This window comes from Camelus dromedarius, chromosome 21, assembly GCF_036321535.1.
Source record: "Camelus dromedarius isolate mCamDro1 chromosome 21, mCamDro1.pat, whole genome shotgun sequence".
NCBI classification, from domain to species: Eukaryota; Metazoa; Chordata; class Mammalia; order Artiodactyla; family Camelidae; genus Camelus; species Camelus dromedarius.
In genome coordinates this window covers 33725600-34013957 of record NC_087456.1, presented here as the reverse complement: position 1 = coordinate 34013957, position 288358 = coordinate 33725600, and the positions used below count along the sequence as shown (strand labels likewise).

The 288358-nt window shown below is 38.4% G+C and overlaps 1 protein-coding gene and 1 pseudogene across 1 annotated transcript; both read left to right on the top strand.

Annotated features, from left to right (window-relative positions):
- The first annotated feature begins 9094 nt into the window (after nucleotides 1-9094).
- Nucleotides 9095-9476, top strand: LOC135318766 (peptidyl-prolyl cis-trans isomerase FKBP1A-like; annotated as a pseudogene).
- Nucleotides 9477-84626: 75150 nt separating this feature from the next.
- Nucleotides 84627-257424, top strand: KCNT2 (potassium sodium-activated channel subfamily T member 2). Its single transcript, XM_031438358.2, has 21 exons — nucleotides 84627-84709; nucleotides 87455-87549; nucleotides 115685-115865; nucleotides 117074-117238; nucleotides 119129-119265; nucleotides 121849-121912; nucleotides 136272-136380; nucleotides 154766-154874; nucleotides 168005-168154; nucleotides 169557-169786; nucleotides 175074-175287; nucleotides 177446-177551; nucleotides 181471-181643; nucleotides 193061-193195; nucleotides 204842-204953; nucleotides 215573-215674; nucleotides 219307-219390; nucleotides 220282-220410; nucleotides 238474-238774; nucleotides 251860-251944; nucleotides 256439-257424. The coding sequence occupies exons 1-21, from the start codon at nucleotides 84704-84706 to the stop codon at nucleotides 256548-256550; spliced, it is 2799 nt and encodes a 932-aa protein (XP_031294218.1). The 5' UTR covers nucleotides 84627-84703; the 3' UTR covers nucleotides 256551-257424.
- The last annotated feature ends 30934 nt before the right edge of the window (nucleotides 257425-288358 follow it).

The following is a 288358-nucleotide window of genomic DNA, read 5'->3' as shown; positions in this document are numbered from 1 at the left end:
TGTGCACACACATGCACGTGTGTGTATGTGTATGGTTTTGTGCTGTGCTGGATCACATAGCATATCATTAGAAGGAAATACGGCAAAACAAAACAAGCTACATGGGAGCTTTCAGGGGGAGCAGTCCAAGTTCTTGTTGAAGATTTAAAGGCCCCAGATCTTCAAAAATCTGACATAAGTACTTACAAATATTTCTTCGTTGATTAAAGGATGATTTCCCTCATTCACTGAACGCTGTTGAATTTAATGATGTGGCATGCACTCAAGTGAATACTAGGGACACAGTGATGAGAGACATAGCCCCTAGCCCTCTCAGTTGCATTATGATAAGTGTTGTGATAAAATTTGCATGTAAAGGAAGTTATTCAGACCAGGATAAGCTTGTCAAATTATTAAGTTGGAGTAGCCAATAGAAATTGGACCAAAAGCACTGGCTTAATTCTGTAGCACTCAAACATAACACCTTCCCTGTAGTGCCTCACAGAGATGTCTGTGTCCTGTAAACAATGAATGTGGAAATAGTGGGGTTCAGGAAACAGTTTACATGTTCTTGGATCAGAAAACTCAATATAGTAACGATGTCATTTCTCCCTAAATTGATCTACTGGGTTAAGGCAATTGCTGTCATTATTTCAGCAAGGTTTTTTGTAGACAAAGACAGATTTATTCTAAAATGTGTATGGGAAAGGTAAAATCTCTCAAATAGCCAAACGGTGCTGTGGGAGGAATAGTAACGCGGGAGCAATCCATCTTCTCGGTGTTACGGCTGGCGGCACAGTTGCAGGTTTCAGGCTGCCGTGGTCCTGCGGGCGGGAAGGCACCGCGCTCAGTGGAACTGCATAAAGAACCCGGAAGTGCACCCACGCAAACGTGTCCCATTAGTTTTTAACAAACGAGCAAAAGCAGTCCCCCGGAGGATGCATGGCCTTTTCAGTAAAGGCTGCCGGAGCAGGCGGACCTCTGCAGCTGAAAAAATGAACGTTGCCCTGAGTCTCACACTTAACACCAAGCAACTCAAAGCGGTTCATGAAAGTCAATGGAAAACATAAAATAATGCTTCTAGAAGAAGACATAGGAGACAATCTTTGGGACTTGGAATAGGCAGTTGTACTCAGACTTGACACTAAACACATAACCCCCAACAGAAAAAAAAGTACTTCGTCCAAACACAGAGCTTTTGCTCCCACTGTCAGAAGAATGAAGTGACAAATTACAAACTGTGAGAAAGTACCTGCAAGGCACTTTCAGTAACGGATGTGCATGTAAGGGATATAGGGAACTCAGAACTCAACAGGGAAAAGGAAGCAAAAACAATCCGGTAAGAAATTGAACAAAAGATGTGCACAGACATTTCACCAGAGAAGATATACAGATGGCAGTTAAGTGTATAAGAAGATGTTCAATATTGTTAGCCATTAGCGAAATGCGTATTGAGACCACGAGGAACTATCACTACACACCTCTCAGAACGGCTAAAAAGAAAAAAAAAAAAGTGATCCTTGCCTTCACATGCTGGCAAAGGTGTGGAAAAACTGATCACTCATACATTGCTGGTGGAAATGTAAAATGGTGCAGTCACTCTGGAAAATTATTTGGCAGTGCCATTTATAACTGAAAATGGATTTACCATACTATACCCAGCAATTTCGCTCTAAGGCACTGCTTTTCATGCAGAAACTTGCGCGCAAATGTTCATACTAGCCACCCCCTAGTTAAATAAACAGTGCTACATCTGTACCTTGGAATACTAGTCAGCGATAGAAAGGAAACATGATTTATAAACGCAGCAACTTGGAGGAGCCTCAAAGAAATTATGCTGAAGAGAAAAAAAAAGCCAATCTTGAAAGGACGTATGCAACATGATTACACATATTTAGCATTCATGAAATAACATGATTATTGGGATGGAGAACCGGTTAGTGGTGGCGAGGTGCTGGTGTTAACGGCGGACGCTAGTGGTGTGGCTGTAAGCAGAAGGCACGCGGGAGTCTTGTGATATAGTTAAGTACCTTGATTGTGGTGGTCCTTACGTGAAGCTACGTGTGTGATAAAGTTTCATAGGACCACACGCACATGTGAGCTAGTGCATTTATAGCTGGTGAATCCGAATAAACTTTAAATTTTACAGTGTCACTTTTCCTGGTGTTAGTATTGTCCTGTAGTTACGTCAGATATTAACATTCGGGGAGGCCGGGTGAAGGGTCCACAGAACATCTGTGACCATTTCTTTGCCCTCCTGTGGATTTATCATCTCAAGAAAAAAGACTTAAGAATAAGCAAGCAATAAACATAAATAAAATAAATACCTCCTGGGGGAAACCATTTTCACGTCTCCTCCATTAGCACTGAAGATTGTTATAAATAAAATGACCGGATCTTATGAATATTTTAGTCAGTTTTGTATGTGTTAGCACATTAAGGTGCCTCCCTCCCCCCTCCCCTTCCTCTCTGTCTTTCCCTCCCTCCCTTCTTTTTTTTTTGCCCTTTTACTCATCAATTATTTAGTGTTCAAAACACTTTGAAGGATACTGGATAAATAGCTAGAAGAAAATAAGAATATCATGTATCAAGTCTTTAATGCAACTTTGAGTCCTACAGTGACTCATCAGTTTAAGTAGAGATCATTTTCACCTGGTCTGATTAGACATCAAGACTGTCCCTGAATAACTTAGAAAAAGATATTTAAGCAATTGAATGTAGTGCTGGATGGATAACCAGATCAAATCACTGTTTCTGCTCATTCCAGCCACAGAAAGTACAATTCGTTTTAGATCTAAGCAAGCCACAAAGGGATGAAACACACATGTACGCATGTTTAGGAATTATATTCTGTACTTCCACAGGATATTAAATGGACTTCTCAGAGTCCTCTCTTTCTCTCTCTCATGTCTTTATTTTATTCTTAAAACTTAGCGTCAGTCAGAACCGTCACATTTTCCCATGAAGACAGATAAGGTAATTCTTTGAAGTTAAATGCAACGGACCAAGTCCCTGTGAAGAATAAGTAGTTATTGCCTTCCCTCTGCATTAGAAGAGTGAGTCAGATGTCTGCTGTGTGCCTTGTGTCTTAAAAACCTACACTCAACTTTTTCAAAATTCTGAAAAGACAAGGCCTGCTGCGGTTAACACCATCTCAGAGATACAATTCCTCAAGACGTTTGCCCCTCTGATGCACATGTGTTTTTTTTATTTGACCCTAGCATCCAACTAAACGTGACACATTGAAGCCCCTTTCGATTTATGTTGAGCAGAACTTATGCCTAAAGTTTTCTGAGAAGCAAAGAAGAGCCAGCATGTATCTAGAAACAGCTGAAAATCATGTTCGACCTTCTTGTTCCTAACATCTTTGCAGCAGCCCTTACGTTGGTGGTTCCCATGTGTTACTTCGTTTACAAAGTGCCTGGCCTTCCATCATCTCAGGAAATTTCTCTTTTCCTTTGTCACCAGCCTTTTCTTAAAAAGCCTACGTGGGTCTATCCAGATGCACCACGGTGCTTGATAAAATAAAATAGCTTTTTAATAATGATATCCATCCTCATTAGAAAGCGTCTGCATGTCGTGACAGTGACGCCTTCCAGACTATCCCACCGACAGTGGTGCCGGGGGCTCGGATTTGCTGAGAAGGTGACAAAACACATTTGTTTTTCTCGATTGGGTGCTTCTTCCTCAGCCCTCCCTGGTTCACTTCGTGGCATGCTCTCACTCTCCCTGCCTCCTAGATGGAGACAGTGAAGACCCCTAAGGGCCCTTTTGTGTGTTGATACCTGGATCTGACAGGAAGACATCCTCATTCACTTGTCACCGTCACTAGGTCATCACACTGACTTCTGCCACCTAAGCTGAGGCTACTCAGGGTCTGGAGGAGCCCGTGTGAGGAGGAGTTTTCCCTGCACTGGGAGAAGTCCCAGGTTCCTAGGGATCTTTGTGTCAGATCTAAAGCTTGAACTCACAAGGTTTAATTTGTGCAGAGAGGTTCAGCAAACTCTCAAAATATGTCACTACCAGCCCCTTTTCTTTTATAGTCAAGATTTGTTGTCATTTTCTGGTCCACCGAAGAAAGGGATTAAAAGATGAGCCCTTTGTAAAGCTCATTTACCTCTTTCTATGGGATTGGACCATTGCACTCATGGTGTGGGGGCCCATTACCTCTCAGGCCCTGCTTCTCATTTTTCAGATGTTCTTTAGGCAAGTTTTAACATGTTGAACAATAACACAACCAGGGTCAGATTTTTTAGCATAGATATCCATCCCCGAAAATATACACTATTTCTACTACTAAAACACAAGAATCGATATTTCTGCTTTGTGAAGTCACAAGAACATACACCAGCCCCCTATAAACACATGTTATTATAAGCTGATCTTGACCCTTTCCATGGAAAGAGATTTCTGCATCTTTGGGGCAATAATGAAGTTTATTGCGTCTCTGGAGACATGGGTCTGTGCAGTGCTGTGCTTGCTCCTGGGTTTGCAGCGCTGGGACTCCGATCTGCCAGGCATCAGGGCCTGACTGACCTCTTGACTGTGGTCACCTTGTTTATGGACACGAATCCCACAGTGGAGGCAGATTCCTCAGTATGGTTAATAACCAGGAACCCAGATCTCTTTTGAGGATACTTCTGCTTGTGTTGAGAACTGTCTTAGCTCCAGTCTCTTGGGTACCAAAAATTCTATGTCAAAGTGCTTGTTTTATTCGTTTCTGCATTTCTGTCAGCTCTCTGTCTGAACGGGGTCCCAGTGCTGCTGTATTCTGGGGTGTTCCCCAAGGACAGCCGCATCACCTCTCCTTTCTACTTCAGAACGAACAGCTTGAGCAGGGAGAGTCTGGAGAATTCCCCAGGGCTTTCCCCATGCTACCCAAGTTCTTCCGAGAGACACTCTAAGTGGATCTGTAAACATTTTCTACAGTTACACTTATTTCTATCTTTTCTGTTTATTAGCAACATCCTGTCCTTCTCTGCAGAAGTATCTAATTATTTTAACTTTTATTTTTTATTGAAGTGTAGTTGATTTACAGTGTTAGTTTCAGGTGTACAGCAAAGCAGTTCAGTTATAGATATACATATATATGTATATTCAGATTCTTTTCCATGATAGCTTATGACAAGATTTTGACTGTAGTTCTCGGTGCTATGTGTAGGTCCTTGTTGTTCATCTGCTTTATGTATAGTAGCATGTGTCTGTTAATCCCAGCTCCTAATTTATCGCTCTCAACCCTTTCCCTTTTGGTAACCCTAACTTGATTTCTATGTCTGTGAGTCTGTTTCTGGCTTGTAAATACAATTTGTATCTGTTGTTGGACTTTACATATAAGTGATATCATATGATATTTGTCTCTCCCTGACTGATCCACTTCATTTAGTGTGATAATCTCTAGGTCCATCCAAGTTGCTGCAAACGGCATTATTTCATTCTTTTTTATGGCTAAGTTAATATTCTGCTGTATGTGTATATATATATATATATATATATATATATATATATATATATATACCGCATCTTCTTTATCCAGTCATTGTTGATGGACATTTACGTTGTTTCCATGTCTTGGCTACTGTAAATAGTGCTGCTGTGAACGTTGGGGTGCACGTATCATTTTGAGTTAGTGTTTTCTCTGAATACATGCCCAGGAGTGGGATTGCTGGATCATGTGGTAGCTCTATTTTTCATTTTTTAAGGAATCTCCATGCTGTCCTCCAGAGTGGAGGACATTCCCACCAGCAGTGTACAAGGGTTCCCTTTTCTCCACACCCTCTCCAGCATTTAAAAATATCTAATCTTAAAGCATTTATTATTTCAGCAAATGTATGTTGAGCATCTCCTATGTACCAGTCATTATTCAAAGTGTTGCGATTGTACAGGTGAATAAAATAGACAAACATTTCTGCCTTCATGGGGCAGAGAATGGGGAGGGGAAGACAGATTAATGTAAGAGCTTGGCCATATGGGGCTAGATCAGAACTGGGTGGCAGGAGCAGGCTGGGGGTGTGAGCTGTCTGCTCCTGTAACTGACTTGTTTTTTGGACACTTCCCTTAGAGGAAATGATGAATGCCTGATTTTATGGCTGAATGGATGAAATGCAACTAGTTATTTATGGAGCACCATCAAGATGAACTGTCTGATGTTCAGTGGTCAGACGAGTCGTCTTCACCAAGATCCAGGAGCAAGCTAGACTCTTTGTTTTTTTCTGAAAAGGACGATAGTTACTCATTCAAGGAAGATTTATTTTTGCTCCGGAATCTTGGGCATCCCTGTTTTGTTCTTCTTGTGAGAGCTTTCCACGGATAATTTACAGCACCCTAATCTGCCACAGACAATTTGTACACCACTGCATCTACCAGCGTATAAGATGTGTAAAGTATTTTCTTGCTTTGAGGATACCACTGCAAGCTCAGAGCTCAAAACTCTTCAGCTGACTCGGTGTTGGGTAAGAGTGTGACACCACCACATGATATGGAAGTGTTGAGATGAGGTTTCCACAAAAAGGAGTTCTCCAACTCAGCAAATCTTCAGACTCCTTTCTTCGTATTATGAGAAAATTTATCTGATTGTTTAGAAGTCAGGTTTATTCAGGCCCAATCAAAATTATGTTATAAAAACACCTTGTAAAAATCTGCCAACACAAATATTTAATAGGCTTTTAACAGTAAGAATGATCAAACTCCAGCAATTCCTCAAAATGAGACTCCTCCTTTTACAGTTACTGCATTTTACCCCAAGAACAGGTTCTCCTCTTTTTTTCTCTCTCCTGTTTTTAGTAGAATGAAGTGTTGTTTTCAATTTCCTAGCCCACTATTACATGAAATCCTCTTACTCAAGGGGCGTTTTCTATTCCAGCTCAGACTTCCTGGGCCAGGAGACGTATTGTTGATCAGAACTTCCTCCGCAGAAGCAGAAGACGCCTGTAGTCCTTGAGTGTTTGGAGATGGTCAGCTTGGCTGCAGATTTCCTTCTTTCTCTACCCATCTTTTCCCCCCACCCCTCGATTGTTCATCTGCCCTGTAATAGAAACAAATGCATGATTTTATTTTTACTAGAAGTTTCTAGCAGTGTAGGAAATAGCAGTCTTTTAACATTCTCCCCGATCTGGCCAGTTCGGGTGAACGTGAGCTCCAGGTGCTGAAGCCCAAGTAGGGGTCCATTGCTCCAGGCCTGGGCAGCAGCAGCCAGTGTTATTTCCCTGCTGTTATCCTTCTGAATTAAGTTCGTGAAGTATTCAGGGGCTCTTTGGGCCTCTCCAGAATTCTGAACTCTTCAGTAATGTTTCTACATAAATTGCCAGAGCAGTAAATTGTTCCAAATGACCCTGAAGAAAACTATAAAATTTAATTGGGATATGCAAATAAAGACTTAAAAAATATAAGTGTATAGTAATATAATATAATGTAGTATAAAATAGAGGTCACCAAATAACAGATACATTTACAGCTTTATTACAATTTCAATAAAAGTTTAAATATATCTCTTATTGAAAAATCAACATGTCACTATCAAAGTAATTGGAAAGAGTTGCAAATACAAGAGAGCATTTTGAAAAAATAGATACTACCGAATATTTATTCCAAATAGTCGTAGAGGTCAGTGAAACAGTGTAGATAATCCTGAAATGATGGGAGGTTAGTGTAAGGATTTACTATGTCATCAGGAGTTATCAATTAACTTTTAAAGAAAGACATTTAGAGATGTAATTGGCCATAAAAATCACATCAGTTTACAAATATTTAAGTAAATTTAGAAGCTGAGCTTAAAACAAAAGTTCTAGACAAACTGGGAGAAAGTAGAAGTGAATTTTAGGATGTCCATGAAAGGATGGAAACCTATTAGGAATAAAATTATATGGGTGGTGACTTACTACCTCAGTGATTTCTTCCCTGTCCCTTCCCCTGGGTTATCGTTTCTTTAAAGGGGTAGAGAACTACCACAAGGGAACACATACTTGGATCTGGCTAAACAGACCATGAGCTCTCTCAGCCCAGAGCTCTGTCTTCCTATTCCTAGCACAGTGTCTTTCTGGAGTGCATTCAACCAGTATTTCCTATTTGCTTCAGTTCTGTCAGATTCTGGAGAGGAACTAAAAGAAGCCCATTCTACTACGACATAAAGAAGGCGTTTTAATTTGTGGTGAACGCAGATGGAAATTAGTCCTGGGTATCAAGAGAACAGAGCAGGGGTGCTGAAGGGAGTCTGAGAGGGGAGCCAGTTTCAGGGTTGTTTTTGTTTTGAGAGGCAAAGCCATCTATGCTTGAATATTAGAACTGCTGAGAATCGTGCAGAAAACCACAGGCGGATAAACTGGAAGCCAAGGCTCAAGGCATCGAGCTTTCCTGAATGAGATTAAAGTCCTGGGCGGATGAAGGCTTGACTGAAGGAGGGTTGGAGGTGTGTGTGTGTGTGTGTGCTGCCCCGCAGCCCTTGTGCTGTTCCCCGATGCCCTATTTCCCAAGCAGGCTCCGTACAATGCTCCCCACTCTCCCCAGCATCACCTCTTTCTTAACGGAAGGAATAAGCTGGAAGTGCTCACACAAGCCCTTCTCAGGTTCTTAGACCTGGACCTGAGTGAGCGCAGCCCCATCCTCATGACAGGAGGTCGAGGTGTCCTTCCAGGCTGTGAACAAAATACCCTCTCGGACCTCTCGTTGCGTGAATCTCGGGCGTCACCTGTCAATCCTGTCCATGAAGACTGTAGAAAACCTTGAGAAAGTCCTGCATTTATGCCAACAGCGTTTGAGATCCCGTCTCATCGTGCAGAGATTTACAAGCAATGTTCTCACAAGGTTAGATTTCAGGGAAGAGGGGACATTTGACTTCAAGGAGGTTTTCAAGCGGTTATACTGTCAATAAAGCATCCCAGGTAGAAGGAAGAGGGCGCACAAAAGTGGCTTATGTTCAGGAAATGGTATTTAGTCAAATATAATTTAATTAAGACACTGATGTTCCGAGGCAGAGCCGGGGAGCCGCCGCCAGGTCCGCTCTCGGCCCACGCCCAGCGTCCGCCGCGGCCCCCGCCGCGGGGGCGCAGGCGGAGCCACCTGCCCCGGAGCCGCGCGCACCTTCCCGAAGCGCGGCCAGCCCTGCGTGGTGCGCTACCCGGGGATGCTTGAAGACGGAAAGAAATTGGATTCCTCCCGGGACAGAAACAAGCCCTTTAAGTGTATGCTAGGCAAGCAGGGGTGATCCGAGGCTGGGAAGAAGGGGTAGCCCGGACGAGCGTGGGCCAGAGAGCCGAGCTGACTCTCCCCAGACTGCCTGCGGTGCCACTGGGCCCCCAGGCATCATCCTACCGAATGCCACTCTCATCTTTGACGTGGAGCTTCTAAAACTGGAATGACAGGAATGGCCTTCTCCCTGAGCCCCATTCTTGGATGTGACGTGGAGGGGTCTGGCGCCTCCAGACGCGCACACGCGAATCCCGCCGGAGCGCCTCCTGGTGTTCCACTCCACGCCGTGTAAACGTCTTCCCTGACCGAACGCGTTCTGCCACCGGCTTTGCCCTTCCCCTTCTCCCCGCATGTGTGTTGACCTGAGCTATATGCCACAAACCACAAGTTGCTCGTTTTATTTTGTTTTCGTTTTTTATTTATTTATTTATTTTTTGGATGAAATTTTTATCTATTATATATTAAACATTCTTGCTGCTGCGCCACAAAGCCATAGCAGATTTGAGGTGCTTATGAGGGCCGAATTATTCTCCAAGTTGAGAGATGTCCTCGGGTTGAATTAAAAGCCTTACCCAAAACAGAAGTGCCTCCACTGCTCCACCCCTACCCTCCGCTTAAACCCTCTGCCTTTTGAAAGCAGACAGTTTTCACTGAGATATTGGACACTACAGGTATCTGTCCCCAGGCCAGCAGGGACCTCTGAAGCCTTCTTTCACGGCCTGGCTTTTTTTTTTCCCCCATCCTGTGGTTTTTCTAATGGATATTCAGGACTTTTGCAATCTCATAGCTATCCAAGTTCCACTTCCTAAATTTTAAGAACTTTAAAAGAAAGTTTAAATTGAAGGTGCTGTTTGTAGACACTTATCGCCCATGAAAGTCCAGCCATCATGACAAATCCTTGAGTGTTGTCTTAGGAAGATGCTGCTGGTCATCACAGCTTCAGCATCTCCTGTTTTTGGATGCTCTGCTGCCCCTGCTGATTTCAGAGTTCCCTGGCTTTTCCTCCCCCCCACCCCCACCCCTTTGCTGTCCTGGGCAGTGTATGGTGAGAGGGACTGCTGCCTACACCCCACCCGTACCCCTACCCTTCTGCACTCCATATGAGTTTCAAGTTTTATTATTGCAATGAAAATGCTTTATGCTGGCTTTTCTCAAAAAAAAAAAAAAAAAAGACGTTGATACTCAGGTAGAGGGGGAGTGAGAGAGAGGACTGCGTCAACTGAACTGGTTTATGACAGACCTGTTTAAAAGTGAGGGTTCGTATTTAATTTTGTAGTTAATATTCAGCCAGTGTTTGCTTAAGGAGTGTGTTGATTAATAACTGTCTTTCTTAATTAGATATTCTATGTACCTCGTGGAGTTTTTAATGTGTTATTTATGTGTCTATTCATTTTAGTAGGTGTTTTTGTCTGTAGACTTTAAGTATATTTTTTGATTGATTTAGCAAAATATTGTCTCAAACATTTCAAGTGTATGTTCAAAACCTATAAAATTTTTATCTTGCTTTCGAAAATATTTTATAATAGAACAAAGTGCTAAATCTCATAATCTGTTTATGTACATCTTATGCTTTTCTTATAACAGGTACCTTATTACGTTGACTTATTTATGTGGCATTCAGCTGCCACATTTAGATACAGTAATGATACACAATTTCCTGCTTATGTCTAAGGAAGTGTCCTTTAGGTAGCTGCTTGTCAGTTAGCATTAGCATGCTGAAACCATAGAAAGAGCTTATTCATTGTGAAACTGTAGGTGAGCGTCCATTTAGATTTTATAAAGGTTTCCTTTTTCCCATTCTCCCACCATCTCAATCTACCTCTTTATTACTTCACATCTGGTCTTGAAATAAGCCTCTTAAGACACTGGTTTCCTGTTCTATCCCATTTCATTCCTCTTGCACACCGTTGCCATTCTCCTCTTCATAAAAATGGCGTTAAGCATGTCGTTTCTCATTGAAACACTTGTGTTTTGTATCTCCTTGTCTTCTCCAAGGTCCAAAATGCACATCTAAACTCTGCGATTTAATAATTAAGGACCACCCATCTGACAGCAGACTACCTGTGAAATCACTCCGTCTGCTCAGCTAAAGGTGACCTTTGCTACATTATTAGTTTTCTTTTTCTGGAAGGTTACTTTTTTTTCTCCATGGCTTGAACCTGATGACATTGAACCTAGAGATGACAGTTCCCTTCCTCTTGGTAATAAAGGATCTTTAGTGATCTTTTGACCCAAATTATCTTTTCCTTCACTGACTGCTGATTTCTGTTTCATTTAGCTCACTGAATATTCACTGAGGTCTTCATTGGCGGGGGCGGTGTTAGCTACTGGCATAACACGGTAGTGAAAAGGCCCGTTGCCTTGAGTGACTGCATTTCAGGGCAGTGACCCACACGGATGGTTTCAGTAGCACATCCAGCGACGGTCATATTAAGCCAGTCCTGGTGATGTGCGGTTAGAAAAGGAATGATGGGGGCAGGTTGGGCGGGCATTGGAGGGAAACTGTTCCCTCGAAGATAGAATAACAAGAACAAAGAATGTCCTTCTTCTAACATTCGTAAGGATCCCTTATTTTCTTGGGCGAGTGAGACGGCTGTGGAATAGGATCCAGCTTAAAGCCCTTAGATTCACGGGGACTTGGGGAGGACCCACAGCTGAAGGCAAAGAATAATCGTGATCTGAAGCCCAAGTCGTAGCTGTAGGAAAGCTCAAATACTGGGACAGTCTCTGAAGGATCAGATCCCTACCCCTTCCTACTATCTCTCCACACAGAGGGCAGGTGAAGAGAACTAATGAGCTTGAACAAATACTCTGCATTACATGTAGATGGTGGAGTCTAGTTAAATAGAAAAGAAAAATATCTGGCCTGGAGGGTATAGCTCGGTGGTAGAGCGCGTGCTCAGCATGCGCAGGGTCCTGGGTTCAATCCCCAGGACCTCCATTAAAGTAAGTAAATAATTTTTAAAATAAGAAAAGAAAAATACCTGGCATGAAGGAAGTAATATTCTTATTGGGTTCTCAGATTCTGGGCTTTGTTTTATTTGTTTGCATTTGGCAAGAATAAGCTTTGTTAATGGCACCAAGCTAAAATAGAATTTGCCCTAGAGGTAGTTAGCTATTCAGAAAAGTAGAAAAAAGAAAAAAAAAGTAATTAGAACCTTAACTTCACTCACCAAAATAAAATTCAAGCTACATTATGTAATGGTTAACTTAACTACTTCCATTTGACTTTCTTTAGTCACCTCGAATTCAGTATTTCCCAAACCAAGCAAACCAAGCGAATGACCTTCCTTCACACTTGCTCCTCCGTGTCTGTATTTCCTGGACTGTCTGTCCTGCTGTACAATAATTTAGGAGTTACTGTTACACCTCTTACCACGACATCCTCTTCATTACCAGAACCTGTAGCTCCTATACCCACGAATACATCCACTTCTCTCCTTTAACATCTGCATCTTATTCCAAGCGTCTCTCCTTTCTCACCTGAACAACTTGTTCGCTGGGTGAGACTTACATTCCTCTAACCTACTTTCTCCTTTTCAGCCAAAAAGGTCGTTCTGAAATATAAAGCGAAGCATATTTTGCCTCCCTTCAGTGTTGGGGGAAAATAATTAAAAATGAAATCTCCTTTCAAGGCAGAAACTCTCTCCATGACGGCAGGAAAAAAACAGAACACGTTTTTAAGCATTGAGTCAGCATTAAATCAGAACGTGGTGCGCATCACTGCAATCCAGGAGGCCACCGCAGAGCCGGAAGTCTCGGCCTCGGGTCCGGCCAGGCAGGTTCAGCCGGTTGCTCACGTGGTCTCAGGGTAAACGATGACGAGGCTCAAGTAAGAGGACTTGACAGCACCGTTTGTCACAACACAGTTCATTGTAACGTCGCCTGGTAATTGGAGTGACCATCTGTGTCACCTAAATGGCTTTATCCAGGGGAAAACCAAGCTTCTCAGCTCTTCAAGACGGGAGGCAGCTTTGCAGCTGGAGCCCTGAGCGGAGACTGCTGTCCTGCTGCGGGAGCTGAGCCGCGGGGTGCTTCTCCTCCACGTTCCCATTTCAGAGCGATGGCTCCCAGGACCTTGCGGATGAACGACAGTCCTGGGTCTGTAAAGCCCACAAGAGGATTCCCCAGTTTTCAGAAGAATTTATATCATTTCGAAGGAGCAAAGTATTTACCAGTACCCATTTTTTCAGTAAATGCTCAGAGAAAGAGGAGCGTGGAGTGATCGCTCCCCTTATTTTCAACTGGGAGAATTAAGCCTCTTATTTTTAATTCGTATTTGTCTTTACAACACCAAAAATGTTTCAATTCTTCCCACTCATCTTAGGATAAAGACCAGAAATCTTAAGAGGCTTATGTGCCGCTGGGTCCCCTTCCCTCCCCGGCTTTCACTCCGCGCTCTCCTCGCACGCATGTTGTTCTTATTTTATTTCGTCAGAATCCACACCACATTGCTTTAGCATAAGATGTTTTTTCTGCTTCACCATCCCCTCAGCTAATTTAGCCTTGGTCAGAGCATTTGCATCTCAGCTTGAATATTCCTTTCTGTGCTAGCTGCCTCTTGCACTAGTTAAGCTCTATGCGCACAGGGGCTGTATCGGATTTTGCTCACTGCTGCTTTATGCCAAGTTTAAAGTATGTTTTCTTGATGTATAGTAAGCACCTTGCTACTGTTTTTATACCAATTAGTGAAAAGAGTAACATTAAAAAATTAGTAAACAAGTAAGAGACAATATGATTAAGTATTTATCAAATATCTGAACGGAGGAAAGCCTCTTAATAGTTTAAAAAAAGACTAAAGAACCAGTTTCTTTAAGAAAAAGACTGATAAATTTGATTTAAAGTGTCCCATGTGTAAACACACACACACACACCCTCTCACACATACAAATCAAAAGGCAGATAATACATTGGAAAAATACAGCAGCAATGAATTAAATGCTGTATTATAATTTTTTCAGAGGATATTTTGCGAATAATTAAGTAAAAAGGCCAGAGAAGATGAAATCTAAAAAATACTAAGTACCAAAAAAAAAAAAAAAAAATCAGTAAGCTGAAAAATGCACATTAAAATAAGATGTCATGTTTAGTGATGTTTTTGCAATTATACTATTTAATATGGAGGAGGATATAATAAAATAGGAACTTTCTTACACCTTTAGTGGGAATGTAAATTTGTCCAACTCTTTGCAAAATGATTTGGTAATATTTTTCAAGAGACTTGGAATGTTGATAACCTTTGAACAAGCAAATTCTCTTCTGGGAATCTCCTCTGGAATGCAGGAAGAACTTAACACATAAGGAGGCTTAGCAGTCACAGTTTGTTTTAATAGTGTAGTACTGGAAACAAGCTAAATATTCAAAATTGGAGGAATGGCCTGCTAATTTAAGAAATATGTATATTTATGGGATGAATTTCTTTGCAGGCACAAAATATGAAGTTTTCAGGTTTTTTTTAACAACATGGAAATATGCCCTTTTGTATTTTTTGCTAGGTTTAACATATATATATGTATATATATAATATTAAATAACAAAAATATTCCACCTATGTACTATGATCTATATTAAAAATAAGTAGATTATATCTGTAAGAATTATTGAAAAGACACTTTGCCTTCAGGCGATCTTAAAAAGCTCTTACTTAGGTGTGATCAGTTTAAGGAAAATATTCAATGAATTGTTTTCCCCAAGTAGAATAACTACTATTTACCTCTTTTTTTTTTTTTTTTAACTTAGGCATGGCTTTTGCTTCTGTGTATCTCATTTGTGTTTCAAATAAATGCCCCTCTCAAGATACTACTTACTTTATGAAGAATAACCATGTCTTGTCACCTTTTCATAAAACTGTGTATAAACCTGTGTGTTGGAATTAGAGATGTATAGATTTTCTATACATACTAAAAAAATTCAAAATCTGGTACATTTGATTCAGTGAATATTTTTCAGTTTTATTATATTTTCATGAAATAATTAAAAATAAATTTCATCTCTGAAAGAAAATATATCTTAACTGTGTCAAAAGAGGAGTAAATAGAAAACCATCAGAAAACATATTTGAAAGAGGGCAAGTATAAGAGATGCATTGTGAACTTATTTAATTCAACATTCTGTCTTCCTCCTCTTAGTTCACAGCTTACTAGTTTTTGGTTCTATTTTCCTGGCAAGTCATTGACCAGGTCCCCAAAGACAATAGAGATTCTGGTAAGTTACATATTACTTGTCTTGTTGCATTGGTTGTGGAAATAGTACTGCTCCCATTTTCCCACAAAAGCTGCAGGCGGAAAAAAAAAACCCCCCCCAAAAAAAAAAAAAAAAAAAAAAAGAAGAAGAAGAAGAGGGGGAGGAGGAGGAGGAGGAGGAAGAAAAAACCCCACACAAGCTAAGGCAAATTTAAAAATTAAAAAATGATAACTCAGATATAATATCCTTTCTTTATGATCTTCCTTGTTAATTGATAACTGAAGGTTGATTTTAATAGGTCTAACCATTTGATTCTGTTTGACCTACATGCACATTTTCACATGGTACATGAGAGTCGCAAATACCATTTCTTTGGCAGTGGGTATGGTGCAGGACTGCTGCTACTGAAGACATTTCTTTGGTTTCATTGTATCATGTTATTTTCTAATTAGAAGTAAAAGTTAATCGCCCACTGTGTTACAATATCAGGTTTGCAGTTAAAGAGGGCTGTTTGGAAAGTACCAGACATCACTCAATTTGCCAGGATGCTAATTTGTAACATTTCGGTGAAAGCAGGTAAAGTATTACAGAGCATTCCTTGTCAGAATGGGCAACGTCAGGGCTCTCCACATAAGAATAATTAGATCTCATTACTTTTCTTAATAATCTGAAAGGTACTCTTTGATAGAGAAATTTGATTTCTTTGGGAGCAAAAGATACACTTTAGAATGGCAAATTATCCTTTCATTTAAAAGAATGTGGATAATTGGAAAACTGATTTATTTGCCTACTTGATTAAGTAATTTGCCTGATCTCATTCACAAATAAGACTTCCAAAATATGAAAAAAATTTTACCCTCCTCTTTTTAGTGATCTAATAATTTTTTAAAGACTTTTTTTCTTTCTTTTTAAAAAATTTCCTATCACTTTGATGTGATTAGATGGAGGTGTGGTAAGCAAAATGGAATTACTTTGGTGTTAATAAATTCTCTGTGTGTGCAGGGCCAGATGGTCATTTTTCTTATCAGCCCACCATTTTGGTGTTTTTTTTTTTTTTTTCCTATACAGAGATCACGTTGAATCATAAACTTTGTAAGAGGGGGATATCCACAGGGACCATGAGAAGTCATATCTTGGCTATGAATTAACAGCGGGCTGCCTACTACAGGTGACACAGTTTGGTGGGAATGTTCACCAAGGTCATTATGCTCCTTAAGTAATGGTGTAGGGTGATATTTGCTAGGTTTTGGTTAGCTCAAAATTACGGCACTAATGCAAATACTATTAAATTTCTGGAAAAGAAAAGATTTTGATGCCATCTTATCTTTCTAAAACAGGAGTATGAACTATTTGTGAACTATTATGGAGACACCCAGAAAAATGAAAAAACTCATGGTTTTGATGATAGAGCAGTCAGTCATTCATCTTTTGAAAAATAGCTGTACTGTAGGGGCAGGCACAGCTGCGGGGAGAGTGGGGGAGCATCCTTTTAGGATTCACATACGGCCTCTTTGTTTTCCATTGACATAAAATATCTATCTTGTTTCCTTTTTTTTTTTTTTTTTTTTACCTATTTTAATCTGATTCTAGGGAGGGTTTGGATGGGTAGGCAGCTACTGAGATGACTTGATGGACACAAATAGGAAGAACAGCAGAATTGGCAAGAGTTTGAGGTTCATTGTGTTTATAAATATTTCTGACCCCTCACGGAACCCCATGGCTTTTAGCACAGTAACACTGCCCGACTCCTGCTGCGTCATGAACTCCTCAGAATTAGTCTCAGGTGTTGTGGTTAGTTATAGCTGCAACAGTTCAAAAAGGATGCCAACCAGGGCAGGCAGAAGAGTGACCGCTTCTCACTAAAATGTTAAGGATGGAGTGTGTGTGTGTGAAAACTGTGTTCAGCTGCCTGGAGATACCAGGCTTCTCAGGGAAGTGACCACCATGCTGATTTATGTGGATGAGGTAGCCTTTCCCCCGGCACTCAGTGTAGCCTGCAGCCGATGTTCTTTAAATCAATGTCGTTGAAAAAGGAAACGTTTTTGGTGGCCGTGACTCAGGACGAAACTAGGATGTAAGGAGCTGCAGGGAGACATATGGCAGAAGAATGTGTCACGTTTAGGAATGGGCTTCGTCCTAACCAAGTGGGTTCCGTGTCACCAGCTCCGACCGCAAATCTCGGATGTGCATCTTTCACGAACGATTTAGAAGGTGTCTCTCCAAGGAGCAGAAGAAAGTAGCTTTTAAAGAATGCTCCCATTTTAATTTTATGAGCCTCCCTTAACATGTCCTTAGCTTACAAAAGCTGCAGTCACCACGATCCAAATGAACTAGCAGAGGAGTCGGAGTTTATTTTTCTTAGTCCTCTCTCCACATTGAATTCAGAATACCTCTTCTTTATAAAACCATTCTCCCGTCTTCAGCACCGTCAGAAGTTCCATGCCTGCTGGTCACATACTGGCTCTCCTGTTCCTCCACCTCTGCTCTTTGTGCAGACAATTCTGAATATCAAATTTACGTCATGTTCCTCAAAGCAAAAGAAAAACAGCTCTCGTTGCTCAGTGCTTTTGTGTTGCCATCTGATGAAAAGAATTCAACAGAAATTACGGATTTAAAATAAGTTTAATGATCTCAGAGGGCATTTAAGCGTGAGTGAACCCCATCAGTCCTAAGCAGTCAGGTGTGGAAGAGGCTAAAGGAACCTCTGAGCTCTTTGCCTCCTGGAAGCTGTGCTCAGCCCACTCAGTTTCTTCAGTGATTCCCAGGGGGCAGTGCATGGTCTGGCACACCTTCTGCAAATAGCTGAAATCATGAAGCATAAATACATGAATGTGGAAGAGCTTCTTGTATTTAGGGAAAAAATATCATTAGGAACATAATTTTCTCATGTCACTTTCAAATTTCCCATGAGGTCAGCTTGAATTTACTCTCAACTGTCCCTCTCCTTGCTAGCATTTTTGTTTTGTTTTGTTTTTCTCTTTTATTGTCCCTACAGCTTTTGGTTCAGGAAACAGAAACATCTACCTGAAGGAAACAGGGGTTCCCATGATAACTGTGTAGAAAGAGAACAGAAGTGAGAAGCAGAGCAGAGCTGGTGTCTGCTGGCTGATTTATTTTAGAACCTGTACAAGTGATCTTGCGCTTATTTTTAAGCCTGTACACATGAAAATCCTAAATGACATCCTATATGTTAATACAGGAGATAACATTGAGAGACTATAAGGCTGAAGTTATTTTCTTGACTTTGATAGTTCTTAATTATAATAATATATCTAACAGAAGTTATTTATATGTCATATATAAATCCACATTTTTCTCACAGAGTGATCACAAAATGTGCGACGTTTAAAATAACCGATCTTCATTTTGTGTTTTTTCTTACACATGGTGCTTGAAGCAAAACACTTAAGAGGAATCTAGACAATCCAAATGTTTGATTTTCCAAATAATTTTGCCAGAATCTTTGAGTTTAGTTTTTTTCTCTCACTCCTGCTGAGAAAGTACATACACTTTGAAATTCAGTCTATTTGAGCAATGCTTTTTTCCCTTTAAGCTGATAATAAGCATAAGGGTGTGGGATTGAATCTGAGACAAGCTGTTGATTTCCATTGAATACTCAAAAAATGTACGGTATCAAAATTTTTTTTTAACTATCCAGTGATAGGCTAAAATGTATTAGAAGTTCAGTCAATCCTGATGTGGGGCTTATAGGAAGAAACGTGTGGTTGGGGTAGATTTCATAACTGGGGTTGTCAGTATTTCACTTGGTCTTTAGCGTTACAGAGTCATAGGTTTCAGGGGAGAGAATTAAGACCCGGAGAGGGATCCTGAAGTGCACAGAGTGGCAGCAAGGCTGTAATTATCATTCCTGTCCTGTCACCATTCTTTTGTCACCTCTTGGTTTATTATTTTTGGAACCATATAATTAGAGATAACACATATATAATATATTCTATTATATATATTATGAAGCAATGTGTTATAATGTATATTTTATAATATATATGTTATAATGTATTATGTATGTTATAATATATTATTAAATATATACTTATAATTATATTATACTACACTATAATATTATATTATGTATAATAACATATATTATATATATAGTTCTATATTCCTAAGAAAGCTTTCAAGCATATAGAGAGTATACAATAGAGATATTAACTGACTTAAAGGATATATTTATTTTATAAATAAACTTTCTTGTGTATCTTTTGAGAAAGTAGGCTTCTGAGAAATCCAGTGGTGCGCCTAAGAGGCGTATCTAAAAGGAAAGAGACCTGGGTTTCCTTTACATCGTTATGACCCTAGATGAGCACCGCCATTTAACTTTGCTGCTTCTCAGTCTCTTTGTTTGTGAACCAGTGGGACTGAAGCATAAGACACTTCTAGCCCCAGTTTGTTTGACTGAAGAAAGAACCAGGCCAGTCTTAGAAGCTCTGGGGAAACAGGAGGTCTGTCTTTGGGGTCTTCTTGCCCCCATTTCTTTGCTGCTCTGCCCTCTCCTCTCCTGCTCGTCCTCTTTCTGCTGGAAACATTCAGGCCTCTACCAGCATACTCAGGCCTTATCCACTTAAACTCTGCTATCAGTTAGCAATAAAACACAAATACTCAAATGAATCAAAGTAACAGACTTCCACAGTTGGCAGTTTTTAGTACGCATTACTGTTGAAAGGCCCTCTTTGGAGCCTGACCCCGTCCCCAGCCCTTGAATGTCCATTTTTAACAAATTCTCAGACAGATTCTGTTGCTATTTGAGAAGCATTGGTCTATGGTTTTTAAAAAAAATTATTTAGTTTTTCTTGGGTGGGGGGAGTTAATTTATTTTATTTATTTTTAGAGGAGGTACTGGGGAGTGAACCCAGGACCTCGTGCATGCTAAGCACGCACTCTACCGCTTGAGCTATATCCTCCCCCACCAAAGGTTTTTATATATTAGCAGAGAGTTAGAAGGATTTAATTCAAATTATAAGTTGGGCAGAGGTGGAAATTTGGAGTTTGTGATATGATCCTTCAAATCACATAATAAAATTGTGCACAGTTTTTATAGATTTTTACTCCTTAGACTGTCCTTACTGTGTGGGGCTGGGCCCGATTACCTGCAGAGTATTTCTGTTACTTTTCCCCTATGTGTTTTCCCACATGTATTTCATCTAGGGTTCATATGTAATAAAATGGGGTCACAATTGAGAAAAATGGAAGAAAATGAACTTTAAAATTATAAATTTCATTGACTAACAGAATAGAGGAATTTTGCTTTACCAGAGCCTAAGACTGTTGTAAAGAACTGTACAAACAGATCTCCCTTAAGTGACTCACTATTAATGTTCAGTGCTAAGAATAGGATTTTTGTATTTTTATTTATTAGTTACTATTGTTTTTTCTAATTCCCCTCATGTACTCATTTTCATGGCTTATAAATGCTCTGTGTATTTAACAAGAAAATCTGAAATTCCTTAAAATCTGCTGCTCAGTGGATGGTCTTGGGCCCTTACTGGAAATGCAGGATCTCTGGACCTAGTCCAGACCTGCTGAATTAGAACCTGCATTTTACAGGATTTCTTGCTGATTTGTATTTGTTATAAAATTTGAGGAGCACTACCTTAAAATACTTTTTCTTGGACTCTGCCACACTGGAGTTTACTTTCAATGTGTTACCTTATGAAACTACACATTTTTAATAATAAGAATGATTTAAAGAATGGCTGTATTGTTTTTGTACATACTATACATGTCTATTTAAGATGTAAAGGTAAGAAATAGAAATAAGGAAAGTCATTCAATCACTCAGAAGTAACATTTTTAACATAACGATAATTTCAGACATCTCTGAATACAGATACAGATGTAGATAGAGATAGAAAGATGAATGGGTGGATGGGTGGGGAAAAGATGAGAGAATTTTACTGAAGGGAAACATGCTGTATATAAAACATTTTAAAATGAAAAATATTAACTTTTCTGAAATCAAAATTATTCAGAATTGATACATATAAATAAATTTAAATGAAATTGAAGGTATTGTTGAACTTGAAACAAACATTTCTTTACCAGAAGAGATACAGTAGATTTAAAAAGTCTTCTGAAATGTACTAACATTGTGAGATGGACGTGTTTCAAGTTTAGACATCTGTTATCTGTCCGGTGAAGGATGAGGAAATAAATATCGTACTGCCTTACACTTCCACCTCCCGGTTTTATTTCTTCAAAACAATTTTTTTTTTTGCAATGGCAAGGTTTCTAATATTCACATTCCATTCTACAATCCTAATTTTAATAGTTGTTTAAGCTAATGTCCTTATTAGGAGTACATTTACCTTATCAGTAGTACTTATAGCATCTTCCATCCTGAATTTTTATTTTAATTCACCTCTCAAATGCAGAGATTTCACTAAATATTTTTATTCTTGCCCCAAGAAAGTCCAATGAGTATTGTCTTCCTTAGCTTCTTGCAGGCTTGAGGAGGCGTGCTCTCCTTTTATCAGAGGGCCAAAGTGCATGGACAGATACTTATTTTGGTTTTTGTTGTTGTTGTTGCTTACTTAATATTGTAGACACTGCTGTGTTTTCAGATATTATTTTCTTGGAGAAATCTTAGATCATTTTAATACACCTATCTCCCTCCCCTTCTTGTATTTAGGAAATATATATGCAACTCTTCTTCTACGAAGCTTAGTAACTTTACCAGAATATCTTAGTTTTTACTATAAATTTTTTGTGGTGCATGGTGTACCATAAGTTGCTGCAGTATTGAGTTTTCTTTATTTCGGCACAGTTTTCTTTGATAATATTTTATACCCCCCTCCCCATTTTACTCCTTTTTTTAGGAACTCTGTTCAGTTTTCTTTGTTTTTCTTCCTTTTCCAGCATGGTAGTAACAGGTTTTGTTCCAAGCGGAAGATTTGATCACTCACTAGACCCCAGTACTTAGGTTCCTCCCCCGGTACTATCACTCCCCTTAAGCAATTAGCACCACACTCCTGTTTCAGAGACTGATGAGTGTTCTGAGCTGTGGCCACAGGGTACAAGCAGAGGTGACTTGGAAACACTCAGAGATATGGGAAGTTGTCCATCTGTTGGTAATATAAATGTCAAATTATTGGCTGCTAGCATTAGAATGTCCATATGCCTGAAAGATGACAAGTAACTCACCAGGCTTTCTCTCCTAGAAGATACATAGTTTCCTCTGTGATAAAGACACATGGTATAATACCAGGAGAACAAGAGACAAAAGAAAAGTAAGTTCACTTCATCAGAATTAAAAACTTTTGTGTTTCAAAGGACACCACCTATAAAGTGACAATATAACCCACACAGAATAGAAGGAAATATTTGCTAATCATGTATCTGACATTCTAGATGTTTGTAATCTACAATGTACGCACAACTTTTACAACTCAGCAATCAAAGGACAAATAACCTGGTTTTAAAAAATGGGCAAAGGATCTGAAGAGACATTTCTCCAAAGAACGTGTACAAATGGCAAAGAAGCAGAAGAAGAGATGCTCAGCCATCAATAGCCGTCAGGGAGATGCAGATCAAAACCACAGCGACAACCTACTTGACACCTACTGGGATGCTTACAATGTAAAAAGACAGTAACAAATGTTGGTGAAGATGTGGAGAAGTCAGACCCTCATATAAAGCTGGTGGGCATGTAAAATGGTGCAGCTGCTTTGGAAAACAGTCTGGCAGTTTCTGAAAATGTTGAACATAGATTTACTCTATGACCCAGCAACTCCCCTCCTAGGTGTATATACTCGAGAAATGGGAACATATGCTCACACAGGAACTTGCACATGGGTACTTACAGTAGCGTTATTGATAATAGCCCTCACATGGAAACAAACCATATGCCCATCAACAGATGCATGGATAACTGGAATGTGATATATTCATACAAAGGAATATTATTCAGCAGCAAAAAAAAATGGTATTAAGTATTGGTACAGAGTATAGCATGAATGAACCTTGAAAACATTGTGCTAAGTGAAAGGAGCCAGTTACAGAAGATTGCATATTGTATGGTCCATTCATATGAAATATTCAGAATAGGCAAATCTGTGAAAACACAAAGTAGATTACTGGAGGGGCTGAGGGTGGGGCGGGGATGGGATATGGAGCCACTGATGAATGGATGGATACAGAGTTTCTTTGAGGGGCTGAAAATGTTCTAAAATCAGGTTTGGTGATGGTTGCAGAACTCTGCTGATATACTGGAAGCCACTGAGTTGTACCCTTTAAAGAGGGACACTTTATGCTGCGAGAATAATGTCACAGTATAGTCGCCGGACTGCCGTCTTGCTTCCACGCTTCTCTTTGGCCACTTACCACGTTAGCAGTCTCCCCAGCCGCGCTGTCTCCCCCAGGACCTGGGTCTGCTCCTTCTGGTCCCATTTTTCCCTTCACGGTGGTGACGAAGATGAGACTAAGCATGTGGAGGCAGTTTTATTCTTCCATTGTTTCCTTTTTAAATTTTACAGCCACTGCATAATTGTATCCTGCTTGTCTCCCAGGGCCTTCTCTTTTGGCTTCCAAAAACCGCTGGTGAAAATAAGCTTCTAAAACTGGACCATGTTTTTAATGGTGGTTTTGGGGATTGGGGCTGTGGGGAACAGCTCATAATTCACAAGAATTGTAACTTGCTAGTAACTTTTGGCTGGTAAAGAGAAAATAAAAATGTACTTGAACCAAATGATGTTTGCCAAGCCCGCTAAGCTTTTGAGAAGTCCACTGGGCTTGTTTTTTTGTGAATTTTTAATCTTTTGCTAAGGATGAGGATTAATTTTTTTCTCTTCTCTTGTCAAGAAAAACATTTCGTATACTTTAGCATTGAACCCAACCTTCTTATTTTTGTGAAGTCAGTGACGATTCCAACGTTTTTTCTCAATGGCTTACATCCTGAGAGAAGGTGCACAGCTTGGTCTCGCAGGAGACACGTCATCTGTATCACAGAGCACGTCGAATCACGGATACTGAGACGTGACGGGGCCCACCTGCCCAGTGCCTTCACCCATGTGCTGGCATTCTTTCTCCCGTGAACTTTATGTCTGAAAACAAATTAGAGTGAAGAGCCCACTCAGTAAGAATATGGGATCATATCAAAGAAAGTGCCCGAACCATCGCAGAGTTTCTGACACCCAGCAGTTCACTTCCAGGCTAGAGACACAGGAGGCAGATTTGTTTCCAACCTCTGAATCCAGAATTCTCCAGGCTGCCCTCGCACCTTGCTAATTGCAACTCCACTTACAATTAAAACACTTCTGTTAGTTTGGGAAGAGGACTATTAGAACCTGAAATATGCACACACACACACACACACACACACACACACACACACACATAATTTTTAAAGAATATTTTTGAATTTGTAATACATTCACATGATTTAAGATTTTACCATTTTATCATCCTGTGCAAACAGGAATAGAAGAAATGGGGTGAAAATTCTCTCATGTCTCTATCTCCCCTCCAGTTTGCATTTCCAAAGACAGTCAGTTTAGCTGGTCATCTGTTTCTGGTATGTGCTTCAAGAAGCATTCAATAAATTTAGATGCAAATATGTATGTATGTATGTATATATACATATATATATATATATATATATATATATGCATATTTCTTCTTTTTGTCTTCATACCAGTGCTGGTGACTGCATAGCCTACTTTGTGCATTTCTTTGTTCTCTTTATGAGAACTTTAGGACATGTCCATTTTCCCAACATGGGATGATTCTTCGAAGATAAAAATCATAGAAATTAAGTATACTTTACAATTTTTTAAAATGAAATTTGGTTCTTGTCCGGACTCCTTTAATCTCCCAATATTTTCTTTCTGATTATATTCTTACTTTCACGGATTTACCTTTGAGAGCATGAGGATGGTAGTGAGTGTGACTTTTTTAATGGCTGTTCAACCTGACACAGTTCGTCATTCTGCGGTTATACCGGGAGGGACTTCTGATTGGTAATCCCTCCTGAGATGAACCAAGACATTTTACTGAGATTAAACTTTAGTCTTCTGATTTTAGAATCCTCACAACTGCAGCATGTTAAAATGTTAATTCTCTAAGATATTGCCGAGAGACAGATGGGATAATTATCTACATATCAAATATAATTGTTTGGAAGCTACAAATTAAATCCTGGTTTCTTATGCATGAGGCTTAATTCTAGTGAATTCCTTTGAAGAATTGTAAGTCAACAGCTTTCAAGACCACCCCCACTATATTTAAAAGGAATGCATTGCTTACGTATTTGCTAAATAATTAGTTGCATTACCTATTTATGACTTAATATAAAATGTTTCACAGTGTTTTTCACTGTTTTTCACTTTTCCTTAAACAGTTTTTGCTCCCTGATGTTCCTAGGTGACCCTGACCCTTAGGATCTCTGTTCCTTGGTTATTTTCTCAGTAAGGGCTTTGCTGAACTCTGTCATCTTTGCACAGGGGCCGTGCCCATCTTCTCTGCGTGGTTCCGATTTTAGTGTAGCTAATGCCTAAGTGAGCACCGAACTCCAGACCAGACTCAGTCCTCCTCCTTTGTGCTGCCTTAACTCTCATTTCATAGCACACATGTCAGCAGTTCCTCAGTGTACGTCACCCTTTAACAGAACTTCTTGTCCATTGTCTTCAGGAGGGGCGAGAGGAGGACCGTGTCTCTTGTTCACTGTCTCCCCAGTGCCAGACCGGGGGCCTTACTCATGGTCGGCACTCGGTAAATCTATGTGTTTTTGTTGGATGGTTGAGGGAATGAAACAATGGACTTAAAAATACCTCCCAACGTCTAAGTTCCATGGACATGTTCATTCTTCTTTCCCCAGTGAGTTATTTGTTCCTACTTCCCATTTCTTTGAGGGTGAGCAGGTTAGTGAACTCAGAAGGAAAATTATTTAAGAAGGGAATACAGTAGAATGTTGTCCTGCGGTTTAGTCTCCAACAACTTGCAGATATTCTGGACTTACATTAGACCTCTGGCTCCTTTATCCGGTCGCCTGTCTTTTGGGAAATCAGAGTTTTATGAAAATGTCTAAATGTTCACTCTGAATCAGTGATCTCTGAAGTTTTATATACATAAATCAAGTAGAGTTTGCTCCATTTCCTTGTCTTGAAAAGACTTGATATCATTGTGTGGCTGTGTCTTTGGAAGGGAAATGCATTTTCATAGGAGGTAATTAAGAAATTCTAATTAGATAAAAAGTGCACTTTAGAAACTGTATTTTCTTCATTGAATGTTAGGTAGGTTTTAGCTCAGTGTAAATGAGTTAGTTATTTAAACCTTTTAAATCATGATTTTTAACGTTATATGTTATTTTATATTTCTTCCTTTTAAAAAATCATACACAATTTAAAAAATTTGACTGAAGAAATGATTGCGCTTACTGTGTTTGCTTACCTCTCCTCTTAAAATTAAGCATATTTTCTTACTGTTTGAATTGATTAATAATCAGTACCTGTGCAAGAATGTTGTGAAAAGCCTTTGAATTGATTAATAATCAGTACCTGTGCAAGAATGTTGTGAAAAGCCTTTCTCCCAACCTTGTCCTCTACCCAGTTTTCATCCATTTCATCCATTCAGTAAGCATGATTCTCTGTTTCCTGACATTTTCTCATCTTACAGGATATGGATTAGTTAAAAGTGTAGAGTGCATTATCAGATAATTAAATCCTCTGCTGGTAATCAAAAGTGAATCTCTTAAAAGTCTTGCTAAAAATGTAACAAAATAGTTTGTGGCAGAAGATAGGCTATTCTGCTTTAGGACAGGGATCAGCAGACGTTTCCTATGAGAAGGACCAGATAGTAATTATTTTAGGTCTTGGAGACTGTAAGGTTCTTTTACAACTAGTCAACTCTGCTGTTGTAACTTAAAAAGCATCCATCAACAATATGTAGACAAATGAGCATGTCTGAGGTCAAATAAAACTTTATTTATGGACATTGAAATTTGATTTTCATGTAATTTTCACATGCCATGAAATCTTATTCCTTTTTGCATTTGTTTCCAGATATTTTAAAAACCATTCTTAGTTAAACAAACAAACAAACAAGCAAACAGAACAGTGGTGGGCAGGGTTTGGTTCTTGGGCTGTTGTTCGCTGACCCCTGAAATCCAGCAGGATAAGTTGTTGGTTTCCATTACACAGTTCATGTCATTTCTCATTGATTTATTTGCTTAAATGTATTTAAAATAGGGATTATTAAGTATCTTAATTGTTTTTTGCCTTATATGTTCAATTCAGTATTTTAGAGAAGATGATGTAACAATTTCGAGCGCTGTTTAGGTGCTAGACAGTTGATACTTTATCTCACTCAATCCAGGCACCAACTCTATGAGGTAGACATTCTTATTTCCATTTTATAGATGAAGTGATGAGGAAGAGGATTAGCAACATTTCAAGGTTAGGTGCCAGCTAAGAGATGGCAATAGTTAACTTAGGCTTATCAGACTATGGCCGTAGAACCGAACAACTATTTTTCAGTCACATAAATATGCTTCAACTTAGCACAGTACTGCGCTCGTGTTCAGGTGTTCAAAGTTTTGTTGTTGTCTTTTAGTCAATTGATGTTCAGTGCTCCATTGTCACAAAGATACCAACGGGAAAATTGAATTCGTAGTTATTTTCATTCCATAATTTTCACCTGAGTGATTTTGTTTTATCTACCCTCCTTTTAAGGGGAATTGGTTTGGAAAATTGGCAAATGGAGTTTAAAATACAGAGTAATTTTTTTCATATGTGGTTCCTGACTGGCAGTTACACGTATAATTTAATTTTTAATTTTGCAATTTCAGTCCATTTCCTCTGGGATTCTCAGATGTTCAGAACATTGGATGACACCCAGTATTAGGAGATTGTTTTTCACAGTGGTTAGAGGAAGAATGAAGTTTTTAATGTGGGAATTACGAAATATATTAAAGCACATATTCTTTCTTCTGGACATGAAACAATTAAGAGTGTGGTCCTTTTATTCAACAAAAGCATTGAATTAGAGCCATAATGTAGATAGTAAAATTTGGCTGCTCTTTAAAATAGACTTCAACACAGGAAAAACTTTTTAATTTACTTTATTATTCTTTGTACTTAAACATAGAGTCTGATTTATTGCATACAGATTATTTCAGAATATCTTAGGATTTATTAAATTATTTGAATAGGACTTTTACAGTGAAAGCAAAAACTAACAACATACCTGTGTAATTAATATTATCACTTGTTTGGAAAAGATTAAATTTTAAGTTTGCATTAAACTGTTGCACTGATAGCTTGAAATATGCTAATCAGTTGGATGATTGTGACCTTCTCCTGTCATCAGCCATGCTGTTAAGACATTTTCTCTTTAGCCCTAGCAAATACACATGTTAAAATCCTTTTAGAGATGTGTGCACACGAGCATTCTGTAATTAAATAATTAAATTATGGATTCCAAATCACAGGGCTTTAGAGATCAGACAGTTTCTTTAATTTTAATGATTCTTTGAAGGCTGATATTTAGAAGATTCACCGAATAACCTGTAGATCTCAGAGAAAATAATTTCCTTTATATCTGCTTCCAAAATTTAAAGCAGAAGCTAATACTAAGAGCATGGCATTGCATCGTATTCTATTGACAAAAGTTGCGCTCATTACTTAACAACAACTAAGATAAATGGGGAGGAGAAATGCCCCACTTTTATAAGAAAAGTAGCTTATTTAAAATAAAAACTAAATATTGTGTGTGGCTAGATTGAAAATAGCTGGCAAGAATGTGGAATAATGCTGTTCTAAATAAGAGACAATACCGTTAAGAATACTAGTTGGACTATTTTTACAATTTTTTACAGAATACGAAGTGTTAATATTTTGAAATTTATACATGTCAGTCAGAAATCTATAGGTAAAACATAAGCTTATTTAAAAATATTAAACATACCAACAATTATACTTTGTGTATTGCATAATAATGATTTAAGAAATCCTACTGAGGCTGTGATATTCTCAGCAGCCCATGCAGTTCCCAGTACGTATGAGGTTCTCAAATATTTATTCACTGAATTAATGAATGGCACTGATCTTCTGTAAACTTTGTTTTATCTTCCCCAAATCTTATTTTCTTATATCCTGATGTCAATCCTCGGTAAACAGTACTATAATTGAAGAAGCTGAGTTAGTTTATAATGAATAATTTCATTGAAATATATTAGTTATTTCAAATTATTATTTGTATGCGCTTTTTGCGGCTATCTTCAGGAAGCTATTGACCAACATTTAATGCATGAAAATGCCTTTGCTTTGACAAAATATAAAACTGCAACAAAATAAGACACAGAGGGGGTTAAAGGCATTTATTAATTTTTCATTCAAACAGATAAATTTCACGGAGGTGCATACTTCATTTCTCGGGCTCTCAACCTCTTCATACATTTTTGTTAATTTTTTCACTTGGTAGTGCTGGGATAATAAGCAGAAGTTAGAAAGTTTTAAGGCTAATCAGTGTAAGACAGTCAAATGGTCCACTGAAAATTGAGTCTTACAATTTAATCGTCTGATTTTGGTATGGCTTGACGTTATATCCAGCTGTGGATACTTCAGGTTAGGGTTTGCTATGAACACAACTACATATAACATGTTGTATTATATATAACATCTTTCTCCTGTAAGGTCCTGATGCCAATGCAAGCAAGGTTGTGAAATGTACAGAGAAAATGAGTGTGACTTAAACCACATTACTTGGACTCTTCTTAAAGAACCCAAACTGGGGTAAATTTTACCACTTTTCCCAAACATTTCTTAGAGTTGTTTTCAGTTGTCATTTTTCACTGGAATTGCCATTAATTGATGCAGGGTCTCCTCTCTGGTTTTTCCGTTTCCTATGTGCTGTTACTGACACTGCCTTTGAAGGAGTGTTTCTGGGACAGACAATTTCACAGATCGGTATCAACTGAAAACTTGGAACTTTATCCTTTGAGATTTCAAAGATAAAGCCAAATCGCAGAAAAGAAGTGGGGGATTAGTTGGGCTTTGGCGAACACGTCATAGTGGCCTTCCCTTGGTGAGCCCTGGGGGGCACTCTTGGAATGCTGGCCACCTAATTGTGAGGGCTCCAGCGTTGGCAGTTTCGAACCCACTGATTGATGCTCAGCAAACTACAGTATGACTGAGATACTGTCCATAATGTTAGAGGAGTGGCTTTGTTCTCATGAAATCAGGTGCGTGGAAAGGGAAGTTATAGTCAGAATTATGCTTCATAACAGAAAGCGAGAGGTCAAGACGAGGGAGGGGGGTGATTTCGAGTGGTCTTCAGTGTGTAATCCATGTTGCATCCAGTCTTCACTAGGAGACTTGTCAGTAGCTTTCTCCAGTATTGGGGAGGTTGACAATTCAGCTGGTTTTGTATTCTCCTCGTTGAGATGATTTAGCAGAGAGAAATCAGGGGAATTGTGTCAATTCCATAAAGCAGTGTGCTGTTTCTTGCCGTAGACTTTGAGATCTATCTAATTCTTCTACATTGATAAAAATATCTGAACCTCATTTTTGTGGATTTTGATTTTGCTTCCTTTTATCTCAGGGCTTTACCTTTTAATCAGATGTCTGAGAGATAGACTCCCATTCTTTTTTTTTTTTTTCTCCTTTAAAAATTTTGAAGGCTAAGAGGCAAGCTTTCCTTTAATATGTTTATTTTTCTACTTAATTTTAATTTAGTTTGCAACAGCTTTCTTAGTATCCCCATTTCCTTATTCTTCATTTGAGAATAATCTCAGGACATAGGCATTTCTGTATCAGCTCAAATAATTAGTCTCCCAAGTCTAGCAAATACCACCTTAATAATAATTCTGTAGCTTGTGCATATTTATTGCCTGGAGCAGGATTTCAGTATGAGGAACTTTAAAGTAATGTACCTAGCCAGCTGTGTACTTTGAATGCAGAGACAATTTTCCTTCTAGTCTACTAGGCAATCAGTTTACCCTGTGGAACAATACCTCTATTTACGATTTTTCTCTCAAAGTATAAATGTACTGAAAATGGTTATCTGTCTGTGCAAGGCATTCAGCACTGAAATATGGGCAGTCGTAGGCTGTGGTAAACGGTCTTTTGCATGTTGTGGTTTTCTGAGATGGTGCATTGCACATCTTCAGTAAAACAGTTCTTTCCTCCCCCCCGCCCCACTACTTTCCATTACTTTTGTCCATTGAGTGCAAAAATACTGGACTTTAATGACAGATACCATGTGTTATCTCTAAATCGTGAATGAAAATTCAACTTTCAATGAACAAAATTACTTTTGGGGCTGCTTGTCTGGGAGGTGAGAAGTGATGGGCCCAGGCAGTGTGGTACAAGGAGGGAGGTCTTTGTGCCTCCAACCTGCTCAGTCTCCCCTCTCTTTACCACCTAGAATTTTTCATTCACAGCTCTTATTTCAACTTGTAATTGGACGATGATTGCTGTGTTTATTTTCGGATTCTATTGATTCCAATGTAAGCTCTGTGAGAACAAAGACTGTTTTTCTTTCATTCATTGCTTTATATATGATACCAAGCACAACAGAAGGCACAGGAGTTACCGAATGAGTAAGTAAATGTTTCTGTAACCAAGCGGAGATTCTGTTTCCACGTGGTTTGGTTTAAAGAGCTGCCCGACTTAAGACCTGGGAGGAAACCCGTCCAATCTCCGTTTCCAGGTGGGGAGACGGAGCATCCCAGAAGGCAGAGGAACTTGAGCAGTTCCCGAACGCGGGTGGTCCGTCCTGGCTAACATTTAATGCTGGTACGGTTGGTTCCTGTTTAAACTTGCTTCTTTCTGGATCATCACATTTCACTTTCAGAATAATTCTTGTCATTATGAGACATAAGGACGTCTTCACAGAGAAATAAGGACCATGATCTCTTTCTATGCAACTGAGGGGTAGTTTTCATGTTACACAGTCTGGAGAAGGCCAGTAATTGTTGAGCACTGGAAGAGAGCTTTCCTGTTCTCACAATCATTCTGCCAGAACCAGAAGGAAAACCTGGCACTTAGAAGACATTACTGGGTGTAAGTAATACCTAGGGTGGACTGTGATGTCCTTGACAGTTACCTTCGTCACTAACCTGGCTGTGCACATTCCATCTGCTATGTCATGTATATATAATCCTTAAGTTTGCTCAGAAAAAGAATGAAATTTTAGTGTGACTGGATAGAGATCTCTGTGTGTGTCCTTTATATGAGAATTTCCTTCGCTTCTGCTACTGCCCTCCTCGAGAAGAGATGATTTTTTTTTTTTAAAGGAGGTACTGGGGATTGAACCCAGAACGTTGTGCGTGCTAAGCATGCGCTCTACCACTGAGCTATACCCTCCCCCGGAGAAGGATCATTCAAAATGTATGTGGGAGGAAATGATAGTCCCAGGATTATACGGGGAGGTAAGAAGTCTGAGACCCTTTATTTCTTCGCACTGCTTTGTAAGTCCTAGGGTTTTAGGCCTTGGCTTATAAGAAGAGCTCAACAACTCGATTATTCATCAAGGCATATTAACAGATGAGGTATTGTCCTGTAAACATCTCTTTTCACGTGCAAAAGTTCAGCTAGAAAGCAGAAGTAATTGATTTTGGCTCAGCCGCAGGAAATCATTGAATATGTCAAAAAAATATGTTCTGCTGATAAATTATTGGAGATTGCAGTATAGTCACAATTTTTGGACTTTTTTCTTTTTATTTCATTTAATAAATATTGTGCACAAAGAATTCTGCTAGGTATGATGAACATTCATTCTGGATGAAATGAGAAACGTGGTGTTCTCAAGGATTCTCTCTCTCCTCTCTCTTGCTTATCTCAACATTTTCTTTTTTTTCTTGTTAGTAAGATCCATGTTCCAAATTTGATCTTGGAAATGTTAAAAGGTTTCAGCGTGTTAAGTTTAAAAAGGAACCTAGCTGTTGAATGGTTCTGTTGATTTAGTTCTGGAAACTCAAATGATGGCCAAATGAATTACATGGAAACGGAACAGATCACCTACGTTTGCCTGTTGCTTGCTTGGCTTTTGCGGGTGTTTGCGAGACTATTCCAAGTCAGAGTGAGTCGTTCCTGGCAGCAGGCGCTGTTAGCCCGAACTCTGATGCTTTGAAAAGATATTTCATGGATGAAACTTTTAAGTCAGAATATTATTTCTGTCGATCCTCATTTGCAATCACGGTGAAATAAATAAATGTGAACATGTGATAAGGCATCCCTTTCCTAAAAGGGGAAAAAAAAGACTAATGAAGACTTTGTTTACTAAAAAAGCCCCTACTTTACTGTAGTGTTGAACAAGGGACGCTAAATCATAAATTTGAGGGTTTTTTCTTGTATTTTTCTTTTCTTTTATTGAAGTATAGTCAGTTACAATGTGTCAGTTTCTGGTGTGCAGCACAACGTCCCAGTCATGCATATACATACACATATTCGTTCTCATATTGTTTTTCATTGAGGGTTGTTACAAGACATTGAATATGATTCCCTGTGCTGTACAGAAGAAATCTGTTTTTTATCTATTTTTATATATAGTGGCTAATATTTGCAAATCTCAAATCTCAAACTCCCAAATTTATCCCTTCCCACCCCCTTCCCTCAGTAACCATAAGATTGTTTACTATGTCTGTGAGTCTCTTTCTGTTTTGTAGATGAGTTCATCAGTGTCCTCTTTTTACTTTCTTTCTTTCTTTTTTTTTTTTTTTAGATTCCACATATGAGTGATATCATATGGTATTTATCTTTCTGGCTTACTTCACTTAGAAAGACGATCTCCAGGTCCATCCTTGTTCCTGCAAATGGCATTATTTTCTTCTTTTTTTTTTTTTTTTTATCGCTGAGTGATATCCATTGTATAAATGAGTGTTTTGACGGCTGTGCATAGTCACAGCGAGAAAGTTGGCTTGCAGAGAAGCCTAGCCAGGTACTCCCTGCCACCACCTTATACAACTTCTTTTTGTTGTTGTTGTTATTTGTTTTTGGAGGGGTGGGTAATTAGGTTTATTTATTTTAATTTTTTTAAATGGAGGTACTGGGGATTGAAGCCAGGACCTCGTGGATGCTCAGCACATGCTCTACCACTGAGCTACACCGTCCCCCGCTGTGCAGGGAACGTCTCAGTGCTGGGAAACTCTGCTTCGGCAGAGCTTCTCCGCGTCCATCTGCGGCACTTTGTCTAATTACACCGAACTGCTGACGTAAAGGCACCTCTGATTACTTCATGGAGAGAGACTCTAGTCCAGACCGCCTAGAGATCCTTCCGTGATCATCTCTTAACTCTTGAGTTATTTTACTTCACAATAAAATTTACCACAAATAAATTCACAGTAAATTTACCACAAATATACATTTCTCAGTGATAATTCTGTGAAGCCTTACTGAAGTGCCTGTTTGCTTTGGGGTGAAATTTCATCAACCTAGTGTGGTAGTAACGGTTCTCTTAAGAATACCAGGTTAATTAGAGCTATGAGAAGGAGCATTGAGAGGCTTCTCCACGTCCGTTGCTGCCTTGGGTAACTCACGTGCACGCTCATTCTCATCAGGCAGTGGGAATTACCTCCCCCACTTTACCACCTGGAGGAAACTTCGCGTCTCAAGAACAGTTAAATAACCTTGGTTTGTTCAGAGTCCTGTTGCTGGCCAGTATGTGCAAGTCATGTGGCTCTGAATTTTCCCCGCTTCCCTCAATATTATAATCCTCAGATGGTGACCTGTGCTGTACGAGGTCTGTTTGGGGATTCTGCTCTGAAGACTGTGAACATCTTTTCCCTAATAGAGTTGTAGGAAAACACGGGTCCAGCCCCGTTGAGGTGAAGAAAATGCCTCCCACGCTCTGAACAGCAAAGCACACACACTGTGCTTGGAGGAACGGCAGGAGCCCCGCCCGACCCGGACTCTTCAGAAGAATAGAAGTTATGAGGTTATTAGGTAAACGGTGTTTGATCCCTGCATAGTGGTAAGGTTAAGAACTTGTGTTCTGAGAAATTGCTATTACAGTAAATATTTGGCCTTGGATTTGTTCTTTTAAACATCTTGTCTGAACTTAACAGATAACCCCGGGGAGCTGGCAGGGGCTGAAGTCTAATTGGCCGAACTAACTAGTGAGTAGCAGTTGGGCAGGGTCTCTCGTTTCTGACTCTGAATATTCTGTGGTTTCCAGCATGATGTATTTTAAAATGACCGAATGTCACCAGAGAGCAATTACTTGGATCTTTGTAAATGACATTCAGGAAGTGATTAAACATTTTAGGGAGTGAAACCATCGTCAGCCCTTGTGATAGTGGTAGTCGTGTTACTGGCAACAACTGGTGCATTTTCTTTAGTTAGTGCTTTACTCTTACCATGTAAGTAGCCCGTGGTCACTATGGGAAAGATGGGAAATGCCGATTAACAACCACCACCAGGAACTTCAAAAAGACAAAAACAGAATTTCACCAATGCTAATAGCTTGATGTATAATATTCTAGATTTTTTTTCTATTTTGAAGTACACAGGCTTTATCTAAACAGAATCAAATGACAGCAGTATTTGGTAACCAATTTTTATTTATTTATTGGTTTTCCACTTAATAATATATTATGATGAACTTTCCGTCATTATTTGTGATGGCTCATTCTTCCACACTGTGGATGTACCAGGAATATTTATCTGATTTTGTATTATTGGGCAATTACATTGCTTTGGTTTTTCAGTCTGAACAAGATTATAACATGTAAGGGTACAAGAAAATATTTATGTACTTCCGTGAGCTGTTGTTTTCATATAAATTGCTAATATCTTCCTAACATTTTCTTTGCCTTTTAATGAAACTGGCACATTTTGTATATTTCTGCATTTTTATTGATTCATACATGTATGTGTTTTCTTTTATACACCCTGCCATTCCAGTTACGCCTGTAAGAAACTTCTCCACATTTACTGTGTCCCTCAGTACGTCAGCTGTTTCAAAGGGCACACGTTAAACAATAATGTCTTCTTGGAATTTAACATTTACTGTGTCTGTATATTTTTAACTGCAGAAAGCCTTTGCTGTTTGAAATATGACCAGTCCTAGTTTTCTGAGTTGTAAGGCTTATGTCCTTGTAGACAGAGTCTCCGTAGCATGGACTTTTCTTAAAAGTAACATGTAATTTTGCTTATCACAGAAAAGTGTATGTGTTATATTTTCTGATACACGTGATATGTTCTATGTCTTGAACACCAAACATCCCGAGACCAAACACAGGTAAGTAAAAGATTTTTAGCAAGACGTGGAGAGGAATATTGTGACGACTAATTCACTATGCACGGTGTTCTGTACAATAATCACGTTAACCAGGACACTGGTCTTCCTGCCTCATCAGTATTTCCTTAATGGTCTGTCATGCAACGCCGAATTACAGATAGCATTAAAGAAATTAGAATCAGCTGCTGGAGCTGAAATGTTTGCATCCTATAAAATCTTTCTAAAGTAATGGTAAAAACAAAAGACTCCATTCCTCTGCGCGTGCAACAGGAGGAAGGAAGGGAGTTTGTGGCTGTCCACACATTTCTTTCTCCTGAACAAATATCTGAGCAGAAGATCATAATGTCTCCACAGCTCGTTCCATGTGGATCCACATTTGTGCCTTTTCCACGACTTCAGCCATCAGTCTCTGACTCAGGAGAGAGGTACTGTAGGGTAAGCTGTACCATCGAGGGGTGGAAGAAAGGAAAACGGTGCTCCAGTGCTTTGGTCGCCATGGATAGAGCTATGAGTATTTCTTCTTTTCTAATTTATTTATTATTCCAAGATATGGTGCTTTTACTAATTCGTCATTTCAGTGAACTTAGATTGCATGTTGTAATATATTTTAATGATCAGCGAGAGATATACATCTAAGAAAATTCTCTTTAGCGTTTTGCGCTTCCTCATTCAGCAATTTATTTTTGAAATACTGCGTAATAATTGAGTATATAAAATACGCTTCCACTTTAGATCATTATCAAATTGCTCTGATTCAACATAATATTCGTTTCCTAACATTATTATTTAAATGGGAGGTATTTGGAATATGTTAAGCCTGACATTTGCTCTAAAAAAGTCATTCAATCACATTATCTATTTTAAGAGGCATATTTAAGAGTTAAATACTTAGGTATAGTGTAATTGTAAGCAGGCAGGTATGGGGTGATCTCATGCACATTGTGTCATGCCTGACTTTTCTGTTTTTGACTGAGTACGATAGCTTTCTCTCAAAACGCCGACTCCTGATGCTTCTCCTTTTATCAGTACATTTTGGGCCAGGCTGCCAGCCTTGCAGGTGGTTGTTATAAACACGTTGATGTTACAGTCAAGGGAATAGTTCTACCTAATGGGAAAGGGAAGTGCTAACTAATTTTTATTACTGATAAGCGGTCCTGAGAAAGCAAGAAGGAAATTCCCGTGAAAGATAAATCTCTACTCCATTAACTATTATATGTTTTATGATCAACGCTTAAAAGCGTCTTCCTTAAGGGGATTGTGGTAAAGTAGATGTTTGGGCAGTAACCCATATTAAGTAAAGATTCATTGCATTTATTACTGGCTCTTAAATCAGTAACACCTTCTTGGGCTTGGATATCATTAGAAAATTAGAAATTAACATATGCCATTTCTGTTGGATCCTTGCTTGAACAGAAAGAGTTACTCTGAGTGGAGAGAGGAAAGGACCACATATAATTTGCTTTTGCAGTTGAAATGGCAGCTTAGAATTTCCTGTAGTGCTCAGAAGAAAACAAAGTAATAAAAAAACTAGTGAAATCTGAAGACTGTTCTCTGCCTTTGTAAATACTTGGGGCCACCCAGGATTGTACTATTAGGACTAAAATGTTTGTTCAGGGTAATTCCCTGTCTTACTGACTTTCCAGAGAATATTATCTCATGGAAAATCAAAAGGATTTATTGTCTGTGGGTTTGCAATGAACACAGCACGGGAGTACTTGAGAAATTGAAAAAAAAAATTTAAAAATGAAACAGGATTTTTGACTGAAAAAGCATATGCTTTTGATTGTTTACCTGAAAGTGGTCATTCTCACATAGAACTGATTTTGGAGGTCGTTGGGCCAGCGATGTGATGGCTCTTACTCCATTATGGACCATTATCTTTTTTTTTTTTTCCCCAAAAGGTTTATTAGAGGTAGTTAGTCAAAATCAATTTGAAGCCAAGAAAGTTGATAAACTAAAATTAAGGGAGGAATGGCAGGAGGAATGCGGTGCATTAGCAAGAGCCAGGATCAAAGAACCAGACTTAATGGCCAGCGCTTGTTCTGTCACCGTGTGTGGAAAGGATGCGCTTCAGTAAGAAGACTTATCTATTCTGGGTTTCAGTTTCTGTCTAGAAATAAAATGTAACTCTAGAGAGTTTTTGTGCAGAAGGAGTTATGACCCTTTCCATCTAGTGTTTTTACAAGATAAATTATAAGAAATGTGGGAGTGCGTCTTCAAAATGCATTTTATTTTTATTTTAAAATGGCACCGCCTTTCCATCCGAGTTTCATGAATTACCAGCAGTGTGATCTCGGCAATACAGTGGAATTCCTGAGCCTCATCCAGCTCATGTGGTTAATGAGAATAGTAATGCTTAGTTCAAAGAATTGTCTAATATTAAATTAGGAAAAGAACATGCTGAGTATGTGTCTAAGATGGTAGAGCAGGAGGACCCTGAGCTCACCTCCTCCCACAGGCACGCCAAAGTTACAAGTTTTTATGGAGCAAATATTGATGAGGGTGACCTGAAGACTGGCAAAGATTTTCCACAATTAAAGAAGGAACCACAGTGAGACATGCTATAGTCAAGACCCACAGCGTAACACGGACACCCCATGTGTGAGAAGATAATCACAACTGCAGAGGTTCTGCCCCAGGAGCAGGGGGTCTGAGCCCCACATTGGGCTCCCCCACCTGGGAGTCCTGTACTGGGAGGACAAGTCCCAGAACGTCTGGCTTTAAGACCAGTAGGGCTTTTATGTATGGGAGAGCAAGGGGGCTGTAGGAAACAGACTTCACTCTTAAGGGGCATGCACCAAATCTCACATGCTTGGAGGCCCAGGGCATGGGCAGTATTTGAAAGGACCCTGGGTCAGATCACTTGCTGATCCTGACAATCCCTTCAGAGAGGCAGGAAGCAACTGGAACTCCCCTTGGGGATTTAGACACTGGTGGCAGTCATTTTTGGGAGCTCATTCTACCACAAGGACACTGGTATTGGCAAGCACCATTTTGGCAATTCTCCCTCTAGCTTATCAGTGCTGGGTTCTTACCCGCTCACCCGTAGGGTGTCTCTCACATAAGGCCCTTTCTCTAAGATCAGGAAATGTAACCAACCTACCTAATACATAGAAATAAACACAGAGAATTAGGCAAGACAAGGAGACATGAATATTCCAAATGAGGGAACAAAACAAAACTCAGAAAAAGAACTAAATGAGGTGGAGGTGTAAGCAGTCTACCTGATAAAGAGTTTAACGTAATGATCATAAAGATGCTCAACAAACTCCGGAGAGGAACGGATGGACACAGTGAGGATTTTAACAGAGAGTTAGAAAATGTAGAGAAGAATCAAACAGAGCTGAAATAAATAACTTAAATAAAAATACACTAGAAGGAATCAACTGTAGACTAGGTGATACAGAAGAATGGATCAGAGAATTGAAAGAGTGATAGAAGTCACCTGTGCTGAACAGAAAAACAATAATAGAATTTTTTAAAATGGGACTAATTTGAGAGACCTCTGGGACCAAACATGAAGGGAGAAATTGACAGTAACACAATAATAGTAGTGGACTTTAACACCCCACTTACATCAATGGACAGATCATCCAGACAGAACTAATACGGAAACGCTGGCAGTAAATGACATGTTAGGCCTGATGGACTTAATAGATTTTTATAGAAAATTCCATCCAAAAGCAGTAGAATACACATTCTTTTTAAGTGCACATGGAAGATTCTCCAGGATAGATCACATGCTAGACCACAAGACAGATACGGATACGTTTATTAAGATTGAAATCATATCAGGTGTCTTTGATGACCACAACAGTCCAAGACTGGAAATCACCCATGAGAAAAGTTTCAAAAAACAGAAACACATAAAGCCTAAAAAACAATAGAAAAGACCAACAAAACTAAGAACTGGTTCTTTGAAAAGATAAATAAAATTGATAAACTTCTAGCCAGACTCATCAAGGAAAAAAGAGATAGGGTTCAGATCAGTAAAATCAGAAGTGAAACAACCAGTGCTGCAGAAATACGAAGGCTCACAGAGATTACTATGAACTAGTACACTAATGTACACAAATAAAGTAGACAGCCTAATGATACACACGAATATACACTAATAAAATAGACAACCTAGAAGAAATGGATAAATACCTAGAAACATTCAATCTTCCAAGACTGAATCAGGATGGAATAGGAAATCTAAACAGATTGATTACTAGTAGTAAAATTAAATCCCAACAAACAAAAATCCAGGACCAGACAGCTTTTAAGGGGAATTCTTCTGAACATTTAAAGAAGAGTTAGCACCTGTCCTTCTCAAACTATTCCTAAAAATTGGAGTGGAAGGAATAGCTTTCAGATTCTTTCTGTGACGCCAGCTCCACCCTGATACCAAAACCAGACAAAGACACTGGAAGAAAGACAATGATAGGCCAATATCACTGATGGAGACAGACGCAAAAATCCTCAGTCAAATTTTACCAAACCAAATCCAGCAGTACATTGAGAGGATCATGCACTATAAATAAGTGGGATTTTCTCCTGTGATACAAGAATGGTTCAATGCTTGCAAATCAATCAACGTGATATAGCTCGGTAATAAATTTAAGCATAAAATTACATGATCATTATAATAGATGTTGGAAAAGCTTTTGGCAGAATTCAACGTCCATTTAGGATAAAAACTCTCAACTAAGTGAGTACAGAGGGAATATGGTTCAGCATAATCAAGGCCATACGTGAGAAACCTACAGCCAACACCACGCTCAATGGTGAAAAGCTGAAAGCATTTTCTCTAAGAGCAGGAGCAAGACAAGAATGCCCACGCTCATCACTTTTACTCAGCCTAGGATTGGAAAGTCCTGACCACAGCAGTCAGTCAAGAAAGAGAAATAAAAGGAATTCAAATTAGAAAGGAAGATGTAAGACTGTCAGTGTACAGATGACATGATTCTATCTATGGAATATCCTAAAGACCTAAAGACACCACTAACAACAGCTAGAATTCATCAGTGAATTTAGTGAACTTGTAGGATGCAGAATAAAGATAAAGACATCTGTTGAGTTTCTAGACATTAATAACTACCAGAAAAAATTAAGAAAACAATCCCATTTACAATTGCATCAAAAGGAATAAAATACCCAGGAGTGAACCTAACCAAGGAGATAAAAGACCTGTGCTTGGAGAACTGTGAGACACTGATGAAAAAAATTGACGACCACACAAACAGATGGACTGGAAGAATTAATATTGTTAATATGACCATAATACCCAAGGCAATCTACAGATTCATGCATTCCCTATCAAAATACCAATGGTATTGTTCATAGAACTAGAACAAAGAATTCTAAAATTTTTAATGAATCTCATAAGACCCCAAATAACCAAAACAATCTTAAGAAAAAAGAACAAAGCTGGAGGTATTCTGCTTCTTGATTTTAAACGATACTACAAATCTAAAGTAATCAAAATAGTATCGTGTCATTAAAAAACAAAACAAAACAACAGACCCTATAAATCAGTGGAACAGAGTAGACAGCCTAGAAATACACCCATACTTATATGCTTGATGGATTCATAACAAAGGAGGCAAGAATATAAAACGGGAAAAAGACAGCCTCTTCGCAAATGGTGTTGGGAAAACTGGACAGTTGCATGTGAAAGACTCAAGCTGGACTACTTTCTCACACTGTGTATAAAAACAAATTCAACATGGATTAAAACCTTAAATATAAGACTTGAAACTGTAAAACTTGTAGAAGAACACACAGGCAGAGTACTCTTTGACACTGGCCTTAGGCGTATGTTTTTGGATGTGTCTCTTCAGGCAACGGAAACAAAATGGAAAATAAACAGGTGAGACTGTGTCGAGCTGGAAAGCTTTGGGATGGTGAAAGGAACTGTTAACAGAAGGGCCACCTTCTGATGGGAGAGGTGTTTGCAAAGCGCATATCTGATGAGGGGGTTAATAGCTAAACTAGACAGAGAACTCATACAGAAATGCAAATAACCTGGTTAGAAATGGACGGAAGACCTGAAAAGACATTTTTTTCAAAGAAGACACATGAATGGCCAACAGGTAACTAAAAAGATGCTCAACATCACTAGTCATCAGGGGAATGCAAACCAAAACCACAATGAGGTATCACCTGACATCTGAATGGCTGTCAGCAAAAAGAATACAAATAACAAATGTTGGTGAAAATGTAGAGAAAAGGGAACCCTAAGACCCTGTTGGTGGTGATGTAAATCTGTACCGCCGCTATGGAAAGCAGTATGGAGGGTCCTCAAAAAATTAAAAATAGAACTGCCACATGATCCAGAAATTTCAATTCTGGGTATTTACCTGAAGGAAATAAAACCTCACTAATTCAAAAAGATACACCCACTTCAGTGTTCACTGCAGTGTTATTCACAATAACCAAGATATAGAAGCAATCCAAGTGTCCACTGATAGGTGAATGGATAAAGAAGATATGGTATATACATCTAATGAAATGTCACTCAGCCATTAAAAGAAAAAGAAATCTTGCCGTTTGTGACTACATGGTTGGGTCTAGAGGGTGTTATGCTAAGTGAAATAAGGCAAACAGAGAAAGACAATACAGATCTTACATGTGGAATCTAAAAAACGAAACAAACAAACAAAACAAATGAAACCAGACTCATAGATACAGAGAACAAATGGGTGGTTACTGGATGGAGGGGGCGGGCAAAATAGGTGAAGGGAATTAGGAGCCCTCCAGTTACACCATAAGTCATAGGGATATAATAGACGGCATAAGGAATATGGTCATAATGTTATAGTAACTTTGTATGTGGACAGATGGTTACTATACCTATTGTGATTATTTCATAATGTACACAAATGTCAAATCATTATGCCATACGCCTGGAACTAGCACAATGTACATCAATTATATATAATAATAAAAATTAATAAAAAATATGCCTAGCATATAGCAGGATTATGTTAGAATGGTATTAACGATTAATATAATGCAAGCACACTTTGGAGGTGAAAGTTTTTACTGATGATGAAAATTTTGTCCCCTTGTTTATATTAATCATTTGGGGATCTCTTTTCCTTCTATTTCCTTTTACCCATATTTGTCAATTTCCTATCAAATGCCTTGTGCATAATTATGATACAGTGAGCTACATAATTGTTGAAAATGTGTAAGTGGAAAAACAGGTTTCTTGATTAGTTTCTGGACCTCCAAATTGTATCTTTTCATGGCAACTGCTGAACTAAACAAATTTAAAAAAATAGTTTGAACATCTGCAGATTACAGTGAGAAGTGAATTCAACTCGAAGCTTTGTATATTTCTTTATGTGCATTATGTTCCTTCATGTGCACCAGCAACTTTGCTTCACATTAAATTATTTAAATTGAAACTTTTCATATTGCAACTTTATTTTTTTAATTTAAATGAAAACTTCTGAGGTACTAAGCATATAGCCTTTATATGATAGAAATATATGCTATTTTCAAAGAACACATGCTGATTTATAAGCAGAATAATGGCTTCCTATTAATATTCTTCCCCATGAAAGAAATTCAAGCAGCTTTTAAAGTACTTGAAACTGTAAAGATAATGGCCTCATTTTTGGAAAATTTGTTAGATTATTAATATCATTGATTTTATGTCACCCTGTTTTGCTAGTAAAGTGTCATTATTTACATGTGAATAATTCTGAACACATTTCAGTTAATTTTATCTAACTTTATTTTTGTGTGATGGATTTCTCTGTGCATTTCAGCCTTTGTGGTAGTAAAACCTTAACCAAAGGCAAATTACTGAAGCTAATAAATGGCTTTCATAAATGCTATGAGGTCCACCTTTTCCATTCCTGTTAAAACAAATGAGAGATAATTTTCATTCTCAAAAGACCTTTTGTTTCTTCAACAGGAAGTTTGAGGGATATGCTTTAGAATCAACACTGTGTGCAATGCAATCAAGTGTAAGACCGCCAGTGCATTTGTGTTGGTAACACTTGAAGAGCAGATGAGAATACATGATATCATCCAAGTAAAACTACAAGGCAGTCCTGACCAAGGGTCAGAACAAGTGTCATTTCGCAGTATATCTATATTCATGTAATACATATATGTACAGTTGACCCTTGGACAACCTGGGGTTGAACTGCGTGGGTTTTTAAAAATGATAAATACTTAGTAGTACACGATCTGTGGGTGGCTGAATCAAGGATACAGAGGTCCGACTCTAAAGTTATAAGTGAATTTTTGACTGACCTCGAGCCCCTGAATTGTTTAAAGGTTAATTGTACATATAACTTGGACACATACATGTGTGTGTCCACTTCTCATGAATCCACAAATTTATCTGGTTTTCCAGCTTTTCCATAGCTTCATCATGCACTGTGGATCTAAATTTTAACATTTTCCGGAGCAGGTTCACATACAGATTGGTGAATTTCCTTTTTACTGGAAGAACATTGAACTCACAGCCGATAACACTCTAACTCATTTCTGCATGAAGATTATCTAACAAACGTGCTTTCTCCATAAGGCACATCCCAGCCTGGCATCTGGGAGCACCAGACAGAACCTCAGCATTGTGGCTTGAGGGTTATTTTGAACAGCCAAATCACCAACAAAAAGCATGAAAAAAGGGCAAAACACATGGCACTAAACAGACCATGGAAAAGACACGTGTTGATAGTATTAGCGCCCACACGAGAAGGTGGAGCGTCACCTTGTTCGCCCTCAGCTGGGAACCTGCCCTGCAGGAGACTCAGCGTTTTTGCTACGTTGTGAAAATCCACAGATGATCATGAAAACATTATGAATGTTGGTTTAGTCATTTTCTATTTGTTCACTACGTGTTCTCTGACAATTAGAAATCACCGAATTTCTGATCCTTTTCTGATACTTGCTTTCCTGTTAGAAGACACCACGTCTAATCAGATGTTGGAGTCAGGGATCTAGGAGTCAAGTCTGACTTCTTCACGGGAACCTTGATACACAGCAAGGCACTGAATTGGCTTCTTCCTGTTCCTAAATAAGTGTATTCTCCTTTTCTCCCCTGGTCTGCTAGGGTTTCCTCACATTTAATCTTGATCCTTTTAATGCAATCTCGATGCTGATAAGAACTATCAAAACCCACAGACATAACAAACAGTTCTCTGTTTAAAAGGCTCACTGTTACCTTTAGTTTAAAGGCTGCCACCTCTTCATGATGACCATTCTTCTCTTTCTCTTCTCCAGTCATAACAATATAAAATAGATGGAAAACTGAAGATTATATAACCAAACAGTGAATTTATAAAAGTTGAAACCTGATGTTTTATTTAAATTAGTTTTTTCTAACAGAGGAGACACTTGATTTAACACAAAATTAGATCTAATTTCATTGTCCTATTTACCTGTAGCTAGAGATGCATGTAAAGTAAAATTTGATAGCTAGGAATTACCTTAATAGGCTGATACCCAAAGTACTATATTTAACAGCATCAATGTAGCAATGTCCTAATGAAATTCTAATGTCATTTTTCAATATTATTTATGAGAATGATAATTAAGATATAGGAACATACAGACCTTGCTTAGCACAGAAAGTAAATCTTAACTGTATATGGTTTTAATGTGAACTTTATTATTTTACATCATCTCATATTTGGCATCATACCATACGTCATATTGCCTCTTCAGTTATTTTATCCCACTGCCATCCATTTGCTTATTTTTGATAACAATTCTTGATTTCTCTCTGGAAAACCAGCTTTTCCTCCATCTCGGTCCGTGGGCTTTAGTGTTTTCCTTCAACCCACCCCTAACTGAGTTCCGGATTCAAGACAGAAGAGTATGACCAAGGCTAAGCCAGTCAGAGAACTGCATCCCCTGACCCTGGTGTTTAATTTAGGGATGGACATAGGACACAGTCAGATCATTGAAAGGGTCATTTCCTTGGTCAGTGAAATTCCGGTAAAGACTTGCTTCTTCCTCTTTCTGCACTTAACATGAGCAGATGCAATTTCTGGAGCAGTTGCAAGCATCTTATTACCATAAAGGAAAATCTGTTTCAGGATAAAGTAAAGGAAATGAGTGGGGAGTTGGAGAAAAAGAAAGTCTTGGTGAAACTGATGAGCTCCTGCTTCAAGCCATTCCTGCAGTCACCCGCAAGCTGGCACTTCCCAATTATGCAAGAGTCTACCTTCCTTTTTAATTTAAGATAGTTTGAGTAGGATCTTTTTCTCACTTGCAAACCAAAGAGTGATATACCACACAACAAATAATATAGTCAGTTCAGGCATCTTTTGTTTTTTTTCAGTCAAAGCATAAACATGGAAGATTTAGTCACCTCATGACTGCAGATTTTACTGACTCCTATGAATTATAACATTGTTTTGGTGTACGTACATCTGTTCTTCATCAGAAGCTGCTGGCATCTCTATTAATAATACTTTTGCCTGCGTGCTATCTTTTAGTGTTTGTATCTGATAGCCCTCTAACTCATTTAAGGACAACAAAATTAATTGTTTCACTTTAATTTTTAACTTCTGTTAACATGAATTAACACAAAGTATATGTACAAGCAAGTTTTATAAGAAAAAAGAATTTCCATATATGCATGAAGAAAGTGAAAAAGCAAGTTTGAGATGGAGTTGCTAAGTATAGACTCTCGGCATAGATATCTTGGTTAAATATAGTTTGTAGAGATCTTTATATTCCTCGGTCGTTAGATAAAACTACATGTGTTACTGGCATTTCCGTTTTTTTCTTTAAATGAGAGGAAATATGATTCCATCATTCTCGATTATTTTGACAAGATGTGTCTATAGTCAGGCTTTAATTTCACATAAACTTTTTTCTAATTCCAAGGAGCACCTTCGTTGTTCATGGTGAGTCAATGCTTCCTCAACTTTTATGAATATAAAAATGAAATATGCCTATTTTCATGAACACGAGTGGTGTAGGCAAGTCGGCATGATATTAGTATTCTTGAGTTTATCATCTCTGTTGTAGTGTGCAATGACTGCCTTTTAACAGAGAGCTAACAGCCTTATATTTAGACTTGGAGAGCTTTTTAAGAGGGGTTAGGATGTGGAGCAGCAGCCTTCCGAGTCTGATGATCTCAGGATCCTTGAAAGGGTCGTGCTGTGGCTGTCCCCACCGCTGTGGATGCTACTGAAGTCATCTGCGTCTCAGAGATGCTACAGATGCTTTACAACTATCTTCAGAGTTCCTTTCCATGAATATTGGAGATGACAGTGAGCCAGGACCTGGAATTTTCCCCAGTGCTTTTTAAAATATACTTTTCCTATAGGATTTCCTATAGGGTTTCCTATAGGGTTATGACCAGAGGCTGAATCTCTGGAATGGATCCAGTCATCTACCGTGGCTTTGTTTCAGCTATTCTTTGAGATGAGCTATGTTCGTTTTTGTTTCGCTCTTGAAAGCTAATGACTGAAATTCAGACTGACTTGATCTGGGAGATACCGTACATGTTTCATTTCAGGGTCTGATAGTTCCACAATTCTAAAAGGCATGTTTTAGCAGAATTACCAGGGTGAAAATTTTGGAATGTAATGATTCATTAATAGTTAAAGAGAAACACCCAACATAATTAAATAAATGGAAATCAACTATTTTACGTTTTATATAGATGTGAAGATGCCATTGACTATTTCTTGTTTAAGTTTTTATTGAAGTGTAGTTAATTTACAATGTTCGTTTCAAGTGTGCAGCAAAGTGACTCAGTTATACATATACATATGCATACATATATATTTTTTTTCAGATTCTTTTGTATTATATGTTAACAGACACACTTTACTATATAAAGTGGATAAAAAGGACCTACTGTATAGCACAGGGAACTATATGCACTTTTGTAATAACGTATAATGACTAATTATTTAAATATGTAAATTAATGTTAAATGCTATACATGTACTTATTTAAATGCTTAAGTAAATATACGTCAATGTACACATTTTTTAGCCACATTTTATCAATAATTTATGTGAAGTGCAATAGTTACTCTGAAAGTAAGAGCAAGGAAGCATGTTATATGTAGTTGCAGTGATGCTTCTACACGGAAGAATGTAATGATAGTACTGACTCCTTTGGTAGGCTGCGGAGGGAGAGGCTGAAGGAGATGCTAGGTGGAAATTTCAAATAACCCCCAACATCAGAATGTATAAAGAAGGGATGATGGAAAATTAGAAAAATCTTCAGAAGAGATTTTAGATTGACAGTATGATTTGACAGGTAAGGATGTAAACCCAAGCAAATTTTATACTGCAAAATTCATTCCACACCCAGCAAGTGTATTGGGTTCCTCTTATGTGCACCTGGCACTGTGTTAGGTTCTGAAAACACAATCAAGATGAACAAAATAGACACGGTTCCTGCTCTCAAAATTTTAAAGCCAAGCAAAGACATTACTAGCAGCTTTGGAGGGACACACAGCAAGAATCATGCCCTCAAATCAACTCTTGATGAGGCTTATAGTTCACTGTTATTAATGATGCATTCCATCTGGTACTCGGTAGCTTCCTGTCTATTTCAGTCTATTTTTGCTCTTTATTCTTGCAAAGCACTAAGCTAAGCTCTTTCTACTTTGCTCAAGGAGGTTATACACTTTCAAAATGTAAACGTACCAAATCTCTAACTAGATACATAGTTTTTAAAGTCATCTTTTTTCTTCTTTTACATTTCCGTGTTCTGTGTCCTATGAGAAAGAACTAGTTATTTGATATCTGAGGTTTATTTGATGGATAGAGACCTTTAAAAAGACCATTCTGATACACTGTAACAGGTACTAGGGTCCAAGGAATTGAGTGCATTAAGCAAAAGCATGTGTGTGTCACATAAAGACTTCGGTGAGGAAAAGGGCTCAAGCAGCATCTAAAATGAGATCTGAAGGAAGCAGGGCAAGGCCGAGAAGGAAGGCATAAGAAAGCTTAGTTAACTTAAAAGAGTTCTTAATTTCCCTTACGGTCCAGCTGAATATATTTTGTTGAAATATAGTGGACTCATAGATTTAAAAGCCCCTTAACTTGTATGATAATTAAGTCTGGTTGAGGAAATCAAGAGGAGTTAGGGTATGCTAGGGTGTTCGTATCATCCATAGCAAGTCAGAAGCATGCATTTTCAAATTAACAAATGTGTTCTTCCTTTTGGAGCAGGGTTATTTGGGAGTTTCTGTTTCCCAGCATAGATGCCAGATGGCGGAGCCGTGGATTGCCAGCCTCTGCAGGCTGATGGTTGTTAACTTTGGGCTCAACATGGTGTTAGAAGCAACTACTGCCAAATAGCTTTTAATCCCGCATCTATTAGTGAACATCCATTAATATTCTCGGTGCTGGGCAAACGGTTATAAGCGAAAACTGATGAATATCTCTTTAGTGGAATTTGAGGTTTAATGAGGCTTTAAGAAACTGTGCTGTGACAAACTTTACCCTCCTTTAAGTGAATTCTGCATTTTTATAGGACTCTGGGTGACATAACTGGAATTAATGTGGGGGAGGGAGAGGATACGCAGAGGGAAAATTAGCAGGTAGATTGGAGTATCTCTGTTCTCAGACACAATAAGGTGGTGGGAAGAAGAAAGTGGGTGGTAATTTCCTTCCAGTATTTCCCTCCGTGTCACTCTACACCACTCGCACTGGGAGCCAGCCTGGCAGTCTTCAGAGTCGTCTTTAATTAAAGGTCATGCCTTAGAACAGAAGACTTTGCACATCCCAGTTCTTTCAATGAGGTGAGATGCTTTGCAGCTATTTTTCTAGATTGATACATGGATGGAGCTTCTGTTTGGGTTCAGTATTTGTATTTATCACTTTAACTTTTGTTTTGCTTTGTTTTTTCATGCCTTGCCTTGCAAATAAGTTTTATCCTGCAGGCAAGTTTAAATATCTTTAAGTCATTCTTACAAGCTCGTGTGGACCAGATACGTTGAGAAGGATTTAAGAATTTTTTTCCTTCTTTTTCTTCTGCTAAAAGAACCTTTACTGCAAAATGAACTCTAGAGAATAGTGTTAATCTGCTCCCGAGTGAAAGGAGGATTCAAGTACAACTACGTGACTTTTGTACGCACCACCAGAAGAGTAGATTTGACATCAGCTCATAATGGGAGGCAATTTCATGGAAGAAAATCAGGAATTTAGGTCTTGGTTCTGCCAAGTTGGAGATTCACTAGAGATCCAAATAGAAAAGTTGAGTAGGCAGTTGAATTTGAATGTATGCGTTTGGGACAGAGGACTGGGCTAGACACACAGATTTGGCAGTCTTGGGCCTGTAGATGGATTACTCTGTGAGTACAGCTGTAAAAGGACCAATTTTAAGAATAGAAGAGAATGAGTTGGCCAAGGATACTTAGAAGGAGTAAACTGTAAGGTAGGAGGAAAACCAAGAGAATAGAGTGAAGAAAGCAATTCAAGGACGAGGAAGTGATCGGCTCTGCCCAGTGCTGCCCGGACACGTGGGACGAAGACCTGTGCCTGGTCTTTGCAGTGTGCCGGGGAGAGGTCACTGGTGACCTTGATAATTGCAGATGTAGTGGAGAAGGGGAATGGACTTGAGATGGAACAAGAGATGAGGCATTGGAGTCAGCGATTTTAGGCTTATTGTTAGTAAGTGTCGTGGGCTGAATTGTGTCCTGCAAAACTCACATGCTGAAGCCCTAAACCTCGGAACCTCAGAATGGGACTGTCTTTGGAGACAGGACCTTTCAAGGGGGTCATTAAGTTCGTATGAGGTCGTTATAGCGGATCTCAATCCAGTTTGCCTGATGTCCATGTAAAAAGGGGGAATTTGAGCACACAGAGAGACGGGGTGCTTGGACACACAGGAAGCAGCCTCTGAAGACACAGCCAGAAGGTGCCATCTGCCAGCCGAGGAGAGGGGTCTCAGGAGAAATCCACCCCGCTGGCACCTTGATCTCGGACTTCAGCCTCCACCACTGTACATTTCTGTTGTTTAAGACCCCCAGTCTGTGATACGTAGTGAGGGCAGCCCCAGCTGACTGATACAGCAGGTCTCAGTGTCTCTTTCTTTCCTTCAGTACCAGTCAGAGCCATGGCCAAGCTTGCCAAGCGCAGTCACTGTTTTCTGCCGTGAGGGACTTCTCTCCGTCCGTGCCCTGATGACAGTGCCTTTCGGGAACCCTGGCTCTTTCTAGGGGATCTCTGTGGAGCTTTTTGTGGGGGGTTCCTCTGCCATGTCTCCTGTCTGTCAAAATACGAACTCCCTGTCATCAAAATGGGCAGAAAGCACCAGGGTCGGCACAGATTTAACGCTACGTACTTCTCTGGCTTCTTGCTTTTTGTCTGTTCTGGTGTCTAAGGATTTCCCTTACTTTCCCGCTGGCTGAGTGACACACGTTAACAAGTGGTGTGCGCGCGTGTGTGTGCGCATGTGTGTATTTAATAATTTATTTAGCTTTTTAAGGTGTTTCATTTCAGGAGAGTTTATGGAATATCTGCTTTACCGTACTGTCAGAAGCAAAGTCCTGAATTCTGTTGAAATCTTTTTTTGTGGTGAAGCAGTTTGCTCTTATCTAAAGGTCACCAGTTTACTCACAATCAATTGCTTGCTTTCTGATCAAGTTGAGTTGCCACTAAACTCATAGACAATCTGGGTAAAACAACTGCCCACGTCCCTAATTGGAGCTTCTAGAAGCAGACCCTGAGCTGCAGTTTGGGTTGTGAGCTCTGCTGAGAAAGGGGTGACCTCAGGCAGGCTGGCTCATTGCATCCGAGGCGGACCCTGCAGCAGCTCACAGCTGGAAATGGCCCAGCTGTTACTGCGGAGGGGGGTCTGGGTGCCAGATTTCCACGTCTACCACATTCAGCTACACGGCGCTTAATGCATGGTACAGTCTTAGGAATAATGTTTATTTACTATAGTAGTTGAAGCTGAAGTTGTTAGGCTTTTTTTCCTCATGTAAATTAATTTTACTCCAATTCATTATGAGAATGTCTATCAGCTATGGTAGTACATGTCATAATCTGTTTTAGTGTCTTTTTGTAATCTGTGGAAAACGCACTCACTTAAAAGAAGTAAATCTGGGGTGAAGGTGGTCAGAGGTACAAACTTCAGGGTATAAAATTAAAATGTGCTGGGCATGAGATGTACAGCATGGTGACTGTAGTTTAAAATACTATTTGACGTGTCTGAAAGTTGCTTAGAGAGTAGATCATGAAAGTTCTCATCATGCACAAACAGTTGTAACTATGTGTGGTGGTGGATGTTAATTGGACATTGAGGTGATCATTTTGCAGTATATACAGATTTGGAATCATTTTATTGTACCCCTGAAACTAGTATAATGTTCCATGTCAATTATATCTTGATAAAAAAAATAGCAAAAAAAAAAAGAAAGAGTAAATTTGACTCGTATAACATAATTTTTCTTTCTTGGTTAAGGCTCATATATAATCAGGGTTAAGTGTGTGGGGCCTGGATGTGAATACTAAGTTCATACTGTGTATGATTTTGGACAAATGCCTCTGACTCCTAACCTGTAAAATGGAGATATTAATGGTGCATGTTAAGGGTTCATCTTAAGAATTAAATGAGGTGATACATCTGAGTGCTTGGTATGGGGAACTGTGAAAAAGCCATGGCTTGTTAATGTAGAGAAATATGTAGAGGAATACTATGCAGCTGTTAAAATGATGATCTAGGCCTGCATCTTCTATGTTTGAGTAAAAGTAATGAAGTTATAACTCAGCAGGACTAGGATAATTCCCTTTACACTGTTTAAATAATTGAAATGTCACTGGGCGCTTGTTAATGAAGCAAAACTGAGTTTATTCAAACTCCCTGAAGTTAGTAAGCATCAGCAACATTTCAGAAGGTGCTGTTAAAAGTGAGATACTTACTAGACTTTGGAATGAGGGCTCAAGTCGTGCAAGGGGGATCTTTCAAGGTAAGAAGGGATTTGGACCGGTCAAGATTTGTGGTAAGTCCCTCAGAATTGGCAGACACAGCACTGTGTAAGAGTTTTGAGCTCTTAATGAGTAATAAGTAACAAGGCAACGCAAGTCTTCATGACTTAGAAATAAGTGATGGGTTTGCCAAGGTAAGTGGACTCTTGTCTCCAATAAATTGATCTGTAGGAATTTTCTGAAGTGAACAGTGACGTTATTTATTGCCTTATATCCGTATGTTTCCTAAGCACATGTTTCCTGGGGGAATCAACTACATCACATTGACATTAATGCTCCACGGTCTTTGTTTTTCCATCTATAAATGTTTATTCTAGGAACATTTTTTTTTTTTACTGTCGACATACCAGAGAAAAGTTATTAGTTGCTGTTGTCCAGTTATATGTCTCACATAGAAAGTATCTTTAATTTTCATAACAGCCCCGTTAATGGAAGTAATACGTGCATTTTACAGACAATAAAGGTGAGCAAATCCAACAGTCAAGTGCACATCATCTGATTCCAAAGTCTCTGTTCTCATGCCTCTTAGCCCTTCTACTATATACAAAGTCAACAGACAAATGAACGTGCCAAGCAACTATTTTGTGGGGGAAAAGTCAGTTTCCCTAGAAAACCCATTAGTTTTATTGTAATGTTTATGGAGTGAAATTCTATTTGTGACTATTTCCCTCTCTTTCTCCAAATTGTGTCACCAAGTCTTTAACTGTATTCAACCCAGTATGATTTACCTATTAAAAATCATACATGTTACTTTTACTTAAATAAGAATAACTAATAAGAGAAATCCTAAAGAAATACGCGTCCCCAGTGATCTGTGGCCATTGCAGAACTAAGACGCCTCCCTGTGAGGTGCGCAGTGGAAGAGGTTGCTTGGAGGACTGATTTAAAATCGTACGTCATTGGTGCAAAGAATTAAATAAAACTAAAAGTGCTCGTTTCACTGCATGTGAAAGTATTCATGTAATTTCCAGTTTCATACTAACAACTAGTATCTGTTGAACATGACCTGACTATTTGAGACCTAATGGCCCCCCCACCCCAAACACACACATTTCTCCCCAAACTGTGCTCTGCTATTTAATCTTGCCACCCATTCCTAGCCTCCTGGGCCGTGGGAGCGTCATTGTATTTTCTTCCGAGGTTTTGAAATGACTGGTGCAAGAGTCCAGTCTGAGCTAGAATTTACGTAGTACCTTCCATCTTCTTCTTCTAAGCACACAGAAAAAGACAAGAGGACTTGCATGTTGTAGTTGTCACGGGTTTCGATTGTGAGGCTGTTACGTTTGTGGTGGGGCTGTGCTACCTCCGGTCATATGAGGTAAGCCTGGAAGCCTTTCTGTGGCGAGCAGCTTTACGTTTTAAGAAAGCATGTGTACATGGGTGCATGTTTATGTGTGTCTGTATACATCTCTGACCTTTATACGTATGTGTATTTACCTGCTTGATCCAGACCTGCTCCCCACCGAACAGTTGGGTGAGCGTATGAAAAGGCAGAAACTCTGCAATTTAAGCATAAAAAATTGTACCTTTTGCTTATTTTTTATCGTTTGCTTCCCATGCTTAGGTTTAAGTTAAATTGGGGTTGTTTACATTTAATTATTTTAAATAAGGGGGGAAGTACAGAAAGTAGGTCCTGAAAATGAACATTGCACAGGAGGACATGAGTTTTCTACCTGAAGAGAGACTTGAATGCAAAGTACTCCTGCGTGGAATTGTAATGTGTTCTACCATGGAAACCGCAAGACTGTGTATTGCCAGCTTCCCGCAAGCTGTAATTACCAAGGAGTGACAAAACATAAATGCAATTATGGAGGCACTATCAGCATTATCCATAAAGGAAGAAAATTGGTGAATAATTGGCACCCCAGATTCTTTCCTCATTAACATTGTATCTTTCTCCTTATATATTACATCAATATATATCACATATATTTAAACACACATATATGTATATGTATATACACACAGACACATATATAGCTGGTTTCCCATTCTGAAAATGACAGATTTTAAATTTTATTTTTAAAATGCAGAGACTGCTATCGAAAGCCATCAGAATTAGTCTCTGCCTCCTCACAGGACGTTACCCACTAAAGGAGGTGGGAGAGTTAGGCGTGCATAATTATGAAAAAATGAGATGGGCAAAAATATGTTGAGAAATGGCTTAGGAGGGACTCCACAGTATGTAAAGTGAGGTTGTTTGTCGTGTATATAGGTGAAGGTTGGAAACCAGGTAGAAGCGCCTTGGAAACACTTGAGCATGAATTGGTGAAAGTAGTTTTTTAAGATGAAAAATCATCTGTAGGCTTATTTATTAACTTTTTCCCCCCAGGTTCCATTTGAATGGTAGCTCTGCTAGATAATTGAGGCACCAGAAGTTAGGAGTATTTCGAATGGATTTAGAGGAACCTGGTTTAGGGTCAATAATCAAAGGGCAGAATTAAACAAACACTTCTTAGTGCCACTGTGTGAGTCTGGTGTTTGCTGTGCTCTTTTGTAATACTTTACAAATGACCTAGATCTCTCCTAATAATGAAGAATTAACCTGACGAGGAGCCAACAAGCAGGAAGTAGTGGAAAGACCAGTGTCCCAGTTCGCAATTCTGTTTCAGTTCTTGCTATGATTGGGCAAGTCAGTAAAATTATTTGAATTAAAGTTTCTTTTTCGATAAAATAAAGTTGATGGCTGCCTTACCCATGTCATAGCAACATTGTAAAAGTTAAATAAATCAACTGCAGTAGAATTTTTTTCTAGATATTCATTAAGTCATGGGGAGATAGTGCAAGTAAACAAACAAATCCAAATCAATAAAATTGGAAAAATTTAAAACCTACAAGGAATTAATCATTAATCATTAATCATTAATCACAAGGTCGATCAAGTTGGAGTAATAAAGGGCATCCAAGGATTCGACAAACCCACATTTTGCATCCTTAAATTGCTATAACCGAAGGAAGGAAAGGAAGATGACGGTCTCTTCCAGAGTACTCTCTTCCAGAGTACTGTCGACTCAGAGTCCTTAAGGTTTGTACCAAAGAAAGAACTGGGGACACACTACCCCTTCATTCAGGCATTGAACACAAATACGGCTGTGATAGGTCTCAAGTAACATATAAGATGCTTAAGATATAAGCATGAATGAAAGTCAGTGTGGTCCCCACCCTCATGGTGCTTATAATCTAATGGACTTACTTCGTGTAACTGAGAAGTGCCACTGTTACCATCATAGAAAATGACTGGAAGGTCACACCACCAGTAAAACCAGAAAGTCCAGGTAGATATTGCCTTGTTTGAAATGAGTGTAGTAATAAAAAAAAACTCATACCTGGACTCCATGACCGATACCACAATATCAGAGGAAGGCAGGATGGGAGCAGCACCAAGCAGACACAGAAGAAGACTTTTCCTTTGGTAACAGTCTGTATCTCCCTCAAGTTCCAGGAGAGAATATCTGCAAAGCTTTGGCATCCCAAACAGAGTCCAAAAGGTATTATTTGGGCTCAAAAAAAGCAGAAAATTGTGTCTGAAAGAATGGTGGATTGACAACCTGGGTCAGAATTATTTTTTGTATTGTTAAAATGACTAGACCTACTTTTAAGTTAGTGAAGAAGAATTTTAAGACTGAAGCAAGGAAATTTCCTTTTAACAAAATCCTGCATAAATTTTATACTATATTCAGGTAACGAGAGCAATGGAAAATGGGGGGAAAAAGTAAAATGTTAAAAATCAGTATTAAGGCAGTTGATATTGTTTAGGAAAATTGATGATGGTTATACAAAAAAATTCTATGATATTTAAAATTGTTCCAGAGCATAAAAAAATCTGGAGTTTTTCAATTCACATTTGAAGATATTAAAATGATTTGAAGATGATAGCACATTAATCTTAGTTATGAGTATAGAAGAAAAGTGCCTAAAATATAGGGAAATGAATCAAGCAGTAAATTACATGAATAGTTCACTATTACAAAAACAACTTATTCCAGAATTGAAAAAGTAATTGCCTAATAGGAAAAACAATTAAAATAATTTACCAAATCAATAAATCAAGAGAAAAATAACAGTGTACCATCAACTGGTAGATTCAAGATAGGTTTTTGATGACAATCAATATTCATTATTCATGGTATGATTTTTTAGTAAAATAAAAGTATTTATTGCAATATCATGGTCAGCAATATAACTACTGCTAAAGCACCAAAGGCCTTCTAAGAACATACACCACAGTTATTTGTGTTTTTCATCAAAAAGTTCTACACAATGTAATAAGAGAAGAACAATGAAATGTGAATAGAAATATTGGAGATTTCCAGATGACATGATTTTCTGCCTAGAAAACTCAGAAAATAAACCTAAAAAAATCACTACCTATAAGAGGGTTCAACATGATAGTCAATTACAATGTCAAAAACAAGAGGTAAAGATCGGAACAAAATGTTTTTAGAGTAGCAAACAAAATAATAGGGTCTACCCAAATAAAGCAATAAAACCTATTGACAAACATAAAAATAACATTATTAAACAATGGTAATGTATGTCAATAGGACAGATATTGCCTAGTAATAATCACAATTCCATTTTATTATTTTACATTAAATACAATTTAGCGTTTCCACTATTGGGGTAAATGCGACAAAAATGATACTAAATTTTATTTTGAGTACAAAGGTGGAAAAAATGACATTTTAAGAAGTGATGAAGGCAGATTTGCTCTAGTATATTATTTAAAACTGTATGGTTTTAGAAGACAATAAAATGACCTACCAGATGGAGGTAAATTCAGGTAACCTTAGATAGGAGGAGGGAGGGCCTAGAAGAAAAAGAAAGGAGGAAAAAGCACATGTCACTCTGGAAAAGGAAATGCTAAGAGTATATTTAAAATCAACTACAACCGTGAGAAAAAAATGGGAAAGATAAAAAATAAACTCTGTCCTAAATCCCTGAGGACAGAGGACTGCTGGGGAGTTCGGAAAGTCGTACGCTACACCGCGTGGCCTCGATTCTCGAAGAGGTGCTGCTGGATCAAATGAAAGACAGCTCCGCTCTGTGTTATAGACAGGAAACATAAAGGACATTTTTCTGCTCCTCACAGAAGACGTGGAGCAAAAAGTGTTTTGCTGGGTTTGTTGTTTCTGTTTTAGCTTTAAAAAACTTTTGTATAAGTTGATTCTTTAATATCATCCATGCTCCTCAGTGATAATACTGACACAGAGAGATCACTGGATCAGTTAAGAGTTTTACTTCACATAATACAATTAGAATGGAATTTGGAAGTCATTTAATGAGAGGCCTCACGTCATGCAAAATTGTCTTTACTGCAGGAAAAAAATCCATTTGCTTGCAAGCCAGTATCTTTTTTTTTTTTGGCACATTTGTGTGTATTGGAGAGCTCTCCACTTCACAATGATGGCCATTTCAAAACTGAGGACTCTCATTCATAATTCTCATATTTCTCTATGATTAATCGTGTACAATAGGACATCACATTAGGAGTCATCTTATTTCAGTAACGATGGCCACTTCAATGTTTAAAGGCAGCCATTGTGTTATTGCTAATTCTTCATATTTAGGAAACACCTTTCCAGTTTGAAGACTCATGTGAAATGCTTTCCAGACTCCTCATTGTTTTGCTTCAGGCTTCATATGATCTCACTTGAGTCAGAAGTGCACCTGAATTATACACCCGGTACTGCACTCCAGATACTATCTGAGGGGTGGACTCATGTTCTTATAAATTTGATAATTCTAGGAAGCAAATCTGCATGGCCTTTGTTTTTTAAAATTTTTTTAACATTTTATTTATTATTATGTTATTTAATTATTTTATTTTGGCAATGAGGTGGAGTTAATTAGGTTGGTTTATTTCTAGAGGAGATACTGGGGATTGAACCCAGGACCTCATGCATGCTAAGCATGTACTCTACCACTAGAGCTATCCCTTCCCTACTACATGGCCTTGGCTGAATTACTTGTGTAATAGTCATATGTTCTCTCAAAGTTGCTTTTGTATCCATAGCAAATTTGAACTAATTCAGCTTGATACGTGTTGTAGTTACTTAATTTAAAATGAACTGCTGTTTCACTTGATAAACGGGGAACAGATCCAATGACAGCTTTCCAAGATTCTGGTGGAGCTGTGTGCCTGCATGGGGGTGCACGTGCTTTTGTATCGTGTGTGAGTGTGAAGGTTTGCATATGTGTGTAGGGGTCCGTGTGTGCACAGAGGCGTGTAAATTGGAAGTGTTCTGCTAGAAGGTATTGCAAGTTTCATGACTTTCTAGAGAAATTAGCAAGTGAAGAGAATTTTGATTTCTGTCTTATTTTTTTTTTTTTTGCTCATTTTACAAAAACGTAAAAAAAAGACGGGCATTAAATGACAAAATGATGCAAAGGAAAAAAACGTTTATTGGGGAAAATATTTTCTCTAGGAATAAGAGGTAAAGTTAGAGCAATTCAAGCCTTTCAGAAGGTGTCACAGGTGAAACTCTGTTTTCAATTGATAACAAAGCTCTTTTGTTTTTATGGCATAAGAGATTGCTTTTTAAAATATTCATGGCTCCTCTTGAATATGCAGCTTAGAATTTAGGAGTGAAGTATTTCTCTAGTACATAAGCATTTTTGCATGTCAATTATTTTTTTCTCTAGTTTTATATCTCTTGTGTATTCCTGCAAAACAAACAAAATAAAAAACTATCTAGTTTATATCGCGATTACATTGTCAAAATTTTGTGACATTAGGAAAAATGAATTTCAATCTTTGTTGTTTAAATGTTAAAATGGCTTCTTAACTGTTTTTGGAATCCTAACTTAGAATAAATGTATTTGAGACTATTTAACTAAGAGAACTTCAAATGATTATTTGCAAGTCATCATACACTGAACACAATTTCTCTTTTCACTCAGTATTTTGAAAATATTGTTTATGCTCTGTCGCTTGAGAGAAGTTTGCTAGAATTCAGGGAGGAAGCAAATGCATTGGTTAGAATTGTAATCGGTTTTAGAGTGCTGCTGTCAGTTTGCAGTGGAGTAAACGTAGACTATTGCGTTCCTTCTGTGATTTGTCTGTAACTTACCTGTGGTGACTCTGACGTTCCACTTGCCGCCACGCTCCTTTGTTGATCCATATGTATTTTAACATGAGCCAGATAAATAAGAAGGTGAAGTGTCCCAAACGTGGTGTCCCAGATAGGCTCAAGGTTAAGTGAGGGCTTGTTAAAAAATAGATTTTCAGGCCCAGTCCCTTAAAGATTCAGATACCGTAGATCTGGGGTGATTGGTTCAACCTGAATTTTTTAGGCATCCAGTTGATTAAGACAGGGGAAAAAAGTTGGGAAAACACTGATTCAAATTTATTCCAGAAGCACTTATGAAAGACTTTTGTGTTACTGCTGTTTTGAATCACCTATACCCACTCATTGTATCTACTAAGGCAGATAATTAACTACACATGATATTTTAACTGACTGTATCTTAAAAATTAGAAAATAACTGCTTCCCTCCAAAAAAAAAATCAGTGTTTTGTTCAATTCTCATTTTCTGTGGTGAGGATTCACTCAGAGTATATAATGCATTAAATCAAATAATTTATTTTTATTTCTTATATAGTAGTCTTTAATTGTTTTTTTGTTTGTTTGCAGGGTGCAAGTTGAATTCTATATGAATGAAAACACATTTAAAGAGAGACTAAAGTTATTTTTTATCAAAAACCAGAGATCAAGTAAGTCTTTTCATTTTTTTCCCCTGTCTATGCATTTCTATATATGTTTACCTTAAAAAAATCCCAGCTATGCAATCCTTCTGCAAAATATCATCTATATAGAGGAATAAAACTGATAGTCTTGTCTGCCAGGCATTAAAGTTTAGAAAACAATAGATGCTGCATCTGGTGGTGTCAGGACTCCTTGGCTGTGTCTCCAAATCCCATGTCAATAAGTAGGCTTCAAAGTGGACTGTGTGGATTAGTAGAAACATTGAGGAAACTGATTTAAATGAGGGTTTCCCCCCCGTTTTAACTGTGAAGCACACCTAAACCTTGTTTAGAGAAGTCTCTGGTGATTCCAACTGGCCATAATGGGGGTTAATCTTCTGATTCACTGGGGAAGAAGTCAGTGGTTCCCAACCACACCCAAGACAAGAAGCACTGAGGGTATTCTGAAATGCACAGATTGCTAGTATCCTTCCCTGCGGGTTTTAAATCAGGAAGTGTAGAGCTCAGCTCAGCTTGAAACATCCCAATGATTCTTGTCATCAGACAAATTTGGGAAATGTTGGAACTTCAGGAGGACATGAAATTGGCATAATCGCTGACCTCCTAAACCCATTCGGTGTTGCAGTGACAGTCTTGTTGCCTCCCCGCAGAACCACGTGTTTTGAAAAAGCCACATGTAAGGAACCGACACGCAAGTTTTTCATATGATCATTGCTTAAGGCGTCAACAAGCAATGGACAGGTCTGCATGAGATAGGTGTAGACTTTGTTCTTTCTGAATTTTGACCTCTGAATCCCCCTGGAGTAGTCTACATTAAGTTGTGCTTCCACAGAGTTCAAAGAGAAGAATTTGAGTTATGAGGTGTTACCCAAATACTGACTACAGGAGAGATTTCACTGCGTGAGGCACACAAGTGAGAGTCTTAATGGCTGGTCAGCTTCACGGTTAGGCTAATAGTAACCAATGCTTGTCTAACCTGGTTGTTTAGAATTTCCAAGGAGGTCCCACCAAATAGCTAATTATCTAAAGAGGCCACGGCATCTGAATAGAAAGTTTATTTTAATACTAAAAACTCTCTCTTCAGGCCAGGAAGGATAGATGTGTTATTTGAATACTTTTAACAACAACCAGCTTTGACTAAGCTGTCATTGGAGGAGACCCATTCTATAAACCCTGGGCAATTTCATTAACACTTTAAAAGACTTTATAAGGAAGCTAACCTGTAAAGCGTACCTAGCATTTTCATAGGAAAACCTAGGAAAAATTACACAATTAATAAGCATTAACCTTTTCCTGTTAAGAAATGTTACCTCAAGTACATTCCCGTATAGCAGAGTAAAAAAAAAAAATGGCATTTCATTTCCAGATTTTATTAAGAAATAATTATAGGAAGACTTTCTCAAAATTTTATTCATAGTGCATGAATCAGATAACCACCTGATAATTGCAGGAAAGGTAATGCTCCTATTAATCAGACTCTAAGCATATTTTGCTGAATGTTAATTGCTCGTTTTTACCACCAGGTGTTACAGGCTGTGTAACTGGCCTATACAGTCCCAAACATACATGGCAGTCTTAATTCCCACAGAATTTTTAAGCTTTGATCCATATTTAAACCTAAAGTGAAAAGTAAGGTTCAGTTGGTCGAGCTCAAAAGCATGTGTGTGTATATGTGTTTCTGTATTTCCCAGCATATGTTTTTAGGCTTTCTCTATAATTATATAATTACTCATTAAATATATAATATGTAATTAAATACATTATATAATTTCTCTATAATCAAATCTACAGGGTGTTCAGAAGATGCAAGATTTATAACTTAGCCTGTGAATTTGTAAGCAGCTAGATTTTCTGGCCAGTTAAAATTTGCTCCAAAATTTATAGATCTATAAAATGCTTATTAAACTTGTAAGCATACTTGAACCAGTCTTGATTGGACATGATTTTCGTGGCTTCTGAATGCTCACCCGCTGATGTACTCTTAGTGTGTAATACCACTGTTGTTCGCAGTTCATACATTCTGTCCTTCTCACTTCTTGCTTCCATAATCAGCTAATTAAAATTCACCCACTAGAACTTCAGAGCGTTTAGACAATTGTGGTATTGTAGTTTCTAAACACAATTTAAGTGCTGTTCTTAAAGCTGATATTCTTGACAATTCTTTTTAGTCCTCTGTGAACTGAGTTCAAATGAAAATCAAACTTTTGTTGTTTGTTTAAAGGTCTAAGAATACGTCTGTTCAATTTCTCTCTCAAATTATTAAGCTGCTTATTGTACATAATCCGAGTGCTCCTAGAAAGCCCTTCACAAGGAAATGAATGGTAAGGTATCTTTGATTTTGTACAATATTCTATTGATTATTTAAATAACTTAAATTATTTAAATAATTAAATTATTAAACTTACTATATAAGTTTTGAGGTAAAACTGGTAAATAGCATTTTATTAGTTGCAGGTGTAGAACATGGTAATCTGATCTTTGTATACATGACAAAGTGATCACTACAGTAAATCCAGTTACCTTACGACCGTGCAATCGATCCCCTTTATCCGTTTTACCCCCTTCTCCCCTTCTGCTCTCATAGCTGACAATCTGTGGGGGGTTTTGTTGTTGTTGTTGTTTTGTTTTGTTAGTTTGTTTTGTCTTTTCATATTCTACATATAAGTGAAGTCACATGGTGTTTGTCTTTCTCTGTCTGACTGACTTCACGTAGCATGATACCCTCTAGGTCTAACCATGTTGTCACAAATGTCAACATTTCCTTCTTTTTATGACTGAATAACATTCCATTTTGTGTGTGTGTGTGTGTGTGTGTGTGTGTGTGTGTGTGTGTATTCTTTATTTATACATCTATCAGTAAACATTTAGGTTGTTTCCATATCATGGCTATTGTAAATAATACTGCAGTTAACATAGGGGTGCATGTATCTTTTTGAATTTTTGCTTTTGGTTTTGAATTAGAGTTTGGGGGGTTTTTGGATAATACCCAGAAGTAGAATAGCTGGATTATATGGTGATTTTATTTTTAATTTTTTGAGGAAGGCCCGCACTATTCCCCATAGTGGCTGCACCAATTTACATTCCCACCAGCAGTGTAAGAAGATCCCCTTTTTCTCCAAAACCTCCCCAACACTTGTTTTTCTTTCTTTTCTTTTTAATAATGGTCGTTCTAACAGGTGTGAGGTGATATCTCACTGTGATTTTGATTTGTATTTTCCTGATAATTAGTAATGTTGAGAAACTTATATATCCGTTGGACATCTGTATGTTTTCTTTAGAAAAATGTCTATCTAGATCCTATGACTATCTTTAATCCATTTTTTTTTTTGGATATTGAGTTGAATGAGTTCTTTATACATTTTGAGCATTAACTCCTTATCAGTATATGATTTGCAAATATTCTTCCCATTCTAGGCTGCCTTTTCATGTTGTTGATGGTTTCCTTCACTGTGCAGAAGCTTTCTAGTTGAAATAGTCCTGCTTATTTATTTTTGCTTTTGTTGCCTTTTCTTTTGGTGTCAGATTCAAAAATTCACTATGAAGGCCCATGTCAAGGAACTTGCCACCTATGTTTTCTTTTAGGAGTTTTATGGTTTCAGGGCTTACATTCTAGTCTTTAATTCATTTTGAGTTAGTTTTTGTGTATTCTGTAAGATACTGGTCTAGCTTCACTTTTTGCATGTGTCTTTCCAGTTTTCCCAACACAATTTATTAAGGAGACTTTTACCTGTTGTGTATTCATGGCTCCTTTGTCATCAGCTAATTGACCACATATATGTTATGCACCTCTTTCTGGGCTCTGTGTGTCCTTTTTATGCTAACACCATACGGTTTTGGTTACTATAGCTTTATAGTGTAGTTTGAAATAGGGGAGCATGATGCCTCCAGCTGTGTTTTTCTTTCTTAAGGGGCTTTGGCTATTTGGGGTCATTCGTGGTTCCATAGAAATGTTAGATTTTTTGTTTTCGTTCTGTGAAAAATGTGACTGGAATTTTGATAGGGATTGTACTGTGGATTCCCCTCGATAGCACAGGCATTTTAACAGTATCAGGTCTTCTGACCCGTGAGTACAGAACATCGTTCCGTTTCTCTGTGTCTTGCTCAGTTTCTCTTGTCGATGTCGTACAGTTTTCAGTGTGCAGGCCTTTCACCTCCCTGGTTAGATTTACTTCTATGCGTTTCATTCTTTTTGATGCAGTTGTAAAGGAAGTTGTTTTATTAATTTATTTTTCTGGTATTTCATTGTAATTTCTAGAAGTGCACAGATTTCTGTATAGTCATTCTAGGGATCCACAGGAAATTGGTTCCAGGACCCCAGCACAGATACCAAAATCCACGGATGTTCAAGTCCCTTATATATAATAGCATAGTATTTGCATATAAACTATGCACATCCTCCCATATACTTTATATCATCTCTACATTACTCGTAATACCTAATATAATATAAATGCTATGTAAGCAGTTGCCAGCATGTGGAAAATTCAAGTTTTGCTTTTTTGGAAATTTCTGGAGTTTTTTTCAAATACTTTTGATCCATGGTTGGTTGAATCTGCAGGTGCAGGGCCCATGGATAAGGAGGGCCCACTGTATATTGATTTTGTGTCCTGCAACTGGGCTGAATCCACTTATTAGTTCTAAAAGTGTTTTTGGTGGAGTCTTTGGGGTTTTCTGTGTGCAGTCTCATGTCATCTGCAAATGATGACTTCTACTTCTTCCTTTCCAGTTTGGATGACTTTGTTTCTCTTCCTCGCCTAACTGCTGTGGCTAGAACTTGCAACACCATGTTGCTAAAAGTGGCAAGAGTGAGCAACCTTGTCTTTCTTCCTGATCTTAGAGGAAAAGCTTTACAACTTTTCAACTTTGAGTATAGTGTTAGCTGTGGGTTTGTTATATATGGCCTTTATTAACTTGAGGTACATTTCTACCATACCCACTTTGTTGACAGTTTTTTTATTTATCATAAATGGATATTGAATCAAAATTCAATAATGCCTTTTCTGCATCTATTGAGATGATGACATGACTTCTGTCCTTTATTTTGTTAAAGTGGTTAATGTTAGTGGGGTGTTTGACCGTCTCTGCCTCCCTAAAATAAATCTCATTTGCACGTGGTTTATGATCCTTTTTAATGTACTGTTGAATTCGGCTTGCTAATATTTTGTTGAGGGTTTTCACATCTATATTTATCAGGGATGTTGGCCTGTAATTTTCTTTTTGTGTGATTTATTTGTCTGGTTTTGTTGTCAGTGTATCAGGCCTCTAAAACTGAGTTTTATGAACATTCCCTCCTCTTCAGGTGTTTGGAAGAGTTTGAGAAGGGTTGGTGTCAAATCTTCTTTGAATATTTGGTAGATTTCACCAGTGTTGTCAGCTGGTGCTGGAATATTTTGATCACTACCTCAATCTCCTTGCTAGTAATCAGTCTATTTAGATTTTTTATTTCTATATTATTCAGTCTTGGAAGGTTGTATGTTTCCAGTAATTTATCCATTTCTTCTAGGTTGCCTATTTGGCATATAACTGTTGATGCTGGACTCTTATGATCTTCTGTGTTTGTGTGGTGTCGTTACAGGGTCTCTCTCATTTCAGATTTTATTGGAGAGCCTTCTTCTGTTTTTTTTTTCCTTGTTAAATCTAGTTACGGGTTTGACAGTATTTTTATCTTTTGAAAGAGCCAGCTCTTAGTTTTATTGATCTTTTCTATTGTTTTCTAAGCCTTTATTTCATTGATTTCCACTCTCATCTTTATTATTTCCTTCCTCCTACCAGCATTGTCCTCCGTGTGTTCTTCTTTTTCTAGTTCTTTTAATTGTAAAGTCAGATTGTTTATTTGAGTTTTTAGGCCTGTATATCTGTGTGAACTCCCCTCTTAGAACAGCTTTTGCTGGATTTCATAGATTTTAGAATGTTGTATTTCCATTTTCATTTGTCTTAAGTATTTTATGATTTCCCCTTTGATTTCTTTGTTGATCCATTGGTTATTCAGTAGCATTTGTGTTGTTTGTTGTTTGTTTTTTGTTTTCTTAAATCTCCATATATTTGTGATTTATCCAGTTTTCTTCCTGTAATTGATTTCTAGTTTCATGCCTTTGTGGTCAGGAAAGATATTTGGTATAAGTTTAGTCTTCTTAAATGTACTGAGATATGTTTTGTAACCTGACATGTGGCGTATCTGGGGGAGTGTTCCATGTATCCTTGAACATGTGTTTTCTGCTGCTTGTGAATGGAATGTTCTGTGTATACCTGTTAAATCTGTCTGGTCTAATGTGTCATTTAAGGCTGATGTGTCCTGATTTTTGTCTGGATGATCTATGCATTGATATGAGTGGGGAATTGCAGTCAATTTCTCCCTTTAGGTCTGTTCCTATTTGCTTTACATATTTAGATGCACCTATGTTGTTCTCTTCCACCAGATCACTCTGCCACACTCCCTCAGATCCTTTCGCAAAATCAAAATTTTAGTGAAGTCTTCCCCAAACATGCTGTTTAAAATTGTATCCTTCTCACAAGACTCCCTGGAATACTTCTTTTTTTCCCTTTTCTTTTTACATTTTTCTCCATCGCCTTGACTTTTTATACAACAGATATTCCAAGAGGACACGGGGTTATTATTGTCTGACTCCTCAGAGATTCCTCTGCCTGGCGCGGAGAGGACACAGTCGTTATTTATTGCATAAGAAGTGAGTAAATGAAGGTCCTCTTTAATCTGACCTGTGCTCGCCTCACCAGCCTCTCCCTCCAGCCACGCTGACCTGCTTGGAGCTCCTTACACACGCTCTGCTTCCACAGACTCTGGGCCTTCGAACATTCGGGTCCCAGTTCTTGGAAGTTTGTTTTCCACTTCTGTCCCTCACCACTCACCCTTTTCAACTTCTCTCAGGACCCCTGGACCAACAGGATGACAATTTATTGGATAAAACCTAATCTGAAGCTCTAAGTTGCCATCATGCCCTGTAGCCCGATTTCGCTCTGGGTTAGGAGTGGTTCCTGGGGATTCTCCCAGCGACCCCCACGTATTTTTATATTTTTGTCACAACACTTAAGACATTGCCCTTGATTTCACTGTTCACTTCTTTGTTTTCTCTGTGCGTTCACCGAGGGTGGGGACCCTGTTGTATTTGCCCCTGTAGCGTTCATACTTTGCATAGGACTTGGTGGGTCAGTGAATGTTACTGAATTCATGGAATTAATGCTTAACAGTTTTATTGATAGTGTTAATACAATTTAGACAGTTGGAGATCACTGCCCAGAGACGTCAGTGAGTATGACATTCATTACATTTTCTGTCTATGTGTTATTAAAAATGGTTCACTTTTCAAATCCTTCTGAAAACACACTAGAATTGTTTTTTAAAACTTGGTGATTTATAAATAAAATGTACATTAGGGAGACGTGAGAATCATAAAATGGGACATGATAGAATCCTTCTAAGAGTGAGAGAGTATTGAGGGTGATAGCAGAGTAAAATAATACTTGAAAACATTAAGAGGAGCAAAGTTTCCCATAATTAACCTCAATGCCATATTAGTAAGAATGTTCAGCTGTAATTATAGAGGATATGCATTTGAAAAATCAGATTACTGCAATTAAAAAGCATAACAAAATAACTCATGGCTCCACTTTGAATACAATGTTCTGTTTAGTTCCCATTGTCGGTGTAGTATTGCTTAATGAAAAACAGCAGGGGCCTTTATGGGCCCAGGCTCTATTTTAAAATAATCAGGCTAATTCGGAGAAGAGATTTATTTAATTAGGGCCCCTGACATAATAAAGCTGCAGATATTTTGTGTTGTTTTGCTTTATTTTTGAGTCCCTTCCAGGAGTCAAAACTGATTTGCAAATGTTACAGGTATGGACAAACGGAAGGACAGGAAGAGAATTTTACTGTTTTCGCGTATAAAATTGTGCAAATGGCAAACTCTGATGTACTCACAGTTTATAGTAAATGATTTAAAGGCGTCAGCAAAGGAAACACACCCAGCATGTGGTTTATGAATGTCACTGATTACTGAGCCATCAGCCTTGACCAGTTACCTGCTGCTGCCTGGTGTTCTTCACTGGGTCAAAACTTACACCTCCCTTCCCACCTTAAAAATTGTCAAAGCGATGATGAGTTTTTAACATCACATGATAAAGACAAAGAGGGGAAGCATGTGAACCTACTTATTTTTTATGGTACTTGGATTGACATTTAAAATCAGTGCCTAATAGAAAAACACGGGTGTTGGGTGACGTTCCAATTCCAAAGAGTATTTCTTCTCTAGGGTAACCACTATGAAAAGGAGAAATACAATTCCAGCAGTGTTTTTAAATATCTGATGACCAATAGGATTGAATATCCTAAGGTGGATCTTTTCTTCTGCCGTAGACATTGGTTACAGGTAGATGACAGCTGCTCCAAGCACTCTAGCATAGAGCCTCAAAAATTCGAAAGAATTTCTTTGTGTACTAGAGTTCAGTGCTGGCGTTCCGAGTCAGTTCCTAGTTCCTAGTGACTCACACACAAACACACATGCAGACACACTATCGCGTGGTAAGTTCAGTGGTATATCCACATGCCACTTTCATTCTGTGGCTGTGTGCTGTCCTAAGACCCAAGGATCCTTTGCAGTCAGCCTGCAGAAAGGTAGAGAGCACAGAGGAGGCTCATACACCTCTTTGGCCGACAAAGGCGTAGCACTGGGGAGGGTATAGCTCAAAGTGGTAGAGCGCATGCTTAGCATGTACGGAGCCCTGGGTTCAATCCCCAGCACCCCCTCTAAGAATACGTAAACCGAATCACCTCCCCCCACCAAAAAGAAAAAAGGAGTAGCATCCATTTTACTCATATCTCATACTCAGATCTCATTTGAGAATCCCCTACGTTGTCATACCGCAACACAAAGGCTGAGAAATGCCCTCTTCGGCTGCAGAGTGACTTTTTTGCACACAACTCTATCCCGTGGAAGGGGAAATGAATGTTGATAGAAAGCCACTTCTGCCTCAGCCCACGTGTGTCTGATGGAAAGACTCTGAAAGTCCCCTCTCTCAAAGATCGGTGTCTATTCGTCTCTGCCACAGCCCCGACCGTTGGTGCGAAGTATGCCCGGTGCTTGGAAAGGGCCCAGCTATCGGACAGTCTTCCTCATATACTGTGAAGCCTCTACTGTGCTTCAGGATCCTGGACACACACTGAGTTTTATGTGTCCTTAAAAGCGTGTGCCTAGAGCCACAGCCAGCACTTACTTCTTAGTATTTGTCATGGTGGAGACGGGGTTATTGTTTTCCTCCTGGTTTAGGATATTCCACTTTTGTTCATACAACACAAGCCTGCCTTCTGTGTTTGGAGCTCTGCCAACCTGAGTTCGTCTTGAGCTGTGACCCACGAGTTTTTTTTTTTTTTTTTTTTTTTACATTTGTACATTTGTGTTTATTTTAACTATTACAATGCTGGTTGACAAGTTGAAAAAAGAAGATAGCGTAAAAAAAACCACCCAAATCCCACCACCCAAAAATCCTCTCCAGATCCTCTTCTGCAGGTACATATGCAAACACTGTTTTCATTATAAAGTCGAGATCATGTTTTACATTTAGAGGCTTCTTTCCTTATTTAAATTGAGGTATCATTTACATAAAGTGGAATATATAGCTGTTAAGTGTACCTTTTGAAGTATAGTCAGTTTACAGTGTTGTGTCAAGACCCACAAGTCTTTGATGTCAGTTCTGACCCACATGTCAACCCTGTTACTTTCGTGTGTTTACTAGATGCTTCATTCTTCTGGTTAACATACTCCCCCCACCCCCGACCTCCACCTCTCCTGCCAAAACAGTTCTGACATTGTCAACAGCCATTCTCTTCCCTTTAGGAGAGGTATTTATTTGCCATAAATAAATATGCTGTGAAGCGCGGCTGGGGCAGCACGTTAGGAATTTTCCATATTTAACGTCTACAGCAGACGTTATTTCCATTGCTTGATGTGGCTCTAGTTTTCCTAGTGATGCTTCCAACGTGATTTGTATCTGTAGCGCTAGGTTCATTTAGAATAACTGAACAATGTACATTTGCTTTTGTTGTTTTTATATATTTTTATAATTTAAAAAAGTGAAATTCATTTTATTTTTATGATTTTAGAAATGGTTCATGGCTGCTACCATATAAATACACAGGGCAAGGCAAAGGGAGCAAAAGTTACCTAAAATCTCAATACCTGGAAATAAGTATTTTTAGTCTTTTGACCACCAATCTCTTGTGCATTCTCTTTCAGTAGACACTTACACGTACGACACACTCACGCTGATGCGGTTAGGGCCGTGTTCTACGCGTTGTTTCCATCAGTGACTTTTTTCTTGGTGGTGATGTCTTTGCTTTTGCTGGTGAGGAGGCTCCTTTAACTCTCCTGTTGTTGGCTTGTCAGGGAGACTCTGGTTATTTCCTGCTATAAATAAGGCTGCAGAAAATCTTTCTGAGCAGGCTTTCTTTCCCCCGAGTGCTTTCTTTGTCAGTGGGATGGAAGCCTCATTTAGAATTAAATCTGGCAGCTAGTTTACCTTCACCTTCATTGATTTTGGTGATTCTCTGGGGATGTGCAGATCAGATCCCACGTTCTTTTTTTAGTGGTAAGTCTATTTTATGCAGGAGTTTGGGGCACTAGCTTTTTAGTAGAATGTGTACATCTTCCTTTTATGGATTTATTCAATTTAGTGCCTAGTCAATGGGTGTAAAAGACAGCTTAACATTGGCGATCTCACTTCACATTGAAATGTACATATTAGAGTTCTGTAAATATGGTTTTTAAGGATTATGAAACCTATCCCATATCTTTTATCCAAAAAAATTTTTCTTCAAAGCCTTATTTAAATTTAAAGACTCTATGATCTTTCAAGACCTATTAAAACAATGTCAGATCAAAGAAAATACCGTTAGTTTGACAGTTAGCTTTTAGTGAATCAGTGTTAATTGCCAATTTCCTTTTGAGAATCCTCTCAAACTTCTGACTTACGATGTATTTTTTAATTTTACAGAGATTGCTATCGACTTAATTTTTTGTAGTTTTTGTAGCACCCTGTTTCTCTCAAAACCATGTATATAATACACCCCACTTCATTCCTGCATTCCTTACTTAGTTTTGGTCTGATTTCTCAAAAGGCACTGAGGATACACGAGAGATGTGTTCTGGAAAGGACAGTGTTGCTGAGTTCACCATTCACGTCTTGCCTTTCCTGGCACCATCCATCTGTTCTTACGGAACGCCCAGCCTGCTGTAGGCATGTACTTGGAAAGACAGTAGGACCATGATGATGAGTGAAATAGACATCCTACTCCATCCTGTGGAACTTCTGCAGTTTAGTGAGGAGACAGCTATTAAAGAAATACACTTACCAATAAATACAAGGTTACAACCGAGATGAATGGCTGGAGAGGTGTGGGGCGTGACATGGCCTGAGAGATGAGCTGACCATGTTGATCAAGGGGACACCGTGAGGAAGGTTTCCCTGAGGGAGGTGGAGCTGGGAGCTCTCGGATGGGGGAGGGGCATGGGAAAAGTGCCGTGATAAGAAGGAGCATTTCACAATTGACTAAGTCTGAGGATGCCAGGTTAAGAATATCGGTCCTTACCTTATTAACAAGTGTTCAGTGTCAGTACCCAGTGGAGTGGTGTGATCTATCACGCATTTAGAAGGAATCTGTGTCATTGTAACTTGGAGAAAAAAATGTAGAAGGCAAAAGGAAGTGGAGGGTCCCAGTTGGTAGGTTTTTTTAAAGGGTCCATTTGCAAAAGAAAACGGTAATTTAGATTAAAATAGTTGTGGTAGTGGAGATGAAGAAAGGTAGGTAAATTCTACAAATCTTTGGTGGGAAGAAATGAGAAGGTTTGGTGACTCATGTGTTTAATATTTACAAATAAAGGAGAGGAAAGCGTCTAAGATGACGCCTAACTTTCTGGCTAAGCACACACAGTGGAATTCGGTGCTGTTTACTGAGATGTGGAAAACAGGGAGGACCAGTTTTGGTGAGAAAGGTCACAGGTTTGGTTCAGAGCACTTGAAGATGCCAGTTACCCAGAGAGATGGTACATTCTGGAATGACAGGGTACTTCAGTCTAATACACTAGGTAGTTCCTTTGAATAGTCTTCTGAAGTTTACAATCCTGTTCAGAACAAGAATTTTAAAGAGTTTATTGCTCTTTGTTTTTGTTTAATATGTTACCAAAAAGAAAATGATTCAAAGGTTTAAAAATACATATTCTTTTACGGGATTCCTCGACTATTTCATAACTATAAGGAGTGAGTAGGCTTTGTTCCGCCTTGTATGTTTTTATTTGCATTTGGGGGCAGCGCGGTACAGCTGTTTCCGTCTTTTCTGGAGTAGAATGCGTTTCTGTGAATGACTAGTGTTTGACGCCACCGCACACCGCGTGATGCAGGCCAGGGTAAGGTATAAACAGTGAAAGCTCTAGTAGAAAACTAGAGTGCCTGGTGTTCTTTGCAGAGTATTCACGATTTTTAACATCAGAGATAAGAGTATTTTTAAGAGACGTGTAAGAACAGTTACTCCCTATCCTGCGTAATGTTTTATGCTAACCACAGTCACAGGGCTTTTGGTGGTACATTAAATATTTTCTGAAAATCCAAATCTGAAGTATTAATGTGCTCTACCCTTTGAGTTACGACTTTTTTTTTCTGATTACTTACACTGTTGAATTTGTATTGCCGAAATATTGTGTTAAATATAACGAAATCTTAGAGTTTATGGAAGACCCTTAACTGACATTTCCGTGACGTGCTGATTAGCAAGTGGTCTGGGGTTTTTCCCTCCCACCATCATCACTCCTTAAAAAAGGGCCCATTATCTTTTCTTACATGATTAACATGAGACCGAAAACAAAATTAAAAAGGTTTGTTCTTTTTTCCCCCTGGAATAGAATTAAATATTATCAAAAAGAAAATTGAAGCAATATCAAGTTTATTTATTTCAGTTTTGATATTTTCTTGTCTTTTTGTGCTAACAACATTTTAATATTTCCAACTCTCATCAAAAAATTTAAAATGAATGCTTTTTTCGCTTAAAGAAAAACTGATCTCATATCTTTCTTTTCACAGGTCTCATATCTTTTGGGTGAACAGAAGTCTGCCTTTATGGGGCTTACAGGTTAGGTACAATTTTTTTTATTCCTGGATTTATTCATATTTTAGAGAGAAATATTACCACTGGGGAGAAAAGTACTATTAAAGATGAGTTTTGCTGTGTTGTTTAATTAACCTTGATGCACATCTTAGACTAAAGTTTTTATCCCTTTCTTCACATTTGCTGAGTCTTGCATTCTGCCTTTTGAGAATTTCCTCATGATCAGGATTGGACTTCAGAAAGCTTTTGAGGGTGTGGAGAAAACCAAAGTGAACCAGTGCTTTAAGGCACAACGCTTTCCCCCAACTAAAGTATTAGGTTCTATAACCTTTGAAAAATTAATCAAAAGCCCACAAGCATGTTTGCTTTTTTTTTTTTTTTTTAACCTTATGCTCTCAATGTCTGGACCATGGTAGAATCTCGATAAAGAAGTGTTAAATGATGAACGAATGGCTCGCATTACCAATAGCAGGGGCTTGGTCCCTAAGCGGGTAATGTTGTCGGTAAAACTAGAAGTGTGCCCCGGTGTGACAGGCTTCTCGGACCACCAGTGAGGAGACGGGCCAGAAAACAGCCGGCCTGGCTTAGGTGGTGGCCTTGTCCCCCAGCGGCTTCCTCTGTGTCTCGCGTTGCTCCTTTTTCTGTTGAATTTCATGCCCAGCAGACTTCTCACAACTTCCCATCTCCTCTGCTCCTGTCTTTTTCCTGCTGAGACGTTTTACTTGTTATTTTTTCAAAAGTAAAAATTATTCAAAGAGTGGAGTCTCTAATTAGAGATTGGAGGACAGTGGAGTCTGGAAGAAATGGATGCTAAGACCCACTGTTTGTAAACAACCTTTAAAATGCTTTAAAATCAAATGTTTGTTTTGTCTTTTAATGTCAGGATGGTTGTGAGGTCTGCACATGTTATATGCAATAATGAATTATTTCCGTTATGTGCGCATTGTGATCGTAACTATGAAATCAAGTTTTTACTAGATCTGGATATTGCATATTTTATTGAAGTCACGTTGTGTTTTATGTTTTTTTTTTTTTTTTACACTGGCTTTCATTGCAGTGTCCTTAATTTACAGTTAACCCTTTCCAAATATTTCAGGGTTCACTAAAAACGCAGTTTTTTAAATCTCTGAGCTAGATTCCTGTATTCTCCATCAGTGAGGTGCACACTTGTAAATAAGTTAATATTTTTATGAATAGTTATGTATGACCTTGAAATATATTTTGATCTATTCCAATTGCTTTGATCCAATAGTGATGGTTTTAATGAACAATAATACTCATTTTCAAATAAGATTTGGAGTAATTCATGCTAAAACTGTCCTAGAGATCCTCCAACACTGTGGACTTCTAGAAAAGAAGTACGGATGATTATGATTTAGAGAAATCCAAGAAGTGCAGATTTTCTGTCCTAACAACGTGTGGCTACTGTATACACTTGTGGACATATTTTCCTTCTATTGTCATGAACTTATGTGTTGTTTTAATTGTCCTTATGTCTTCATATTCACTTAAATCAAACCTTTCATTCCAACCGGAGTCAATTTAAATCTCCAAGGTATCTGGCTTTCTCATGCAGATTGACTTAAATCTCTCAAATTTGTAAACAATATGTTTGGTTTCCGAGTTAATTCTTGTCTAGGCTTGTTTTGATTATATTCATCTACCCTAGAAAACTTAGAGTTGTGACACAAGATAGGTTGGATGTCTTTACTAGTGACTTTTTCTGTGGCCATCGGGGCGTTTTGGTAGTTCAGCCCTGAAAATCGTGTCTGGAGTAGAGAGTCTAGAGAATGGCGGATCTAGGAGGGTGCAGGACGCGCACTTCCAGCTGCAAATGGGGGGCTGGTTACAAAGCCCCTTCCCGTAAAATCTGAATGTGTCTCGAAGTGCTGACATGGCCTGTTTAGTTTAGTGTGCAAGGATGTTGCTATTTCATTTTGTTTCAGGTGGGTGACGGGACGGAAAATACCATTCAGCTCTGAGCTTGTGTTTTCTCTTCTGAAGGGAACCGCTCTTTTTGGTGGCTGTGCTGGAGATGGTGGTGGCTTTGCTGGGAGAGAGTGTTATTTATGGTGGGGTTGTTGTGAGTGATTGTGTGTTAAGAATACACACACAAAAGAACCTCATTGCAAGTTCCGGCCAGTCTGACTATTCTAGTCTCACTTTTACATTTGTCATAATAAGTGAAAAAAAGATTTATTGAGGAGTATTAGAGAGTACCTGGGACAGCCTGCTGCCTACCACCTGTGCATAGGAGGTGAAGTGGCACATGACGCCTCCTAGATCATACACACACACACACGTATATGCAGATATTTATAAAATTAATAGTATTGCAATCAGAATATAGATTTCAATTTTGTGGCTTTTTCTCATTAAGGTACAATTTGTATTTTAGGTTTCGGTGGCACTGATCAGTCTCTTTGAAACAATACTCCTTGGTTATCTCAGTTATAAGGTAAGTTACTTTCATTAGAAGTTTTCTGCTGATAGAACACATTACTATCATTTACCCAGTATTCCTCTATTTGTAATTTGTGCTCTGGAGATAAAGCAAGCTCTTCTTAAAGCACTTTAATTATTTTGGACCTCTCCGGTATGTGATAAAAAGCTGTGGTAATATAGTAGTGTCTTCCTTGGTGGTTTAAACATACTTTGCTGATTCCTCTGGGCTAATATACCCATTATATGCACGCTCAAATGGAACGGTTTGGCTTTTTGTTGTTCTCAGCCTCTTCCCCTAATCTTTACAAAAAAACACTGAAGGAGAAAAACACGTCTGTGAGGAATTATTTTAATGGATTCCCTTAATTTTTGGCAAAGCTTAGTTGGCTAACCCAATTTAACAAATGTTTATTGAGCTGCTATTTGATGAAGAGGGCCACAGTGTGCTTTCTTCTTTTCTCAATGAGTTTACAATACAGAAAGGGGGGGTGGGCAGGAGAAGATTACGCAGATAATCATAATATGAGGCAGAACAATAGGTGCTTCTCATGAGGCGCAGATGAAGTCTGGTGGGGGTTCACAGAGAGCGGTCGTATCGTGGGGTGAAGAGAAGGCACTTGACTGATTTGAGCAGAGTCCTTGAAACGGTGATGTCAGTAAGGAAAGATGAAAAGGCAGAACAATGGGGATTTACAGAATTAGCGAAGGCATAAAAGAAGGAATGTGCACATACAACTGGGAGAATTACTGAGTATTTAGGTTTGGGCAGAATCTGGGGTGTCTGGGGAGATGTTGGTGGAAAAGCTTGGGGCAGCGTCGTGGAGAAATTGCGTAGCAGCATATGGTGGGGAGTTGACGCAGGGCAGTGAACGGGCGGTTCTTTGGTTGTTACTTATAGTTAAGGTTTTGGCTGCGTGAAAGGAATAAAGAGATGCCGTGCAAGATAAATCATGAAGAGAGAAACCAAGAGATGAGGAGATGAAAATGTCAAATATAATTTTAAGATTTTCTAAATCTGAACGGCTGGGGACATGGCAGTCAAACCAAGAAAAAAAACAGATTGGGGTCGAGATAGAGGGAATCATGGAAATGGCTCTGGAAATGATGAATTTGAGGGATCTTTGGGCAAACGAATGGATGTGACATGCAGACAGCTGCAGATGAGAATCTGGGACTTGCTGGGGAGGTTTGTTACTGGCAGTCATTGTCCCAGAGATGATGAGAAAAGCACGCAAGTCCATTAAGAACGGGCAGTAACCAGTGGAGAAGCGAAGACCCGTGTTAGTGAGGATGCGTATCGTGGCTGTTGGAAAAACCGAGTGATCAGGGAAGACAGAAGAACAAGATGAGAAGGGCAGAGGGTCATTGGAATGGTTCTCACGTTCATCACGAGTTTTCAGTTCACAGTTTGTATCAGCAAGGGTGCTCAAGATTTTGAGGGGGTTCTTATCTAGCATATAAATTTCTCACTGTGTAACGCAAGGTTTTGAAGATAACATCCTCTAGACTTCTTTTAAATCCTAAATTTAGGGCAAGAAGTCTTTACAAACTTTCACTTTTTCCTTTGGCTTCATTTGTTAAATTCCATTAACTCCACCCAAAGAACATAATGCCAATATCTAACAAGGTGAGACTGATGGTAGAAAAGATTGAGTGCTTTCCAAAAAAATGTGCATGGGTTGATTTAATATTTATGACAAAAATAGGATGTTAACAGTGTCTAAGGAAGAGAAGTGTAACGTGAACGCATGTGAACTATGGCGAGTTTAGTAAGAAGCTCGAAAAAGGCTGTTGGGTTTACAATTTAGGGGATCATTTGTTTTTCACCCATAAGAGGCCAATTTGGATGGAGTACAATTGAGAATAAAATTGTCAAATGAAGAATGTTGATTGCCCGCTACAGGAGCTCTGTCAAAGTAGTAGAATGAGGCGGAAGATTGCCTCATGATGGTAAAATTCTGCATCATTTAAAGAGATCAAGTCAAGGGGGCAGGAAAAAATGATGCGTGAAGCAAGGTTTATAAAAAACAAGGATAAGCTAGAGCAGGAGGCTGAGCAGTACTAATTAGCCCTGGATGCATTCTGTTCATTTCAGAGCACACGAGATGGAGAACGGAGCATGAAGGAATATTTTGAGAAGGGAAACTAAAAGGACTCGCACAGGAGTCACTCAACCCTAAGTTACCTGTGGTGGGCAGTGTAGACTGAGATGTTGAGGAGGGACCTGTTCATGGCCTATTCGTACACCTTCTTGTCAAAATAGGGCTCTGTAGATATGTACTGACCGACGAATCTGGATTTTGGATACCTGGAAAATAAAATAAAAATCGAGTAAATTAATATCCAAGAAGTTATCTTCTAAGTTCCTTGGCGTTCAAGTATGTGATGAATGTTGAATGTGATGTACAAAAAAGTGACATGCTAAACATTTAGGCATGTGGGTGTTTTTTTGGTAAATTAATGAAATCTGTTCCACTTGTACGAGCGTGTGTACGAATACTTAAACTGGCCAAAATATTAATCTGCATTTAGGAATGTATTTGCTCCAAATTCTAACTAAAAAGTAGTATGAAATTTACTTTGGCACTTTGCTCCTAGTCATTTAAAAAACACAGATTCAAGATGGAATTAGAATTTTCCGTTCTAATTATATGGTGCTGACATCTATAATTAATTAATTGCTGCCATTTATGAAATGAGTGCAAAGCAGTACAAGACCCACTAGGCAGAGCTGGATGATGTCTGATATTTTCATTCTGACCTTCCTAGACATTAGTGTCTTGGATGGAGGAAAGGTATGTGGTAGTCGAGTCCTGTGTGTTACAACAAAGGATAAAAAGGACGGTGTTACAACCTTCTAGCCTTATGATTCAGTTGAATTTGTGAACTCTTGATCCCCTCAGTAGATTGCTGGATAAATTTTTTGGAATGACTGGATTAAATAGTTGATCACTATTTATGGCATACATATAGGGCAAATTCATATCACAGGTGAGGTCCTTCTCTCAAGTTAGACTGTTAAGAACAATTGTAGACAGGTGCACAGAAATGGATACTGTATTGGCAGCGGCATTCACTCCTCGTATTGCTCTTTGGTACTTTTCATTCTGAAATATCAATAGTAATAGCAAATTAACATCCACTTTCCTCCTGTTTGTTTACATATGTATAGATACGCACAGTTAACGTACGTACTTACCGATGCAGCATAGACGTATACGTGCAATATTGAACAATAAATCTAATACATTAGTCTGCAAGCACGTTTTAGTTCTTACAGTTGGACCTTCCAAAACAAGCATGATTTAATCTTTAACAATTAAAAAGGTTTAAACTATCATGGAGACTAGCTTTTGAAAATGTAAGACTAATGCGTAAAAGCAAAACGAGCCCAGACTCTTTAGAGCATGTGTTGAGGTCAGCAGGTCGTAGTTGACAAAAACCCCTGACATCCGTTTATTTTGTCCTCCCTCGTACGGAAGTGCGGGTCTGAATTAGACCGCCGTCCCGCTCATGTCAGAGCCGCCTGGGGAGACGGCCATGGGGGCTGCTCAACAGGAAAGTTCTTATTCTTCTGTCACCATAAACACCTTCTGTGTCTTTAACAACTGCTTCCAAAGTAGAACTCTGTTCATACACACACGTTCATTAAATCAAAAGGAAACAAAAACACACTCTGGCATCATTGCCAAGCCTCTGAAGACAAAAAATTTGATACATCTAGCAGGCTTCTGTTACATCTACAATTGTGTTCTCTATAATCACTTTATAAAAAAGCAGCAATTCTGAAATTTTAACATCATGGTGGGCTTATTTCTGGGAAAGAGCAGAGGACCTGGCTCCTAGATACCAGGAATTCCACTTACCATGCTGTGGAAATGGTCAATCTAAATGTTGTTAAGTTTACACTTAGAAATACAAAATACGACCGGACTGCCGTAGGGTTACTGCGTGAGCTTTGCAAATGTTAGCCACTACATATAAAAATAGATAAAAAAAAAGTTTCATCTGTATAGCACAGGGAACTATATTCAGTATCTTATAATAACCTTTAATGAAAAAGAATATGAAAACGAATATATGTATGTGTATGCATGACTGGGACATTGTGCTGCACACCAGAAACTGACACATTGTAACTGACTGCACTTCAGTCAAAATAAATAAATAAATAAATTCATTGAAAGAAAGTAAGTTATCCATCTTTTTGGTTAAATATTTTAAATAGATATTCTTAATATTAGAGAAGAAAGTGTTCTTTAAAAGCCCCTTGTTCCAGCCTGGGCTGACAGCAACTAAATGACCACAAGTCTTATGATTTTTCAAGTGCTTTTTAGACTTAACCGAGATCACAGTTCCAAACTGGCACTTTCTTTTATGATAAAAGTAAAAGCCTGGTGCATTTTAGAAAGTCACCTATTTTCCTGCATTTTTATTGGTTAAGGAAAGTTACATCTGTATCAAATGTTGTAGGATGGTTAGATTAAGGTGTATATTTTCCTGAATTCTGTCAATAAGAAGAAATCCAAGAGTTCTCCCACTTAGAACAGATAAAGCTACTTCTTACAAACTTTTTTTTTTCTTTAAGAAGTTACCTTTCGGAAGAAGAGTAATGCCTTTCATCTCCTTCGGGAAAGTAAGATTAAGTGAAACAGGTATTTACCTTAATTTTGAAAGACATGTGCCTGCCTTTTGGGTGCTGTTTCACACTTTAAACGTAGTGGTGCCCTCTGCACGTGTGCGTTCTTTCTTCATCATAATTGCTTTTATCCTGTGGATTTATATGATGTAGGCCCATTGGGACTCCCTCACAACCAGTGCCACTTTGGGATAATTTCTGTATTTATTTTTCATCAGCTAATTTTAGGGGAGGTAGTTTATGAATATATCTTTAAGTTCAGGAGACAACTTGAGATCTTAGGATTAAAGCTAATGAATATAGCCGAAAAACATAGATTTATTTTTAGCAATGAGCACACAGCCTCCCTGTAGAATTTTAGATTGTGAAAATTCGTCCTCAGAGGGAAGTTCATCATTTGCCACATCACAGGCATGCACAGACACACACACTTGCTTCGCTCTGAATCAGCAGCAGCGTGTTTGGCATGATGCAGTTAAAGTTTTTATTTAGGACCGTCAGGCTGTCAAGGACTGTGCTGGAAACAGCGCAAGGAATCCTGAGCTAAACTCATCTGAAATTTCATGAAATTTAAAATCAAGTATTGATTAAACATATCAATACAAACTCTCAAGGTTCCATTTCCCCTTCAGGTACCCTGCCTGCCTGAGTGTTAACTCTTCACCTGGCCCTGAGTTGCATTCTTGAGAGTCTGTATCTGGTTCCCCCAAAATAAATGCCTCTGTCTTAGCCTTGGCACAAATGTAGCATGTGTTCATCTCAGCCCTCTTTCTCTTTGCTCTGCTGTTTCTTTGAGGTGTTTAGGCACCAGCCAAATACAGTCCCTGTGTCTGAGCCCAGCTCCCTGACTTCCAGGTGACGAGGGAAGTGTAGCAGACCCGACCCAGGGTCTCTGCACGGAGGAGCTCTCCTTGCTTGCACGTCTTCCACCTGCTCCCCCCACTGCTTCTATGCGGCCTGCAGATGGGTGATGAGCCAGTGACAGCAAAACCCATGGCCTACTACTTTAGCACACGGACGATGGCCCATCGAGAACTTGCTTTGCGAAGTGGAGATGTTTTCCATCACTGCAATGTTTTAAGCCTTTGGGACCTCAAGAAAAATAGAGAATCCCAATGCTATAGCCAGTATCATAAAATAATTCGAAATTGAAGGGGGTCAGATTTCAAATTGCCTTTCCAATAAGTAGTTTTTTTCTCATAGAAGAATACACTAGCTGAGGAAGTTCTGAGTTCTTTTTCGCTGGCTACCGTTCAGGGAAGTTTCAGGGGTGACCTCTTAGTCAGTGCAGGTACCCAGAGAGGCACAGTGAGAAGGGCCTGTGCTGGTTTTAATGCTCTGATGTCACCTTGTTGAAATTATTATTAATTTGTGAATAAGAGGCCCTGTATTGTCATTTTTCCCTGGGCCCCACCCATTATGTAGCCAGGCTTGATTAATACTGTTGTGTGATGTGGGTTGGAAGATTAGAATCTAGATGGTTGAAAAAACTCTTCCCTTATGTTTTATTAATCTAAAAACTATGTTAATTCCAAGGAGCATTCTTAAGTGTGTGTGTTGGCAAACTATTTAATGTGCTTTACAGTGTGTGAATGTAATTATAATAGCAAAGGAAAAATTAAGATTGAGTCACTTTTTCATTGATTCTGTAAGGTTTTTTAATGTGTTTTATTAACTACTAACTTTATTAACTACTAACTTTTCTTCCATGAAATAATACATGATTAAAATGTGTTACGTGCAATATACGAGGATTACTATCAACATCTGTTTTACTTCTTAAACTTATTACAAAGTTGAGAGTGCATAATTACATTTAGTGAAATAATCTCTCAAGGTCATTGCTACATTTCTAAGTAACAATTTGGCATTCTAATAACGTAAGCATCCTTGCTGCTAGAGGAATTCTGATTCTGTCTTTTTCTCTTTTAATGGGATTCAGGATAATTGACTTTCACTTTTATTCATTCTTTCTTCGAAGGGAAACATCTGGGAGCAGATTTTACGAATACCCTTCATCTTGGAAATAATTAATGCGGTTCCCTTCATTATCTCAGTAAGTCCTAACAGAATCTTTAAAAGAAATAGTTTTGTTGTTAGATTTAAGTAAAGTCTTTAAGTACTAATAAATAATATATTAACTCAGATGAAAGAATTTAAGCTTTGGTTAGAATCATGGTATTAAAAAAATAAATAGAAAAATCAGTTGGGTAAGTGGGTTGTGAAATTAAGTGAAAACTAATGAGACTTAGTAGAATAGCAAAATGAAATGCTTTTCAGAAATATATGCTCTAGAAGGGCCATTTAAACAAGTATCAATATTGTCTAAACAGATGAGAAATTAATCACTCCATTTCTTGTGTATATTGTGGAATTAAGAAAAAATAGAAACCAAGTAGAACCAAGTATTTATAGAAGTTTCTCATGCTGAGAATATATTTCTCTCTCATTTAACCACAGGATTTACTAAGTCCAATTCTCTTTAATAAGAAAGTTGCCAACAGCCAGACCACCAGCAGTTTGCTCCTTTATCAGAGCACCGTGGGGTACCGGTTCCACGGTGAACCTGTTCACCTCCAGTCCCAGGAGTATGTGACCGACACTTCCCCAGGGCAAAATTAGGTTTCCATCTCTATTTGATAAGGTTATAGTAATGTCTGTTGGGAATATGTTTTCTAACACTTTTTATGTATTTGAGTTTTATTTGGAATATTATGAATATAAGTCTATATTACCTGAGGGCCCTGCTCACTTCTGACAGTTATTCTGAGTGATTTATCTCGAGGAGTGACTGGCACTCGATTAAATGACAGGTTCACTGCATATAATTCCAGTTGAATACGGTTCCCCAATGTATTTTGCATCTGCAGAGAATGAGTGGTAATATTATTAAGAGATAAAATTCTGTCTCCTCGTTCTTACTTTTCACCTCAAGTTGCAGGAAGGAGGTGGTGTCTGCCGTAAACTGTCACGCTAAAAGACTCGCTGATGGAATTATCAGTTATTTCTCTCTGACAGCTGGCGAGAGCTGATTGTTTTCTTTCTGCTTCTACAACAATTTTCCAAAGAATTTTTCCTTAAGTAAGACTTAGACAGTGAATAAAAGGATCCCATCTGCTCCTGGCATTTCAGTAATCGTATAAAGTATTTGCTGCACATTTTAAATCATTTCATTGTCTTGAATAACCTATTTCTGTTTCGCATTTCTTCTCAGTTTGCTGGATGTGATCTCTTGCTCTGAGAGAAAAGTTTAGTTTTGATTTGTTTTCCAGATATTCTGGCCTTCCTTAAGGAATCTGTTTGTCCCAGTCTTTCTAAATTGTTGGCTTGCCAAACATGCCTTGGAAAATATGATTGTAAGTATAAATGTGAAGTGCAAAGACAAAAATATTTTTCAACCCTTCATTGTTTCTTACTTAATTAAAGTGATATGTTGCATAAATGTTGAAACTAATAGACCTTAAGTCTGTTTCTGTCCTAATGAGAATGAAAAGTGGTGAAATGTCCATATTGCCAAGTCATTACCTTTGTGAGGCCTTTGAGCTGGGAATCAAAAATAATTCAGATGTTCTAAATATCACCAAGCAGTAGCTAATTGTTATTTGAACTGGTCCAACCAATGAGCCCATCTTCTGAGGACAAACAGCTTTCCCTTCCAAGGCAATCTGTTGGTGGATGTAATGGGACCCTTGGTTTGTAGGATTCAAGGGGTAATACTGAGCTGTTCTTTTCAGATTTTTCTGCCACTACCCCATGACTTCTACCCACCACCCCCAAACCTGTCAGGGTGCTCTTAACTGTAGATGGTCTCACATTCCATACAGATCTGTGGGGTTTTGCAAGGCCCTGTGTTGGAGCCGGAATGTCCTTATTTAAAGTCACCTTTTTAGATTTAGGTGATTTGGTTTGTGAGTGAATGTTAGGAGGGAGAAAGGGAAGCAGAAAGTAAGAGATGCTGGACTCAGAGATGCGCCGCAGGTGCGTTTTGCCTGAGCTGACCCTGTTTGGAAGGACTGATCTATGACTGTGACCAACATCTCTGTACTGTAGGCTGCATACTTACGGGGGATCTGTGAGACACTTGCTATTTATTCTACAAATGTTGATATCAGTCCACTATATGATAAGCAAATGATTTAATTCCTTTGCTAACTTCTTCATCTTCAAAAGAGAATAAAAGTATCTGCATAAGGCTTGCTGTGAGAATTAAATGAAACTTTATGTATATATATTCATACTTATGTGTAAAATCTTGTCTCTGGCATAAACATAGTAAGAGCTCAATATTATTAATTTTACAATGAAAGTAAATTTGTTCAGAGGTGAACTTGTTTTTCTTTTAAATGGTTTTTTGTTTTAAACAGAAATTATGTTGAAGTTTTGGCCAAAAGGAATATTTGGGTAACATTTGAATATTCACATTTATATTAAGTAACCACTGGAGACTCACGAAAAACATGGCCAAGAAGGGGAGAGTGTGACCTGTGGATGGTTTGCGGAAACATTGGGCTGTCTTAACTGTCTAAAAAAATACTATTTCACTAAATGCAGCTTGCTTAAATTGCTAATGAAAAAAAACACACCAGGAAAAAAATAAACCTCGTGGCTAAATGTGTTTATTAGTTGTTGGAAAAAGTAACCTAACCAAGAGAGGAATCATTAGTCAATCGCTGAGAATAAAATTAGTGCTTTGCGTTATTAATTTAGAATTCATTTTCCATCACAGTTCTGTATTTTGCTTCTCTTCCTCTGCTGTGGTTGCTAAATTTTATTTTTCTGTTTATTAGCACCTCTAGAAGAAAGTAAGGGATGAGGTGAAATTCTAATCAACTTAATTTTTTGTTTTCATAACAGTTCTGCTTACATATTTGGTACAGGAAGATAGAATGATGGTTCACTGAGATTTTATATTGCATCGGTGAAGTTATTTATCTCATGCAATACTGATATTAAGATGGTTAAAAGCTTGTTATAAACATTTATAAAACAAAACTATAAAATGAAAAATTATGCAAGACTACAAATCTTGTATGTGGTTAAACACTAGTAATAATTTACATCCTAATATTTTCTATGAAAACACACACACAAAATTGTGTGTTTAATTTTATAATTTGATTTTTTTGTCATATCCTAGTATGTGGTGGGCAAATTCCTATGTCATTAAATATTCCTCTTCAAACCATTTTTATGGATGCATCTAAAAATCTGCTATATAGTTTATTCAACCATTTTTCTGTTGCACTTTAAGTTATATAAATGTAATGAACATTCATTACTTCATATAATAAATATGATTTTGTAATAAAGATAAACATGCATAGATACTCGATTTCCATCTCTGCCGATTTCCTCGTGGTTAACTTTTAAAACTTAAGTTACTGGGTAAATACTAATTAAATGAATGAATACATCAAATAGAAAGGCCATACTTGTGAACTGGGACCTGTATTACAAATTACCTTCAAGAAGTTTATAACACATAACATGCACAGCACCGTGAGTACTCATTTTTTGCACCTTAAATAACAGTGGGTATTATTTTTTAATGTCTTTCAATTGGAAAACAAAATTATATCTTGAATTCACATTTCTCTTAATATGAATGAAATCAAATTATAAAAATATTCATTGGCTAGTTAATTTTTTTCTTTTTATGATAAATTGCCTGGCATAATTCATGCTATGTTTTCCTGATTCAGAGAATGAGATAGGATTGTAGTTTGATCCAGCTGTTACTTTCCCCTTAATTGAACATATTACTGTTCAGTTTTAAAATAAGAATTTTCCATAAGAGCATGAATACCATGGAGGGCTTTTGAGAAGTCAGTGCAGCGTCTCTGCAGGTGTTTGTAAGGTGAGTAACTGAAGCTTTGTGCCTTCGTGGTCTCCCGTAGTATTATCTTTATAATATGACTGTTGCAGTAAGGTTTCTTTAGACTTAGGTAAACATGAAAATATACTGGTATATCCATTTAAAGTATATGTGTGGAGTATGCGCAAGATGGTTGAAATCTAAGACATAGTATTAAATGTAATGAAACTCATGAATGTTTAGTATTTATCAAAATTTAAAATATGCTTGTTCTGTATTATTTCAGAACGATCTACACAGAGCCATTCAGCGTACACAGTCCGCGATGTTTAATCAAGTTTTGATTTTAATATCGACATTACTATGCCTTATCTTCACCTGGTAAGAGTGTACCTCTCAGCGTTTTTATTGTGTTTCATTTTAACTATAGTTCTGAAAACCAGGATTATAAACTATTTTAATTATTAAGAGTTCGCTAAAATAAATAAATAGAGAAATATTCACTATAAAATGGAATGGGTCACCTAGAGAAATGAAGGTAAGATCCTGACTCCAGTCTTACAGAAAAAACAAGAAAGCACGTCTGCCATTTGGTGCTGATGTTTAAGGCCACCCTGAGGTTTTCCCAGATGCTGTAAACAGCCAGACCACAGGAGTTTGGACTGCATGCCACAGTTGTCAGACAAGAATTTTTCCTTCAAACCGCTGACATGGAGGTAACCTTATCTTTCTACAATCCTCAAAGCAGGATCACTGCTGATAAAACTTGTCACTGCCCATCACGGTCCCCTCCTGTGTCTTCTCTCCTGGTGCTTCAGTGCGCAGTCAGGCAGAGAGCAAGGGTGCATCTGACCGTGTGGGGAGCTGGGACTTTGCTTTATTAGAGAAAACAATTATTTCTTCTTCTGGAAAGTCCCGCTCTGCCTATTAGAGAGGAATCCAAGGAGAAATGACGCACTGCTCATACGGATTCATGCAGATCCTAACTAGGGAACAAAATGTGAAAATCAAAAAATGAGCTGGATAATATATCTGTATTTCAACTTAATTATGTGTAATTGTGCTCTGACCTGGGTTTGACCTAGTGAGAAAGAGAAAAAGCGAATTAGGAAGTACTAAAATGGGAGAAGCCCTCATATACTAGAACCATCTATTATTGGGTACAAATATAGCTGCAGACATATGAAAGTAAATATAGTTTTAAATATATAGATAAAACAGCTACTGTGCTTCAGTGGTGTTCAGTTAATACTATTAGTCATTTAATAGAATTAATAGAATTAATTGATTATGAATAGATTAATATCATTCTATTAAGTGGATTTAAATGTTTTATTACATCCTTAATATTTAAAGAATGGGATATTCAATGCCTTTAAACATAAAATATCCGTCTAAAAGTGACATAGCACCAACTTATCGTTTAAATGTTTTTACTCCTCACAAATTGTTTTTATTATTCACCTAATAAATACCTAACTGCATAAATTTGAAATACAGTAATGCCTTCTCCTCTAAAGTCACAAAAAATTCTTAATTTGAAGATAATTATGTTATTTAAATAACTTAGGAATTTCCTCATTTTAGTTAAGGAAAAGTACTTAAAATTTTGATATACGTATGCACATGCCAGTATCTCAATTGCTGGAAAATTACAAGAAGTAAAATGAGTTGTAAATATTATGGGGAGTCTGAGAAGTAAATTCAGTAAAGCGGTAGTTGGTTCCTTTTTTTTTTTCAATTTTTGGTAATTGAAATTTTAATGCTAAAATAAGGGCAAATCCTTTTGACATGGAAAACACTTGGTCCACTGCTTTGATTCTGGAGGCATCACCCACACTGAGCTTTCTATTTTTTCTGTTTACTTTCTGCCCATACATCTATTTCTTGAGCACTTTTTATTTTCAAAGGAAGCAGCTACACAAATTTTGCCACTTTCTTATGCCAAGGGATGCAACCCTTAGACAAAGGGTTTTCATGACCTCTATGAAATTTCCATCATGCAGTTTACTAGTCCCTTATATCATTTGCGTCTCATTTTTTGTTTTATTTGCAATTATAGTTACTTTTGATGTTGTGTGTCTATCCATGTTTAAATTTTAGACCTCTGAGTGGTAGTTTTGACACATTATCTACTGTTAAAGCTGTCACCAATTTGTGGATATGAGTCTGGCTTTTAACCTGCAATTATTACATAGAGTTATGTTTAGCTTCATGTTACTGTTTTTAATCACATTTACATATCAATAGACTTACATTAGTATGTTTTTAAATTACAGTGTCTAGAATGGAGATAGTGAAGTTTGATTTCTTTGTGTATTCTCCAGCGTTACAAGCAAAACATCTTTATAAATCATGATTGTTGTAGTAAGGTAGAACAAGTCTTATTTGAATTCACCATCCAAAGTGTAGCTATCTACAAGAAGAATATAAACAATATTACATTAGTTGTGATATATCATACAGGTCATTTTATCAAAGAGTTACACCACACATAAAATACAAATATACACAAAGTTACAAGAATGACACAAATGGAAATACCTAGATGGTCTAGCCATGGTCGTTATATCAGCTTAATACTGTTGGAGACAGAGTTTCCTTTCCTTATATCTTGCTTTCTGCCATTCTCAAAACAAGATTTCCATGGTGCAAGATGGCTCCTTTAGTCGTGCCTTTACATCTAACTCCAGCCTGTAGGCTAGAAGAAGATAAGGCACAACTCAGATGTTGCATGCATAATTTACATTAGAATTTCATCATATGCCCAAACGTAGCTGCAGAGGATCTATAGTCTAGCTGGAGAACAGTATACCCAGATGAATATTAATACTGCCATAAAAAGAAAACAATGGAATACTGTGGACCAGTAGCAGTCTCTGGCAATGATAAGTCATGAAAGTCCACATGTACATCATTTGTCTCAAACTCAGGGCTGTACTAGTTTGGAGCCCTTTGGCAGCTTGCTTAATTTATCTAACCTTGTTTTCCACGTCGTTAAAGGATAATATTAATCACCCTATGACATTTGTGTTGTGTATGTGTGTGTTTAAATGAGGATTAGATTGGATATAATAATGAAGGGTGTAGCAGAGGGCATGGTATATGGTGTGAACATTCCAAAAATTTAAATACTTTTCCACTTCAAGTGTCCTCTTTATATAAGATGATTGAATTATCATGTGAGCCCACAAACAAATTTACTCTAAAATGTCCAAGCATAGTAATTTATTAATGATACTATAAAGCTGGGTCAGGATGCCTAAAAATATATTTAATAGGGAAGGTGAGGAAACATCTTCGTCTGCTTTAATGTATTCAGGTTTCCTGATCTTCTTAAATATTTCTAATATCTGTTTCCTCTAGTTAGCCTCGCCAGATTACACACAGTGGCAACGTCTCCCTCTCTCTGGTACTTTTACGAACACAGCATCACAACATGCCCCTGGCTCCAATCTCACTTCTGCTAGGGCAGTTTCTTCATTTGACCTTCGAATAAGATGACAAGTAGAACCAGGGTCATGACATGTAGGGGAGTGATTCTAGGCAGCAGACAGGGACTGACTGCTTTTTTATTTTCCCTCCAGTTTTACTGAGATATAATTTACATAGAGCCGTATATACATCTAAGGTGTGCAGGATAATGACTTGACTTACATACATCGTTAAGTAATTGCCACAGTAAGTTTAGTGAATGTCATCTCCTATAAATATAGAATAAAAGGAAAACTATTTTTTCTTGTGATGAAGACTCTTAGGATTTATCCTCTTAACAGTTGTCATATGTAACCTGTAGCAATGTTAATTATGTTCCTCCTGCTTTGCGGTACATCCCTGGTACTTACTTATCCGCTAACTGGAAGCTTGTATCTTTTGAACACCTTCATCATCATACAAAGATACTATGTTGTTATTGTCTTTTTCCCCCATGAAGTGCATTTCATCCTTGTGACACACTTATTTTGTAACTGAAAGTTTGTACATCTTAATTCCCCTCACCTATTTCACTCACTCTCCTAACTACCTCCCCTCTGGCAACCATCTGTTTGTATCTATGATTCTTTTTCTGTTTTGTTATATTTGCTCATTTGTTTTGTTTTTTAGACTCCACATATAAGTGCAATCGTACATTGTTTGTCTTTCTCTGTCTGACTTATTTCACTCAGCAGAATACCCTCTAGGTCCATTCAAGATTTTGCAAATGGCAAGATTCCATCATTTTTTATAGCTGAGTAATACGCCATTGTACGTATACCCCACATCCTCCTTATCTGTGCCTCAATCGACAGACACTTAGGTTGCTTCCATTTCTTGGTTATTGTTAATAATGCTACAGTGAACATAAGGGTGCACATATCTTTTCGAATCAGCGCCTTTTGTTTTCTTTGGAAAAATACTCACAAATGGAATAGCTAGATTATATGGCATCTTTATTTTTAATTTTTTGAGGGACTTCCATACTATTTTCCATAATGTCTGCATCAACTTACATTCCCACCAACAGTGCGCTAGGGTTCCCTTTTCTCCATATCCTCATCAGCACTTGTTATTTGTTGTCTTTGGTGATGGCCGTTCTGACAGGTGTGCAGTGATGCAGAGATTTGGGTTTGCATTTCCCTGATGATGAGTGATGTTGAGTATCTTTCCATGTGTCTGTTGACCACCAGTATGTCTCCTTTAGAAAAATGTCTATTCAGATCCAGTGCCCAATTTTAAATTGGGTTGTTTGTTTTGGGTACTGAGTTGCATAAGATCTTTGTTTATCTTGGGTATTAACCCCTTATCAGATACATCATTTGCAAATATCTTCTCCCATTCAGTTGGCTGCCTTTTCATTTTGTTGATAGTTTCTTTTGATGTGGAAAAGTTTTTTAGTTGGATGGAGTTCCATTTGTTTATTTTTGCTTTTGTTTCCTTTCCCTTAGGAGGCGTATCCAAAAAGATATTGCTAAAACTGATGTTTTCTTCTAGTTTTATGGTTTCGGGTCTTACATTTAAGTCTTTAATCCATTTTGAATTTATTTTTGTAAACTGTGTGAGAAAGAAGTTGTTTAATTCTGTTGCATGTCGCTGTTCAGTTTTCCCAGGACCATTTATTAGAGAGGCTGTCTTTTCTCCATTGTATATTTTGCCCCCTTTGTCATATTGACTCTATACATGTGAGTTCATTTCTTTCTTTCCCTTTTGTTCCCTCTATGTGGGTATTTTTGGTGGGCCGATACCATACTGTTTTTATTACTATAGCTTTGTAGTTTGAAATATCTCAGCTTTGTTCAGCTTTGTGACTGCTTTTTAAAGATAAAAAGTAAAATCTATTTTTTATATTTAGGAGTATTTCTCATATGAATAAAGATTTCATCATTTTTGTCCTTCTTCTGAATATTGAGCAGTATAGCATGTCAGAAATTACCATTATTTTTCCTACTTGACCTATCAAAGAAAGCTATCTTAGATATGTGTATGTATGTATATGCATATACTTTTATATGTATATATTTGTAATATGTGTACATATTTGTAGTTTGTATATATGTATATACAATTGGTTTATATGTACATACATATGTATATACACATTGGTTTATATGTATATACATATATAATATATACATTGGTTAATATGTATATGCATATATATATTAAATTATGGTGAGATTAGTCATAATTAATTGCTAGTAGGGTTTATCATAAAGCAAGGTTATCAGTGCTTTTCCAAATCAGAACTTTTAATACATACATTAAATTTTTAAGCCCCTCACATTTGGGAACTAATATTTGATGAAATGGCTGTGTTGTTCATGGATCTCACAATCTTAAAATTACCTGTTTGGAAAGCTGCTATATGGTTTTAAACTGTATCTTCTCATCATTATTAACATTACAAAGAACTGTCATTAAGCATCTGTCTATAACAGACACAGCGCTCAGTGCCAAACAAATAAAAATCAGGCTGCCGACCCACTCTCCAAAGGGAATGTGCTCAGAATTTCTTTTCCTGTCATTGTGAGGGAACTGGACTAATCTTTCCACATGTCGGCTGTGCAGCGCTGCTGATCAACAGTGCGCACTTCCAAGACAGCTGGGAATTGTGATTCAGCCTGTGTCTCTGTAACAAAGCAGAGACAACTGGTCCATCCGGGAATTAAGTCCACGACTTTAGCTTAATTATCAACATATTCTAACCAATAATAAGTACTCTAATTTATAATGCATTTGGTGTTTCTGATTTTACACTAGGAGACTTCTTTTTGCACCTACTTTGATATAAACTTGAATTTTTTATTTGAATATCTATTACATATTTTTGTATTATTTCGTAGAGTTGTAAAGAGCTGTATTAGGTTAATGGATATTTTATGTTTTAGTTCAACGTAAAAATTCAGTTCATTTCCACAGTCTTATTTAAGGAAAAATGAACCTATTAATTTATTGTTTTAAATGTCATCTAGTTAAACATCATTAACATGCGAAAGTATTTGGGTTTTTCCTGTGCATCTTTGATTAATACTTACTAAATGCTGGATACTTTAGTTCTTGAACTCTGTTTACTGATTCAACTCTTAAGGCAAATAGCTACTTGAGATGTGGACAGTGAGAAGCTAAGTACTGTAGTGTGGAGAAAGTCTTATAACGTGGTCCAGTGGTATATACCAACATGATATTTGATTACTAGTTTTGTTTGGTCACGTTTGTTTTGCTTATATTATAAACAATTGACAGAAAGTCCATTTGTCTGAAGATCTGGCAACTGACTAACAGCCCCCAGGTTTGTATGACACTAGAGCAAATAGAAGACTATTTGTCCCAACTGAATAAATGAGAATACAGTTATTACGCAGTTAACTAGCTATGTAGGGTGAATTCAAATTGGAAGAATTTTGGAATATAAACAATGATGTAATTATTGTTATTAATAATTGATCAATAATAATAATGTAATAGTAACAATAAAGTATTGTTAATATAAAAATCTAGGAAACATGATTTTGGAATAAAATTTTGTAGCAAAAAAGCGATTTTTGAAATATGATGATATTAGTTATTTTCAAACATGAGATACTGAGAATAATGGTTGTAATTTCAAAGGGTTACTTTGTGTTTGGCATGTTTCTGAGCACTTTACATGTATTAACTAATTTAATTTTGACAGCATATAAAGTAAGTTCTATTATCCTCATTTTATAGATGAAGAAACCAAGAGGCACAAAATAGTTAAGGAATTAACAAAAAAATGCATGTGTGTGCATCAGGGCTTTGGGTGGGGTGTAGTTGCTTTTCTTGAATTACCAAGTGGCAGTGCATGTTGACTTCAGATCAATGGCTTCTGGCATGATTCACTAACCTTTTTTGCATAGACAGAAAGACAGCGCCCAGGAAAGTGAGAACTTCCTTTTAACAGTGGAAAAACTGGATTTCTCATTACTTCAAAAGCAACGTTTCTCCTAGAAGATGTAAAATCCCAACATCCCAAAAGATCTTAAATTCCATGGGAATCACAGGTTTTAGGCAGACACTCTGCAGGAAGTGAAATGATTACTTGGAACAATTTAATTGATATTCATTCAGTAAATACCAAAGTGCAAGTTGTGGGCTGGTTTGAATGCTAATGTCTGAAATTACAAGCATGAAATCAAAGTGTTCGGTGTTTTCAGCACAGAATGCCATTGCTAATTAAATTTTTCCAGTAACTGTGCACATAAGTGGGATTCATAGAGAGTTCATGGATATTTAAGGTTATTTATTTCTGCCATGTAACTTTTTTTCTGAAAACATTTTGTTATACAAATTGACATTTACCAGGTGGTGGAAAAGTTTACAGTCTCAATATTTCCTTTCATTTAAATTAATGTTTTCCTTTATAAACCTTGTCAAAGCTTGAAAAGCTCGTATAACTAACATTTTAAAAGAAGCAAATTTTAAAAAGCACTAATTACACATGATTAGAAATTAAGGTGCCTTTGTTACTACATTTAGGATCTATTTAAGTAAACAAGTCAATTATAATTTTTCAGTCGTTTTAAAGAGGCTTACAAGAGAGTCTGTATTTTAAGTCCTAATTAAACATTGTTCAGATTTTGGTTTAGAATTATGTAACACTGAAATTATTTTGCATGGATCTGTGTCAAAGATAAAACTTAAGAATGTTTTGTAAAGCAGCAGAGCTCACAGTAGACTCTCAAATGCAACATTCTTTGTGAAACATTTGAAAAATAAACTTTTTCTAAAACAAAAATAATTACAAGCTAATACTGAAGCTTAAAAAACTGTATTTAATTCACTGAAATTCTTTTTATATTTGAAATAGATGCTTACTTACTATAAGTTTTCAGTGCCTATATATTTTTTCTGTTTTTTTATATTGCCTTCTTTTTATGAAGCAACCATATATTAACAAAAATCTACATATGGCATTGTGAAAGGGGAGGTTGACCTCCTTGCAGGTTGGGGCTGAGATACATAGTGAATGTCATGCTGCATCCCTGTAGCCCCAGCCATCTGTGCCTTGGGAGCTCTGTCTGGAACAACTCCATAAGCCTTCCGAGTGCCCAGGGCCCGTCTTCTAATTCTAGTTCCTTTCTTTGCTAAGGCGCAGGTCCATCACTGCTGTGAATGGTACACTGTGAGGCCGTGACTTACCTGGGCTCTCTCACCTGTCCTCTCAAGCAGTGAGTGAGTGCGGTCTCCTCCAGGTCAGGACAAGCTATGTACTGAGTTATGCTACCTGCGGGCTCCTCCTTGTGAAGGATGTGTGAGAACCCTTGACCCAGAACAGCTAGCTTTACCGTCAATTAAGAAGATGCTCCGTTTGTGTACAATTAGTGCTGAAACTTCTTCATTATTTGAGTGCATTGCACTCAGGTTATAACACAGTTATTTTTGGTTACTTATTATGAACTTCTCCAAGTCCCATCTTAATGACATGTGTTGTCGTACCAGAATGACTGCAGAGTTGCTTTCTTTAGTAAACTCTAAGATGTGCTTGATTTTTGGTGTAATGGTGAAAATAAATTGGAACAGTACAATCCTGGGTTCAAGTTATGCCTTTTCCATTGACTGATTCCATGATTATACCTTCATATCATTTGTTGTACACTTATAAATTTGTTATGAGGGTAGAGCTCATGTTAAATGTTCTTATCACAATGATATATATATTTTTAAAAGAAGTGTTAAAAATGGAAATTCAGCGGAGTCAGTGCGAAGATCCAGTTGGCTTTCTTCAACAGTTCATGATTCGGGCAGCATCTCATCTCGCAAATAGAAAGGAGCTCTGAAGAGCTGTAGAAAAGGAAAGGTTTTTAAGGGCAGAGAGAGGGTGGAAAACAAGTTTATTAGCAAAGAGTAGATGGTTTCGGGCAAGGTCACCTTCCTATTGGGGAGGGCAGGGGTCCCCCCAGCACATTACCTCACTCGTGCTGACCTGGTGATCCCTGACTGACTGGTTAAAGATTATGTTCTTGGGAGAGACTGAAACTGCAGTTAAGACTTGGTTTGCTGACGTGTGACTTAGCACAAGTGACTCCATCTGGGGCTTGTGGCTTCTTTTTTTTTTTTTTAAACAGAAATGACACCATTTTGATGGCAGATTGGATGTAAGGTGAGGGAGAAAGAAAAATTGAAGGGTGACTTTGAGATTTGCCTTTGGGAAGCTGAGTGTAATGCTGTACATGAGGATGAGGAAATCAGGAAAGGAACGGAAAGAGGGAGAGAAAGAGCCCATGGTGGTTGAGGCGCCGTTTAGAAACCTAAGGTGAGGTGTGGAATGGCCACGTGTCTGCAGGAGCCCGGAGCTCAGGGACGAGGTGGTGAACTTGGTCACCTTCGCCCTGTGGAGAATCCCCAAAGGCAAGGGGTAGAAAAGAGCATCTCGGGAATGGACAAAGTGGGTTTTCTGATTAAAAACAAAGCACAACAAAAACCTTAACAGGGTAGTATGAGGTACTGGATAAAGATAAATGGCACACTTTATCAGGAGACAGGATCTTCATTTACCTCTGTATCCAAAAAAGGTGGCAGTTACACATATAAAGTAAAAACTACTGAAAATGTAAGGAGGACGTGATAAAAATATAATTGTAGCAGAAGATTTTGATAAAGAATCATATTACTCAAGTAGATCCCAGAATATTTTTTATTTTTCACTTCTCCAAACATAGCCTCTCTATACGATCCAACCCAGATGGCTGTCTATTTTAAACCGTCGTCAACGTCAGAGCTTTTATAGTACATTTTCATTATAATAAAAGCATTTTCTTACCATCAAGCAATGAAATCCGTGCAAAATTCATACATCTTTTTCAAACACCATAAACTATTTTTTTCTCTCTTGAAGTCCCTCCTCTTTTTCTCATCCTGTCTTTCCCTCCTTACTAAGTCCTCTTCTGTTACCCAGCGCCTTGAATTGCTTAGAAACTTCTGCGTTTCAGCTGACTTCTAGAGTCCTGATGCTCAGGGTCTTGTATCGCTGCTGTTCGTCTCCTAGTCTTCTACTAGTAAATTCTCTAAAATATTTTCTATATTGTGAAATACGAAATAATTTAAATTTATATTTGACATAAATAGAGAGAGGGCATTACAATTTACCCTCTTTCTGTACTGTAAAGGGTTTAGATTCGGGGTGCTGAGAACCGCATTTAGCATCGTCTCCTTCCTGTAGGTGGATTGCTGGTGCTGGCACTGTCTCCCACCGCGGGGTTGTAATAACTTCCACCAGCGTTTTGCTATGCAAATGGTGTACGGAATATTTCTGATTATCCCTAATAATCCAGGTGCATTTGGCTTCTTAAAACGCTTTTTAGTTCCTGTTAGCCCATTGAATTATTTTTATGATAGACCCTTGTTCTACCTTAATATGTAAGTTTTTAGTATTTATTTTTAGGCTCCTCATTTGCTAGCAAATTGATTTTAGGATGTTCTAAATACCTCGTTTGAATTTCATATGAGCTACTTCCCTCTGGTGTGCCTACTGCGAGGGTGAAAACCCACTCCCAGCCCCCTGCTTTGTGAGGGTTTTTTATATTTTTGACGATTGAAGCACATGGTCTTTTTTGCTTCAGGTCAGAGATGCCTCAAACCCCCTAAGTTTTCTCTCTGGGATTTTTATTTATTTATTTATTTTTTGGTTTGTTTGTTTGCCTTTGACTAAATCTTTTCCATGTTCTAATTATAAAGTCAAGCAGGGCCCAGTGCTGAATAACCGCAAAGATCAAGATCATTTATGTAACAGCATTTTGCGTTTTGTAACTTACAAAGTGCTATTTAAACGTAAAGAGTATTTTTCTCTGCCATAATTTAGGGGACAGATCTTTAGTTTAACAGAAAAAATTGTCCTTTTTAGGCTTTATTTCTCACAGGAGCATGTGTATATGTGCAGCTCTCTGGGGGGACGTTAGTTAAAAACAGAAATTCATTAGGTTTGAAGAGTTCTTGGTTGTGTCGCCTTTTTGCTGTGTGATTTCAGTTAAGTGATAGCTTCTCTGAGGCTTAATTTATTCATTTGTCAGATGGAGACAGAGAAATACCATAAAACCTTCAACAAAAGGTTTGAGGCAGTTTTCAAAACAGACGTGAAATTGGATCATTAGAACAGAAGTAGAAGAAACGACAAATCAGCAGAGCAGGGATAAAGTATAAAGCCGGTATTAAGCTTTAGGGCAGCCGAGGTGGAGGAGAAACGGATTGCACTAGGCCCTCATTATCAGAAAGAAGGAAGCACACTTCCCTCTGCGTAATTAATGTCCCCCTTCCCAGGGACTCAGGAGCCTGCTCTGTGGGCAGAGTGATCCAGAGACATGACATGTAACAAGTGTGGAAGCACAACGTGGATTCTTTCTTACAAAAGTTTATATAGTGAAAAGGAGCATTGGTTTTCTGCTTATTGGCTTAGTGTTTTGCTGAGCCCCCATAATAGCCTTAGGGCACTCTAAGGTAGGCAGTACTCCCTCCAGTTTAGGGAGGAGAGCAGTAAGGTCAGAGGAAGGAGTTAAGGAGATTTTGAAAAAAGTGGGGCACCAGGAATGAGCCCAGGTTTGTCTGATCGTGACCTGCCATCTTTACTTTGCATGTGAGACCTTAGCAGATGCTTGAAACCAATTCTTTCAGGAGACAGTGTGTTGTGGTACAAATTATGGTGCTTTGCAGGGTTCAGCTTTATTCTGGGAGCCAAATTTGAGCATGTAGAGGGTGGAGGGTCATTTATACTCTCACCAATATAATTTTCTTTCCAGACATCTGATAAGAGTCAGAGAGAAGGTTATCGAAACTCTTCTTACTTTCCAGGGCCTGCGCCTCCATCTGCCTGGGTGGCTCAGAGATGCCTGCGGCTTCCAAAACCATCCATCAGCTGGTAGCTTCTGCAGCCCCAGACATTTTTGATTCTCTTTCCAGGCAGTTTTCCCCTGTATCTTCTCAGGTATCCTGCTATCGATCCAGGCCCTTAAAAAAAGTAAAATGCTCGGAGTCATCTGCCCTCCTCCTTTTCCCTCACACTCAGCCTCTGGTCATCCAGCCAGCCTGTTGGCTCTGGAGCCAAGATCTCTCCAGGCACCGTCCGCCGCTCCGTCCGCACTGTCACGGCTCCTCACACAGCCATTGTCTCTTGCTTGGACATCTGTTCTGTCTGCTGACACTGCTGCTTTCTTCCAATACATTTCCACAGAATAGTAAGAATATTGTTACAAGTTTAAGAACCTCCATTTCCCACCAATGCATTTGGATAAAAGCAACAAACAAAAGTAATTTATGGGGCTTTCCATGGTCTGGGCCATGCTAACCTCTCTGACCTCAACTTACGCTGTGTTTTCTCTGAAGCACTGGGCTGCACCACTGCTTGATTCCTGTTCCCTGAAGGTATTGTGATGACTCCCAGCTTGGGCTTTCTCAGCAGTGTCCCCTTGGCCTTGTGTCGTCTCCACTTAGCTTTTGTCCTCCCTAAGGTCTAGGTTCATCTGTTAAATCCTCAAAGAAACATTTCTTAACAACCCAGTCAAGGGTCCTGACAATTGGGCTGCACCATCCAGTACCAGTGGTTCTGCAATATATTCATCTTTTTTTTTTAAATCTTCAATTATTTGTCTTTATCAGAAATTAGACTTATTTCCTTTTGCTTGTATAAACTATGTTAATGGAATGATGCTGAGTTTGTACAGTAAGTCTGGGACAAAAAACTTGATTGAAAATATAAAGTATAAAATTGATTTTAAATTCAATCCTATCCGAAGAGATGAACACTAAAGGGTCCTTTATAGGTTATCGGTCTCTCCTGTATCAGCCGTGTTTCATGTGTTGCCACACGTCCCTGAAACGTGTCTGAGAATGTTCTAGAGGTTTACATTGCAGATGCCTAAAAACAGAGTACAGTGACAGGGTTGATGTCACATAAGTCTTCCTCTCTACGGGACCCAAGCAGAAGACATTATAGATGGATTGGTCACTTAGGAAACATGGCATGGCTGAGTCACATTTCATCTTATTTGGGACATTCACCCTAGGTAATTAGGAGCTGAATGACGAATTAGTCATTTAGTTCACTAGATTGTAAGTTTGGTTTCCTTTTGGTACAGGAAGGATGTAGAACCTACAACTTAAATTAACAAAGTGCTTTGAGGCAACTGGTTTCCTTCCTGAGTTTTCTCTTAAAACAAAAACATGCCTAATTCCACAGTTTTCTTGGAGAGGGCTTGTAGTATTTGATTTCTACAAAGTTGGGGGGAAAGGATGAGAAACATTATCATATTCCTGGCGCTACCTCTTATGAGGAGACAGACCATTGGTCAAGTTTTCAACTCTTTCCTCCCTAAGAGGCTGCCTCTGTGGGGAAGGGAGCTGGGTTAGATCAGCTGTTCTCAAACCCTGTGCCAGGGTTCCCTGCGTGTCCCCGAACTCTCCCAGCGAGGTCACTGAAGCTGTGTCATTCTGTGACATTCATAATTGCAAAGAATGGGGCTAGATGCTATTAGAATAATGTCTGTTAAATGAAGTTTTGAGCTGAGTAAGTCTCATGACGAGTAAAAAGCAAAGGAAATGGCATATTTATTTTTATATGTTGGATCCTAAAAGTGCTGTTTTTTTGGATGCCAAAAAATACAAAATCAAAGATTTTCTCGAATGGTAGTACCTTCATTGCAATATTAATTCCTAGCTTAATCTCTTTGAGTATAAATAATCTGATGTGGGAAAGCTCTTACAAATCTTTAAAAATTGAAGCCATGGGAGCAAAATCTGCATTAGGTAAATGTTAATGCAAATTATGTTTCCAGTAAATTTCTTTAGTTGAGAATGTGTCATTGACCTTCTGAAACTGCTCTTTAAACAAATGTTATTGATCAGGAAAACAGTTGTAATTTCCAGTGAAAAAGAGAAATAGTCATTTACCTTGGAGACCATTCTACATAGTTAGTGATATATTTGGTGCTAGCTTGCAAGCAATAAATACACCATCAATAGAAAGGTTAGTCAACTGCTCAGAGGAACCAGTCAGATACTTCTTAAGAGTGTTCTGATTCGCATATGCTAATATTTGTATATTACAAAGTTTTCTGAATTTCATCCTCTGTGAAATAGATATAAGTTCACCTTGTCATCTCTTAGGGGAGTTTTTTCAGTTCATTTTAAGCAGAGATTAAGCATTATGAATGTCAAAGGGTTATTATTTATGACAACGTTTTCCTGTTAATGAACATAATACCTTAATAGTACACTTTAAAAGTTGTATTCAAAACAGTTATTACACAAATATTACACAAAAAATGAGTCACTTTTGCTATGAGAGTAATTCCTGCCCCGTACAATGTGAAGTATCGTGTTAAGCTCTGTGTTTTCTTTTCTTTTTGGTGGCTAATTAAATCTGGCCCATTTCAGATGGAATAAAGTAATAAGCCTTATTTTATGCCTTACTTGATTTCCAGAAACTGTTGACCAGAGGCTGACTGTTTGGGCCTGGTCTTGTCACGTGGCGCTAACTAGCAAAATGTCCCTGTGGGAACATGTCACATGAGTGTAAATCAGCTTAAATTAGCTGATACTTACTTGGTGCCATTTCATATTTGACATGTGCAGAAACATGTAAATTAGCATTTATTTTACTAACTTCTTGATAGTAAAATAGAAATGCATTGTAAATCAGACCTTTTCTGAATAGAATTGAGATGTATATATATTTTTATCAACTCTAAATATGAATTTGTCTTTATATAATAGTGTGTCAAGGTAATATTTTATTGGTTACACACTTCACTTTTGAGAATTGAATAAGATAATTAAAGAAAAAATCAAGCAAAAAATAAATTGCAGAGGGGCAAGATCTCCACCTAGAAAGTGCTTTAGGACTGAATTCAGTAGCTTTTTATTAACATCCATTATTTCCTCTGAGCTGGAACTTCACTTGGATGATTTGCATGGGCAGTGTCTGAAAGGTGATTTGTCACCCTGGAGACTCTGAGTCTAGTGGAAATACAGTTGCTGCTCAGAGAAGTGGTAGCCACTCAGGGCATCAGCGGACTTTTATTAATGAGCTCGACACTACTCGAATTGACCACATTCTCTCGCTTAAAATTCTTCATTTGTGTCTTCAGAGTCTTCAGTGTAGTATGAATTCCTTGGTGTCGTATACAAAGCAATTTATAGTTTGTCATGTCTCATGACTTCACTGGTTTTATCTTCCTCTGTTCCTGTCTTCCTCTCAAGTCTATCCTGTAGCCGGATTGCACTGTAGTAAATGCTTTTCACAGTTGAGTTTTTAATGCAAGATTCTATTTTATCTTCTTTGCACCCAGTAGAAGTTACTTTGACCTGTTTATGACTTCATTTTGGGGCTTTTCCTATCAAGAATACTCTTTTTTTTTTCTTTTTTAAAGTAAACTTATGATTAAGATGGAAAAGTGCAAATAAAGAGGAAAGTGGAATAGATATCATACTTTTTGTTTGTTTTTGAAATTTTAAGCCTTAACAAAGGAGGAGGAAAAGGGACTATGATCCTTAGAGCTAATGACCTTATTCTATGATTTTAGTACTAGGAATGGAGCAAAAATATATTTAGAAGGGATCTCTGATATCAAGATAGGACTCAGAAAGCCAATGTAAGTCACTGGTTTTAGTATTTCCCATATTCTAGTAGTAAATATTATTTAATACTTCCCAGCTTTAAAGTCAGAAAAGTTTACATGAAGAGTGACTGACACGTACACGGGGGCTGTGAGCTTGCGATGGGTACGCGGGGGCACCAGTGCACACACTCCATAGGTACACGCACACACGCATACTCTTTTTATGTCTTCTTCCTCTTCTGTAACATTTCATTAAATCACATATTTTCTTAGCAGTCAGTCCTCAGCCCTTTCGTTTCACTTTATATTTTTCTCCTAGGACTGTATCACATATTTTAGCTATATTTTCTGTAATCCCCTAAACATTTCAGGGTAGTGCGGTATCTGTGTGTAGATGAGCTAAAATCCAGGCATGGCTGATAAGCATGTGAAGGATTCTCATCAGGGACCCGTTACCAGGTTACCACCAGTTTCAAGCATCAATATCTGTGTCATAAGTTTTACAAATTAACGTAAAGGGAATTAAAGATAGTTTTCAAGACGTGTAGTTGGCAAGAGAGTGTTGTTTCTGCCTCTGCATAACTGGATTGTAAGCATGCGATGCGCACAGCAGCCTAACCCTTTATGGAAGGGGTGCCTTAGGTCTGCAGACCCTTGCGGACTCGTTCCTACTCTGAGCATTTTGTGATCTGATTCCACAGGCTGGTTCACAGAACCTGCCCTTGGTACATGTTCAGATTTCCCTTGGGGTGAACCTTTTTGTCGGTGTATTTGTTGTTCTGCACAGAAGGACGCGAGAACAGCAACCCCTTGGATCTTACAGAACAGGGGTTAGCAAGTGTTTTGTGTGGCAGAATTTGATCTATGATTTGCTCTGACTGTCCTTGGCAGCAAGATTGTTAGGGCGGGGGGTCTGACACCCCAGCTTTTCATCTTTACTATGGAGGTTGCAAAAGTGCACCAGAAAGAATCCAATCATTGTGACCAGACTAGTGGCCTTAGGCCAGTTTCTATGGCTTTAACTGTGTTCTTTACAAGTTAGCTGTTTTTGTGACATTTTCTCTTAGATTCCTCAAACTAAATATGTCCAAAAGCAAATGTGTGCTGTGTATCCCCCCGCGGTCGTCCATCACTGAAATAGCAGCTAGTGTCCATGCTTTTGGGCAGCCCTGGAGAATAGAGTCATTCTTAACACCTCCTGTTCTGTTACACGATGCCCAGTAAAAATAGTCCCATGGGCTTTATCTCTTAAATGTCCTATAAGTCGTCTTCCCACTTCTGTTTCTCTCAGTCATCACCTCACTCATCTAAACTATCACAACATCTTTTTTTTAATATATTTTTATTGAAGTGTAGTCAGTTTACAATGTTGTGTTGACTTCTGGTATATAGCATAATGCTTCAGTCATACATGAATATACATATATTTGTTTTCATGTTCTTTTTCACCATAAGTTACTACAAGATATTGAATGTAGTTCCCTGTACTATGCACTATGAACTTGTTGTTTATCTATTTTATATGTATTAGTTAGTAGCTGCAAATCTCAAACTCCCAATTTATCCCTTCCCACTCCCTTCCTCCCCGGTAACTGTAAGTTTTAGTATGTGTGCTGACGAAGTGAGCACAGCATAAGTTTGTTTTCTATGTCTGTGGGTCTGTTTCTGTTTTGTAAAAAGTTCATTTGTCTTTTTTTTTTTTTTTTTTTGGATTCCACATATGAGCAATATCATATGATATTTTTCTTACTTTCTGGCTTATTTTACTTAGAATGATGATCTCCATGTCCATCCATGTTGCTGCAAATGGCATTATTTTATTCTTTTTTATGGCTGCGTGGTATTCCATCATATAAATATACCACAACTTCTTTATCCAGCCATCTGTTGATGGACATTTAGGTTGTTTCCATGTCTTGGCTATTGTAAATAGTGCTGCTGTGAACACTGGGGGGCATGTTATCTTTTTGAATTATATAACCTCTTGATAGCAACAGCCATGTAACTGGTTTACCTCTTTCCACTTTGGTTCCAACCAAACATTCATCTCATGGTGATCACAGTGACTTTTTGGAAATGTAAATGTGACTGTGTCACCACACACTTGCTTGATGCTTGTTTAAGATCTTCCATGTGTTGTGGGGTGAATACAGAACTCCTTCATATGTTGTAACTTTCCTGCGCCTTTATGGTTTCCCTCATCTTTCCATTCTCATCTCACAACCTTTATTTTTCCTCTGCTCAGAAGTCCTGCTTTTTTTTTTTTTTCCTACTTCCTCCATCAGACTAACCTCCCTCTTCCCTAGAATGCTCTACCTTCTCTGCCAGGTAAAGCTGACTCATCTTTTTTATGTTAATGTAAACATCACTTTTTCATTGAATCCTGATCCCTGATTAGATCAAATTCAATTATGACAGGAAATCCTAGCACTGGAGGACTCTCCTTTGTCTGTTTACGTCTATTTTCATCACTTTCTGTCTCTTCCACTGCACTTTAACCTCCATCAAGGAAGTTGTCAGTTTTTCTACACCTTTTCCTCCCCTAGTACCTAGTACTGTGCCCAACTTAGTAGCCCTCAATAAATAGAACAGATAAATGTGAAACCTTTTCAAAAGCGTATGACCTACAGCACGGCAAAAACAAAATTACAAGCACTTTATTGAAGCTTCGGGAGAGAAAAATCCTAAAAGTTCTCCAGAAAGCAAGTAGTAATGAGTAAGTTTTCTTTTATTGGTAAGAATGTAAGACGATTAAGTTTCACGTTGTCTTTACTGTCGTATCCATGGTTTTTTTTTTAATACGGAAGTAACTTAAATAGCTTTCTACTGGTGAGACGGGTCCCCATTTTTTCTAGTAAGGGTTTAATTTCTTAATATTTAGTCTTCTGAAATGGGAATGTCAAGGACATGATCCTGATTTTACTTGATTCTTGACCTCACCATGTTATTTATTCCTTTTGACTGTAATGATTTTTCTCCGAATTTTCACCAGTTTAATCCATTTGATCATCTGTTGCCTTGTTTGTCTATTTCCTTCACAGTTGATAGTAGAAAATACATTTTGCATTGACATGCAGTAGACATTTTAAAGTAAATGATTATGGATGACTATGAACACCCTCTCAGCATATAACCTGAGGAACGTAGAACGAAACACTGCATGTGACTGGAAGTTCCATCTTTCATGCCATGAATGGAAACCCCCCTCTTCCATCTGCGTGCAGTATATTAGAAATGGTCCATAGGCTGATGGGTCTATGAGTAATTGAGAGAGACTGTTCAGCATATGCTTTTATTTTGTTTAGGCCATTAACGATGAAAGGAGAGGAAATGGAATACACTGCACTTCAATGTAATTTTGTTAAAGGAAATATATTCTATAGGACTGGTAATGGACAGTGTGGAATCCCTTCAATTGAGGAATTTAATATCAAAAGAACACTTACCATTCTGTTGTGGTTGGTGTAGCGTGTGGTCTTAAATAATTTCTGGCTCTTACCCTGGTGATACTTCTTCACTAAGTGAGGGAAAGGAAAAAAAAAAGAGATTTAAAATACAAGAGTTAAGATGTTAGCTTTTCTAAATGGAGGTGTATTTAGCTAAAGAAATAAATACCTTAGTCTTTTTGTTTCTAAATTAATTAGAAATAAAATGTTTGGTATAATATGCATCATGGCTTCATGTATTTAGTGCAAAGTGGGTCTCATCCTTTTTTAATTAAGTGGTTATGAGTTTTGCCTGAGTGTTTGAATAGCTTCTTTAACTAAAATTATCCTTAGTAAGATTTAATGGTATTCCAGTGAACAAAAAAAGCAGAATTTAGAATTTTCTTACTGAGGTAAAATTTGAAGTCCTGCTTTCCACAGGACTCGCTCGCTTCTGGTGATCCACGTGTAAATAGCTGCGGTGCTTGTGCACGTGTTTGACCTACTCCCTTGGCTTCCCTGTGAGCAGGGACAGGACTCTTCTGTGCGTATCCAGCACTCGGCATGGCTGCCGTGGGCCCAGATTTATAAACTGTACTTTGTTAGATGTGCTCAAAGTTGAGATTTGTAGGAAGTCAGTAAAGAGCAAGGCATATTGATTCTTGTGTATCTATGGAAAGAATGAACGGAAGTTCAATCCAAAATGCCTATTTTTGGCTTTTTAAGTACTATTAAATTGAGAGTAAGGGCAGAGATGGAGCACTTCTAAAATGTCACATTTTAAAATTTTATCTTTTGATCTCCATTTAAAAAAATCCCCCAAACCAAAACAAAATGAAAAAACTTCAGAGACTGACAGTTCACTGTTAAATTTCTTCAAGCAGCAGTAAATCCAGTGTGGTGTAATTCAGGGCATGGGCAAAGGTACAAAGTTACCCAAACCATTTAATGATTAAGCTAAACAGTTATTCAGAAATACTCAAAGTGCAAGCCCTGGGCTGATGTTCTCATGTTTCAGCTCATAAAACCCTAATACTTCAAGATATTCTATCAAAGAGTAAGAACTTTGGCAGATGTTTGGTTAATCTTATGAAAATTATTCTACTCTTGGAGATTCGCAGTCAACAGTAACTCATTAAAGGAATCTGAAAAGTCTTTTGCTGAATAAAATATACTCAACTCAGAGTTGCCAGAGGTATCTGACTGCAGACCGCTGTATCTACTGCCAACTCGGCTTTTCAAGGAACGTGTGTTGGAGATAAAGAGCTACAGACCAAGATGTCTTTGAAAAAATAGTTACAAAAATCCTTGGCAAAATTCAAATCAAAAGTGCATTTACATTAAAAATGAAAGCAGAACAAACAAAATACCAAACAAGCAACAGGATTCATGCTAGATATTATTACTTCAAGAGTTGGAAGGACTGGAATGATTTTGATTTCTTATTTATATCTTTGTTATTTATCTTGTAATAGCCAGTGAGTGCATAGTGCTGTTTTTTGGAAGCAAAAATATTAGAACTGTACAAAAATGACCATCAAGTAAAGTTTACCCAAGGAGTGTAAGTATGGTTTATTCTAGGTGCATATTAATAAAATACTTGGACATAATATCTTACAGAAATGATAAATTCAACATATCCAAGAATAAAATAATTTACATCCCTTTCCACCTGCAAAATTTTTTCTAATATTTCTTCTTATGCCATTATTATTTATTGCCTTCATTACCTGGTATCTACAGGTCATGTTGAAAATCAACAAATATTGGTTGAAAACCAAAGAAAACATTGTATCTCTCATGAGCTGTATTTGTTTCATATGGTTCTCATCATGTAGTCAGTCTGTTACCCTTACTGATCGTGGAAGTGTTGGATGATTTGAAATCCCGAGGGCATTTCTCTGTTTCTGGTGCGTGTTGGTGGTGATCAAGTTCGGAGGAGGAATTTAAGGATACGTTTGAGTAGCTGGCATTTTTCCGTTAATTTGCATAGTTTACGTGCATGTTCACTTGATTTTTAAAAACTTGCCAAAGTCCATACTGTAAAATTCCTCAAGGATTTTTATTCTGTGACAGTGACCTGTAAAATAGACATGGTCACAGATGAGTATTCATATCAAACTAATTACGTTAAGGTGGGAACAGCTGTGTAAAATATTGCTGAAAGTCCAGTTTGAGCTCAGTGTTGTAAATATTGACCACGATTATGCAAAAACATAAATATGTGCATGGCAGGACTTCTCTGCTTCTTGAAATTCATAGCATTTCAAAAAATAGGTATATTTAATTTTCATAAGATAGAAAATCCATGTTATATAAAATTAAATACCTATTTAAATAATAGCAGTGGATATGAGTTATGGTGTAAAATATAAAAAAAGAAAATTCTATTGGGATTTTTACAAAAATATTTAATATTTAAATCTGAAAAGATCACACTGTGATGACCTACTTCGTAGTCACATATGTCAGTGAGCTCTGTAGGTAAGTACCTAGATAAGAACCTATATGATACACATATATGCAGCCTTTTATGTAATTGCAGTAGAAGTTCTCAGTGATAGGTAGTCCTCACTAGCCCATATAAACATTTTGGCCCAGAAACAGTGCTCAACCTTTTCCCCTCTTACTGCGTTGCCAAGAATTGGTTGCCACTTACCGTAAATGACAACGGTGAACCTGCCAAAGGTCAGTGAATATGGCATGGCTCTCTTTCTAAATAGTTAAAGATTATGGGTTTACCTTGCAAGTTGCCTAACTCTCCTTTCTGGAGCCCTCCACGCTTGCCCGTTTTCCCCCTTCCCTAGCAGTTGAGAGTTGCAGGAGAAAAGGTCGGACAGGATGACAGCTACTCATTAATCCATGGTGATTTTCCGCAGCTAACAACTATGTTAGCAAATCCAAAGCAAAGAGAGTGGACAGGCTGTTTTCTCATCCTCACCCTCTCTCCATGGTCCCCGACTCTACTGTTAATAGTACATTTGTTTTTGTCCAGTGGAGAACGAAGGCTTTGTAACACTTCTGTGTGGATATTTGACCCTTACGTTTGACCCATTTTTCTGCTTCTGTTTATTTTATTCTGTGACTGTGACATAAATGACACAATTATTGCGGAATTCCTTGAACGTTCTTATGTTGTCAGGCATTTCACTGAGCGTTAGCTCATTTAAATCTCATAATATCCAAATGAAGAAGTTAATATTATTACATTTACTTTTCAGTTCAGAAGCATGAAGTTCAAAAAACTTAAGTAGTTTCCTTAAGTTAGCATTAACCAAGTTATAAGTTAAATGTTTGATTATTAATTTTTGGTATGATTGCTGGTAGTAGTGTTATAAAGCTGGGGTCAAAATCATTCACTTCAGATTTTAGAAACTTTTTTTGTGTAGACGAAGGTGTCATATGCATATCTGCATCTCTAATACACAGCACATAAGTAAACCATCAACAAAGGATTGTCTGTGAATAAACGTGACTTAGCATTATGATATTAGGATGTCCTTTCCCCATTATGAAACGTGTAAGTAAAGTATTAGCACCTATTGGTTTATATAGGTCGTTTCTTTCTTATTTAAAATGTATAGGTATTTTTACTGTAAAGAATTTATAAGAAAATTATATTCATTTGCAACTTTCCATTTCATAGTTATTTACTGCAAATGAATCTGAGTAACTTGTATGCATATTAACTAAACAAAAAGCTAAATAGAACATGGTTAATACTGGTTTATTTTTATATATGAAATTGCAGTACACTGTTTAACTGCAAATGTTTAGGCGGGGAATACAGGCTAATAAACAAAAATTCGTTTGCAATGAGATACACACTAAAATCAAATATTTTAAATTAGCTTTTTTTCCCTTAAATATTACTGCCCAGTCCCAAGACAATATTAAATGTGATTACTAGAAAATTTAATGGTAACAGAGTGTTTACTAATATCTACCAGCTCTGATTTAAAAAAAAATCCTGTATTATTAAATTCTTCTGCTACTTTCAATTGAGGATATAATTTAAATAGTTTAACTTGGGCTTTGACTGACTAAAAAGATGTATCTCTTTTACAAGAAGACAGACTAGGATATTTTGATTATGAATGTGCCATATTTGAGCACGTTCTTAGATTTATATTATTAGAAAATCTGTGCCCATCATTAAAATCTCTTCTGGGTACAGACACAAAATAATAATTAACTGAAATTCATCAATTATGATCAGGGAGAAGAGGCAGTTTTCATTTAATAATGGCTCCAGAGACATCTGTGAAGGAAGTAAGATAACAATCTATATTAAAATGGATTATAATCATTGAATAGCCTCAAATCCTTATATAATACATTGAAGCATTCACAGTTCTAGGAAAAATAACTAACATATAAGTGAAATATTAATGTTTTTGCATCATGGGAATCAAAGATTTTTCAGTGCCAAAACTGTCTTAGCCTCAAGAATTGCATAATAAAGTAACAATAAACTGTCCATGTATCTACATATCCTGAAGATACACTCTTTCCATTCCTTCATGGAAGTAGCTGAATTGTTGTTTAGAAAGATGGTTTATATGCAGAATATAAAAATACCTGTATCTGAATGTTTGGCATAGAGCGGAGATACCCGCTTTCATGTTTCTTTACAACATCCCTACCTGTGTCACCTGTAGCCAGAATAGTACTGTGATAAGTTGGCAGATTCTCTTAACGTTCTCCACGTGTTGCTTATAAATACTCTGTAACTGGAATCAGGAAGTGATGCTGCGGCCATATCACGTGATGAGAGTAGCTGGGCTCTGCCTTTTTATTAAATTTCCCTAAGCATTAATAGTTGTTTCATTTTCTTATCATTTTAGGGGTTTTCATATCAGTTTAGAGAGCACTAAGGTATACCAAGTTGTTTAAGTATAAGGACTTAATAAATTAATTAATACATGTGTGAAAGGCTCACATGATTTTCTCAGGTCAAGTAAATGGCATTTTACGTAAGGATTATAAAAAATGATTGTAAGTATGGATTGAACTACAGCTATACCAAGGAAATTACATGCCTTGGGTTGTAATATGGTTTATTCAGCAGTATTTATTAAGATTTATATAGGTTGTGATGTGTTATCATTTACATGGTTTGGTAAATTGAAAAACATAGTCACAGTATTTTGTAGCTCCTCTCATGAAGAGATGGAGTCTACTTCCACACTCCTTCAACATGGTATGATCTTGTGACTTTCTTTGGCAAGTAGAATGGAGCAGATAAAAGCTAGTCTTAAGAGGACTTGCAGCTGCCATGCCTGCCCTGAGACGATAAGGAAGCTGGATGAGTTGATTGGAGGCTGGGAGGTCACTTGGAGAAAACCAAGGCACCACAGCCAACAATGGTCCCTGCCATAGAGTGCAGGAGTGAGGCCGTCTTGTACCCTGCATTCTGGCCCATCTCCAGCTGAACACAGCTGCCTGAGTGAGCCCAGAAAACCAGAGAAGCTTCCCATGCAACCCACAGAATCATGTGAGATGATACGTTGTTACTGTTTTAAGCCACTACGTTTGGGGGAGTTTGTTATGCAGTAATAAAAAAATTGCAACGTATGCATGGAATAATTTTTGGAGTTTATTTGTATGTACTATTTGAGTAGGGTTTAATTAGGTGTTTATTTGTTTATGTAGCAGTTAGTTACCAGGTAGTTGCTATGCGCTTTGTTTAAGTGTTGTAGGAAATAAAAATATAAATTAAATATAAATACTGTCATAGAGATTGATAATAGTTGAGTAGGGGTGAAAAATGTTGAACACTAAATATAGATACTTTTGTAAAGTGTAGCTATCTAAGACGTGAACTCATGCATACTCTAGAAATTCATCAGAAGCACTCTAACTTGGGGTTCAATGAAGGCTTCACGCAGGAGGTCATATTGGAGGTAGGGTTTCAAAAAATGGGAATTATTGTAGGAATTGGGGAAAGTGGGCTTTCAGTTGAAAAGATCAGATTGGGCAAAAAGTAGACATGGGGGTGGAGGTTCTATATTATGATAAGTAAACAGTCTAAATAGTAAGTAAAGTGGAGATAAATGAGAGGAAAGTGGGGAAAAAGAAAAAAAAAACAGATTTGATCCAGAGGCTGCATTCTGGTTAATTCTATATGCACCACGTATCTATTGCTGATAACAAACTACCCCCAAACCCAGAACTTTGTTGCGTCTCACAATTGTGTGACTGATGACTGGGGCAGTTTTTCTGTTGTTCTTGCCTGTGATTTCTGTTTTGGCTTCGGTCGTGTGACGGCCTCATTGGAACTGGAGAGTCCAAGATGGCGGCACTCGCAGGTCAGGCTGCTGCTGCTGGCTGGCAGCTGGGACGTCCTGGTTTTCTCTGCGTGGCCTCTCATCCTGCAGTAGATTGTCTGGGGCTGCTGCACAGCACAGTGGTCTCGGACTTCCAAAGAAGTGAGAACAAGAGCTTGATGGCCTCCTAAGGTCTAGACTTTGCAACCCACGTAACATCAGTTCGGCAATGTTCTGTTGGTCCAAACGGTCATTAGCCCAGTTCAAATTCAAGGACAAGGAGAAACAGACAGCACACCGCAGTGGGAAGGACAGCTGTGTCATGTTGCAAGGGAGGCTGGACATGAGGAGACTTGACGTGCTGGCAGCTGTTACAACAATCTGTCACACCATGAACTAGAAAGCTCCTCAACAGTGAGAATGCAGTTGTTCTTTTAAACCTGAGATTGATATATCCAAGCTGTGTTTAAAGACTATGAATATGGCCCTTATGAGTGGGTTACATTGAAAGGATAGACTGAAGATCAGGCAGCGAAATAGGAGACTGTTTTGGTAGTTCAGGTCAAGATAATACATGTCTGAATTCGGAAATAATCATTTTCAGTCCTTAAAAATAAATAAATTATCTTTTTTTTTCCTCATTCTATTTTCTACGGAAGAGTGGAAGTTACTCGAAGTTGTTTACATTCTCGGATGTAAATTATTTTAAATAAAATAAACAAAGCTTATTCCACAGAAATGTCCATGTTGTCAAACAATTGTTCTCTTTGTTTGTATGAAGGCTCCTCCTGAACAGCCTTGGAATTAGCTTGGCTGTTATATTGCGTGGGGGCAGCTGAGCAAATACGCTAACATAAGGCAACCCATATGACCTGTCGGCTCACACAGAATTCCTCAACCTAGAACGAGGCAGTTGTGCTGAATTGTTCTGGAGACGTGGAGTTAACAAAACGGAAAAAGAAAAAAGAAAAAAAAAGAAGTATCTGCCTCTGAAGCTAAAGGATGACAAATACCCAGCTGTATCTCTTCTGTCCCCTGGTTCATCTACCTGTGTGCCTGCCCGTCTACCTGACTATCCAGTGGCTTACCCTCTACCTTAAGAAAAAGATTTAAGATAACTGAATATTTATGAGATGTAACTTAGGCAACTATGTAGATATCTTAAAGGCTAGAAAAGGAATTTCTAGAATTTAAACATTAAATGGCACTTTTTCTCGATCTGCATAATCAAGCGATGTCTGCTTGTTCTGCATAGAAGCTGGAAGGAGGACTCAGATATTCAGAAGCCTACAGCGATTTTTTTTGACAGCTTTATAGAGGTGTAATTTACATACCATAAAATTCACTCATGATACGTGTAAAACTCAATCGTTTAAATATATTTTCAGAGCTCTGCAATAATCACCACGACCCAATTTTAGAACATTTCCATCACGTGTTCCCGCCATCAATCCCAAGCAACCGCTAATATGCTGTCTCTTATCTGGACATTTCAAATAAATAGAATCCTACACTATGTAGTCTTTGACATCTGGCTTCTTTCATTCAGCATCTTTTTGTAGCTTATGTATAGTGTAATGTGCATCAGGACTAGGATCCTTTCTGTGGCTGACTTTTTGTGTTGCAAATCTCATCTCCCTCCAATCTGGCATAGCCTTGCTTTTTTTTTTTTTTTTTTTTTAAGCTAGTAGCAGTGCTATTTCTAATGCTGTTTTAACAATTCTACTTTGGGAACATCTTGTAACAATTTCTGTGCTGCTCCCTTGCTTTCATACCGTCAGTTGCTTTGTACAGATAACTGATCTACTAAAGAACTCCCTATGAGGGTCGCCGGGCAATAATTAACTCCTTAAACCTTTCCTAAATACAGGTGGCCCTATTTATCCACAGCTTCCACTTTTGTAGATTCAACCAATCACAGATCGAAAATATTTGGGAAAAAATTTTCCAGAAAGTTCCAAAAGACAAAACGTGAATTTGCTGCATACGAGCAACTATTTATGTAGCATTTGCATTTTATTTACAACATTTACATAGTACTTAAATTGTATTAGGTACTGTAAGTAATCTAGAGATGATTTAAAGTATACAAGGGGGAGGGTATAGCTCAAGTGGTAGAGTGCATGTAGGTTCAATCCCCAGTACCTCCTCTAAAAAAGTAAACCTAGTTGCCTCACCATTCACAAAAAATAAAATAAAATAAAAAGTATACGGGGGGAAGTGCATATGTTATATGGAAATACTGTGCCATTTTATGTAAAGGACTTGAGCATCCGCAGATTTTGGTACCCATGGGGGTCCTGGAACCAATCCCCTGTGGATACTGAGGGATGTCGGTGCACACACACGAAACATATACACATGTATATGCCATGTGTATATAGTTAAAAATATCTCTTTGATAAAAAAAAGACTATTGACTATCGCTATTGTGACAGGGAATCAGCAGCTTCTCTGGTCTCTATGTTTCCTTGACATGCATTCAAAAAGTTTGTGTAAGTCACACATGAAATTCAGTCTATTCATTTTACATGCTGTTCAAACTTACTTTGTGATCTTTCAGCTATAGTTTTTGGCTGCTAATCAAAATAAGACTGTATCTGTTTGATGTCGGAAAAAAACTTTAAAAAATTACAGTATCCCAAACAATATCGTGCAATGTAAGACCCCAGCTGCTGAGTGGCTTTATGAAAGGTGCTTTGGCTTGCAGAAGAGTGTTGATGAGAAGAAATGTGCCCAATTTGAAGTTTTTATTTGTAATGTACGTTTGTTTCTTTAGCATTTGTGGAATCCAGCACCTGGAACGAATAGGAAAGAAGCTGAATCTCTTTGACTCCCTGTACTTCTGCATTGTGACATTTTCTACTGTGGGCTTTGGGGACGTCACTCCGGAAACATGGTCCTCCAAGCTTTTTGTTGTTGCCATGATCTGTGTTGCTCTTGTGGTCCTACCTATACAGGTAAACACGAGCATGTTCAATTTTATAAAGACGTGTAAAGTTTTATGAAATCAAACCTTCCACATTTAATTAAAAAATACAGAGTGGCTGATTAATCTAACAGTAATATATTCACATGTGCTATTATTCCATCTAGTCGGTTAATTAAAATTTTCTTAGAAATGGCTCTTGATATTATATTAGAAACACTGAGTTTTTTTTTCCTCCAGTCACCATTGATAGCTCACATTTTATTTCAATCCTTTAAGATGCATTCTTTCAAATACAGAGTGTGTAACTATGTTAATTCCAGGACTGTAGGACAGTATAGTTTTTAATTATAGAATGATAGCTCAAGGAAATAAACTTGTGAAGAGTTGATTTCTCTTGATTCTTGAAAATAAATCTAAAAGCCATATGTTGTAATGAATAAAAATTGATTGCATATGTTGGACAACTAAAACAAAATCTGAAGATGAAACGTTGCTACTATGCAGCATTTTGGAGAATGGATAAGGACACAGTAGAGGGATATAAAATGAGACTAAAGTTACATAGAGGCAACCTTCAGCTTTTTTCTACCATGAACTCTGGGTGTCCATGGGAGGGCGGGTCAGAAACAGGATATGGCCAATACAAATCAAACTTGTGTATTTCACTGTACGGCCATTGGCCACAGTGTGTCTAAATACACTTTACGCAGGGATAAAAATGATCTTCCTGCCCCTGACCAACCATGCAATGTCATCCTTAATGACACCCCTCCCCTATACCCTCTACCTCCCTTACGTACCAGCTACTATATACCCAGAATGTGGCCTTGCGTGTCTGGTAAGGGTGTCCCCCACTTGCATGAGATGTAGGCTGAAGTTGACAGAAGAATGTGGGAGAAATTCCAGTGATTCTTTTCTCTTTGACTCAGTGCATAATGTACATAGCTCCATATTCTACTGGACTTAACGCAGAGACATAAACCTTACTGCCCAGTTACGATTCCATAGGAAAATCATATTGATATGTTTCCTTAAAGACCTGAAGGCCGTGGGAGGCATTAGCAGGCTCTACAGCAATCCTACAAAAAGTCTCTTGTTGAACGGAACAGTGATCATTTGAAATGCAAAGAGTTTCGTCTAAGAAATTGAGCATGCGTAGTAAACAATAGATGCGTTGCATTGATTTTTATTTTCATGTCCAGTGTTTTTCACTCACATGTGGAAAATGCATTACAGTTTGAACAGCTGGCCTATTTGTGGATGGAGAGACAAAAGTCAGGTGGAAACTACAGTAGACACAGAGCTCAAACGGAAAAGCATGTTGTTCTGTGTGTCAGCTCACTGAAGATTGATTTGCTCATGGACTTCTTAAATGAATTCTACGCTCATCCAAGACTGCAGGTACCTTTAAATGGGTCATACCTGCTAACATATTGTCAAAGTCACTGATGGTGCCGCCTGTGTTCTGAAGGGTTTTTATTTACGCACTCAAATTTAGAAAGAGTAAATGAAGAATGACAGATAGAACAAGGCACATAGGACAAATGCTCAAGGGAAACACAGTATTTTAAGTTTCCTTCTGTATCTATACTGAAAGACAGATGGAACTACATTTCTGCTACAAAGACAGGTTTTCTTTGAATTAAAACGATTGCTTTTTTTTTCCTCCCTTGGGTAATGCATAAACGATATTTCTATGAAACAGTCAAATTTAACATAAAATATAATAAAACAATGAAAAATTCATCTCAATATCATCTGCTCACTTGGATATTTCAGAGTTTTGTCAAGTGATGCTGATGAAAGTGTGGAATCTGGAAGTTCCATTCTTTTCCTTTTGTTTCCTGGAACGTAACTAGGTCTAATTTACAGTGTTAATGCAGGAACATAATTTGGACAATAACTAGCTGAATTGAGATCGTTAATTCAGAAAAATCTCTTTTTCTGTGTATGCAGAAAAAGCCCCCAGGCGCTTCTTGCCCTTGCCACGGCGCCGCGCCGGGGCAGATGCAGGTGACCTCCTTTCCTGCCTAATGCACTTAGCGCAGCACAGACGGCAAAGAGCTACCTGAGTTTCTTGTATTTCCTCGAGAAATCTGTGTCAACAGGCTGGACAATCCTGAGGTCAAGACAGTACTAAGTACATCTAATTATCTCTCACTCACATAAAGAGAATTTTTTCCATGAATATTTTAGAGCACTTTTTAAATACTGTTTTTTGGATTTAAAAATATCTAAGTGGGGGGAGGGTATAGCTCGGTGGTAGAGTGCATGCCTAGCATGCATGAGGTCCTGGGTTCAATTCCCAGTACCTCTACTAAATAAATAAATCTAATTACCTCCCTTCATTAAAAAAATTTAAAAAAAAATAAAAAAAATCGAAGTGATACTTATGTAATGCATTCTTTTGTTTTTGTATAAATCAGTTTGCATGTTTTGGAGGAACTACATATTTATTTGTTGGGTATGTTATTATTAATATTAAATAATTTTGGATGCTTGTTATAACCCACAAAGGAACTCTATTTTGGGGAAAATTTGATCCCCCCAAATTTTGATCCCTAGTGATTTATTTTGTCTAACATTAATATGGAGAATTCTTCAAAGTCCAGCAATTGTCACTGGATGTATTTTAGACTGATAAAGTGGTGACTGTTATCAGATCATTTGAATTCCTGTAGATCAGTTGTTTTATACCATTTTGTCACTAAGAGTAACTTTGTATTTTCCCCCAAGGACCATTATTTTGAACTATTTTGATCTCAAACATTTTTGTATGCTTTGTCTGTATTTTCAATAGGTTTGTGAGTCATTTTCTATTCAGATATTCATCAGAAATGTTTCCACTGTGATCAGTTTACAATAATATACATCACCATCAGAGTTTTTATTCTAAAAGTAACAATCTGATGTATGAATGGATCCTTCAGCACTTCTGCCTGGAATGCAATTTATACTTTAGAATCAGCCTGAAATCATAACTGAAAACTTCACAGGCTGGAAACGTGTGCTGAGTCTAAGTGCTGATTGCCTCCTCTTCATGGTACTAACAAGATTGAAGAATTCCAGCCTGAGTCCATTGCTTGTGAGATTTTTACATGTCTTTTATGCTTATTGCAGTGGCGTGGTATTTAACATATGCCCAGGTTTTAAATGCCAACTTTTATTTGTTAGCAGGAGTTCATTTCTATTTTATCTTATTTCAAGATGTTCTTAGATACTCTCTTTGCCTACCTGGTGTAAAACGAAGCATTATTGTTTCTACCCCTTGGCTCACTGTGTTTGGAATAGGATTATTATGTGGTGATTCTGTGTCCTACTGAGATGGATGTGCAGGTTCGGAGAGTACTTCAGATTCCAATGTGGTCGCAAAGAGTTATCTACCTTCAAGGTTCAGCCCTGAAAGATCAGGATCTTTTGAGAGCAAAGTAAGTAGCTCTGTCTTCCATCTTGCAGTGTTTTCATATTTTTTCTCTCTTCCAAATCATAGCAATTTTCAGTGTTGCAGGATGTGTTTCAGTATTTTTGAATACGAACTTGTGCGTTAGCCCCACTGCCGATTAAATTGAAAGGTTAAAAATAGGAAATCAGCATATCTGCTCCTCGTTCTCCATGCCTGGTGTAATGATTCCAAGCTATTGGGGGTGAGCTGAGCTATCCAGTCTCACTGCCAGAGTCGTCTCCAAGTCCCTGGATACTGTGTATATTCTGCAAATAAAAATCTTGGGCTGAACGTTATATGAAATGCCATAGCAGTTTGAATCAGGGTTTACATTTTAAAGAGTTCATATTGTGCACTGGGCAGGTAACATTTGTGTTGCATGGCGTCTGAGATGAAAGACTCTCTGGGGGCTGGAGGTCTTGGAAAGGGCTCAGAGGTCTCAGTTGCTCTCTTCTTGTGGCACAGGTGCCAGCCCACCCAGCCTAAAGGTGGCATAGTCTTACACGTTTGTCACAGGTCAACGGGGGCCCCTCCACAGGAGCCGAGCGAGAGTGTGGCTGGTTAGACTGTAGACACGAGGGAATCGGGGCGTCTGCAAAACAACACCCTTAGTTTCAGAAGCCAGACGAGATCCCTAGCGGAGGTGGCCTCGCTCGATGTTTTCTTTTGCTTTTCAAGTTTTAAACATGCCTTCGTGTTTATCCTTGAGTTGTCCCACACACTCTTTTAGATGTAAAGGTCTCTTCCATGAATTTCCTAGCACAAGTGTTTTATCTTCGTCATTGTTTTGCTTTTTTCCAGATGGCCTGAGTACGTGAGTTAGTGTGCGCCCGGGTGCATGTTCTCTGTGTTTGTGTTTGTGTGTATGTGGGGGAGGAAACGAACGGAAGAAAATTCCCAAACTCCTTTTGCTGCTTAATCCTGCAAAAGATGACTAGATAGACCATGACAGAAAAGTTGACATTACTTTTGATTTACGTAATAGGTCAATTTAACTGCGATTTTAAAAATAACTTAATAACCTCCGAAACAAAAAATTCAGTAGCAGTTATCAGAATATAATGAATAGCACATAACTGGAAAGTGAGAGGTCTTTGAGAGACTGTTAGTGTTCGTGGTGGATTAACGCTTCCCGTGTGCTCAGTGTGCCCGTCACAGTGCTGTAGTGGGTCACGTTCTCCCGGGGCCACACGCCAAACACAGCGCTGGGTGTCTGCTAGCTGCTTGACATCCGTCCTCATTACTTGGGACCTGGAAAGAAATAGTTGCATGGACACTAATATAATTTGGATCTTTATTTTCATCTGCATAGATAATCAGTATGCTTAATTTATTGTAATGAGTCGAGTTCTTCACAGGATAAGAATGGGTGGTGCTCATATTATGCTCAACATGAGTTTGTGTGATAAATGAAGGCTTTTGACTACCTAATAAATTAACCTAAGCTATTAAGATTTAGCCATTCGTATCTTAGCTAGTTACTGCCTAGGATTAGCACAACTTGTTTAGTGTGAATAGTATTAATAATGGTTTCTTAGCAAAATCAGTCACATTTACAAGAAGCATTCCTCCGAAGGAATGAAACAGGAGAGTGTGGATAATTAAGAGGTCATAGGGTCGTAGAGGTCGTAATTCTCAAAAAGCTGGGTTAAAAAAGAGGGTAGAGGCACAGAGTATCCATTTTTATGTTCATTTCTTATCCTAATATCACATAAAGATTTGGGACTTACCGTTAACAAATACATTCTTCAACACACTTCCCCACACAAGAAACAGGGAGTAGCTTTCTCCAGGCCAGTTCCAAAGGTCCGTTGCATGAGTTCTGAAATACTCTGTTGAAGATGATGTGTAGAAAATGTTGTACAATGTTCATATTATCTTAATAACCGTGGCTGCTTCACATTTTCCCAGAACTGTTTGGTTTGGTCTAATTCCAAGGACTTTCATCTTTTTTCTCCATAGAAAATATTTTGGAGAAAAATTTCTCTTATCAGGATGAACCAGAAAGATAAATAATGTCTCCTTTTGAAAACAGACAGTTCTGTGTTTTTAGAACACTATTTATCAAGCACTGAAACGGGCTTACTGTTTAGTACATTGAAGAAATGTAGAACTTTAGCATGAAGGGCAGGGGTTTGGAGCAAGAGGACGATTCATCTCTAGGAAATATAAATGTACTGAGCAACTTTGTTTCCTCTCTTTTACTTTTATTGAGGCCTTGCAGCCAAAACGCAGTCAGTCAAAACGAAAGGCTAATACAGCTCCCTTCATTTACACAAACCACATATACGAAAAAAATACATATTTTATGATAAAAGAGAAAATAAAACTTGGCTTTTTCAACTCCTATCATTATAAACTGTTGAGTTCTATCACCAGTTCAACAAGTTATTTTGTTCAGAGTCAAATACAGCCATGATCTGCTAGAAATCCAGCCTTCACTCAAGATTAAGGCTGTTCGTGGTTTACGTGTACCTTGCATGCGCTGGGCTACGCACTGGCATCCTGTGTTTCAGATGATGCGAGCCGTGCCAGTGTGCCATGATTCTGTTTTCTCATCTGCTTTTAGGATGGACGATGCCGAGGCCTGTTTCATTCTGAGCAGCCGCTGTGAAGTAGACAGGACGTCATCTGTAAGTTTCTAAAAGCTCTTTTAGGAAATTGTGCTTTTCTTCTTAGATTTCTTTTTCTTTTCTTTTTTTTTTTTTTTTTTTGTTAGTTTGCCAACATTCAATATTAGTGACCTGAAAATTTTACTAAAGGGAAGCAAGTGTCTCAGTTGTCTTACTGTAATAGAAGAATAGTTCCATCGCTGACCGTGTGCACAAAAGTCTTCTTGAAGTAGTTTCTACTAATCCTTGGGGTTTCTGTTGATCAAAATGAAATGAGTCATGTATAGACAGAACTCGATCATTTTTAATTAAATATATCCTATGCTATGTAATTTTGTTAGAATGATCTCAGTTTCCGCAACTCAAAAACAAGGCAGATGGACCAGGCAGTTTGCATCAATCGGTTGGAGAGTTTCTAAGAATAAAATGTGCATTTGGGAAAGTTCTATTCAGGATATACGGGGTGAGGCTTGACAGTCTGTGTATTTTTGAAAGCTCCCCAGGTGATGTGGAAGCTGCTCCTACTTTGGCCATCTTTCACTTATCTGCTCTCCGTGATGTACTTTTTAGGTCTAAAGTTCTATAAACTTGCAATTAAATTAAATGGTATAATTTACCAAATTATGCCTTCTCCTTTTTAAACTGCATTTTCATTTTATTGCTTTTTAAAAAGTACTTTACTATTTTACATTGAATATGTACTATTAACGCCTGTGTTTCTAAGCCAGTGAGTCAGTCCATCTCTGGTCATACGTGTGGTGCACAGATGAGAACCTTTGTGGCTTCTGAGGTGACTGGGGAAAGGGAGAGTATGTATGGGTCTCTTAGGGATGTGATTGGCACTTTTCTGGGGCATTTAATAAGCATTCTCTATTACCTTCCTTTAGGACTGCAAGTTCTGAATGTGGCAGGCTTTGTGTTGTCCTTGCTCAAATTTACCTAAACTTTTTACTCACTTTTAAACCCACTTACTCATCCTTCATTTGAAAGGGGCTGTTATGGGTTGAGTGGTGTTCCTCAAGATCTCCTATGCTGAAGTCCAAACGTCCAGTACCTCATCATGTGTACTTTCTTGGCAATAAGGTCTTAACAGAGATAATCAAGTTATACTGAGTTTATTAGAGTAGACCTTAATCCCATATGAGTAGTGTCCTTGTAAAATGGGGAAATTTGGTGACAGTCAAATAACAGAGAGGATGGCATGTGTACATTGGGACCGTCTTCCTTAAACAAGGAGAGGGGCCAGGAACGCATCCTTCCCTCACAGCCCTTAGAAGGAACTAGCCTTACAACACCTTGATTTTAGACTTCTGGCCTCCAGGACATTGAGACAATAAATTTCCATTAAGCCACCCAGTTTAGGGTACTTTCAACAAACAGATTCAAGGGCAGAGACCAAACCAGTGATTGCAAAATTTGTAATATATCTCTCTTTAAAATATGTGTGTTTTCAAATTCATGTGTTCCCTCTTGCACAACCACTGTCTTAATTCAGAGCAGACTTTCCTCAGTCCACTGAAGAACTGTTTCAACTGAGCCGGCACGTTAGGTGCTCCAAACATATTCCCAGAGTCAGTGAACTTGAACGGAACATCTTCTACCTTATGTTTCTGTAATTATTTAACTTTTGCAATTGTGAATCTTGTGTCCCTCAAGTGGTAACTTGGTTTCCAGATACTTGCAGTCCTCCGGTGTCTATGTAAGGGGTGGGAGGTGTAAACATTAGGAAATAAACACACAATATCTTTTAGAGTACCTTTTACAATGTGAACATATGAGCTTTCAGTTAAACAAATGCATTCCATTTCCTCCTGACGCTCTACTAGATGGACAGGAAATGAATAAAAGACTTCACTCCTGAGGGCACAGGAGATGGCAGATGAGATGACGCTAATACAAGTTTGGAAGCTGGAAAGCAGATGCATAATAAATCTCCTATTTTTAGTAATTTAGTAATTGAGAAGATGAGAAGAGTGTACATATATAAAACCAGAATAATAGGCTATAGAACAAAACAAAAAAAACAAGAAAGAGTCAGTGAACCGAAAGGAGCTCTGAAAATTAAATACAGGGTAACAAATGTAAAATTAAATATAAGGTTTAGAAGATAAATCTAAGGACGTTGAAAGAATGCAGAATAATAAAATGACCAATAAAACTAAATAATAGAAATAGGGAGTCAAAACATGAGAAAATTGAAGGGGTTATTCAGGAAGAAACAATATCCATATAGTAAGAATTTAAGGAAGGGGATCTGGAAAATGATGGGAGAAATTATTACCAGAGATATGATGCAATCAGATCTCTCAGCCTAAAAATTGTCAAAGTGTGAAGGCCCACTTATGACAGGATAATGACTCAAAAAGACCTACTGTTTGAGAGACTGGGATAAGATGAAGAAAGACAAAGAAAAGAATGAAATGAAGAGAAGGTAAAGTAGAAGAAGAAAACATTCATAACCAAGGATGGAGGATGAGGTTTTCGGACTTAGCAGTAAAACCCGAAGGCAGTGGGTCAGTGCTTTCAAGATTCTGAGGGGAAATGCTTTTCCACTTGGAATTCTGTATCCTGGCAAAATTTGTCAAGTGGGAAGATAGACATTTACAGATATTAAAGACGTTCAGAGACACACCGTTCTCAGGAAGCTGCTGGGAGGTGCTTTTCATCAAAACCAGGGGGTGGGTGAAGACAGCTCAGGGGAGGCAGTGGGGGTTCCCGGGTCTGGATCAAAGCAGGTTCCAGGACAACAGCTGAGCGAAGACTCTGAGTGCCAGAAGGCAGGGCCGCTTCTGGAGAAAGATGGGATCAGTGTCTGATGTGGTCGAAAGTAAGGAGAACCAGCTGCCACCTCTGGGCAGAGGGGGGCTGCACTGTGTCCCCTTCGGACTCACTGAAGCCCCGTCTCCCCACCCCCACCCTAGGTCATAGCTCGGAATGCGACTGTATCTGAAGATAGGGCCTTTAGAACAGTAACTAAGTTAACACGAGGTCATTAGGGTGGGCCCTAGTTCAGTCTGACTGGCTTCCTTATAGGGAGAGGCGATTAGGGTGCCAGAGAGACACCAGGGGTGTGTGTGAGCCGCCAATAGGCAGCGTCCGCAAGCCAAGGGGAGAGGGAGAGGGTCCTCAGAGGAAACGAACTCTGCCGGCACTTTGATCTTGGACTTCAAGCCTCCGGAACTAAAGCAGCATGAATTTCTGGTGCTTAATGAGCCACACACCCTGGAGCGCCTTATTACAGCAGCCCTAGCAAACTGATACGGCAGATGCTGAATCAGCGATGAGTGAGGAAAACATCAAGCAAATGCCAGAAGTGACAGATACTGCCTCCAGAGGAAAAGAGGGCGTTCAAGATTGCAGATACCATTGTAGCATTCACCAGTGTTCACTATGAAGAATAGTCACGATAATGTGAACGCTGAATATTGATCTCACCAAAGTCATCACCGACCTCTAATCAGAAGACGGGAAACTGAAAAGAAGGAAGCCTGCGATACCTGCTTTTTAAAGAAAATGTCCAGTTTTTCCTTAAGAAGATAACATTTTAAAATGTTCTAATATTGTAATGCTAATTTTCTACACAAATCTTGCATGTTTCTATAGGATTGGCATTTTAGTCAATATTGCTGTTGCTGGTATACACAGTTTAGCTCAGTTTTTCAAGGGCATTTAATAAAACAGATGAAAAAGGAATCAAGCAGATTTGACATTTAGTGAGTAGCTTTCATATGGTCGGGCGTTTTGTGTATTTATGTCATTTCCTCCTCACTATTGTTTGACAAACGAGAGAACAAATGTTTTATAGGTCAGAGTTGTTAACTAGACTTCCCAGAGTGGCAGAGCCTGGATTCTGCCCAGGTCAGTTCAGTTCCAATACGTCTTCTTTTGTAGCAAACTGCTTCCCTCGGTGATAACAGCTTCTGGGTCAAGGGGGTTACACATTTGTCAATAAAAGTGGTTCCAGTGTTCGAAATTCTGATCAGAATAACATTTCAGGCATTAATTGTTTGTTCTCATCCTTCATCTGTCCCTTAAAAGAATGCATTTACTTCAGTTCATTAAATTGTTGATCATATATTTTGTATCTCTGTTGTAAGAAAATGACTTTTATTTCCCTCTAATTTCCTTCAGCTTTCATTCCCAATTTTCCATTATCCCATTTTGGTCTTTTGTATTTTCATTTTTGCATTGAAGACGGTACCATTTACCTTTTGTCCTGTAACCAACACTAAATCTTGTGCTGTTATCTGTTGATAGACTCTAAATATTGAACTCAGTAAACATTTAGAATTTTGTGATTGTGTGCTCACAGTTCACTGAAGAGCCAGCGATCACTTTGGTTACATTTTCCTGTTCCTTTGTTGTGTTGTTTCCTGCCCTCCATCCCCTGCCAAATTTTTAAAATCAGCTGTACGTTGTAGGTATCTGTTACCATTCATTATGTAGTTTTGGTTACTGTTTATTGTAGATTTGCCATTTACACTTATTATTCTATCTTATGTAGATTTATTATTTACATTTTTACATATAGTTTATATGTCTTAGTCCATTTGGCTTCCCTTATGTATGGGGTTAATTGACATTCTTCAAAGCAGGATCCTTTGTATCCTTCTTTGACCTGAGTGTGGCGTTTTACACAAGAAAAAAAAGTGCCTCGTATAACACTAGCACCATGTCTAACTGTTAATTCGTTCACTGAGTATTTATTGTCTGTTCTGTGGTCCAAGCACTGATGAACCAAATGAAGGTGCGTTGATGAACATGGCAGCTCCGTAAGCCGCTGCCCTCGCGGAGCTGACCTGCTAGCAGGAGTGGCAGTCAGTGTGCTAATTAAGTAAGTCCATGAGCAGAAGGCTAGATAGTGATGAGGACTTAGGAGAGGACAATGGGGAGGAGGCTTATGAAATGTTAGGGAAGGTTGACCTTCTAGATTGAATCATTAATGAAAAAATTTGAAAGATTAACTTAAAGTATAATCATAAAGCTCACTAAATTTTTTTCTTCTTCTGTTTTATTAGGTAGAATTATTACAGTTTGACTGCACATATACATTATGTTGTATGTAAATTCATATATACAATGCACTGCAATATTTTTTCCAGTTTCCATATAAAGCTCGTTAATTATTAAAATAGAGAACACATAAAACAACAGCGTGTTCTTATTTCATTAGAATATGTTTATGGTACCTGTTCCTTCAAACTACTTTTCTTCCCACAGGTATTACCCTTTCTTTCTCCTCTTCTTGTCCAACTTCTTGAAGAAAGCAACACTCACTGTTTCAAACTTATGACCTCCTTAGACTCCCCATTTCAACTTACACTCCATCCGTATCACTGAAGCTCTTCTTTCCAAGAATACCAAATGTCCCCTGGTAAAGATCACTTTTTATTTTTATCTTACTCGTTTGCCCTATTTTGTTCGATTATCATTGGCACCTTTTTTCTCCTTAATGTCATTCTCTTCTCCAGTTGCTTTTGTGTCCTCACCCTTTGTACTATTCTTAATTCTTAGGCTATTTTTTTTTAACTTTCTTTTAAAGATACTTATTTCTTTGTAACACTTTAAATATCAATGACACCCAAGGTACTTTTCTTGGGATGCTTTATCACTTCATTCTTGATGCTTCCCCCTAACTACAGAGCCAGCACCCACTGCTAAATTACGAGCTCGTTTGGGTTGGATTGTGTTCCCTGCCCTCCAAATTGTTATCTTGAAGTCCTACCCCTAGTAGATCAGACCTGATCATGCAGAGATAATCAAGTTAAAACAAGTTCATTAGCGTTGGCTTTAATCCAGGATGACTCGTGTCCTCACAAGAAGGGGAAATTTGGAGACAAACAGAGAGAAACAGTGTTGTATCAGCAGAACTAAGCTATCTTCAAGCCACAGACAGAAGCCTGGAACACATCCCCTCACAGCCCTCCAGAGGAATCCACCCTGTTAATGCTGTGATTTTGGAATTCTTGCCTTGAGAATTGTCAGGCAGTACATGTTGTTGTTGTTGTTGTTGTTGTTGCTGTTGTTGTTGTGTAAGCCTCCTGCTTCGTGGTAGTTTGTTATGGTAGCCTTAGTTCTAGAAGCAGAATGCTGCTGTAACGAATACCTAAAAATATGGGAGGGGCTTTAGAGTCGACCAATGGGTAGCCGGTAGAAAAGTTTTTTGGTGAATGATTGAACAAGCTTAGATTGCTTTGAAGACCTTTCTGGTAGAACTACAGACACTAATGGTGAATTGGGAAGGTTCAGAAAGAAAAGAGGCATGTGTAGAAAAAGTGCATACTGTCTTGAAACCATGTCAAGACATGGTTTGTCACCATGAACAGGACGTTGCTGGAATTCTGAACGTTAAAGGTGCTCCCGACGAGTCTCAGACAGAAGTGGGGGACGTGCCATTGGAAACTGGAGGAAGGATGGTCCTCGGTATAAAGTGGCAGAGGACTTGGCTGAATTGTGTTTTGTTGGAGAAAAAGTAGAATTGGAGAGTGATGAACTTGGCTATTTCGGTTGAGGGGATTTCTGGGCAAAGCGTTGAAGGAGCAGCCTGGTTTCTCCTTGCCCCTTAAAGTAAAATGGAAGAGGAGAGAGAGAAGTTGAAGAAAGATTTGAATAGAGGATTTGTGTAGACGGTACCGTGACCTGTCCTACATTTTAAAAGATCACACTGGTTGCCGTGCAGAGAAAAGTGTGCATGTGGGAGGGACCAGAGAGAGGACTGAAGAAGGGTGACCAGTTAGAAGCCAAGAAGGGTCACTGCGGTGAGCAGCCAGTGACCTCGCAGTGGAGATGTTGAAAGCGCCACTTGTGGGGCATTTTTGAAACTCGTCGATACAGTGGATGTGAGTTTTAAAACAGAGAAGACAGAGTCAGTCCTGGGTCATGTGAACTTGGAATAGTACGTTGACATTTATGGACATTGGAATGATTGGGGAGACACAGATTATTGGAATGATTCAGGAGAAGCAGATTGGGGAAGAAAATCAACCACACGTTAAGCATATAGATTTTGAAATGTCTGTGAGGTACCCAACTGGAAATACTAAGCAGGTAGCTGCATGCACACATTGGGCTTCAAATGAGTGTTTAAGCTGAAGATGTGAATTTGGGAGTCGTCCTCATACAGGTGTATTTTAAAGCCACAGGACTGGGGGGAACCACATAGAGTTTGCATGTAACTAGCAAGGAGGAGTGTTTGCACTGAAGCCAGGTACCGCCCGTTATTTAGAGGTCATGAAGAGGAGAGGGATCCAGCAAAGTAACAAAGAGGGCCAACAGAGAGTGGGGCTCTGCAAACCAAGTGAAAGATGTGTTCAAATAAGAAAAGAATGTTTCAAATACTTTGGACTGAATATTGGTCATTGGACCAGTATTAGTAACTTACGTTGTGGTCATTGGACCAATATTAGTAATTTATATTGTGATCTGTTTTGAAAGGTGCAGACACTTTACTTTTGAACGTCTAAGACGTTCACTCAGTCTATCAGCTGATGTGCTCCTACTGTTGAAGACTTGCACAAAGCTAAGTCTCTTCCCCGAGTCATTCTAACACACGCGTCATCATTAATTTACCCTCTGGATAGCCTTTCTTGGCAGTGGTGAGGAGTTTGATTTTCTTAGCTGAACTAGGCCTATGAGTGTTTACCTAAGTGATCCGCTTCTGAAAAAAACCAAACTCTGTGTGCTTTGCTCCTTTAGCTTTTTGGGGTCACAATTGATTTTTCGATGTCTCTCTTCCTAGAAATAAAAAAAGAAAATAACTAACTTTTATTAGCCATCACTTAAATGTCAATTACAGGTCAGAGACCATTTTTATATATATTTATACCTATTACGTATGTGATGTAGTTCTCACAGCCCTGCGAGGAAGTTCTTACGAGCTCCATTTTATAGATGAGCAAACCAAAGCTCAAGTTAGCTGTTTTATTTAACCTTCTCAGGAGCATGGGGCGGTAGCTCACAGACCTCGTGTTTATACCCTACTCTGTCTGTGTCAAAGAAGAATTCTACTGGACAGGGTTAAACAGGAAATTAAGACTTTACTGAAGGCTGTTGCCCAGGGGAGAGGGATTGAATTCAATTCCTGAAACCAAAGGCTGGAGGAATCTTATGCTCTGGGGGAAGCTGGTGGAAAATACTGGGTTGGGGAGGCTGGTCAGTGTGAGTACGCCGGTCATCTGCTAACTGAGCTTTAGGAGAGGTAGGCTCCCCTCCCCCCACAGAGACTGGGAGGTGAAAGTAAATGCTTTAGGGAAGGGAGGTCAGAGGACTATGTTCTTGAAGGAACCTATCAGAAATTCAAGCCTCGGGGAGCTTTAAGGCCATCTTCGTCATCCAACTCCAAACACTTGGAGTGTAACTCTCAGAAAAAAAAAGTTATACTCTGCTGTTAGCTTTCCTTTTAAATGTCAAAGATCTTTCTTTTTTTCTGATTATTACATGTAAGTTTGAATATATGGAATCTTAGAATAGAATGCAGACAATCACTGAGCACTCAGCCAGTAGTTTCTCTGAAAGACCCTTCCAGGCAGCGTGAAAAAACTGAAATAAAGTGTTTGCAATTACAGGGGTGGAAAAATAATTTTCCTCTACATTCTAGCTTCTGTGGCTGCCATCACCACCCCTGTCACCCCTGTAATAAATGACAGGTTAACAAGAGCAAAACAAACAGAAGTTTAATAACATGTATATATCATGCCTGCATGGGAGATACTCAGGAAAACTGAGTGAATCTCCCCAAAACGGCCCAAGCCACCTTGAACACTGTCTTTAGCAGGAGACAAAAGAGAGGTGTTGGCAGTGGGAGTCTGGTTATGGGAGGTCATCAAGGAAAGTGCAGCGAGGTGGTTGCACAGATTTACATTTGGTGCTTTCTCCGTCGATGAAGCGTTTCTAGTGATTTCCAGTCCTCCTTTTCGGTACAAAGAGATACCCTTACAATTGGAGATTTCCCTTTTGAATATAAGTTTCCCTTAAAAAAGGATAAATTCTACTCTGATTTAAGAGCTTCTCTTGTGTCTACGTTTTTTCAAGAAAAATCAGCTCAAAATAATCCTTATGTAAAGAGGCATATTTTGGGTGACACATTCTGCTATTTTTCACAATTTAAGCTTTTTTTTTTTTTTAATAAAAGTTTGTTTTATTTTAAGTGGACCCATTTTGGGCATTGAAACACTTTAACATATAATCATTCTATTGTTTTATTCCTTACTTAAATGTACCTTAAATTCTTTAGAGAGGTTTTGCAAGTTTATTTTGCTTTTTATTCAATCCAGTGGTTACCGTAGTCTCAAAAAGATCTTTCTGACCAATTCATAAAATTCCAGAATTTTAAACTGTGGCTTTCAAACTTGCTGAGACTCGCTGGGGTCACTTGTGTAACTCATGTTTTAATCCTTCCAGAAATAACTTTTGGGAAATTCTTGACAGATGATCATTACTGGGTTTCAGTTACATGCTTTCCAGATAGCCAAAACTTTTTATGAATGACTTTAATTATTACTCATTTGGCATTTGTCAGTGAGTTTTATGATACCTTGAGACACTGTGGTCATAACTTTGTTAAGGAGAATAAGGAGATCAGGGAGACTCAGGGGGGTGGCAGCCTGGAGTGGGGTTTGGTGTTGAGGGCGGATTCCTCCAGAACCTGGGGAGGGACTTAAATAAGCAAAAGACACTGTTTAAGGGACGTAGGGCTCTGAATAAATGACTGGAACTCAGGCCAACAAGCACTAGAAAACAATCCAGGATTTTAACTCCAAGAAGCATAGTACAAAATAGATTCTATCTCTCAACAGGGGAAGACAGAAAGGAGACATTTGAACTGATTATGGTTGACTTGGTGCTGAGTCTCAGAATTTCTGGCTACATTCTGATAATACGTTATACCTGGGAATTCAGACAGGCAGTCGGGTTTTTGCCATTATACGTTAGTAAGAATTAGTGCGCTCTCAGAAACCAGAGTAGGATTAAAATCCCCGAGAGATCATTGTTAAAAGCAAGGAAGTACAAGTAAGAGCAAATTTATTTACAAATTTACTGTTTACTTCTTTTTTAATAGACTTGATTTTTTTTTTAAGTTTGGGGTTTACAGAAAAATGGAGCCAGAAATATAGAGGATTTTTATGTCTGTGACCTCCCCCCAATTTCCCATGTTATTAATATCTTGCATTAATGTGGTACATTTGTGATGCGATTGATGAGCAAATATTGATAAATTATTATTACCTAAAGTTCATAGTTTACATTAGGGTTCACTCTTTCTGTTGTACATTCTGTGGCTTTTGACACATGTGTACGTATCTGCCATTACAATTTCATGCAGCAAAGTTTCACTGCCCTAAAAATCTCCTGTACCCCACCTGTTCACCCCTCCCCCAGCCCCCACTCCACCAAGCCCCTACCAACCACCGAACTTTTTACTTTTTCTACTGTTACCTTTTCCAGATACCATATAGTTGGAGTCATACAGTACATAGCCTTTTCAGATTGTCTCTTTTCAGTTAGCAATATGCATTTGAGTTTCCTTTGAGTTTCCTCTATGTTTTTTCATGGCTTGACGGCTCATTTCTTTTTATTGTTGATAAATATTCCATTGACTGGACGTTTGTTTATTCAGTCCCCTACTGAAGAACGTCTTGGTTATGTCCTTTATTCAGTTATGAATAAAGTTACTGTAAACATTCAAACGCAGGCTTTTGTGTGGATAAGTCATTTGGGTAAATGCCAAGGGGTTTAATTGCTGGATTGTTTGGTCAGAATATGTTTAGTTTTGTAAGAAGCTGCGACTGTCTTCCAAAGTGCCGGTGCTGTCTTGCATTCCCACGAGCCATAAATGAGACTTCCTGCTGCTCCACCTCCTCACCAGTGAGTGGTGTTGTCACTGCTTTGGATCTGAGTCATTCTAGTAGGTAGGTTGTGGTGTTTCATTGTCCTAATTTGCAGCTCTTAATGACACAGGATGTTGAGCATCTTTCCATGTGCTTATTTGTCACCCGTGCTTGGTTTTGGGTGAGGTGCCTTTTCAGATCTTTTGCCCATTTTTAAATTGTGTCGTTTTCTTATTATTGTCTACTTATTTTATCCTGTCAGTAACTTTATATTTAAAATGCATTTCTTCTTATAGCTTATAGATGAATCTTTTTGTCTTTTTTTGGATCTTCTTTATGTTTCAGAATGTTTGGTCCATTAACATTTCATGTCATCCTTCATGTGGTTGGATGTAAGTCTAACCACATTGTTTTCTGTTTCTTTCCCACTGACTTTTGTTCCTATTTCCTCTTTTCTACTCTTTTAAAAAATAATTTGACTTTTTTTTTTTTTTGGAATTCGTGTTAATATACTTATTGGCTTTTTAAAAGTGCCTTTTGAATTTTTTTTGGTGACTGTCCGAGGGACTACCCTACACTTCACTTGCTTTTTATAGTCTAATTCAGTGAACATTATACCACTTTCTAAAATGAGGCCCTTTGCTTTCTCTTCTGCTGGCCTGTCTGCTGGGGTTGTCAGGCGTCAGTTATCTCCATGGCTTTAAAACCCCACAAGATAATACTGATTTACATCAAAGTGTCCTGCCTTTGTTTTCCTCTAAGAGTTTTATGGTTTCTAGTCTTACATTTAGGTCTTGGATTCATTTTGAGTTTATTTTTGTATATAGTGTTGGAGGCTGTTCTGATGTCTTTCTTTTGCTTGTAGCTGTCCAGTCTCCCCAGCATTGCTTATTGATGAAACCTTCTTTTCTCCATTGTATATCTTTGCCTCCTTTATCATAAATTAGTTGACCATAAATGTGTGGGTTTATTTCTGGGCTTTCTATTCTGTTCTATTGATCTATATGTCTGTTGGGGGGGTATTACCATACTGTTTTGATTACTGTAGCTTTGTAGTATAGCCTAAAGTCAGGGAACCTCATTCCTTCAGCTTCGATTTTCCTCAAGATTTTTTTTTTTTGGTTTTATGAGGTCTTTTGTGTTTCCATACAAATTTTAAAGTTGTTTGTTCTGGTTCTGTGAAAAATGTCATCGGTATTTTGATAGGGATTGCATTGAATCTATAGATTGCCTTGGGTCATGTGGTCATTTTAACATTAATTCTTCCAATTCAGGACCATGGAATATCTTTACATTTGTTTGTGTTTTTTCCCCAATATCTTTTCATCAAAAAAGAGTTTTCCATGTATGGGTCTATTACTTCCTTATTTGGTTTACTCCTAGGAATTTTATTCTTTTTGATGCAATGGTAAATGGGTTTAGTTTCTTAATTTCTCCTTCTGATAGTTCATTGTTAGTATATAGAAAAGCAACAGATTTCTGCATATTAATTTGTACCCTGCAACTTTGCCAAATTCACTGATAAGCTCTAGTAGTTATCGGTGGTGTGTTTAGGGTTTTCTGTGTATAGAGTTATGTCATCTACAAAGAGTGACAGTTTTACCTCTTTCTTTCCAATTTTGATTCCTTTTATTTCTTTTTCTTGCCTGACTGCTGTGGCTAGAGGACATGCAGATGGTCAAAAAGTACGTGAAAAACTGCTCAACAACACTAATCATTAGGGGAACACAAAGCAAAACCACAGTGAGCTATCACCTCACAGTTGTCAGAATAGCTATGATGAAAAAGAGCACAGACAGCAAATGTTGGCAAGGATATGAGGAAAAGGTAACCGCTATACACTGTTGGTGGGAATGTAAATTGGTGTAACCATTGTGGAAAACAGTATGGAGATTTCTTAAAAAACTAGAAATAGAACTACCATATGACCCAGCTATTCCACGCCTAGGTATATATCAAAAACAAACAAACAAACAAACAACAACCCCAAACTCTAATTTGAAAAGCTGCATTCACATCATTGTTCGTAGCAGCATTTTTCACAATTGTCAAGATATGTCAGCAACCTAAGTGTCTATCATCAAATGAATGGGTAAAGAAGATGTGTATATACGTGTATACATACATATAACACAATGGAATACTACTCAGCTATTTAAAAAAATGATATTTTGCCATTTGCAACAACATGGATAGACTTGAAGGATATTATGCTAAGTGAAATGTCAGACAAAGAAAGACAAATACTGTATGATATCACTTAATCTAAAAATATAACAAAGTAGTGAATATAACAAAAAAGCAAATTAGTGGTACCCAGTGGGGAGAGGGAAGTAGGGCAGGGGCAATATTGGGGTAGGGGATTAAGAGGTACAAACTGCTGTATATAAAATCAGCTACAAGGATACATTGTACAACACGGGAAATATAGCCAATATTTTGTAATAACCATAAATGGAATATAACCTTTAAAAATTATGAGTTGTTATGTTTTATACTTATAGCTTATATAATATTGTACATCAGCTGTATTTCAATTAAAAAAATAAAATGTATTGGCTAACTGGGTGGCATGTTTCTCTAACATGGTCAGCTTCTTGTAGCCAAGGGTTCTGCATCCTAGAATTCAACCAACTGTAACTCAGAAATATTGGGGGAAAAAAATTCCTGAAATTTCCAAAAAGCAAACTTGAATTTGATGCCACCTGGCAACTATTTACATAGCATTTACATTGCATTAAATATTATAAGTAATCTAGAGATGATTTAAAGTGTATGAGAGGAGGTGCATAGATTGTACGCAAGTGCTAGCCATTTGTTTAAAGGACTCGAGCATCCTTGTATTTTGTTATCCACAGGGAGTCCTGGAAACTGAGGGACAACTGTAATTTGCTTTGATTTATTCAGTTAATTAAGTAATAATTTATGGGGTGACACTATGTAAAATTTCATGTTAAGCATGATTTTCACTACCTTTCTCAGTCTTAGCGTCTTTTATGAAAAACTTTTTTTGTTGTTTTTTTTTTTTGTATCTGAGAGTTATTGATTTCTTCCAACACAGACACATAAGCATGCACATGCAGAATCAAAATCCTTTTATTTTTTCGGTTATATAAATAAGTAAGAAATGTATTTTCCTCACATATGGTCACTACAGCCATTCTCCCTTTACCAACCTTTCTAAGGTTGTTAAAATTATTATAAGTCCCTATTTTTCCCCCTGGAAACTGTTATTACATGCAGTCAGGTGTGCTGCATTTCTGAAGGTTTCTGCCCCTCGAGTATTTCCTGGGAAAATTATTTTTAAGCTTATCAAGAGACTTCCATTGTAATATCTGCTGATTTTCTAAGTGCTGATAATTAGCGCTGCTTGAATTAGATGCTTTTGCTCTCTTTTATAGAAATAATAATTACCTTTAAAAGTAAGACCTCACAATGAATTATTATCATGTCTCATTTTCAACTGCGGATGTGACCATTTTACACACTGATTGATGAATTTTGCTTTGTATGCTATACTTGTTTCAACTTATCTCATGATGTTATCATTTCAGGACCACCAAACAATTTTGAGAGCATGGGCTGTAAAAGATTTTGCTCCAAATTGCCCTTTGTACGTCCAGATCTTAAAGCCTGAAAATAAATTCCATATCAAATTTGCTGGTAAGTTTGGCCTCGAATGAGATCCTTTAAATTTTGTCAAATCCCCGTTGTGACTGTAAGACTTATGTCTCTGAAGTTAGTGGTAACTTCTTCTATTCATGTTTCTATAGGACAGAAAGATTTTCTTTTTATCATCTACTTGTTATAAGAGAACTTATTCCTTTTAAAATGAGAATCTTTGTGGTGAATCTCTTCTTTTTTTATAAAACTTGGTGATTTTAGTAACTGAACTCACTGGACGCCTTAGTAAGCATGAATAGATAAGCCATGATGGTCGTGTACAGCATACAGACGTAGGTTTCAAATATTGTTTCTATTACGTTATACTTACGTTTACATATAGATAGATAATACTTTGCTGTAGATGTATTTTATATACATTCTTACCACACAACAGAGAAATATATTAAAATGTATTCAGGTGTTTTAAATAGATTTAATTTGGGGGTAGACTTTGAAAAAAATTTTTAAAAGAGAGACGTGGATTTTGCATAGAGGAGGCACTGCTTTTAAAATAATTATTCACATGAGATCATACTTTAAATTGTTAGAAAATTGAACAGTAAAATGGTACTTTATTTTTTTCTTAAATGCTTCTGTAGAAACTAATTTTGATCCAGGCAGTAATTTATACATTTTTTTTCAAATATTAAGAATCTTTTTTAAAAAATTTCACCTTAATAGTCTAAGACTTCAGAAGTCATTAAAAGGTACATCATTTTAAGTATGTGCTTGCAAAAGGTACTTCCTTCAGATGTGTTCACATTATCTTAAACTGCTTACCTATTAGTATACGATATTTAAATGCAAAATTATAGACACTAAGAAATTTTAAAATAATAACAAGAGAACCATGAAATGATTGGGATTCAATTTGCTCTGTCTCTCATCTTTTAGCCTTGCTACTAATGATGTCACTTTTCTCTAAAAATCTATAGGAAACAGCTTAAAGCAAGGACTCTCAACTTTGGTGGCATTTTAGAAACTGTTTTGAAGATTTTTTTTTTAAGTACTAATCAGTGATTCTGACTTAAATGGTTTCAGATAGTGCCAGGGCTTCTTTAAGCCTGTTTCCTACATCAAAAATGAAAAATAACATTACTTCCTCTGTAGAAGCTGTTTTGAAATTAAATGGAAAAATACATGTAAAATATTCCCTCTATTGCCAGTTATGTTTGTAATTAACATTCGAGAAATGCCGATTATTTATTTAAAAGACTTTTGTAATAAAGCTGCCTAATTTTTATTATTACTTAGGAAAAGGAATATTTTTACAAACGTTTCATACCTGATAATGACGTGCTGTGATAACGTTTTTAGGAAGGTAATGGACACAGCACTAGTGAAAATTCTTAAAATATAAATTTAACTTTGAGTGGCACCACTTAGGATTTAGCTCAGCAAATTAGTATTCTGGCCGCAGTATTTTTCTCCTGTTAAATGGCCATGATAATATGATATCTCTATTCCATTGGTTAGAATTCACAGAGAGGATTAAATCAGTAATCTCTGAAACATATTAGGTGTGCAGTAAATGGGTATTGAATATTGATCTTAAAACAATATGTAGTCTGGGAAGACAGTGTGTATTTTGAATGTGTCGTAACTAAACTTCAGAGCAAGTTTTAGTTCTTCTTCCCTTCTTTAGCATAGCCACTGATGTGCTTACAACAGGTAGATCAAACACACTGAAATAGTCTGAGTTTACAAACAAAAAATTACAACAGCTATTTGAAATGATTCTCTTTCACATTCTTATTTTGCTGTTATTTCGCTAAATCCTTTGAAATGCAGGAGCTGTTTTAAAATTCTAACCCAATAGTTGATCTCAGTATTTCCTATTTAAGGCGTCTGCTGAAATTCCTTTTAGTAGTGTCTATATTCTTTTATGGCTGTGATTACAACATCTCAAAGGAACTCTTTTTATGTTATGAAAAAGATGAAAGCACCCCAGTTTCATTAAAATGCCATAGAAACAGTTTGGGGTGATGTATGAGCCTCTCAGACCAATGTAGTATATTTTCTATCTCAGCATGAGGTTAAAAAGATTATGGATTTAACCTCTCAAACGGCAGTGCATCAGCTGTCATCTGGTTGGTGTGGTAGGTTGTTAAAATAATGGTCTCCAGTGAGCTGTGCTCCCCGGGTGTGTGTCCCATTGTGATTACACACTGCAGCTGATTCCATGAGGAGGCAAAATCTATTCCCCTGTCCTTTGAATACAGCTTGTCCTGTGACTTGTGTTTTACCAACGTACTGTGACAAAAGCTACGTTGTGTGACTTCAAAACTAAGCTTTAAAAGGCCATGCAACCTCTGCTGGCCTCTCATTGGAACACTTCCCAGACACTGCATGTGAAGAATTCCGATTTAGTCTTCCCAAGGATGAAACATCCCATGGAAAGTGAGGTCCCCCATCCCAGGCACCCCAGCTCCTTAGCTGCTGGCTTCCCCATCGGCCAACCCAAGAAATCATGCTGACCTCCAGAATGTTGAGAAATAAGATATTGATTGCTTTAAGTCACTAAGTTTTGAAGTAATTTGGTATGTGGCAATAAATAACCAATATTGTTTGTAATAAAATAAGAGTTGCTTTAATCTGAAATCATATTTATTTGATAATGTTCATTATATTTTTGACCTTATAGTGTCATGACTATTAAATAGCATTACACCAGTTATCACAAGATATAAAATAAGATATTTTTATTTTCATTAATTTAATTACCTTCTTCAATTCACCTTAAATTATAGAACTTCCACCATGACTGTAATCAATATATATTTTTAAAAGTAAATCAGTCTTTTTAAAAGGTGAAGAGGAGAAACTCCAAAATGCAACTTATAAATATTTACAATATTAGAAAGCAAAAACAATGTACAATCTAGTAACTATTACTTTATGCAGATCTACCATTTATACCATTTATGGATTGTTTTCTCCCCCCAGAAATGACTGTAGGTATTCGTTAAAGTAAATAATGGAATTGTTACACTGTTATTTGAATGGATTATTATAAGAATTATTATAGTATAAGTATAATTAAAATAATCTTCTACACTTCGATCAGATTCACAGAAGAAAAGTCCCTATGGACATGATTTCAGGGATAGAAAAGATACCCTTACTCCAGTCAGCAAGGGAGGGTGGTAAAATAGGAAGCCTAGAGCTAGAAAGAACAAAATCCTCAGCTGAACGATAGTTACAATGAGAGATTTCTGAATATAAGCCCAGGTATGCGGCAATACTACACATTACGGTGAGATTCAAGTAAAATAAAAATGTATGTCACAGATAATTTGATTATTTTAATCACCACAGATTTCCTAGAAGAAAATAAACTCAAATTGGTTCATAGGAAAACAATGCTTCCTTTCGGCAGTTTGTCCTTTTTATAATACGTTTGTCAAAGGAAAGAGATGCACATCGCTAGTGCTGGAGTGAGGCGGGGCCTCGGTCAGGTCTGAGTTCCACTGTAGGAGAACTGCGTGGCCTCGGACCTCTTCGTCTCTCAGGCTTGAGTTCTTCAATATGTGAAGTGAGGGTGATGAGAGAGACGACCCCACAGGGTTGTTATAATGAAAAAAACAATACTCAAAAGAACATCAGCCAAGAGTGATGAGGACCTATCAAGGTGATGATTGTCATGAATCTTAGGAGCCTATTTCTTATCTTCCTACAAGACTGCATTGTCTTTGCTTCCAGGAAAAGTAAGTGAGGGATCCGCTTGAAGCTTTCAAAAGAGCTTGTTACGGACGTTCAAAGAGTGCGTAATTTTCAGCTTGAACATATCTTCCAGAGAGTAGAAACAGAAAGACCCAACTCTTTTTATGAGATTACAGCCTTGATACAAAACTCATTAAACAGAGTATGGGACATGATAGACAGAGACCAATTTAATTGATTAACCTAGTTGGAAAAGTATATAAAATATACTAGCAAAACAAAGTAATGTATTTAAAAAATAATATATCATCACCACGTTGAAATTATTCTAGAAACAGATCATCATTTTAAAGGAGAAGATATTCTCATCATTTCAATGGATATAAAAAAAAGCATTTGAGAGAGAATTCAACATCCATTCAAAATACTAAAAGAGAAAAAGAAAGAAAAAGACATTAGAAAGGTGCAAGTAAAGAATGTATTTTAAAAAATATTTTTATTGTAAAATCTAACATATAAGAAACCACATAAAACAAATATATAAGTTAACCAATTTTTACAAGAGAAACAGCCTTATAGCCACCACCCAGGTTTAAAAAAAATAGAATTTTGTTGTCCACCTACCATATTCAAAATCCCTTCCCTCTGCTCAAAAGTAATCATAGAAGAACTTCTTAACCTAAAGCAAGTTATCTACAAAATAACCTATAGGAAAAAAAAATTAATGATCATATATTGAAAGTCTGTTTTTAAGATTAGGTGCAAACAAGGTTGCCTACTGAAGCCACTGTTACTCAGCATTGTCCTGGAAATCCGAAGGAGTCAGTAAGGCTATCAGAATAAATAAAATGAATAAGCATCGGAAAAAGAGGAATAAAATTGCACTTTTCCACACATCATAAGATTCTCTAAAAAGAAAATTCAAAATAATTTCCTTTTTTTCCCTATAATGCCTTTTCCTAAGGGGAGCTCACCCATTTATATGGTTTCCAAAATTAAATCTCTCCCTCAATATCCGCAAGGAACTCCTGTCTTGTACCTCTAACTGAATAGTCAGTCTCTCCTTTTAGGTTTCTAATAACGGTCTCAAAATTAAGATGTCTAGAGATAGTTCCTGATTTTCCGCGACCCGAAGTCTGTTTCTCCCCGATTCTCCCCGGCGGCACTGTCTGCTTAGAACTCAAACCGAAACCCCTGGTCCATCCTCCATCCTTTGCGCACACAAACCACCAAGTGCTGAGGGCCGCGCTCCCCGAGTGTCTCAGGCTACTCCAGAACTCTCCCTTTCCCCTTTCCCGGGCTTTCACAGGTTGTATCTGTGAGCTTATCGCGGCTCTCCACGTTTTCCCGGCACGTTTGCGGTGATGGTTGTCATTTGTGCGTTGTCGTAGGCAGCGCATCTTCAGACTTCCAATGTCAGCCTCATCTCACTTGGTTCCTCCTTCTGGCGGCCAATATTCTTCTATGTCTTTGTTATTTTTAAAAGACTCCGGTGGGTTATTTTTGTCAACCTCTGTAGATGAAAAATTGAATGGAAATATAGCTCTGGTTATGTTACATCTCCTTTTCAGGGAGGCGTATTTTTGTCAATACGCTCCTATTTTAGAAGTAGCAGTTGGTACTGAAGCATAGGAAGAAGTAAAGGCAGTGGTCCCTAACTATGACTGATGTGAAACGTGGTTTTAGAACATCCTGTACTCTGTCAGCCTCCTGTGGGATTAGCAATTCCAGGAAAGCCTCTCCCAGGTCAAGTATCTTACCTGAAATTTCCTGGAAAAAAAGATTATGCCTCCACATCGTTGGGCCCTTCATAAACTGTGTCCTTAGTGACCAAACCGTGATGAGAAAGGCAAAACGTTACAATGGTTCAGTGTTCGGATGCGTATCTGTAGCCCAAATTTTAATCGGAAGAGAACCAAACCTGTATCTTTTTCTTCACTCTGCATTCTGAAACTCATTAGAAGAAAACACACAAAATGAAGCAAATGGGCAAGAAAAAAATTGTACTTTACTAGGAAAAGAACTTCTTAACAGAAAAGCCTTGAATGAACTCAAAGAATGAACTGCACTCTCCAATTTGTCAGTTGAATCAAAAAATTTACTGTTTGTCTCCTAGTCAGTTGAAATTACTTATAAAACCAGTGGGAGATTAGTCCCTGTTATATGATTTAATTAACTGCTAAATTTAGGTTACCACTCTCCACTCCCCCTGCTAAATGAAGTGTTATGTCATTTGTGACTATTCAATTCCCTTTCTTTTGTCAACTAATTTTCTTTCAATTACTGGGTCCTCTGAAAATCTCCCACTTCATTTTGACAAACGTAAGAAGATATAAAAAACAAACTGGTAAATTTTTACCCACAAGTAGGAGTGAAGAATGTAAAAATCAGTTTGTAAAGAAACTTGTAAGTGTAAAGAATGTGAAACTCAGTTTGCAAATGAATTTGTGAATTTTCTATGAATTTTATTTCCCTTTGATTATGATATTTCCAAAGTAACAGATTTGAATTAAAGTTCGTGAATGAAAGGAAAAATCAGACCACAATAGTAACGTGTTGAATGAATGGAATACTTTCTACTTCACAACTAAAGCATGCCTGGAAGAATGATTCACGAAACTAGAACTGTAGGAGTGAGTTCTAGGAAATTTAAAAAAAAAAAAGGTTTTAATTGCAAAAAAGTTAAAATGGGCAAAAGTAAATACTCAACAAGACTCTGCAAACATATTTTTCTTATAGTAGATGGTCATGGACAACTACCATTATAAAAACAATATTGTTTAAAACACACACACACACCCCTTGGAGAAATGATTTAATTAAAAGTATAGCCACCATGAAGTTTTTAACTGAAGCACCAGAAATTCCAGTGCCTCAATTTTTCCTCCCAAAAATGAGAGTGGAAAAATATTTTCAAGCAATATAAATATTGGAAATTATCTTAGCTGTTTCTAAATAACATATGTATGTGCAAGGCTTGGCTTGCACCAAATGGTGAGGTGCGAGCTTTTCATGCTGAATAATTTCTTCACTTCCCATGTAACACCCACATAGACACCATGTTAAACTTCACTCTTACAACCTACTTAAGAACATAATGCTTTGAATTCTTGTATTTTCAAAAGATAAATTACCAAAACTTTGAAAAGTCTCTGTTTTTAGGTAGAACTATTTTCTTTTTGATTTTTGTCTTACTGTGGAGATTACCAGAAACCACTTATGACCATGTTCAAACACAGCGCAATTTGGAATCTAATTTTTTTTGTCCTTCCTCACTATTTTTTACTTTGCAAAAAATCAAACATGCACAGTTTGAAAAGTATGCAATGAAAACCTGTATTCCCCCATTTACATTCAACAATGAACATTTTTTCACATTTGCTTCATCTCTTCTGTGTGGATACACACACATACAAAGACACACTTTTTTACGTAAGCCTGCTTTTCCTAAGAATGACATTCTGCTACATACCCAAGGTAGCATTTTCACCCCTAAGAGGTGAGAATCAATTTTTTATTTTTCATTGCATTTGCTTTTATATTTTTAAATTTTTTATTGAAATAATTTTAGATTTACGGAAGAGTAAATTCCTGCTTACCCTTTCCCATCACATACCTTAATGGAATATTAACTTCTTACATAGCCATGACCCATTTAATCAAAATTAAAAAAAAATTGAATGAATAATTTTTTAGTTAAATGTATCCTTATATTTTGTTCCTCCTAACAAAATATCAGTCACTTTTTTGTTTTTCCTTTTTGTGACTTTTGCACGTTTAATATATGGGCCAAACCGTATTTCCTGCTTGTTCTCTTTGACGTTTGATTAATTGCTCCTGACCACTAGGTATTCCGAGCCATTTTCTTGTGGACCATTTATAACTTAATTAACTTAAGGCATCTTTGTGTTTTCTCCATTAGTTTTCTTAGTTGTATATTTCTCAGAGACTCAATGTCATGCTTCTGAAAACCAGAGCAGCATATTTCTTCTGTCCTAGGGAAGTGCCTGGACAATCCTAGACCTATGACATTCAGTCTGTAGAGTAGTTTCCTGATGTCGGTGTTTTGTAAAGAACAGTTATATCCTCTTCCACTCTCATTTACTTCTTCAAAACCTTTTTATGAGACTTGCTGTGAGCGATGAGCTGGTACAGGCACTAGTGGTGTATTGAATGTAATTGTCTATCCCAGTGGCAGGTGTTCTAATTTTTTTTTTAACCTCTTTCCCTTTAATAACCAGGCAGCCAGTGTGACTTTACGTCCTGCCCAAGAATCCCCTTCCAACTGAGCTTAATCTTTCTACAGAGAGCTTCGGTTGCAACCTCGGGGCCCGCCTCCCCAACCCTTGACGCCACCCATGTATATCAAACCTCGTGCATTCAGCTCTGTTCTGGTCTCACCAGATTTGGCTTGATGAGCTTAGTCAATCTGACGGCCCTATTTTAGGAAAAGTTTTCACGATGTGATAGGATATCCCCACTTCTGGAGTAGTTACTTCTGTACTGAAAAGAGTCTCTTAATTTTTAATCCCGGAAGAATGCGGTCCTAATACTAGGATGGCGAACAAGTGGAGATGGCAACTTTATGAGGAGATGTTGGTCTAATTTAACGTTGCTTCAACGCCTACTGTGTAAAAAAGTGCTATGCACACAGATGCGCAGCCGTGTGTGTGTGTGTGTGTGTGTGTGTGTGTGTGTGTGTGATTGTGAATTAGGCTTTACTAAAGAATTGGAATGTTGTTGGAGAAGCAGTGAGAGACTAATGAAAATCTTAGGTAAAGGTACACAAATTTAAGTAGTTAACGAAGTAACTCCAGGGAAAGTGTGGCCTGCAGGGAAGAGGACATAAAGGACCTCATAGGGGTGATTATTTAGGAAGTTAGCACGGTCGCTCAAATGAGCGAGACTGAGCGATTGAACCAGAGTGGTGCTAATGGAAGTGGGGGGTGAGAACAGATCCATGAATCACTTCAGACATAATCTCCAGACTTAATCATCGTTTGACTGTGGGAACCACAGAGAAGTGAGAAATCATTTTATTTTATCTTTGCAATTTTCTGTCTCTTTTTCTATCTTCCCACATTTAATGTGAACTATATGAATAACAGTGAACGAATCCATTTGTGGTTGCTTGGATGTTCATTTAACTCCAGAATATGAGTTTCTTAAGTACTTTGGTAGCTCCAGGGACAAGCACAGGGCTCCACTCATAGTTTCTCTTTACTGTGTAGTTTACAGAGTGTATCATTAAAAACTTAAATGATCCGGTAAGAATGTTAAAAAGTAATATATAACTCAGTAAAATAAAAATATGTAAAAATATATGAAATAGCGAAAAGAAAAAAAAAAACTCCAGTGTTTCCACTTCTGTGGGGGAAACCCAGTGCTCTCCTCCTGTGAGCCGCCTCTACTCTGCACACCCAACGCTGCACTTCTGACAACTGTGCTCACCAAGTGTGTGGGGTTTTTTCCCCCTGCACAAAGCAGTTCTCTGCTGCACCAGCTGAGTGTCCTACATTTCAACCAAATTCTGACACTGTCTATTCAAAGATAGAATCAGATCCCACAGGTTAAAGGCTCGGTCCCGTGAGACTCCCCCAGATGAGGAGATAAACTGAGGAGGGTCTGGGGGAGTCCTGAGCACAGGAGCTTCTGTCCCTGTGGAGTTGGGGTGCACCAGCCTCCGAGTGTGGATGTGCTCACCAAGCTGGAAGCTCCCCACGCCGCCTACTGTTGAGATTTTAGGAAGTTTCCTCAGAGAGGCATGACCAATTCTTAATTCCATTTCCAGCTCCTCTCCCCTCTCTGGAAGATGGGGGTGGAATCGAAAGTTCCGAGCCTCTGAGCACGGCTTGGTCTTTCTGGTGCCTGGTGCCCACCCAGGACCCATCCAGTAGTCCACCCAGGGTCACCTCGTTAGGACAGAAGAAGCTCCCAGGGCTCTCAGCAGTTAAGAATTTACAAGGGTTTTAGGAGCTCTGTGTCAGGGACTGGGGACAGAGACAAATATTAGAACAAGAGATGGTCCTAGTGATCTTATTACCCAGGAAATTGCACAGGTCTCAGGAGCTCTGTGTCAGGGACTGGGGACAGAGACCGATTTATATATATATACGCGCATTTCCCATGATCTCACAAACAGCTTTCAAATATACAAGTAATGTTCCATCATGATGTGGTAAGAAGGAATTCTGGAGGAGAAGGAATGACACAGGAAAAGAGGACCGGAAGTCTAAATACGGATCCCTGGCGGTTTTTCCCGCGTCATTCCATTTTCTTTTAGCAGTGCCATTCAAAACGTGTGTTCTTAGCATGCCACTCCACAGGTCCTGTTGGGAACTGCTTGGTGGGACAGTATTGTCTGAAGTAGTAAAAGGATGCACATGCAGAAATCTAACAAGGGTGGACACATCAGATAACCCCTGTTTACAAAATTACGCGGTTTCGTAAGGGAGTAATATGCGCTACACCCAAGATTTAAATAAAGGGACATCCATTACAATTTTATTTATTGTAAGAATAGATGTAGAAAGAAGCAAAATGTCGAGCCCCATGAGAATAGACACATGAAGCATATGAGATGTGGTGTGTATATGAATTACCCAACTAGAGGTAATTATTATAAAAGATGTTAACGTGAAGAGCAAAACACATGAAATAAGCAAGATACGAAATTCCTTGAAGAGGGCTAACAACTTTACTAATACTACTTACGTACATTAAATTATATTTCAGTTTTATCTGGAAATGTGCTACTAGTTAGAAGGCGAGTGTGTTGATGGCTGTTTTTACTTTATTTATGGAGTTTATATTTTCAAATCTTTTCCCACAAGGTCCAAATTATCAAGTGTAGTTAATACCATGAAAAATGCGCAAATAGTTATATCTAAGCAGGGAACGTGTTCATTTAATTGTGACAAGGACTTATGTTTGTAAAGATTATAATTATTTATGGAAACTGAAATGTCGTTATTATGTGGTAAAAGATACTGTATGTGAACTTATGGATATGTGCAGTTAGCGTATTTTTAAGTTTTATAGCCCATAACCAATTCTCACTTAATATTTTAATAAATCAGCTTTCACTGGCACCAAGTTTTCATTTAAACTGTCAAACTTTTCTGTGTAATAAGTCATAGGGACTAAATCTGAATAATTAGCAAATACCCGCTCCCTTCTTGAGAAGGTTAAACTCAGCTTGCAATAAGGAATGAAAAATAAATCAACTTATTAAAATGTGGTAGCTATTTTTTAAATCACCAAGGTGAATGTAATTAGCTGAGGGAAGTTATTTCCAAAAAGTTTTGGAAGTTTATGAAAATAAGAAAAAGGAATTTGCAATATGTTTAAATTACAGATGAGTGATTTTGATGAAGTCAGTCTCTCCTTGGATTGTTTATTCAATATTCTTTGATTTTCAGCTTATTAAGGTTCAGTCTTGTCTAGAACTAAACAAAAATGAAAACAAAAGCTCAACTATTGCAAAAGAGGGTTTTGTGAACTTGTGTGACAACAGCCTTAGGATGATTATCCAGTTTAATTTCTAGGGTAAATGATAAGTGCACCACAGTGCCAATCTGCTCTCCAGAAATCTATGACTTACCGCTGCAGAGATGAGCAATGTTCCTTTGAACTTTTGCCCCTTGGTTGAATGCAAAATAGTATAAGAACTGTATTACTATTATTATTGTTACGGCCATAGGCACTTACACAATGCTTATTACGTGCAACGACTTCGGTTCTAAAGAACTTTATATAGATTAACTTGGTGAATTTTCATCACAACCTTGTAAGGTAGTCGATTAGTTATCTATGGCTGTGTAACAACCTCAAAACTTTGTGCTGTAACCAATAAACACTTATTATCTCCCAGTTTCCGTGGTTCAGGAATTTGGGAGTGGTGATAATCAGGATATTTGGGATGTGGCAGGGAGGATGTGAGTTGGGACTGCAGTTACCTGAAGGCTTGACTTGGGCTGGAGGATCTGTTTCACGCACGTGGTTGGCAAGGTAGTGCTGGCTGTGGCCAGGAGGTCTCAGTTCCTTACCTCTTAGGCTTTTCCTTGGGGCTGCTTGAGGTCCTCATGACGTGGCAGCTGGCTTCGCCCAGACCGAGTAATCCAAAAGAGAGCAAGGCAGAAGCCACCCCATCTTCTATGGCATGGCCCTGGCTGCCCCCCTCATCTCCAAAGTCTCTTACCGGTTACACAGACCAGCCCTATTCTGTGTAGGAGGGAACCACCCAGGATACGAATACCAGGATACGGAAGGAGGCTGCGAGGGAGGCTAGCAGCTACCCCAGGGAGATTCTATTATGATTCCATTTTACGGATGAGAAAACTGAGACACAAAGATAATAAGTAAAATGCTGGTGTCGTACTAAGTGGTAGAACTGAGCCTTGAATGCCTGTTCTCTGTTTCCGGAGTGTGTGCTGTTAAGGGATTTGTGGTATCGCCATGAATAGTTCATTTTAATTTTAAACTTTTGATTACTCACAGAGTTGCCCATTTTCATGTATCTATTGTCCATTTAGTTTGCATGTGCCTTTGTCTATAAAATACATCCCTTTACCCTTATTTTGTACGGGGGTGACTATTTTAGTGAATTATAGAGATTTTTCAAATTCTAAAATTACTAACATTTTGACTTCTAAAAAATTGCATTTTTTTCAGTTTGCAAGTTGTTTTGGGTTGTGTTCATGGTGTTTTTAACTGACAGAAGCTTTCTCTCTTTTTTGCACATTTATCAATGTTTTCTTTGTAATTTTTCCCTCTAGATTATCCCAAGATCCATCATTCAATAGTTCAAATCAGTTTATTTTTTCAAAAGTTACTTCCTTTGAGACAGAATTTTTAGCAACCCCTAGAATTATCCCCTAAGGTCCAAGAGTGTATGGACCATGAAGGACTGAAATGCCAAACATATTATTTTGGGGACTCTGTTGATGTGAACCTCATGGCGAAGAATCGTGGGGGCTGTTGGGTGGAAGGTTGGTGGTGCTGAGGAAGGGTAATCTGTTGTAGGCAAGGACTCAGCAAGTCCAAACACTTGGCTGAATTATCCTGTTAAGTCAACCTCACTTTGCAATAAGAAACTCCTTTTAATTGCATACGCCTCCTGGTAACATTGAAATTTCAATCATCATTTGTATGTCTCTTTACTAAGACTGTTGGATGAATATCTAGTTGATAGTGGCATCTACCTAACTATTTTTCTGCAAGTATGGGCATTCTGGAGGGAAAGGAAAAGATTTGGTTACTTTGGGAGATGGCCAAAAGCCAGGCAGTGGCCAATAATTGTGTCCTAAATACCTAATAGAAGAGAAGAGTCGAGAGTCTCCTTTGCAGTTTTGTCTTGAGTAACGACACCGTTGAAAACAGCTGTCCTAGACTGTACGTGACAACTGTAAATACGGCTTTGGGTTGTCATCTGTGGGGGAGGATAAGGCAAATCATAGCATCACCTGTCGGTAAGGGAAAGGTGTGAATGCCTGTAAGTGCATATTTCCACTTATCTATTTTTATAAAAGAAAAACTTTACTTATCATGGGACTCTACAGCTTGCTGCATGTTCTTCTGCATTATTTCAGTCTGAAGTTTACAGTTTTGTCAGGCACATTAATAACTGTACCTATTTGTCTGATGTGTTATGAGGCTTAGTTTCCCAAAGACTTACATCCTTAAGGACGTGGAATTCAAACTTATGCCTTGTGGCTCCAAATCTAATAATGTTTTAAAATCAAGCACAGGACAACGTTTGCAACATTTTCCTGCTTTACGATGCATTTCTACAGGTGCTTGGATTATATTTTAATCTTCATAGAGTGCTTGGTTCGGAAGGTCTATTTTCCAGCTTAACTGACAACAGTTTCCTGAGATGTAGAGAGGAAAAGATACGTAGTGCTGTGTACACCTGGACCTTAACATCATCCCAGATGATTCCAGTCTTATTTACACTGTTCAAACCTCACAATACCGGCTCAGTCCTCTCTCTCTTTTACTAATTCAACCATCCGTTGCTGTCTAAAGCGTCCCCCTCCACCTCCCCTACGCAGTTAAGAAAAAGAAGTAACGTGCTTTCATCACGAGTAGCTGAGGTCACCCTGATGCCTCACCAGTCTGAAGCCTTCTCCGCCTCACCTTCCTTCCTTCTGTTCTGCACTCTTTAAACAGCCTGAACTTTGTGGTCTGTCATTTAAGCCAAACCTCGTATCAGTACTGCTTTCCTTTGTCTTATTTTTTATGGCCCCTGATTGACAATAACAAACATACAAACAAAATGCTAAACAGGTGGATCCTGTCTTCCTGCTCCTTGGCTGAGCGCTCCTGGGGAAAAAAAAAAAATCAAATAGCGGGTCAGACTCATGTCACTTTGAACTCATGGTCCACAGCCCACAGGCCCTTAACAAGGTGAAATTTTTTTCTCTTCAAAACATACTCTTACTCCTGCAGTCACAATGCCAAACCCTAGCCCATCTTCTAATTCTTAGCTTTGGGAAACCAGTGCGTAAACATTTCCTCAGATTTTTGCTGCTGCATTTTCCCAGTGTTACTTCATTTTCACTTACCATTTCCAGATTTTCTCTGTTACAATAGGACTTCCTTACCTCTGTGCTGAATCTCAGTGCCTCGTACCTTGTCAGCAACCTTGTGATATTTTTCTCTCCTTAATCTTCCAATCTCTGTTAATTTATTTCCATAAAAATTTAGGTAGCCTCCTACCTCTCTGATTTACTTTTAAGAAAATTACCTCTGTATGCTTTCTTCGTCTTTCAGTTTATTCTTAGTTGACCTTAAAATCATAGTTTAAATATCAGTTTCTTAGGGATGCTTTTTTTATTCCCCCAGGGCAGGAAAGGTACCCCCTTTGCATCTTCTTAGAGCACTAGCATTTATATCCTTCATAAGATTTATCACAGTGTATTTGCTACTAATAAATCTTCCAGGCTCTTTCAAAATCCTTTTGAATCAGTGACTCACACCATTTTAGTCCAGCTGCAGTTTTGGGGTGTGTGTGACCGAAAAGTAACGAAATTGATTTCAAGGTCAGACTTGGCAACATTCCTTCCTGATTCCCTCATTAAATGCTAGGGTTTGGGGGAATGTGGTGGCTGTAATTTTCAGTCATCAGTTTCATTTAGTGGCTGTTTGAACCATTTATCCATCTGGTAGCAAGCAGTAAGCATTAATGTAAGTGCAGGAGAGCGAAAACCCACTGGAAGGTGTCGCTTACTGTAATGGGCACGGCTAATCATTTTTAGACTTGCGTGGCTTATGTAGAGTTCTTTATAGGCAGTTGGAATTTTAGTTAATAATGAGCTTGGACAAATTACTTTACCTCTCTGCACATCTCTTTCCCTATGTGAAACCTGTTTAACACAGCATCTGTCATAGAGCTTTGGTGAGGTTTAATAATACACACGCATACATACATATATATGTGTCATTTAGCATATACGTTGAAATCTTGTTTGGGATTATTACTATAATACTATTAGTGAATATGAAAAGGAATATATGTATGTATATGCATGACTGAAACATTATGCTGTACACCAGAAATTGACAAAACATTGTAAACTGACTCTACTTCAATGAAAAAAGGCATAAAAACCCTTAAAAATAGTACTGAGAAGACACTTAGTAACTATATCATTAACTCTCATGGTATCAGTAACTATCATGAGCTCGTGAGAAAGGAATACTTCCCATCAGTACTTAAATAAATTAGAGTTCTGAGGACAGCAGTTTTTCAAAAAGTATCAAGACTGCTGTTTTTGCAACACGTTTAAAGGAAAGAGAGGCTAATGAAATCAAAACTGTTTTGCTCTAGGATACAGGAAACTTGATTTCCCTTTGAGCATTTAATTAGTGTGGCGCATTAAAAGAAACATGACAGCATTCAGATAACATAAAGGATTCAAGCAATTATAAAAACGCAAAAATGTGTTTTATACTCAGTATCACTGAAGTGAAATAAATCTGTTTTTAGGATGTTGCCAATCTCAAACTGGGTTGAATTCTGTATATTTAATAAGCATTCTTATATTTAGAGCTTGTGAAACTAAATGACTTTTAAAGCTTTACTGAAACCTATTCTTAGCCGTTTAGTGATTGGTTCACAGTCCAGAATTGGCAGAAGTCTCTGATGTCTGCTCAGGTACATACACACACATGCACGCACGCACGCATGTGTGCACACATTGATTAGTATTTTATTGATTAAAGCAACAGGATCAGAATAAAACTCGATTGTTAGAGACTATTCTCCTCTAAGAAAAAAGAATCAATTTTCATGGCAATCAACCCATTCATGCTTATAAACAGAGTCTAATAAGTGAAAGGTATGTGTGAGCAATTTAAAAGGCGATTTGTTCAGTCAGTGTATGTAATAAACTCTTTCCCCAAAAAATAAAAACAAATAACATTCAATTTTTAAAAAATTTACCGTTTCGTGTTTCTCTTTAAAAGCTTTTTTCAAAGGATATTTGATTTCTGTAAGTCAGAACTCAGGGCTGCATTGGCTCAGTGCTCTGTCTGCTGTTGTTTACTGCTTTCCAAAGAGCCGTTACCTAGCAACCGCATGGAAGAGGCTTCCAGGACTGCAGAATCGTACAAGAGCTCAGGAAACACTGCGAGGCGGACTTTAAAAAATATGCTGACTTGTTAAAGAGTAGTTAACAAATTACTTTTCCATGAAGTAAAAAGGGCTTGAAAATAGATTTGATTCATCTCTATCAATTTATATCTTTAATTAGGATTGCTTATCTTAAAAGCTTTTAAATTAAAAACAATAAAAATAACAATAAAACAGAAACCAAGACTCTCACATAATCCTGCTATTTTAAAAGTCATAGCCTTTGACAACCTGTTTCCCACACTTTAAGATAGTTCCTATTAACAGTTTGATTCCTGTTCTTAGAATTTTTGTGCTTATCCAGACATTCGTGCACAAGTGAGCTTATATGCAGAAGTCAGCAATTCTGTAAAAATGGGATCGTGTTTTAATTGTGTAACAGTGGAGTCATGTTATATCGTTTGCTACTTAATTTTTTAAATTGTGTTATTGACATTATTTCAAGGGAGTCTATTGAAATGTATCTTCTTAAATTTTTCACAAGGCAGGATTGTGATGATAAATATTACCTGTTTGGAGTTCTGATCAGCATTTTATACTCACTGTCCACTTCCCTCCTCAGAAAACCCAGGAGGCGAATACTATTATTCATCACATGTTAAAGATAAGGCAGGTTAGATGGCGAAGAACCAGCACCTTGCCCGTGGCCCGGCTTACTTGACCCTGTGTGCTGATGCTCTAACCGCAGGCAACATAGGAGCTACATCAAAAAAACACCAAAAAAGAGCTAAATCAAAAATAACAAATTTTAAAAGGACGAGAAGAGAATACAAGAGGGAATGCATATAATTTTGAAAGAGGAAATGCTTCCTTCAACAAGGGAGGGGAGTTAGAAGCCATTAAGGAAGCAGGGGCAGGTTTGACTCTTGCATCGTCAAGGCGGGGCTTTTGCCATGTGTGTGTTCTCACCAGCAAGAAGGAAGGCGTTTAGGGAAAGTGTCTGCACCATAGTAATTCTGAAGTTGGACCAAACCTAGGCTGGCAACCGTCTAACTAACAGGGCGGCGGAGATGTGTCATTTCTCCTGGGCAGCCAAGCTCCCAGCTAACACGGGGGGGGGGGGGTGGATGAGGGAAATGGGGGCCTCCGTTACTGAAGGGAGAGCAGAGAACGAACACGAAGTGATAGTCGTTTCAGATGCGGTTCAGAGCTTTTTTGTCCCCTCGAGGACCCAAGTACAAAATCTTCCCTATACAGTAAGAGACTCATCCATTATCATGAAAAATACTCCAAAGTTGCTTCAATTGCTGCATCCAACTCAAAGCCAGGATATCTGGGCGATGCAGAGTCAGTTCTAGAGGTGGATCTAATGGTCTGGCAACACATTAATAAATGATTCTGCTGCACCCACCCCCATCCCATATGCATGTGCAACAGCAGAGCAAGATAACTGAAATAAGATACTGATTTTTGGATAAAGAAAGGGGGACACAGCAGACACTGGTCCATAGCAGTGGTGAAGTCCCATGGGACATGAACTGCAGAGACCTTGCAGTAAGTGTTTTGATGAGACACCCATTTTAAATTTATTTCAGGATTAATGTGCATTGATTGATATTATAGTTGTTTTGATTTGTACAAAATCTATTACTTACATTGTGCAGATGTTATCTGCCACATCTTTTAATAATTACTTTCTGAGTCTTTATGTCGTGTGACTCTGAATTTGAGAAATCAATTATGTGTTACATCAGCACCACTGTAGTTCATACCGTAGAATTACCAGAACTAAAGGCGACTTTATAAGGGTCTGACTGTGACTCAAACCCACCTACATCTCACCTCCTCGGACAGTTGAGGCGTAGGACAAATAACGTTTGGCCAAAGACTGTCACTTTTCTTAAAGACAGATCTGGGGCTGGAGCCCTTCGCTGTCAGTCACTCACCTCCCAGTCTAGTTCCTTTTCTTATGAAACATTTTTTTCTGGGGATAAAATTGCACATGTGAAAAACATCTCTCAAACAAGTGTGTTTATATGGAAACTTTTGTTAATTTTATTCATTGCTTTATTTTTTATTTGACTTTAAAATATGACTATCCCAAGGTAAATTATTCTAATTTACCTATTTTATTTCAAACAGATCATGTTGTTTGTGAAGAAGAGTTTAAATACGCCATGTTAGCTTTAAACTGTATATGCCCAGCAACATCTACACTTATTACACTACTGGTTCATACCTCTAGAGGGCAGTAAGTATATTTTTTCTTTAAGATAATACATTTTAAATTATAAATAAATAAATATATATATATATATAAGTTCAGTTATGTGATTTAGAAATTCAGTAAGCCAGGGTGTCCAGCTGAGATGTACCTGTGCTTGTATTTGTGTGAGTTATCTTCATCTGACCGATGGATGCGTGGGTGGATGGATGGATAGCGGGATAGACGGACAAAAAAGAAAGGTCCCGTGATGGGGTCCAAGGCCCCATGACAGTGGTTTGTTATCTTTCCGAACTAGTCTTGAGATAATTTGTTTCTAAGTGTCTGCACCGTGTGTTTGGCCTAGAACTAGGGCATCGCTTCTATTTTCAAGGTTAATACTTAGCAAATAAAACTTTAAAAAATGGGATGATGGCAGTCACGACTATAGGATCTTAAAACCCTTTTTTTTTTCTATTTCTGAGGTAAGTTTTAATCTGAAAGCTGTATGTGCACAAATGAGCTCAAACTTAAAATTTTATAATTGTTAGTGATAAAGTAGTTGATAAGATTTGCTAATGTAATATGAAAGAAATCATTTTTCATATGGATTTCAAGGTATTGGGGGAAGTTACATCATCAGTATGTTCTTTCCTATTTGTTTATTTGGATAGAATTTCATAAAATACAGAGATTGTTTTTGACTTGGATGGTCAAGAAAAATATAGTCCGTGAACACAGCCACTGCTCTTGTTTAAACAGACAGATGTTGCACTGCATGTCGTTCTTTCCATCTTCCTTACTTGGTGTTTTAGAAAATGTTGATTTTCACGTAAATTCCGCTGTGGTGCTTGTGGTGGTGATTATTTAAATTTAGTGAGTTAATTGATAGCTATTTAGGTGAAGTGCCAAGTCAAATAAATCAAGGAAAAGGAAAATTCTTTCCTGGGATTTAGTACTAGATGGAAGAAATTGCTAATTGAAAAAGAGTGAATGCCCTCTGGTATTTTTAAGGAGATTTTTCTCACTTACCTCTAATTGTGTCTCTGCTCTATTGAGACAGAAAGCATTTCCCAGGAGCAATTTTCTCAAAGTTCTGAATATAAATATTTCTGTTTTGTACATTTACAAGCCTTTAAGATTTGCAGTGGAAAGGATGCAACAGGATCATGAATGAAATGATTTTTCTTTGATGGAAGGACTCAGCATTTCGACGGAATGAAGTAAAATACAGAAAACTCTTGCCGCCAATTAACTGCACGTTCATAGAACTCTTCACAAGGGTTTGTTATTTCGTCATGCGTCTTTGTCGTAGAGTCACACAGCTTCAGAGCCGAGCGTCTAGTCCAGTTTCCTTGTTGCACAAATGATAAAATGAGGCCCACTGACGCATCACACGTCAGTGTTTGAAGACTGATTAAACTTCATTTTCCGACTCCTACTAAATATTATGTATTGGCACACCGTATTGCCTGCTGGACAAAATGCACTTGATGTAAGTTTAGTGAGAATTTCAGTGGCCTTTAAAATAGGACTTTCCTTAATATAATCTAATGAATTTCGCCAAAGTGAAAAAGAAAGTGATATTGTTGAAGACATCGTTACTGTATAATGAAGGATTTCCTATAAGTAAGATTGACCTACAAAATTATTTCACAATCAATTGTCACAGTACATGCTATGGCCCTCCAAAATAACTTTCTTTATAGCAGCTTTATTGAGGTCTGATTCATATACCATATCATTCACCCTTTAAAGGCTACAATGTAATATTTTTAGTATATTCATAAAATTGTGCAACTGTCCCTGCTAACTCGTGAATATTTTGCATCATCCCATAAGGAAATTCTCTACCTTTGTACAGGTGCCCACATTTTACCCAAACCCTTTGAACCAGAGGCAACCACTAATCTCCTCTGTCTCTATAGAATTTCCTATTCTGGGCATTGCAAGTTGCATATAAATAGAATCATCCAATATGTGCTTTCTGTTGGGGGGACTGGCTTTTTTCACACGGCAAGGTGTTGTTGAGGTTCATCCACATTGTAATAAGCATCAGTATTTTCTTCCTTTTTACAGCTGAATAATTTTCCATTGTACGGATACATCTCATTTCATTTTTCTGTCCATCAGCTGATGGATATTTGGGTTGTTTCCAGCCTGGAGAATAGGGCTGGTCTCAATGTTAACGTATGGTTTCCCGTGTGGGCAGGTGCTTTGATGTGTCTGGGTGTGTGTCTGGGAGTGGAATCGCTGGGGCGTCGGTGGCTCTGTTTAGCCTCTTTTAGGAACTGCCTGAGCGTTTTCTGAAGAGGCCGTCGTGTTTCGCGTTCCCATCAGCAGTGTGTCGTGATTCCAATTCCTTCATGTCCTCAGCAATACTTGTTAATACCTGCGCTTTTCGTCATAACCATCCTCGTGGAGGCCAAGTGGTGTCTCACTGTGGTTTTCATTTGCATTTTCCTCATGGCTAATAATGCTGAGCATTGTTCTGTGTGTTCATGGGCCATTTTCATATATCATCTTTGAAGAAAAACTATTCATCCTTTGCCTGTTTCCTAATCATGTTATTTGTCTTTGATTATTGAGTTGTAAGAGTTATTACATGTTTTGGATACAAAGACCTTAAACAGATAAATAACATTACTTGAATATAAATAATCATCCAAACAGTTCACTTAATTTAACGTATCTAATACATCTTGTTAAGACTATTGTTTAGTGGGGAGGGGTATAGCTCAGTGGTAGAGCGTGTGCTGAGCACGCACAAGGTCCTGGGTTCAACCCCTAGTACCTCCATTAAAAATAAATAAAGAAAAACCTAATTACTTCCCCCCCAAATTTTTACAAATAAATTAATTTTAAAAAAGAATATTGTTTGACTAAAGTAATTTGTATTGTCTTCTGTATTACACATTAATTGAAGATCCACTTATTAACAGAACACGTTTGAAATTTCGCCTTTGAGCACCAGTAGAAATTAGACAGCTCAAAGATATATTGATTTAATAATAAGAGACCAAGTTTGGGAGTTGAATTAAGTAGAATAATGAGGAAAATGTCTAATAGTCTAGGCACTGCCTTATTAAAGGATTATCAAACCACTAATTGAAAACACAGCTTAAGGTAGTACTCAAATTTCTCCATTAAGAAGGAGAGAGAATAATAAATGGAGATTTTTGACTAAAAATAGTTGACACTCACAAGCTGTTGTGATTCGATGAGTTGATACGAAGTGAAAAGAGAAGCTAAGACTTTGAGCGACCAAGCACAGAAATCAATGTAATGCAGCACCTAACATGGTCTAACAATATGTTTTTAAATTAAGTGCTATGTAGACTGCAAGTATTTAAGGAAAATAATAAATATGAGTTCTGAAACAAATAAGGTAAAGGAAATATGAGTTAGTGACAGAAGAAGGCCAGCTCTTTTAGTGGCAGCCCCGCCGTAGGTCTGAGTGCTATTGGAGTCCCTAAGTCCTTACCCCCCAGACACCCCCATTCTTTCCCTGGTGCTCGTCTTCCTCTGGCCTGTGGACGTGGGGACAAAGATGGAGACCATGGGTCAAGGATGAATTGCCTCCCTCTGTTGTTTTATATGGAGAATATTAACTTTTTAAAAAATATATCTTGTGTCAGGGAGGTTAGATCTCAGTGGTAGAGTGTGTGCTCAACACACACGAGGTCCTGGGTTCACTCTCCAGTAGTACCTCTCATTTAAATAAGTAAGTAAATAAGTAAGTAAATAAACTTAATGACCTCCCCCTTCACAGAAAAAAAATTTAAAAAAAGTATCTCTTATTTTAGAGTCCCCAAACTAGCTCAGCCAGGACCCTGACTAACGCAGCTCCCGAGGCGCATTGACACCCTTCCGATCTTCATTTTCTCTTCTTCTGGGTTAATATACGTTTTCTGGTTCCAGTCGGTCTGCGGGTCAGCTAGATGACGTCAGCGTTAGACGGCTTCAAATAGCCGTGCTCCGGGAGGCCCTGAGCATCTACGCTGTGCTCAGGGCCCCACGGCTTTTCCTCTCACCCCCTCCGTTTACTTGCGCGTCCAGTGCCCTTGGTAGTGGTATTTCCGAGTGTTCATTAAACTAGCGTTTTGACTTATTTGGCAAATCTCCTTAGAAAGATGGACGCAAGTCTCTTCTTTGGACAGTTGTTGTTTCCGGCTGTCAAACGTGAACCATGGTGATTGTGGCAGGGAGATGCCAGATGGTCAGAACCACTGATGGACATTCAGCTCACCCCACTCATCTTGATGGCAGGTCACCTTTATTCATGTTTAATTTTTTTTTCTTTTCCTTTCCATTAGCTTTCATGGAAATATTTATTTCATTTTTAGTCCCATCCAAGAGGTAATAGCTTTAGTCTCAGTGGTAATCAATGGGAAGGAGAGGGAGAGCTGATGAGAACAATATTGCAAAGCTAAAATTTACAGAACCTGGCCCCAGATTAGACATGGATGTCGAAAAGAGCAAAAAGAAGAAAGTTTCTTCACCCACTGAGGCTGGACGGGAGAGAACCAGAAAGCGTGTGGTTTGGCAGAATGAAGGAGTTTGATGTGGGGTCTGTTTGCTTTCTGATGCAGATACCACTGATGCTGGGAATCCCTGCGACTCACGGTTCCCGAGGAGGGATGCGTGGCACCCAGGGAGGTGGACGTAGAAATGGAGGGCGTTTGGGAGAAATGACAATTCCAGGCTTTTCCTTGGGAAATTACTCCTTTTAGAAAACAGTTGGAAGAAGAGGACAGCAAAAATAGTGGAGCCTAGCAGAACAAGAAGGAGCAAGGATATCTAAAAAGAACTGGAGAGTTAGCAATATAGATGGTTTAAGATGGAGACAGAACAAACAGAATTAGTATGTCTCTGGGAAATTCTGAGAAAATGATTCTGGACAGTGGAGACTTTCTCATGTTGAGATAATCTGAACAAATAAGGAGATGATAAGAAAGTGAAGCCCGGTGGAAGGCTGCCACTTTATTAGGTTTGCCCAGAAAGATTAGAAAGAAAAATAATGAAAGCTCTGTTACGTAGATAATAGTTCTGCCAGTTCCACAGAAGCCTGCTTCTTTGATCACGGCAATTAAGAAAGGCCGTTGAGATAAACTTGGTCCTTTCTCCGCTTCTCCCATGACAAACACACACACGCGCAGGCGCACACACACAAACGACTTAAAAGATTGGAGTTCTGAATGGGGATAATCACAAGAAAAGGAAACAGACCTCTAAAAGTTACTCTTATTTTTCTTTTTATGTGAGTTAACATGTACTGAAAATCTCCCCAGAAAGACGTTTTGCTAGATGTGTCCAAAATCTGATTACCTGAGAAATGTTTTTCCTCAGCACACCTATTAAAAGATCGTTGTAGAACATTATTCTATGAAATGTAGTTTGAGAGCTACAGATACTAATCAGTCTGACAGTCCTCTGCTTGAGAAGCCTTTAAGTGCTCATCTTTCATTATCAAATTAGATTTAAGTATGTCCGTTTTATTTATTTAAGGCCCTCTATGCTCTAGTCCTAATTTATTTTTCATATCCTGATTTCTCATGATTCTCTTATATGTATCGTGTTCCCTAAATAATACGATCCTAAATATACTTTGTGGTTTCCGCCTTGTACATCTTTTTTTTTTTTTATGTCATTCCTTCTGCTTGGAATTTATTTCCTCTGCCTTCCTGGAGGGTTTTGTTAAGTCAAAAATTCTATCTCCTCAGGAATATTTTTAATTTTTTCCAATTTAGCATGACTTTTCCTTTCTATCAACACACATAAAATTTTATGATATTCCGCCAGAGCGTGTATTATAGTCCTTTTATGTTTCCCTGCTTAATAGGCTGTAATTTCACGCAAGGTAGAGAGCAAGCCTCACTCATCCTCGTACCTTCTGTAGTGTCTTCACAGCAAGGATGCTCAGTAAACAGCAGTGAAATAAATGAAGTGAAGGAGACACTGAAGATGATTCATTGAGGCCCCGGTTCAAAGTGGTTTGTGAACCACGTGGCTTTACCTGCTCTTCCTCATGAGACTCCCTGGAAGTGATAATGAATAAATCAAAGTCATAAGCCCTTCATCAATGAAAAAGAAGAGATTTCAGTGAACTTCTAGAAGATGGGCAGTGGATAAAGAATTGATGACCCTCCCGTCCCAGAGCATGTTTAGAGGGTGATGCAGCAGGACCCCATCCCAGCCCCGGGGAGGCTCTAGGGTGCAAGTTTCCCAGGAAAGGAGGACGCGCTTTAATTGAATTTCTGTATGCAGGACAAGTTACCCCTGTTTCATCCACCACAGTGCCATCTCCCTGCCATTTGGTTTAGTCAGACATTTACCACTGGGAAAAATCAGATTTTTCGTAAATGAATTAGTCAGAACTCTAAGCTAGTAGATCGTTTGGGGATAGGGTCCAAGTGTCGTATTCTGGCATTTAGAGACAACAGACTAAGTAGTCTGAACCCTGCTTGCTTAGTATGAGATGTAACCTGCCCTTAACAAGTCAGATTCACAGACAAAGGAATCGATGCAATATCCCAGTGTATCGTACTCAGAACTTAGAAGTACGGCTCTCGTCATTTGCTGACTGGCCGCTTGCGGGGTGAAATGAGGGGAAGAAATCCAGCCGGAAGGAGGGCGGTTCTTCTGTTTGCACTGGAGCTGCTTTGGGTTTATAGGGAGTGTTGAAACTTGCACTCACTAGTAAACAGTTTTCTTTTAAATCAAAAGACCATAACATTTGAAAAAAAAAGTCAAATATGCCTTTTTGAAGCAAGGAGAGTCTCAGTAAATGGGAACAAAAAACCCATTAAAAAGAAATTCAAATGTATTTTTGAAAAGCAGAGAAGTATAAATAATAGTTCAGAAGAATACTGACGGATTATGAAAGGGTGATGATACGTGTTCAAAGGAAAAAAAGTGCTGAAGAGGTTTTTCTTATTTGTAGAGTTTTATGTTTTTAGAATATTTAACTTAAATTTCTATTAATTACAATTCTGAAGGATCTGATTTTCTCTTCAGTAATAAGAAACCAAAGCCAAAATAAATAAATACACAAATCCAGGATAGCTAAAAAATCATTGTAATTATTACTCTCAGGAAGATACAGAAAGGAGAAATGGTGGAGAAATAGAAAGTAAAGAAGACCTTTTGAAATGAACAGAGTGATTGCTGAAATTAAAGTTCAGAAAAAACCTTGAAAGATAGTATCATAAAATCTTGAGGATTTCAAATTAAAAAAAGAGAGAGACTATGAAGGAAAAGCATTCACAGGACAGGAGATCAATCCAAAAGAGACAGTGTCTGATTTATTGGAAGTTCCAGAAGAGATGGAGAGAATAGAATGTAAGAAAATGATAACCGAAGAAGGGTCATTCACATCTTTTAATTGACAGAGTCTCTTGCTTTTGAAGTGCTAATGAATGAAAAAGATCCACACCTAGAGGTGTAGTATTGCCAAATTATGGAGCAGTAATGATGGAGAGAAAATTCTTTAAACTTGTAGGAAGGTAGAGACATTCTAGCATTGATTCATTGAACTAGTTTAACTATAAGCAGATACACCGAGGAATACGATCACTCACAGAACAAGAAAGTTTGCCTCTGTTTGGGGTGAACGTGCGTGAGCTGTTCCCGTTGCCACACCACACAGCTCCCCCCGTGGGCAGTGACACCTCTGAACATCCAGGAGCTAGAAGCCTCTGCAGCCATGTGCCTCAGTGGTGTGGCTGCCCCTTGCCTGCCTGTTCCCTCATTTAGCTCACTTCCAACCTGAACTCCTGCCTTTGTGTCTGATCGATGGAACCCAGGTCACGTATCTGCACCATGTGATAAAACCAAGGATTCCTAAAAGCTGTGGTCAAGATATGAAACGTCAGGCATTGTGTCTCAACAAGAGACTGGACTAGATTAAAAGTAACATATACAATGCGATGGGGCAAAGGAAGTATCTGTTTTCTCTCCCAACTGGAAAAAGAGGCGATCGTAAACTCCAAGAAAATAAAAAGGAAGCCATAATAAATCAAATTAAAAGTGCCATAATCAATAGGTGGTCAGTATGTAAAGAAATTTTTCTTTGATATTCTCTCTTGAATTGCTGAGGAAACTACAGAGAAGTTTATATAATTATAGCATTCTACTTAACTCTTAAGTGAACTGTGTTGCAATGATCATAATAATATAATCACTGCACACAGGTTTTCCATACTTTTTTTCCAGTTTTATTATAATTGATAACATTGTATAAGTTTAAGATGTACAGAGTTCTCTACTTTTATCTGAAGCCATTGACTTATTACAGCCACTGAGCAAAATGCAAATATTTACAATTTCAACAATGTAAAAAGATGAGCAAATGATACTTTAAAGTGGGGAGAAGATGTGGAAGGGAAGAGGGTAGCTAACATCCTCCGCTCTTACAGAATGAAAAATGAGGAGACCAGGTCTCTGATCACTGCCACTTTATGTGAGCAGCCCTGTGGGGAATCTGCTGTGAGACCATCTTTTCTCTCATACCTCCGAGAAGGTGGTCAACAGAAAATGCCTACAATGATGTAGTAATAAAATTTGGTAACATATTTTTTAAAAGAGATACCACAAAACTCTTCAAAATAAGCCCAGATTTGGAGACTTCTTTTTGGTCAAAATATCAATTATGAATGAAGTCACATGCTAAAAATAACACTGAATAGAGTTAAAATATTGCTTTGGTTTGGCCATTCACTCATTCATCTGTATGTCTATCTATTATTAATAGATATCTGTATCTATTATTATGTCTATTATTAACAGGTATCTATATGTCTTATTATAGATGATAATGACACGCGAAGTGCGAGGCACTGTTAGGAGTTTGAGAAATGCAAAGACGAATACATTCTGACCACAAAGACTAGTATTCAGTGCAGGACAGGGCACAGCGTAAGCATGGCTTATGTATGGATTTGGTGTGTGTTCTGAGGCTCCCCTAGTAGATTTACTGTATGAATGCAGTTTGTTTTAACTATGGTAAATATGCTGAATAGATCAAATGACAACATGGGCAGACAGTCAAGAAACTTCTTAGTGAACTGACTTAATAATGGGAATTAAAGAGCTGAGAATGCAGTGTCATTATGAGAGATGAATGTATTTTTCACCTGACAGGTTAAAAGTAGACGAAAAGAACTTCACAGAATTTTAGAATCTATGTGTGTGGTAATTAGGCGGCTTCTGGAACTCAGTGAGCACTTCAGAAGCCACTTTGGAGGTTTTCAAGAGCAAACGTTCAGGGTAGTGGGTTCTGTCCACCCGGGCAGCCTTTCCAACTTAACGGCTGAGCTCTACTTCGTTTCTTCTTGAAATCTCTTTCAAAAGAGTGTTCATTGTGTATGTTCACTGTTAACAAAGCTTGAAAGCTCTATAGCATTTTTCTATTCTCTCCGCTTTCACAATAATTTTTCTTATCCTGAGAACGGCAAACAGCTTTCCGGTTCCATCTAGTGGCACAAAATTGGTCATCATCCTCTACGCTGTTCTAATCTTAGGACTCAGGGTTTTCTTCTGGCGTCTGATGAAAGAAAAGCTGGGGAAGCTCCGCTCTCCAAGAGGAGGAATGCGTGAACCTCTTCCCGGTGGACAGAGGCGTCTTAATCTTGTGTTTTATTGCTTCTTCCCCCTATAGTTCTTGACGCTCTTCTTTCTAGATAAGATAATCGTACTTGTGTGTCAGATCGATCTGCAGACCAGCAAGAGTAAATGTTCCTCCAAAGCTGGCTGTTTCTTTTGTAACCTCACCTGTTGTGGAAGCTTGTGTGTGCTCCAGTTTGCCTTCTTCTCCCCATCAATTGCAATTATATTTTCAATGACACGGCTATGGTTGGTCAGAATCATTTCTTTTACTTACGGTGTTAACTGTAGAGTCCCGACATTGATAGTAAAGGCAAATTGGAATACTGCTTAAATATCTTAATTTTATTTTACTTATTTTTTAATTGATTGTATTTTAGTCAGTTTACAGTGTTGTGTCAATTTCTGATGTACAGCGTCATGTTTCAGTCGCGCATATACATACATAGATTCGTTTTTATATCCTTTTTCATTATAAGTTATTACAAGATACTGAACACAGTTCCCTGTGCTGTACAGTATAAACTTGGTTATCTATTTTATTTAGTAGTCAGTATCTGCAAATCTTGAACTCCCAATTTATCCCCTCCCATTCCCTTCTCCCTGTTAACCAAAAGGTTGTTTTCTGTGTCTGTGAGTCTGCTTCTGTTTTGTAAGTAAGTTCATTTGGCTTTTTTTTTAGATCCCACATATAAGTGATATTATATGGTATTTTTTTTTCTCTTTCTGGCTTACCTCACTTAGAATGACATCTCCAGGTCCATCCATGTTGCTGCAAATGGCATTTTGTTTAAATGTCTCAATTTTTAAATAAGGTGAAAGTTTGAGGCTGTTGTGAATTAATAAAATTCACGTGTGTTTTCAGAGAGGTTCCTGTGAAGACTCTATAAACAGCTATCTGAACCAAGCTGACATTGAGCTGATGAACTGCTAGACTATGGAATTAAATAAAACATGTTGATTTGAATTATATGTAAACTTTTGGGTCACTTGTTTTAGACTTTTAAAATCGGCTTTCAATCTAATATAATGAGGTAATAAATATATTTTCTTATCTTCTTTAAAATAAAACATCAATAAGGAAGTATTATGCCATTTAACTCTACAAGTATAAACATACTCGTGGAGAGTAAGATGTGTCTGCAGGAAGTGGGACCTGGCGTTTCATTCTCCAGTGAGACGTCTATGTATGCAGTTTTCTGTGATTATTGAACATGAGGGAAAATGTATTACAGACGGCAGAATGTTCATTCCCACATATGGGTTTCCAGGATACAAGGATGGATTAAGAAGATCTGAGCTGTCTCTCTGCTGTCCCATCTAAGGGCGTTGGCTACAAGGTGGGGAAACCCAAGAAGCCAGACGCGATAGGGCTGTAAGATGTACCACTGGGAAACGGGTGAGGGAGAGTGGAAGGGAGTTTCTTGCTTACCAGTGATGATATACAGAGGACTGCCCCTCCCACCCGCACACAAGCGTTTTCACATTTCTCTACAAGACTCCTGCACAGGGGCCACCGGTGACCAGAGTCACGTCAGAGCCGCAACATCATGGGGAGAATTAGCCTGAGCTGGGAAGATCAGAGTTTCAAATTAGATGGGACTGGGCTTTTAAATAATTGAACATGATTTGAAAGAAATGGGATCTTCCTAAGATGCTATTACTGGACAGGAATGGGAGGGAGATTTGACAGAGCGTGGCTGAAGGCTACAAGGTCTTGAAGAGTTTGACGTGGAAGTTGTAATTTACTTCACCATTTTTTTTCTCATTTTCTCATAAACAATTCACTATGACCTCTCCCTACGCTCTTTTTTTTTTTCCAAATAATTTTCACACTAAGACCGTTGTTGAGGGTTTAAAAGCAGAGAATAGCAGGCACAACCTTCTTTTCCTTCTAGGCTGACCGCTGAAGTTTCTCTAAGGCTCTCAAGACTGCAGTGTTGGATGCATGGATTTTACAGCAAGACCCTTTTTCAGGGCAAATCGAGATCTCAGAGAGATTCAAGTATTTTTTGGTTCTGTACTTCCTTTATTTTCTTAATAGAATATTTTATTTCCATATTCCTTGTCTTATTTTCTTTGTTTTTCTACTAACACCTTTACAAACAGCTGGGGTTGGCAATTATTTTGAAAATAACAGTGGACATAAACCCGTCTAGGAAGAATTTATTACTATTTATTAGTCAGTATGGGAGAGCGGCCTCAGAAGGGTAGGGACTAGGCTAGTGCTACGTTTTACAGGTCGGGGTGTTTCTCGAGGGTAACGGTAAGTAAATTCGCAAGCCAACTATTTTCCCTAACTGTTTACTTGATTAGTGTAAACACATGTTAAATCTTTATTAAATGGCTTTTCATAATTTTCACCAAGCTTTCCTTCTTTGCTTTTTGTCCTTAATACCATCTGTGTTTTTACTGCTGCTGAGATTAAATTCATTTCATACCCATTTATGATTGCGGAATTCAGTGGGGTTTTTTCTGCCTAGCTCTAATAGCAGATTCATCATGGGGAAAGTAATTGGTGAGACCTAAAAGATGACTCCAGTGAAGGAGAAAGGAATTATGTAATTAGAAAAGCAGAACATTTAGTAATTGAGCATGAAGAACATTGTTAGATTATTCTTTGTTCATTTAACAAAACATTTATTAAGCACTCACTCCGTGTCAGAACAGATGTCAGGTCTCGGAGATACAGTGGTCAGCAGGGCATGCTCCCTTTCCTCGTGGGGTTTTTTCACAAGGACGAACCTAGAATGTGCATTTCTAGAACTTACAGAGTTCATAGGCTTTTTATTCAGCTGAAGTCAATAGGATGTATTGTGCAGAGTGGGAAAAATCATTATTGTATAGTCACAGTAAATTTGTCCGTGAGTTGAATTTTTAATATATTTCCAAGGCCATGAAGAGAGTATTCTAGAAAAAAAGAAACTGCACTTTCTAGAGTTAATTTATATTCTTTTTGAAAATTACTCCTGGGGATCTCTTTTGGAGATCCTTATTTTTATCACAAAGAAGTATCTTTTCTTAACTGCTATACAGGTGGGAGAAAGCCATTGCTTGACACAGACAGAAATTGATTGTTTTCTATGACAAAAATTGATAAGCTGAGATGTATATATTTATAATTTTAAATATCAAGTCAGTTGCATGCAGGAGTCAAGCAGGCACTGTAAGTGAGATGAAGTGGGACATATTATCGAGACTATAAGACACGTGCCTACCGTGCAGGTTGTGCGTGACATGATATACATAAACAAAGACTGAAAAATCAGAAGCTGTATCTCACTGGTTCATGGTCACTGTAAATGCTTTTATTGCTTGGATTGTGAAAACCTTCTACTTCTAAAGAACTTGCCGTCTCTAAAGCTTATGTATTGTGTTAGTTTCAAACATTTTGCAGTAACTCTTTGCGTTTGTACGTAATGCCATCATGTTGAGCACCACGCAGAGACCTCTTTGCACTGGCTTGCCCATTCTTACAGTTGGAAAACTCCTGGTTGTGGGTGACAGCAGCTCCCGTTTAACCACATTCACTGTTTCTGTGTGTGTGTGTGTATGTGTGTGTGCTTTTGCTGCAGAGAAGGCCAGCAGTCACCAGAGCAGTGGCAGAAGACGTACGGCAGGTGCTCTGGGAACGAGGTGTACCACATCGTTCTGGAGGAAAGTACGTTCTTTGCTGAATATGAAGGGAAGAGCTTTACGTATGCTTCTTTCCACGCGCACAAAAAGTACGTTTCTGCTTACAAAGTGGAATTAAAATACAGATCAGTCCTGCCTTGTAAACACAGTTTTCATAATATAACCCATACTGGAGCTCATGAGTTGCAAGTATTCTTGGATTTTCGATGTTTGAATTCTGGCCTTTTGAGTGGTCTTTACAAGTTACACTTACTGGGTGTAAAGCAGAATTTAGTAGGAATATTGACTTTAGTGTCTTTTAAATTATCTTTAAAAATAGTTTAATCCTTTATAATTCACAAGTACATGAAAATGAATCTTCTTTATAGATCTAAATTTCAAAGTATTGATTAAAAATTTAAACAAAGTAACATTTATAAAAATAAACTTTTTAAAAAACTTGCTTTGGCCAGAAAAATAAATTAGAAAAAGAATGATAGTACCTTCCAATTCAAACATAGAGTATTATTTTTTTTATTTTTGGGATAAATTATTTACTTCAGAAATAAAAAGTATGTTTATCATAAAGATAATATATATTATTACTAATACATATACCACATATATTAATTTGCTGTATTACTATAATATAGTATTATAAATATATTAAATAAACATTTTAAAGAACTTTAATATATCTAGTGTATTCCACTAATCTAAAACCTAAAGTATGCCACTTTAATTCTCAACATGATTCTATCTGTACATTTACTTTTTACATTTAATAATATTTTTAAGTTTGATTTATTTGTAACACTATAAGACATACATAAGAGATAAAAATAATCAGGACTTTTGTGTTTGGAGCATAACCTGAAAAAGCATTTAAGAAATTTTATGTAACATCTGTTATATTCAGTGGTTGTTATTTCTCCTAATGAAGCTACACACCTATTCAATATTATTTAACTAAAAAAATTTTTTTCTAAAATCCAAGACAGAACAAAAATAAATTTAGGGACTCTGATTTTTTCTCACGTGATGTTGAGTAAGGTTTTTCCTTTCCCTTTGGCCAATGGCTTTCAAACTTTTTTGACTAAATTAAGAAGTATTGTTTTATCTTTTTTGACCAAATTTAGATACACATTTTATGGTAAGACTTAGTACACACACACAAAATATAAAAAAATTATTACCCTTACTAAATGATATGCACTCTGATGTTTTCTATTATCTTTTATTCTTTATTAAAATATTCATATACATACATAGTCATAATCAACTACATTGGCTTCATAACATACTAAGGATATAATTTATTCTCCTATGAAAACGGAAGCATTGAACTTTTAGGATCCTTTTAAACTTTAAAATGTTGTCATTGGAAGGTTTAATTTTCCTTTGCCTTATAATAGTTTACTTATTTTCTGACATATGCAAACTTAAAAAAAAAAAGCTAAGACCTTTGTGGAATTTTAATTCTTAAACTCTTGTTTTCTCTTTTAAATTAAGGTTTGGTGTCTGCTTGATTGGTATTAGGAGGGAGGACAATAAAAACATTTTGCTGAATCCAGGTCCTCGATATATTATGAACGCTACAGATACATGTTTTTATATTAATATTACCAAAGAAGAGAATTCAGCATTTAAAAACCAAGACCAGCAGAAAAAAAGCAACGTACCAAGGTCGTTTTATCATGGACCTTCCAGGTTACCTGTACATAGCATAATTGCCAGCATGGGTAAGTATCGGTAAATTGGAAAATATCATCAGGTTCTTTCTTTAAAAAGTATAATAAATATACTTCATTTTTTTCTTAAAATTCCAAAGTCAAATTCAGAACATACTTGTGTGTGTCACAAACTTGTTGTAACTAAGTATGCAGAACAAAATTTCCAATCTGTTAAATTAGTAAGAAGTGAAGCTAATTCAGAACTTTTGATGATTGCATTTACCTGATTAGAATATAAGCACCTGACACGTCTGTGTTTCTTAAGTTCTCTATTCAGTTATCAATAGTGGCTATTTCAAATAGTCTCCATTTTCCTCAAAATTTTCCTTCTACCCTTTATCTCATTCTAATCATTGCACTCGGTGTCTATGGCACAGAAGTAAAAATAAAAAAGATTCAGACAAATAAGAATTTCCTTTGAATTTTCCCACCGAACCACCTACACACCTGTAAGTATTTAGTTTCTACTGCAAAGAACATGTGTTCTTTCTTTCACTTTTAATATTTTAATATGAATGCCTTCCCTGATGCAACGGACCCATCTCTTTTTCTCCTTAGAGACTTCACTCTTTAATTCATCCTCATTACCTAACTTCGGGTTTTTTTTTTTCAAAGTCACATCCCTCCCTCTGTCTCTCTGTTTCTTTTCATATCCCTGCACACGCAGACACACACATACGCACACTTACTTGTGGACCTCATACCACAACATCTTCACAGATAAATTCCTCTGAAGAGTTGTCTTCAGTTGCTGGCTTGAAATCTTACTGGTCCCTCACATCTCTTCTGGTTCAGTCTAAAATGTGCAGTCACATCACTGCAGCCACTCTGGCGAGGCCAGCACTCTCCTCTTTGTCACTAAACGCAGTGGACGTCTTCCCAGCATACCATAGTGTTGACCACGTTCTTCTTAAAACACTCCAGTCCTTTTTTCCTCTGAATCCTGCACATTCATTTCCCCTAAAGAGTCTCATCGGCTCTCAGAGATTCACTTGTCCTCCATACACTGATGGTTCCTTTCCCTAAGTCGTTACTTTACATAACAGTGTATTCATCACAGCAAGGTGTCCAGCCATCCGTGGTTATTTCTGTGTGTCTTATGGGAAAAACCAACCCAGCATATTCTAATTGAACTAACCTTTCCACCCTCCTTCAGAACCCCTTCCCCCTCTGTTTTTCTTTGCTAAAAAGCAGATAACGCCACCGTCCTCTGCTTGTAGTGACACAGTTCTGACTGCTCACTGTCTCTCTCCGCTTGCGCTTCGTGACTCACTGAACTCACTGAGTTCTGCTAAGCCTGAGTTTACTGAATTGATTCACTGAGTAGCCCCGAAAGTCGCTCACGGGTGTGTCCACGATCAGTGTGATCTCTGCTTAGTTCCAGTCACGCTAAATTTCTTTCCATCTTCCCTAATGGCTTTTCACCGATGGTCCTTAACACACATGTCCTCTCACAGCATCTACTCCCCAGCCCCCGCCCTTCCCTCTGTAACAACGTCTAATCCTCTGCATCTCTGAATGTCACCTCCTCTGAGACATACTCCATGGCCCTGCTTGGACTTTGTTAGGTAACTGATTATCAAGGACATAACACACTCTTTTTCTTCGATAGTAGTCCCACTCATTTTTCTCCCATATCCAGCAATTACTTACTGAGTAATACACTCTTATAAATATTCCTGGTAAATGAGTGAACGAACAGACGAAGATTCCCTGGCTCACAGATCTTACATCCTATCACGGAGGAGACGGCCAATCACCGTCCGTATAAAAATAAGGAAATTATTTAGTATGTTGGAAGGTGATAAGTAATGAAAGAGAGAAGAACACAGCTGGTGAAAGAATCTGAATTCTGAGAGAATTGGATTTTTAAAGGAGGTGGTTTGTAGGCCTCATTGGAAAGGTGACATTTGAGAAAATACTTGCAGAAAATGAGGGAACTGTCCCCGGGAATGTCTGAAGGAGGAGCGTCCCTGGCAGGGACAGTGAGCAACACAGAGGCCCCCAGGCAGGGTTCTGACCGTTGTGCCCCAGGACCAGTCAGCAGGTCCTCGGGACCCACACATGGTGAGTGATGGTGAGAATATAGATGAGCGGGGAGAGGCAAACAGAGGCCAGATCACGTTGGGCTTTTAAAGTCAATTTAAGAATTGTACCTTCTACTCTGAGTGATCTTTCCCTCACAGCCCTCAGAAGAAACCAGTTCTGCTAATACCTTAATTTTAGGCTCCTAGCCTCCAAAACTGTCACACAATACATTTCTGTTGTTTGAGCCACCTAGTTTGTGGTGCCTTGTTATGACAGTCCTAGGAAACTGATGCAAATGGTTTTGGAGAAACTGACCAGAATCCTTAAGAAATAAGTAGAATGTATAACAGAACAGAAACAGACTCACGGATACAGAGAACAGACTAGTGGCTACCAGTGGGGAGGGGGCGGGAGGGGCAGGATGGGTGAAGGGAATTAAGAGGCGTGAACTGTGAGATACAAGGATGTGATGTGCAGCACAAGGAATAGAGCCAGTGTTTTATAGTAACTTTATACGGAGTATAATCTATAGAAATATTGAATCACTGTGCACACCTGGAACTAATATAATGTTGCAAGTCAACTATAGTTCAATTTAAAAAAATAAGGACTAAGTGGAGTGGCCCAGGATTGACGAACAAACAAAACAATGACAGTGGGTAACAGACTGTGAAGATCAATGATCCAAAGCTGGGATTTTATAGAGGATAAAAGGAGAATGGTCTGAAAGAGGCAGCGACAACATTGAGAGTGTGTCCCCGCCTCCGAAACACAGCTGTCTCTTTAGGTGTTGCAATGTTCCAAATTGCAGGGATCAAGGCATCTGGGAAGAGCCTGTTTTTGTCAGGGGAGGGAAAGGTTCAAAAAAGAAATTGTTTCTCTAATTGTAACTGCTTTTTTTTTTTTTAATTGAAGTGTAGTCAGTTACAGTGTGTCAGTTTCTGGTGTGCAGCACAGTGTCCCAGTCATGCGTATACATACGTGTATTTGTTTTCATATTCTTTTTCATTAAAAGTTATTACAAGATATTGAATATAGCTCCCTGTGCTATACTGAAGAAATTTTTAATTTATTTTTATATATAGTGGCTGACATTTGCAACTGCTTTTTGAATTGTGTCTTCTCTGCTGAATTCTGGCTTTCTCATGATCACGTTCCCCCCATGACCAGCTTGGTGTGGGCAGAATTATCAGGAGTAAGTCCCCGGAGTTCCCTGTGTTGGACAGAAAATGATGACGAAGTAGTTGGAGGTGATGTGGAGTCAAATATATTCAGAAGGGGTGAAATTCAGAGAATATGGTTCCTTAGAAAGACGGTGAGGATTGGGTCCCAATAAGAGTGGGGATTAGCTTTACATAAGCAGAGGTACGTCCGTTTCCTTCCAAACAGAAAGAAGGGAAGAAAAGTTTGGTGAAACCCTCATGTTCATTTGCTTGAGGGTAGGGAATTGAGGATTTCTTCTACAGTAATTTCTCTTTTCTCTCTGAACTAGACAACGTGGCCGTCTGCAGAGGATAAATGTCATAAATGCGGATCTGAATTCATAATGTGAGGGTGCAAGTCATATCGTACGGCTTTATTTTTATAAATCAAATTTATAAAATTTAGTTTTTAATCAGATCCACTCCTCTGACTGTGGAAAATTTAATCTCATTTTCTCTAGGATCCCCATTCCCCCTAAGATAGATTGAATTATAAATTAATCCTTATTTATGGTGCTAAAAATGGGCTGAGTATATAGTTTCTGATGCCACCCACCCTCACCTTTGCTCAGGTACCAGTCTTGCTGGGGTCTGGTCATCACATGCTTTTCTCAGGCCTGGCAGCTCCCACCTGCCCCTCTGGGAAGTCTTCCCTACTGACCACGTCTCGCTGGGCTACCCCGCCCTCTAACCTGAGTGTCGTGTACAGTGTATGAAGAGTCACGAGCCCCTGAAACTTGACCCCCCCAGATTTATTTCAATGCTGAGGAATACCTTGATGGTCTCACCAGTCACCTCTCATACTCAAAAACATTTCCTTTTTATCCCTTCTTCTGTGAAGAGTTGTAATTGCCCTCAGAGGTTTTGAGAAATCAGTGGCTGACTGTCTTTCCATGGTACAAGGAAAGAGATGCCAAGATCCCCTAGGTTTTTCTTCCTCCTTTAAAAACTCAGGCTGTTGTCATGAAGAAGGTGGCAAGAGGAAGCCAGAGGTTTGCGGGAAGTGGAGAGTGTTTGAATAGTTGCTTCAAAGAGTGGGACAAAATGAGGATGATAACTGTTATCTATACGTGCTTAAATGAAGTGAGTGGTCCCGAAATATGGTGACACTCAACAGTTCGATTATGTGACTCTCTCCAGAAGGGGAGAGACATCAACTTTCCATAAATCGATGTTTAAAATAAATTTTTAATTTTAATTAAAAAACTCAAAGGAATTTGTTTCTTCTGTTTACTATTCCTTGCATTCCCCAAGTATTCAAAAGCCTTACGCCATTTAGATTCACTGTTCTTTTCGCCTCAAGGTATTTCCATGGCTTGTGTGCTCAGGATGGTCCTGTAGGTCAAAAGTCAGGTGTCGTGACTTCAGAGTAGCCCTTCTCACCATCTAGTGCAAAGCCTATTCCTCCTCCTGCTCCCTAACTTCCTCTGTTCTTATCTCATCATTCTGTTTTATTTTCTGCATGGTATTTAGCATCATCTTAAAATGGCTTTTTTTTTCATTTATTTGTCTACATGGTTATTTTAAAGATAAATCCATATGTACAGCAACTTGTCTGCCTTATTCTTTGAATATTTCAAGTGGCTGGGATAGTGCTTGCCACATAGTAGTACCTAGTAAGTATTTGTTGAATAAATGGAAAATACTCACGGCTCTAATTTAAAAAGTGGTTATAAATCAGTGAGAGAAAGGTAACTCCACAAAACGGGGGGAAGATATAATAAGAATTCAAAAAACTGAAATGGCCAAAAACTGTTTTGTTCATTTCAAATGAATACAAATTGAAACAAAGTACTTTGTAAAATTTAAATTCCTAAGTATTTCAGGATTTCACCAACCTCATGTTTCATGCTGCAGAGCTGTTTGCAGCAAATACACTTTAGTACAAATACAGAATTTTTTTTATCCATGTGGGCAAAAATGCTCATGTTGAAAAGAAATAACCTTCGAGAGCCAAGGATAATCGGTTGTACTGCTCGTGTTGCATTTCACGTTGATCATTCAGTGACTGACGTGCCGTCTAGGTGGCAGGTGCTTTGACGGATCTTCACGTCTCGTCTTTCTAGGTACTGTGGCTATAGACTTGCAAGACACCAGCTGTAGAGCGGCAAGTGGCCCTACCCTGTCTCTTCCTACAGAAGGAAGCAAAGAAGTCAGAAGACCTAGCATCGCTCCCGTTTTAGAGGTGGCAGATACGTCGTCGATTCAAACATGTGATCTTCTCAGTGATCAGTCAGAAGATGAAACTACCCCGGATGAAGAAGTGTCCTCAAACTTAGAGTAAGATTGTAAGATTTACTGGGTTTTGTGCTTGCCACGAGAAACGAGTGTCCCTCCCTCCTGAACGTGCTTGGATCAGTCCTGCACACTTACGCCAAAACACCCTTCCCCGTCGCCAATGTCTCTCTTGGTGATAAAGTATTCTCAGCCCTCAAACTTTTGGTTTCGACAGATATTTACAGCTTCATTTTCCTGTATATTATCCTTTAAAAAAAAGTACGTAAATCAGAATTTCCATGTATACACTGCATTTTCATAATTGTATGTTTTTGTTCAATTGCATGGTACCTTCTATCTTTGATTTGTTGCCCACCTCCACACTGAAGTTCAGTGATTCAGTGGCGCGGACTGCAGCTTCCTCCATTAGGCTTCTTTTGTCCATCCCAGCATTCAGGGATCTTTTCTATTCAGGATATGTCAGTAATATTTTGAAGGAATGAGTAAATGAAGTGCTAGTTCTCTTTACTAAGATTCCATCATAAATAGTGTCAAAGTGCAAGCCATGAAGCACATTTTAGCCTTCGGTGGAGTTTTGTTTTTTTAACTTGTCTTACTCATACTATGTTGGCATTTCTTGAGGAGAGCAGAGTGGTCCATGGCCTTGATGGTGGAATCTGAAGGAATGTGTTTCCCAGGGCAGTTCTGCCTCAGACCGATTGTGTGCAAGTGACTTTGATTAAAACCGTCTAACCCACGATGTCTTTATCTGTAAACAGAGTGTAACTCCCCTGAGTATTCACGTGAAGAGTAACTGAGATAATGGAGAAATGTGCTTAGGGCAGTGCTGTGTGCAGGAAAGCACTGGATGGGTATTCGGTGCTGTTAGGTGCAGTGCTGGTGGCTGGGGCTCCATTCAAACCCTTCTCCTAGTATTTTCCATGTAACAGTTCAGTTAATGTCGAAATGGACTGAAATGAACTAATATATAATTAAAACTTAGAAAAATCCTTCTTCACACTCCTCCTAAACATTTGTTACAAGAAACTTAAACATACCCATAGAACACAATTCTGCTCTCCAAGAAATTAATAATACTCAAATATATTTATGAAATATCTGATGGGACAAGAAGTTTGACCGTCAGTCTATTTCCAGAAAGTGTTGTGTGGTGTGATAGAAATTCCTTCTTTACATGTACTTCTGAAAAAATTGAGGTGGAATTTTTTTTTTTATTTCTAGAAAAATGAAAAAGATATTGAAGTAATAGTGGAGATAGCTGCATCTAAATTTGCTAAATGTTCTCATTTTACCGCCCTAGCTGATGACGTCTGGAAAATAGTTCTCACTAGGTTTGAAATTTCTTGGTTCGGAAGATAAATTTTTACCAAAAAGAGCTTTCATATTGGAGAAAACAATTTTGCCTCCACTAAATTTTCTTTTATTTAGTAATTTCCTTATGCTGTTACTTTTTGATAGTTCCACTTTGAAAATTTTGCAGCCATAATGAGGTGACTATTTTTATAAAGTCGGCAAACAAATTGAGTATCTTTGATAACATTTAAGCATGATTCCAGCAAAAACTCTGGTTTGAGTGGTTTTAATGGAATAATTTACTCAACCCTTTACTCTTTTTTGGCTGCGCATCCATGACTAATGAATATTGATAGTGTGGATCATAATAATGCATTTTGCTTTAAGTATGTTCCATAGAGAGTAACATTACTATTTTCTCAAATCCGTCAATCTAAATCTTTTAAACTGAGGATTGGCAAACTTCTAGAAGGAACCAGCTAGTAAATATTTGAGACTTTATGGACCGAATGGTCCTTGCTGCCACTACTCAACTCTGTTTCTGAAACATTAAAGCCCCCAAGGACAATACAGAAGATGAAGGAGCGTGGCTGTGTCCTGACAGAACTTCACTTGTGGATGCTGAAATTTAAATTTCATATAATTTTCACATGAGAGGAAATATTATTTCTTCTTTTGACTTTTTTCTCAACCGTTTGAAAATACTAAAAACTACTTTAATTCACAAAGCCACATGATGGGCCAGATTTGGTCCATGGTCTCTGTTCTAAGTGACGTCCTCATCAAAACGTAGCTGCAGCATCGAGAGTGCCTGCATCTCAGTCATCCAGACAGAGGAGCGTGGCGGTGAGTTGCCTGTCCGACGTGCGCCATTCAAGGCGACTCCATGTTTCGTGTTGTTTTACAGATACGCTAAAGGCTACCCACCTTACTCTCCGTACATAGGGAGTTCCCCCACTTTTTGTCATCTCCTTCATGAAAAAGTGCCATTTTGCTGCTTAAGACTAGACAAGGTAAGCGCCCTTACTGTTATTTTCTGTAAAACTGAAATTATGGCATTATGTGATTACATACAAATAATTCTGTGCAGTCTTTTGACTAAAATATGTTTAAAGAGTATTACCTTTCAAATGTAGATGTAGGCCAGGGAGTGGTGAATTCTGCTTTCTTAGCTGCACTAAAGGTCACCCACTGTTTTACCCAGTCCCTTCTAATGCACCCAACGAGTTGATCAGTCGTGTTTTTAAAGAGAAACACAACAGGTGTCAGAGCGTCAGACCTATGACCTCTCCACATCCAGAGTCTCCATGAATCACTTTGGTCAAATGTAGACTATTTATTTCACTAGGCACTTTTTTTTTTTTTCTGCCTTACATCTCAAAGTGGAATTGCTTGACGTGGTGAACTTAGCTCATGTTTTAGCCCCAAAGATCCATCATTGACCAGACCAGAAGCTCCTATCAGTGTCTCGCTTAATGTCTCCGTCCCTAAATATTTTATGGTAGTTCTTGGTTCCTGCCTGGATCTTCTAGAGAAACCATCCAAAACAGACAGAGTCCAAGGAAGCAGGAATTTTTTTTTTTTTAAATCTCTTTCACAGTGTGGCCTCTGGGCATGACCTGTAGAAGAATTTATTCTCCTGATGAATAAGAAAGCAGATAAAAAAGACTCTCAAACTACCCCCCAATTCCACATAAATTAAAATGTACCACTCATTCTAACCAGAAATGTCTTCTTTTATTCTAAATTTTGGAGTTAGCCAGAGCTAAAATCCCAGCTCTCTGCTTATAAGCTTTGCAATTTGGGCAAATAGATTTAGCATTAAATTTCAGTTTCCACAGCTCTAAAATGCTTGTAATTTTAATATGACCTTCATATGGCTCTTGTGAGGATTATATAAATTAGTGCCTGGAAAAAGCTTACTGCAGTGCCAGAAACTTAATAAATGAATAGGCCCTTAATACATGCGGTTAATATTCCTACCACTGTGACTTCTTCACGAGATCAACATGACTCTTGGCTGCTGTTGTCATTCTTGAGGAAGATGAACTCGACGTTAGAAAATTTCTGCCTTTATCTTCCCAGAGTTGTTCTGTGAATCCTTACCTTTTCTCCTAAGTATTCACCTGGGCCTGTTAAGCTGGACAGTTCCATCTCTCAGTATCCTGTTTTTTGTCAGTCCTTGCCTTAGCGCTGGGCAGCATTCGCTAGTGCTGGGTGGCTGTGGGGTTTGGAACCTTGAGGAATCTTCAGCTTCAGAGTCCTTCAGCTGTATTGGCCCCTTCCAAGACTCTGGAACTAATTTTTTTTTATCTATGGCATTTTGGTTATTTTCCTTAAAGAGAATTTCCAAAACAGCAGAAGCTTTAGGCTCCAGGAAACTTGGATTGACTTCTGGTGGCATTTTACTTTTTAACACACGAGGGGGAAAAAATATACTGGGAAAGCAAAGAGTGGAAATGACTTATCTCCCAGCCAGAAAGCTGGTACAACAAAAAGTAAGGCTTTCCGAGATGAGGTTTGATGGAGGAGAAACAGAGATTCTTTTAAAGCCTAAAGACCACGACTTATCTGTTTCCCGTAGTAAGAAGGTGACATTTCCAAGTGCTGCTGACTGGCTGATGGTCGACATCTGGGGTGACCTGTTCTCTAGGTCTGCCATGCGAACGAGTGCCCGCTTGGCGATTAGGGGGTGGGAGCGTGGGGCCAGTCCTGCTGCATCCGTGAAGTGTGCGAGTTGGGGTTACACTGCCCAGTCCGCTCCGCATCGGTATCAGCGGGCTGGTTCCTGGTCCAGGTTTATCATCGTGAAATTCCCTGTTACGTCCTTGTTTAATTTTTTTTTCTTTTCTTACTCATTGAGCTACTTCAGAATCTCCTAAAATAGTTCTTTTTCCCTCACTTAATCTCATAAATATGTAAGTACTTAATACTCTCATCACCCGCCTGTCCCTCCTACACTCCCATAACCTCTCTGAGAGTGACCTTATTTCATGTGCCTTCAGGTCCTGTTTATATTGGGAATTCTCCAGTCATACTTCCAGTAAAGACTTCCTGTCCTCCTCCGGTACCTCTTCCCTTTTCTGCATCCTCTTGTGCCTTAATCCTCCCAGCTGGATTGATCTGCCAAGTTCCATGACTACAGCTTTTCGAAATTTTACCAATGAGATCCTGTATGTGGGAAATCCTTTCAATTTCAGTTTCCCTAGAGACGTCCTTAATTTACCCCACTTCTTGAAGAAAGCAGTTTTCCTGGCTGCCCCATCCCGGGCTCTGAGTTTCACTTTTCTTTCAGTGTGCGAGGACTTCACTGACTGCCTTCTGTGCTCCGTGTTGCTGGTGTGGTGAGAGTCATCACTCAAATTTGTGTCCTTGGGGCTAGTATCTCCTTTCCCTCTGGCTCCTTTTAAGATCTTCTCATTGTCTTGGTTGTTCTGCGCTGTTACAATATACGTAATCCAGGATTTTTCTGTATTTATTTGTATTAGGATTCTTCCGGTTTCCAGAACCTGAGGATTTGGGTGTTTCATTAATGCTAGAAAATCCTCAGTCAGTATTGACGTGAATAATGCTTCTTTCTGATTCTCTCATCTCTTTGTCAGGTATTTTGTTTGAATATATATTAGACATTCTCACACCTTCTTCCAAGTATCTTAATTCTTCTGTAGTACTTTCTCTTTTCTTCCTGTATTCTGAGTAACTACTTCAACTTTGTCATGCAGATGATCCCCTCAGAGGCACTAAATGTGGAATTTAAACCATCTTTTGAATTTCTGTTTTTAATTGCTAAGCATTTTATTCTGGAATAGAGTATATGTAATTTTTAAACATCTACCTGAGTATTTTAAATAGCCTCTTATTTTCCGTCCATACTTCAAATGTTGCCTTCTATTTCCTTAAACATAGTAAACACGCTCATTTGATATTCTAAATCTAATAACAGTGAAAGCTGTAGTCTTTGTGAGTCTAATTCTATTGTTTATTGTTTCTGCTGACTCAGGGTGCCTCTTCCCAACGGTGTCTTATAATTTTCTATTAAAGAAAGAAGGCTGAAAATATTCCAGAGTAGATGATGAATCCACAGAGAATCAGCTAATCTCAACCCAAATAAAAAGAAACCCACATAGAAACACAGAAAGATAAAAAACCAGAATGCTAAAGCAGTACCCCAGGCAGATAACTCAGTTTAAAAGGATCTTGATTTAATAATGCGAAGTCCAGCATATTCTAGGTACCCAGGAAATAACAAAATGCCTTCCGTGAAGCAGTGAGGTCTGATGCTGCGTTGTTACCTGTTGTTGCTATTCGTGTTAGCATTAATATTTTACTTTAGAGTATTTCCCTCATTATCCTCTTGCCAGCTCAGGTGTACATTTTGATAATTAGGGCTTTTTGTTTTAACAACAACAAAAAAAATCCCTTTTGAGATCCATCCTTTTTGTATTCAGAACTTGGAATGTTCCAAGGTTATTTAATTATAATATTATCCTTTTTCTGGAAATGAAAGCAGAGGTAGACCATTTTTTCCTAGCTTATTTAGGTATGATTGACATATAAAGATTGAGCGTATTTGGGGTATATAATGCACTGCTCTGATACACATACACAGTGTGATGGTTCTTAAATATTGATACCCAGACGTCATCTCACAACAAGTTCCAGTTTCCAGCAGAACGCATGTACACAGATTGCTGACTTTTCCTTCCCCCACATCATGCTACATACTTGGAATTCATGTCTTGCCCACGCACACCTTCAGGCTGGAGAATTGGGCACAGAAAAATGTAACTATTTTTAGATTTGTTAGAAAATAAAGGATTTACTAGGTTAGATGCATTTTACATTTCCATATATCCTACTTTTTTTTTTTTTTTTACCAAATTTTAGTGGAGTATAAAAATGGCATTTCTTTGTATAATTTTTCTTCTCTAGAGTTGCCAGCATAACTACTATGAGGACGCAAAAGCCTATGGATTCAAAAATAAACTAATTATAGTTGCAGCTGAAACAGCTGGAAATGGATTGTATAATTTTATTGTTCCTCTCAGGGCATATTATAGACCAAAGAAAGAACTTAATCCCATAGTACTGCTATTGGATAACCCGTAAGTATATTTTAAAGTACACAAAGAAGACAAAGAGTTTTTAATATTTTATCAAAAATATTTTAATTTACTTAGAAAATTTTAAATCAGATACATTATGGCACGTAGTTCATTGGGAGATGTATCCTGTGCTAAGGTACAAAACAACCATTGAATGAGGTTGTGTTTTATGAACCCTTCTTAAAATATCTATGGAATATACTCTAAGCTTTTTATTTAAAACTATTTTGCAAGTGGTCATCACTCAGTACCAGTGGGAAACATGCCACTGATATAATTACAGTTATTTTACTTAAATTAATCAACTAGCCTGGAAAATTCTCTGCCAAAATTGGACAATTTTGTTGTCTTTGTAAAGAACCATTAATTATCAGAGAAGCATATTAATGATCCATTTTATGTCTTATTTTGATCCACCATCATGAGTTATTATGATTCTTCCACCATTAAAACATATATTCTACAACATGAAGAGTTAATGCTTTGCCATGTTCATTTGTCTTGAAAATGTTCGGTTGATATACCCTTCTGAAATAAGACTGCTTAAACATTTCCTTATGTAAATCTAAATACACATCACTGAATGCTACGGTCAAATCCATTGTATACTAAAATCATTACATTTCTCTCTCTGACTTGCATTAGCAGCAGATGGTCCTTAGATCAATACCGTATTTTAGAATCCTCCAACTCTCCTCCTAAATTCTAAAGTGAGGCAAATTTTAGGATCAATTAAATGAGGCCAAAATCTGCTGCCTCGGCGCTGCCTTTAAAATTTATCAAAATAATTTTCTCAAAGCAGATACCTCCCCAATATGTTATAATATTCCAAATATTTGAATATCAAGATACTCATCTCTGCATCTTGCTTTAGCATCAGGATCGCAGTGATAATCAGCTCTAAGTATCGAGCACACCTGTAGGGTTTCAGGTGAAGAATTCTCGGGTGTGATGACTCAGTGACTATTTTTGATACCACTCTGGCATCCAGGGAAATGTGAGATACATTTAGGGCTGTTGTGGGGGAACAAAAACTTGGACCTAGCGTCAGAGGAAATAAAAGCTTAATAAAACAAATCTTCGGAGAGTAAAAGTTGGGTTTTTGGGTGGCTGTGGTGATGGAATATGGCGGTAAAGCACCTCCGAGGCCGTGGACTATCTCCCTAATTCTGGGACTTCCCTGGTGGGAAGCTCTGAGAAACTGGCTGAAACCTGGCACACAAGAGATGCTCATTAACTATGTGAATCAGAAGTGTCAGATTTTGGCTCTGTTTTCTATATGGTGTGTCCACACCCTTTAAGATAGACTTTGAGACAGGGGTGTTTGTAAGCTGATTGACGCAGAGCATCCCCATCCTGTCTGGCTGGGAGCAAGGTGGATCAGCTCAGGCGCCAGAATATGGATGGGAAGATAGGAAGAGGCTTGAAAAGAAAGAAGTAGAGCTGTGCTCACAGCATCCCCGTGAAGAAGCAGAGTGGAAAAGCGGTCCTTTCACCTTCTTTATATTATTTCAAGGTATAATTTCTTGTCTTGCTGTGTAAATCTCCTAATTGGGTTCTTGGACCCAGTTTCAACGTGTGTGTGTGTGTGTGTGTGTGTGTCAGACAGTTTCCCCCAACCTCCAGCAGGCTATGTTCAGGATACCAGCTCAATTCTAGGAGAATTCAACTCAGTTCTGACACTGTCTACCCGGAGACAGCAGCAGCTTCCACAGGTTGAAAGTTCAGTCTTGTAAGGCTGCCCCCACCCCCACTTCAGAAGCCAGGTGCAAGCCAGATTGTCACCTGTGCTTCTGACTGACCAGCCGTAGATGGGAAGTTCCAAAGACCCCCTTCTTGGACTTCAGATGCCAATTGCACATCCAGGTTGTTACCTGTACTTCTGACTGGCTAACTGGTTTATAGTCAGAGTCTCCCACAGCCACCTACTCAAGTTCGAGTTATTTATTAGAGCAGCTCACAGAATACGGAGAGACATTTTACTTACTGGATTGCTGCCTTATTATAAAAGCAAAGAACTCAGGAATGGAAGAGATTTACCGGGCAAGGTACAGGGAAAGGGCAGGGCTTCCCTGCCCATGGTGAGGGTACCATTATCGGCAGATCTCTACCTGTTCACCAGCCCAGAAGTTCTCTCGTCCTCTGGGGTTTTTCATGGCAGCTCCATTACACAGGCACCATTGATTAAATCGTTGGCCATTGGTGATTGACCTCAATCTTCAGCCCCTCGCCCTTCCTCAAAACTCAGGAGGTGGAACTGAAAGTTGCGATCCTCTTTTCATGGTTGGTTCCCCTGGCAACCAGCCTCCATCCTGAGATACTTTCCGAAAGTCACCTCATTCACATAAACCCAGATAACCCAGTTCTCCTGGAAACAGGCTTGTGAAGAACAAGACACCTGTTTCCCCTTTATGGCTCTGCAGTGATTTCAGGAACTCAGGATGAGACACCAAATATTATGATGAAAGGTTTTCCCATTGCTCTGATCGCTCAGGGAATTCCAAGGATTTTGGAAGCTGTGAGCTAAGAAACGTGGTAAAGACCAAATATATATATGAGAAATCTGAATGTGAATACCAAACACATAGTTCTTACAAATCACAATCTCGTATCTTGCAAAAGAACCAGTCTCTCCAAATTTGAGAGAGGAGTTTACTCCGTGGAGTGGAGATGAGCTGCTCTCCTTTTTGGCATCTGGTCTTGCTAAGTGTCTTCTCTCAGAATCACTGACCCCCCCTTTTCTCCACTTTATTATCTCAATGAGCAGGTGGCAGGAGCTGGGGTTCCTTAACCTGTGCACCGTGTCTAGACTCAGTCAGTTCCATTATATACAGTTTTGAGTTAACAGTTGCCAACATGCCCAATTACTGACTGATGATTTACTTACATAGAATTATAAAATCAAGTGGCTGTTTCTCCAGTCTTAATTCCTGACTCTGCTCAATCATTGAAAAATCATCTGAAAACTCTGTTTCTCTTACTTACTGGCAAACTGGTCAGTATTTTTATATAAATATAGATGTAGCTTTTATCAGAGAATATTTTACCTGAATAAGACCATAGCGATCATTTAGTAAATTAGCGTTCTTTACTGCTACCCTCTGTTCATTATGGTAATAATCGTGGAGCCTTTACTGCATGTCAGCCATCATTCTAGATACTTCACTTTTGTTTTACATTTTATTTCCTCAAGAATATATCCACATTGTATAATGATGATTTATCCTCAGAAAGATGTACCAAGCAGCTTAAGATCTCAAAGTTTACAACTTACAGTGATGACACTAAAACAAACCAATCTGTGTGACTTGATTGCACCACTTTCCTATTTTATAGAAAGGAAAAACAGACCAAAGAAGTTAAATGACTTTTTCTGAGGTCAGTTCTAGGATCAGAACCTTTTATGCAGCTCATAGTTCCTTCACTTATATGATCTTACTTTACTTACAAGTTTTTGATATATGCAGAAATACATTGCTTGTCAATTCTTTTTAGAAACAAGAGTATTTTAACTTTGGATTTTTTGCATTACAATTTGTCTCTGATTTCCTAAGGGCTTATTACATTTGGGAGTTCAGCTCCTCGCATGATCTTGTTTGTTAAGTGATTTTAGTGGGGTTTGACTTTTTTTTTTCCCAAAGAGTTAGGATGAAAGTGCATGCTGTAAAATTTATCAGTTTCCTGTCTATTTCCCAAAAGTGGTGTCTAACATTTTTGTTTGTTGTTCTCTGTTCCTTTGATCAAGAATGAGGAAACAAAAACTAAGCACCAGTAAAATAATGTTCCAGGAAGTTTTATGCAATCTATTTTTTTTTTTTAACGATGAGGTACCTGTTGCTCTGCTGTGGCTAGTATTTTTCAATCTAGCCTACAAAATTACAGAGAAATATGATACTTTCTTCTCTAAAGTATTTCCATGTTATGAGAATTTGTACACTAATAGTTGTATGTATTTCTGTAATTATTAATTAGCTCAGTGGAGTTTGACTTTATTTTAAATTCATATGAGCATTGTTGAAAATAATACTCTATATGCCTGCATAGGAAATTTATTTGAAAGGCCAATTCAATATATTAGAAATACACAGCATCATAAATGTGGAATTTTAAAATATAAATTAAATTTATGATACTCACATACGTCATATGTCAAAATAAGGATTTCCAATGTTTCCAAGTGGAAAGCCACCTCCATTTCATATGCTCACTGACTAGAACGCAGGCGCACTAGAAAACATCTTGCCCTTGATACCGGCTCATCAGAGCTGGTCTCGGTTCTGATTGGCTGGCCGTCTGTTCTGTTCGGTCTGTTGTTGTGCCACACTGATTTGAAATATTTTGAACCTTAAAGGTCATATAGTCATCCATGAACCTTAAAGGTCATATAGTCATCTATGACACCATTTCCTACGACAGACAGAAAAGAGGGTCAAAGGCTTTGGGATCTATTACCCGGTGCCACACAAGGTTGTACAAGAGCCAGTCTTATCTTCCTAATTCTCACAGCTTCGTGTTTAAACTACCCCTGTGTTAAATCAGTCTTCTTTCCAAGTAAACTGCAGTTCAGCTCATTTCAGAAGCAATGCTGTCTGGCAGAGCAAGGTCCTTAGTAGACACATTCAAACCTTGGACTCATACAGATCTAAGCTTACCCTCGTGCTAAACCTGTAACATATTACCAAATTTCTGTTAGCTTCAATGTTCTCTTGTAAAACGAGTGGAACGTTTATCATAAGTTACTATGAGACCGTATAAAATAATGTGTATGAAGCACTAGTATAGTATCTGACTTGGGAGGGGCAGTCCGCAAGTGTCAGTTTCTCTCCCCTTCTACCAATCAAAAAAGGACATTGTCGCTATTCAAACTGATGAGTGGATTTTGGGTGAAAACCCAATCAACAAAAAAAGGGAAATTTATTTTGAGTTGTTGACATTAAACTACTTGTGTATTTTTAAGGAAGAAATAAGCTGCTTAAAAGTGGAATTATGAAACACTAACCAAACTGTCTAACTACATTCATTTCTTGAATTTGAAATAAAGAAATTAAGTTCATTATAGTTATTAGTTAAATGGGAAATGATGACCTTCAGCTTTGCAAAGCCATGCAAGTTCACAAATCTTTTAACTTCCTAGCAATTGTTAGCTAATTCATATTTGCCTAGGATGGCAATTTTTACAATGAAAGATTTTGTAAAGATATTTAGACTCGTAAATAGTCATCTTTCTTAACAGAATTACAGTTAGATCTCTGATTCATGATGTGCTCTTTTTTTTTTTTTTTTTTTTTTACTAAGCAGTTTAGTGCCGTGAACAGCTTTGCCGGTTCACTGAAATGAGCCAACACGATACACTACGTGTAAATGTACAGCTGATAACCCTTATGTTTCGGGCTTCCTTTTAACCACCTTCATCAGTAGAAGTAGTGAGTCTGCTGGTCAGACAAGCTACATTGTGCCGAGTGCGGCACCGCAGACTCCCTACGCTAGGTGTGCTTCGTCAGAATTACGTATTTACCAGGTTTCAGGTGACTTGACTTGAAACGGCTGATTCTTGCAGGGATGAACCGTGGTACCACAATACAGACGTTGCTTTCTAAGGGTTTGAAAGGTTGCTTGCATATTGTAGATATGTGTTCGTGCCAGGATTCCATGTGAGCAAAATTCATGAGTTTTCTAAAACAAGGAGATTTTTTAAAATCTTTAAAAATTTCTTAACAAGGTAACAGTTTTCATGTCCAGGTACCTTGAGTGATTTCTACTGGACAAAACAACAAAATACCAAGACCACATTTTCAGTTTTAACTCTTAACGGTTTTGACAGTTGGGCAAAATGTAAGGACTCATTCATCCCCAGCAGGCCCAGTGCTCCTTACTACAGGGAGGAGTTTCAGTATCTGTGTTAAGCTAAATTACTCAATAACACGAACTCCTGTCGCGAGGCTTAGATGACAGATACGTTACAGTGGACAGGTGGTCGGAGAAGATAACGTGAACGGTTGATCCGAATTTAAAAATGAGGTGGTTATTGCAGACAGGGTATAGCTCTGCAGTCAGTAATAAGGATCTATGGGCCCAACTGTGCGACAGAAGTTACTGAGCTACTCGGTTTATCTGACGGGAGCTATATAGGAGCAAAGAGAGAAAAAACATAAAATAATGACCCCAAAAATGACACAGTCAGAAGGATTTTTTTAAAGTGTCACAGAATCTAAGTGCTGCCCTAGTCGTGTGTCACTTGCATCCTAACATGATCTCCTGTCATCGCCAGGCAGGTAAGGGAGACATGCAGGGTCTTGAATCAGCAGTTAGAATATCCCTTCTAATTTTAAGAAGCAGAGCGGCGCCCAGAAAGAGGAGAGTTGGAAGGCACTGCCAAAGACTGCTACTGAGACTGTTCATAGCATCATGTTTGTTGAAAACTACGTGCATCGTGAGTTTTAAAAATATTTGCAGCCTGTGATTCACTAATGAGATAAATTCTATAAATGTTTTGGGGTAAATGATAAAAACGAATGCCAGAAAAATGTCATCTAAAAATGTCCATACCAGTAATGTTTATAATAGCAAGATACTGGAAATAGCTTGTCACTCCAATAATTAATATCATAAAAGTGAAAATAACGTATCAACCTAGTAGTTGAGGATTTAAAAAATGAACTGTGGTACATTTGTAACATGTAATGATATGGGGCCATTTAAAATGGCTACAGAGTAATTTTATGATGGTGGGATTTAAACCGCAGTAATGTTCTTTGGAAGATCTCTTTTTATGCTTCATTGTATTGAGCGTTCTTTTTCTGTAGAGTGGAAAGAGATGAGGTTGATCGATAGGAAGACAGTAAATCAGGGAGGAGAAGGCTTCTAGCAGGGATAAGCATCTGGGATATTGTGGGGTTTTTGTCCCTTTGCCTAAAGGTTCCCTTTCCTTCTCTTGCTGGACAAACTCCTACTCCTTCTTCAACACCCAAATTAAATATTACCTCTGTGAACTAATCCTCAGTTCTATCTCCTGAGTGCACCTTGTTCTTTATTGTTTCAGATTAAAACATACGTTGTAATTCTGTGCTTTTGTACACCTGTTCCAAAACTCTTTCTTACAGTATCAGTCAACAAGATACTCTTTTTGCATATGCCTGAGTATACTGAAGTATCTATTGTGTAACACTTTTTGGATACATATGTGCTGAGTGACCAGCTGCATGAAAGAATTAATACCATCATAAATGAATACAGCAGAGAAGCAATTTCTAAGGAAGCTTCCAGGTTTATGATTCTTTCCTCAAATGTGCATGAAGAGTAAAGATTTCAGTCATAATATGTATTTGCTCAAAAATACGTCTTAAGGAAGTCAGTAATGTAAAAGGTGATTTATTTTTAATTTAATATTATGTATATATATATATTTATCACATGGGTACATATATTGATCTACTAAGGGGCATGCTCTTAATAGGCATGCTAATTTAGTTCCCGATGCTTTGTGTCATCAAAAAAAAATCATTAGTTCCGCATTTTACTAGGCCTTCTTAATAATAATCTAATAATTTTAAACTCACTGGTAAGGCTTTTTAGTCATAATGAAGAGTGTCAACTCAGTGCTTTTGCAGCACAATGCCATAATGTTTCTGATTTAGAAATCAGAGGTACAACTTGTTTTTATAATTGTGGAGTGCGCTGTGTGATTCATAACAATTGCAACTGACATTTTTTTGAATGAATGTTAAGAGACAAGACGCTTTGATCTTGTCAACAGTGTTTAGTTTTGGAAATGAAAACTAAGTCAACTTACTTCCTCTCCCTAGAAGTGCTGCCACTCTTGTGACACTGTGTTTCATTTTGTAACCCATCTGCTACTTAGGCCAGATATGCATTTTCTGGATGCAATCTGTTGGTTTCCAATGGTTTACTACATGGTGGGCTCTATTGACAAGTAGGTGACATCTTCGGCGCACTGACTAGTGTGGCGTCCTGTGGTTTGTTGTGTGCTGTGCCCCTGTGTTGCATGAGTGTCCTTTGCCGTCCAGGACTGTACCCCTGATGTGGACTGCATGTGGAGCTTATGGTCTCGTGTCACACATCTTCCTGAGCAGTAATCTCTTGTTGAATGAACACCAATCTTGCTGCATGCTGATTTTGTCAATTTTTTTTGCAGTTTCTAAAGCTCTTTTAGTTTTGTGTGGTCTACAGCAGTAACATTATTACTCTTATCCTAGCAAGAGAGAAAACCTAGAATTTCAATACTGTGGTGCGTTGGTATCATTATCATAACTTCTGGAAACCTTCCAGATAATTTAGAAATGCTCATTTTAAGTCAGATTTATTCTTTGGAGCATTTCCTTTAGAATCTATTCTAGTAACATACCAGAGTCTATACAAATTTGTTAATTAAGGGTCAGATGTGTGCAATGCTTCAGTATTAAAATGCAAATTCACTTATATGCATGAACATGACATTATAAAAAATATCAAAACTAAAAGTTCAGAAAACTAATATGCTTATAAAATGTGTTAATGTTCCATTCCAAAAAAAAAAAAAAAAAAAAAAAAGCCAGCCAGAGCCTTCAAAATAAAATGCTAAAAGTTGTCAGTTGAGAACTTTCATGCCTACACTTCATCTTGTAGATGTTGAAAAAACCAAGCTTTGTAACTTTGAAAGTCTTTATTGGCTGTGGATACATTAAAGGCCAAACGGATTAACATATATTTAGCCTCCGTTCTGCATTAACATAATTTACATTATCAGTTGTCATAATACTAGCCAATTAATGAAAAATGCAGTTAGAAGTACTAAAACTTAACCACTTAAATCCACAAACGTAAAATCAACCCATAGTTTATCACTGGTAATGTGACTTTGATGTGATAGTACTCTATTAAAATTTGTTAGGAAAACACTGTATTTAAAAGCTATAAAATAAACCTCTCGTCTGTCTTTTCCACTGCAAACTATGAAATTAATTATTCCTCAATAAGAGTATTTATGAGGACGAAAAGAATGCAGAGGCTCGGATTCCTAGGATTAGAGATGAAACGGGACTGGCTACAAATTGCTAATTACTGAAGCTGGGGGATTGGTACACGGAGATTCACTATACAAGTCTGCCTTTCTGCTTATGCTTGAAATTTTCCTTAAAAATGAACAGGCAAACAAAATCTCTGAATGACTACTAAAACACAGTCACAAACATTCCTCTGTATTCATTCATTCACATTCTAGTTCTCCTGAAAAGGAAGTCGTAGAGAATGGCAGAAAGAGAGGCATTGCTAATTACATTTCATCTGTAACTTATTTCAATCCATCATGACTTTTTCCCCTGGGCCGCCATCTGGTGGCCAAACTGTAAAAAGCAGTCATGCTGAAGGAAAAACAGGCCGTGGCTTTGTACATAGGAGTGTGGGGAGAAATTATGATAGAATTATAAGAATAAATTGGTAGCCTAATTAAAGAAGGAAAGAAAGAATAAATTGAAATATTAAAATAATATAAAAATAGTAACTTAAATGTAAAACATGAAGACAAAAAAGTTTCTACCTGGTTCAGAAGTGCCATTCCAATTTTATGTGTTTTCTGTAGATTCCATAGATTTCTGTAGTTTTGACTCCTATTTAATTATAATTATTAAAATCATACACCAAGGTTATATGTAAACTACAACAGCCAGTATTTTGAGTATGGAATGAACTGGTATTTACATGTTTAGGTAGCCAGGTGCTCTCATAGTGAAGTTTTTGTCAAGTCTCAACTTCATTGATTTATTGCCAATGAAATACTCATCTTTTGATTACAACTTCCATCTGTGTATCTTTTTCCAATCAAGCTTATCTTCCACCCCTTATCTTTCCCTTTTCCCATATTATAAATAATTATAATTTTTAATGGAGGAAATAAGATGGTAAGAGCTGAAATAGGAGGAAGTGACTTAACATCGTAATAAACTAGGTTGAAGGCATAAAATTTAGGCATCAGTTTGATGGCCCATCAGTGACCATATCACATTTGCTTTCTGCCTACTTTTTTAAAAAAACATGTATTTTAATAGATGTAAAAACATTCATGAATTTCCTAGATAAAAGGAACCCTCGAGTGAGGCATTCTAGGGGTTTAAACTTGGCCGTCATCCTGATTGGGTGTTACTGTCCTAGCCCCTCTCACTCTCATAGGAAATTTACTTGGAATAACATTCTGTTTCTGCAGTTTTAGCCATAAAATCCCTGCCACAGAACATTGTGCCTGAGTCAAGAGAAATATTTTTTCTGGACTACTCCCGGGGATCTTGGACTCAAAGCTTTGGTAATACCCTCTCATTTCATAACCGGGGAAGGAATCCTGCATCCTGCCTTCTCGTAAACGGAAAACAGTTCCCTGTAATGTGACGCGGCTACTTCCGCTGATCGTGCACGTGGAGAAGACCCTTGGGGAACTGACTCTGCAATTTAAGAACCTAAAAGAGTCTACGGCTCTTTAAATTTTACACTTCTTATTTTAAATCATAAGATGTAGGAATCAGTTAGCACAATTCTTCTTATCTGTCTTCAGTCAGTTCTCAGCCTAGAGTATTCTTGTACTCATTCAAGTGTAATCTCCTGTATCCAGTTCAGTCCTGTTTAGTTTGTATGAAGTAGAGGCAATGAGTTACTGGTTTCCTTGACTCACCTTTTATGGTAACATTGCCTTTAAACTCAGTGGGGAGGCCAGGGGAAATCTGTACCAACAACAGCGCAGGAGACTGACAACTCACAGGAACGTGTGTCCTCGTTTAGCAATTATTTCCTGCAACCAAAAAAATCAGGTGGTTCAATCAGTTGCTCAAAAGCTTTAGGCTGGCTAAAAGGTAGGTTTGAATGCAACTGATGTTTATATATTTTCTGGCTCTTGGCTGTGTAGAACCAATCTATAACACATAGCGTTACACAAATACATAACAGACCTTTAAAAATAATTACTTCACAGTTTTATATGTATTAAGCTTGACCATCTAAATTAATACAAGTGGTCATTTCTCCTCTTACCAAAAGCATCTCAGGGATGAAAAAGAGTTAAGTGTTATGTCTTGTGCTAAGTGTAAAGACAAAGTTCTAACATGCTTCAATTTTATTGCAAAGTGGGTGTTTCCATGTTTCATTTATGAAATTAATAAGTATTATTAAATAAAGATCCTCCATGCATATGCTTTGAAATGATTGAGATCTAATGAATCATAAAGAGCCCCCAAATAAAAATTATTTCAAATCAGCAGAGAATATAGTGTTATGATTCCCATTAACACCCACCAGTGCACACTTTGGAAAAGCCACATATAGGGACAACTTATATGTGTTTAAGTGCGGGGTGGACGGGTGGGTCAGCAAGTTTCAGCATCGATCCCAGCACTGTGATTTATTGAAAGTTCCTTTTTCTCTTGACTTTTTTATCAAAGCCTGGATGATTTACTCAGGTGTGGAGTGACTTTTGCTGCCAACATGGTGGTCGTGGACAAAGAAAGCACCATGAGTGCCGAGGAAGACTACATGGCAGACGCCAAAACGATCGTGAACGTGCAGACCCTGTTCAGGTGCGTGTCTGAGTAGCCCGGCCCCGCCGTCAGCTTACGGCTCAGGAGCGCCGACCCTGACTGTGTGTATAAAGAGTGACCGTGAGACGCTTCCGCTGAAGTTCCGTGTATTCATTTATCCAAGTTCTTATTTAGGGCCTAATGTCTGATTGGCACTGTGTGAAGATTTTTTTAACACCAGGTCAGCAATTCTTTTAAATCAGCAACTCTTTTAAAACTAAATAGAATAAAAAATCTGTTTTCTTGTAAAGTTTAACACATTCTAAAAAAAGTTGTGTGCAGTGGCAGTCGTGATTCGGGACAGATCATGCTTGTTCTAATTTGGGTCTCGCTGTGGCCAAAAGTGTGCATTGACATACTGAGTAACCAGGTATGAAAGACTGCGAGGCTGTGCCCAGGTAATTGACCCATGTTAGGGGCCAGGTCATAACCTTACCATCACCGTTTTCTTGTCTTTCGTTAATTAAACTCACCCAGATAGGCATTCCCCCTGGGGTCATCTCTGGGTAAGAAAGACCAGTACTGAGCAGAGAAAAGCTCACGCTGTGAGCAAAGTCAAAATCGCTGGTAAATCAAGACATCTGTGTCACTTGGAATGATTCTTCCTAAAATCATCTTAAAATTTAAATATCTAAGAGATCATTATTTTTATTTTCTGAGTTTTGGAGAAGTCTAAAGGAAGTATCTGAGCTACTAAATGACAAAAGTAATTAAAACAGTCTGGGCTCTATCATTATCTGCCCTCACTTCATACCTTCAGATTGTAGCAAACCACATATTGAGGGACGTTCCCTGGTTAGAGTTTGAGGTCAGAATTCAGGAGAGAGAGCCCAGTTGTGTGTCCCACTTAAGGTGACTGTTTATTATATGATCGTAGGCAAATTACTTTTCTTCTCTAAACCTCAATGTCTTAATCACAGGGCTGCTGGAGATTTAAAAACATATGATGCCTTAGTACCTGACTGGTAGTTTTAAATTTCTCGATAAATATTAGCTACTATAATTATTAGCAGGGTCATAATCACTTCCGTGGGGCGGGGTGGGAAAGCTGTAGACTCTGGGACGATAGAGCAGCAGACAGGCTGACGTGACCTCCGTCTTAGAGGTGCCAGCGATTAACTAACTCTGTGACCTTGAATGTGTTTCTTAACCTTACTGAAATTCAGTTTCCCTCATTTATAAAATGCATGTGGAGTATGATTAACTCTTCTTACGGTGTCAGCGTGAAGACGGGAAATCAGGTAGGTAAACAATCTGTCACGGCGCCTGCAAAGTTTACCCTGGACTTGCCTGAGGCCCTCCTGTTCCAGAAGGAGTAATACGCCCTCTCAAGTTACTATAACGGGCTGTTCTTTTAGAATATAGCTAACTAGTCACTGAGCTACGTAAACAGGACATTTAAGGGTAGCATAGCACGTGTTTAAAATATGATGTGTATAAGTTTTTTTTTTTATCTAGAGGATGAAAAAGAAAATCACAGGGTAGAAAATTAATTCAGAGGGATGAGATTTATAGCCAATGAATGAAATAAAATCATACTTTTGGATTCTGTGCTTCGCAAAAGCTAATTATAGTTTTAACAGGAGAGGATCCTGAGACTTTTTGATTAAACATGCCGTTTTAATTTTCAACTGACTGTGAGTTTATTATGGTGAAGTTTCTATTGATTTGATACATTCTCTGAATGAATTATTTTCATTCCAAGATAATAATAAGTCCCCATCTTACTGAGAGGTGCAAAGGCGCTAATTAAATCATTTAAAATGGACTAGCTGACCAGGATTACCAAGGACAGATACACATGGGGTTGCTGACCATGTGAAGTTGCCTTCCCTGAGCACCTGCTGGAGGAGGCATCACATGTTGAAGGAATGAATGGATGAGTGGATGAGTAACTTTGGATCTTTTAACTATTAAGGTTACCTCTATCTTCAGCAGAATATTTTCAAAATTACGCAATTTTGGTGATGCCTAAACACATTTAGATGGAGTAAATTTTAAGCAGAAATTTCAAAAGAACTTTCAGATAACTTCCTTGTAGAGAAACACTTCTGTTCTCTCCTGTGTCTGAAAACGCATGATCATTTCTCTAAGTACGTAATGATATTTTTCAGGGAAAAAAAACTATGAAACTTTTGTACGAAGCTCCTCAACTAGGCATACTAACCTAGGCTAGTCTTAACATAATAAACAAGTCAGACGCCAGTTGATTCCCTATGGAATACCATTTACGCGGACGGATGACCAAACCTGGACAGACCAGGTGGTTTCATCCTACAGGTGCAGCCCATTATCACCCATGAGGTCGCCCGTCCACGTTCCGTGGAGATTTCATTTCCTGGTTCACGTGACTTTGCCAGCCCTGCTTCTGCTGTAATGGTGGGTGATTTCAACAGCCCTCCACAGGTGTCCCTTCCAGTGTCTTACTAAGGTAACTTAGGCACCTGGTCTCATGGTCGAGGCCGAACTGAAACCACCAGTCATCTTACCCTCCGTGTGCTCAGTTTCATTCAACGCCCTGCGCATGGCTGCTTATTCTCTACCTCATTTCTTCTAAGACGCCCAACTCTGAACAGCCCTTTGTCCCCACTAGAATCTGCTGTCCACTGGTTCTGCTGCCTTTTCATGGTCCTTAGTCACCTGGGGGGCTCCTTGTCCCTCCGTAGCCAGATCAAATTCCCAGATCAGTGCTGGTCATCAGTCCTTTGCTGAAGCCCTAAACAAACTATGGTGGGCTCCCTGCTCTGGGCTGGCACTGAACTCAGCCCCGTTTCCCTTTCCTCTCTTCCTCCTGCTCCCTTCCAGGTTTTCTACCCACCACCTGGCATGAGACTCCCTAGAGGCAGCTGGCCACACCACCCGGGGGGGGGGGGGTCCACTCGCTCTCATGAGGTAGCATCAGGTGCCCAGAAATGTGCTCCCCCTGGTGGATAGCAGACGATGGAGGATGATGCCTAGGGCCCCGGGTCGAAGGGAACTAGACTCAGCCATTGAGTTTGCAAGAGGCAGCAGTGTTAAAGACGAATAAGACCATTTAGACGATACAAACGGTAACACTTCATGAAGTGGGCAGTCTGCATTCCCAAGGGTCCAGAGAACTATAAAAATGGGGCAGGAGGCAGGAAGCCTTTATAGCATAAAGAATAAGAAACAAGGAAGAGAAAAAAATGGAAAATGAATAAGGAACAAGGAAATGACTGCAGAGCCCAGAGCTGGCTTGGTATTTGGATTGCTGACTGGAGATACGCTGTTTCTGGTCAAGTAGGGCATTTACAGGGACAGGAAAGCTACCTAAGTTTTGGTTTGTCAACCTGGCCCCAGGGCAGGAGCCGTTTCATCTTGGGCTCGGAAATTTCTTTCCACAATTGCATCTGTAAAATACCTCAGCCAGTCCTTACGTCTCTCTGACCATCACCAGTCATTTCTTCAAACGGGAGCCAGTTTCTAGTTGGTTAGCTAGTGAGGTCCGCGATGTTGACAGAGCTGTGGATGGAAGCTGCTCTGGTTCTGCGATGTGTACTTTCTGATTGAAAACCAAACCGAGCCACCCTGGGTGGTGAGATGGAGTGCCGGCTGCCCCTGGAGTTTCCCTTTGACCAGCTCTTGAACCTGGCCCACTGCTTATGCTGAAGTGTCTTAACATAGTGAAGAGATGTCCCAAGGGTCGTTCCCTGGGGGTTGATGGAGTTTGGGGTTCAAATCTGAGGAGTTGCAGGGTCTGACGCCAGCTTCTCTTTAGCCCCCGCGGCCGCGTCTTCCCGCCAGGCAGGGCTGCTGAAGTGGCTGAGTGAGGTGTCCCCTGCCGGCGCTCGGCGCAGTGCCTGGCGTGCAGCGGCCGGGTGGTGCCTGGAGGCTGCTGCTGGCCAACAGAACGCGTCCTCAAGTCGTTGTGTCGAAAATACGGTGTCGCCAAAACCTGTAAGCAGACGTCACGGCTACTTTACTTGGTAGGAAATCAGGCCAAGGCTTTGTGGGCAGCATTTTATTTGGCTTATTTATTTCTGGGAGACCATCCAGTCGTGTGCTCCAGTTGGTCTCCGGATCTCTGCAGTCTCTTACTTTCTGCGGGGGAGGGGGTGCTGCACTTTCTCTGAGCGTTTCTGATGGAAGTTTGTCGGGCCGTGCCATCTTAACTTGATTACTTTGACCTTTGGCTTGGATGTGGGGCATTTTGACTTTTACATTTTCCGCTTTTAAAACTATTGAGGAATATGTTAGAAAAGTCTTCAGTCTGTGCTCATGTTGGAGCCCAGGAGACGAGAACGAGGTGGAACTCAAGTCTGAAATGCAAGTAAGAGCGCTCTGGTTCACGAGTCATTGATGTGGCTGGTCTGACCAGTCTGGAATAGGGTTAAAGTTGTTATTCAGAAGCTCAGCGTGGTCATGTGAACCCCTCTCTGCCCAGCATACTGGGACACACAGCTGCGCTTGACAGGGCTGTCTTCTCCCCAGATGGTCCGAGGACCTTCGGAGTTGGTCCAAAAAGACCAAAGGCAAACGGGAGAATCTCCTTAATGCGCTGACAGTGTAAATGGTGGGGGGGCAGTGTGCGGAGGACTTAGGGGAGACTTGGGGCCTGGGGAACTCCCTTTCCTTCTGGAGTTGCATCTGTAACACAGTTTTGTGGCTGAAATCCAGGCTGCACTGTTTCATGCATCTTCACCCGGTGAGGCAATCACCAATTTGCTGCTTTGGCCCCTGCACGCTTCTTCCAGAGGACCCACCTGGGAAGTGAGTCATCTTTAACATCCAAAACCTAGAGCACGGCGTCCACAGCTTTGACCCGCAGACGCTGAGAGAGCACCCCTGCAGTTTGTGCTGGGCTGGCTGCACCAAGGGGGCCTCCAGGCTCAGGCACGCTTGGTGCCAGAGTGAGGTGTTGCTCCGGGACCCCGGAGCAGGTCCTTACCCAGCTGTGTTCCTTCTCTCGTGGTGGGTTTTCCTCTGTGGGCTTTTGGGAGCCCCATGTAGCAGCAGACTTCCTCTCGGCCAACCTCTATCCCAGAGGTTCCAGATCCCCGGAGTAAGGGGGATCCCCACTACCTGACTCACAAGGAACTCCTCGAATCCGTAGCAGTTGGCCCCCCACCTCCCCCAGAGAGCATTTCAGAGCAGCAGAGACATTAGCAGATGAGGTCTCTGTCCAGTTAGAGCCCGTTGAGCCCTCTGTCCCACCTGCCCGAACACCTTCAGGTGCACACGCAAGAGAAGACCCTCGAGTGGCCTTCCCAGCACAGACATTGCCCCAGCAAGTGAATGTCTGATTTCCAAACTGAAGGAAATCAGGTGCTTACTTTCAAATTTAAATTTCTCCTGCTGAAGTTTTACCTAATGAGGCACTTGGTCCCTTTGGAAAATGTGGCACATTTTCACATTTTCCTGAGCAAGTGTGAGTACCCAGATTAAATGTATTAAACAGGTACATCAAAATGCGCCTGGAACTTCAAACACGAAAGACATTTTGGGGTAGCAAGTTTTGCTCCATTTTCCTGTACAAGGAAGGGTTAAGCAAGTCATTTAAAGATTCAATGAGAGAATTCTAAGTTTGACAACTAGTGAAAGAAAATGGTAGAATATGTCATCTCATCCAGCAGGTGAAGGAATGCCTCCCGCTAGAAAAAGATTAAGCGGCAAAGAGATGAGTAGAGCACCCACAAGGGGGCAGCAAATTCCAGGGCTCTGGATTCAAGGACACACCTTCAAGGGCCTGGAGCAGAGCCAGGGGAGGGTCGCTGTGCCATGGGCTGAAATAATACATAAAATAGATAAGAAGCAGGTTTATTCTGTACAGCACAGGGAACTATATTCAATATCTTGTAGTAACCTAAAGTGGAAAAGAATATAAAAACAAATGTGAGTGTGTGTGTATATATATGCATGACTGAAACATGCTGTACACCAGAAATTGACACATTGTAACTGACTATACTTCAATGAAAATAATAATGAAATTTAAATTTAAAAAGAAATAATAAGCCAGGACATTCATGGTTTTGAAGAGCACATTAATAAGTTGTTCTTTTGTATTTCAAGAGTAACAGGAATAAAATAATACTATTTTATTTATTAGTTTAGTGACAATGTGAAGAATGGTTTGGGGAAATGTCAGAATGGGTGAGAAGACTTTTGAATTGCCAGGACTATGACAGCATACATGTCAAAGACAGAAGTAAAAACGAAAAAGGAATATTGTCTCTCGCTTGGCACAAGCCGTCATAGTCTCACTGAGGAAATGACACACATAAATACATGGGAAATGACGTAATTCGTGATACCGAGACAGTATGTATCAATGCAAGATTGATTCCTTTCCATCGTGCAAAAATAGTCTTAATGTTTTGTTTGGTTTACATAGATAAAAATGTTGAATACAGGAATTATCTGACATTTATTATATTCTCATGTTATTACTATGACCTCAGATTCACATCTAATGTGTTTTAAAAGCATTTGTAAAAATTAAAATATGTTCCTATTTGTTTTACTGCTGATATTCAACTGTAGTCTAAAACTGGGGTTTCACACATCAGAGTGTACCTATACGCCTTATGTAGTAATATTTTCCCCTTGCTATTCAGAAGCATCATTCCAGCCACCACATCAGATCAGAACTTACAGCATAACACACCAGCTCAGTAATACTTTTATTAAAAGATTACAAACATTTCCCAGATTTGTATATTCTTATGTTTGTTTATTTTTTTCTGTAATATATAAATGCAGCTAGGCTCAGAGTTGCCCAGCCTGTGAAACAGAGTATATAGTATGTTTTTCATCTTTGCATTGGTTAACATACCTGGGAATGTCAAAATTACTTATTACATACATGCATTAATTTGGCCAGTTAACTAACCCATATTTTACACAATTACACTTACATCGCTGAGTCAGAACATAAAGGAATTGTAGAAAAATTTTAAATAGAACAAACTACAGTATTTTTAGTTTCTGTATTGGTTTATGATGATCCTAGTACCTAGGGAAAATAGACTTATTATGTCATTTTATTTCTAAAATGTTATATATTCAAATGTATTTAGGTCACTGAGGTCCAGAAATAGATTGACAGTATTAATATTTTAATCATATGTAACTAAACCTATTAGACAATAAAATTTATAAATATTAAGTATTATAATTGAATACAAGTAATACTTTGTGGATATGAAGGGCACTGCAATAAAATACTACATTATTTAGGTATTTTTTGGTTCTAGATTTTCACTAGGGGGCAGACTTACACGATGCATTCAGTTTCTCAGTTGACAATAACATAAATGGTGTAGGTCCATTATATAGAACAGAAATGGCACAGCTCATAAATTTTGTTGTCCCATCCAATTTCCATTCTAGAAGTCACTTAAATACAGCGACTGGGTCACTCGATCATATTATTGCTGACCCTTACTAAGACCTCAACTATATCTAGCGACCCGTGCATGCGCTTCTATCTGCTGTAATACGTTAGAAAAGGATTATAAACCAAAGAATTCAAGTAATCACAAATTTGTCTAAAGTTGGGAAAATAATATAAATGAAAGATAAAAACCATATTTCTCAGAGAAGACAAAAATTTCCAAAATATGAAATACATTTTTTTTTCATTTCTTTATAGCTATGTTTTCTCAGAAATTCCTTCTCTGGCCTTTTTAATCTCAACACCTTCCTAGATGTTCCTCACAAGTTATCTTATCCATTCACTCGTGCCTTAAATCTATTTCACTTGTGAACCATTCAGTCAGCCCCATTTACACCCCTAGACAAACAGGTGCAGGCTTATAATTTATGGATTTTTTGCAGTTTCCTCTATGAGGTCGTAGAGTCTAATTGAAAGGCAGGAATTTCACATTATACTTCTTTTTATCTCCTGGAGGGCAGAGCTTTTGAATAACAAATACTTGATATTAAAACGCTAAATTAGATACTAAGTATTGTCCTCAATAAATTGAAACAATAACAAAGTTATGATCTAACTACTATTATTTAGGGGTAGAGCAAGAAGTCCAGGTTACAAATGATTAAAATAGAGTTGACTTTTAGTATCTGAAACTTAAACGCGTTGCTAGATATTCTTACTAACTTACTATTTGGGGGGGGCAGGTCATTTGAGTTTCCTTTCCCATGGTCTGCCTACCTGTTTATTGGAGGGGGTTGTTCTAGAACCCAGCTGTGGATGTGACCCAGGCTCTCCTGCCTACTGGAGCATTACCATGAATGTTTTATTTGATCTCTCTGTGCCTCGGTTTCTTCATCTGCAAACTAATAATTGTCAGTCAATCACAGAGTAGTTTTGGGAATTTGAAGAAATAATAAATGACTTTCTTGATTTCCTATGCAAATTGGAAACTATCGAGATGCAAAGAAGTCAGGCAGATGGAGCCCCAGATACTAGGCAGAATGATGTAGCTGGTGTCTGGCGGTGCTAGGCTTCCTAGACCTTCCCTGGGAACCGTGATCGGGGCCTGCTAGACAGCCACTCGACTTGCCCTGCAGGGCTGAGCTCACCTCGTGGCCTGGCTCAGACCAGCACAAACCCGAAGACGCTGAAAAGGCAGAGTCAGCGGTGAGCCGTGCAGCCCCACGTCTGCCCAGGGAAGAGGGGGTGCAGACGGAAACGCAAAGCAAGGACATTCCTCCCTGATGGTCTGAAGACTGCGTGAGTTAATCCATGGAAAGCTCTAAGAATAATGCTCTTTAAATTTTAAATGTTATCACTTTTTGTACCTTTTTTTTACCCTTCCAAAAGATGACAAAGGGAAAAGACAAAGAGGGAAAACCTTAGGTCAGTTAATTTTCCTTTGCAGAAGTTCAGGGCATGAATATGGGGTTTATTCTCTAAACAAGGCTATATGGCTTTATTTTTGCCGTTCCATTTTGCCAGTATTATTTATTCATTTTCGTTTCTGTTGTGACAGATAATCGAATATTGTCTGTGACACACCATCTCATGGTAAATATCTTTAGTGATGGTATTTTAAAATATTTCTTAAAGGAATACTTTTGAAACGTCCAGATGGCATGAGATTTGTCAGCTGGTGGCATTTCCCAGGCTTACCAGATGGAATTGCGCCAGCCCAAAAGTCAATCGATTTTTTTTCAATCAGGCCACTCCTCTGGTTTTTCAAAAGTTTCTGAAAAAAGGAACTTTATCAAATTTGCTACCATTGGGGACTTTTGAGCAAGAATAGAGCTTCTAAAGGAAAGTCATGAGGAACACAGATTAGATGGTGTTTTTCCATAAAATAATCTAGTTAAATTGCACACCCTCCTTTTCAAGGTTTAATCCACTGAACCAAAAATACACAAATAAGAGTTGAGAGATTTGCTTACTGTGACAAAAGGAATCTAAGGTGGACGACTGGGCACCAGGGGGGCAGCTATGCCTTTCCCGGTGCTACGCTTAAGCGGAGCGCCCGGTCGTGGGAGAAGCCAACCAGAATTCACTGCAAGGCATAGTGTAATCAGCCACGAAAGTCTAATATCCGGGAGCCATTGGGGATTCGACTTTAAGCAACTGTCAAGTTTCATGTCCAGTGAGATTTGATAAGAACTTTAAATAATTGTTGAGATGTCGAAGTATAGAGACTGAGGAGGAAAGCAAGGAGGGAGGAAAGTGCATTTCAAGCAGAAGAAGCATCATGAGAAAAAAAGAAAAAAGCTAAGAGGGGAGTGCCACCCCCGCAAGCCCTCTCCCCGGGCTCCACTCCGTCTCTCCTTGACGGGGTCTGAGGTTAGTGCTTCCTTAGCCGCCTCAAGGTAACACAACTATTATGAACAGGGATGAAAGGCACAAATAAAATTATATTTTTAACGTTAAAAATCAACAGAAGAAATCATGTTCTGGTTGCTGTTTTGCTGATACTATTTCAATCCAATTGATTACAATTTACCTGCTGTACCTAAGGAATATTTATATTTGCAATATTTTCCCTCAAAATGGAGATGAGGCCGTATAGTTAGTACTGGCTGTATTTCTTCCTATAAAGAGTGGATTTCATCAGGTGCCTGACGGTACCATGGTTTTCAAAGGCTTTGATTAGGTAAACCTCAGGTAACTCCCATCTCCAGGTCCATTCATGTTGCTGCAAATGGCATTATTTTATTCTTTTTATGGCTGAGTAGTATTCCATTGTATAAATATAACACAACTTCTTTATCCAGTCATCTGTCGATGGACATTTAGCTTGCTCCCATGTCTTGGCTATTGTAAATAGTGCTGCTGTGAACATTCGGGTGCAGGTGTCTTTTCAAATTAGAGTTCCTTCCAGATATGTGCCCAGGAGTGGGATTGGTGGATCATAGGCTAAGTCTATTTTTAGTTTTTTGAGGAATCTCCATACTGGCTGTTTTCCATAATGGCTGCAGCAAACTGCATTCCCACCAGCAGTGTAGGAGGGTTCCCTTTTCTCCACAGCCTTTCCAGCATTCATCGTATGTGGACTTTTTAATGATGGCCATTCTGACTGACAGAAACAGACTTGCAGACATAGTAAACAATCATATTGTTACCAGGGAAAAGGGTGGGAAGGGATAAATTTGGGAGTTTGAGATTTGCTAGTGTTAGCCACTATATATAAAAATAGATTAAAAGAAAAACAAATTTCTTCCATATAGCATAGGGAACTACATGCAATATCTTGTGTTAGCCTTTAATGAAAAAGAATATGAAAATGAATATGTGTATGTACATGCATGACTGGGACATTGTGCTGTATGCCAGAAACTGACACATTGCAACTGACTCTACTACAGTTAAAAAAAATTTTTTTAACTAAAAAAAAAAACGTTAAAAAACTTAAAAAAAAAGAAGACATACTATAGGAGAACAAAGCTGATTATCATGTGAACTGGCTGCCACAGAGAATCTCAAAATATTTGAACCGGGAGAACTGCCAGCAATACTAAAGATCAAATCAGCAACACAGCAACACTGAGAAGGTGTTTGCTGTGGTTTTATCCAGCTCCCCCTTTCTTTTCTGAGGGGAAAATCATGTGTGCATCTGTGTGTGTGTGCGCACGCATGTGTGCGAGTGTGTGTACATATAAGACGATGGAGGTAAACGGGAAGAATGCTAATGCAAAACTCGGACAAGTGGAAATTCTCAGGATCCTCTTAGAACAACACTGTCAACTGAGCCTTGGTCTCAGTGCATTACAACGAATTGTTATTTTAGTTAAAGTATTTGCTCTTCTCAGAAGTTCACTGTAGCAAGATTTGACATTTAAAATCAGATCCTATGAGAGCAGGGGCCATAGAAGATCAAAGAACTCACATTACGGACAATAAGGTCATCGTGTGACATTTTTGTCAATCAGCATATTCATATTGTAAATTTCTATTTCAGTATCATCCACAAGGTAACTTCTTACATCAGCTTTATGAATCTGTAGGAAGAAAATACCTAATAAAAGCCAAATTACTGACTTTATTTTTCTGATGATGCTAAAACGTCAGTTAAAATATTCTTTGGGAACTAGAGTTTCATTTTTCTTGCATTGTACTGAACAGTTTATGTGCACATCCTAGTCTGATAATTGCATGCAGTTTTATGCCTCAGGCTTGGAAACACTCATTTATAAAGATGTTGTTATAAAAAACCCCACATTGGATTATTAGCGTAACGCAAATGTTTCTTTGAAATGTAGGTTGTTTTCCAGTCTCAGTATTATCACAGAGCTGACTCATCCAGCCAACATGAGATTCATGCAATTCAGAGCTAAAGACTGTTACTCCCTTGCTCTTTCAAAGCTGGAAAAGGTAAGAAGCCTCATTATTAACTTGCATTTAACCTTCTGGTTTGAGAGAATAACTTTGGAAATTTCCACATATGGAAAGAAATGCCGTGAAATAGTAAAACTCAAAATGCTGTTTTGAACTCCTATTGGGGGGCTAAAATCTTAATTTATAACTTTTTAAGTGTGTAGGGACGGATTTGAAGCACTTACATCACAAATGAACGTGATGGAGATGTCTTGTATCATCATTAAGCGTAAACTGAAAGCACGGTGTATGAGAGACCCAACTGCAGTGGGAGTGCGTATGCTCACTTACAAGGTCCGTTATCGATAATATCACGAGTGCTGTGCCAAGAAATCTATATTTAAGTAGAACTTTGCAGTTTTCAAAAATCCTTAAGGTCTTTGAAGACTTGTAGGCTTTGTTGAAAATTAGTTCCCAAAAGAGATATCCAAGACACAGTCTGAGAAAAAGCCAAGTGTTTTCTTACGTAATTAAGGGAGACCATCACCGCAGCAGAGCTTTGACGATGCCTGGGAGTAAGAGAAGGAAGGTTGAAGTTTATTAAGAATTGGAAAATTTATTTAATGAGGCTCTTTCAAAGTGGGGACTTCTTAGGGTTGGGAAGAGGTTGGAATAATGCTAATGGAGATAGTAGAGTTGCAGAGTCCAATTTTATGGACAGCAACTGTGGTTTCCATCCTTAGCGTCCAGGCTGAGGGAAAGGATAAGTGGGTTTTGCATTCAAGATGTACTTGATACTAATATACTGGGAGAATTTGATGTAAGAGGGAAGAATAAGATTCAATCTTATATGTGCAAAAATACGTTAAGTCTCTGCCATCTTCATTGTTTATAACAGTATAACACAGAGATAAGGATGCCCTGCAGTTTTTGGTGAGTTTTTCCTTTCACTGCATTTTGTTTTGGTTACTGTTACTCCAGCGCTGTCCTGACTCCCGGGCAGCGTATTGTTAGTGAGGCTAGAAGGTCTGAAATCAAGGTGTCTCCTCATCCTGTCTTCTCGGAAACTGCTTTGAGATCATTGAGACAGTATGGGTGGGTTGGACTTTGTTGTTTAATGACTTTTTCAGTTTTAGCTCCTATTCTGTTGGCATCCAAGAACACACACTTTTTAAATGTTGGAAGCTGTTAATCTCTGAGCTCCCTATTTACTTTTGTCTATACTTGAAACTAATTCTTACCTGAGCAAGTTTCTCGTAATGTCCAACCAATTGCAGCAAGAAATCATATACACATGCCAGTGTTAAACAGATGGACATTCTCATGGGCCAGGTCTGGGAGTGGCACACAAATTCCGCTTAGATGCCCTTGGCTAGAACGCAATCATATGACCACACCTACCTTCAGGTTTCTTCAAATTTGTAAAACATTTCCTGAATGGCATGCTTTAGCTTGAATCCTGTTTTCCCAATAATAGAGTCTTCCCCCAGTGTCCTTGGGGTTTAGTTTCAGGACATCTCCCTTCTCACCTCCGCAGTAGATACCAAAATCCAAAGATGCTCAGGTCCCTTATATGAAGTGGTGTAGTGGCTGCATATAACCTACTCACATCCTCCCATATACTTTAAATCATCTCTAGATTTCTTATCATACCTAACACTGGGTAAATGCTGTGTGAGTAATTGCTACTGTGAGGCAAATTCAAGTTTTGCTTTTTGGAACTTTCTGGAATTTTTTCCCCCAAATATTTCCAGTCTGTGGGTGGTAGAATTAGCAGATGTGGAGCCTGCAGACACAGAGGGCGAACTGTACTTCCGTGTTTGATCATTGATCCTGGGCGCAACAGGCGAGAATGTCAGTTATTTTTAATGAATTCACTGTACGACAGCAAGAAGGCAGAATTTTACGTGTATTAAATAAGTTCAAGCCACTAGATATTTACTGGGCACCTGCTCTGAGCCATTTGCCTTGCTAAAGGATAGAAGTTATAAACTTGAATAAAACACAGAATTTATAATTTGATGGGAGACACAGATCTATAGGAACAAACTAAAGCACATTGCCTTATTCTTCTTTTTAATTCTGTCCAAACAAGTCGAACTCTTTTGTATTCACAATCTGAGTACTAGAATGGCTAGGTGGGAGTTTGGTGCTGTCTTCCCACACAGGATTTGATTCACTAGAAAAATTTCTTATCCAGTTTTTAGGAAAATACTTACCTTTCTCCATGTTGGTCCAGAAAGAATTTCAGGATAATGCTAATTACTTTCTGTTTCTTTAAACGTTGCCTGATCTACTCTGGAGGCGTGATGATATGTGACTTACATGGATAACTATTTTAATGTATAAATGTGTCTATTAAGAATGTACACAGTGTTATCATTTCACACAACAGGTTCAGAGTTGCCATAGAATGAATGTCTGTTTCCCCCCAAAATCCATATGTTGAAACCTAACCCCTAATGGGATGACATTAGGAGGCGGGGCTTTGGGGAGGTCATTAGGTCACGAGGGTGGAGACCTCACGCAGGGGATGATGCTCCATGAAAGACACCGCAGAGCCCTCCCTCACTTCTCTGTCATGTGAGGACACAGGCAGAAGGTGGCTGTCTGTGAGGCCAGAGGTGGGCTCTCGCTGTCACCAGATCTGCTAGCCCCGTGATTTTGTGCTCCCCAGCCTGCCGCGCTGTGTGAAAGAAACTTTTACTTTTTATAGGCCACCCCGTGTATGGTGTTCTGTCATAGCAGTCCCAACACAGAAGTCTTGACATCTGCCCAGAATAGCTGTTCAGGGCACAATCCAGGAAATGCCTTCACCAAGACTGTGATGTAAACGGCTCCCCCTCCAGCAGCACCGCTGAGCAGCCGCATATGTGTCTGCTGTGAATGTGAAAACGCGTATCAAACTTTTAAAACTATTCAAACTATAAAATACAGAAAAGCGATAGATTTATATAACTAAGTAAGAAAAGTTTAATTATTAAAATTGTATAATTTTATTGAGCTAAATATTTCATGAAAATAAATTACAGCACCATAGTGATTAACATTTATTATTTTCAAAGCCAGCAACTACTTGTCTTTTAATAAACTTACATACCTGACGTAGATAGATTTAGTCAACCTACCTAGACTAAATCATGAAAAAATAGGAAGTCTGAACAGCCCTGTAACTAGTATGGAGATTGGATCAGTAATAAAAACTTCCCAAGAAAGAAGAACCAAGGATCAGATGTCTTTGGTGCATTCCAGCAAACATTGAAAGAAGAATTAATGCTAGTCCATCTCAAACTCTTCCAAAAAACTGGACAAATCTTAACTTCTGCTTTCAAAAAGGGCTTCATGTTTGTGTAGTACCAAGTTACACCAAAAGAGACTCACAGCTCAAGTAGAAAAAGGAGACATTTTGAAACCCTGAAGTCAGCACAGTACAGATTTATTACTTTGGAACAATTAACACTTATTTGCAAATTAGTTACTCTAAACTTTAGAAGAGTTTCTTGAAAGCATCCATCCATAATGCTGTCATAATATGTAACTTGAAACAATTAGAGACAGGCTCAGAAAATGTTCTGAATAATTAGCTTACTGTTGTGCATACATTTCTCCATAAGATTTAAAACTCTTATTTTGTATTTTAAAAAAGCACCTCCTTTAAATCCCTTCAAGTAATGTGATGAGAATCTAGAATTTCGCTTACTCGTATTTGTAATGTATTTGTTGTCATAATCAAACTGTATCAAATTATGCAAACACTGACATTTCAACATTGTTGGCTTTGTTTTTTTGTTTCGTTTTTGTTTTTTTGGCAAAATATTTGCTTTCTGGAAACTTGGACTAATCTTTTATTTTTTGTAATATCTATAACCATTATATTTTCTTTATTGCTTATGTAATTTTTTAAAAAATTTATTCTTGGGGTCTCAAATACTGCCATAAAATTGTAAAACTAAATTATGACAGTTTATTTTTAATATATTACGTACACCATGGTATATTCGTATATGACTTCAGTCTTTACTTTGAAAGTGATTTTGTTCTGTGGAGCCCCATTTTTGAATGCTTACGTCATGTAAGACAGTTATAACAAACATCCATCATGTGTTCATGTGATTAAAACTTATTTAAGTGGTTTTTTTGGAAGTGTAACATACGGAATAGTCTTTTGGAGGTAGTATAAAACCGAAACACATAGTCTGGGTTCAGCAGTGAGTCATTCTTCTGCATTCCTGTTAATCTTTCAAAAGCATGACGCAGTCTTCGCCGAGAGCTCTCCATGTCATGGCATTTTCACAGGAAATTCATGCACTTTGTTTACCTTTCAGATGCCCAGATGTCTAAGTATCACCTTTAAATCCACAGCCTCCCTTCCTTGGAGCTGACCCCGTGAGTGACGGTTCTAATGCTCAATGAAAACGAGGGAAACTCTCTTGAGCACCACTCCAGCCTAACTTCTACACTGACACTCTAGTCAGAAGGAGTGGGAGCTCTTCTTTAATTATGGTGTCAAGATTATTTCCTGACTTTTTCTGACCCGAAACTTCTCCCAGGTGCGACTGCCAGCTGCTTCTGCAGACATTTTAAACCTCCTTTTGGTGAGGTACCTGCATTCTACAAGCCGTGCTGTTTTTCAGTCTTCCCCCTATCCTGGGAATTATTGTCGATTTAACCTGTTTCAGTTATTTTAAAAATTGTAATTGTATTTTGTGAGTTTTTGAGCATCATTAAATGATACAGAACTTACCTTCATTTGTTTTTCTAAGTAAATACATGTAGTTTATTTTACAGTTTTATAAAAGCACAAGAAAGAACAGTGGTTGGTTTTCTCCAAATTTTAGCTTTTAAAAGTACAAATATTTTAAATTTCTTATCCTATAAAGAGAAAAAGGAATAGGGTTGTGCACATGAAATTCATGACTGTTTTCTATTTGCTTGGCTAACTTCTCTTCTGAGGTTCAGATCTGATGTCATTTTGTTCGTGACACCGTCCTCTTCTTCCTTGGGCCTCCCGGGTACTTGAAGCCCTGTGCAAGCGCACAGTCCGTGGCCTCGTGAATGTGTGGCTTCGCCTCTCTCCTCAGGAAAGCTACGAATCTTTGCAAAACTAGAACATAACCACTAACTGATAAGTGCTTGCATTTAGTACACTGCTTAGAATTTTTACTAAGCCATGAGAGTATTCTGTAGTCAATTTGAATTCTTCTCTTTTGTTTTCTTCAACACACATTTTAAACATATTTTTAGTTTACTGTGGTATTTCTGATGTTATCACTGTTCACCTTCGTTACTGTTTAGATGAGGTCGGACCTGGCGGGCCCTTTGCCTGACATCTAAGCACCTTATCTTCTAAAGGGGAAACTTGAGCGCCTGTCAGTGCCAACAGGTGAAACCCTTTGGTCTAGTGACTCATTTCTAAGAAACAATGAGTCTAAAACAGAGCAAATGCTTTCAATTCTGGGCGGTTGTTGCCATGATACCAGATTTTCCAAATTTAAAGAAATCAGAAATTTAGACCTTTATGTTAAACGTTGAAGACTTGTTAGACTTTAGTAAATGTTTGCAGGCTGAAAGGAGCTTCTCTGTAGTTCAGATTTGGACCATTCACTGTCAGTGTGTAACTTCTAGCCTACATGTTGGTCTTTTGCGATAGAGGGAGGTAGATCAAGGTTAGAGTCCCCAAAATCAAACTGGAATGGATGGTCAAGACGATTAATCGTGTTTAAGTTTTTTCATAGGTAAAAAATAGCACTGGTAAAATGCAGTTTGAAAATTTAATACAACTTCTTCCTTGTCTAGAAGTACAGAAGGAAAGTAATTGTGGAACTTGTTCTAATCCAGTTGGAGTTACTTTCTTGAGCTGTTATTTTTTCCTATAACTTTAAAACTTGTAGGCCTTACTGTGTAACTAGTAGGGATTCACGGATACACACTACTGTATATAAAATAGACAAACATCAAGGACCAGCACAGGGAACCATATTCATATCTTATAACAACCTATCATGGGAAAGAATCTGAAAAAGAACATCTGTATGACTGAATCACTTTGCTGTACACCTGAAATGAACAATATATTCTAAATCAACTGTACTTCAAAAGAAAATACACATATTGAAAAAAACCTTGTAGGACTTGAAAATAGTGTCATAAAATCTGTAGTGGTTTTTTTTTCTGCACTGTAAGAAACGTTAATGAAAAAAAGACAGTAAATCACGCATGCTGAATTATTCACAGGAGCAGTGGGGCAGCGTCACTGGGTACAAACGGGTTTTCGCAGGGTGCAGAGTGGAGCATACGTGCTAGGGGATGAGGACGGCTTGCAGAGCTGCTGTGGGAACAGTGAGTTCTGTGAGATGAGATCATTCTCCATAGGGAGGCAGGGTCTGAATCCGACGGAGGCATTTTCAGGATTGCACTGGACAGTCAGCCTAACTCATCAGTAGTTCGTGCTGCAAATTACCAAGAAGTCATCCTGCAAAACAGTTTGGGAGCCAGAGTGTGGAGCACCCGGATACGGCGTCTCGGAGCGTCTTGTGTAGTGAGTCGGGGGCTTCGGCAAGTGTTTAAGTGGGGACAGGGGTGTGACGTAGTCAGTCTTGTACTTTCATCATATCATTGTGACATTGATATATTTATCTAGATGGGGACACATTATGGGAAAAAGAGGAAGAGCAGGTTATTTCAATAAACCAGTCATAAGATAATAAAGACCTGGTCTAGGACTGTCAGGATGAAGAGATATGTTGGTTAAATACAAAAAGAGAATTCTGGGAAAGAGTTGACTTTATTCTGTAGGGAACACATTGATGTCTATTTAAGTCTGTTAATGTTGAAGTATGTGATAAATGAGCAGTGGTGTATCAACAAAGCTTAGAAAAGGGATAGGAGTAGATATATGTATATGTACGTAAAAGTTGTCGTGCACATAAAGGTATAAATATAAAACCTTAGGAAAAGATAAGTTCTCAAAAGAAGACAGCTACAAGGGAAATGGGTTTAGTGAAGGAATTAATCCTGAGGTTCATGGGGGAGAGTTTGGAAGAAGATAAATCAGAGAAAAGGAAAAGAGTCCAAAGAATAGACTGGACTGTAAGTCAAGATAGAGTGATGTCAAAAGGCAGACAGATTTCTACAATCAGAAGACAAGTGTACAGCCGCTGTGTTTGTCTCCATCAAGTCAGCACTGAATTTTTAAGGAGAGAAAAGCCTGGCTGTGGACAGAGCAGGAAGGGCCAGACATAAGAAAAATGACTTTGTTCTAAAGAACATCAGAGAGACAAGGGCTTAGAAGATTTAAGAAGACAGGTTGGTGAGGCGAGTGACGACAGGCGTGCTCACGTATGGCTGGCAGGCATTTATCCTCAGGTGCACGCACATGAAATACTGAGGTACAAGGGCCTTTCTTCTTGAAAATCTTTTTTTCCTCCAAAATCCTTTCATTCTTTCTTTCTGAACCCACATGTTTTGCAGAAGCTTCCAACCTTCAAAACTTGTCAATTCTCAGGAGCCTCGGGGAGAACGGGGGCAGGAAGCCACGTTGTGTGTGTTGTGTATTTCTAAGTGGCATGGTCAGGGTCCTGGTTTCCCCAGGTCGTGCTGGTGCAGGGCCAGTGTCTCAGTGCAATCACCGAGAGCCCCTGTCGAGATGGCCTGATTTGGGTGGTAACCCACCCAGTCACCTCACCCCTGTATCTCAGTGTGGCAGGGTAGTAACTTTGCCTGGAATACTCTGCCTTCCCCTCCACGATAAGGAAGAGGGTCCTGCACACCCCAGACTCCCTCAGCGTGAACCTGCCTTGGGTTGACTCAAGGGTTTTTTAGGATATGGGCCTAAGTTGTCAGCCTTGAGTCCTCATAAACAAGAAGGAATCCCTGAGTGTTCCATCAAATGGACCCCCTCTGAGCTGCCACATGGACTGGAATTGACTCTGTGTGTGTGTGAGCGTGCGCGCATGTGTGCACGTGTGTGTATGCACGGCGGTGGTAGGAACCTACTCTTTCCGTGGGCAAGAAGAACAGTGGACATGCAGAGATAAATGCTCTTTATTACTGGAATGGCCCCTCTCTTCTGTGTGCAGTACCAAAGGAGGAGAAATGAAAGAGAGAGAGAAAGAGAGATTGCTTTAAAGCCACCAATAACCCCAGATCCTCTCTTTCCCTGGTTCCCAAGCACGCATCTCAGTAAGAGGCTCTGGTGGGAAACCTGTTCTGGAAGAGACAGCCCATCTCGGAGAAGCTGTGTGTGCAGAGCTGTGCTTCCATAGAGATGAGTCTCTTTCCTCAGAAAAGGTAGATAAGCAGGTAGAGGAAGAAGGCAGATAAGAAGAAAGGTGGACAAACAGGATGCCCCAGACTTCAGCAATCCGTTGAAGACTTGTATTTGAATGTGAGGATTTTCTGCTTTGAATTCAAAAGGCCACTCCCTGGGTGAGCAGCTTTGTGGTGAGAGGAAAGGCAGAGTTTGTTTGCCCAGGACCTGGGAATTTGGGAATAAGATTTGAGGGCTGTTGGTGAACTAAGGTAGGGACAGGATGGGGACAAAGAAGGAGGAAAAGAGGGGGAAAAAGGGTCAAATACTATAAAAAAAAGGTCAAGTAGGATGAATGCTGAGAAAAGCCGCTAGACCTGGGGATTACATTGTGCTTAGGTCCAGGCAGAAGAATGAAGACATGTCAAAGAATTGTAGTTGAGAATATAGGAACTGGAAACCATTAACTTATGCCAATAAAATTCTTGATTTTTTTCCACCTCCCACGCTGTTCCGCTAAGTCCAATAATTTTTTCATCTCATTCCATATGGTACTGGATGGACACAGTTTAAGGAAACAAAATTTGTGCCAGGAACAAATTTCTTCTTCCAACAAAAGCATATGTTCATGATAGCAAACCAAATGGAAGAGATAGGTAAGAGCAAGGCTATTAAACCGTCTGGGATCTTTCAGTCATGATTCGGTTGGCTCAGATTTCTTTGAGATATTTTTAGATAAGTGATTGTTAGGAAAACACAAAATCATCATTGAAACTTCAGTTGAATCCAGAATTCTCCTAAGGAAGGAAATATGATATGTCTGAAAACAAAAGACATTATAGTATATGCTGGTCCTTCAGGCAGTCGCAGAAATATTGTATTTTGTAAAACACAACAGTCAAAAGAAATACTAAAGTCAGAGAACGTTGTGTAACGCAAAGATTGCTGTTTTTTCCGTGTTCAAACCTCCATGAAGAACCGAAGTGAGAAGAGAGGGGTGTTGAGTGAACCTCGGATTGTTCGTTTCTTGCCTCTTCCTATGACTGTTACAAAGTTTATGCAACACGTTTGCTTTAGATGTAGGCAGAATTCATTCATTTGTTCAATAAAATTGCATTGACTGTGTGCCTGGCCTCGTGTTAGGCATTGTTTCTGAAACAGAAAGTAGAAGCATGAGCTCTGTCCTCCTGGAACTCACTGGTCTGCCTCAGACAAACAGTTAACCGATTAAAAAATAAGGAATTATTTCAGAATGCTGTGAAAGTCATTAACAGGGTTCTACTGACAAGTAAGTGGGGAAGGCCTCTTTTAAATCAGGTGATAGAGGAGGCCTCTTTGGGGAAGTAATATCCGAGCTGTAACGGTAACACCAGACCAGCCCCGTAAAAATTTAGAAGTCGCATTAGAGGAAGAAAGCAAGCAGTATGAAGTCCTCGAGGTGTTGCAGAATTTGACGTGTTCCAAGCATTAATAATAATAGAAGGTGATACTTACTAAGTGCCTACTGTATGTAATGCTTTTAGGTGCTTGCTCTTGTTTATTTGTTATCATGACAACGGGATGTCATCACCAACATGAATCTCTTTCACAGGTGATGAAATGGAGGGACAGGGGGTTTAAGTGACTGGTACAAGGTCCTACAACCGGAAGTGGCAACGCTCGACTGCAACCTTGTTTGTGTTTCTAGTATACGCGCACACACACGCATGCACGCACACACGCACGATTCGTTTTTGTTTTTGTTTTGGTCATTTACAGAGGCTTGGCAGCAGATTGGTGTGGCTGGCACAATTTAAAAGGTGGATAGACAAATTAAAGCTGAAATGACAGAAAGCTAGAAACCGCTGGGGGTGCTGGCTCCTACCTGCCTATATTTTTATTCTTACAGAAGAGAATGAGCAGATCTTGGAGGAAGGATACAGTTCAGTGGTAGGTTGTGCGCTTAGCATGCACGAGGTCCTAGGTTCAACTCCCAGCACCTCCATTAAGATAAATAAACCTAATTACACCCCTCCAAAAAAATAAAAATAGTTTTTTTAAAAAAAAGTAGATCTTCTAAGTGTTATGGCACAGGATGTGGCTTTAGGTTTTTTTTATATTTGATGGAATGATTTTATTGTGTTTGCTCCTTGTATTAATGTCACTTCCAGCCCTTTTCAGAAATATGTATGAAGAGCTAATAAGTGTTTAATGTACGAAACGATGCATCGTCCTTAACTACTGGGTGTTTTAATTGATGAAGAAAACTTGGTTGTGGAAAGTAAAGGGACATTCAAAATGCCATTAAAAGTGAAGCAGTGGCATGTTCGTAGCTAAGAACCGTATAATAAAAATGTCAGTCATCACATATGTTAGGAAAATGTAACTCAGCAGAAAGTCAGAAAATAGAGAATGCTCACACATTTTTCTATTTCGAATTTCTGAACAGAAAGAACGAGAGCGAGGTTCGAATTTAGCCTTCATGTTTCGACTGCCTTTTGCTGCCGGGAGGGTTTTCAGCATCAGCATGCTGGACACGCTCCTTTACCAGGTACGCAGTGTTCCGTGTCTCTCTCCAAAGTGTTTCCATTTTGTTTAGGTTTTGTCAAACACTAATACATCCAGTGGTGGTCATGGAGCTGTTCACCTAAAACTGGCTCTGGAAGCAATCCAGTATTTTTTTCATGTATTTAGTGACATAAATGTGCCTATGAAACATACTGTAAGAAAAAAAACTGTTTTTCAGAATAATCTAATAATTTTTAGGCATTCTTTGACACCAGAGACATACAATGTGTATTGCAACAATTTAATATATTTTGCATATTACTCTTAAGTGTGTTACTACACTGAAAAAGAAAGCTAAGAAAAAATCACTAGCTTTAAAAAAAGACAGCCTGCTTTCTAAACACATTTTTTAAAAATAAGATACCAAATTGATGTCAATAAACTGATGAGCAAAGGTACATTTTAAAAATTTGCTAATTATTGCCTACTTTAGAAAAATGTAAGAAAGATTTTACAACAACTAAGAACCATTCAGTTTGTTCCTGAATGCCAAAGTTTTACATTGTCATTTTATCAGAGCTAAGACATTTGTGGAGATTTTATTTTATACCAATATATTTTAATATTTTTAACTCTGCCAGAAATTGAACAGCAGTAATATTTTAAATCCTTTGCTTCAAGTAATCAGATAATTTCTAAATATATCCATTAAGAGAAAAACAGATATTCATAGGACTTTAAGTTATTTGAGAACCTTAATCTCAAACTGAGCATTCAAGCATTTTGTTGTGTTTTATGATCATGTATTTCATGGTGGCTTTTCTACCTTGCTTGACTGAATAAACTAATACGAAGATAGTGGGAGCTTTTCTGCTGGCCTTTGGGCTAGTTGTGCCCGTGAGTGTGCCCCTGGCAGTGTCAACAGACCATCTGCTAATGCCAGGAGAGTACAGGAGCAACACAGCGAAGAAGGACACACACTCCTGTTCTCCATGGAGTTGCCAGGCACGTTATCCGGGCGCCCCCGGAAGTCAGGCTTCCACCCCAAACCCCACTAGCAGGCACACATCCTTCTGAGCTCTTCAAGAGCCGGTTGGACGGGAGGAATTGTTTGAAGAGCAGTGTTGAATCTGAGGGGATTTATGTCAATGGCGGTCAAATGCTTGATGTTAAGATGCACCAGTGGTTTTCAGATATTTTAGCCACAGTATCTTGTGTTCAAATAAGATCCCACGAGAAAGCCGTACATATAAACTAACTAGAAGGAAAACATTCTGCAGGCTTGGAAAGCAGTGCTGCTTTCTTTCCCTTCATTTTGCTTCGCATTTTTTGTTATACGTAGAGATACAGGAAATGGCATGTTTTCTGAAGCTGCTGCAGGAAGAAGGAACTAGAACAATAATTTTCAAAGTAGTAACTGCCCATTTACCTTCTCCTGACATCAAATGGGGTATTTTAATGGTACCTTTTTCAGATAGGTACTCATTTATGGATTAAAAAAGTTAAGAAATTTAAAATATTTTAGTTCCTAAAATTACATAATATACATTCTTGTATTCTTAAAATATACTGAATACAATTTAATTGTTTCTTGTATTCTTAAAATATACTGAATACAATTTAATTGTTTCTTGTATTCTTAAAATATACTGAATACAATTTAATTGTTTCTTGTATTCTTAAAATATACTGAATACAATTTAATTGTTTCTTGTATTCTTAAAATATACTGAATACAATTTAATTTTTTCTTGTATTCTTAAAATATACTGAATACAATTTAATTGTTTCTTGTATTCTTAAAATATACTGAATACAATCTGATTGTTTTGGTTAATGATTAAAGTGCATCGTCTTCAGGATAAATGTTTGCATTATATTTCAGGAACCATTATCAATGACTACAATTGTATGGTGATTTAATTAGTATAATTCTACCATAGACATCACTTACTTTGCTTCCTCAAGGAAAACTGTCCTACGGGAGGTGTTATCAGTCATGATAAATGGATGGCACAGGGCTTAGAAAGATCAGCTACCCGGTGTGTAGTGTGAACCCTCACCTTCAGGCCACGCACAGCTCATCAGGTTACTCCCAACCCTTTCCCGGCAGTAAATGACTCTGCGTCTGTGTAATGCTTGAGTTTCTGACAGTATTTTTTTTAACTCACTGGAAAGGTTTTTGTTTATTTGTTTGTTTGTTATATCCCACTGGAAAACCAGGTCACTTTTACATTTTTAATCACTTTTATTAATTCTCATCTCTGTAGATCTGGAAAACCAATTATTAAAAAAATTATCTAAAATAAAGGTAAATAGATACTACATGAAACTGAAAAACAATCTTCTTTGATCGAGTTATGTGAGATTCGGTGCATGGATTTTGTGGTATTAAATGGGACTAGCCACGTCTTTGGCTCATGCCTAACTCTCGTCCACACCTTGATAAAGTTACTCGACAAATCATCTCTGGACAAAGACTGTGTTAGTGAAGCATGCAGTAAACGTTAGTTGTATTACCACATCTGGCTCTAAAATAATTTAAAATAGTCATTGGCCAGATCTTCAGTTTACTTTCTCTTCCAGAACTACTTTCTGTTTTTCATTTTGGAAAATAATAGTTTTAAGTGCTCGAGAATTTGTTAAAAAGTTTTCTTTAGCAAACACTGAGTGAGAAATGAAATTGAATGATGCTAACGGTGGGTGCCTGTCACGACTCCTCTTGGTGGCCCCACTATGTTCATGTCCTAACTGCTAGGAGACTAATATACCTTGGAAACCAAAGTGCCATTTACTTGACCTGAAAAAAGGAAATGGATGTGTTTCCTTGTGTTCTTTCTTAGATGGAAGGTTTAGTTTTCTGAAACTAGCTCTTGGTGAAATAAATTAGTAATGAGCAAAGTAGTCTAGAGGATTTATTTTAAAGGTGTTACAACTTTTTAAAAGTCTTTGCTGTGCAGAATAACTGGATGATTATTTACATATTTCTCTTGTTAACACCTGACGCCCCAACTCAAAGCAGTCATTTCATACAGTTTCTGAAGTAACTATTACATGTCATGGTGAAGTTTGCTTGCATGGGTTGAGTTTTTCTTTTCATGCAGAGCTGCAAATAAACTGAAGAAATTGGAATCACCCTTCAGCCAATAATCTCACTATTGAATAGTGTCCTAACATGTCAGAATATATATGTTAGCAAATAAAGTAGTCTCATCATGATACTTAATGCTAACCTACCAATTGTTTAGATTTATTTAAATATTAGAAATTTATTCTACTAGCATAAAGCTTAATCATAACAAAAAACAAAAGCTAGTTGAAATATTTCCTTGCACATTTTAGTTCTTTGAAGTATTTTTTAAGATTTTTTCTTTTATTTCAGCTCATAGTTTTTTGTTATTAAAAGTGAAGTGTTCTCAACCTATTTAACAGCATTCATAAAATTTAAGCATCTCAGGATATTCTAGAAAATAATCATTTCCTACTGTTTTGTGGACAGCTTAACTGTACGTGTGTATTTAGAACACTGACAAGATAGATTTTTCTTTCCTTGTTTATGGAGGCTTAGTGATGTGTTATCAGAAATAACCTTTAAGCAGTGATAAGATGTTCATACTCTAAGCTGTTCTACATATTTCGTACACCTAGTAAATATGTATTTTGTTTATATTGCAGTCCTTTGTGAAGGATTATATGATCTCCATCACCAGACTCCTGTTGGGATTGGACACTACACCAGGATCGGGGTTTCTCTGTTCCGTAAGTTAGTTCTCTGCGGAGTTAAGGATCATTCCAGGAGGAAGCTCTGAAATCCACCTGTAATGGACTTTGGCTAACTCTTCTATGTCATTTACTAATTTTTTTCTAATATCTGCTCAAAGAATAGCATCCCAGTTTTTTAGTTTCTTAAAAAAAAAGTTTCAGGAAAAACATATTATTTAAATTTATAATCCAGAAAAATAGCTTTCTGTACAAAATTCGGAACTTTTTTTTTTCCTAGCTGGCATTTGAGATTAATGGTTACTGACCTAGGATGTCACACTGTCAAGGAACACAGTGATCATGCAGTTTAATTCCTTTACTTGATAAATGAGTGTAGTATGTCCAAGTGCATTTAATGAAGCGACTTGCCGACAATGCAAATTTGTGATTAGCAAAGAAGGGCAGGTACTTGTGCCTCCCGTCTGGGAGCCCTGTGTTCCTACCACACACCTTTCTCAGGAAGGGTGCTGTTAGAACTTTGGATGGGCAGTTCTTTTCTGTGCTGGAGTGTCCTTCGCACTTTAAGGTTTGTAGCATCTGCAGACCCTGTCCACTAAATTCCAGGAGCAGCCTCTATTACTGAAACAAAGTCTTCCCAGGTTGTCTGACAACTCCCAGTCAGTTACGAGTGATATTGCACAAAACGAGGTCAGCTGAACTAACACAATGTCACGTTGCCACAGGTGGAGCAGTTGGTTTCTCAAGTTTGGGCGAACCCCAGGGATAAGACTTAAATATTACACAATAAATAATTTTAATCCAGGGATAAAGCACTGATGATGTGCCGCTTTGAGATCTGAGAATATCAGTAAGTGCTACCTGTGAGAAGTGAAAAATAGCCGTTGGGTGTTTATTGATAGGTGGCAATGTGTGTGGATTGTGTTGCAGATGAAGATCACGGAGGACGACTTGTGGATCAGAACCTACGCCAGACTCTACCAGAAGCTGTGTTCTTCCACCGGAGACGTTCCCATCGGGATCTACAGGACTGAATCTCAAAAACTTGCTACGTCTGAGGTTTGGAAATACCAAAATATCCCTGTTTTCATGTTTAGTCTGATTGAACACAGCCATTCCTAAATCTAGAAACTTCTTTCTGAAATACGTCAGAGGAAGCGGAAAGGAGTGCCGTCTGAACACAAGGTAACGCAAGTCTCAGAAGCAAAATACTTGTCGACTGTTTCAGTAAACGAGGTCAGAACTTCATAAACTGCTGTTGGCTAAAAGCCTGTTCTAGAGTTCGTGGGCTTTGGGCTCTGAATGTGTTTTGTAGGTTGTCGGGGAGTAAGTTAATTCTGAGTGACCTCTGACGCACAGGCACGCTTCTCTGGGCAAGCAGTCTAGTTTTCTCAGATAATCTTCAACTTCGTATATTAGCATTTGGAAAGAAGGAAAACAAAGATAAGTTCGTAAGCAGGAAACTCACATTTTTTTGAGCTCTAGGTTGAAGACTACCCTGACGCCAAAACAAAAAACAAAAAACCCAAAAAAACAAAAAAAGCCCCCAAAACCCCTCCAGTGACAGTGCAGACCTTCCCAGAGGAAAGCACAGTGATTATAAAAGCAAACTAGAGCCTCTTAAAATGAAGCAGAATTTCTGATGGCTGCTTACGACTGAAAACATGCCCACATTTTAATTTGGCCATACTATGTGATTCTAAATTATGGTTTATATTCATTAAAATATTTTTCTTCTTCAGATACCTCAATGTGATTGAAAATTTTGGTTAGCCATTTCTTTCTTTGATCTGATGCAAAATTATCTCAACTGTGAGGCTCAGATCCGTCACACGCGTGTTCGTGGTCCTGTAATTGTTACACCAGCTGGTGATTAAATCCAACGCATCCATGTACAGAAAAGAAGAGCTTTGTAGGAAGCATAAGGGTGATGGAGTAGATTTTGTTTTTTTGTCACAATTTACAGTTTGACATTTGAACAAGCGATGTTGATGCCAGCAGATAGTGGCTCCGTTTTTCTGAGGTGCTGGTTTCGCTGCTGCTGCCGACGTGCAGAAAGGAGCGTCACTGCCGGCCCTGCTGCTGCATCTGAGTCTGTCGTTGGCTGTGGTCCCTGTTGTTCGCGCCACAAAGAGCAAGGCCGCGTCAGAGAAAATCAGGAGTGACTGACGGGAGAAACATACCAGTCAGTTACATACGTAAGATAGCTTGGCCAGATATGCTGAACGTTTTAAGAACACTGCATCCAAAAATTCTTATTAGATTAGAGGTTAAGAGGGAAAAAAATGCTTTCACACCTAAGCAATTAACCTTTTCTTATTTGAACTTGATAAGTCCAAGGAAGGTTTCCATCGAGCAGAATATTATCCTGTTCTTATACGCGGGGCTTTGTGAATCTGAACATAGCAAATTCTTCCCTTGGTCAAGTCCACATCATGTCAATCATTTTGTGTTAACAAGAGATCCTGTTGCCTGCTGTTTACAGGGTAGCTAGGGAAGGGATAAGTCAGTATTTAACCGATATCAGGGGGCCTTGCACATGACATTTCGGTCAGTCCTTCTCATGACATATTAGCAAAATGTTTATAAATCCCCAACCCTGTGGCTCATATTAAAAACACACATCCTTGGGAAGATAAAAGGATACTGGGTTAAAGGAAGATAATACCAGCCATCTTCCTGTGCTGAATTCAGTTCACCTTTTGGTACATATATTTTTATTTAAATTTTATATTCTGCCTATTGTAGAAACAAAGAGGCAACTTAGATAATTAAAGATAAAAATAGGCCCTTCACACACTGTTACAGCAAAATATATTGAAGGGCAGAGAGATGAATGTTACTTTACATTTACAGTGAACAGACTGCTACAATTGAGCTGAAATTCTGCTTTTATTTTCCTGTCAAGTAAGGCTAAAGTAGAACTGTTGAGTTATATAATAATTGTAGTTTGATACACAGAAGGCTTTAAGTTCATTTAGAGAAAGATTTGTTTTTCCTGATCACAATTAGTAGAATGAGTATATTGTGTGCTTCCTTATTTAAGAGATTTTAGATAACATGATGATCATTATCTTCTTTTAATTTTAGTTTGGCAAGATGCAAAAGTACAATAAGGTGAATGTTCCTTAAGTCAATATTCTGTGTTTTCAAAAAAAGGGGAACATCAATTAAATATTAACTCAGCAAAGGCATTGAGTTGTGTGCAAAGAGGAAAATATTCTCTTTTTCCTGATCATGTGAAAACAGAATAAGAGCTTAATGGATCTCACGAAAGGAAAGATTGGCTCATATATTCCACCATCTCTTGCAGTATCAAATGGTTTAAGAAAACTCAGGTGTTAGAATTCAAATAATTTATCATTGTCCAAAATGCTAATTTTTCTCTTGCTTTCATTAAAGACACCAGAATTCAGGAGGTGGAAGCTTCATTTGATGATTAGAATCGAAGCACGTGGCATATTCTTTCTTAGCTGACTCACAGGTCCCCATTGTCCTGGACGGTTCACACCGCTGTGCCCTGGCCCTCACCCCCACGCTGCTGGTTTGAGAGTTGATTCTACAGAGAGGGTGCACAGATGGCCTGTGGCCTGGGAGGCACTCGGCACATGTGAGGGCGGTAGTACCACCCTGAATGCAGAGCGCCAAGTGCAAAGGTGCGTCCTGCACGCTTCACCCTCCATCAGCGGACTGAAGAGTCTTCCCGGGGGTGCCTGACCGAGCCGAGTGAAAGGCCTAATGGCGCTGACACGGGAGATTCTCCACTTTAATAATCTAGTCAGGTGACCGTGAAACTCAGTAAAAATCTCTCACTCAGAGCTTTAAACAGTTTTTTTAGCCCTCTACTCTTACATAGAAAAGACAAGTAAAAATTCCCTATTTCAGGATATAGAATGAAATAAAGATACCAAAATAAACAAACAGAAAGAAAAAGAAAACTTTTAGGAAAGTCAAATCATTGAAGGAAAGACAATATAAAACATAAAGTACAGTTAAAACTTCTACTCCTAAGTATTTACCCAAGAGAAATGAAACTATATCCTTACAAAATCTTGGACGTGAATGTTCTTAGCAGCGTTATTCATAATAGCCAAAACTTAGAAACAATCTAAATGCCCATTGACTAGTGAACAGACCAAAATGTGGTGCATCCGTACAATGGAGTACTATTCAGCAACGAAAAGAAACAGGGTACTTCTGTGTGCTGTGACTTGGGTGAACCTCAAAAGCATTATATCAAATAGGGGGAGACAGACACAAGCGATTATGTAATTTTTGATTCCAAGTATGTGAAATGTCCAAAAAAAGGTGAATGTATACAGACAGAAAGCAAACTAGTGATTGCCTAAGACTGGGAGCAGTGGAGGGCATGGAGATGAAGAATCAGCAAACATGATGGGACTTACTGGGCCGATGGAAATATTTTAAAATTGATGTACGGTGATAGTTGTACAAGTTGGTAAATTTACTAAAATATTCATGAATTTTACACTTGAAGTGGGTGAATTATATGATGTGTCAAATATGCATTAGTAACATTATATATTGAAAAGCTATAATTCAAAATAATAGAAAGATAAGATACTGTAAAGATGAAAGGAAAACAAGAAGCTAAATTTTTATGAGGGGAGGGTGTAGTTCAAGTGGTAAAGTGCATGCTTAGCACACACAAGGTCCTGGGTTCAATCTCCAGTGCCTCCTCTAAACATAAGTAAATAAGTAAACTTAACTACCCTCCCCCAAAATAAAATAAATAAAATTTTTTTAAAAGGAAGAAGCTAAATTTTTAAAGGAACATTCAGAAAGAAAGAAATCTTGGGAATTGAAAATATGTTAGCAGAAGTGAAAAAGTTTGTGCCATAAAGTTGAGGAAATCATTGAGAAACTAGGGCAGAAATTCAAACGTGGAAAATAACGAAGATCAGATAAAATTGGAGAACTAGGTCAGGAGGTCTCGGAGTCTGAGATCTGAATTTTAAGACTTCCATAAAGAGGAAATAGAGCAAGTTGAAGAAATACCAGTTTAATAATTTAAGAATAATCCTAGAGCAGAAGTGTGTCCCCGATGGGAAGAGTCACCACGTGCCCGCTGCAGTGAGGAGAGCCGGCTCACACGAAGGCACGGCGTCATGGCATTCCAGAACACGAGGGAAAGGACGTCTGTAAACAGATGGGAGAGGAGACCAGAGGGGGGGTCCCATGCAAATGATTACTGCGGATTTCTCAACAGCAGCACTTCAAGCAAAAGACAATGAAACACGTCCTCAGGGTTTTGAGGGAATTTTATTTCCAAACTAGAATTCTGTATTCAGCTAACACTTTCAAACTTGAGTGAGAGTAAGATAAATCATATTTCATCATTTTCCCCAAAAATATTCTCCCATGCCCACTTTCTAAGGAAAATACTCCCACCAAAATGAGTGAGTAAATTTCCAGAGTCAGGTATACAAAGAAACCAGACATTTGGCAACAAGTATGAAACCAAGGAAGAAGCCAGGATGGCGATGAAAGGGCCACCAGGCAGAAAGGGCAGCCGGGAGCAGGTCAGAAGGCTCCAGAGAGATGGCTTCTGGAAGAGGAAAGCCACAGGGTACCTGATGCATCTCATTGTCTTAAAGAAAGATTGGACAGTTGCCAAAGAGTTCAGGATGGATTCTTAAGGACAAATCTAATTGAGTGATTAATGAAATTATTAATTAACTCTAGGAATACAATCTCACCACCGCCAACAAAAATTTTATGCAGACAATGAGCAGTAACCATATTTCCCATATATTTTAATCTGTAAATTGTACTTAGTCATAATATGCCCTGGAGTTTGATCTAACCAAAATTACACTTCAGCTATTTTGAAGTGAAGGGGTGTGGCAACAATAGTGGAATAGGTAGAAGAGATTGTTAATTTGTCTCCTTCCAGAGTGAGAAGTCAGTAGACAAAAGTAGAAACTGGAATTAGAAAAAAAGAAAGAGCCATCCAGCAGTGCACATTGAAATGTAAAGACCAGCACGTCTAGCTAAAAGGGGTAAAGGCAGACGGGCCCCATGAGGTTACGGTGGGAGCTGCTGTTTCTCAAAACAAACCATAACATTTCTGACTATTTAAACTATGCTTATGTAACTAATAAAAACAGCTAATAGATTTATTGCCATAAAGCCGTCATTGTCAGACCCATTCATTGATCGTTTCTTCAGTTTACATTTTTAAATATTAAATTCTATTCTATGAAGAATTTTCAAATTTAATGCCAACATTTCATATAAGAATGTAGGGGGAATAAACTAATATAAAAAAAAAAGGTCTTGCGTCCCTGTTTTTTCATGGAGCTCACAAAATACATTTTAAAAGCAGGTGCATGCTTTCATGCTGCCTCATTTCCTAATCTGTCTTCAGTATCTTCCCATGTTTTGTGTCTAGAGAAAAAAGTTGTCTTAAGTTATATCACTGCTTTCTGAATTAATAAACATTTGTTCCCTTTTTTGGTAAGAAAGCATGAAACTGTGTTTGCCTTCATTTTTCCACTGTACTGAAAATCACATTTAAAGTGTATTATCACCTGGGAAAATTATACTAGGAATTAGAGAGAGATTATTTTAAAGCATATTAAAATACCAACATCTTTCCAGTATAACCAATACACTTGCAGAGTAATGTTACTTACTCTGTTGGTCACCTTCATAGTCAATGAATCCTGTAATTTAAAAAAAAAAAATGGGCAAACTGTAATTGTTAATCATTGACTGTTCCATCTACTAGCCATTAACTTTTTACAATTAAATTGGAAAGTAATATTTTAAATATTTTATTAAAACAAAAGTTTTCATTTTATAAAATCATATTAATAAAATTATTTTAATAAGGGTTTAGATAAAATAGTTTTGAAGCTCTAGCTGTCCATTCTTTGCCATTATTCCCTCAAGTAGTGTTTACTTCATTGGGCCATATGTTAAGACAGTTTCAAGGAGCCTATATTCAAATGTTTATTATACATTCTTAATATTTGTAACAATATTGAGAATACTAGGTAATGGGTTAGTTCTGAGTTATATTTATACCAAAGAATATAATTGAAAATTTCACTTCTATCTTTTGAAGAATGAATAGAATATTATTCCTTAGAACTGAAGGTGGGGAAACAATCTTACTGAAAGATTTAAAACTTTTTTAAATGCTATGGATATTAATACTGAATTGATTATTCAATTAACATTGATTATTGAATATAAGTAATTATGTCAAATATTATCTCATGAATATAGTAGTTTATTAAGCTCTTAACAATTGTTTTATTTTTTACTAGCACCACATTTCCTTTCTATCAGATATTAGAAAGACAATTTTAGAAAAAATAATCTAACAAGAACAAATTTCTGCTGAATTTTTAAAATAATAGCTTACTCTTCACCTAATTTTATTCAAAAGTGCTATGATGAATAAACATATAATTAGGTTATCAGTGTTACGTGGTGTCTGTCATAGATTGTCTTGTTACTGATTGTTTGGTGTATGTACTGTCTGGTCATTGTTTAAACTGCATTTTGTGTGTTTCTTTTTCCCTCCCTTGTGTCAGTATCGAGAAATAGCATCACAAGTAAGTATTTTGTTTGCCTCCCTTTCCTCAAATGGTCTTAATATCTTAATTCGGTTATTAAAGGAAAAGAATATTAAAGATTAAATTAAGCATTTCAGATTTTAAAAGAAAACAGGCTGAAATGCTTATAAATGCTGTTTCCAAATCAGTGTATTTTTATTTCCTTAATATGATTGCAAATTAATTTTACCTGTTTGTCTTCAGCTGTTTATGTGTTAATCCAATCACGTATTTTACTGTCGGGTGTCTTTACCAGCTGGTCACTTACTGGCTGTGGACTGTCTGTCCACCTTCAGTGATCAAGTATCAGGTGGGACTGAAAGGGACGGGGGTCTTGATGTCAGACGTACCTTTTAGTTTGCCTCTTATGTTGACTGGACCTGCTGGAGAGGGGTCTGGGAACAATAGGACCCATGATGGACTCCTTTAGTATACTTTTTAATGTTGAATTTATTCTTTAATAGCTTTAATTTACTGTCACAAAGAAGCCATCATTTTAATGTTTCATAACCTGATTTACTACAGTAAAAATAAAATTCTTAATAACATTATGTATGTCTATATACACCTTTTATACTTCTAAAACCTTGAGTTATCTTCATGTGATTTGCGTTTTTAATTTTATTTTTCATTTTCTTCATGTAAATCATGATATAGAATAGCCATTACGGTTTTAGTACTTAACACAAACTCCCAAGCATTAGTAGAATTAAAGAAACCATTACAAACATAAATATTTTCAACTTCAAAAATTGAGTTTCAAATGACAAAGCAATGGTAGAATTCAGCCCATTATAGAATGCAGTTGCAAGTGTAAAATTTGTGTGCCAGAGTTACCAACTGAAGGTTCAAATCATTTTTGAGACTGTAGAATTTTGGAGAAAGGTTCTATATTATCATAATACCCCATATTTTGACAGAATGACTGCTGTTTCCTCTGCATCGTAGATTTGAATCCATATCATAAATGTAAAATCTGCTTATTAAATTATTTGGAACACCTTAAATTATTTATTTAAGGTTTTATAAGCTCTAATTTGTTATCTTTTTGAATAGTCTAATTTTGTTTTCCCAGATATTGATTCCTTTGGAATTTACTAAATATTCACAAAGGAAGCTTCACTTTGTGCTGTTAAGAATAATGTTTTAGAGCAGTTTCCACATCATAGTACACACAGAAAATGGAAATGTTTGTGTAGCATGAAGTTTCTCAGGGGTTTCAGCTACTTTGACTCCCTGCACACTGAGCAAATTAAAATCTAGTTCAGTTCAGAACACGTTTCTGGCACAAGCAGGGTTTGGGGAACTCGCCTTAGAGTTCTTATGGTCGCATTTTTAGAATATGTTTTGTGATGCTTTGACTTCAAATGAGATCAAACATATATTTCTAAAATTTTTAATTTGCACCTGTACCGTATTTGACCTGACCTGACTCACAAATGAGATTTCCCTTTATTTACAATGAACCGGCAGACGTGACTTTATGAAGTATCTTAGCAACGTCGCAAGTGAAGTTGCTTCATCTTGCCTCTTCTTTTTTGATACTCCCTTCCGTCTCTGTTCCTGGGGAAAAAAAAAAAGTCTATCCAGTTATTTTACCTGACAGAATAAGCACTGGACTTGGAACCAGAGGATCTGGGTTTAAAAGTTGGCTCCTACTTTGACCAGCTGTGTGTGAGCTTGAGCTGTTCTCAGCAGACAGCAGAGTGAAGATGAAGTAGGGAGTTTATTATTAGCATTTCACAAGTTAGGCAAAAAAGGCAGAAATGTGTTAAGTGAACTGTTCATAGTTAATGGCAAATAAATCTGTGGCCAGGTATGTAAAGAAGCATAGATCTTACCATTTTTCCACTGGTGCTTCGTTTCTGAGTGGATGACACCGCTTCAGAAAATGTTTGCGTCGATATTGATGCACTTAAATGTATAAATAAAGCAATAGTAAGTATTCCTGTGATTTGGATAAACACCTTATAATATTAGCAAATGTAGATACGGTCACTAACCTCAGATGCATTCTACTTCACACACACGCATGCACACACACTCACACAATCACACACCATGAGTCTGAACGCCTCTGTAACTTTCGCTTTTTAAAAATAATATTTCCTAGCTCTTTCAATTCTTACCTTGTTTATTTTCAACCCCAGGAAAGCATTTTGCACTTGCATTTATTTACTTTAACTTAAGGATCTCACTGGCAGGCATACTTATTAGCAAGGAGCTGTTTAAATGCATTTGATCTACTTGATTTAATTTAACTGCATAGTCATGGCTCTCTGTTCACTTAGTGACTGAAGCTGCATGGGCACTTCACTCTGCCGCAGGAAGTGAATTAAGCCTTTAGTCACAGCTGCTTGAGTGGCTGCTGGCATCTGCAAAATCAGAACTGAGTGGAAAATTGTAAGGGTGATCTCAGTCATCTAGGTCTTCACAAGCGAGTGATGGTCTCTAAGCCTTGGATCAGTAATACCATTTTATGTAGAATCTTTACATACGAATATGAATATTCATATCTACCCAGTCTTATGTCGCCGTGTCTGTTCTTTAATTAAGGCATTCCATGTATCGTAGAAACGTTCTTTCCACAGGCTCGCTTATTCATAGCTATGGTGTGTCACCCAGTACAGTGTATGCTCCAGGGCACGGGTCTCAAATGCTGGGAAAGAGAAGAGGAGAGAGAACCACTTACAATGGTTCTAACACGAGTGTAGTGTCAGTTCCACTACACCTCAGACATTTTACACACACACGTGCACACACACACACATATACACATGGCTGAAACTATTGCTCTAGGCTATATATTCGTGTAATGCTGGAAAATGACAAGTAAAAATTAAACTGTGAAGGTGACGGAGCTGCCAATGAAACTACGATTCTAACCACGGAAAGCACGTGAGTGCCTCTGTGGCTGTGCTGAACCTGTGGCTTAATCAGTGCTCTTCCATTTGTTGATTTTTTGTTGTTTGTAAATCAGTTTTAGACTTTAAAGCTATTCGAGTGTGTTAGAAAATTCTCTACACACGCACACATACACACACACACATACTTACATACAATTCATAAAAACCGAAACTTATGTATCCAAAAAGGATGTTCTCTATGGAGAGAAAATATGTTCATAGTTTGGTCATTTCTAGACATAAAACGAATCATTTGGTTAAGGAAAACTTCCTTTTAGTTTCCTGTGAACCAAAAGTTAATGAGGATGAAATCAGCCTAGATTTGGGCCAGACTTTGAGTCTAACCTGTCAGACACATGTCAGCATGAAACACAATCATCAATGGTAAATAACTATTAGAAGAATAAAGAAATGTCTTGAGACCTACAAAAAAAGGTAGTTATAAAATGTACAGTGATGATAATTTTGATGTTGATCAGATTTTTACTTCACCGTAAAAATGCATTATTTTGAGGAGAAAATAAAATGTTCCAGCTTCAGAGAAGATTGTAAACATTCCCAGCACTGCACAGTGAAAGGTCATCTGAGTTCATAAAAGCAATGAGAAAAAAAAAACAAAAACCAGTGCTCCTGGCACTGACAGAGCCCATATAATATATAAACACGACATACTTAGTGTGATTTCATTAAAAACTTAAAATTTACTTCTGAACACCACGACTCAAAAAAGCAATGAATGTGTTAGAGAAATAGTAACCCTTAAGTGCTGCAAAGTGCTATTTAGAAAGCTGACTTCTCAGGATCACCAGTAACCTCTGTTAAGACAACGTGTTTGTATGAATGAAAGATATTTAGCCTTTATTAAAAAAAAAAACTTTCGTCATAGGTAATGCTATGGTCCTAAAAAAACTAATGGCCTTTTGTAACTTCTCTTCCTCAGTGTCTCTATAAAAATCGATATTATTTATGCCATGTGTATTAGAGGGGAAAAAATCTATAGTAAGAGCTGTTTGATAATATCCATCGCCCATTCCATGAAAAACACTTCTTCCTTGGCCTCTGTGACAATCAATTTTTCTACCTATTCTCACATTCTTGATTTCTCGCTTCTCTCCTCCCCACCTGAGGGTATTGAGATAGACAATTTGAAATTAGGGGATTATCTCTAAACCACACCTGTCTTTTCATCACTGTATCCCACATGCCTCGGGCAACGTCTCATGCACGTTCTCCGTGTGTGTTCACAAACCAGTCAAGGTCTCCTTCCCTATGTGGAGTCATCCTTTCAGTCTGCTCAACGCTGTATAATTTTACTTGTACCGGCCTCTGTCATAAATTTTGGCCCTTAATTATTATTTTACCCTAAATTTTTATGTAAATGTTTACAGATACGTGCCTGGTAGTTCCTGCTCTAATAGTGAGTGGCACGCGACCACGGAGGACAGTTCCTTGCTCTGGAAGCCCGCGGACACCTGTTGAGAGCCTCCAGGAGGCGCTAGTGGAGGGGTCTGGGGTGGAGGCGGAGGAGGGGAAGGGGAAGCTAACTTGGAGATGGTCTAGAGTCATGGACTTCAGTTCACGAGTGGCAGCATAAATGGGCTTAAAAATATTTGTAAATGAAGACTGTATCTCCAGAACCCAAAGGCCTCAAAAATGTTAGATGTGTCTTAATATTGCGGGTACTCCCCGATCAATAATTTTTTGTTGACAGTGTCAGCGGTGAAGCACCCCTTGACTGACCAAATAGTGCCCAGAAACGTCCCTAAGTTGAGGGGACGCTGTTCTTTGTGTGAGCTCCTTTGTGACTGTTTCTGTGTCCTGAAAGTGTGCCCAGTACATCGCCTTGAGAGATACCATCAAGGTCATGACATAGCTGTGTTCCCGGAGGAAGTGGGGTGCAGTGTCGACCCCGCCTGCAAAGACTCTGCGATTGCGGGGCTCTTGAGGTGCCGGATGTGCAGTGACGTGAAGACGTGTTGCGTCCCGTCGAAGGTGAAGGGAACCTGGCTGAGAGTTTGTCAGCCTAGGCTCTGACAAAACGTATTAGTCACAACTATGGCTGCCAAGCGTTTACCATTTGCCGATTAAATGGATCCGGTCTTTTCAGTACCGTTGGGTCTGGTGCCTCCGCGTGTGGGAGCGCAGCACGGAGGTTGGGACAGTCTGCTGCGGGGCATCGTTCGTTCTTTCCAGAGATAAGAGCAGGTCGGTTTGTGCTGTTAAATGGAGAAGCATCTGTGCTCTGAGTAGTTCTTACAATGGGTTTTAATCCTTGAAAGCTCTTTACAATCCTTGAAGCCTTATTAACTATTTTGGGCAGACAGAAGGTTCATATGGTCCCATCTTGTCAAACTGATTGTAAGTACCAAAGATTTTATCTCATTCAATTTTAATTTATTACCAGTTGGATCAGAGTGTGCGTGTCTGCTCGGGGATGTTTCAGAGCAATGGGTGTTATGACTGGGGAGGGGGGGGGGGATTTAGGCGAGGCAACAGCTCTGATGGTTAAGATGAGGCATCTTTACTTGTTCTCTGTCTTGCATTTGATAACTCCCCTTGAGTATAGTTGTCACCTTAATCTTAGTGCAGTCTCCATATTTCGGGTCTTTAAGTGTAGTGAGATCTTCAGTCATAACTAAAACTTGAGCCACAACTGAAAGAAAGAAAGAAAAAGACCTAAAGGTTTGCCAGTTGGTACATCTCAGATGTTAATTTGGAACCTTTGTGATAGAGGCTCAAAGCCAGTCAGCTCCCTTTTATGTTTTTGTCTTATAAATTATTTTGGTAAATTAGGGGTTTTCCCGTTGGACTAATCATGGACTGCCGTCTCAGTTGTCTGTTTCCACCCCTTGGATCTGCAGCTCTTCGGTGCTGTTGTCTTTGGTTGCTAGACACTCAGGGAATCTTTTCGACCCTGTTCTTAGGTGTAAGTCTCCTTCAGAGAGTCTCAAGTCAGTGTCTTCAGAGTTACGGGCCTCCGCGACGCCAGTGGGTACAAGACCTGAGGCTTAACCCAGTTCTGAGTGGATCCCTTGGCTGTGCTGCGGGGGCCTGTGGGTGCCTTTTCTTACTGCTGTGGGGATCGGTACCTTTGTTGTCCCGGAGGGGCAGGCAGCAGCAGCAGAAACGCTTTGTAGGGTCCTGGGAGTTGTTTTCAGGAGTGCGAGCTCAGCGTCTTCCTCCGCAAAGCAGCCACGTGATGGACCTGTACGATGCCCGGGTACCAGTCTTTCCCCTGAGCGCTCTGGTCAAGGAGAGTGATGCCTGGTTTACGCCCACAGCCAGTGGTCACAGGATGAGGGTCATTCTCTGAAGGTAGTGTCAGTCATGCTCTTTATTGGAATCCAGACATGCAATTCAGTGTGAAACACACGGAGACACGGGGCCACTTTGACAAGAGCCCCAATTTCATACTCCTGCCCTTAATGCCAGTGATTAGAACTTTCTGACTTCGACTGGAGGCCATTTGTTGCAGCTCTTAGAGTCCCTTCTGAGTCCCTGAGCTGCAACTTCGGACGCTTAGTGAGACTGTATCCTTGAATTCTGCCCTGTCCACCTTTGTGTTTCTTCCACCATTATCCCGCGCCCTTAATATCCATTCCCCTACCTTCTCCTCAGACTGTGGTCTGTGAAAAATAAAAAACTCAAGTAGCTCTTTTGGAGTGTAACTTCCTACACATGTGATAAAAAACAAAATTAGCAATATATATGTCATCTATTATGTATATATTTATGAACCACTTTTCAAGGCTCCTAGTCTAATAATACAAACAACCAGTTAAAGTTAAGGTCAAAATTCCTTCTCAGTTTGTTCTTATTGGCAGAGATGAGTTATTTAAATTATTTAAATTGTAAGAGAATTAAATTAAGTTTTAAGGGAAGACAGCTACCATGTAGTTAGCAGTTATATGATGATAGTAATCAGGATCTTAAACAAGGAAGAAAAAATTAAGATTTTTTGGGCTTAATGCACTAGGAGAGGCATTAGACAATTGAAACAAAATTAAATTTTGACCTATGAAGTTATTGGATTGGAACTGTGTGTTAATAGTTAATGGAGATTCTGTTGACTATGAGTAAACCTTATATTTATAGAATAATAGATAGAATTGGAAAGTGCCTAACAGAACATGTAGGTGAAATCTCTATTGCTAGATATAAAAATGAAGTCAAGAGGTTGAAATAATTTTCATTATTCCATCAAGTGATTAACTTTAAAAATATTATTAAAACCTGAATTCTTGAGTAATTATTTGGCTCTAGAATTTATACATCTAAATACAATGTTAATCACTATTTTCTACCTCTTCCTAGACCACAGACTAAATGAACTTATTAAACTGAGCCTGTATTGAAAATGGACAAACAGCTTTCTGTGGATTTTTAATTAATAAAAAGAAATTTCCAGGAGTCTCAGAGTCACTAGCCATGACACATACATATTTAAATTTAGATGATCTCTCAAATATTATTATAATTAACCTTTCCTTAATGGAAAACAATTTTATAGGAATTCTTTTATAAAATGTTCAACTAACACATCTTCAGTGATTCCATTTTCCTGTGTTTTCTTCTTTAGCGACCATTCAGAATGTCCTGAGTCATAAATCAGATAGCACAGTTTAAGTCTGTTTCAAAGGCTATAAAACTATTCTTAAGAGAGTCATGAATCCAGATTGCAAACACTCACTTTCGAACTGCTGGGTGAACTGATTTATTTTAAAATACCACTTTGTTCCACAGATTGCTTGATAACCTATGACATGAATAACTGTTCAATAAAAAATTGGGAGGAAGTTGATTTGAGTAACTTGACGGTGTGTTTGTGTGTAAAGTGTGGGAAGGAATGTTTGATATATGTTGTGAATCTGACACTTTCTACCTTTCTGATAATTAAAGCGATTAAGCTACTTGAGGAACAGGAAACTTTTTTTTTTCATTTATAAAGTTTTTAATTCTTATTATTGTGAAGAAATCCTTTTAGCCTTCTTCAACCATATTAAGTTTGAGAAATGTTTGGAAAATAATGTCACTCTAAAAAATGATAACGTTTTAAATTGATATGAAAATTGTTGTTGGTATACCCATATGAATTTTTAATTTCCTTATTGAACAACATAAATATGTTTCTAGAATCATTTCATGTAAGAATAGCCCCTTCATATGGGCACTAATCTCATTCATGGGAGCTCCACCCTCATGACCTACAAATAAATAACTCTGGGGGTTAGGATTTCAACATACGAATTTTGAGGGGACACAAACATTCAGATCAGACCATTGTAACAGGTAAATATCTTCTGCAGTTTCACAAACATTAGTATAAAATCATGATTTTTTTCAAATTAATCATTATGTTAGGCTTCTGCCAGTAAAAGTACAAAAAAGTTAAACCAGAGTCCTCCCATTATTCGTAGAAATAGTGAAAAATAATTCACAGAAGCAGTACAGAACAATAAATCTCCCCTTTGACTTAATTGCTTATTCTGTTTTTCAGATTTCACAAAACTTTACCCCCAAGGATTTGTGGATAGCACCTTGATTTCCTATGAAATACTGATAAAGAAAACCACACCAAAAATATGAGTCACTCCCTATATTTTATACCCATCTTTTACTTTTATATAAGCCCTCATAATTATTTATTTTTCTTTTCTCTTTTTATAGCAATCTCATGCAAGATTACGAGCCACAATATTAACTAATATTTATTGAGCATTTGCTGAGACAGGCACTGTACTGTGCACTTTTCACGTACCATCTCTTAAAGCTCCTTAGAAAAACCCTGTGAGCAAAGTAATAATATAATTAACATTTTTCAGATAGGGAACTAGGAATAATCTTAGACAGTTTAAATTACATAACCAGAAATACAGAGCTGGCAAGTTGTAGAACTTGTGTTTAAACCCCGTTCTACCTGATGCCAGAAGACTTGCTTTTAACCGCTTTATCACTCTGACTCTAGGTTCAGGAAAAGGTCCTTCAATAAAAGCACTTCCGTGTGTCCCAGAAACGTGCTGTTTCCTCTAGATCATGGTGTCATGTTCACAACACCATGGAGTTACAATCAGATGATGAAGTGACAGCAGGAAGGAGTATTTTAAAATGGACTTGCTTTTAAAACACACACACAGAAACACACACACATTCAGTACCCAGGAATGGAATAACTCGTGTTTGTCACCAATGCAGCAGATACTGTGGATAATCCTTACTACTAGGCTATACTGGTATTATTATCATGTCTGGAAGTTCACAGGTGACATGCTTTCTGCATAACTAATGTGTCACGTGAATGTGCACATTTCTATGGGGTAGAAGATGGGTATCATTATTCTCATTTTATTTAGTAGTTACACAGTTTTGTTGTAGGCACCGAGCTAGGGAATATCCAAATATCCCTCCCATTTGTATATGTTAAAGCATAAAAACTCAGTGTACTTTTTATGTTGTCATAGTGGGGGTCTAGGAAAAAGGCTGCAAATTCCAAGCATGTAAAGAACAAGCTATGTGTTGTCAGCTTACATTTCTTAAAATTAATCCTCAAATCCTTCTAATTCATTTTTTCTTAGTTAGTGAAATATATGAAGAGATGTTACTTTTATTGAATTACTGATAAAAGTGCCTTCTGATTCCTATGGATTTTATGTGTAAATCATGATAGTATCTTCCTTGGGGAATTCAAAACAGTGGTGAATAGAGGATTCAGCATTATTTGGCTAATATATACTAGACACAATTCCTGGAACACATAACTAAGAAAACGCGTTCACAAAGACAAACCATATTGGATCCTCTACTTGGAAGAGAAGGGACTTTCCAGTCTCTCCCGTGAAGTATTTATTAACATATGGTCTGTGTCTTGAATTATAAGTAGCATTATATTAACATAACATCTTGAGTATTTGGTCTGGCAAGATTACTATTTCCACATATTTGTAGAAAATCAGACTTTTACTCACAGGGATTTATGACTAGAAAGATTAAATAAACATTCACAAAAGTCTGCAGGCCATGTATCTAAACGTGAATAGACTAACATGTTTTCATTTTCGCCACAAAGTACGTATAAATTGAAACTACCGATCAAAGACTGATAGTCTTTACCGACGGTAGATCTTACCCACGGGTTTATGTATTTTACTTCCACAGAAGAAGATTTTCAGTATACTATCAAGGGTAAGACTAGAGAGTAAGTTAAGACTTACAATAAAAGTATCTGCTATTGCAAAAGCATGGTATTAAAATTTTTAATACTTCCAATTTAAGTTCTTTAGCTAAAATGAGGTTTCTCTATTTTGGGGTGAAATGTTCTATCACTGAAGATATGAGGGTTAACAGATTGTTTTCATATCACTCATACAGTACTGTTTTGAAACAAATGCGAATTAATACTTACATTCTGTATTGAATTTTAGTGGGAGATAATTTCATAACTTGCCGCTAGGAATTGTTCATGAGGCATTGACTGAGCCTCCATAATCTATATTCACTTTTAGAGGATCTTTTTGGATCCACCTCCTGACCTTACTTAAATTGATAATTTAAATGTTATTACTTTGGTCCAGCAACACATGCATGTTGTAGCTGCAGCTCAAACTCCCATCCGTAGAGGAGAAACGCAGTGAGCAGATCCATGAGCTGGGCGCTCACGCGCAGAAAAAGTCCGGAAGCGGCACCTTTGCACGCACATGCTTGTAGGAAGTAAGGCTTTCTGCTTCGAACAGTGTTGCCTTTCATACGACTTCCTACTATAAAAAGCAACAGTTTCGAAACAGGAAATTTTTATTTACTAAGGACCTATATTCAAAAGAAAGCTTCTTTCTTTAAAACCAGACTTGGTAGTAAACAAATAAATCAAACTAGTGAATGGTGAATTTGTGCATTGTTTTCCCCTCCCATGGAGAATAGCCTGATTTAAGTTTTATTTGTGATACTAGAATACATTTGTGAAATATTAATATTTACAACATATTTTCATTTAGGATACTGAGAATACTTCCTGAAATATATTTAAATATTTTAGTCAGAAAACATTTTATGTGGTGAATTATTCACACATTAATTCAATAAATTGCTTTTTGTTTTCTTCCAAGTCATATGTCTAAATAAAAAAATTCACATTTTATAAAGTGCATTCCAATGCCTTCTTTAGAAAGAGCAATAATTTAAAAATCTTTAAAAATAATAATTCCAATTTTTTTAAACTTTCATAACCCTTTTTTAAATTTCATGTGAAACACTAGGAGTAAATTTTGAAAAGTCCATTACAGTGACTATATTTGAATAAAGTTATAAAAGATTTAGTTCTTTTTGTTTGTGGTTTCAAACAACTCTGTGCTAAAAGTCATTTAATGAGAACTCTGATGCATAAAAAATGAAATCCTTTCATAAAAACTTAGAGGATATTTTATCTGGCTCATATATGAGTTCAAAAAAGCCATATTTTCTAAATTTTTTTAGTAACAAAATTGGCGTCAATGAGTATGATTTTGCGCTTTCTGTGAAAACTCTTATGAGATATATAATTAAATCAAGATATTAGCAACAGATATATATTAGGCAGTATAACTCCAGGCTACATAAATCCTAAAATACCTAATCCTCAATATCCGTTTCTTTTAAAGTCTCAGATATCTATCAGTGTGGAAGACTGGGAAGACACCAAGGACGCCAAGGAGCAAGGTCACCACCGAAGTAACCACCGCAACTCGACGTCCAGCGACCAGTCAGACCACCCGCTGCTGCGGAGGAAGAGCATGCAGTGGGCGCGGAGGCTGAGCCGGAAAGGCCCCAAACACCCCGGTAAAACGGCCGAGAAAATAACCCAGCAGCGGCTGAGCCTCTACAGGAGGTCAGAAAGACAAGAGCTCGCTGAACTTGTGAAAAATAGAATGAAACACTTGGGTCTTTCCACGGTGGGCTATGGTATGCTCTTTAAAAGTATCGTATGATGTGGACTTGTGATTTCTTGCCGTTGGGTGGAGTCGAGTTGGCTCGAATTTAGTAACTGAAGGATCACATTTCTGTTTCACAGGTCAATTTGAAGGGACTAGGGACAGATACCAGTCTTCTAGAGATAATAAGAAGGGAGCGCTAAAAATTTTAGGTGTTTCCTCAGCTCTCTAGCACTGTGCTAAACCCATTACATGAATTACATGAATTTTAATTTTTACCAAAAAACACTTCCATTTTAGAGATAAGCAAACTAAGTCTGGGAACTTGCTAATTTGCTTGTTAATAGTGGGGCTGAGATTTACATCTAGTTCTTCTGGCTCCAAAGTCTGTCTTACATACACACACACACACACACACACACACACACACACACACACACAAATCACATTTTATTTTAGGGCCTGGGATAAAATTAATTTGAGGCATTGGCAAATAACTGGACCAACCACAGATGAACCAAAATGTTTCTATAAAAATTGTTTAGTTTCTCGTGCTCCAGAAACAAAGTCTTCAAAGGCTTTAATCTGAAGTTCAAACAGTGCTTGGTCTTACACAGTGCAGCTGTGTCTCAAGGATTATTATGCTCCTGTGTTGCTGGGTGATTGCCCCATAAATATACTGCACATAGCACAGCTTAAATAGATAATGTGAAGATCATTTTAACGTGTATCACTTAGCACTCACTATATGGATTTTATTTTAAAAAGAAATTTAGTCACCTTAGAGGAAAATCCAATGATAAATAAGGTGTTTTGCTTTGACATATATGTATATATATAACCTGGGTAAACCAAGAGCTAAGATAATGTCAGTATCATATAGGTTTAAGGATAAGATAGAATGAAGTCCACATTTGTCCCCATTCTCATCTTTATTATTCATCTTTATTATTAAAGTCTCAATTTGAAACAGTATACAGAGGGAGAAATTTTTAATCATTGAGCTGGATGAAGTTGGTTGGAGTTTAAAAGAAGTTACCTGTGCTTCTTTGAACAAGAAAAGGAAACGTATTTACTAAGTACCTACTCTAAGCCAGGAATCATGTCAGGTGCTTTATGTATATTTTCTTATTATTCCTTATAAACCCTAATTAGTTAAGTGTCCCATTTTATCCTTCAAGAACTTGAAGGTCAGAGGGTAAAGATCTTGCTCAAGGACGTAAAGCTGAAATATGTTGGAGTCAGGATTCCGTGTGTTACTGAAATTCATGATTAATTTCACGTACTTGAAATATAGTTCAGATTCATTCGTGACCAATGATTTCACAAAAGATGCAAATTAAAAGAAAATCTTCATTTAAAAATCATATGAATAGCTCTTTGCCAATCTAATGGTATTAAGTACGATTGTATTTCTTATAGAACTGGAGTCCTAGCATTATGTGTGCTTTTTGTTAGTTACTATTCAGCTACTTTTTCTTTCTTTTCTTTTCTTTTTTCTTTTTTTTGAGAAGTTCTAGTAAGTGATTATGCATTCCAGTTCCAGCTGTATTTCATGAACATTACAACCCCACGCTGGTCCTGAAAGCAGTGTGGCAGATAACAGTTTGACTCCAAGAGACAGAAAGATGCATGAACTGGCTGCATGTGAGAGTCATCAGGGAAGCATACTAAGTTTTTGCTAATAAACCTTCTGTCCGGTACCTTGCATTTAGTTACTCTCTAGTTTTTAAATAAATTTAATTTAATTCTCACACTAAATCTTACAGAAAGGAAGAGCAGATACTGTCCACCTTCCCCCCCACCCTGATTTCTTCTTTCTCCATCCATTCTATCCATCAATCTGTTGTGGCCTAAATCTGATCTTAAAGACGAGTCCACCGGTTATTGAGAGACAGCGACCAGTCTCTGCCAAAGTAGCGGTTTTTTTTAAAGAAATTTCAGTGTGATGGAGAGGTGGGGAATTTGGAGATGGTTGCATGAGGAAAGGGAGGGGGAAGATGGACTGTTCTTTTTGGTTTTGTTTTTGGCTTTTTTGGAAGATCAGACAGATAGGAGCATATTTAGATACAAAGACTGAATCACCAGTGAAGAAGTTGAAAGAAAATACAGAAAAGAGATCACAGCTGGAGCCCTTTGTTTAGGTGTTTGGAAGTGAGGAAAAGTGGATGTTTTAAAATGCAGAAACACATAGGTATTTTGCCAAGAAGATGAGTAATATTTCACCTGATAGTAAGAGGTCACATCATCTGTTGAGAAAGACAGCAAGAGTGGAAGGGTGAGTGTTTTAAAAATAAGTCACAATGCTTGCGGTTTCAGAGGAAAAGTGGTCCTTTCTGTGCAAGACTAATTTTTCTAATTTATTTTTGATTTTTAAAAAAAATGTAATACAGAAAATTTCAAATGTGAATACATGTAGAAAGAATTGTATAGTGAACCCATATATACTGGTTTTTTTGCTTCAAAAATTATCGTCATGGGCAGTTTTGTTCCATGTATACACCCATCAATTTCCTTCACTTCTCATATTAATTCTAGTATATTTCAGACCTCATATATTTCAGTATATACCTAATTTAAGCACTAGTTTAAAAATACAGCCACCTACCATTTTCACACTTAAAAATCATCTTAAGATCATCAAGGAGTCACTTGGTGTTCGGATTTCCAGAGATCTCACAAATGTCATCATTTTTACACATTATTTTTAAAACAGGATCAGCTAAGGTCCATGCATGGAGATGGGTGGCCGGTTTAAGTCATTTTTACGTTTCCCCCATCTTGTGTTTTTCCTACTGCCATCTACTTCTTGAAGAAACAAACTCTTTGCTCTGTGGTTTCCCATACTCTGAATTTCTAGTCTAAATTGTCTAATATTCTATTTCCTTTTTTTAACCATTTTGTTATGATTATGGACTCATAGATTTAAATATATTCTGTATGTTTTAATTCGTGTTATTATATTAGTCATCATGTTGTCCTAAATCGGGTCCCCGGGAACCTCCTCAGTAGCCTCCTGAGACCTTTTGTCATGAAATCAACCCCCTGTGATACTTCCCTTGCTCTCCGTAGGACTGACTGCTCCTCGCCTAAAGTAAGTCATCCTTTCAGGGGTCCTGTTTCTTCTACTGGGAAATGGCATTTGAAGATTATAATCAAGGTTTAGAGATGTTCATTTTTACTGGGTTTGGTACTTTTTCTAGGTTGTTAAGTGGATAGAGCTGAAAGATTAAATAAATAGAAAATCGATAAATACAGAAAATATTTCACCAGTTCATATAAATACTTTTAATTAAAATGCAGGCTATAGGGTTTTTGTTTAACTTTTTCTGTCCAATATCTGTACTTTCTTTCTCCTACACTGAGATGAATGGTGGTCAGCAACAATAGAAATGATGGAATTATAAAAATCGTAATTGCATTTTTTCACAATATACATAAAAGTCTCAGAACAGTAATGCTAAATCAGCATTATAATTGCTAAAAACATGCATTTTTATGCATTCTTTACGGAACAGCCCAATACGGATGTAATATTCTAAGTCTTGGAATAGTTCTTGGTTATACTGTCAACAGGATAGAAATTTAGACTCCTTTCTGTTTTCAATGTTTAAGAGTTGTTTTTTCTAAAATTTAATTTTGTTTTTTAGTTATGTACACTATACATAGTCTGAAGTCAAATGTTTAATACAAGGTATAGTCAAGAAGTTTAACATCTACCCTGTCACTGCCACCCAGTTTTCTCCTTCCCTAATGAGTAACCTTTTTTTTTTTAACTTTATAGTTTATTCTTCCATTTTTAAATATAAGTTTTTAAATATAGATGGTAGCATGATATGTCCCTTTATTTCCACATTGCTTCTTTCACTTAACAGTATGCCCTGGAGATCACTGATCTATAGTCCTTTATGTCTTTGGTAATTACAAATACTCGTGTAGTTAATGGTCATATGCATGCGTCTTTTTGTACTTTTGCCAGTGTGTCTTTGGGATGGATATCTAAAAGTGAGATTGCTGGATTAAAAATTAAAGGTACACGTATAATTTTGCTATTGGATAAACTTTCCTCCTTAAATGTGTACGATTTTGTATTTCTACCAGCAAAGTATGAGAAAATTTATTTTCCCAAAACCTTGCCAACAGAATAGATTGTTAGACTTTTGCATGTTTTGCCAATCTGATAGATTTTTTTTTAATAGTATCTCAGTGTGCTTTCTGATTTTGGTGAGGCTGGGCATCTTTTTATGTGAGTAAGAGTCATTTTCAGTGACTTATTTATATCTCTAGCCAATTTTTATAGATTTATTTTTATTCTTATTCATTAATATTTTTAGAAGGTGCTTATATATTAGGTAAATTTGAACTCTGTACATTAATTGCAGCTATTTCTCAGCCTAGTCTTTTTCCTTTACTTTTGTTACTGAATATTTTTATTTTTTTTTAATCATTTCCATTATTTCTGATGGATTTTGAGTAATAGGGACATCTTCTCTCCCAGTTTAGAGAGGAATTCTATGTTTTCTTTCAATGTTTATTTGGTTTCACATTTTGCATGTAAATATCTGATCTGTTTGGAATTTATCCTGATATATGTGGTCAGTAAGGGAACACATTTTTATATTTTCCAAGATACTTTTCCATATATAGTTATACAATATACACTTATTAAAATGCCCATCCCATTCTATTGATTTTTAATTCCTGCTTTTAGCAGATCCCAGATCTGTCCATTATCGGGTCTATTTCTAGACTTTCCATTGTGCTACAATGGTCTGTCTGCCTGTTCAAACAAAATCACCTACTGTTTTAATTACAGTCTTTGTAGTGTATTTCAATGTCTGGGTCGGGCTAGGAGCACTGCATATGCTGCTTTTTCAGTGTTTGCCTACGTATATGCAATGTTTCTTCTTCTGAATTAATTGTATAATTAGCTTGTTTGCTCCAGATGAAAAGAAAGGATTCTTTTCTTGTACTTTTATTCCTGTTTCTTCCTGGCTTTTCCAAATCCGAATTCCATCATCTTGTTCCACTCTCTTCTAACTTCATGTTTCTCCCTTTTCTTTCTCTTAGTTCTTCTAAGGAAATCAGCCTCCTTCCTTTAATCCTAACACAAACACACACACTCACGCATTGCACACCCCGCCCCACCTCGCCCCAGTCTTCACTTTCTGTCTCGTTTTCTCTCTTTCATCAAACGAATTACATTCCGTGCCTTTACCTTGTCACCCCCACCCTGTTTACTCTCAGCACAGTCCTTCTGCCCCTCTGCAGAGAACCTCGTCAGACACAAACCATCCTTACTCTCCTCGAGCCATCGTCAGCAGAGTCCTTTCCAGGATCCTCTTTCTCTGTCCTCCTTCCGAGAATAAGTTTTCCACTAAGTATTCGTGTGAAAATTATTTCAAAATGATCAACTGGGAGAACAGTGCTGCTTTATAAAGGATATATTGGAAAAGCTATTTTTATTCTTGTCTAAAGAAAAAAACCCAATTATATCTCACATAATAGGAAATCATAAAGAAACACTGAAAAATATGTAACATCGAAAAAGTCACTAAATTGTTACTACTTGGTCGTTGACTGTGCTTCCTGAAGGCATGGGTTACCTCCACTTGTGTTTTTGTTTCCAGCATCTGGTATGTAGGGGATGCCCAGTGCATAGTAGAAAGCAAAATTTTCTGAATTGTTGTGAAATATAAATTTTTTAAAACTATCTGCACTAAATGTGCAGATAATTTAAAGTGAAATAATGAAATAATGATAACCAAAGTAATTATAATTACTATAGTATTTTTAAGAGGAGCATATAGCTAAATATAATTATTATAAATTCTTCTTTAGACTTGGATGGCTTACATTTTCACAAATCACTCTTAGAAATATACTTGCTTCTGTGATCTTCAAAATAAGATTTAAAGCACAGCCAGCTGAATTTGTGAAATAAAGGTTTGATTCGTGCTTCATGATTGAAAAAAGCTGTAGGTTTTTCAAATAAAAATTGAAAATCAAGCATAGCCATGTTTAATAATTTAGTTTATGGAATAAAATTTTAACTCTACATTTTTTGCAAAGCTGCCTACGTGACCTCCATTGCATGATTAATCATAAACAGAACAAAACAGTACAGAGCTGTCACTGAATTCGGTGAGGTTTTGTATAATTTTTCTTTGAAACGATTGGCAGGAATTTTTAAGGAAAGTGTCACTAATATCAGAGAGTAGCCAACTCACTGTCATAACTTCTGGACCAAGTTTTTCCAAATTATTTTTCTTAATGAAAAACTAAAGATGTAAAATTATGATTTATAGAAAATACTCTCATTGTGGCTTACATGGGATTCTGTTTTTATGTGGCTTAGTGATTTCATGATTGATTTCAGGGTTTAAAATTTGAGAAAAGTGTTTGCTTTTCTTAACAGCAAAAGACACGCCAGGCTTAAAGAGCAACTCAGAGGTACCAAGTTGATAAACCCTGCTTTGGCAAATTTGAAACTTTGATGCTAGAGACTAGAAATTATGATTATGAAGAAATTAGCAGTGATGGAAGAAAATATGAAAATTATGGAAAGACATCAAAGAAAATTATAAGTTAAACAGGAAGTTTTATATCCCTGTGTTACGCTATACAGTACTATGTGAAAACTCCCAGCTGTGAAAAAGTGGAGACACACTTCATTTACTTTCTGAGAAACGAAAATGAATATTTGAGATATGAAACGGCTTCTTGTAGGTGATAGGTCAAAGAAAGGACTGAAACTCTGACCTTCTCCCCTGCAAATTTATTAGCACCACCAAATTCATTTTTTGAAGATGAGACTTTTGTTTTTATTATATCAATTCCAAAGGAAAGGAATGTAACTTTTAGTATTTCCTGATGTGTGGCCTGTCATTACAGGTTAAGTTGAAATAACACAAATGCTCGAACATGTATTACCCACGATAAACACAAACCTACCCCCAGCAGACACTAATTAGACTACAGGGATCTAATCTCTCACTTGCAATTTTAAAATCCAAAATCTCTGAAGACTGAGCTTTTAAGTAAGTTTGACACTTAAACTTGTTTAAATGCAGAACCTGACCCGAACTGCTCACATCCTTTATTTATCCGATTTGTTGTGACTATTTCATGTTTTGCTGCAGAAATATGAACCTGTCTGCTGCTTCAGTCCCAACTGAGCAGATTACATGAAATACATGATGTGCTCAATATTACTTTTTTAATTAAAAAAATTCATTTCTGGAACACACTGGCCACCAGCATTTGGGAGACAGAATTTGAGAACCTGCATATGTTGGGAAATTACCCAGCAATGACAGTCTACAAATTCTGCTTGCTTTTCATTGGATTTAAAAAAAAATTTCAATATAATTTTAAAAACTTAACCAACCTCAAACTTCATGGCTTTACATGCTAACGAGCCATATGTCCTTGAGTAAGTCACCGTCTCTCCAAACTTCAAGTTCTTTAACCATCAAATAAGGATAATCAAGTCATCCTGAAGGTGCGTGATATGAAATAATAGAATGCACGTGGAAAAAGATTTTCCAGTCTATAAGCTGTGGTGCAAGTGCGCCGTGATTATCTTCCTTATGTTAATAATAGTCATTATTCTTCAACAATCTGTTTACAATGATTCTCACATTCACTGAAAACCATTCTTCATAACTGTTAATAGATTATTAATGATTCACGCAGAGAATGACACAATTTCTAATATTCTAAGTGGGAAAGTAAGTGTTCCTGGTGTGACCGCTGGTATGGGTTCTAGCTGCCTTTGATGTGGATTGTTTTAAGTTTCATACTGTTAGTAAATGGTGAAACGCCAAGGGGAGGAAAAGAAATCCTTTTAAGTGACAGATCCAGTTAGACTCTGCCTTTATTACATCCATCAGAAAGCCTCTGTTTCTTTGTAAAGTAATTTATAATGTGCCTGAAATAATGGACAGATTAACCAAGAACAGTTTTTATAGCTAATATGGTGACTTAATTCTAGGTCATTCTCTTTCTTAGGGGAAAGAAACAAGCAAAATTAAGAAGAAAGGACTGTTACTCCCCCCCCCCCAGACCCGTGACAGTTGTGGTGATGGCAACAGTGATGAGAGTAGTGACATCCGCTTCTGTTCCCAGGCTGTTTTACAAGTCATTGATCATTTTCATATAAGTTGTTTAAAAAAAATTTCCCCAAATCCTAGTCAGTGAGTCAGGTACCTTTCTCTAGGAGAAGATTACTTACTAATTTATCCTAAAACAAATTACCAAAGAGGGAAAAGGCACCAAAGCTAAATATGCCTTGCAGCGTGTCTTACAACGTTTAGTCCTTAGGCAGAACAATGTAAGTGTCTGAGGTCACTGCAGTGACCTCAGTAACAATTTATTATTTCAAAAGAAATTAGCCCTGAATTTTTATCATTTTTTGAAGTACGTTACTTACCATTTCCCAATATAAATGAGTACACTCATATTGATATGTACAATCAATATACTGCCATGATAGATTTCCGAAAAATGGATAGTTTTATGTTACTCTGCATTTGCAGAGCTGACCCATTCTCCAGGCAAAAACAGAGGGATACATCCATGGGTTTCTTTTATGTTAATTTCATTCTGTATCTAGAATGTTAATAGGGAAAAACAAACTCAATGGTTTTCTTATTAGATAAAGTAATGAAGCTTTCAAAGGAGATAATTGCTGAGCTGATAATGATTTATGATTCATGAAAATATGTGTGCGATGAATTTTCCACATCACCCTAAAGTGAAACTATAAAGTTTTATTTCATGGAGTTATATCATATCCTTCCCATTAATTTTTCAATGATACAATATTTTTACATAATTTAATACCATAGTTAACTTAATTGCACGTAAATATAAATATATTTTATCTTTACAACTGGAAATTCGAATATTGTGTTTTGGCATGTATATAAGAAAGATGTGGCCAATTTGAATAAAGTAAAATATTTTTGTCATTGAGAAAAAAAGTTAATTGGTTGAGTGAACTTTTTACTTTCAGCATTTTATTATGGGTTGAGTGTAGTCAGTGAGAGCAAAGAATGAGCTTTCTAAATACATTAAAATAGTAAGAAGAAACTTCCAGTTATGACAACCTGTTTATGCTCTCATTTTAAATAACTAGAAAAAATGTAAATCAACAGTGTGCAGAGCTGGAGAAAAATAAGCATGTAACTTTGTTACCTGAGGGAAGGGAAACAGATGAGTTAGGCTTTTTACAGGCTGGAAGTCATATAGGGGGGCCCAAATAATACAATAGGACCTGTTCCAGGAGAAAAAAAAATCAAACAACAGAAACAGATCCAGAAAACACGAATATTAAGGTAGTTACTACAGGATAGTCTAGATGTGCAAGATGGTAGGGGAAAACAGGAGAATGACAAAGAGACACTGAAGATACGAAAGAAACCTGCTGACCTCCTAGAGGTGAGAATTTGTAATGCGGTATTCAGAATAAAATGGACCCTGGATGAACTTTACATCAGAATAGCCACTGCAGAAGGAAACATCAGTGAACATAAAGACATAGCAGTCGACTAGCCAAAATACAGAATAGAAGGGGAAAAAATAAAACCCTCAAAAAAAACAATGCTAGTTACTTGTGGAGCAATATCGAGTAGCCATGGAATTGCAGCGCTAGACAGAGAGAAGACAATGAATACTTGAGGAAATGATGACCAGTTCTTTTCCCCGAATTTGAGGGGTTGTGTTATTACCGCGCATGTGGGTTGGACCATGCTGGAGAGAGAAGCTCTGTGCAAGGGGGAGTATTTTCCCTGTTATTTCTTATAGAGACTGAAGAAAGATACGCCCTCAGTCTAGCACGGCACCAATGTCTTCCTTTTTATTTGCCTTTTGCATCAGCATTGAGATGCACTGTGACGTCTCCCGGTTTGAAAGGATGTGTCTCTGCTTCCCTCCCTTCCTGCCTCCTTCGTGCTGCTCCTGCTCTGCCCTCCCTTTCCCTCTTGCTCTCTCACTCTCAAGCTCTTCATCTGTATTTCCCTCCCTCCTTCCAAATTTCCTCCATTTCCGTTGCTCCCGAGCCAGCATCATCTGTCCCCTGGGCTACTGTGCGCTTCACCTACTACTCCTGAGAGCAAAATCGAGCCCCCAGAGTTCATTTCCCATAGTGCACCAAAGGGTTGGATTCAGTATGAAATCAGACCGTGCCTCCAAATCGCCCACCCTTACAGCCTTTCAGTGGTTTCCCTTTGCCTTTGGAATAACATTTAAACTTCTGATCAAGGTCCATAAAGCCCTCTGGGAACTGGACCTCGTCACCCTTCCAACACTGTCCCCCACTGACTCCTCCTTGTTCACTTTAGTCCATCCTCAGGGGCCTGCGTTCTGCAACTTAGACTCAACCATTCAGCCTTTACTGTTTGCTGTTCTCTTTGTCTAGACATGCTTCTCCCCCTACCTTAGCATACCAGCACCTTCACATCACCACACAGGTAAAATTGTCATTTACAGGTTATAGATTGATTTGCCGCTGTCATAGTAACAGGGAATTGTGTATGTACATGGTGTTCTAAATCAGAATCGATTCCAAGAACTGTATATTTATATGAATTTATTCATGTTAAATTTTACTTATTCATTTATAATTTAATTCTAACAATAACTTATGAGGCAGAACTATGGCAACCTCCGTATTACAGATGAGGAAGCTGAACACAGAGAGATTAAGAAATGAATGTGCGTAAGGCGTCAGCATGATTGGGAAAGCTGGAATTTCAGTGCCAGCACTCTGTTTTCAGGGCTCACATCCTTCATGGAGCTTCTCGCTGATACTTTTGTATTATTTGAAATGCTTCTCTGGTAACACATCACACAAAAGGATATGTGTGTTTGGAAGTATTATTTAATGAACCCTACACGAATACATGGAAGGTTTAAATTTACTTTTTATCAAATTTTATTCTCTGCTTTTAAAATACTCTGACAGGGAAATTTTAATAACCAAAACAAACCAAAAAAAAAACTAAATAAATAAAGAAACTCAAGTGTGTGGAATGGGACTTGATCAATTATTTTGTAAGGACATAGGAGTATATATTTATTTCCTTTCTATTATGATCTATTTACATGAAACGCCCTAAGCAAAATATTTGCTATATGAAGATTTTGATTGAATAATTGCATGTGCTCATTAATACAGCAAAATAAGTTTCTTGGTAAATACTACCAGCAGTTGTTAAATTCGACTCTCAAATATCCTTTAAAGTTTTCAATATTCTATTACACTTATTTCAGTGTTTCACAAGGAGGATAGTTTTATTAAGATAATTATGTCAATGACAAAATAATTTCAATAAAAGAATTTAAATGATATAGTGCTTTTTTTTTTTTTTTGCCAAGGTCAGAGATTACTGATCAGGAACCCACTGAATCTCCTCACAATGGATTTCCTTAGTAGATATCTTTGCTGGGTAGGAGATGGAATCTTGATTCTGGTTTGTGAGCCAAAATTTCCAAAGCAAATTTGTTTTATTTGCTAAATATGTTACTATATTTTCGGTAAAGAGCCTTATTTAATTCATTTGTGTCTTTGCCACCACCAACGGTGATGATTACGATAGGGTCTCAGAGATCCAGAAAACCTACCACACTTTCCTCTCTAGAATTCAGAAGTCACTTAAAATGCATAAGGACTGACAGGTAGAGAAAAATATATCGGACTTCGGGGCTGACAAAACTAGATTGTTGCATGGGGTTTTGATATGTGACTACAGTGCGCTTTAAAGCTCACTTCCTCATGCTTAAAGTGTGAGGTCGCAGAGTGACTGTGAGAGTGAACTGTGGGGCTTCCCGACCACGCAGCGTGGCTGAGAGCAGACTAACGCGACCTCTACCGCAAGGCAGACGTCAAAGAGGAAGAGAATGGCTTTGAACCCAGCGACTTGTTTTAACTTCATTTAACCTAACCCTGAGGAGAAGGGTGAGGGGTGGGTGAGGAAAGAAACCAAGAGGAGTGAGCTCTGATTGTGGTCTTACCCGTGTCTCCACATCAACCACATGGGGTCATTGAACTGAGCACATCAGCAAAATGTTTCCTCCAATTCCCGGAGTCCATGGGAAAATGAAAATCTCCTGAATGATAAATAAAACAGACTACTTGAACAAATACAGTAGTTCTACCTACTGCTGTGAAGTTCTCAGTTATCTAGGCAGTTACTGCATTTGCAATGCGTGGACCAAATCCTAGAGCAGGATTTGAAGTAGTGCCCTCCCAGCCTGAAAAGTTGACCCTTGGGAAGATCAGTATTTATTGAAGTGTGTGTCCATGTGACTTTGTATTTACACCCTCTCCTAGTCTTGGCAGCTAAGAAAATCTCAGTCCCAAAGCTGTTTTCTTTTCCTTTTCAGTGTCCTACATAATGCCAAGTTGGCTCTCCAAACTTGATGCCAGATGATATCTTCAGAATTAATTGACAAAATTAAAAGGGCATAGCTTTTTATATTTCAAATATGTATTGTTTTAGAGAAAAAACAAATGATTCTGTAATGTAGTTCTCTTGAAACTTACAATGAAGTTCTGTCCCACAGGATTCTTCGCATCCTGCAAGAACATGAGGATGTCTTAGATACGTCACGCAGTGAAGTCAGACGTATCTAGAACTTTCATGCTTTTTAGATGCATTTCTACAGTATTTTTTAAACTCATCATTAAACACGTCGTTTTCACAGAATTTCCCATATGAATGTTTCTATCTAGGATTGCCATCTAAAACCACAATTAAAAAAAATTATTAAGGCATAATAAATCAAGCAAACGTCTTGTCCAGCTATTTCTTTAATAGAACTACTTTTTCTGTGTAATAGTTTCCAGGGTAGATTCTAACTGTGGTTGTTCTGAACAGAATTAGATACTTTACTTTTAACATCTATTGGAACAAAAAATGAGTACCTCTCAGGTACTTCCAGTGGCAGTGATTTGAAAAGAGTCAAAGTTATGTACACAATCATGCTGGGGGCAAGACTATAGCAGTTTCTCGTTGATGGCTATCTGATTTGAAGTTCCGATGCTATACAGTAATTCCTGTAATTTTCTGTGAGTAGCGTTAACAGACTTGGCATTGATTTATCTTCTAGATGAAATGAATGATCATCAAAGTACCCTCTCCTACATCCTGATTAACCCATCTCCAGACACCAGACTGGAGCTGAACGATGTTGTGTAAGTTGATCTCCTGTCTCCCATAAGGCATGTGTTTTTAGTAAACCATTAATGTATTTCTTTTTATACTTTTATTTCTACCATAATAACTCCTTATTTTTCTTGCATTATAAATGCTTCGAAATTTGAAGTTGAATTTTTGTGTTCAAGAAACAAATTCATTTTATGGATTGCTGTGCATATAAAGGCATCGTAGGATTGTAGAGCTATAAAAGAAGGAAAAGGCAGCATGAATTTTGTATCCTGTGACCACATGTACATTTGGACAAATAATAGAAAATATGTGGAATATGAAGAGAACAGCTCAAAGGAAAACCCAAAATAGCCCACACCAGCTGGTTCTGAATACCTTAGAGTTTCTAAAACCCAAAGCAAAATTGGCCAAAACCTGTATTAGGAAAAGATCGATGGTAGTCATTTGATTCTCCAAAAACTATATATTATGCATGTTCAGTTGTACCAGTGTTGCCTTACAAGTTGTGATCTATAGAGACGAATAAGACATCTTCCCTGATTTCAAAATGCTTACATTCTAATTAACCAAACTACAATGAAAGCAGACAGTGCTAATGACAATATATAATATGACTTTGCCACGTGACTTACACATCAATTAAGTGAGACAGCACTTTTCCAAATTCAGGAAGGAAGACAATACTTTGAGCTCCAGTGATTGCAGAGGGTGGAAGACTTGAACTAGACTCTCAAGGTAAACAGGATTTGTGCAGGTCAAGAGGAGAGGGCCTTCCCGAACAGGGAGGTGGCTTGAGAAAGTGCACAACGTGGGGACTGCGTAACGTGGGTCAGCTGGCAACAGTACATGGCCCAGTTTGTCCAGAGTAAAAGCTTTGCATTATTAGCATTTCTGTTGTTAATTAGTAAGACGTAATATTGGAAACGTACTAAACCTGACTTTGTCTACGACCGGGAAAATGAGTAATGAGGTCAGTGACTGGGAAGAGAGGACATGCTGTGATGCAGAGCATGGAAGGGGTCCAAGCAAATGGCTTAGAACTAACGCTAGTCACAGGCCATGAATTGGAAGCCTCCGTGTATGTGTTGCCTGTTTTGTGGGCGATTTGGCTGGGGTTGAAAGGGTACAGTTTTTAAAAGAACAATAGACTTGATTGGCAGGAAGGACTGGGGTTGAGGAAGACGTGAAAATAGGGAAATCCACTGAAAAGCTGTTGTGCAGGTGTGAGGGAGAAAAGCATCTGTCATCGCATCTGGGTTAGGACTGTAAAGGCAGATTCCTATGTAAATAAATGTATGGAGGCCAAGAGCGAGTCTTGTGTCTTGGTCTGGGAACTGGAAAAGAAGGAGTCTAACATGGCTTTAAGATTTCAAATCTATGTGATTGAAAAAAAAATTACTGGTTCACTGAAAGAAGTCAGAACAGGGAGGCACTTTTCCAAACAGGAAAGAGGGGCCGTTGGGTGGGGAGAAAAGAGAAACGATGGCTGGAGTTTAGACACCCTGTTCCATGTGCTACGTGGACGTGTCTAGAAAGCATGGAGAGATACAGTAAGGGAGCTTTGAAAAGAAGCCAGTTCAGTAGAGAAGCGGTTTATTTTTCATCTTCTAAATGAATAAAGCTAAAAAGAGAATGATTTTTCGAAAGAAGAGATACATAAAGAAGAAGAAGTAGAAGCATGAGTAACGGACTGTCGAGGAGTCCTCAGGTTTAGGTCCAGAAGATGGAGGCGCTTCAGAAACTTCTGAGAAAGTACGTCAGCAAGAGTGGTTTTGACCCAAAATCAGTGTGAGGGGATTTTTATAAGGCTCTGACGGTGCTGGTTAAAATACAGGAGAATTTGGAGAATCAGATGAATGGAAATTTCAGCTGCTGGTGTTCTTAAGGCAGCTGCCAAAAATCATATGAGGTGGTGATGCTGAATTTGTGGAGCGCTTTAAGTTAGGTGGAAATATCTGATTTGTGATGCCCCTGGCTTTCCCCTCCCTATCCCAGAGACTTCACTTGGAATATGGCTACAATACAACAAAAACTTCTTTCTTTTTCTTGTGTCCATATCTATAATGTTTCTTCCTTTAACCCATAAAATCAGGCAATTTTTATTAATTCTCCTGTCTGCCCTTGTAATTCCAATCTCCATGTGCCTTTTTTTTCCAAATTAATTATAATTGTGTTAACTATCTAGGATTTTTTAAAAGTTATGCTTACCTTATTCATATTTCATAAAAAATTACAAGTTTCTTAAGCCTAATATAATTGTCTCCCGTGATTATTTTTGATGGAATGGGAAGAGACTGTTCAACTTTTGAGTTTATAACATGTACTTCCATCAAATAAATGTTTATACTTCAAAATAGTTCCCCAAACTTTTACGCTTAAAAATAAAATATGTATGTTACAATATATATACACGTAAAATAAACATGACATTTTCTGCCTTTAATATACTACTACTTTTTATTAGTTTTAAGCTAAGACATTAACTTGACTGCTATAAAAATCATTTCTTTAAACAATGATCTGTATTTGTGGCATTGAGATAATTAAATTTTAGTGTTAACTGAAGCAAGGATAAATAACATGAAAAAATGCCTACCATGACAAGTTGCGCAAAAATACATCTAAGAAATTTATTTCATTAGACTCATAGATTTAAAGGTTATTATAATAGGGAAAGGAGCTTTTGCAGCTACCTCAATGAATTTAGGGGATAATGGATTATACTCATCCCATTTATGTTTGTCTAAAAAATCATTTTCAAAAGTTCATTTTAAATGAAGAGGCAACATTGTTTTAATTCAAAGAACAATACATCACTAGATGATATGGCGTTAAAAAGCTTAATGTGCACTCTGCGTTTTCTTCAATGGTGTGCAATGCTGTTGATATTCAAAGTAATTACAAAGCAGGTACGTGGATAACAAAATCCAGTTAACAGATCCAAGGATGCTGATCTGGACTTTCATTTGATTGAAGAAAATAGACAGTAGTGCTTTAAACTCTTCTCATCTTCATTGAGGGACATATTTTATGAATATTTTCCCTCTGGGTTTTTAAGAGAAGTACAAATCTTCATCAGTGTTCCCACTTTTAAATTAGTTTCTCGGTTCATGTTTTTGTAACTCCTGAAATTGTTATAAAACTATGAGATGCTAATTGTTTTTGCACCCGGATGAGACCTTCCTAGAATGCTGCAGTACGTGTATTTACTTTCCTCCTCACCCTTCCCAACCCTCAGGGGCTCCCCACTGCCCTCGGAACAGACGTGGAAACTGCTTGTCCTGAACCTTAAGGTCCTTCATTCGCTGCTTTCTGCTCTTGCTCCCGAGTTTGCCTGCTTCCTGGTTTAGCCAGCCCTCCAAAGGCAAAGTCAGTTCCTAAACGTGTCAGGAATAGCCCTCTTCTCTGCCGCGTTTTCTCTCTGCTCCTCTCCACTTAAGCCTACAGACACTCAACCCACGCGCCTCAGTAAACGGCTTTTCATTCCCTGCTGCTCTTTTTGTCTTTCTGTGATGTCTGGGATTTCTGTTTCACCTTTACATCTGCTTCACCGGTTACCCTCTGCCCGCCTTCTGCAAGGGTCAGAGTTCGTGGCTTTTTGTGTTCCGAGGTCCTAGTGCAGCGGTCTGGAGGTGCTCACGGAATGGACGCGCATGCCGCTTGACAGTGTGAAGGAAAACATCTCTTTTACAACAGATTCTAACATCACTGAAATATGCAAGTTTGGCAGATGAACATTTTCCTGTTTACTAGCAGAATGAATTAAGAATTATGTTTTATTCTTTTGTCTAACTGCTTACTGTAGCAATACCTGCATTTTAGATGAATACACTTCTCAACAACTAAAATATTATCAATGCATAATGTTCTCCATAGCATGTATTAAATCATTAATTTTATACAATCATAGCATATTTAAATTAAAAAGACTACAGGTATTATTAAGTCAAATTTATTTATGAATGATAAAAATAAAATTAAGAGTGGTTAAGTAATAGAAGAATCATGGCTAGGAATTTTGGTCTCCTTGGTAGAAAAATAGCCAAAGTAAGAATAATGAATCATAGCTTATAGTGAAAAAACATGAAAAGAAAAATATATATGTGTTATCGAATCACGATCCTGTCCACCAGAAGCTAACACAACACTTTAAACTGACTATACTTCAATTAAATAAATACATGTTTTAAAAAAGAATAATAAATCAATGAAATACTAAAATAAAACATAAATTTTGATAAGATGAAGGTAGTGAAATAAATTATAACTGGAAAACAATGATTCTTCATCATCTGCATTCAGCATCACAGTCTTCTCAGGTGTAAAAATAATACAAGCCTTGCAAAACGTGACTGACCAAGTCAACAGGGGGTCCTCCTGCCAACATCACATACAGAGACCAGCTTGGATAACTGGAAACCCTGAACAAATAAGCTTGAAGTGATGATCGAGAGTGTCAGTGTGCATTAGTTCTGCCTTTACAAACTATTACAGCTGTTTGCTTTGTTTTCTTTGATTAGGTACATAATCCGACCCGATCCGCTGGCCTACCTACCAAACAGTGAGCCCAGTCGAAGAAATAGCATGTGCAAGGCCCCCGGCCAGGACTCCCGGGAGGAAACTCAGCTTTGATAAGAAGGAAATAAGAGACTTTTTTTTCTATGAAAATCTTGCTTGAAACAACTCTAAATCTTAGAAAAACAAAGGTGTTGCTGGCATGAAATAAACTAGATTGGAATATATCCAATTCTCTCCTATGTAAAAAAAAAAGAATTCTATTCTCCTGGAAGCATACGTTATTTTGAAATTTAAAGTACTGCTTATTGGTACCCTTCCTCTTAGTATTTGAAAGGCATCACTGGAGTGATTTTGAAAACCTAAATTAAAACACAAAAATTTAAACTTGATACTCGTTTGACAGTAATACAAACTGTATGAAGCCAGTTTTTTTTTTAAGTATTAAGGTTTTATGAAAGTAAACTAGAAATCCAACTATATTTGGTGCATCACAATGGACACAGAAGATTGTTGCTTCTCTTAAAATAAAGTGTGTCATAGTATATTCTTTAAACTTGCTGTTTTATAAAAGTGAGCTCATCATAAATGTCTAGCCCTCTCTACATGAAGATTAACAAACTTGTGTGGCTGACTTTTGTGTGAGAATCATAGTTTGCTTTAGAGTATAAATCTTTAAGTCATTCTAACCTTTTTTTGTTGCCTTTTCATGTATCATCTTCATTTTAGAATTTGAGATGTTCATAGCATGTTTCATTAGTCTGAGGAAACCAAAACAAACAGAAATATCAAATACATGAACTTTTCCCTCACATTATGTTTGACACACACTGTAAGCCAAGAAAAGTGTACTAAAACAAATATTTGTTGTTCGCCTAAAAGAATACCTCATACAGAGGAAATACTCATTTGTAGACTTAAATTTAATCCAAGAATTGAAACACTGACTGAAATATTCAGTAATGATTTTCATTAGACTCCTGAGCTTTACCATTTTTATATATCTGTATAGTATATTTCATCAGAAAGATACTTTAAAATTAAGAGAAATAAAATTATACTTTTTATAGAATATAAAGAAATTCCAGAACATTAAAAGAACTCCTTTATGTCTTTAGAATTGAAATTATCACACACCAAAAATGGTATATTATGCCATTTGATCTAATTTTGGAAAAGTGTCTATAGGAAATAGTCTAACATTGTGAAAAAAACGCATAAAACAAAAATTGGTAGTTTTGCCATTTAAATTTAATGGAAATCATCCAGAATCTGACAGTTATCAATAAAGAAAGGCTGACCCTTGGTGACACCAGTGCTTTTAACCTGTATTCCTTTATTCCCCTTCAGAAACAGACTGAAAAGCACAGAGCATGGTTTGCCAGACTGTTGGAATGTGTTCTTATTCCCATGAAAGAGACTTCGAGAAATTTAAAAAGATATTTTCTTCTAATTTTGTATTTTTTTATTTCTGAATTCTCCGTTGAATTTTAACTCAATAGAAGATGATAGGACTAGAAAGAGACATTTTATCCTTTCTTTTCACAAAGAAGCAGATAAATTGAGAGGAAAAATAGAAAGATTTTTAAAAAGAAATAAAGCCTAATATTCCAAGGAACTCCACGGAAATAAAAATATAAACGTAAAACGTGGAATTATACATTATAGCCGTTACATAATTGGGCTTTGAGAATCCAAAATGCCCATTTGTTGTTGTTTTTCTTTAACATTTTACATTACTCTCATTTAGAATAATAGCAAGAACATCAAGAATTTCCCCTAAAACAGAGAGAGCCTGTGTTTAATTTTCTTTAACCAGATATGGAAGTAGAATTTACAAGTTACTTAAAATTGGAAGCATACCTTAAGGCAAAGATTGTACGCATCTGTATGTGTGTCTGTTATAAACACAGGTGAATCATATTTGACAAATGCATATTCACATTTAAATTATTAAAACTAAAGGCAGAATTAAATTAACATAAGTAATGGAGACTAATAATAAATCTAATGAACTTGTTTTATATTTGCACATCGATATGCAAGTATGATGTTTCCTTGAGTTCTTGTTTCTTTACTCCATTACAGTTCTGTTTAGAAATATGTAAGATTTTATGACTCTTCCATTTCCCATGGGATCTCAAGTTGAGAATTTTTGCAATATGCCAGTTGTCAAGACTAGGATTTTAAGCTAGGACGTGACTCCATTTCCTATAAAACTAGAAATGTTGTTTCATAAATTTTACAATAATTATTTTTGATTATGAACATTAGCCCAAATTTAAGATTTGACACAATTCATATCAGCTTGCTGGAATAATTATAGTTTATTAGTTTTTCTGTTATTTAAAGAATAAAAATGTACTTATAAAAGCCTTTTAACAAACCGTTGCCTTTTTAATATACTTGCACATGGAACTAAGATATGAAGTTAACAGTCCTTGTAACCCCATGGGATTTGGTTCTGTTCATTGTCCATGTACCATTTTGCTACCAGTTACATTGAATTGCTTTAAAATAATAAAATTATTTCTGATGATGAAAATTCTTGGTGGTTTTTTGTTTTTGTTTTTTTGCCAAAACTAGTTGTTTAGACAAATCGTGTTTTGAAACAGCACAATTCATTTGTCACTTTAATATTCCAAAACCAAGGTAAACAGGAAGGTGATCTCATTGGAAAAGATAGCCATAAATAAACTGTGGGTCAGTTATTAGTCTAAGAGCTTCTGAATAGCAAGGTGGCAGGAAAAGTGGAGGAAGGAAGGAAGGGACAGAGAGGGAGGAGAAAGAGACGAGGAAGTGAGCATAGGGGACAAAGTAGGTAGGAACGAGAGGAAGAGAGAAGAAAAGGAAGGCGGAAAACCCAATGGAGGTGCCGGAAGAATTTTTTTTTTTTTACAAAACAGAGAATAATGTCTCAATACGGTAATTTGAAGGCCAGAAAAGCACGAGTTAGAGAAAAGAAAAATAATTGTCAATGCAAAGGTAGACTTCCGGTCTCAGGAAAATGGAGTAGAAATATTTCCCCCAATTCCTGCTGCTAAGTACAGCTAAAAGCCCTACATATGCACCTGGGCAGGGCCCCTCCAGGCCTCCTCAGGGACAGACTCCTCGCCCACGGCCCCCATCTCTTCTTCGTAGAAAAGCTTCAGCCTCCTAGGCCTTCCTCAAGCTCCAAAGAGCAAATTTAATCAGAGAATTGAGCAAATGCAGTCAAGGATCCTTGTTTCCTCCTCAAGGACTGTAGATAATATTCTGAGCCACATACTTGAGTCGTTCTGCAGTTACTAAACTTCCCACCAGAGGGAAGAAGTTGACTACAAGCTGACCACTAGCACATGGACCCTCGATGGGCTGGAGCCAGAAAACTGATGGCCGGGATCCCTGAAGTGCCATCCTGTTGCCTCACCACCCATCAGTCGGAAGAATGCACCTGAACTGACCGCACAGCACCCTCCGCCTCACCTCGCCTTTACAAACCCTTCCTGGAGAGCCACTGGAGAGCTGGGGTCTTTTGAACATTACCGACCGTTTCCTGTTACCTTGCAATAAACGATGTACTTCCCTTCACCCCAACCTGGTGTCAGCAGATTGGCCTTGCCGCGCGGTGGCCAAGCGGGCCTACTTGGCTGAGTAACAGACACCATGTACCAAACCAGCGCGAGAAGGCGGAGCGGCAGAGGGGGAGGAAGGTGGCCCAGGGCCCTGGGGCTTGCGGAACGGGGTGGTGTTGGGTCCCCTGGATCTTCCTTTGTCTCCGGTGTTGCTTGCTCTGGATATTGGGAGATACCGATGGGCACAGACAAATTGCCAAGGAAAGCCTGCCCTGTCCTTCCCAAGGACCGACTGCGCCCACGTGCCGCGCCCACAGCAGCCGCCTCCCCGTGAGCCCGCGGTGTGGCTGTGTTTGTCCCTTGGCGTAGGTCTCCCGGAACACGCGGGGGCCAAGCCGCCCAGGGCCCAGGCGCTTCCCGCGCGGCCTCGGCGCGCCTGCGGGGCCCGGGGCCCGCAGGGAGGCAGGTGCCCACGAAGGCGCCGGGCCTGCCGGCGAGCGCGCTGCCGTTCTGTGCGCCACGGCCGGGCCGTCTCGGCAGAGGCCGGACGTCAGGCCTGGGGTCTCCTCGTGGGGTGCGCTGTCTCCGCACCGAAGATAACGCGCGTTCCTTGTCTCTGCTGCTGTATTGTTTTCAAGTGCTCCTCACTTGCTACCGTCCAATCTGTCATTACTCCAGATCTCTGCCCCAGTCAATAATTCTCCACATTAAACGTTCTCTGTCCAAATCACTGTGTGGTTTCTTTCTCCAGATTGGACCCTGGCTGAGATGTAAGACAGAAATCAGCAGTTCTCCATCTGAGTAAATCCAAGATAAGAGTGGTATCAAATTCCAAGGACTGTGATCTGAAGGACCGATTTTGAGAAAATTCAACAAATTGGAGAGTACCTGCTGGGAAATTTTTAAGACAGACAATCCTTCTTCTTTGGAGCATTAGCCAGCTTTTATTTCATTTTGATCTTCTTTAACCTTTTCACAGGACTGCTCTCAGATCTGTATTATTTGGAGGGACAGGTCAGCCTTAATTATGGTAGACCCACCTAAGATGATAGAACATCGTTCTAAAAAACCGGTTATTTGGCTTATAATTTACGTCTATGTGCGCTCTTGGCTTTCAATAGAATATTATTTTATTTCTTATATCTCAGAATGTTTCAGTGAAGAGAAAATAATGATCTGTCTTCCTAAGGATAATAGCAGAAATCCAAGAAACTGCACTATAGTTGAGTCACACTCCAAGGAAGTACGTAGCTCTGCACAGAGATCTACCCCTCCCTTTTCTGTCGTGTGCAAAATACGTTTTACTTCATATGCTGTGAGACTATGTATTGTTTCACTTGAAAATTAAGTACAATTTCAGAGAGAAACATCCCTAAATTAAGAGACTGCCATTCCCTGATATGTCTATTAATATTTGTATAGAATAAGAAAACGGGAGTAGGCCTTGGAAAATGAACAGTTTCCTCTCTGAAAACTCTCAACTTGAAAAAGACAGGGCCTTTGAGACACTTTTATTATGAGTTGACCTGAGTTAAGTACTGAAGCTGAGGTTTGTAAACACACTTCTTAGACAGGTATTCTAGTTGTTAATTTATTGAAGGAAACATTTTAGAACCTTACGTACATTTGATTACTGATTATTGCCATATTTCAAAAATTATTACAGTTTGCGTCACATGTAACGGATTCTAAATTTTAATAGAGACCGCAGGATGAGATCCTCCCCCTAAAGGATCTGTCAGTCTATTATTATTTCTGTCCATGTGGCCACTGTATCAAAAATACCATAGACTGGCTGATTACACAATAGACTTGAATTGTTCACAGCTCCGGAGGCTGGGAGTCTAAGATCAAGACACCTGCAGATTCAGTGTTTGGGGAGCGCTCACTTCCTGGTTCATGGATGACTGACTTCTCGTTGTGTCTACGTACAGTCGAAAGCAAAGAGAAGAAAAACTCTCCTGGGACTCGTACAAGGGCATTAATCCCATTTATGAGGGTTCTGCTTGCTCTCACGATTTCAACTAACCTTAAATTCTTCCCAAAGCCTCCCGCTCCTACTATCATGGCGTTGGGGCGAGGGCTTCAACATGTGAATTTGGTGTGGCGGGGAGAATATTAACTTTCAGTCCGTAACATACTGTCCCTGCCCCGACCCCCCAGATGCATGTCCTCCTCACACAAAATCTATTCATTCTATCCCAACAGCTTCAACAGCCTTAACTCTTTTCAGCATTTTAACTAAAGTCTGAAGTCCAAAATCTCATCTAATTTTCATCTAAAGTAGGGATGGGTGAGGCTCAAGATGCAATTTATCCTGAGGAAAAATCCTTCTCCAGCTGTGAACCTGTGAAACCAGACAAGGTATATGCCTCCAAAACACAATGTTGGGACATCAGGGTAGAATTCCCATTCTGAAAGGAGAGATAGGAAAGAAGAAAGGAGAGACAGGTCCTGGGGAAATCCCAAAACTAATGGGACAATTCCATCAGTTTTTTTTTTTTATATACTTTTTTTTTTTTTTAATTCAAGTATAGTCAGTTTACAATGTTGTGTCAGTTTCTGGTGCACAGCACAAGGCTTCAGTCATACAGGAACATACATATATTTGTTTTCATATTCTTTTTCACCATAAACTACTGCAAGATATTGAGTATAGTTCCCTGTGCTACACAGTGTAAGCCTGTTTATCTGTTTTGTAAATACCTGTCAGTGTCGGTGAATCTCAAACTCCCAATTAGTTTTTTTTTTAATTGCAGTTGATTTACAATATTATAATAGTTTCAGGTGTACAGCATAGTGGTTCAGTAGTGTTACAGATTATATTCCATTAACAGTTACTACAAGATAATGGCTGTAACTCCCTGTGCTGTACAATATAACCTGTTGCTTATCTGTTTTATACATAGTAGTTTGTACTTCTTAATCCCATACCCCTAACTTTCCCCTCTCCCTTCTCTCTCCCGTTTGGTCACCACTAGTTTGTTTAATCCTCTTTGGCTAGATGTGCTGCCTTCCAGGCCCACTGCGGGTGGGAAAGTTGTTCCCCAGGCTCGGGGGACCATGCTAGCTCCCTGCCTGGGCCCCACCCCTGAGCCAGCTTTCTGACGGGCCTCCCCCGATGCCGTGGTCCTCCCAGGATGGAGCTGTGCACCTTGAAATCTAGGTGGGAGCAGCCATGTCCCCCAGGCCCCTGCACTCTGCAGGCCAGCAGAGTTGGCGCTGCTCAGATGCCATCAAAGGCTGCTGCCCATGCCCCCCTGAGGGCAGCCCCCCTTGCCCCCACCCTACAGCAGGGCCCCTGGACTCTCACCCACCCGGGATGGCCAAGAATGGGGCTCCGGAGGGCAGCGCTTCGTGTCAAGGTCATGCTGGCACAGGTGGCACCTTCTTTGAATCCACTCAGTTCCCTGGGCCCCTGCACCTGGGCTGTGATGGGAGTGGCGGCCTTGGTGATCTCTGAATTGCCCTCCAGGCCATTCTTCCATCATTTTAAAGAATAATGCTTGGCTTCGGTCAGGATGGTTGAGCTATAATAATCTTCTTATCAAATGGTCTCCTGGCCACCCCTACAGTGTTCTCATCTTCTGCAATACAGGTAGGCTGAGAATATTCCAAACGTTTAAGTTCTGTTTCATTTTTGCTTAACAGTTCCATCTCTAAGTCATTTCTCTATTCTTGAAATTTTACTATAAGCAGACCGCTGCTCCTTCAAAAGTTTACTTAGAGATCATCTCAGCTCTGTAGCCAGTTTTCATCACTTGAAAGTTCTACCATCCACAAAACACTAGAATAGGAACGCAACTCAGTCAAGTTGTTTGCCACTTAACAACAAAGATGGGCTCTCCTCCAGTTTCCAGCAACAACACGCTCCTCATTAGAATGGCCTGTTCTGTCCGTAGTTGCACTGGCATTCTGTTTGTGTGCACGCAGCTGACCTCTGAGAGGGTCAAGGCTTTCTCCGCGGCTCTCCTCTTTTCCTTCTGAGGCCTCACCAGTCATTCTCAGCGGTCCATTCACAGTAACGTGGGTTTTTTCTAACAGACACCTCAAAACTCCTCCCGCCTCTACTCATTAATCAGTTTCAAAGTTGCTTCCACGTTTTTAGGTGTTTGGTAGAGAAGTACCCTGCTTCTCAGTACCAATTTCTGTCTTAGTGTGTTCAGGCTGCTGTAAGAAAATTACTAGGGACTCTCTCCCGTCCTGGAGGCTGGGAGGTCTAAGGTCAAGGTGCCAGCAGGTCTGGTGTTTGGTAAGAGCTCCTGGTTGGGTGATGGCTGTCTTCCTGTGGTGCATTCCCAAGGCAGAGCGTGCAGAGAAGCAAGCTCTCTTGAAATCTCAGGACATTAATCCCACTGGTGACAGCTCCACCTTTGTGAGCTCTTCTAATCCTAATTGTCTCCCAAAGGCCCCACCTCCTCATATCTTCACATTGGAGGGCTTTGGCAAAGGAATTGTTTGTTTGTTTTTTTGTTTAATTTGGGGGGGTAATTAGGTTTATTTATCTGTTTTTATTTGTTTTTGAATGTAGGTACTGAGGATTGAACCCAGGACCTCATGCATGCTAGGCATGCATTCTGCCACGGAGCTATGGAACTTGAGAGACACAAACATTCACTCTGTAACTGTCACGTGATCTCACTCTATGGTATTTATTTGGCAGGGCAAGTTTGATTATAATAAAAAAAAAATAATCTAGGACAATGTCCAATGCAGAAAATTATCTAAAGCCTTAAAAATTCTATAAATATATATTTAATGGATTAATATAAATATACAAATCAATGCAGTAATATAAATACACTGGGAATATGTATTACCTTAACTAAGAATTCAAATTTAGACAAAAATTATTGAGAAAACACTGACTACTTGAAAAATAACTTCAATTTTAGATGTTTTAGGCCAAGTTTCAAATGATTTGATTTTGAAGATAGACTTATGATCACTTTTTAATCAAAACTAATTGATTTTTAATGGTTTTGGCAAAAAGCATGCTGTGGAATGACTATAAAATGACTAACATTTTCACTGGAAAATATGTTGCTAAAAGTAATTAAGCAGCTGTGCTTGATTTATTACCTCTAACTAAAGGAGCAAAATAATTCACTTTGAAGTACTCAACATCTTCCAAGTTACTGTGGGCAATCCTCATTTTTCAGGTCAGTGAAATTAAAATTTATTCTTGCACAAAGAAACAAATTGCAATCCAATTTGAAGCAAACGGAAGAATAATGAGTTATCTCCCATTTACTGCTACAAACTTAAAAGCCTAAATTAGCAGGAGAGAAGGTGATTTGTTGATCACTTTGGGATATAAATATTTCAGGGCATATTTTTTAAAACAAGAAATCTGTTGAAAAAATGTTGACTTACCAATATGGTTGTGCTATTTACTAGATGGTACTATGAGTTAAAAATCACTTAATAAAACAATTATATTTTGTTGTCATTTGGGGATCATGAGTTTGTTGAACTATTGACATTGTGGAAGAATTTCAATCTAAAATGGAATCAATGGATATAATATGGAAAATCTCACACCTGTGACCTCAGGAAGACAAAATTTAAGGGCTGAGAGTCTGAGTTCCTGTTAAATGTATGATTTACAGAAAACTGATACTATTGGAATATTCTTAAATGATAGTTGACCAAGTGTTGTCTCATATTGAACTCAGGAAATTTTGCTCAGTTTCCCAGAGGTGTGAACAGAAAATGACCCAGGTCGGGCCATAAGCTGAATTGAGCTTTGTTTATATGACTGGGCTGGTTTACCTGCACAGGGAATGTTCAAAGCTGGTCTCCCTTTGTTTTTTATTTTAACAGACTCTAAGTGAATTCCTCCCACCCCAACTTTACATTCCTGCCCAAGCACAGCTGACCCCAAACCCTCGACAGACTTGCCTGGAGCTTGAGACTCTTTGCGCGCCCCAAACAACAATTCCTCTGCTTTTCCTGAATAAACTCATCTTCCTGACAATTTTGAACTTGCCTCATTTTACCTTTTTATTTGGGTCAACAAAACTATTAAAAGTGTACTATTAAGAATCTGCAAGAACAAAAACTTAGCATTTCAATATAATTCCTGTAATATTTGCAAAGCTTTTCTTTAAAAGACACTATCTAAGATATTGACAAGATCTATGCTTCCTAATAATTACTTGGACATCCAGAGCAGTTTTTCTTTATTAAAGGAAGCAAACTTCCCTGATATCTTTCAGTATTCCTCAACACTCTCCTTTTGTTTACCACCTTATATAAAATAGCCACCAAAGCAATTACTAAATTCATATAACCTTGAAGTAACTTAGTGAAGTAATTTAACGTCTTTTTGTATCACAGGTAGAAGACAATTTTCACTCTGAGTCTGAAATCGATTGTTTCTTTGTAACTCTTCCAATATCATCACAGAATAAACTAGAGGATACAGATGATGATCGAGGGTAAGTAATTTGTTTTGTGGCTACAATATTGACCACTTCTCTGTACTTACCTGTGTGTAATTGTCACATCTTGTGTCCCGCTATGGTTTACTGCACCCCCTTACAGAGGCAGCTCCTTGGCTCTGGGCTTGCAGAAGCTAAGTGGCAGGAAAGTTCAGCCGTATGGAAAGCTGGTTCGTCACGCAGCATCAATTCCCCAACCTGGCCACGTGGCAGGTGTATCCAGGCACATTTCTTACCAACCTGGTGCCAAAGGCGGGGCGGGGGGGGGGGTGCTTCCAGGCACAGCAGGCTCTGCAGAAGGGAGTAAGTGTTGAGCTTTCTTGTGGAGTCAGTGCTCACTCCCAGTGGCTCCATCAGAGGCTCTGGGGAGCTGGCAACCCCTGGCCTGGGTACCTCGGTGATGAAACTGGAAATGACTTTTGTAGGAGAAAATCATACATATGCAATGCCACAACCAATCATTTATTATTCACTGTTGCATTCTCACAGAGTTGCACATCCTCTTTCTATAATCATTTACTACTTCTTGATGTGAATTTCCTTTACATTCATCCAACTAATTCCCAAAGCTACGTACCCATAATAAGTATCAGTAGTGAAGCAATAACTTCAGAAAGTCAAATCATCTTTAAATGTTTATTTCTATAGTTTTCTTTTGGTATTCAATTTAGGATGGAGTCAATTTCAAATTTCATAATTATGGTATAGCTTGAATTTCATAGAGTGAACACAAATGATCACAAAAGCCCAGAAAACTCTGTGATAGAATCAACTTCTCTTAATTCAGAACAAGAATGTTTACTGCTTGAAAAAGTTTCCAGAATATAATAATTTCAGTAGAAAAACACAATAGGCAGTAATAAAGTTATTATAAATATGTAATAAAGTTTAAATTTATATAAATTAAAGAATGTATTCTGGGTGGAAATTTTATGGAGACTCCTAAACGCTAAAGACCTAAGCCTGTGTGCACCTCTTCTAAGTGTTTCTATCTAAGGCTGAAAGGTCCAGTGTAGATTTTGGGGGCCGAGGATGCTGAAAGCACATATCCAGCTCTAGAACAAAAATCTGGGTGTTGCTCTTGAAGATAAATATCCATTGGCATGTACCCTTTTTTAGCAGAATCTCATACAGGCAAAATTCTTCTCATAGGAATCCTCTGAAATAAAGCTCTGAAGGTGAAATTGTCACTCATAGCTTTTCTATCACAGTCTCCCTATTAACAAACACATCAGAGTGTGTTTTCAAGACAAAATGTACATTGGAGCCATAAAAACATATAGCCTATCTCAAACCCATTAGAACTTTATGGGTCAAGTTTTCTTATGTATCCTGAAAGTCCTGTTGAATAGTATCATGACTTCTACTTTCTTCATTATATCTTCAGTGGAATAGTCTCTCACAGCACTTAGCGTGTATAGGTGACCTGCAAGATCTCCCTGTACCAAAGTTTCACTTCCTTAAGTTTTTCTGACACTGTCTCCATCTGGCTTTTTATATGATTTGAGAACAGATAAAAAATACCAAAAATGATACTTTGTCTTTACACTTCACTTCACTGATAAAAAAAATTCACATGGCTATGAATACACGTTTTTCCTTGTTGGTTTTAAGAGTTCATCCAGCACCATTAAAATGTTTTCATAGTAAACAGACCACTGGTAGGAGCATTCTTTAGAAGGTGTTTTTTCTTTGATTTCCTTAAGGGATGAAGTTTTTTCTTTTAGTAAAATTTTGTTTTGGAAATTAAAACCAAATTCTCTTCCTATTTTAATTGCAGCTAAAAAAAATGTACTGGGTTTGGGCACCAGAGGTTATGAAAAGTAAATAGCTGATTCCTAAGCAGATGGTACAAATTAAGAAAGATAATTTTATGAAACGCAGAGAAGAGATAATTGCTGTCTTTATGTGAGTCATGTTTTGCAACTTTTTCAGGTGTCTTTGGGAACTGATATATTGCAATAGAGAAAGTTTACCCAGATCTAAGATACTGATCTTCCCACTTTGGTAAGTACGTTTTGTTTTTTTCCTTTCTCATTTATCTTATTTCTTTGGCATTATAGGTAAAATGAGTGAAACATGGATCTGAAAATAATGATATATCTTTAGTCTCATAGAGTTGATACAAATCATGCTGAAAATAAATATATAAAAAGCAAGAAAAATTTTACTGGTATCAGTTCTTTTTGATTTGAACAAGCATCTTCTGACCCAGGGAGTGAAAACGATACATAATTAACGACGTGGCATCATTAATATCACGTACATCTACAGAAAGCCGTGGGTATCTGCCTATCAGAGGGTTTAAGGACCAATTTTCACATGGCAGACCTGGTGAGACTGTGAATTCAGCTGCTGTGATTCAGCAACCCACATTTTGCACTTGATTTTCGGCAATATGAGACACGTGGCTATGAAAATTAGGAGGGTATTTTTTAAGGCTGTCATGGAAGACCCGTGGTTCTTAGGACATAACTTGAGCTGAGGGTTCAAAGGACCCTCCGTTCCTTCTGGAACCCTCAGATGCCCTCGGAAGGACTCACGCTGCATCACGGTCCTTACTGTGACTGACGATCCTCAGAGTGCAGCGACCACTTTGACGTCAAAGCAGTTAGTGTTTGATCCCACTCTGTCATAGGGGCTCGTTCAACTAACTGTGATGCTGCTGCAATGATTATATGATTTGAGAACAGATAAAAAATACCAAAAATGATACTTTGTCTTTACACTTCACTTCATTCACGTCAAGAAAGAGAACATTGCCAGCTCTCCAGAAGGCCGCCAGGGCCCTCTCTCTCTCTGCTCAAGTACATGAACACAACTTCCTAGCTTCTCTTTGTGGTTTTACTGCCCACAAACACTTCCTAAAGGAAAAAAAAATTCATCTCTTTATGTGTGTGTGTGTGTGTGTAGTTTTTCCTTCAACTCATAGATTTTCATTCATTTGATGTTTAATTTAAACCATCACTCTTTTCCGATGCACCAGTTATTCTAAATTAACCAGTGGAAACCTCAAGCTGACGTCTATGTCCTTTAGACAAGCCTCCATCCGTCTTTGAGCAATACTGTTTCAAGGCTATTTTCTAAAGCCAGAAGCTATTCTTTAGCAAATATGCAAGATTAAGCACTCACACTTATTTTGATTTGTTCTAACTGCTAAACTTCTGTCAGCTCCTCCTTGGGTTATATGGGCATTCACTTTATAATGATACGTTTAATTTTTCCTATATATGGCATGGGTGTTTATTAAGTTTCACAATTAAAGAGATATTTTTAAAATACGTATATTTCTTATGTGACATGTCTGTGCAAATAAAATTAAAGCTGAAGATCCACTTGAAAATATATTGATGTGTACTGACAAAAGGTTTGGAGGTTAGGACAAACATTTGATATAAAGAAAAACAGTTAAATTGTTCACTGATCATTTTTATTCCTGCCATAATTTGAATCATAGTAATGCAGTTTCTGTGTGTGCTTGTCGAAATGCTTTTTCACTGTTTGGAAATTCTCAAGGTGAAAGATACGGCATTCAAAGTCCTTTCACTACATTACAACATTTTCAACATTTTGTTTGTGGAATGAAAGAAAAGGAAGATGTGTTTTATTTGGAAGAATGGGTCATAGTGGAAATATATGGTCAGAATTGGAAAGAGTCTAGAGATGAAAAGAGTTACCTCTGAGTCCCTTGGAGCTAAGTCCTGGGTTAGGGGTTACGTTTGTGGATCTGGGAGAAGAGACACCTTGAGTTCCACTTTCCCTGGGGAAGCCCCGAGAGAAGTCAAGCCTCTGGCTTCACAGGTAACAGGTGAGACCTTGCAGCTTGGCCTGAGATGAGCAGAGAAAGCCCTCCAGCACTGCAAAGAAAGCAAACTGAAATGCTCTGGCTTTCGCAAGGCGCAGAACTGAACAGAGGGTGTGCTGGGCTGCAGGAAGAAGGGGCGAGAGCAGCACGTCGTGGTGGGAAATGGGGTGAAGCCGATTTTCATTTCTCTGCCTGGTTGATGAATGGAAGGCACTGAATTATGAGCATATTATTTACTTTTAATTAAAACTGCAGCTTTCATCACCCATACACGCGAGTGCTCTTAGCTCAACTTGAGAAATTCAACAAAGAAAGTAAGAGGTTTCTTTATAGGGCTCTGGTCTTATTCTAACAAAGTCCAGGAATCTCCATCAGGGAGATACGGTAAGAAGTGGATTTCCAGCAGTATTTAGTGTTATAATCTATTTTCATGCAACACTAATTAACATCTTCTGGAAGACTGTTGAGTGGAAAACATTTTTGAAAACAATGCTGCATATAAAAAATAAAAGGCTTTGGGTTTTTTTGAACACATGGGACATTTAGTCCAAATAGAACCTTCCCTACTACCCTTGTTCTTTCTATGCATCCATTTGTGAGGAATTACTGGTTTGTAATTATTTCAAGCACACATCAAAACTGTACATTAAAGAAAATAATTTTTATCTGTACTACAAGATGTTAGTATACAGAGCTGAAGTTCTAAAAAACGCTTTTCATTGTGGTTCATAGTATACTGATTTCAAATTACATGGTATATGATTGTATAAACCTTGGGACTCTATAAATTAATGCAAATAGGTTATGCAGGTGAATTCAATTTCATAGGAATCACATAAAAATATTTCCTCTTGCAGATAAAGGTAGAAGTCTGCATTAATTCCCTTCATTGAAAAAAACAAAAATTGCATATCTTGAGTCTAAAAATAGTTTTACCTGTATGAGCTTGTTGGGCTTAAAATTCAAAATACTAGGATTACAGGTAAGTTTTCTTTCCCAACTATTTGCTCAGGAAGTTGTTGGAGGAGGACGAAAAATAAATTACTTATGTGAACACAACACAGTCTTGTCCTTTCTGTCACTGGAATGCTGTTCGTGCTTAACGGGGCTGAGCGCTCTGTAAAAGCGGCTGTCCCTCCACTCATCATTGACAAGGAGGTTCATGCTCATTGTTCTGAAAATAGTCACTGGTGTTTGAGGATGCCTGCAGCTCACTCTACACGAGGACTTCTCAAATCTCTGGTCCACAGAATACTCTGCTCTATTACTAATAAATGTGTCAGCCCCCTTATCCGTCCTGCCCCGACGGTGTTCCTTGCTCATAGAAATTGAGAAATTCGGTGGCGTTAAACAGATACCTTGCAAAACTCTGGTCTTCATCGTTCTGGCGAGCGTCAGGAGTGCCCCAGGGAGGGACGCGGTGCTGCGACGCTCCTCCGGGAAGACCAGGGGCCAGAGGGCGGCGTGCGGAACCCGACAGCGAGACGGCAGCTCTTAAGTCAGGCGTGGCCAGAGAGCGCGGGCGCTTCCGAGAGAGAACAGAAAACAAAACGAGACTAGAAGGGTAACCGGTGGCTCTGGCAACTTTGCTCTCCTTGTGACCTGGGTGGGAGCAGTTTCAGGGGAGACACAGAAGCAGCCGCACGAGGCTGCAGAGCGAAGGGGACCGGAATCGGAGACAGAAGGAGGAAAACAGATTCCGCTGCTGTGGTGGGTGGGCTGGGGGGGAGGGGGAAGGGAAGCACGGAAGTGGGGGGAGAGGGACCTCGAGGACAACGTGGGGAAGAGGAGGTTGGTTTTCCTCTGTGAAAGGAACGGTCCAGGAAGGAGTGGGCCGCAAATAGCACAGCAGGGGGAGGGCTGCCTGCAGAAGCGCCGGGGCCGGGCCGGGTCCACGCTTCCCCGGGGAGGGGGGGGAGAGGAGAGCCCGCAGGCGGCCGCGGCCACCGACCCGCTTACAGGCGGCTCCTCCTGGTCTGACGTTTACATCTCGACCGGCGGACAGTTGAAGGAAAATACGCTGAAATTGAGATAAAGAGATACCGTGAAAAAAACACAGAGAACAGAAGGAATCAGTTAGGTGACTGCAAAGTCTGTAGAGCAGACTCTCTAAGAAGTACTGGGGTAGCGCAAGAGAGGAAATTAAAACAGCAGCACAGCAAATGAAACGTCTCTGAGCTGAAGGCTTCGCGTCCGTTTAGCAGCGCCCACCCAGTGGAAGCGACAGCGCGGAGCGCGGCTGTGCGCCTTCGCGCTGCGAGGCTGCGCTGTGCTGAGAAGCAGTCCCCACGTCCCGGCGACGTGCGAGTCCATCCGCGATGTTCTGGCGAAGCTCTGCTCCGCGTCGTCCTCGATTTGGAAACTGAATTAGCGGAATAGGCACTGTCTGGAACACTGCTGGTCTCTGCAGCAGAAGGATGGAATATTCTGGAGCCTCCCTTACACAACTAAGTGCTGTCCATCAACGGGGCACGTAACACCCTCGCCCTTACTGTGCGCAGCTGGTCACGTGGTTCAGCCGACCACGCGGGCTCAGCAGAGAGAGCCGGGAGTACTCAGTGAGCATCACTGATGGGTGCCACGTACCCCTAGACACACTGAGATTTAGGGCCACGAATCATGAAAATAACAACCTAAAAGCTTGCAGAAAAAGAAAAACAGACACACAAATAAAACAGAGCGTCTAGAAATAAATGAACTTCCCATCAGCAACAGATTTCTCTTTCACATGCTTTGTCTAGGAGACATTGGTACTAGGCTCTTAAAGTTCTAAGGGAAATCGTTTTCCATTCCAAATCTATACCAAATAAAATTATTGGTGTTTTCTGAGGGTAGAAAAAAAATTTTTTGAGATACAGAAGGACTAGGATAATCTGTCTCTCATTCATCTTTTCTTTTTCTGATGAGGTTTCTTGTCAATATACACAAACCGAAGGAAGGGAGCAAAGCAGGATGAGACGCAGGATTAGAGGGAACCTGTTCGCCGCACGGTGGAAACTGGATGGAGACGTCCACCGAAGAGGTGTCCCGGGGAACATGGCACCAACGGACTCAGTCTTAACCACAGACAAACACACACATTTGCATTTGCACATGCACGGTTCAAAATGTAAACAAGGTCCCTCTCACGATGCGCACACTGAAAATTTTTAGATTTCTGAGGACAAATTTCTCCAGATAGCAGTAAAATGCCTCGTGCCTAGAAAATCCATATAACAGCGATTTTAAGTCAGATGGAATTAAATATCTTAAAGGAGAGATATTTTGCCCAAAGAGGCCATTCAAGCTAGTGTCAGGGCTGGACTAAGATGAAAGGGAAATAGTTCAAAAAAAAAAATAAATCAAAAAACCCTCTAATAAATCAGATATAAAAATAAAGAAAATATAATGATTAAATAGAAGCAAAAACCATGGATAAATAGTTCGGAGGGTTTTCATATCATTAAGTTATGACACCTACAGAGGGGAGGGTGTAGCTGAAGTGGTAGAGCTCATGCTTAGCATGCATCAAGGTCCTGGGTTCATTCCCCTGTACCTTCTCTAAAAATAAATAAATTACTCCCCCCAAAGAAAGTTATGACACCTACATTCTTTCCCAAGGCAATGTAATTTACTTCTGCAATGAACTAATGAAGATATGCAGTCTCCACGTGGAGGACTCCCCAAATTTTAACACGGCATGTATCGATGTCTGTTACTCAGACTCCTTCTCAAGGCTCTGGATCCACAATGCTTCCGCCACTGTACATTCACTGAAACATTTTTGAATGTTTACCCTTGGTGTTGCATACTAGTTGCATTATTATTTGCTAATGTCTTTTCCCCATTCAATTTGACAGCTATTGTTGTATGCCTTAATGCACTGCCTAGAATGTTGTTGAAAATGTGTGTGTGTGTATCTGTGAATACATATAAATGCACATACTTTTGAAACCAATAAGAATTGTTTCTGTCTTCAGTAGTTGTGGTATAGGAAGAGATTTGTAAACTGGATGTACTGTGCCAATGGAAGAAACAATATACTGAATGTATCATAGTTTGATTTTATAATCTTAAGTGTGGTCAAGAATTTAGTTAAACCTGGGAAGGAAGTGCTGTGCAAAACTATCCCCAGGGCCTTGAAAACTTGGGATTCCCTGTAGCAGGACTGACCAATGGAACTTTTCCCACAGGTGTAGCACTAGGTTTTTCAGAATATAAAGTTAGGGATGCATCATTTAGTCCAATCTGCGAATAGAAACCGTCCAACGTCAATGAATTTATATCCACAATGAGGGGACATTTTAAAAAAAAGGAGCACTCTGTTTATCACGAAGGCTTACCTCAGCAATGTTATTGTTTCAATAAAGTGAATACACACAATAGATCTAAATAATCTGTGCTACTATTAATTAGTTATATATATATATATATATATATATATATATATATATATGCTTATGGAGATTTTGGAATATACACAAAATATGAAAAAGAGAATCATTGTAATTTATGATACCAGTACCCAAGCATATTTTCTATTAATACGTAGCTTTCTCAGTGTAGGATGTATATTGAATATTATATGAGAGGCATTTGCAGTGTTGTTGTCTTGATTTTTAAACTTTATACTATGGAACTTTTCAAAGCTTTGAAGCTTGGTTCAGAACATCATTTTTATAACTGCATAATATCTCACCATTTATATACACCCAAATGTAACCACTTCCCTGCAGTCATTTATTAAGCTGTTGTCTCCAGCTCCAAACTCACCCTTTTTGTATACTGTTTCATGACTCCTGACTGAAATATAACAGATAAGTGTATAATAATAATTATATAAATAAATAAATATATACATTCAGGTCCTTTTCCTCATTTAACACTACAATTAATGTTGTGGTGAATACTTTTTGGGTAGTTATGTTTGTATCTCGGATTATGGCCAAAGGTTCATTTTCAGACCGATGTTAACACTTTCCTTTCTTACTTCTGATTTTTCATTGAAGATGGAGACAGGAGAGTAATACTCTCAGCCTCTTGGATTGATAAATTTGGGAACAAGAACCAAGAACATTCAGCGCTCAGTCGTGTCCATCCCCTCTGCATTTTGGGACCTGTAACCGCCAGGGAGCATGCCCACTGGTGGGCGTTAATTCCTTAAGTTTATGGACAAGGACTCTGTCCTGCCGGGAATACCTGCAAGTCATCAGGGCCTCCTGAGATCAAATGGGCAAGTCTTTAATTCTGGGCTTCAGTATTAAAAACACCATGTTGCCACAAAACTAAGCTAAGTTCTCTGAAAGCTCTGTCAGTGGCTCCGTTCCTGGGCAGAGAAAAAGGTTGCTATTTGTGGGAATTCTGTGTCAAAGTTTCTGAACGTTATAAGGACTTTAGAATACATCAGCAAGCAAAGTGACACCAACTTAAAATCTCAACAGCACGCTGACTGAGGCTAAATATTATTATTATTCCAACAAAATGTTTTGATGGATAGAATTATATATCAGTTATTTAGTATTTTAAAGTCATCACTCAGAATGCTATAGCTTGTTACCATGGATACTGGGAAAAGACTCAAGCCTAGATAATAATCACCTTCTGTAACACAATTTTGATATGACTGAGACCAGAAAATTGATCTGAATTTTTTTTTCTTGTTTTTCTAATCAAAGTTAAACAAGAAACAAAAAACAAAAAACAAAAAACAAAAAAAAAAAAAAAGGAAGGGTTGAGTGGACCTCAAGCACCATTAATTGAACAGGAAATAAATACCGTAAATCTATTACGGCATTGACTACGTGACGGGCGATTGAAATAATTATCTCCATCATTTTGGCTTGCCTAGAGATAGTGTGCTTGATGTGTGCGAGGACTCGGGAGCTCAGGTTGAGTCTCCGCTCGATGTCACCCTCCCTCTCTCCATACTCTTGGCCCGGTGACTGTGCCGTTCTTCCACTAGGGGGCAGGAGGCAGTTTTGCCCCTGGACCTCATGTTCACCCACGTGATGGACCCTGGCCCGTGGCAGTAAGCAGACACAGCGCAAGCAACAGCTGGAGATGCGCAGGTGGGGTTGGACCTGCCCTCTTGCTCCTCCATCGTTGTGATGAGAAGAATGTGCCCCAACCAGCTCGCAGGTCTGGGGAGGACGAGAGGGATGAAGGCAGATTTGGACCAGCCTGCAGTGTGGCGTCATCAACCTGGCTCAGCTGACCCCTAGATGACCCGCAGAAATAAACAATAGATGGGTTTTTTTTGTTTGTTTCAGGCCAAACTGTATTTTGAGACAGTTTGTTACACAGAATTACTGGCAGATGCAAATTGTTGACACTCCTAAGGGTGGATCACATCAGGTGGGTGGTATTTTCTGCCTTTCAGGCAAGGAAACAGCCCTCGCGAAGTTAGGTGATTTGCCCAAAGCAGCATAGCCAGAAGACAAAAGAGCAGAAAGCTAATCCCAGTGTCAGAGGTCGAATTCTCCTGTTAATAAAAGTATGTAACTTCTGTTGGGGTTGTGCTCAGTCCCTAAGAATCAGCTTTCACAGCGCTGTAGTTCTACGCAGGCACTGTGAGCGTATTTTGCTTTGATGAATTAAAATTGATTTTGTTTAATGGGAGTATGCTGACATCATGACAAAGTGATTAAGAGTGTTTTCCCTGAAATCAGACTGCCTGGGTGCATATCCAGGCCCCCAATTAAGTATTTATATGCCCACTGGCCAAGTTACTTAACTTGATACTAGAGTTTCTTCATTATGACGTGGGCACACATCTGTGTACTTTGTATGCTTATTATGGGATTTACATGAGTGAATATATTTAATAATCACTCACTAAATATCAATTATTATTATTTTGTAGAAGTGGCCAATTCTTACAGACCTCAGATATTGCAGGTCTGATTCCAGACCACCACGATGAAGTGACTATCGTAATGAAGTGAGTCATATGAATTGTTTGATTTCCCAGTGGATGTGAAAGTCATGTTTACACTGTACTGTAGTTTAGTAAGTGTGTAATAGCGTTATGTCTAAAAAACAATGTGTAGACCTTATAAAAAATACTTTAATGATTAAAAAATGCTAACCATCATCTGAGCCTTGAGAGAGTCATAATCTCTTTGCGATAGTCACATCAAAGGTCACCGCTCTGAGATCAACATAGCAAATATAATAATAAAGGAAAAGTTTGAAATACTGTAAGAATTACCAACATGTGACACAAAGATACGAAGTGAGCAAATGCTGTCGGAAAAGTTCGATACAGTGTTGCCATAAACCTTCAATTTGTAAAAAATGCAATAAAGCGAAGCAAAATTGAACAAGGTGCACCTGTATACCAAAGCCGTATTTGTGAGATGCTGGACGAAGAAGATCAGTTTCCGTACCCATTATTCAATAGGGGTGTGAGAAAACCACTCAGCTAATTAGCAGCAGTCACCAAATATGCACATGCAGAAAGGTTTTGTGCTAACTCTGAGATGGTCCAAGAAAGTTCCTAAAATACATACCCACAAATGACAGCAGCGTTCAAGTGGGCAGGGTATTATGAGTAATGGCAAACATGGGACAGAAAATTTTAGAGTCTGTGTAGCAAGTAAGACAATTATGATTTTTTGCCCACCCTCATCTAGAAGAGACCCCCTGAATATACTCTCTGCTAACGAGTACAGCAGAAATTATTTTCCATGAACACCCAGAGAAATTTAAGTTTTCTCTCTGGCGTTACATTTGAGTAATCTTTACACTGCCTAGAGGGTCTCTCTCTCTTTTTTTTTAATTTGGACCATTAGCCTCTGCAATTTCTAGTACTATTTATTCTCTGCCTCCACACACCCTCAGATCGCTATCCTCCAAATGACACACTGTGGGGGTCCCTAGGACCTCAGATGTTACCCTTAGATTCTAGACGAGTTGCAGCGTTACAATCCTGAATTTTTTTTTTTTTTTTGAGCCTCATAAAACGGTCCCAGTAACCACACTCATTGGAGACAGGACCATAGAATGCAGAGTGAAGGACATCAAATCATCTGGGAACGATGCCTTGTTAAGAATTTCTCTCAATTTCTGTGTATCTTGGAGAAGAAGGTCCTTAATTGTTTGTTGCCTCTGCTGGCTTGGCAAACTTTTCAACACATGGAGATGCAGATGGCGAGGAAAGAGAAGGACCCAGCCAAATTAATGAAATATTCTTTCCACTGGTTGTTGAGTTTATTTTCCCAGGTGCTTTGTTTGTGACTGTTAACATTGATTGTTGCTGTGGGTCCCGGAGGAGGAAATATTATTTCTGTTAAATAATGAGAAGTAAATAAATAACACAAATGAATACAAACAGAAGTATTTTCTTTTTTATTTTTAAAATATTAAATTACCAATATTGCATGTAGGTTTTAAAAAAATAGACTTGAACTCCTCGATCTCCGAAAAGTGATTGATCTCCTTTGAGGCGTAGCCAGTGACCAAGAGGTATGAGGGACAAACAAACAAACAAACAAACCCAAAACGCAGACAAGGATTAGATTATGAAATACAAAGTGAGCTGGGGGAAGACACTGACTAGTGAGAATGGTTACAATTAAAAGCTGAGCTTGGAAAGAAATACAAGTACAAATGATTTGGAATGCAATGTGGTTTATCCTTGGAATTGTTTTGTGATAGCACCATCTTGTGGCCAAATTTAAAATAGCTGTCCACTGCAAACTAATCAAGGCTGGGTTTTTTTCAACATAGGCTTCTAATGAATAGCCTACCATATTAGACTGTTCATACCGCCCTGTCTTTTTTCTTTTTTATTGCGCTTACTTTATTTTGAGAACTCTTTTTATGTTATCTAAAATTCAAAAATGGTATTATATAAATTACTGAGAAAAATTGCATTCTTCAAGGCCAATTTAATACTTTAAAAAGTATTTAATACTTTCAAAAACCAAAGTTATATTTGAACAAAGAAAAAGCTGTTTATCATGCATTATATATTTAAAATAAGAAATACTTCCACCTAGGAACTTACTTTTCAAGCATTCTAGAAAAAAGCTGAAGAAAGTCAATTACCTTTAAGCTTTAAAATATTCTCGAAACTAACGGCTTGATAAGATAAAGATAATCATCTTTATTTTATAGGAAATAAGTCATATGTATTAAAAATGTAATAGAGAGAAGGCCATCAAAATGTGTGTTATTCTTATTAGGTGTTAATAGTGAGTGTACCCCAAGCATGAGGGTACCCCAAACATCTCTGAATTTAGACTTTCTGCGTCCACTCCTTGTGCTGAAATGAGCCGCCGTTTCAACCAAGTTCTTTTTCCCCGGAACCATCTCGCAGCGCTTAATTCCTTCCCATTCGCAACATTACCAATCCAATGTTAACTTTTCTCCATAATGCACTGTTTCTAATGATTATATGCCTCATTGCAAGGAATATGGCCTCGTTTCAGTCGTCTTCTCTACAGTGTAATTCCTGCGACCAAGAATTTGGATTGTGAACTTACTCCATTACGGATCATATCCTGTCTCTCTGCCTATGTGTGCAAAGTATGATGATAAGGAATGGAACTCGGAATTTCTCACCTGGAAAACAACTTAGATGTCACAACTGCAGCCCTTTCGGCTTACCAAGGAGGGAATTCAGACCCCAGAAGCGAAGCATTTTTTCCGAAGCACGTTTTCTTATAGATAACATAGAATTGGATCTAGCATTTTAAATCCAAATTTGACAGTCTCCGTCATTTAACTGATGTGCTTAAACCATGCACCTTGAAAGTAACTGTTACTATGGTGCAATTAAGCTAAGTTCTGCTTGATTCTTTTTCCATTTGTTTTTGGCTTTTATTTTCCCCCTTTGCCTGCCTTCTTTGAGTCTTTTTTGTGATTCTATTTTATCTCCTCTGTTGACTTATTATTTATGTCTCTTTTTGACTAATTCAGTGGTTTCCTAGGCTTTGCAATATTCACTTTTAAGTAATTCCAGTCTGTATTCATATAATAGTATACCATCCAAGTAGCAGGAAGACCTTCCATAATGTACACTGTGTGTATATGTATGTCTTCTTTATCCAGTCATCTGTCAATGGACATTTAGTTTGTTTCCATATCTTGTAAATAGTGCTGCTATGAACATTGGGGTGCATATGTCTTTTTGAATTAGAGTTTTCTCCAGATATATGCCCAGAAGAGGGATTATTGGATCGTAGGGTAAGTCTATTTTCAGTTTTTTAAGAAACCTGTCCTCCACAGTGGCTGCACTAACTTGCATCCCCACCAGCAGTGTAGGAGGGTCCCCTTTTCTCCACACCCTCTCCAGCATTTATTATTTGTAAGCTTTTGAATGATGGCCATACTGACTGGTGTGAGGTGATACCTCATTGTAGTTTTGATTTGCATTTCCTTAATTAGTGATATTGAACATCTTTTCATGGGCTTGTTGGCCATCTGGTTGTCTTCTTGGAGAAATGTCTACTTAGCTCTTCTGCCCATTTTTTGATTGGGTTGCCTGTTTTTTTTAATATATTAAGCTGTATAAACTATTTGAATATTTTGAAATTAATTCCTTGTATGCTGGGTTTATTTATTTATTTTTTAAATGGAGGTACTGGGGTTTGAACCCAGGACCTCAGGCATGCTAAGCATGAGCTATACCACTGAGCTATACCCCCACCCCTCCTTCACTCTTGATGCTGGATTTATGTAAAGTCAAATTTTTCCTTCTTTTTTCCTCACCTCCAGCCTTTCAGGCATGCAGCTCCTCTTCATCCCTCTTTCCGTCTTGCTGGCCCTATTCCACTCTCCCAGTCTCAGTCTGCTTGCAAGCCCCTTCTCTCCTCTCCACGATGAATCCAGTCCCACTGCCAGACACCTCCGTACACCCTGTTTGCAGATCTTGGCACGGTTTGAATCAATTAATTGAAGTGATTCGTTTGATCTGTATGTTTCCCCCTAAATCACAAGCTCCAAGACGTCAGGAAATACTAGCAAACCGACTCCAGCAGTACATTAAGAGGATCATACGTCATGATTGGGTGGGATTTAGTCCAGGGGTGCAAGGATTTTTCCATACCTGCACATCCATTGCTTCTTTTGGCGTCCCTAGCTTTGCATCCCGTGCTTAGAAGATAGAAAATATTTTGAGGCTGATTAACTCACTGGATTTCTGCTTTGGGGATGTGATACTAAAGTCCCCATTACTGACAAAGTGTTATTTTCCCTGCTTCAATTCTCTGTGCATAAATTTCCCGTGGGGAACCCTGAAGAAATTGCAGGGCAAACACTTATTTTTTCCCCAGCCAAATAGTATCATAACTTAATGTTAATTGGGCACCGTTCATCTCCATCTCGTAAATTCATGCTCATCTTCTTCAGTGTTTTATAAGGAAATAAAATAAAGATGTCTGGAAAGAAATCGAGATCTTTCTGTAAGATTTCCTCATAAAACAGTTTCAAAGAAATTCGAATTCAAAGTATGTACATGATGAACAGAATATTTTATCTGTTTCCAGCATGTTGATTTCTTAGTGTGTTATGCTTGTATCTGTACCTCATTAGTTTCTGTTATAACATTTTATTTTTTAAAATTTCACGTGTTTTATAAGACGCATGGGAGGTAAAACAAGATGCATTTTAGATTGGACATCAGTGAGCAGCTTGAACACTGTTAGAAATCAGACTTTGGTTTCAGTCTATCTCCAAACCCAGGATAGACCACTGATTCACACAAGGAAGTTTGAAACAGAGACGCATACGCATACACAGATGTTGCAGATACGATGCTGAGAACTTTTTCTTCGTTTACCTTTACCACCTTAGTAGCTAATTTAGATAAATGAAAATGCCTTTATCTTAATACGATAGACATTTTAATTTCCAACCCAACTCATGGAACAAAAAGGGACTCTCTCAGTCATCACCCCGCTAGAGTGCTTAAGACCTGTTTTATTCACAATTAGGAAGTGGAAAACATTCCTCTGACCTTCAAAACAAACCCTGCAGTTTGCCAGTGGATTGGTGCATGTTTTCAAACTGTGAAATAAATGTATAGTTAACTTATCCTATTATTTTCCAGAAATTCTGGAATAATCATAAATGTTTCTGTCATGGATCAATTTGTTTCTTCTTCTTCTTTTTTTCTTTCTTTCTTTTTTTTTTTTTTTTTTTGTCCTTTCAATCTGAGCTGTGTCTCTATGTTCGGGGAAATCTCACAAATCCTGTATCTGGGTGGAGGAACTTGCCCATTGAAGCTGAAAACACTGAACACCTGTTCTCCTGCTTCTCCTTGGTTGTACGCAATTTCTCCACCCCTTTGGTTTGGGTTGGCCCTGTAACTGCTTTGATTAAATACGAGCATAAGCCTATTTGGTTGGAAACTTCTGTCTGTTCTTCTAAGAAGCCAGCTTGCAGAGAACCCTGGAGAGGCCCAAACAGATAAGAACCACTGCTCCCAGCCGGCAGCCTGGCTGTGCCTCAACTGACAACCAGTACCAACTGGCCTACCACATTAGTGGAGATAAGGGAGCCATGTTTCATCCTTCACCCCCCGTTGTTTGAGTGATCTGGGCAGAGCCCGCAGATACCATGTAGTGGATTGTGATGATGCCGTAATCAGGTGAGCCTTTGGGAGCAGTCGGTGTGGGATGAGTGTATTTTGCACATGAATCGTTGTGGCCGACAACATCTCCCATCCCATGTGCTCATCTACATTGTGATCTGCCACTGCTTCATCGAGAGGCGAGGTCTTTTTCTTTCCATCTCCTTGATTCTGGCCTAATAGAGCTTGGGCCAACATAGTGAGGTGGAAGGCTACTGGACCAGCAGTTTCCTCTTGCTTTCTCTTGGAACTCAGCTGTTATGCTGTGAGGAGGCCTTGGACAGAACCCCAGGTAGAAGAAAGGATGCTCCTGGACCACCATGTGACTAGAGAAGACATACTGAACGTTCCAGCCAGCCATTATCTCTGTTCCAAAGGAGGCTCCACACACTGGGGAACCATCCTCGCTCGCCAGGCTCCATCTGAATCACTGGACCACAAAATCCTGGGATTGCTTTATGCCACTAACTTTTAGAATATTTTGCAACAGTAGATAACCAGAACGTTGCTGTTATATACCAATGCTTTTCTTGGTGTTGACTATACGAGAGTGAATAAAGTGAACATAATTCTGCTCACATTTGAGTTGGGAGACACAGGAAAAAAAAAAAGCTATGATAATGAGCAGAAAATTTTAGTTTCATATTTGATAAGTTCTATAAAATAATACACATACTCAACCACACACAAACAAAGGTAATGTGTCTCACAAGGCGCCTCAAGGGCAGAGGGGCAACTTAAGGTGGGAAGATTACGACTAAATTCTCTGCAGAGATAACTAAACTGAGATATGAACAAGGAAAGGCGCCAGCCACGTGATAAATGGAAGGGACTACACAGAAGCAAGAGCGACCACGAGGAAGCCCAGGCTGGAGTTACCTTGACCGCAGGGCTGAGGAATCAGATGGCTGGGATGGGCGGTCGCAGCTGCTGCGTGGACTGGACATTGCAAAGGTAAAGACGGCGTCCCTCCCTCTCTGGGCTGGGCATCCCTGTTCAGGTAACAATATCTTTAAGCACCAACAGAAGAGAAAGCACCTCATGTGCCAAAGGTGCCAACCTTGCTTTTAGAGATTTTCACGCCCTTCAGTTTATTTATTTCCTCTTAGCGTTCTGAACTGCCCTTTCTCCTGATGGAATCGTTGCTGTCCGTTCTTACAAAGGAGGACGCTCACGTTCAGGGCCGTGAGGTCACTACCCGCGTGCACAGCTAAGTCACAGCACACGTCGGCTCCCGTGGCCGTGTGCTCTCCCCGTATCATTCACGCTCTCCCCTGAACGAGTACTTATAAAATAAGGCGATAATTAGGGATCATGGGAAAGTGACAATCAGTCGTGACCAGAGTACAAATAAAAAATGAAGAGGCCTTGAAGTACAGTCTTTTGTGAGGAAGTTACAGATGAACAGAAGTCATAGGTCCAATGTAAGGGGAAGAGATTCTTGTGTAAATCTTGTGTAACAATGATTTTTACAAAAATGCTGGCATCTACTGAATAAAAGGAGGGCTTGCATGGAGGGTGTCTTCTGGAATGGGGGGGGTTCCAGGAAGTAACAGAGGGGTGGCAGACAGAGACACGCTCTGGGGAATAAACAGACTCTGTTCTAGAGGAACCGAGGGGAAGGAGGGACTCAGGGGCAGTCACGCCAAGGCATGAGTGCTGCACGTCCCGAGAGCTGTCCAGGCCTCTGGGAGGGCTGGGGCGGGGGGTTCACTGCAAGGGCTTTCAGAGTCAGCCCTGTGGCCGATCTCTGTGCAGTTTGTATGAACTCTACTCCAGTAAACCTACAGATACATGTATACACATAGTTTTCATGAAGGTTTTTTTACGTGAGGCGTAAGATTTCAACTGTGAGGGTTATCCCATTTCATTATTCTTGCTGCCAGATTCACTTTATTTCTGCATAAAACGGTGACACTTTGGGTTATTGGGTTAGTTTTTCCTTTGTAAATAACGCCAGCACTTCCTTCTGATAGGCAATTCAGATTATTACTTATGAGAGCCATCAAGCTGCAGATGCATTTTGCTGCATCAAAAATAAAATACCCATTGCCTTATGATTCATGGTATGTCCAGAAGGCTTATGTATGTTAGTGTATGCAATATGTTTTGTCACTGGAAGTCACTGTCACAACTCACTGTGCACAGAGTTATTAGCTGGTCGCTGATATCTTCTCACATTTGAATCCACCTGCATGTCATTTGCCAAGCAGTTTCTGAGCCTAAATCACGTAAGGAATGGCTCTAATGTGTAAAAGAATGGAAGTACAGCTAATGTTACTTACAACTGGAGTGAAAAACGCCTGTCATTCTGCTATCATCCTATAACCACACACAGCATGAAGTCATATTTACCTATCATCATAATGAAATTCATTTTATTCTCCCTCTTGAAGACCACACTATGGCGTAACAGAAGGCAGAGGAAAGCTATCTCAGGGTTTATCTCAGTGGAGGTGATGTGGAAGTTCAGCCCGTAGAACAGTGGTTATCTAGTAAGGATGGTTTCAGCCCCTTTACAGAGGTAGAGAGTGTCCTGTTTCCAGCCCACAGCATCGTCAGGTTAATTAGCATGTCTGTTAGTGTCCTACTGCTGCTGCAACACATTACCAGCTGCATATTGGCTTATTGGCTTAAAACAGCACAAATGTATTACTTTTTATTACAAATTTTATTTATATATTTAATGTATTTATATATACATTTATATATTTTGTGTATATTTTATATATTCATATATATTTGTTTATATATTATAATTTATAATTAAAAAATTTATAATGAATCATAAATTATAAATTTATTGCACATTTATTATTCTGGAAGTCAGAAGTTCAAAATGAGTCTTAAGAAGCTAAAATCAAGGTGTGTGTCCCTCTGGGCTCCAAGGAGAATCCATTTCCTTGCCTTTTCTGGTGGCTTGAAGCTGCCTGCATTTCTCGGCTCATGGTCTTTTCCTCCAATATAAAGTGCATCTCTCTGACCTCTGCTTCCATCTTCTCAGCACCTCTCACCTCCCTCTGACGAGGACCCTTATGATTATAGACCTTCCCTGACTTATGATGGTTCTTCTTGGAAGTTCTCAGCTTCACGGTGGTGCTAAAGCAATGAGCACTCCATAGAAACCACACTTTGAATTTGGATGTTTTTCTGGCCTAGCGATATGAATTAAGATATGGACTAAGATACTCTCTGTGATGTTGGGCAGAAGCCGTCAGCCAAGGATCACGAGGGTGAACAGCCCCATACGCTTCCATCCATTCTGGTTTTCATTTTTGTAAGCAGTCAGTGAATTCCATGAGACAGTCAACGCTTTACTGTAAAATAGGCTTTGTGTGAGATGTTACATGACTTTGCCCAGTGAAGGTTAATGTAACATTTAGGCTGGCTAGGCTGAGCTGCGGTGCTCAATAGTCTAGGTGTATTAAATGTATTTTCGGCTTAACAATATTTGCAACTTACAGTGGGTTTATCAGGACGTAACTCCACCATGAATTGAGGAAGATCTGTGTCTAGAACCTATCCAGAGAGTTCAGAATAATCTCACTATCTCAAATTTAATCCAACGTGCAAAGTCCCTTTCGCCAGATAATGTAACATCATCACTAATTCTGGGCATGAGAATGCGTACGTCTTTGGAGGCCATTACTCAGGCCACCACCCCAAGGGGCTTGATGGTGGAGTCTGTTACAGACATTGTCCCAGCCTTCTACAATTTTCTTGAATGCTTGCTTCCTGCCAGGTATTTTGTGATGTAATAAGCACAGATGTTGGCCTCCAGCCGCTGACAGTCAGGGCTGTTTGACAAGTGCGGAGGATGGGTGAAGTGCCACCTGGCAGTTGTAATATCGTCCCCTGGCCCAGTTACCCTCCCACCCTCCTGGGCGATGTTTCACATCTCCAGCTCTCTCTACCAGTGTCCTCCAACTCCTTTCCCATCAACCAATAAGCTTACCTTCTGTCTCCCTGCCAAAGTCAAAACAATTGGAGAAGAACCTCTACAACCTCCCCCCACCACATCTGTCCACCTACCACCGACCATTCTTGTGCCCAGAGTTTCAGGAATCACGGTCTCATCTTTGCCTTCTTCAACCACAGATAAACCGTGTGTACATCCAAGTCTAATCTCCCCACGTGCGCATCAGTTCCCGGTTCTTTCCACCTCCTCAAGGACATCATTTCAGTCATTCCGCTAACTTTCTCACTGAAACGTTTCCTTTCTCTCCATGGAAATGTCCCCATTAAGCCTACAAGCATGTTGCTACTTCTCTTCTCTTAAAAATGAAAGCTCTCTCCTGATTTCGCTTTGCTCCCCAGCTACTAACTCATTTCTCCCCTTTCCTTTACGGCAGTGTTCCTCAGAAGAACACACATGCCTTTCTCTCTGCCAAATCTCTCTTAAACGTTATCTCCAAATCTCCCCAAGTACTGTTTTATTCTCTCTACTCTAGTGAAACTGCTTGTGTAAAAACACTGCTTAAACAGCTCACACTAATATAATAATACCAAGCATTTTATAAGACTATTTAGTTTTTTTTTTTTTTTTTTTTTTTTAATCTTCATTACAGCCTGCAAGGTAGCTGGTAAGAAGTGGAGGTGGGATTAAAATCCGGGCAGACTGCCTTTGCGGTGAACGTAGGTCTGTCCTGTTCACGAACGATCACAGCTTGAAAAGTTAAGTCCTACCAGGGCCTGATAACGGCATCTGAGGCTTTTGTTAAGAAAAAGAAGAATGTATGTCAACTAGACGTCAATTACAAAAGTGCATTCCAACCATCCAAAAAAAGAAAAAGAAAGAAAGGACGAGAGAAGGTTTTAGGCGGTCTCGGCACAGCCCAGGGAGACCTGAGGTCACAGGGGAAGAGGGAGGGGACAGAGGGTATCTCATTTCCAGCTGCTTTGGCTCCTCCCACACTGGCCCTCGTGCTGTTCCTCAGCGTGGCTCAGAATCTCATCTCGGTGTCTTTGTAGTCTGTTTCATGTGCTCAGAACATTTTCCATCCATAGTTTGGCACGACTGTCTCCTTCAGGAACTCTGCATTTCAGGAAACTAGTATTGGGTCTTTATCCTTTGGCTCCTTAAAATCTTCTGGGGTCTTAATCTTACCATCCCCAGACCCCCAAATTTCAAGCCTGCACCAGGAATCTCTCACACAAATACACAAATAATTTTCCTCTCCCCACACACCTAAGTTGATTGTCTTTACTGCTGTGCTAGCACAGCCTCGTATTTCTCAAGCAGTACTCAGAACAAACATTCTAAAAGCAGTTCTTATTAGACAATAAGCTTCTGTTTAGACAAATGAGTTTATCTCCCCACCAACAACCAGGTTTTCTTTTTGAACTGAATAATCAAATTATCATCTTTGAATTAAAAAAAAATACCATAAGCTCATTCTCTAAAATATTATCATTCAGTATCATTTAAATTTGTGATTTCAATACTTTGAATGCATCTTCCTACTATCACAGAACTAATATTTATTCATATGATTTAAAATTTTCTATACAGCTTCACAGCCTTATAACAGGACTGGTTAAAGATGGATACTATTTAGGTGACG

What these genes read in the sequence shown, in the direction of transcription:
- KCNT2 (XM_031438358.2), top strand. An exon ending in ACGCTCATCCAAGACTGCAG is followed by an intron (nt 117,239 to 119,128) that starts GTACCTTTAAAT and finishes TGTTTGGAATAG; the next exon opens with GATTATTATGTGGTGATTCT. An exon ending in AACGTGCAGACCCTGTTCAG is followed by an intron (nt 193,196 to 204,841) that starts GTGCGTGTCTGA and finishes TTTGAAATGTAG; the next exon opens with GTTGTTTTCCAGTCTCAGTA.